The sequence below is a fragment of the Cydia fagiglandana genome, chromosome 20 (assembly GCF_963556715.1).
Source record: "Cydia fagiglandana chromosome 20, ilCydFagi1.1, whole genome shotgun sequence".
In the NCBI taxonomy this organism is placed as follows: Eukaryota; Metazoa; Arthropoda; class Insecta; order Lepidoptera; family Tortricidae; genus Cydia; species Cydia fagiglandana.
This window is the reverse complement of record NC_085951.1, coordinates 6,069,063-6,357,420: the sequence shown is the minus strand read 5'-3', so window position 1 is coordinate 6,357,420 and position 288,358 is coordinate 6,069,063. Positions and strand designations below refer to the sequence as shown.

At 39.4% G+C, this 288,358-nt stretch overlaps 12 protein-coding genes and 1 long non-coding RNA gene across 16 annotated transcripts; 6 read left to right on the top strand and 7 right to left on the bottom strand.

The window, feature by feature from the left end:
* Positions 1-3,699: 3,699 nt before the first annotated feature.
* On the bottom strand, positions 3,700-13,302 carry LOC134674768 (pupal cuticle protein-like). Its single transcript, XM_063532900.1, has 3 exons — positions 13,144-13,302; positions 7,643-7,844; positions 3,700-4,265 (listed from the first exon to the last, which is right to left on the bottom strand). Exons 1-3 carry the CDS (start codon positions 13,153-13,155, stop codon positions 3,871-3,873), a joined length of 609 nt encoding a protein of 202 aa, XP_063388970.1. The 5' UTR covers positions 13,156-13,302; the 3' UTR covers positions 3,700-3,870.
* Positions 13,303-68,055: 54,753 nt separating this feature from the next.
* Positions 68,056-80,270, top strand: LOC134674605 (uncharacterized). The gene is made up of 2 exons (XM_063532716.1): positions 68,056-68,078; positions 73,854-80,270. Exon 2 carries the CDS (start codon positions 73,862-73,864, stop codon positions 77,453-77,455), a length of 3,594 nt encoding a protein of 1,197 aa, XP_063388786.1. The 5' UTR covers positions 68,056-68,078; positions 73,854-73,861; the 3' UTR covers positions 77,456-80,270.
* On the bottom strand, positions 78,909-89,533 carry LOC134674606 (chromobox protein homolog 1-like). Of its 3 annotated transcripts, none has more exons than XM_063532718.1 (7): positions 89,460-89,533; positions 88,822-88,920; positions 88,507-88,630; positions 87,185-87,208; positions 86,314-86,460; positions 85,021-85,199; positions 78,909-80,714 (listed from the first exon to the last, which is right to left on the bottom strand). In XM_063532718.1, the coding sequence occupies exons 2-6, from the start codon at positions 88,912-88,914 to the stop codon at positions 85,021-85,023; spliced, it is 567 nt and encodes a 188-aa protein (XP_063388788.1). In that variant the 5' UTR covers positions 88,915-88,920; positions 89,460-89,533; the 3' UTR covers positions 78,909-80,714. The 3 variants fall into 3 exon arrangements, with proteins under 3 accessions (XP_063388788.1, XP_063388789.1, XP_063388787.1); XM_063532719.1 differs by having other exon boundaries at positions 89,464-89,487; XM_063532717.1 differs by lacking the exons at positions 87,185-87,208; positions 89,460-89,533 and having other exon boundaries at positions 88,822-88,953.
* A 183-nt stretch (positions 89,534-89,716) lies between these two features.
* LOC134674322 (serine/threonine-protein kinase Tao) lies at positions 89,717-121,257 on the top strand. The gene is made up of 22 exons (XM_063532347.1): positions 89,717-89,962; positions 90,324-90,409; positions 94,726-94,869; positions 95,335-95,564; positions 96,077-96,194; positions 98,233-98,496; positions 100,399-100,521; positions 101,732-101,972; positions 103,620-103,756; positions 105,982-106,061; positions 107,144-107,409; positions 108,993-109,105; positions 109,547-109,717; positions 110,053-110,264; positions 111,522-111,672; positions 112,123-112,235; positions 112,532-112,658; positions 113,572-113,673; positions 114,179-114,313; positions 115,727-115,885; positions 116,848-116,966; positions 117,854-121,257. The coding sequence occupies exons 3-22, from the start codon at positions 94,846-94,848 to the stop codon at positions 117,975-117,977; spliced, it is 3,009 nt and encodes a 1,002-aa protein (XP_063388417.1). The 5' UTR covers positions 89,717-89,962; positions 90,324-90,409; positions 94,726-94,845; the 3' UTR covers positions 117,978-121,257.
* A 7,343-nt stretch (positions 121,258-128,600) lies between these two features.
* On the bottom strand, positions 128,601-212,479 carry LOC134674729 (uncharacterized). Its single transcript, XR_010099660.1, has 2 exons — positions 212,340-212,479; positions 128,601-129,208 (listed from the first exon to the last, which is right to left on the bottom strand). It is a non-coding gene; the product is annotated as an uncharacterized LOC134674729 (long non-coding RNA).
* LOC134674721 (protein NipSnap) lies at positions 130,802-139,851 on the bottom strand. Its single transcript, XM_063532848.1, has 6 exons — positions 139,701-139,851; positions 139,439-139,621; positions 138,097-138,265; positions 137,159-137,292; positions 136,122-136,255; positions 130,802-130,993 (listed from the first exon to the last, which is right to left on the bottom strand). Exons 1-6 carry the CDS (start codon positions 139,754-139,756, stop codon positions 130,845-130,847), a joined length of 825 nt encoding a protein of 274 aa, XP_063388918.1. The 5' UTR covers positions 139,757-139,851; the 3' UTR covers positions 130,802-130,844.
* Positions 131,105-134,985, top strand: LOC134674927 (uncharacterized). The gene is made up of 2 exons (XM_063533087.1): positions 131,105-132,110; positions 134,960-134,985. The coding sequence occupies exons 1-2, from the start codon at positions 131,291-131,293 to the stop codon at positions 134,971-134,973; spliced, it is 834 nt and encodes a 277-aa protein (XP_063389157.1). The 5' UTR covers positions 131,105-131,290; the 3' UTR covers positions 134,974-134,985.
* On the top strand, positions 140,557-202,063 carry LOC134674725 (rabankyrin-5). The gene is made up of 21 exons (XM_063532852.1): positions 140,557-140,878; positions 141,145-141,325; positions 142,038-142,138; positions 143,020-143,156; positions 185,511-185,737; positions 186,924-187,067; positions 187,325-187,694; positions 188,246-188,430; positions 189,357-189,544; positions 191,265-191,418; positions 192,147-192,309; positions 192,508-192,584; positions 192,683-192,851; positions 193,859-194,095; positions 194,598-194,705; positions 195,886-195,998; positions 196,751-196,950; positions 197,943-198,055; positions 198,137-198,259; positions 198,845-198,969; positions 199,701-202,063. The coding sequence occupies exons 1-21, from the start codon at positions 140,557-140,559 to the stop codon at positions 199,828-199,830; spliced, it is 3,567 nt and encodes a 1,188-aa protein (XP_063388922.1). The 3' UTR covers positions 199,831-202,063.
* Positions 146,644-180,889, bottom strand: LOC134674819 (uncharacterized). The gene is made up of 8 exons (XM_063532970.1): positions 180,785-180,889; positions 169,332-169,488; positions 164,308-164,478; positions 162,951-163,107; positions 161,630-161,749; positions 159,430-159,455; positions 147,703-147,888; positions 146,644-146,930 (listed from the first exon to the last, which is right to left on the bottom strand). The coding sequence occupies exons 2-8, from the start codon at positions 169,378-169,380 to the stop codon at positions 146,659-146,661; spliced, it is 981 nt and encodes a 326-aa protein (XP_063389040.1). The 5' UTR covers positions 169,381-169,488; positions 180,785-180,889; the 3' UTR covers positions 146,644-146,658.
* LOC134674302 (uncharacterized) lies at positions 166,845-168,898 on the top strand. Its single transcript, XM_063532330.1, has 2 exons — positions 166,845-168,040; positions 168,118-168,898. The coding sequence occupies exons 1-2, from the start codon at positions 166,887-166,889 to the stop codon at positions 168,890-168,892; spliced, it is 1,929 nt and encodes a 642-aa protein (XP_063388400.1). The 5' UTR covers positions 166,845-166,886; the 3' UTR covers positions 168,893-168,898.
* On the bottom strand, positions 202,106-205,639 carry LOC134674723 (cytochrome b-c1 complex subunit 6, mitochondrial-like). Its single transcript, XM_063532850.1, has 3 exons — positions 205,583-205,639; positions 205,373-205,458; positions 202,106-202,464 (listed from the first exon to the last, which is right to left on the bottom strand). Exons 2-3 carry the CDS (start codon positions 205,451-205,453, stop codon positions 202,291-202,293), a joined length of 255 nt encoding a protein of 84 aa, XP_063388920.1. The 5' UTR covers positions 205,454-205,458; positions 205,583-205,639; the 3' UTR covers positions 202,106-202,290.
* Positions 206,145-247,499, top strand: LOC134674716 (histone-lysine N-methyltransferase SETD1). Of its 2 annotated transcripts, XM_063532840.1 has the most exons (30): positions 206,145-206,391; positions 206,558-206,794; positions 207,529-207,778; positions 208,171-208,350; positions 209,238-209,404; positions 210,495-210,524; positions 211,586-211,714; positions 212,756-212,849; positions 220,155-220,264; positions 221,658-221,800; positions 223,291-223,430; positions 231,140-231,289; positions 231,998-232,124; positions 232,436-232,551; positions 233,066-233,269; positions 234,414-234,623; positions 234,966-235,078; positions 235,337-235,469; positions 236,340-236,424; positions 237,021-237,154; positions 238,408-238,523; positions 239,411-239,702; positions 240,464-240,599; positions 241,157-241,283; positions 241,850-242,000; positions 242,751-242,885; positions 243,232-243,415; positions 244,610-244,716; positions 244,934-245,128; positions 245,831-247,499. In XM_063532840.1, the coding sequence occupies exons 2-30, from the start codon at positions 206,559-206,561 to the stop codon at positions 246,002-246,004; spliced, it is 4,368 nt and encodes a 1,455-aa protein (XP_063388910.1). In that variant the 5' UTR covers positions 206,145-206,391; position 206,558; the 3' UTR covers positions 246,005-247,499. The 2 variants fall into 2 exon arrangements, with proteins under 2 accessions (XP_063388910.1, XP_063388912.1); XM_063532842.1 differs by lacking the exon at positions 210,495-210,524.
* A 5,332-nt stretch (positions 247,500-252,831) lies between these two features.
* On the bottom strand, positions 252,832-286,860 carry LOC134674724 (citron rho-interacting kinase-like). The gene is made up of 31 exons (XM_063532851.1): positions 286,494-286,860; positions 285,632-285,729; positions 284,954-285,106; positions 284,106-284,302; positions 282,416-282,593; positions 280,707-280,822; positions 280,073-280,253; positions 279,167-279,302; positions 277,595-277,694; positions 276,979-277,161; positions 275,924-276,188; positions 275,738-275,803; positions 275,154-275,375; positions 274,800-274,916; positions 274,486-274,638; positions 272,764-272,973; positions 272,210-272,278; positions 271,754-272,001; positions 271,348-271,504; positions 268,667-268,768; positions 268,105-268,272; positions 267,578-267,787; positions 265,686-265,802; positions 265,330-265,436; positions 262,144-262,212; positions 262,003-262,044; positions 261,728-261,811; positions 261,355-261,499; positions 260,783-260,984; positions 255,137-255,387; positions 252,832-255,027 (listed from the first exon to the last, which is right to left on the bottom strand). The coding sequence occupies exons 1-31, from the start codon at positions 286,699-286,701 to the stop codon at positions 253,942-253,944; spliced, it is 5,640 nt and encodes a 1,879-aa protein (XP_063388921.1). The 5' UTR covers positions 286,702-286,860; the 3' UTR covers positions 252,832-253,941.
* Positions 286,861-288,358: the final 1,498 nt, after the last annotated feature.

Genomic DNA, 288,358 nt, shown 5'->3' with positions numbered 1-288,358 from the left:
CGGCAGTAAGACACAATTAATTGATAAATAATTGAGGCTTGTAGCGCGTTTATGAATAACGCCATTAGGACGGCTCGGAACAAATATAAAAAATACAGTGCCTGTAAATCTGCTTCGTGCAAAGTCGTTAAACGTACCAACAGTCCGTAACATTAATGTATGCTAGTTATAATAGTATCCGAATTATACTTTGAATCAAAGCAAGCTAACTCTGCGTAGACTTTGCAAATACGGATTGTGGAAGTATCACCATAAACATCAAATTACTATGAAACAGAGGTTTGCTCCGCTAAAGCAGGCCACTGACGAGCCTTCCAAATGGATGCCGTTATGTACAATGGATTCACCCAAATGGACGGCATCCTATCCTAATATTAAACATTGTACGTTTTTGACATTCACGGGCCGATTTTAGATTGCAGCTACGCTATTTGGACTGTTGGAAGGCTCCTCAGTGGCCACCTTAACACGCGAAACGTCGCGCATGCATGACTCGCCGCCGATTTATAATGGCACTTTCATTTTTTTCATGAATTTCCCCTTCGTCATGATATGACTTTGAACTCCTGTAGCCGTTTAAAAACTGCAGTAACATTCTTACGGTAGATATTGCTAGGGCATCCCTAAGGCTCATATATTTATGGAAGTAAGTATTAGCTGTAGGTATTGGGTAAGGACGTCTTGCTAGCGCACGCAGATGGCAGCGCACTGGGCTAGCGATCCAGTGGTCGTGGGTTCAAGTCCCGCCCAAAACGGTGAATTATTCCACTTTTGATTTGTTTTTAAGCTTGAAAGCTTAGTTACTTAGTCTCGGAGTAATTAACAATGGAGCCGCCATTAACAGGCGTTCCCCTCTGTCGAAAATAGGCGGCCAATGGTCAACCACATGTCAACCATATGTATGGACTGACGTTTATCTGACATGACGTACCTATACATTTGATGTGCCCCTCCCCCGCAAAAAACGGCAGACTATTTTGTACCGAAAATTTTAGACATGGCGTCTCCATTGGTCCTCTAAGTACTTAGTTGCTAAGGTACCTTGCGTAAAGACTATATGCATTATATGCAAGGTATCTAAAGCCGACCACTGACTAACAGTCCGTCGGATGATATCGGCCGGTCAGTTGTTCGGAGCTGTCAAATTTTTGTTCTAACTGACAGGCCGATATCGTCCGGCGGCCTGTTAGTCAGTGGTAGGCTTTAGCAGCAACACTCCTTACTGTACATCGTTGGACTTTATTACAAAAGGCATAAGGTCCACCAATGTACAGTTAACAGTGTGGGCGATGGTATCAGATTATATGTCCGAGCGCCTGTTAGTTTTATCTGCGTTATTGTCGGCAAGTTACCTACAGGAGCTGTCTAAAGCACCAGTAAATTTTTAATTGAATCTGTTTTAGGGTTCTGTACCCAAAGGGTAAAAACGGGACCCTATTACTAAGACTCCGAAGTGGGGCTCCTATACAACAAATGTGATTTTTTTTTTGCCGTTTTTTGCGTAATGGTACGGAACTCTACGTGCGCGAGTCCGACTCCCACTTGGCCGGTTTTTTTCATTTCATGCATCGGTTGCCATGATTATAAAATAAGATAAACTATATTATAGGATTTATAGATAGTTACAATAAATTAATAAAATGGGCTATCTACGAATTATTTCAGAAGTACGTCTCAATAGCATTTTCACCACACCGGCTCGTAACGCTTTGCTAGTTTTTACTGTACTGTCAGGCGTGGCTCACTCAGCGATTTCGTCGCTTTGCTACGGGTAGCTAAAAGTCCATCCGTTCGACCCCAATTTTGGGGTTTGCCATAAGCCGCGCGTGGCGCTGATGCCACCTAGCGGCCATATCTGTGCTGATCGTGACAGACGCTCAGCACAGATATGGCCTCTATAGGTGGCGGTACTATTATTTATTCTGTGGTACTGTCACCTAATATGTTACTCTTCGAAGGCCGCAAAAATATGTGACACGCTCCTATGGCTCTACAAATAAGATCGTGTGAGATATTTTTGCGGCCTTCGTTGTGTAACATATTATTGCAGGTGACTGTACGAATAGTTTAGAGATTACACGGCAGTGCTCTCACTTGGATCCATGAAAAAATCAAACCTCTAACTCGCCGCAGTCTGTCGTTCGTCACTTTTACAGTAATGTCGCATATGTCCTGTAAAAACCTATACCGGGTGTTTCCTGTAACAGGAGGAATACATTAAACAGTAGGCTGTACTCCTCAAACTGACCAACATTTGTTCAGCAACCTTAAAAAATAACTTATGTTTTGATTTTTATTACACTTTATTACAGTTTATTCTAAGTCGCAATGTAAAGCAATTTTTGTTATGTTTAAAGCGTGACAAGCAACGTAAACACACTGATGTCAGCGTACATTGAAGACAATATTTATTTTGTATGAAAAAGAGGAAGTCTAAAGGATTCATGATTTATAAAGGTTATTGAACAAAAGTTTTATTGTTTGAGGAGTATTATATATGTTTTAATTATTTGCTCGTGTTACAGGCAACACCCGGTATATAGTTTTCGTTGACCTAAAGCATTAAACCGGCAAGAAACACGGAAAAGTTCGAAAGCTGTAAGCTTGCATACAAAATTACAAACTTATATTTACATTTGACAGTCTATGCCATTGTATGGGGACATCTCTAAAGTTTGTATTTCACTATTCATATTTATAAAATGACGAAAGTACTATTCGCATCGTTGCATCACTAATAAAAACTGTAACACGATTTAAAATCAGAATTCCGGTCCTGTTAAGATAGCTTATGACCTTATGAGCTATGAAATGTATGGCATCCAATACAATCTACGACTCTTCTCTTTCCGCACAGACTATCTGTGGTATAAATGTGATACAGATACAGCCTACGTAATGTGATGTAGAAATGTGATACATAACCACAGTAACATGTATTTATTTTACAAGTGGGCAAAAGGGTTCCATTATAAAAAAATATAATTATAAATAATCATTATCTCCAAAATGTAGTTAATTAGAATACCGATTTATTTGAGAAAGTTACTTAATTTAAGCTCGGGAATGCTGCCTTGAAACTAACGGACTTTAAAGCCCCGCGTGTATGTACATGTAGTTACTAAATTAAATTAATTCTGTGGATTAGGTAGGACAGATAGTTATTGCTCTCTGAATTGATTCAGTTACCATCAATAAATAGTCAAATTCAAATTAAAGATCTTGACAGATGGCTCTGTAGGCAGAGGTCGAAGTTATTATATCTTATCTTCTCGTAACCCTTCGCAATATGTTGCAGCATATTCAGGCATAGTGTTACAAAATGAACGACCTAGGCTTTTCCTATTTGTAACGGTCACAGCATTTTTCTGTGTTGACATAACTATTAGTCAGGTTACTGATGCGTGCTACTAAACTGCAAATTGGTAAGTATACTTACGGTCGAACCTATATTCACTAACAAGTACCTAATCATTGCCGTGTAATTTTAATAGGCAATTTGGTGTGGCAAAATGTACCTGTCCCCACTAATTATACCTGCCAGGCACAGACACGCTTAGGTGACCGTGTAGATCTTACCCAAAGTACCTATTTTGATTTAGGAATTGTTAAATCAATATCATAAGTACCTATATTAAACGATGACGGTTTTAGAGTTTAAAGAACGAAGGAAGGAAATCAGAAAAATAAATACAAAAGTTAACATTATTAGTTTTTTTTTATTCTTACTTTTCGCAAGTTCGCTCTTCAAGAGTTGCAGTTTGCATACACAGTTCGCATTCTTTATACACAGTATTTTTTTTACATTTTCTCTATTTTATATCAAAATAAAGAGTCAGGCAGTGTTGAGGCTAGGGTCGGAGGTAGGATTTAGTGCCAGCCGTGACCGCCATGGCCCCAGGGTTCTTCGGGCGCGGCGGCGGCCGCGTGGGCGGCGTGAGCGTACTGGGCGAGGTGAGCGGCGCGAGCGTGTTGGACCTCAGGGGTGTCGACGACGTACTGTCCATCGTGGGTGAGCTGGATGTGGGCGGGGGGGCCGGTCCACTTGCCGTAGCCGCCGTGGGCGGGCGCGTAGCCGCCCTGGACGAGGGGCGCGAGCGCGGCGCCGCCGTGGTAGGCGAGCGGCGCGATGGGGCCGTGCGCGTACGCACCGTGCGCGGCAGAGGCGTGCGCCGCGGCGTGCGCGGCCTTCAGGTGCGCGACCTCAGGCGTGTCGACTACGCGGCCGTCGTGCGCCAGGGGGGCGGGGCCGTATTTCAAGAGACCTGAAAGATGAACAATTGATTAAGATCACACATCTCGAGGTTGAGGTACAATGACAACTAATCTATTATTAATCGTTGATTTAGTATTATACTATCTTTGTGCTATTGTCAATGCATTACTGTTTTTAAAAATAACATAAATATATTACCTAAGGATTTATAGTTAGAAAAGTCTGATTAAACAAGCAAACAGCAAAAAGTATCAACTACCGCAACATTTATGTTAAACTTATGCGTTACGAGTAACTATTAACGCCCACTTGAACTTAACAATGAAATAAGTAGTTTAACGTAATCTATGTGAAGAAAGGCGTTAAATTTAAAATTTGTTTAGTGGTTTACTGAATAAAGAAATTATTGTTCACGAAACCGAGTCACTAGTGCGTGTCGTATGCTTAGATGATGAATAAATTTAGAAGATAATTCGTGACGTAATTTAATTAAATAACTTGCACTAGAACAGTAGTAAGTAGCAGATTTCACAAAAGGGCGTGATTAGGGTAATTTTATTGTTTCCATGATTAATTAATGTTCTGAAGTTTTATGGTCTCGGCTAATTAAGTTTCAACTAATATTGTTTGAGTAGGCCACCGTAGCAGAAATAAGTATATATTTACGATATATTTTATTGCCTAGAACTAACGTATATATAATAATAATAATAATAACCCCGCGGGGGCAGCTTGTGGCGAGCTGACGGTGAGTGGCGACACCGCGGACCCCTATTCCAGAGGGCCCTGTCATCTGGCCCTCGCCTCTGTGCTTGTCTTGATTGGCCGGCCAGAGTGGAGTCGCAAGAGCGGGACCTATGCTCCAGGTTGGAAGTGTAAAATGTCATAACGCCGGCGGCCCTTGAACGGATTACCGGGATCTGGCTACCGCAGACTCACCTCTCGACAACCTCACAGCCGCTCCAAAGTGTTGCCCTGTTGTCGCACTGTGCGTGCGGCCATTGCGGGGCCCACTCAATGAGTTGGCGAGTCACCACCTGTCTTATACAATTTTGAGACTGATTGTCACGGCAGGTGTCCGCTAGTCTCTCCCATAGCCCATTATCCAGTCCATCCAACTTTCAAATCTATAGCCCATGACCTTAGTTCCCATCGCAGCACAAGAGTGCTGCACTGCAATAGTCTTTGCACCTGGCGGGGACCATCTCCGGATGTATCATATTGTGCGCTCGGGGATGGTATCCGCCATGTGTATCCCTTGCTTTTAGAGTAAACTGTCTTAAAGGGCCTCTGCGCTGTTGGCTTCGGCCCCACGCACGCCTCCCAAAGGTCCGGGACCCCATGGTCCCGAGATATGGAAAGGACAAACAAATAATAATAATAACCCCGCGGGGGCAGCTTGTGGCGAGCTGACGGTGAGTGGCGACACCGCGGACCCCTATTCCAGAGGGCCCTGTCATCTGGCCCTCGCCTCTGTGCTTGCCTTGATTGGTCGGCCAGAGTGGAGTCGCAAGAGCGGGACCTATGCTCCAGGTTGGAAGTGTAAAATGTCATAACGCCGGCGGCCCTTGAACGGATTACCGGGATCTGGCTACCGCAGACTCACCTCTCGACAACCTCACAGCCGCTCCAAAGTGTTGCCCTGTTGTCGCACTGTGCGTGCGGCCATTGCGGGGCCCACTCAATGAGTTGGCGAGTCACCACCTGTCTTATACAATTTTGAGACTGATTGTCACGGCAGGTGTCCGCTAGTCTCTCCCATAGCCCATTATCCAGTCCATCCAACTTTCAAATCTATAGCCCATGACCTTAGTTCCCATCGCAGCACAAAAGTGCTGCACTGCAATAGTCTTTGCACCTGGCGGGGACCATCTCTTGATGTATCACATTGTGCGTTCGGGGATGGTATCCGCCACGTGTATCCCTTGCTTTTAGATTAAAGTGTCTTAAAGGGCCTCTGCGCTGTTGGCTTCGGCCCCACGTACGCCTCCCAAAGGTCCGGGACCCCATGGTCCCGAGATATGGAAAAGACATACAAATAATAATAATAATAAAATGCTTTATTGCACACTACAAAAGAAATGGTACAAAAGTATGAACAGGTACAAATATGTAGGTAACAACAGGCGGACTTATCGCTAAACAGCGATCTCTTCCAGACAACCTTCAGATAGTGAGAAGGCGAAACAAATTCAAGTTAACGGGTGGTGCGAAAATAAAACAAATAATAAAAATAAAATAAAATACATATACTACAAATATAAGAAATAAAAATATACTACATTTATTACTATATAAACATTATATAAATAACAAATAAATATATAGATGACAAAGGAGGCTATAAAACAATAAGGAGTTAAAAAAAAATGAAAAATTTATGAAAGAGACAAATAATGATTTTTTAAGAGACTTTTAAAAATAGAGAGTGATTTAGCACGTTTGATATCAATAGGCAGAGCATTCCACAGCCGGACAGCGCGAAAACTGAAAGAGTTAATGTAAAATTTTGAAGAAGAAGGAGGGGGAACCAGTAGCAGATTTTGCGAGCAACGAATGGAGGAAAGAAATTTAAACTGAGTTTTGAGATAAAAAGGAGTATTGGGATGAAACAGCGTTACATACAGGAGGGAAAGAATATGTATGTTGCGACGGAAACGGATAGGCAACCACTTAAGCTGCGAACGAAAGCTTGATATATGATCGAATTTGCGCAACCCGAAAATAAACCTAATGCAAACATTTTGAAGTCGCTCAAGTTTGTTCAATTGCTCTTCAGTAATGTCTAAATAACAAATGTCTGCATAGTCTAAAATTGGCAGGAGGAGAGACTGAGCAAGCGCAATTTTAGTGGCGAGGGGCAAGAAGTTTCGAATTCGACGTAGGGAACCAACCGTGGCAAAGATCTTTCTGCTCACCTCACTGATCTGCGGAATCCAAGAAAGAGTTTGATCTATGATCACGCCCAGATTTTTAACATGGTTAGAAAAAGGAATAAGTACCCCATCGAATAAAACACAAGGTAAATTTTCGAAATCGACCCTTGCTATGTTTCTCGGGCTGCCAATGATAATAGCTTGAGTTTTGGACGGATTAACCTTTAAACCATAGCAAGAGCTCCATTCAGATATGCGTTCTAAGTCGGTGTTAGTGGAATTGATAAGATGGGGTAAATCGTCCAGCGGGCCTTGGGAGTAGATTTGGAGGTCGTCGGCATAGAGATGATAAGAAGATAGAAGATTTGAAGTAATGGAATTTATGAAAATAGAAAAAAGTAAAGGGGACAGCACGCCGCCCTGCTATATATGTATATGTATTGAGAAATTATTTTTATAAAGGTTCAATTAAGCTCACATGGATAAGTAAAATCGTCGATTTCATAGACTCCATTATGTACTACTAGTATCAGCAATTGAGCCCACTCACCAGCAGCAGGCGCGCCATAGTGTCCGCCGTATCCCAGCCCAATGCCGGCGTGTCCGAGCGGCGCCCACGCGCCGTGTGCGGTGGAGGCCTGCGCGTGCGCTGCCAGATGTGCGGCTCTGGCGTGCGCCACCTCGGGGGTGTCTTGCACGGGTGCTGGCAGCCAAGAGGCCTTTGCCAGGCAGAGGGTGGCAGCGAGGACAATCTGAAAATGGAAATGTTATTGAGTGGAACCGTTTCGTAGGACATTGTAATGTTTAGGAGTCGGCGTTTGATTCTACATCATCAACTACATTCTGTTTAAGACGTGCTCAAAGATTTAAAAAATATTGACCGGGTAATTCAGACGAAATGGTTCGGAATTGCGTTTGGCTCAACGTTTGGGTTTCTATGTGATGATTATAGTAATTTCGGCTATTAACATGACGGAGATAAATTGTGTACTATCTATTTCGCACGATGTAATCGCGATATACTTTCGATTAAAAACTATATATGTCTTTTGGTGTGATCCTATACAGTAGATATGTAGATCAAAGGTTAATAAATTATCTTTAAGAATCATGAATCTTGAGAATGGCGCGTACGCGCCAGTAAGCGTTATACCATTTTTCGTTGCCCGCTCACCCGCTCCGTGCAACCGCGGCAGCTAGCGGATATCTTAAGAAAAAATAAGATATACATATCTCGAAAAAGATTATGTTCGTAATATGTATGTAATATCTAGTTCTTAATGTTTATCGTAGTATTTATTTATACTTAAAATATAACGAATAAAAACAATTTAAGATTTGTTACCATTTGGTGTTTTATACACGTCACCCAATTATGCTGAGTTTAATGATAATGAATAGTAAATTACCCATTAATGGAATGACACAATAACATAAACAAATTAAGTCAAAATGTAAAATAGTCGCTACCGACGGGAGTTCTCGATTGAGTAACATCCAGATTCCTCGTCAGCGTTTAATTAATAGTGAAACCAGATTGTCCCAAGTTTGTGACATCGGATTAGGCATTTCACTTTATCGGAGATCGTGTTATTCTTAATTATATATCCATCAGTGTGGACAGGTGACAACCGATCCCTATCAAGGTATGCGTCAGGGAAAATGTTCTAATGAAGTGTCACGCAGCACGCCAAGTTGCTCAACCGTTTACAAAAGATCATGAGATTTGGACAACACGGACCATTTAATATACATGCGATCATACCTGGTCGTTGCGAAATAAACTATTTTACAATGTGTTAGTGTTACAATGCGTGTGAAGTGGAGATCATATGAATGGGGTAATTAGACTATAAGCGTAACGAGATTTCGACAAAGTGCTTTGAACTACGGAGGTTGCGGATTTTTTATCAATGTCAACTGCTTTCGGATGATGTGAAACGCGTATTTTTAATATTTCCATGATTCAGCGATTACTTCAGCCTCTACTTGTTTAATGCGACCACTGCTCAATGGTTGGTATATGCTCCCATCGTCTATTTGTTTGTATATTTGTCTGTGACTTTGGGAGAGATAATACTTTATTCTGAAGCTCTTTTTTTGGCTCTCTCGTCAGATTCTGATTCATATTTATTTGCAGAAAAAGGGTTGGTTAAGTTAATAATTAGATATAGATACACCTTGATCCGCTATCGTCATTTCTTATTGACTATTAAAAACGGGATGGGTCTTCTAGTTATTATTTATGATGTTTTAACATGGATATCTTGGACAGTGATGCCAAACTGAAGTATGTTGCGCGCCTCGACAACTTTAACAGACTAAAGGTAGTTACGGTAGTTGTAATTACAAAATATAGATACTTAAAAGGGTTTTGCAAAGCTTTCGACTAGGCGTTGCACGGGCGAGGGCGTGGCCCGGCGGCACGCACCGCAGATGACAGATAAAATAACTGCACTAGGAAAGCTTTAAATAAGTAAACTAGTTCCAGAACTACTTTCGAGTACTTTATCGGGCTATTTATAGGTCCACGGAACGATAGTGAGAGTGCTGGTAATTATATTGAAACCCTTTATTATTTAACTATGTCAACTAGTATTACGTATCCTTGGAAAGAAGATGAAAGGTTTAAATATCTAGTCTTCCCGAATTATAAGGGCAGTTCTCCCTTGAGCCACATTTCACTGTTGCTTCAAGTTTAACATTTTACAAAATTAAATCTGTAGGATGCTTGCGTTTGTCACAATCCCGGCGAAGACTTGGAAACTCGGGACAACACCACCCGTATTCGCTGCGAGGAACTGCTCAACATATCAGTAATAGGCACCTACAAGATACATCAACATATAGGTAGCTTCTATCCGACAAAGACCAACCGGCCGCCCGTATTTCTAGCGAGGACTGCTTGACCCATAAAAATAATACAAATACATAAAACCCCTTATCCAAAGTTGTCGGTTTCTTGCGACTTGATGATAACCGTAAGTTGTCTTTAAATGGGCGACTAGCCTTACATTTGTTGTTTTATTAACGTAGGTTGTAGGATTCAAGGAATCCCATTGTTTGTGTACATCCTTCAATTACTTTATGGGAAACAATCGAACATTTCCTTTGCACCTTCCGTGTTCCGTGTATTGTTTAAACGTCGTTTAAATTAATAGTTAATTGCAACATATTTGGCATTCCAATCTTAATGAGATTTCCAATGTATTATTAAAGCTTATTTTCTGCTTCATATACTTTTGGATTGGATTGAAACAATCTAGATCAGCTATCGCTTCTAAATATCGGTTCGATACAATAACAGAGTCTCTCATAAGTGAACTTATTAGAAAATCGCAACACTCGATCTTATCAAGCCTCCCGATGAACAATGAAAATAATTAGCTATTAAGTTGGCTGACATGATGTAAGTGTACGCCTACTTTTTATTATCTCTATACCGCATGAGTTAACACATTTGTTCTCAACAGGTGCTTAAAGTTTTTGATTTCTGCAATTAAGTAGAAATTACATGTCATTATAGCTATGGGGCTGTGTAAATATCGAGTCATTTTAAGGTTTTATATCTTTTCTAAACATTACGACAAAACAGCACACGGATAATGTGTACCTTAAATTGGATTTACGGAGACGTGTGTGGTCAAGCTTATGTTGGTTCCATTTTGAATGACTGACGTTGCCATTTGCTAACAATCGGTGGTTGTGCAATGATAAATAGCCACCGCCCTGCTCTCGTAGGTAATTCTTAAATAGGGAATTGTGTTTCGAAGTTAACCTTTAATGTAATGGCAAGTTATTGTTACACATTTCGTGCAGACGCAATGTGTGGTCCAGTAGAAACTAGATCAAGTATCTAAAGGTAATTATCTTTTTAATTATTTTAACTAGGTTTGTGTTTACACTAACATGACATATTTATTGGAGTATTTAATGTTAGTATGTGATGTTGCGTACAGTGCGAATGCCATTTTTTAAATTGCTTCAAGCAGTTATAGAAAATAATGTATTACAATGGGGCATTTCAAATTAGTATCGATAAACAGCGTTTTGCAAACCGGCGAGTTTTAGAATGCGAAATGGGACCTTGTTAGATTACGTATTTACGAGGGAACCAGGATCTGACACAGCAGGTTGCCCCGTGATTTTATGGGCGTGGGCCTTATATCGGCCGCTTTTGCATTCTGTTGCAAAATCCTTTTGCAATAGATCGGAATTATCATTCGACGAACTGGTGCACAACCAGTATTGCAATTGGGTTGCAAAACGGAGGAAGCCGAAGGCGTGAGGAAGTGTTATGGTTTCGCGAAGGTCACGCAAAAGCCTGATTATTGAAATATTTCAAATTATGCGCTTGATTGACCGCCGTGTGTCCCGGGTTGCGCAGCGAACGTTTTTACCGCCTATGTGTAACTGGCTTTCATTAATTTACTAACATCCTGTTATGCTTAGGTAAATAAATAGTCTTGTCACTAAACTCCAATTCACGACTATTTTTTACATACGAATGCTGCAGCCTAATATCGGATCAATGGTGACGCCAAAAAAATATTTAACCTTACATATGCGAGAGCTTTTAGATACGTATGGATATCATTCGAAATATTTAATGTCTCAAACGCATGCAAATCTAATAGCTATTGAGGATGAATCAGCTGTATTCAATTACAAGCAATTAACACTGTTTGGGGCTTACTCAGTTCCCCGCCCACAATCTTTCGGATACGAGGATGCGCGCGCCCAACGCGGTAGAGCCTTTCTCCTCATTTCCTGATTAGTTTTATTGTTATTTTTAATTTACTTGCGAATTTCTTTATCTATTTCAGTATATAAATAATGGAGATTTTCAGTAAGTATTTTAACAAAGTGACTACACCATTTGCATTCGGACAAACTAACAAGATTAATTAGATAGATAAGTAGCGTTAAATGCACGAAGCTCATCTTTTGTAATACTTCTCTAACTTTTTGCAAAATGAAATAGTTTTTTTTATTAGACGTCCTTTAGTCATTATTAAATACCGGATGCACCTGTCATATGTCTACGATTAGATGCATTTTTTAATGACGACCTTGACACACTGATTAGGAATTTGCTACGATGATTTATACCTACGACGTTAACGAATTGTGGGCCGAATTAGGCGGCTTGCACATGAATCTTGCCGCCCACTGCACGCGAGCATTTACATAAAACTGCATTACATTTTAATACTATTTGTCTAGTTTGTTTATGAACTTACTCCGCGTCAATGATAAGATTTGTTGGTAATTTAAATAAAACATGTTGAATTGGTAGTTTAGTATTAGTGTTTATATTTTTGTTACAGCCCTCGTATATTTATTAAATTACTATTACGAATACTGAGATTAGAGAGTGCAAAATTGTAAGTTCTTACTTAGCTTATCTGGCTGCTTATTTTATCCGGGGTGGTTTGAAATAGTCTATTAAATAGGTAGGTATATATTGTTTGAACGTGATGGGATATAAAATTGCGTATGCATGCAGAACTTTACTTAAGTAAGATCGAAGTCGTAAGATTTTTTTATTGGATGAAGCATTGTTCTACGGGAAAAGGAAGAGTGTTTTTTAATAGGATGTAATATGTTGATGTAATCTGCCGATACATCGATATTACATTATTCAGTAAGAAAGTGTTAGGGAAGTTATTATGCAGTTTGGTGTTAGTTATACTACGGTAATTGGTCATGTCATGCGATTTCAAACTAATTAGTTTTCAGGAGTTTCAGTCAATAGGTATCCTATATATGTTTTTAAAATACTTATGTAGATGTAATTTTAGGTTTATATCTTACACGCATACAAATTAGCTTATACTTATTAGTTAAAAATTATACTATAATTATCAGACTACATATATTATAGCACACATAATGAATGAAAAATAAGCTAAATAAATATATACATATTAGAATATGAAACCCTTATGTTTTTTTTTTTAACTAAAACCAAACTTCGTTACATTTGAAAATACTGATATATAATACTTGTTAGCTTTCTAGGTCTAAAATAAAACTAAAAACACTCACCATAGACTGCATGATTACTGTATTTAGGTACTAGATGGAGATCTCAAACGAACTAGCTTAGGCGCTGCTGTTGCCAGTACTCGCCTAGGAATTTTCGCCTAAGTGCGACGTTGTTGCGACTAGCTCCCAAGTCGGAATGCCGCTTGGACACAGTTCGCCCCCTTATATATGACGCACCCCGCTATGAGCCTTGTAATTGGAAACAATTAGCGAGCAAGTGCAATGCTTTAGTTTTAATTGTGAGATGGCTAGTTCCGGAGGACTTGGGGATGTGGACGGGGTGGACTTAGTGCTTGTGAGGATTTGGTGGTTCTGGGAACTGGGAGCGCATTCTTTGTTAGCAAAAAAAATGTGCTATACTTTACTTATAAGTATTTAATACGCTCGGGGTCTTTGGATTAGTGTACTTTTTGGAGATAATACATTCTCTCGTAACAGTGGATTGTAATAAAACTTTAACGGAATAAAATTATACATTATCAGACTACAAATTCATAATATTAATCAGTTCAGTTCCATATCATTGGCCGTACTGGAAAAACGTTACGGGGGTCGAAAAATCGACTCGAAAAGGTTCGTGTAAACACACACTGCAGTTTACCGAACTTGGCTTACAAATTCGTAATATTGATATCTAAAACCTTAAGTGTAATATATAATACATAGCACGGAAAAGCTAAATTTTCCTATATATTGTATAAAAAATACAGAGGCTTCTCACATTTTTACGTCGGGGCCGAAAATTACCATAAAAAAAAATTTAAACCTTTATTATTCTAAAAATTTTAGTTTTCGAATTTTCACATGTGCAATGAATGTTCAACACAGGTATCCTATGGTCTCTAGGTATGTATGTATCCTTTGGTCCCTAGGTATGTACCTACCGAAGTCTGATCAGATCAGTAACCTGATAAACTAACTACATATAAGGGTCACTTTGTTCTTCCATATTCAGACTAAAGTCCAGATTTTATCGATTAGGGGAAGGTATGTAACATTGTTCCGACTAGACTCAAAATGTCAGGTTTATACTAACAATGTATCCATTTATTAAATTGATCAATAACTTTAATTCCTAATTCGACTTACGAAGGGTTTTATGCCGGAACTTGTTTTAGAACCCTTGTCCTTGACATATAGAGAACACATATGCATGTTTGAACTTCAAAAACTATAACGTGTAAAATAATGGACTCTGATAAAGTCCGTCTAATCTAACTTTGCATCGACTTGAATATAACAAAGAGAGGGAGTGTTTATTATTTTCATCATATGTTCATAGACATTTAACATTAATTATGACATCGCCACACTTTATGCAGAGTTAGCTTAGTCCGACTCTATGAGGGACTTATGGGCGATTCTCGGAATTAAATATAGTCTGACGTCCAGAGCGGCTCGGGAATAACTCGTAAATAAGTAATACCTAATATACTGTACATTTTCATTGTTTTTGTACAACAGGTTCGAATTTTCAAAATTACTTCTTATTGTTTATTCTGATTTCATATTACACGCGAAACAATAAAGTTACACCTGATGGATGCATTCCTTCATAGCGCCTGCTGCGTTTTGCACCAAAGCTGTGCGAGGATGCGTAGCGAGGGATGTATGTTTTTCATGAACCAATAAAAATACTTCATTTACTTATCCCCGCTCGGCGCACCCCTATCTGTCTATCTAATACCTCTAAACAAGCAATTCTTGTTTATTTATTTATATATATACATTTCGGGAACCTGGGAACGGCTCTAACGATTTCGATAAAATTTCCTAAGTATATGGGGGTTTTTGGGGGCGATAAATCGATCTAGCGAAATCTTATCTCTGGGAAAACGCGCATTTTTCAGTTTTTTATATTGTTTTCTGAACAAAGCTCGGTCTCCCAAATATTTATAGTTAAAACATCTCAGCGGAGCGAGGTTTTTGTACAATCGCCATCAGATATATTGGAGCGGCTTTGGCGCTCACAAATATCTGAACACGCCTCTATTGCACATCCTCGCTACGCATCCTCGCACAGCTTCTTGGTGAAAAAGCAATTAAAAAATATTTTGCTACGAATATTAGTCACTGCTAACCGGGTGCGGGGGTCAAATATAAATAATATACAGCCGAAATATCTATAATACTATGTAACAAATATACAAATAGGTACATTATATAGAGGGAGGTTCTTACAAAAAATAATGATGATTTACTATCCAAAATTTTAAAGTGGATAAGTCCGTCTGTATTATCCACTTTGACTTTGGGTTGTAATAAACAATATTTGGATCCTGAAAAATATTGTTATAACCTATTAGTACTAAATCTATCGCAGAGAGATATACCGAGCATACTGCGTTCCATCGCTCTTTGTGCAACTTTGAGCCTCTTCATTCCGCACATCGTTAGTGTCCTCGCCTCGCAAGCGTATAGGTCATAGCGGGCAGTACGCACTGGTTAAACACCTTGGTCTTCAGTGATTGTGGTATTTTGGCTTGGAACACATTCTTTAGTTTACCAAAGGCAGCCCAGCACATCTGTATCCGAGATCCGGCGACGGACCAAAGCTGGACCAAAGTAGTACCTAGACATCGGCCGACGGATTGCTACTCTTAAATGGGCCTGGGCCTGGCACATATGTCGCAGAGATGATATGAGATGGAGCAAGCGTGTCCTAGCGTGGAGGCCTCGTTCAAAAAGACCAGATCACAGACCTCCAACAAGATGGCAGGATGACATTAAAAAGATTGCAGGCCCACTCTGGAGGAGAAAAGCAGCAAATAGGGCTGCTTGGAGATTTGGAGAGGCGTATGCCCAACAGTGGGCGCATACTCGTTGAGGAAGAGAAGAGAAGAGTACTAAATCAATAGACTGACTTGTCTGAGTTTGTTGTATCAGGCGTAAATTTAATATTAATAATTGGAACTTGTGTAGGTGTAGGCCTATTTTATTTTTAGTAGGTACATAGGTACTTGTAACATTTTGTAGTGTATTTGCTCTAACCTTGTTACTTTGATTGATAGGTAGTTAAAATACAATGTCGGTAGCACAGCGTGGTAGAAGTGTTGCCAACTTGGCATAAATGATGCCAGATCTGGCATATTTTCACTCGCTTTGGCACCCAAATTTTCCATTTAGCATCTGGCATATTTTTTAGCATAATTTAGTCTAAGCCAAGTTTGCACCAACTTGGCAGCAACAATATATTGTGCATATATGCACCATCGCCTTATGTGGTTCATATTTTCATATGAATTTTAACTTTCGTGGACGGATGGACGTCGACGGACTATATAAAGTTGGTCAAGCAGATCTTGTCAGTAGAAAAAGGCGGCAAATTTGAAAAATGTATGTGCTTTATGTGTCTAATTTCAAGTGATATATTAGCATTTTTTTTAGCATATTTCAAAAAACTTTGGCATAATCTAGACATTAGTCTAGCATTTTTTTTAAATCCGAGTTGGCAACACTGGGTAGAACACAGCCTAAAAGCTTGCGCGTAATGTTACGTTGTTAGGAGATATTTTCGCGTGACAAAATAAATCCCATGCTGTGTCCTACCCGTTGTGGATTGTGTAAATTTAAATAACTAGAATATGGAATAGAAATATCCTTATTATGTTCAGTGATTTGTAAATATATGTTATTAAAATGACTACAATATTTATTGTTTTAAAGCTGTACAGTTTGAAGTAAATTTTATAACCCTACATAAAAACAAAACGTAAGGAAAATTCAGTAATGTCATATGATGGCAACTTTATAAATTCAGTAGATACTAACCTAATTAATTATTCTATTATTACCTTTATTATATTACATAGTCGCTTTTAACGTTTATAAATGGGTATTAGAACATTGGTTTGCAAATTAAATCAAGTTTATTTGTCGTTTAAGTATTTTATTCTAAACTAAACGGTTTATTAAAGTCGTATAGTCGTAGATATTGGCAGTAAGTGGGTAACTAATTAAATCAAAAGGTAAGGACTACAATCTGCAAATGCACGCCAACTGATCGATGAACCGATTCTAACCAGGACCATGGAAAAATAAGCACTTGACCTTAAGGTGCTTACTCTATTCATGGATTTTGTTAACTATTTATTAATAAGCGGTATGGGAGATATGATAAGACTTATTAAAAATTAGTTTTAAACTGGCTTAAGTTTAAAATTAAATCTTAAATTGAATGAAAATTTTTTTTACAAAGCTCGCTTATAACTTGTTATACTCGTAAATCGGTTTTCATCTATGTGTCGGCGGCCGATCGTAAGATCAGGCATATCGTGAAATTCCTAGGCATATAGTGAAACGTGAAAATCTTTGACTCGTTCCCTAAGTCGACGGACCCATTTCTGGGCAATTTGCCCTTCGGGCATTTGAAGCAACCTAACGAACCTATCCTACCTATATATTGGTTTAATGTGACTATCGTCAAAACATTACACAGGAACATTACGATCTGCCTAATCTTACGATCGGCCGCCGACATAAGTATGTATGGAGTGAATTTATTTATTTCTCTACGTACTACTGAGACGGCGCCGCGCCGCGCCGCGCCGTTGATGTCTTTTGTATGGCCATTACTTGCTAGTTAGTATTAAGGGCGATATCATAGTACCTACTATTAGTTATTCTGTGGCGATATCATGGTTAAGAACAAAGGTTTCGTGACAACTATTTGTTTCAGAATTTTTTATACCTTTCATTTTTTTTTTGTAACATATGGGACTCGATACAATATTTGCCGAATTGATTCTCCAGGACTGAAAAAAAACATTTTTTGGTAAAAATTAATTACTTAATTTCATTTTTATCTATTAAACGTTTTTAACAATTCCCTATGCCCATCATCTTTCTATGACCTATTTTTTATCAGAATGAAGTAAAACCTTAGATAAAAACAGGACATTTAAATCACGAAATAAATTCTCACAAAGCCTACTACTGTGGTAAAAAAAAACTAATTTACTGACGTCGTATACAGTTTTTTGTAGGTTTCGCGAGAATGTTATGTAAATGCGACTTATAAATAGCAGCTGGACAGACATACGAAAATATTTTACGAGCTGAAAAAAAAAATTGTACCTAGTAAAGGTGTAGGTACTTATAATTGCAATAACTTGATTAGTAAGTAGGTACTAACCCAATTAGTAAAAAAGCGCGTATTTGCGTAGCGAACTGTACTTAAAGTTAACGAGACTAAACAATCTATAGCCAATTAAAACAAAGTTAGCCGTAAAGACTGTCATTTTCTGTAATTAGGCCTGTCACATTTAATGTTTACGCAATCTTCAAATGTTTGTGTATTGGAATGAAAATAAGTTATAAACTTGTGTAATAAAATGTAGAATTCATTATTGTTGTAGAGTTGCAGATCACTTACGTACTAGACAAGTCATCGTGTACGACTCTAATAGCGGAAGCAGTTATAAAGTTGACCCAAAAAAATTTTATTAAGCTATGAGCTTCATCACATATGTTCCTTGAGTAATTCTAAGCATTTCAAGCCTGGGAGGCAATAAGAAATGTGCTTCTACTCGGATTTGTAATAGATTCAAACTTTCAACCCCTTTTTAACCCTGTTAGGGGATGAATTTTACAAAACGCTGAAATTACTTTTCCTGTCTTTTAATAATATACCCAAATACATAGATTCAAGTCCCGCGTTCGAATTTTTTTTTGATATCATCATGAATTTTCAAAAACGCTGAAATTAGTTTTCTTGTATTTTAATAATATATCTTTTTACTAAGTTTCAAATTCCTATCTTAAAATAAAACTTGAACCCCATACAAACTTTCATCTCCTTTTTAACCCCCTTAGGGGTTGAATTTCTCAAAATTGCTTCTTATCTCTTGTACAATTTATGAATGTAATCTAGAGTGCAAATTTCAACTTTCTATCTTTTGTAGTTTCGGCTCTGCGTTGATGAATCAGTCAGTCAGTCAGGACACTTGCATTGTACCCCACCCTCCCCGACTATAGTTCGTTTTTTTTTAGCATTAGAAAGAACTCCACAGAAGTAAGCGTACAGTTTTTATCAGACTCTTTTATTGTTAATAATTATTGAATTATCTAATGTAGCACGGTCAATACATATAATTTACTTCAAATTATTACCGCTAAAAGTGCCGGATTTGGAACCACAAGCTTACTTCTGCGAAGTTCTTTCTAATGCTAAAAAAAACGAACTATAGACGCATGCTTCTTTTTGCCTCCCAGGCTAGAAATGCTTAGAATTACTCAAATATCAGATGTGATGAAGCTCATAGCTTAATAATAAAAAATTGGGTCATGTATGGCAGCGATACATAACTGATTCCAGTATAATCTTGCTGTCACGAAAACGCGAGAACTCCATTCACACGCTTGTTACAAATGTTATATTTAATCGGTGCCTAAATGATTCGGTCGAATCGTGTTTTTTAAAACTAGTGTCCCATCTAGGACATTTTTCATGCTAAAAGGGGGGGTTACGTAAGGGGGACGGGACGGGACACTACTCTAGGTACGTAGAAGCATACCCAAAGGTATCATACTACAATCATTGAATGCTGGCTATAATTTGTTTTTCTTCCCCATACCAGGCGTGGCTCACTCCGCGATTTCGTCGCTTTGCTACAGGTAGCTAAAAGTACATTCGTTCCACACCAATTTTGGTGGCTAGCCATAAGAGCTCCTCTACACAATGGGCCAACGCCGGCCACTTCAAGGGACGCAGCCATGCGGTAGAATGAGACAGCAACATCACTTGCTTGCTCCCTCTAACGCATAAATGCGTCCCTTGGAGTGGCCGGCGTTGGCCCATCGTGTAGAGGGGCCATAAGCCGCGCGTGGCGCTGTCGCCACCTAGCGGCCATATCTGTCCTGATCGTAACAGACGCGTTTTTTTAGAGAGTGAGTCTTCTGTACCTATTATTTTATATTGTGTGTATTATTTATTCTGTGCTCATACACTAGCTAGAACATTACTTGACCGAATCATAATAAGAGCAATAAACGTTTAGGTAACTTACGTGATTAAAGTTCGTCATCCTGTATAGTGCTAAATATATAAGTATCATACTTATTATGCTGTTCAGAACACTACAAGTTATTATTTTATCTAACTTCCTTCTTCCTCGCGTTATCCCGGCATTTCGCCACGGCTCATGAGAGCCTGGGGTCCGCTTGACAACTAATCCCATGATTTGACGTAGGCACTAGTTTTTACGAAAGCGACTGCCATCTGACCTTCCAACCCGAGGGTAAACTAGGCCTTATTGGAATTAGTCCGGTTTCCTCACGATGTTTTCCTTCACCGAAAAGCGACTGGTAAATATCAAATGATATTTCGTACATAAGTTCCGAAAAACTCATTGGTACGAGCCGGGGTTTGAACCCGCAACCTCCAGATCGCAAGTCGCACGCTCTCACCGCTAGGCCACCAGCGCTTATTATTTTATCTAACGACTAAGGAATTTAGATGACCGCCTTGTAAAAGTCAATGTAAACAGACAATAAACTACGTGTAATTAGTGGTTAGGGCGTTATTACGGCCACTTACGTCCGTTGTTCGTAAACGAGACTAATACGTAACAATTATCCAGATGCAGTTGATAATCAGCTGATTTTACTACTGCAGGTAAGGCCCGCGTCTTACACGCTGTAGAATATAAAAAAAAATTAAATATCATTTATTATCACATTATCAGGCAACTAAGGCCCATAGATACCTTACAAACTAACATACAGACAAAAGTAAAAATCTTACAAGCTAAAAATTATTTCGGCGACACTGCGGTTTTCAGGTGGTAATATAAACGGTGGCTAAAAAATAACTGCATACCCGTTGCCAGGGAGGTTTTGGGATTATACTGAGTAACTTTTAATATGGGAACTAACTCTGAGATCGCGAAAAAAATATTTACCCTCCCATAGAAAATCGACCAGCCAAAATGACACCCATGTTTTTGCGTTTCAGTACGGTGGAATATATTATGTATAATGGTGAAACCCACAAACAACTTAACGTTAGGTATATGATTGTATTTTTATTGTTTACTTTGATATCCACAAATCATTAAAAAAGTGCAGCTTAAAGATCCTTATTCATTTAAAATATTTACCATATCATGCATGACCAGATTATTTTGTGTCCATATTTTATAAAGCCTAAATATAAGTATTATATAACATAACTATAACAAAAGCGACATCGCTCGGACTATGCTGCAGCCTTAAACCCGCAAATATCTTTGAGAGTACAGTGCTCATTATGGGTAATGATATTAATGACCCTTTGTTTATAGGCCCCCTGCTAACCCAGTGGCATAACCGGACACACCCCGACAATTACCCAATTACTACCTAATCAACGCATAGCGTAGAGCCTTGGGGTTTGGGCATTTAAATGTCCCACGGCTCGATTCGGAAAATGAATTAGATTTCTATTACTAGACTTCAACAAGTTACGATCATCATCATCCTGTCCTAGCCGGTTTCGGCCTCGGCGACTGGGTATTCACTGGCTAGTGAGAGCGACGATCCTGAGCTCTCAGGTGGCTGACGTAGCCTATTTTTGCGGTAAGTTACGATACGGATAATTTAAAGATATTTGTAAGATAGATATGTCAAATTTGACGTTTCCGCAATTCTGGTCCTTTTGAAAGATTTCGACAAGTTATGACTTAGTTATCCAAGTCACATCTAGTCGATATCTATTGCGATACAGCGAGGAAATGCTGCCAGCATCTACGGCACCATGCAGCAGGTGGATATTTTGTAATCATTTATTTTAAGTTTAGTTTTATTTATTTTTAGATATAGTTTAAGTTTTGTAGGTTAGTTATTTAATTATGTTTTTATAAGTATGTATATTAAGTTCGAATGCACTAATAAATATGTAGATCTAGTTGATCTCTAAATCGTCTCAAGATCTTGTGATTATCTCAAAATCCGAATAGGCCTGTCAGTGTTTGACGCTGCGCCTTCCTTTGCCCTAATTTCTGCCTTCAGTCATTCTCGGCAATAGAGGCGACAATTGAACTGTCAACTATTGGAATTAGGCTGTCAAAAACTTGTCAGTGTGATGTGGTTAACGGATATAGGTAGTTACTACCGGTGTATGGCGGTTAATAGTAAACTGAGTAATATACAAGTTTTTTCAGGTCCGAATAGAAATTTTATCGGAAGTTTAAAAAATATAAACTTCCTATAAAATTTTCTCGGATCGGAAGTTTATATAAACTTCCTATAAAATTTTACGTGGTGTACAGAAACACAACTATAGTCCCGGAGTAATAAAATTCGCACAAAATGTTGCTCACACAGAAAGAGCTTTTTAGTTTGCTATTATTTGTCTGCCCAGATTATTATATAAATATTTTTAAAAGTATTATGTAGAATTTCTACATACTCAAACTCGTCAATTATATTTAACGAAATCTGTACAAATTTTACTATCCTTAGTATCGATGTGTGGTGGTACCTATATCAGATTTAGTTACCTCGAGCAGTATCGTATTTATCCTTGATCGTGGAAAGGCGGTATAAAATAACCAGCAAACTAATTTTATTAATTAATATGCAACTGATTCTTTTAATTGCAGGATGTTAAAGAATTAGCGTAGATAGTACAAACGTTGCAGATTTAAGAAGACATTTCATGGTCATGTTAGTCATATGGTTAAGACACAACTAAGCAACATAGGTACCTACAATCTCTCTTACTCCATTACTGTAAATTTAATATACTTAGTACCACTGCGCGCACTAATTCACTTGCCAATGCGTCCATTTTCAGGGTAATAGTAATATTGAATGCAGTCTCCGCCAAAATAGATATAATATAACTGCACTCTGAGTGAATTTACAAAGATTACAAGCCGGCAATTATGATATCTGCCAAATAGTTATAGTCTAATTTTACTGTAATATTTCAAGTGTGTTGCTAACTGTTATTAATTATTTGTATTCCTTCATGTAATACATATCACGTATTGGATTACTCTGTAAGTGGTATTGTATAGTTAATTATATAAAAAAATATTAGATTCTGTACGTACAGAAAGAAAATCTGTCTGAACCGCCTTCGCCTGGGCACAGAATAAATAATAGTACTAGGTATAGAAGATTCACTTTCTAACAAAACGCGTCTGGTACGATTAGGACAGATATAACCGCTAGGTGGCGACAGTCGCCACGCGCGACTTACGGCTAGCCACCAAAATTTGGTGTGGGACGGATGTGCTTGTAGCTACCTGTTGCAAAGCGACGAAATCGCGGAGTGAGCCACGCCTGGCCTGAGCACCACCCCTTGTTCCTAACTTTTATTGATACTACTAAATTAAGTTCTCAAGCTGCAATAAATTATTTAACTAATGGAGTAGGTACTAAATAGAACATTAACCGCCATTTAGTGAAGTGGAACTGCTATCTTAGCCTTCACAAAATACAGGAATGCATTTACATTGAATATTTAACTGAAGTGATCAAATAGGTGTTTTTCAAAGTTCCATTATTTACGAAGTCCCTTATGCAGACGTTTAAATAAACATTACTTCAACTGCGTACCCTGAATACTTCGACAAGTGCAAAATATTAAAATGAATACTTATTCAGAAAATGATCTGATTGGCAATCCTGCAAAAATAAATGACTTCTGTAGCTTATTATCATCATTAAATATTGTGTATCTCGCGTGCGGAAAGCAGGAAGCGTGGGCAATGGCCAATAAGTGAATAATCTCTCCTTTCTATCAGAATAATGGAACAAAATGCATGAAATTCCTCGGACGAAGGTCGACTCTTTATTAATTGTTGCATTTCTTAACGATTTTGCCATTCAAAATCAAACTTTAAGTTTAATAGTATAAATGCGCCAAAACATGCATTCCCAATATGCGGTGAAATAATTGCATTTTCCTTTCTCAACGTTATAGCTCTGCTTACAATAAACGTCGTAAGTTAATAGTTTACATGTGTCTTTTACGTCCTTTTTGAACCGGAAGGGATCACTTCATGTTTATCATTTAGTCACCTGTCGGATTATCACATGAAAGATGGCGTGTTGCTGGTTATTTATGCGTTCTTTTTGCGATAAAAGTGTAGTCGAACTCCTGAGAAACGTCTTAACGACCTGTATCGCTGTTGCGTAGGTAAGTATTATGAACCATGTAGTAGGTAACTTTTTCAAAAGTGACGCAGGTCAGTTACTGGGCTAGCTAGCTGAGCTATCTATAGGTATTTATGTTAAATTATGAGCTGTCTGGAAAAAGGAACTTAAAGAGCCAGTTTTGAGAACAACGATGAATTTTAATATATATATAATAGGGTGATATTAAAACTGACGCAGATTGAAAACAAAGCCAACTTAACCTATGACCCCGGTACATAAGGAACTGGCGCATGCAGACCGAGCCAGTGCCTCATTAGGGGGCTGTCCCACGTTTCAGAAACAATGCCCAGGATCTGTTGGGGCTGTCTCGTATCCTGCTCAGGGTTGAAGCACACCTCTTTCGCATGATGGCATGGAATCTATCTATTCCGGCATGGGCAAACATCCCCGAGGCGCTACAGAAACGAGGCAACCCCATCAGAACCCTGAAAGCATTATAATATTATGTTGTACGCGTAGAGCGTTGTAAGCCTTCCGCTTGTAGTTGACCCATAGGCTGCAGGTGTAAAAAATGCATGGTTTAATTACTTAACGTAAATGAAGCAAATTGTGCCTAAAATCATTTATCCCTGAATCGTTCTATTCTTAGCAAGAATTCCAGTAACATCGCCATATTTTTTTCCCGAATGCTCCTCTCACAGTACCTAGTTTTCAACTTCGAGAACATCTTTTCTAATAGGAATGATGCTAAAATAAGGTCTCGTCCACGGTAGTGGCCGTGTAGATACACACATATTTCTATAAAAAAATAACGATAGTTTCTAATGTTCCTATAGCTCAAATGGAGACACACCTTCAGGGAATCCCTAGAGCGCATCGCTGCGCTTGCACTTTCGATCTCGCACGGGGCCGCGGTCGAGTTTTGCTTTCAATGGCACGCCAACTGCCATTCAGTGCGTTACATCACTCGGTAATAGAAATAAATTGTTTTCGTAAACATGCTGTTATCTTGCTTACTAATATTATTAAGACCACAAAGTCGATTTGTCCGTTTATTTGATTGATATAGGTAACATATGAATTATACAGGATGATTCAGGAGACATGAGCAGGACTAACACTGCGCATTTTGTAAATTATAAGCAACTGTTTCGTATCAGTATTAGTGAGGTTAACGTTAATTTTCTAGTCGTGTTGAAAAAAAAGTTATTAATTTATTTACGACATGCATGATGGTCACCCTACAATTAGAATACTAAACTACCGATATTCCGTGTCAAATTGAAGTCATCACGGTCCGGTTACTTTTGAAAACTCTTATCACACTCGTTTGACAGTTTATTTTCTTCGTAATCAAAATGCTGTCATTATGCTTAAATAGGTTTTATGTTTATTAATTAGGTCTTGTAGGGTGACCATAATTGTAGAGAATTAAATTTGCCCTCGCCAAAAAGTTACAAAATAGGAAAAAGTGTGGTTGTTTCAGCTAAATACGACGGTGATCGATCAATTATTAGTTACTGAGTGTGCAGGATTAGTCCTGCTCACGTCTCATGAATCACCCTGTATTTTGAAACCTAAATAGGTAATTAAACAGTAGGTAGCTAAACAGTAAAAAGTTTGATGCATCTTATCTTATAATATGTTTTAAGGGTCAGCAACTCGCGTGTAACTTTAGTACTTACATAACTTACATTTGCAAGATCCTATATTAGGCTTCAGTAGTCGCTTTACATCACGCTTGCTTGTTTTATAGGTACCTATATTATTCCCATTAAGTACAAATTAGTTCCTATCGAGCAAGTAAACCCGCGTGAAACAAACAGTTAACAAATGTTAAATTCATGTTACAATCATAATAGTAAACAGTCATGACATTGACAGAAATTGCTACCAATTTCACCGGCCCATATCTGACGACCGCAATCCAGTTATAAGATTAAAGTGACGCAAGTATAACGATTAAGGCAAACATAACCCGTCTTTGTTAGAAGTCGGGTAAAAACGTGTGAGGGAGATTAAATCTCAATTTACGGTGCTCTAATAAGTGTGGAGAATTTACACTCAGTGCACTGTTGTTGTATTTTGTAATACTTAAGATGACATAAGGCGATATTAATACGGTGTATCAAAACTGTTTATGGTTCCTCTAATACACGATGGGCCAGCGCCGGCCACTCCAAGGGACGTATTTATGCGTTAGAGGGAGCCAGTGATATTGCTATCTCATTCTACCGCATGGCTGCGTCCCTTGGAGTGGCCGGCGCTGGCCCATCGTGTAGAGGAGCCACTACACCCAATGATATTGATGGATCGTAAATATAAAGATTGATTATAAACGGTGGCCAAAAACTGACTGCATATTCGTTGCCAGGGAGGTTTTGGGATTATACTGACCAACTTTTACTACCCCCAAATCGCGAAAAAAAATTTACCCTCCCATATTAGAAAATGGACCGGCCAAAATGTATGAAACCGGCAAATTTCTTTTTTCGCGATTTCGGGGTTGGTCCCATTGTAAAAGTTGCTCAGTATAATCCCAAAACCCCCCTACCAACGGGAATGCACTTATTTTATGGCCACCCTGTATAAAAATAGTTATATCGTCTCTATTGCTAACTACAAAAGTTTATAAACAACATGTACTACCTAATATGGTCTTAGCAGCGACGAGCACTTGGCAGTCTGGTATCGTCTTGGGTCGTCCCATTCGTTTTTCGTCAAGTTCTTAAATTAGTCCTATTCTGCTTTCGTCACTCATTCTACATTCGTCACAATCGTCGGTGGCTTTCAATATAGAATGAGCGACGAAAGCAGAGTAGGACTAATTTAAGAATTTGACGAAAAACGAATGGGACGACCCAGGACGATACCGGCAGTCTGTCTAACTCATGTGTTAAATTTTCCGTCTATGGCTACAGATAAGAGTGATGACGCCGGGGGGGTGTCAGGAGAAATCAACTGCCTCGTGCTCCCTAAGCCCATCAGCTTATAGCTTATAGCTATGGATACAAATAAAAAACAATTATTAGGTAGGTATAATTATGACCTAACTAAAATACTCTCGTCAGCTCCCGTCATGCCGATACGCTGAACTGGTCAGTTCACAAATCCACGTCAAACTTAATTTCCCGCCCATTACACCGGCAACGTTATAAATTTCGCATTCAATAAACCAACTGATCGTTGATATCGATTATCGATCTAAAACCGGAAACCGAGGGCCTACCGCGAACCACGTTCGACGTGTTGGCTCTCTGTTGCACTTGTAGATTCGTACGTAAGTGTGACATCGGTGCAAAAGCCATGGCATTTTAACCCATCTCCTCCCTGCTTGATACTGCTATAACATTGTACTGGGGTCATTTCAGCATACTTAAATACCAAGGAGGAGTTTTGGCCGAAGGGTGTCAAGTTCCGGCGGTTCCGCGGCCGGCTCCCTGACACTGCGGGGTTGCGAACTGCATCGCAGCCATAATTTTGTTTTTAGTTTTAAGATATATTTTGTATTAATATGTATGCTAGTTTTAAGGTATTTATCTATGGGCCAATAGTTGCCTGAAAATAAATGTTTTCATTTCATTTCATTCATTTCATTTCATTAATTGGACATCGGGAACTGGTACTAATGTTAATTATTTTGTATGCAAGTCAAATAAAAAATACCCAAACACAATCTCACGTTGACTGTTTCTACATGACAATTATTAGTGATTAGCACTGTTGCATTCTTTCATGCATTATTACTCTGCACTTTGGCAACTATGGTATTGCGTCCGTCAAATGCATCTGCATAATTTTAACACAGCCGTATCCATGCCAAAATGACCTTTATTCACTTAATTTAAGGTTGTCGAAAGCTGTTGCCAGACAGGCGCGAGGCGGCAAGTGTGTGCGTGTACTGTTTGATTACCCGCTCTATTTATTTCTGAGCTATTAATCAGTTTTACGCGTTACAAAAGTTTTAGCAATTGATTCCTGGTCGTGTCTATTCTTAGTGGTTTCGCTAACCCGGGTGAGTAGAGGATTCGGGCGAAACCTAAGGGATTCGGACTTTTGTTCGCAGGATGTACCTATAAGGGTGCGAGAAAGTCCAGGACTCAGACATTTAAAGGGGTTCTAATGGCGTTCCAGTGTATAATAGAAGTTGCATTAAGATACATTACAATTTGCCTACATCTTGCTCTTGCGTTGAAGGGACCATTCGAAGTTTGCGAGAGGCCTCTAAGATATATATGTGTGAGATGATGTAAACTTTCGTAGGAAATTCGGCTTACTGTGGGATGTCAAATAACTTATAATGTTTGCTATAGATGCCAGAAGGGCGCTACGTAAGCACTGCATAGAAACTTGTTTGCAGGGGAGGGTCAGTCATCTCTGCATCTCGCACACAATCAATGCTGGTTCGTTTCATCGATGAACTCGCCTGCGATTGGTGAGCGATTAGAATAATCTTTGTTAACATTAGGCCTCACCAACAATTATATCGTTTATACTTTATATGATACGTTTCCTCAGTTATTATTTGTTATTAGCTATAAATCTAATTATTTTCGCCAATTAACATGGGTGTAAGACGTTTAAAGCTTTTAAATCATCAATTTCACGGTACTCGTTTCATAGCTAAGAAGAATGATGATAGGTTACAATTTTTACGACTGGAATATTAAAACCAAGTGTTCTTCAGTGATTATTCACACTATCAGGGAAAAATCAAGCGACTCGCCCCGGCTTCGCACGGGTTACACTAAACCTTAAGGGGCCCACAGATTACCAGTTCGCCGGACGATATCAGCCTGTCAGTTGTTCGGAGCTGTCAACTTTTGCGTTTAACTAACTGACGAACTGGTAATCTGTGAGCCCCTTAACAAATGATGATGATGACATACACACACGCGGTGGGGACTTTGTTTTTAAAATGTAGTGGTTTCAGCTTCCGATGCTAAAGTTCGAGATGCCAGTTCTAATCCGATCTCTACCGCTGGAGGGCTTTGCCAGTTTTTCAGTTTTATAATTATTCACACCTTTATACTTAGTACCTATATAAAGTTCATTTACTTTACGTATAGCATTATTCCCCTAAGCGGCAACAGTACCCGGATCAAAAGACCGTTGCGTCTTAATAGCTCAATTACACTAGTCCGGCCTCCCGATCCGATTGAGTAATGGTACGACCACACCGAAGTACTCGTAATTTAATCGAGCTATGACAAGGAATGCGAAAATGGTAGATGTAGTCTGGCCAGCCCAATCATCCGTCTCTCTAAAGGTGACTGAGTTGTAACATTTAGGTGTAATGTATCGCTTTACAACAGTCGGTGCGGCGAACCGAGCCGCTCGGTGTGAGTGCCGCGTTTTGCACTTGGCTACTGATTTTTTCATGAATGCCTTTGAGATTTAGATTAGATGTACAGTACAAGTCGGTACAAGTGAATGAAGACTTTACTTAACAACTTTAGCATACAGGGCGCTCAAAACTGTACGCGTAACTGTAGGTAGTGTAGAGGTAATATTAGCCTCGAACGATGTAGATTGTAGGTACCTACATTACAAGCAAAATGTACAGATCAAACCATAATCATGTTAACTCCAAACTGACCTGGCCGTAGCCATAACATATGGACACCCATGCCTTAGGTAATTTTCAACCGCCCGCCTCCGTTATCAATTATTGATTTTACAGGGATATATTAGTGCCTCTTTCACATTCTTATCGTACCTAGTATGTAATGTATGTTCCAGGTGATCCATTATTTCAGTTTATGGGTACGCTATACATATATACTTAAACAAAGAAAATCATTTCCTTTGAATGGCTGTAAGGAATCTGTAACGAAATGTTCTGGTTGGTTGGCCGGTTTATTTTTGAAACCGACCGATTAATTTTTAATTTATTTTGATATCTAAAAATCTAAACATTGTTATTAAAAATAATAGAATTGCATTTTTCAATAATCCAAGGAACTAGTTTCATTTAATGGCCCACTTACGTGGACACCGATATTTACGTGCACTTTGTCGACACAGCCGGTCGCCAACGAGCCAGCCCCACGGTAGCAATTACCTATTGCAATAACATTCATTTGCGATTTTGAAATCCATTCATTGACAAAACTAACAAGAATGTCAACAAATTTTTCAATAGGAAGTTGTTAAGTTGCCTACTTTACATGCTAATTATAAATGAGTCCCGTTTTTTTTTGCAAAATATTAATCATAATAACACTTACATGTTCTCTTGCACCGAAATGATAATCATTTCGGTGCAAGCGAACCTGTACGTATCGTATTATGATTAATTTTCTCAAACTGGGTATCTAATATTTGATACAATTTGGCAGTAAGTTTAGTATAGGTATACAAGTGAATTGTGTCAATAGTTATTTGTACAACAAGAGATCAAAGTTTGATATTTCTTCGAGTGCTTATTTTGAGTCCCGTGCAAGCGAAAGATTCTAATTTAGAATCTTGAGCGTAGTAAGGGATTCAAAAGCGCACGAGATGTAAATAACTTTGATCTCGTGTAGTACACAAAATTTTTCACCCTAAGCAGTGAGAACATACCTAGAGGGACAGAGATAATAGAACCCAACTTGTATTAGACCCCGCATGTTGAAATGACATTTGACTATAAAGGTCACTTGAATGTCATTTTGTCTCACTCAGTGAGCAAAATGCGATTTTGCTCACTTAGTGAGACAAAATGACTCAGTGAGCAAAATCTCATTTTGCTCACTGTTTTTAAGAAGCAAAGTACCCTTGTTGGAGCTGCTGAGGTGAAAAATAATTTAATTTAATGTCATGGGTACAATGCCACAGGCGGACCTACTAGAGAGGGTTTTCTTTTTATAATTAGGTTTTTATTTTATTTGATAGGTGAGTTTCTTTTATAATAGTATTAATTTTATTTCGTTTGTAGTTTTAGTTTATTTTAATAAGTTATTTTATATTCATTATGTTACACGCTTTAATATATTTTTTTAAGTATTTAATCATAAAAGCCGTAACATTATACCTGCACAGCAAGATATAGCAAAATTTTACTAAGGAACTTCCGTGTATGTTATACTTATATTATATTAAGTATTACGTACTCGTACTTATAAATATTATAGGACCGTTCCTACCATATTAAGGATTATTATATGTGATAAATGGCGATGTCGCGTTTGATTTGTTATATTTTACATAATTATTATATCTACTACCGCATTTGTCTGCTGTCATGCCACTTTCTGTAAGTATACATAAACATTTACGCACAAAATTCCAACTCATGTGGCTACATGCTTAATATACTGTACTTAAACAAATGTATTACGTCATTACGTCATACATTTAAGTAGCATCTAAGCATGTAGTACGCAGTGGCCTTTTCCTTCAGGAACAAGCATGGCCCTTTAGAAATTGTATTCGTCTCTGTACCCAATCCGGCGAGGCGCCACCAAGCCTCAAGAACAGATTGAAGTGGTCAACGGGTCACGAAACCACAGATTTATATCTCTACTTAATTCGCACTAACTCCGAACCAACTTGTCATCATCAAATATGCGGGCTTATTAATTTATTAAGATTAAGTTCGGAAACGCGCCAGCATGGCACGACAGCTCTAGCTATCAATGTTTACGCCTTTACTGTTGTTCTGGCCACATGATCAACAATAAAATTAAGTAAACATAATTAATGGGATTGTAAAACAAAGCTTTGGTATTTGAGTCGACGGCGAGCGCGACTGGTTTTTCAGAGCTGAAGTGGTAAAAGCCGTGATCAATTAAGCAATCGATCTGGACAGGCCGATTGTGTTTACTGATTAGGTGCCTAGGATAATTTATGTAGTACCTGTAAATCTACTAATGTAATGTGTTTACCGTGTTATGCCTGACTCTCTATGTTTGTGTTGAACCGGAGTTGAATTTATTTAAGTGTATTTTTATTTATACTCGTAGGTACCTACTAGTTGCTAATGCTACATAAAGCATTGCACAATTTTTTATGTAAGGTCCATTGCAGAATATACGCGATGTGGCATGCCACACCAATTATCAATCTGATGGGCCAGCGCTGATTTTATTGTGCTGATTCTCTTATTTAAGTATTTTTATTTTAGCAATTTAACAGTCAATCTGATTTTTGCAGGGCAGTCAAAATTTAAAAGTATATCCCAAAAAACAGGTAATTTATAAAAATCAATCATAATAGTGTCTAGTGGTTACTAAAACATGCAGTCACAGCATGCGAGCAATCAATTAGCTTATCGCTAGATCTACTGCCCACCTGTCCCTGTTCAGCTGCCGTGTTGACAAAAACTGCAACTAATTACTCAAATGTCAGACAGTAAAGGCGTATCCAGATTAGTAAATTTTTCGCCAATCTTTTTAAATTGTCCGATCGAATCAGGACGTGGCGTCCAAACGCAAATTTGGGTCGCTGAATTCAACCGCTGATATCACCGATAAAATAAGGTGCGGACGCAAAAATACCAATTTGTGGGGCCAGTATTTTCGTTCTGGGGCATTTTTTCAATTTAGAGGGCTCTAAAATCCACCATAAATCTATGTAACCGACCGATTTGATCGCATAAATGCGTCCCCGAGACTGGCCCACGATGGCCCATTGTGTACTGGGGCCTTTTTAAAGGTGACAGTGACTGCGCTTATTGTCGGTAACACCGGCGACAACCTACGTCCCTACGTTTTCAGAAAAGCCTCGCAAAAATTTTGAAGTTACAAAAAACGCCCTTTTTTATAATTCGAGGAAAAAGTTTTGGTTTTTCATTTCATAAATAGCAAATGACACCTTTCCCAGCATAGCCTAGAACGTGTTCGGCTACTGCAGAATCAAAATGTAAAACGGTTTTCAGCTTCCCCCGATGTCATTTAAAAAACTTTAAATAGTTCTGCGTGTGTAGTAAGTACCGATAAAACAAATGATGTTTTACCAAATTAAAGCACACATAACATTAAAACGCTCATTGCATTTTAAATTACCCACTAAATACCTACACACTGCCAATTATTTACGAAGAATAAATAATTCCAAGGCGATCAATTTTGTCCGCGTCAAAACAGCCGTAATTATTCAAAGATAGCCCATTTAATCAGGCGCAGTAAGTAAATCACCTAATAAATGCAAGCCAGAGGCATGTCATTTCATTTGAGTTCTTAATAAATAATTAAAGTGCAGGTAATTGATGGCAGGACGTGTTATTAAAAGTTTGTTCGCCTGCGGCATGGTCGTTATCTTCTAAGTTTGGAGTGTCAGCAATTAAATAAAAATGACGGGTTGTTTTTGTTAAAGTGTCTGTCTTCCTGGACAAGGTCTCACCACTTAAAACGTACACTGATTTACTTAAGACGAAATGTCGGCACTGATCTATTATTTGATTGCGGGACTAGAAACCTTTTTACGCTTTAAAAAGCGACATTCTTACTCAATCAATTAGGGCAATTAGCTACTGACATTCAATTAGAACATTTAACCTTTTCGATGCCGTGTCAAACACAAAAGCTATCACTCGGACGCCACGTCACCGAAGTGTCAAAACTGAAATAGAACTTTATGCATATGCACGTAGGTCTATGTTGCTCTGTGGTCTGTGACGGATTATCGGTCTTTGGCGTTGAACCTACGGTGCGGATATACCCATCGGTCATTGGGGTCCAAAATGTTAAATGTTTACCTACTTGAATTTTAATGTATGTATATAAAAACTTTAGCAATTATAAAAAAAATAACTAAATACCTGCAAAATTCTTTAACAATAAAAAAGGTCTCTTTTAATTGTGATATGACCCAAAATCGTTTATCAGCTATTAATAATTCAGCCTATAAGTATACGTCCCACTGCTGGGCACAGGTCTCCTCTCATGCGCGAGAGGGCTTGGGCTATAGTCCCCACGATAGCCCAATGCGGTTTGTGGACTTATCAGCTGTTAAGTAATGCAAATGCATTATTATTAATTATATTTAAGCACTAGGAAAAATGTAGAGTATGTACCTAGATAACCTACAAAATGTAGTGTCGACTTTGCGATAACTACTTTTTGTGGAATTATTTTAGACATTTTTCACGTAGTTAGCTTAAAAATTAGGTTCTGACTTACTTTTCCTGAGAGAGAGAGAGAGAGCCTGATGTTTAGTTAAGACATAGTATAACGGCAAGGTGTGAACAATCTTAGGTAGCTAGGTAGGTACTAACTAGGTAGCTACTACGAGTAAATATAATAGGTTCTATTGTAATTACTTGCATTTTAATTGACATATCGAACTGTCTCTGTTATTCCACGAGAGTTAAAAAAATGTCACTAAAAATAGTTACTTACTAAGTTATTCAGTACAGAAGAGCATAATAAGAAGTAGGTATGTTATCTATAATATGCATGCAGCGGCAAGGTTGCTTACAATAGTTACAATCTTAATTCGGCACACACTTTTCCACCATCCCTTCTCGCCCTCTTTTTTTAATTTCACACATCATAGGCGCAGGGCGAGCGAAAGGTGTCACCTGTTATGTTGCCAGGATCCGGATGCTCAACAAGGCAAGCGGCATTGTGCTGCCGATGGTGAATTAACGGCGCTCATTCCGAACACTTGATAACCGTATCCAAAACCCTGACTAAGTGAACTGCAATTACAAGTAGTTTTTACGCATCTCAAGCTCTCAGTTACAATGGTTTACACAGATTTGACTCGCCCGCACTCGCAGTGCGATAGGAACATACATGATCATGACACGACCAAATAATTAAGCCAATTAACGTTGACAAATGGGCTGACCGTAAATCAAGCGAACTGGGGTCAAGTTAACGTTTTAATACGGATTTCACTAAATCAACGCAGTGACACACGTCTGTTGATCGAATTTTTGGAATTGCTGTAAGTGATTGTTGTTAATTTAGAATGAAATAATTTATATATTATTCTTTGTACGTATTTTTTTAAAGTAAAAATGTAAGAAATAATTCTGTGGCCCTAGTGAATAAGGGTACAAGTCTCGGACAGCGCAGTTATAAAAGGACGTAGGTTCCAAGTAACACCCACCCTTATGCCCTTATGCCCTTATGCCCTTTTACACCTAAGCTGCGCGAGACTTGTACCCTTTTTCACTAGGGCCACAGAATTATCGTCAGATGTAAATTTGTAGTAGATGTAGATTCGATATCATTGCACCGGACCCGGAGCGGAGCCGCCCACTGACTTCAATGTACAATCGACGTCAAAACTATGTTTACACTTTTGCACCTTACTCCTTGTAATAAGGCGAAAAATGTAAACATAATATGTCTTTCACGTCGACTGTACGCCGAAACACAACACCCTTCGGCAAGAAGCAATAAGTTTTACATTATTCGCACTAACTATATATTTATTTATTAAGACATTCAGTGCCGAAAACCCGACTATCGGGTATTTGGTGATTTCGTTCCCGGGCCAGACGACCCGATAGTCAGGATCGTGGTGCTACTGCTTTATACATATGATTGTTGTGGCCTGGCGCGAGCGTCTTGTTTGGCTGGGTGGGAATGAATGTGTTAAGACACAGATTTCACATACTTAACACATTTATTTTGGGTAACACGTTCATTGCGGTAGGGGGTCGAAAGACCAGTCGCATTGCCGCAGCGAAGGTGGTAATCATCTTAATACGTGTAAGGTATGTACTATGTACTTGACTTCTGCAAAAAAAAACGAAAAGGCGGATGAAAATGTTGCAGATAACGAACGCGCGCTTCCTTTACTGTCGGAACACTCAAAAGATCTTACGCCTCGATACACTATTATTTAAGTCGAAACTGCGTTAATTTTATTTTAAAATTTACCGGAAGATTGCAATCACAAAGGGGAGTTTAAGGCGGCATTTAGTTTTTTTTAATGATTGGATAGGACACATATCACACCACCCCACAAGCTTATCTTTCAAAAAGGAAATCGTTGCACCAACTTTTAATTATTATCAGAGTAGCATTTAAAAAATTGCATGGAATTTGTTTTACACTCCTCACTTATATATAATCTAAAAATCGAAAAAATTAAAACGAAGGGACATAGCTATGCTTATAAGAGTTGAGAGTTCTCTCAATTCCTCATGGAATCCAACATCAAAACTCAAGCTTGACAAAAATGTGGCTTGATGAAAACCTAACTTGCTTAGCAAACTGAACTTAGAACCTCCTCCTTTTGAAATCTTAAAGTCGGTTAAAAATAAAATACACTTTAGTTTAAGTCACAGATAAGGAATCTCAAAGTTGCATTATTTTATATTTCGTTGTTCGCTGAGCATCGGCTGTCAAGGTCGCTCTATATTTACTAAAGAATACTTACAGGTGAAACAAGAGGTTCACATAGGTAGTTCGAAAGATTAGCACGAATATTATCTTGAAAAAAGTGATTAAATATGTACATACCTACTTTAAACCAAGAAGTTAAAAAAACATCATCGGACGCGTACCTACTGTAGTGTGCCACTAAACTTATTTCTACTCTTTTAAACTTATACAAGAAATTAGATCGTTTGAGCAAATACCTCAATACTTACCCAAGAAACAAAGAAAATCCAATTATCCATCATCCGGCATGACTTTTTTTTTCAATACCAATTAAGATAGGTACCTATGTACACCCAGCCGCAAAATTGCAGCTCGCTGTGTCTTTAAACAAGACTTTCGCAAAATTTAAAGCAAAGGAACTGCTAAAAACAAATAGGTATGAAATAAGTACTTTTCGGTTTTTAACCACCGATAAAGTATTTAAATTGAAGATTGTCCTCAGCGACCTTTTGAAGAGGCCTGCGCTAAAGTGGATCGTTACAGAACGAGTTGAAAGCAACAAGGACACTATGGTTTAATTCCGTGATGTAAAATTTTAGTACCCATACTTTTATGCACTTTATTCATGATCATTTTCGCACCTTACGGACCAGGAAATGGCTTCGAATATTACATTCATTATGCTGTGTTTTGGGCAGAACATTACGTAACGTAACACGTCTCAATTATTGACTGGTTTTAATAAATTTCTAAAGAAAGAAGTAAACGAAAACTTTTTGAAATAGAAATTTGCTCTCCTTATAAATTTGGCCGGAGTAATAAAATCGAAAAACAACAATTTCAATTTTCAATTTTCAATTATTTATTCATAAAATTTACATTTTATACGTCATTAAATAGTTAACATATATACTTAATAGGTATAATTTAATAATTTTGCCGAAACTGGGGCGTTCAAATCCGGCCCTGCACATGGGCTTATTTACATTTATAATTTGTACACCATTTTTAATTATTATTAACAGTATATATTTATACATTTACAATTTTTTTTTTGTATTTACCACATAACATTAAATCTAACATTTTAAATACTTATTAATTACTACAAAAAAATTCGTCAATGGAGTACAAAGCGTCTTTAATTAGTTTTGTTTTCATTTGTCGAACAAATGAGGCGTAACTCGGGGCCTGCTTAATTGCCGGAGGGATCTTATTATAAACCTTCGGACCAATGGAGGTAAGACATTTTTTAGTTTTAGCCAATCGTGTGTGTGGCAAGCTCAGGTCATGCCGCCGTCGCGTGATGGAGCCGTGCGCATCAGCGTTGGTATGGAAGTGGTTAATGTGACACCTAACATACTTAGCCAGTTCCAATATGTAAAGACTGGGTACAGTTAATATATTGTGTTCTTTGAACAACTGCTTTGCAGGATGGTCCCAACTTACACCAGCGATGATGCGCACTGCTTTTTTTTGGAGTTTAAATACTCGTTCACGTTCCGCAGCCCAGCCCCACAGGTCAATACCGTAAGTTAGTATGGAGTTAAAGTAGCCGTAGTAGGCTTTTTTAACGTTAGTCAAGTCCATACATGGGCTTAGTCTGCTAAGGGCGAATAAATTTTCTCATAGTCAGTGGACTTGCTTTAATAAAATTGTATTTGATGAGAAAGCGTTTATCATTCGTATGTTTTGAGTCGGTTTTCTGTTTGATCTCAGATTGAACCTTAATTGCAGATTCAGATTTCTCTTCGAAAATTAGATTTGACTTTCTCCCATTTTCTCCTCCTTTTTCAACTAAAGGATGTGGCGAAGACGGGTCTTCTCTCTACCATTGGGTACTTAACTAAGTGTAAACATTTCAATGTTAGTTATGCAATAAACCATTGCAAACACTTGCCATATCTTCATAGGCAAATTGCGGGAAATGTCTCAATTTCACGCCACGCGCCGTTACATACGTAAACCATTCACAGGTATTACCAGTGCTAAGTACAGGGCACCTACTTGGTGAACTCGTTCCAATTCGGTTCATATTTCATGAGCTCGTTTACATATCGGTTATTAATTGTAGTATTTCGGTAATCAATCCACAAGCTTGTAATGTTGATCTATTGGTTTGGGCTAGAAGGTCGTCGAGCGTCTCATGTGTTCACTGTTCTTGTTACTGACGTCGAATTCGATACACATACTCGTATCAGCGCCGATAGTGCGGTCGAATTTTGGTTCCACATTTACATGCCTTTCGCACATACCCATAATACCCACATACTCGTACAATCGTCGTCAGTGTTTACCTCTAGGCAGGGACCGTATAACCGGTTTTATTAAATACCTGTATATAAACTGTCAAACGAATACCGGTTAAAATGTTATACCTATATTCGAATTAGAGGTATTGCTGTCATTCCGTTTTTGTCTTTATCGCTAAACTACACTAATTGACATAATGAAATACCGGTATTCATTAATACCTCAATAATAACAGGTATTCAGTATACCGGTAATGGTTATCGTATTTAATACCGGTATTCATTGCACTTGATCAAAGAGTAACCAAAAACTTTGCGACAAGAGGTTAAAGTTTTTGTTAAGTCCTCATGCTAATATTGATCGCTGTACAAGCGAAATATTTCATAATTTATGAGCGTAGCAAGTGGTTCGAAATTGCGACCGTTTCAAAGCACGAGGTTAATGAATGAATTAATGAAAAGAATTAACCCCAGAAAACATTTCCATATGAAATATGAGCGCCGCGCCGGCGCGCCGCCGCCGCCATCAAAATTTTCGCGCCGCCGCCGCCGCCAAAATTTTCGCGTCGCCGCTGCCGACACTGCGCTATCGCCGTGGCATCGGCGTGACCTTGTTAGATACTAGAGTCTGTCTAAGCTAACTTTGCACCGATTTGAACAGAACAAAGTGAGGGAGTGTTATTATAATATAAACGTCATATTTTCATAGAAATTTGACATTAACGATGTAAATATCATCGTTCATCGTTCACACGTTGTCGTTGCAAATGCTATGCAGATTAGTTTGATCGGGAATTTATTGCTTTTATATAAGGTGCTAACAAATTAGGTACCGATATTTTAAGAGATGGTACTTTATTATATAAAAACAATTAACTTTAAATAGAAATCAAGAAAACTTTTCATATCATATTTTTGTTTTATTTACCGAACAAAAAAATAAATTAGAATTATATTAAAAAAATTAATTAAAAATAATCATTACGTGCATTTAACCACATAAAGAAAAAATACATAGAGTGCTCATGCTCACTCCATACATCAGTTTTGGTACCAAAAATACTATTCTTTTCGTAGTCAACATCTAGTATCGAGTAACGGAATTATCAGTACTGCTACTTGACAATAGATGTTGCACCGACCGAAATGTCTAATGCTCAACAACTTTCAGCGAATATTAAACAAGGATTAACTGGAACTTATTTTCAACTCCTTCTGCTTTAATATTAGTTGTAAATAGTTGTTCAATACAATTTTCGTGAGTCGCGACATTTGAGACATCTAGTATCAAGTAGCGGTACTGATAATCCCGCTACTCGATGCTAAATGTCAACTACGAAAATAATAGTCTTTTTGGTACCAAAACTGATGTACGGAGTGAGCACTCTATGCTTACTATATTTGTCTATGATTTAACTGACAAGATGTTTAACACTTTCTGTTTTGTCAACAATTGTTTGTGTTAAATGTCATTATCATCAACGTGTCATTTCATTTATCAACGTGAAGTGGCCAGTTAAAAAGAGGACTCATTTAATTATCTCATTAACAGGGTGTTTTTACGTAGCAAATTTGCTTTCCAATTTTCTCAAAAAAACATAAAACCTAAATGTTTCATATTTAAATATATTCCAGGAGTCGAGTATTATCAGCTGTAAAAATATTGGTAGCTAATTTGTTAGCACCTTATATTAAGTTCGGATATATAAATTTTTTGGCTAATATATATTAGACTGCATGCTTTCTCTTGTCTATGCTTAAGCTAAACATGTGGCAGTAGTTAGCGATTCGGTGGCCAGGCAATGTCAATGAATAAGAAATAGGTGATATGGAGCCTAACCTACTACGTCTATTCCAGAACATATCCTCAACAATTGCATGTAAAGGTATGAGCACGATAGTTGAAGTCACGCACACAACAACAAAATCATGTAATGACAGTGAGATTTTGAAATTAATATTCTTTTTAGGGTTCCGTATTTCGTACCAATATCAAGTTGATATCAACTGTAAAAAAGTTTCTTGAAGGTTTTTTTATAGGCTTTTAATATCGTACGTTTAAGTCGCATTCACTCATTGATTCATTCATACTATTTTTGCGATTAGTAGGTACTCTGTGCGAGCAGTGTGTGTTATCATTCACCTCTCCTGGCGATACGTACATAACCCTAAATAACTATTATATTTGACTATAGCTACCCGCACTGACTTCGCACGGATAACACAAAACCTTAACAAATTGTACACCTAAACTAAAGCTTCCTCAAAAATCTTTCTATTGATAGCTGAAATCCGCATGAAAATCAGTTGAGTAGGTTTTGAGTTCATCGTGAACATACATTCATATAGTTACAGACAGACGCGGCGGGGGACTCAGTGTTGGGCATTCAAGAATAAAATCATTATTTGAATAAGAATTTCTAAGAATAAAATCATGTTGATTTTATTCCCGTCAAAATTATTCAAATAACTTTGGTCGGGAATAATTCGTATGTGAAAAAATTGAATAAGAATAATCTTATTCTTAATCAAATAAATGTAATCATGATTTTATATTCTAAATAATATTCCGGGATTAAAAATCTAGTCTGAGTGCCGTTTAGGCGTTACGTATAGATAGAAGTAAATAATAGTAGTTTTTTCTCTAATTTATATCGATTTTTATGGAATAAAATCTTACAAACTTATTGTAATTGGTATTGGTACCCGTATTGCTTTTAATGTGATAACTAAATCATCAGGTACAATTCAGTTGATCTGATCGGATGGTGGATAGCGGAACTCTTGACTGGCTCACTGTACCTAAAATAATGTAACAATTAAAAAAAGATGTTTTTAAAGGTATGGTGAGAAATGGCTCGATATGGTGTATTCCTATTTCTCCCCGCCGGGCACAGATGTGAATAGGCGCTTCATATAAAATATTCCCATATGTCCCCGCCTCATGTATCGCGGCGGTCACGTGGGGTAGGAACAAATGGGGAAAACACTCATGATTTTTTTCTGTTTTCGAATTATATTTAGTAGTTTCAGAGTCCGAGTTACTAGAGTTAGACCAAGAAAAGTCTGCAACTATTTTGATAGCCCGTCGCATTGCAAGTGTTCTTTTCAAATGTCAAACTTCTATGAAATTATGACGTATAAATAACACATGCACTGCGTGGGCTATTAAAATCGCTGCAAACTTTTCTTGGTCTAACTCTACCGAGACTTATGGTGTTTTTAAAAGTCCTTCTGATATTTAATATTTGCATTTATTATTAAACGGAAATGAACAGTAGGCATTAAAATCGTTTGACATACCGCCTGCCGCACGTGTTTAGCAAATGCTGACAATTCACCACGCCACGACTTAATCCTAATTGCCAATGAGTAATAAATGACGGTCTCAAGTGGAAACACGCCAAATAATACAATACAATTCATGCTGCGACCTGCGACTTTCTGCAAATCTAGCGATAAGCGTAGGACTCTTTTCTTACCTGGTGTAATTTACTATCTCATTCACTTTCCGTAGGTGTGAAAGACATATCATATGTAAGACCTCAAGGCTTAAGGTTGATAGGAATAATAAACTAAATATATACTTAATGCGCAAAGGAATATACCATCATAGAATATCGCAGTTTACTTTCTATGTAGCTTCATTATCAAATTATTATCACCGTTTCGAAGGCACCAAAAAAATTTACTTATCTATCACAATAATATCTTTTTACGCTAAAGAAATTCAAATCAATCCGACCATTGAAAAGGGGTGAAATTCATTTTACAAACTATAACCAATTGTACTACAAAAGTTATCTTAATTCAGAATAACATTTTAATTGAATGAAACGTTATTTAAAATAATCCTACAACTGGAATAATTATTCCGTTTTTTAATCTTAATTTAAGAGCGCTCTTACAAGAAAAGTCGAAATAATGCAAAATTGATGATACTAGTCGACGAAATTCAGGACTTTGTGCTCATTATTAGAAGCAATGAGTACTTGTTCCAGTAAAAGCGTCTTCTTATCTTTTTAAATATCGTTGTAAATATTAGAAAAAACACTTATTAAATGAGTAATGATTTTTTTTCTGATGGTCGTTTCCGAAAAACCCCGTGAAGCACTGAATGGGAAGCTCTTATTTGGAAATGTTGAGAAGTTTACTCTGCTAAACCTGGCTATTTTGTATTACTAATACCCTGTACTTTAGGCATATCAAACGATAATTTTCCTACATACCTTTGAGAAAGAGAAAATCAAAGTAAAACGAACTCAATTTTCGCTCCGAAACAAGTGTCAATTCCTACGAAAATCTACTTAATATCGAAGTCATTTTCTTACTCAAGCAATCTGCAACGTTTGCTTATACTGTTGGTATACATTAGTGTTTATGAAATTCTACTATAATTTTTTGGCAATTTTTTGAAAACTACTCTAAATTACCGATGACGCGCGCTCGCCAGCTCAGTGCCGCGGCAGAGCTTGTACAGGTAGGACGTGTATCGGTCGGCTCCGCACATTTTCAACGGCGACGACGAGGTTTTTTATCATTGTGTGCGGCGGGCGCCGTGTAAAACGCTATACTGTGTGCGTGTAAACCGCAACGAGAGACTTTGATCCTAGCACTGTTTTTATAGTATTATAATTTATAATGGTACAGTTTAATAAACTACCGGACAGGATTAAAAATATTTGAAACGACCTGACATTCTATATGTATTTATTTGACTCAAGATAGTACTCAGGGTCTGATGATGGAGCCGGAAGGTGGTCACCGGTACCAATCAACCATGCAACTAAACCACTTCGTGTTTAGGCTCGTTTTATTCGTCTCAACAAGATCTTTGACACAAGATAGTACTCAAGGTCTGATGATGGAGCCGGAAGGTGGTCACCGGTACCAATCAACCATGCAACTAAACCACTTCGTGTTTGGGCTCGTTTGATTCGTCTCAACAAGATCTTTGACACAAGATAGTACTCAGGGTCTGATGATGGAGCCGGAAGGTGGTCACCGGTACCAATCAACCATGCAACTAAACCACTTCGTGTTTAGGCTCGTTTTATTCGTCTCAACAAGATCTTTGACACAAGATAGTACTCAGGGTCTGATGATGGAGCCGGAAGGTGGTCACCGGTACCAATCAACCATGCAACTAAACCACTTCGTGTTTAGGCTCGTTTTATTCGTCTCAACAAGATATTTAACACAAGATAGTACTCAGGGTCTGATGATGGAGCCGGAAGATGGTCACCGGTACCAATCAACCATGCAACTAAACCACTTCGTGTTTAGGCTCGTTTTATTCGTCTCAACAAGATCTTTGACACAAGATAGTACTCAGGGTCTGATGATGGAGCCGGAAGGTGGTCACCGGTACCAATCAACCATGCAACTAAACCACTTCGTGTTTGGGCTCGTTTGATTCGGCTCAACAAGATCTTTGACTTAAGATAGTACTCAGGGTCTGATGATGGAGCCGGAAGGTGGTCACCAGTACCAGTCAACCATGCAACTAAACCACTTCGTGTTTAGGCTCGTTTTATTCGTCTCAACAAGATCTTTGACACAAGATAGTACTCAGGGTCTGATGATGGAGCCGGAAGGTGGTCACCGGTACCAATCAACCGTGCAACAAAACCACTTCGTGTTTAGGCTCGTTTTATTCGTCTCAACAAGATCTTTGACACAAGATAGTACTCAGGGTCTGATGATGGAGCCGGAAGGTGGTCACCGGTACCAATCAACCATGCAACTAAACCACTTCGTGTTTGGGCTCGTTTGATTCGTCTCAACAAGATCTTTGACACAAGATAGTACTCAGGGTCTGATGATGGAGCTGGAAGGTGGTCACCGGTACCAATCAACCATGCAACTAAACCACTTCGTGTTTAGGCTCGTTTTATTCGTCTCAACAAGATCTTTGACACAAGATAGTACTCAGGGTCTGATGATGGAGCCGGAAGGTGGTCACCGGTACCAATCAACCGTGCAACGAAACCACTTCGTGTTTAGGCTCGTTTTATTCGTCTCAACAAGATCTTTGACACAAGATAGTACTCAGGGTCTGATGATGGAGCCGGAAGGTGGTCACCGGTACCAATCAACCATGCAACTAAACCACTTCGTGTTTGGGCTCGTTTGATTCGGCTCAACAAGATCTTTGACTTAAGATAGTACTCAGGGTCTGATGATGGAGCCGGAAGGTGGTCACCAGTACCAATCAACCATGCAACTAAACCACTTGGTGTTTAGGCTCGTTTTATTCGTCTCAACAAGATCTTTGACACAAGATAGTACTCAGGGTCTGATGATGGAGCTGGAATGTGGTCACCGGTACTAATCAACCATGCAATTAATTATCTATCATGTAACTAAACCACTTCGTGTTTGGGCTCGTTTGTTTCGTCGCAATAAGATCTTTGACACAAGTTAGTACTCAGGGTCTGATGATGGAGCTGGACTGTGGCCACGGGTACCAGGCTACCATGTTACTGAACCACTTCGTGTTTAGGCACGTTTTATTCATCTCAACAAGATCTTTGACACAAGATAGTACTCAGGATCTGATGATGGAGCTCGAAGGTGGCGACGGGTACCTGTCTATCATGCAGTGTTGGCATCAATCTGAACTAAATCAATCCGGATTGATCAATTGAATTGACGCGTCAATCCGAATTGATCAATCCGAATTGATCAATTCGAATTGATTTAATTCTGATTGACGCGTAAATCCGATTGAATCAATTGGAATTAACGCATCAATCCTCAATTCGGATTAAATCAATTCTCAATCTAGATTAACCTAGGGTCCCTTTCCCTTCCCTAAGATTTGTTTTCAAAGGTGTCCTTTTTAGGGACTTACTTACTGGACTTAAAGTCGATATCTGAGGTTCCCAGAGGTTCGAAAACATGTTCCTGATGTCATTTTTCGAAATTGGCCAATTACGTTCATATTCGTAATCGATGTCGACCATAGGTCCCGAAAAATGTTTCTGACGTCAGTATTGAAGGATGTCCCTTCCATTTCGGGACATTTTTTTAAATTGATCGTTGGCACTTTAAAACGATATCTGAGATTTCCAAAGGTTCCGTAACATGTTTCCGACGGCAATACAGACGGAGTTTCCTTTTTTTCTGGACATTTATGGGACATTTCTTCAAATTAACCGATTGCGTTTAAAATCGATATCTGAGGTGCCCAAAGGTTTCGTAAAATGTTTCTGACGGCAATACCGAGAAATGACCTTTTTTCAGCAGGGTGGCGTAATGCAGGTAGTAAAGTAAGTACGCGGCTAAAGTGTAGAATCTAAATATTGCCGTTGAAACCATATTTTGCACCTCAGATATCGATTTTGAATGCAATCAGTCACTTTCAAAGAATGTCACTAAAATGTCCCAAAACAGGACACCTTTCAATATTGCAGTTGAAAAGATGTTTAGAAACCTCTGTTTACCTCAGATATCGATTTTAAACGCAATCGGGTAATTTCTAGAAATGTCCCAAAAAAGGACATCTCTCAATATTTCCCTCGGAAACAAGTTTCGAAACCTTTGGGCACCTCAGATATCGATTTTGAACGCTATCGGTTAATTTCATGGAAAGTCCCGAAAATGTTCCAAAAAGGACATCCTTCATATAGCCGTCGCAAACATGTTTCGGAACCTTTGGTAAACTCAGATACCGCTTTTGAACGCATTTGGTCAGTTTCACAAAAATGGCCTAAATAAAAAGGGCATTAGGTACATACAAAGTAATCGTCAATCCGAATTGACGATTGAGGATTGACCGATCAATTCGAATTAACGATTAGTAATCGTCAATCTTCAATCAGTAGATTTAGAATTAGTTTCGTCAATCGTCAATTCGAATTAATTTTTTGCCAACACTGCTATCATGTAACTGAACCACTTCATGTTTGGGCTCGTTTGATTCGTCTCAACAAGACCTTGGACACAAGTTAGTACTCAGGGTCTGATGATGGTGCCGGAAGGTGGTCACCGGTACCAATCAACCACCTGTGGACCAACCACATCACCTAGTGTCAAAGATCTTGTTGAGACCAATAAAACGAGCCTAAACACGATGTGGTTTAGTTGTATGGTTGATTGGTAATGGTGACCACCTTCCAGCTCCATCATCAGACCCTGTGCACTGTCTTGTGCCAAAGATCTTGTTGAGACGAATCAAACGAGCCCAAACACGAAATTGTTTAGTTACATGATAGACTGGTACCCGTGGCCACCTTCCAGCTCCATCATCAGACCCTGTGTATCTTCAGTGTCAAAGATCTTGTTGAGACGAATCAAACGAGCCCAAACACGAAGTGGTTTAGTTACATGATAGACTGGTACCCGTGGCCACCTTCCAGCTCCATCATCAGACCCTGTGTATCTTCAGTGTCAAAGATCGTGTTGAGACTAATCAAACGAGCCTAATCATGGTACTACATGGTTGATTGGTATCCGTGACCACCGTAATAATCATCATTATCATCAGATCCTCAGTACCAGTTCGTTTTTAAACCCTCGTTGATACAAACTTTACAACCTATAGGTACCAAATGCAATGACGAAATATGTAAATAAGCGAGTACCTATAATTTCTTTCGAGTAATATACGTTCATAAGTACGAGTCGAGTATGGGGCTATTCATAAATTACGTCGTTTCAAATGGGAGAAGGGGGGGGGGGTCTGGACATCGGATGATGGTAGCATGACGTAGGAGGAAACAGAGTCATCCGAAGCATGATTTTTGGATGATTTGAGGGATGGGGGGGGGTCAAAAATAGATGACGTAATTTATGAACAGCCCCTATGTACATTTGCACTGCATTTAGTATTTTCGTACTTACCAAATAACAGTTTTAGGACTTTATAAGTTACAGTTAGTGTTGTTATGGTTGATTTCAATATGCTTCGCGAAGGATCAAGAATGTTTAATCCATCATTGTAGTGCGAGTGTGGTAGAAGGGATCGGAATACTGAGCTCGCACGGCCTGCCGCAGCGCGTAAAATACCTAAACTCGCTCAACCCCGAAATGTAATAGCACTCTTAAAATAAAAGTGACATGAATTATTCACTTTCATTTTATTCTAAAATAACGAGTGCAGGAATAATTCTTATTCAAATCGACTGGAATAAGAATAAAATTTCTGTTGTTATTCTTATTCTTATTCAAGTTAATTTTTGCCCAACTCTGGGGGGACTTTGTTTTATAAGGTGTAGTGAATTAGTGATAGATTCAATTAACAGTAACCTCACAATATAAAGATGTTCATTGTGCTGCTTATCTACAGTTCATGGCATGAAAAACTTTTTTCCTACCATAATTCAATAAATAATCCTTGAAATTAAAAGGTTTGAATTATCTTCGCATAAACCAAGTTTTCAAGGCTACGCCGCCGATTCGCCGCCACCGCCAACCAATTTTGACCGGCGAACCGTCGCCGGCTAAATGCCTATCGGGCGGCGCGGCGCTAGACGTGCGCGCCGGTCGAAAATAATTGGGCAACGGCGCGCCGCCTAAAAATCCACGGCGGCGGCGTGGAATTTTTCAACTTTTCAATATTAAGACGTATAATGAAAAGTCATGCTTAACCCTTAAATCGACAAGGGAAAAAAAAATCTTAAAAACTGTGTTAGTATCATTTTTTTGGTGTTATTATCTTATTAGGTATGTGGTTGTTTATTGTAGAAAAATCATGAAAAAAATCTATTTATAATAGTTTCGAAAAAAACATAGGTATGACAAATATGTTGGATGTTGCCAGGTTCGGTGTAAATAAAAAGATACGCCGCATAATGAAAAGACGTCTAGTATTTTGGACGTTGCCGAATACACTTTATATGCATGAGGTTTTTTTTTGTCATATCATGTTTTTTTAAAATTAATATAGAATAATTGCATTTTAATTATAAATACACTTATAAACTAAAGTAAAACCTATTATTTTTATATTTTTCCAAAAAGTTTATAGCTCGTATGTGGTAAAATTTTACCAGTCATTGGCGTCATTTTATTAACATTAAATCAAACTTAGCGGGGTATCGTAGGATGCAGCAACATCTGAACAATGGTATACAATAATGCATGTAATTTTATCAATATTTTCGTAAGAAATTTCTTAAATGAAATCGGGTCTGTCTCTTGATGTCTTGATGAACGCACAGGAAAAAAAATCCGTAATAATATTTTTTTATCTATTTGGTTCATTACGTTGTAATACGACAAATAATGACTTAGTATGGTGTTGGTGCGACATAAAATAGTAGAAATTCAATTATATAACCAGAAAAATTCCGTAAGTACGTAATTATTGCCATTTTTAAGTAAGTATTTTACGTCAATAATGTGAGAGTTACGTACGAGCCCTGATGCAAATGATTTCGTCTAGTTCCGCGCAACAATTTTGTTTATTTTAATAAATTTTACACATGAACATATAATGACCCAGTAATGGGAACCATAATAGCAATGTTTAATGTAGTTTATTTTGATCGTATAATAAAATTGCATGAGACTTTTATTGCTGAAAAAAAGGAGTTTTCAAAAACGTTGTCCAAATCATATTGTCCTCTCTTACAGCACTGCTGCATGCATGGGCTCGAAACAAAATTTTCAGTACATTGGCAGAGCCCTATTGCTTTCTCTGGTAATAGCCCTTTTCACATATGTTGTAATACTACCCGTCAAAAAAAAAAAATCATTATTTTTTTTCTTTCAGTACAAACGGTATTTCTTGTATTTGGATTTAGTTATTGCAGAGTATTACCATATAAAATTAAATTACATTAGTATAAGCATTAAATATTAGTAATTTTTAAACAAAAACATTATTTTTGAACAAACGCGTGTACCTCAAAAAGTGGGGTCACCTGACGAAAACATATGCATCGGGGCTCGTAGGAAGTGGCGCCCGCAATAATTTTCAACTATTTCTTATCGGACTATAACCTATTACATATTTTAACGCTGCATAATACTGTCTTATAAAAAAATATTCGGCGCGAATTTTAAACTACCGGCGGCGGCGGCGGCGCGCGGACTCCTTATGGCGGCGGCGCGCACGTCTAATCGGCGCTCATATCTTTGAGATTATAAACTACATACATAATAAAATACAATTAAATCAACAATAAAAAAACAATTAAAAGAATCAAATGAACGCTATTAAATATTTATCCATCAAAATCATCACCTAACAGCTAATTTCACCAGCAACATGAAAACGGGCATTCTAAGATCCGAATCTTAAGTATTTACAACTTTACAAGCGGGCCGGACAACGTCCTTGACGAGTAGCGAAGGAACGAATCGTGGTACTACTACAACCGGTATTGGGACTTACTTATTACCGGTAATAGCTTTAGGAGTAAACTATCAAATAGTGGTATTAGTTGTCAATTGGCTAAACCGATAACACTATTGAATACCGGTATTCGAATACCTCTATTCGGAGCTTAAGTGATATAAATACCCAAATTCAAATTACACCGGTTATACCTCAATAATAACCTGTAGTCAGAATACCGGTAACGGTCCCTGCCTCTAGGTTACTATTTCTAGGCAACTTAGGTTATTTTATTTTATTTCTAGTTTTAATATGGTATTATTATGATTATTCCTCTAAAATAACATGGAAGTATTGAAGTACTTACGTTATTTCAAGGAAGTAGATACATATTGGGTCATTATGAACCAGGTTGCTATTAGGTACCTACTATAAATCGCCACACTTTCCAATTATTCAACGGGCCTATACAACATTTCTGGTTTATTGTCTAATCGCGCCAAAACGGGCCTTTTATCTACATTAGCACACCGATAAAATGTCATGAATTCAAATACCAGAGCCATTCCGATTAGGTATTAACATTCTCCGACTGGACAATTTATAAGGGGTCAAACACGGTAGCGATACCTGGAGGTCTCTGCTAGAGCAACTCAATTTAGCCGGTGTCAATTATGAATAGGTCTACGCTTAGGTACCTACGTAAATGAAACAATGCTTATTTGGTATTATTCTCGGTTAATTGCCAATAAATACATCACTACAGTCCGTTTTTTTTAGCATTAGAAAGAACTTCGCAGAAGTAAGCTTGTGGTTCCAAATCCGGCACTTTTAGCGGTAATAATTTGAAGTAAATTATATGTATTGACCATGCTACATTAGATAATCCAATAATTATTAACAATTAAAGAGCCTGATAAGAAATGCACACTTCCTTCTTTGGAGTTCTTTCTAATGCTAAAAAAAACGAACTATAAGCATGTACTTGAAAACGTTTCCGCGTTTTGGCCTGGGTCAGTTTATGTCGCGGCCGCTCTGATATATGACTGTCTGCGACCACGCCTAACTCCAGAACCATACATCCTATTTGTTGTAATTGTTTATGGGCCAAGTTAATTAATAGCCAACACCTCTTATCAGTATTTCCGTTTCATTTATGTACAATGCATTCTGTAAGACCATAATAGAGTACCTACGAATACCTAAAGATCACAAGTGGAAAATGTCTAAATACCAATTTTCCAAATATTAACACCTTTTTAATAAGATTATAACATGAGAATTTTAGGAAACGATTAAAAGTACTCATAATCCTTCTTTACGACGTGAATAACAAGGAGCATAAGATAACGTAACGTAATGGGGGGGTAGTCAAGCATCAAAGATGCTATCAGTTAAAAAGAACGTAAGTTGTAGAGATGTTCATTTTCCGTTTTTTCGGTTAGCGGTTCTTACCAAAGCGTGCCGTTACGACACCTCACACTAGAACGGGTCGGGCCTGGGCCGAGGCTTCCGACACTTCGTGTTCTATGACGGGTGATCGGTGATCACGTGATGCTCTTTAGGAAAACTGAAGTGTCGAACGCCTCGACCCTGACAGTTCGGGCACGGATCGTTCTAGCATGAGGCGTCCTTAATTCTTCAGGCAAATTTTGGGTATGTACTTTTTAAATGCTAGGCATATCTTGGACCGAACACCGGACCAACACCTCTATACTCAAAGAGCTCGGAGTAACCACCAGGCTCTCAACCACATGTCTCCGGTGAGTACTAGAGTTCTTCGGACACATAGCCAGGAAGACTGGAGACAACCTGGAAAAGCTAATGGTCACAGGTTCGATGGAAGGAAAGAGAAGAGGCCGCAGTCCAACGCGATGGTCCGACCAGGTTAGCAAATCGCTATCCATGAAGGTCCATGATGCCTTAGAAGCCGCAAGGGATCGGATAGACTGGAAATCTGCAATCCGGAATCATGTGCTCCACTAGGAGGTCACGACCCTCAGCACTGAGGAGAACGAAGCAAGGAGGAGGACTTTTATTAGGTAGGTATAGATCGTAGATTCGTAACTGAGCCCGGCGGCTAATCCTATTGTCTATTGTTAAGTAAAACCGCACGTGCTACTTACCTGCAAAAAAGGGTCATCCTTATTCTATTTGGCACCTGAGCGCAGGCTAGTCCAACGCTCAAAAAACCAGTGTAGTTGCGCTCTCCGATAACGCGCCTTTGTTACGCATCTCGATGACACATTTTAGACTGGTTCTGTAGCGTTCGACTCGCCGGCACTCAGTAACCGAAGTACGCAGGTTTTTATGCAGGTGGTGGTGGCACGTGGCACGAGCGGTTTTACTTAACAATAGACAATAGGATTAGCTCGGGCTCAGTTACGAACCTACGAACTATACAAATAACTATTACGTACTCGTAAAAGGGCAGAGAAATCTATTTATTATGCAATTTGGTGACGAAAGTAGAAGTTTCGTAGCTAATGGGATTATGTAGATTAAGTAAGTGAAGGCATTCTGTCAATATTCTAATGTTGGCATCATTTAACGACCGAAAGTTGGTAGATGATGTAAAAAAAACTAATTGAGCTCCAGAATTTAAAGTACATACAACTAGTGAGCTCTTATTTAAAAAAAATAGAGTCTTATTTTGAGTACATAGATTAAATTTTAAATCTATTTTGGGAGCATGCATTTATGAGGTCTTGTTCCTGGCAGTTTAAAGGCAAAATTCGTTTACATTGTAATCTCATCGATAGTCTGTGTCGCGTGCGCGTGCGTCGCGCTCCGGCGCGCGCGCCTATCTTTATTCCAATGGCTCGAATGGACACCACTGACGCAAACCAATCAATAAGATCTTCGACTACCCAGAAAATGAATATCTTGTGGAAATTTGTAAATAAGTTTAATTGTTTGCTTATTTAGTTTTTCGTTAAAAGTGTAATCTGCTGTTGTTACTGGACTAGAAAGTTTAAATATTGCAAAGAAACTAATTTACCTTATTTCATTCACAACGAACAATAACTGTCTACATGATCCAATCATTAATTTATTAGATGTATTCGGGCACATCCGAACGGTTCAGAATGTCGGTTAATTCTGAAAATCGCCCATAATGTCTCGTGTTACAGTTCATTTTTCAACACTTTACAATTTTACAATTAAACCGCGTATTTAAACAAACTTAATCAAAATTCATTTTTGGTAGTTATTTCCATAAGAATAACCACCCCACGAAGTTTTCATGCCAAAATGCTACGTAAAGTACGTGGAGCTTGTAGCTTGTGGGATATGTATGCCTTCTTACTGCCCAAATTTGTACAAAGTTACCGTGGTCAGTGTTTGAGTACCTAATTTTTCGACATAGCTTTCCTTTTTTTTTCGTAGGCCTAGTTATAGCTACGCGGGTACAGAGGCGAGTGTTCGGTAGCGATAGCGATAATGGGATTAAGTATTATCAAATCCAGTGCAAATTAGGTTCAGTTCCGCTTTAGTAATTAATTTCCTAATGCGTGGGACGTAATCTATTGTTTTCTAATCTTTCAATAATATTCATGTAGCTATGAATGTTATTTGAATATATTAATGGATTATTTAAATTGGATATTAAGGATCTAAAAATAGGTCACGCGAACTATTTTTAAAGTGTGCTTTAACTCTTGGGGCCCAATTTGACTCGCGAAAGTGGCAGAATCATAAAGAAACTATAAGGATTACTAATCGAATCGCTAGTTACAAGTACAAATTAAATTCGAGTTTTGAACTCATCTTAAAGTTCCAAATTCAAAAGCGCCAAAATTGTCCTGGGTCTTACGAGGACAATGGGCTAGCAAAATCAAAATCTAGGTATATACCTAATATTTTACCTAGATTTTTTTTGGCACCTCCCTCGCCTCTCCCCTTGTCTTCCATAACTCCGTGCTCCCGACACCCGACACAGCGCCTGCTCTGGCCAATTGTTGAGAAAGGTCTAGGTCGTCCCGCCATCTGGTCTGGTCTGGGCGTCTAGATAATTTAGCTATTGTAAATTATTTCCATTCAATTAGTATGAGCAGACAGTAAAATTACTAGATTACTGTTGCAAAACAACTATCTACTCAAATGTCCCAAATAATGAGCAAAATTAATTACTGGCTAATGTATCAGATGTATCAATGGAACCTATTAGCTGATTTAAAAACGTTTCGTAAATATGGCTCGAGGTAGTAATGACTTGCAACAACTATTAATATTACACACAAAAGAATATATCGAATAAATAGTTTTACAAATACCTATTGTCTGATGTAGTGCGAATGGTAATATGTTTTTTTATAGGCAGCCTATCTGATATCCCACTGCATAAACTTCCAAACCTGAGTGCGTAGCTAACATGCCAATCGTTTACGCTCCGTAGCGAACGAAACTGTCACTCGGCTCGATTCGGAAAATGAATTAGATTTCTACTAGACTTCAACAAGTTACGATATGGATAATTTAAAGGTAAGATAGATATATATATATGTCAATTTTGACGTTTCCGCGATTCTGGAGGTCCTCTTGAACGATTTCGACAAGTTATGACTTAGATATCCAAGTCACATCTAGTCAATATCTAATGTAGATCTAGTTGATCTCTAAATCGTCTCTAGATCTTGTGATTATCTCGAAATTCGAATAGCCCTTCGAGAAGGCACATTTGACGTATCACGTGGATATCCAGTTGATAGGGATAAATCGTGACTTGTGGAATTGCGTACAATCGCCACCTGTCAGTGAATTCTATCCACACTAGAGGTGGGGCGTTGTACTGAAATAGTTTTTGAGACAGGTTTTTCTTAATGGACGACATTTTGTTTGTCGAGTATTTAAAAGCACGGACGTTAATTTTCGAAATATAACAAATATGAAGTTGCCAACACCTCGTACCTCCATTCTTACCTTTACTTTAAGTAAAATATTTTTTGTTAACTGACAATCGTCTGGGTGTCTGTTGGATCAAAAAATAATGGAAATAATTTTTACATTGTTAATAAGTCATTTGATTAATGGCCTTGACTCAAGTCACGATACGTCAGATCCCTACTAATGAAAAGTAGATATTTGCATAAATAACCCTTATTTGTAAGACGCTTAAGTACGGAAAACACATAAATTGCCTATTTGGAGTGATACACGTAAAACTGGTATTTTCATTGAAACTTACTTTTGGTACGCATTTTGCCAACGTGTCCCAGCTCTAGTTAGGATCGCAAGTTGTTGCATTTGACAACCTGCGATCGTAACTGTCAAATGAACATGCGATATAATCAACTGTGGATTTGATGTGGATTTGAAATGTCAGATTTGCACATGTCGAATAAGGCCCCAGATGACTGTCGCCTTGGAGGATATAACCAACGGAGACGCCATGTCTAAAATTTTCGGTACAAAATAGTCTGCCGTTTTTTGCGGGGGAGGGGCACATCAAATGTATAGGTACGTCATGTCAGATAAACGTCAGTCCATACATATGGTTGACATGAGGTTGACCATTGGCCGCCTATTTTCGACAGAGGGGAACGCCTGTTAATGGCGGCTCCATTGTTAATTACTCCGAGACTGTCGCACTAATTCGGAAGAGTGACAGAGAGACACAAAGCGTTTCGTTATCGTAGCGCAAGCGATTGTCATCTTGGCTAGGCACCGGGCAATTAAGAACGACGAAAGCCGATAAAAAGTATCTAAGTAGATATTTATTATCATTAACGACAGCTAAATTCGTTCTAGGCGCTGTGGACTTGACAATTGACGATGATTATTGCGATTGAGTTGTGACTATGTGATGATGTGCTAAGGGCCCCCCCACATCTGGCGTCTTTCGAGCGTCGGCGTCTACAATTCTATGGCCGACGTCGACGCAACGTCGACGCAGCGTCGACGCAACTGCGCAGCGACGTCATTTTCCATAGCGCTGGACCGACGCCGACGGACGCCCACGCTCGAAAGACGCCATATGTAAGGGGGCCCTTAACGTTAAAATCTTCAAAGGCTATAAAATAAAACGAACAATTTATTATAATTTGATATAAATTTACCAGTCGTTTTTCGGAGAAGGAAAACATCGTGAGGAAACCGGACTTATAATATTCCAATTAAGGCCTTAGTTTCCCATCTGGGTTGAAAGGTCAGATGTCAGTAGCTTTCATAAAAATAGTGAATAATATGTCAATTCTTGGGATTAACTAGTTCAAACATTTTGTAATTATATTTAGTTTCAAAGCTTTTTTAAATGCTACAATGTTCAAATTTATTATTTTCCTTATCAACGTGTTAAAACGTTCGTGAAGTGTAAGTGGGTAAGTACTTGTTTCTCACTGGCGGTACCTACCGGCTGCGCCCACCCGCGTACGCTCACCGACACCAGCGGCATTCAGATTATTCAAATCTGTTATGAATATGAAACTAATACTGTCTATGAATCACTTTCGCGTCGATGAATAAAACGAGATGCATTGCTCCCATACAATCGAAGTAACGCTATCATTTTAAAAGGACATGCTTACATGAAACTTGGCATAAACATGTACAGTCAGCAAAACTATTCGCTTAGCACCTCTGTGTGTATGCAGGGATGCTATTGATGCTAAGCTAAATACTTTTGCTAACTGAGGGCCGATTTTTGAATTTCGATCGCTCGATTTTGTCACTCGAAAATCGGTGGAAAACGGCGAAATGCTGATTTTTGAAATACGAGCGATCGAAATTTGGAATCTAGTGGTATTGACCACTCGATTTCAATTCTATAAGTAGAATTTAAATGCCTGGTAGTGGAGATATTATTTAACGAAATACCCGAAATCGAGTGATCGAAATCTAAAAATCTACTGTGTCTAATTTTAGACCAGACATAAATACCTACGTGCTAATTGAATTTTCATATCAAAAAGTACCTAATTTAATATCAATATCATTTTGAACCAGAATGCCGCTCAATGTTCGGCATTTAAATGGAACTGGGTTTATGGAAGATATTAAAAGGACGTTAAGTAGGTACTAGTTGTGAGCACATTGTGTAATAACTGTAATAAGCATCCATTTTGAATCAATCATATTTACTTTGTGTAAAGAAAACCGATTCACATTAGTTACAAAGATGTGTCTAATGCGAAGGAATCAGTTTTGTTTAAAATTCTACTTAATTCTATCGAAAAAAATCAACGCGGATTGTTTTTGACTGCTGACGAGTACCTAATCGATAGTAATGTGTCTGTGATAGACAGTCAGACAGGTGGACAGTAGTGAATAAAATAAATATCAAATTGACCTATATATATATATACAGTGAACTCAATTATGTAGGCTTGTTTCGTACTATATCGTGTCCATTTAACGAGGTTCCACAATTTTATATCAATCATAGAGGTTTTTTGGTGCGAAAGGACCGGGACCGACCAGGCGACCACTTGATTCCAAATATTGAGGTTTTCCCAATTATTCAGGTCTCAAAAGCATTACCATTAGTTGAAAACCTTCGTTCATATACAATTCGGTTACTAGTTAATACTAAATATGTAGTTTGTTATTGAGTGTACCCGATCTGTTATCAAAACAGAATACAATACAAAGCATTGTCGTACTTGTCGGTCGTCGGACTTATGCAACGCGGCGCTTTCATCCAGTACAAGGCGGCAGGTGCGGCCTTAAGTAATCAATTCTGATCTATGTTGGTTACTAATTCTATGTCCGTCTAAGCGCTTGGACTAAGACTAAGATGGTTGGCAGTCCCCAACTGTGCGTTTATCCAGAAAGTTCCTACCTCGCACACAGTTAAACTGGGGAATGAACTGTCGCCCGCGGTATTTCCGGACCGATACGATCCCCAAACATTCAAGAAAAGAGTGTATTCCCATCTGAACGGCTTGACGCGCGTAGACTACGCTACTTTTAAACCGATTTGATCAGTCCCGTCTGGATTCCACATCCAGACGGGACTGATCAAATCGGTCTATTCGATCAGAAATAAAATTGGCGTCAATCTCCAATTTTAGATTTATGGTGATATTAGAGCCCTCTAAATTGAAAAAATGCCCCAGAATGAAAATACTGGCCTCACAAATTGGTATTCTTGCGTCCGCACCTCATTTTATCGGTAATACCTATCGGTCATTATCGGCGGTTGAATTAGGCGAGCCAAATTGGTATTTGCATCCGCACCTCCTGATTCGATCGGGCAATTGAATCAGATTGGCGAAAAATGGACTAATCTGGATACGCTTTTAACGGTGTATACTTTAAACGTCTAATTTTCTGGCGGCATTAAAAGTAACCTAATCTCGAAGACAAGCCCACGCCGTAGAATGTTAAAGAGCATGTTATTTTTGCCGACCTTTACTCGCGGGTGCAGCAAAGGTCAAGAATTGGGTCGGACTCTGAAAGGCACAGATAATATTGATGACTATTTCTATTACTCAATAGCAAATCAATCAATTTTATGCGATAGACGCAATGCTTTACGTACACAATTTTAGCGGACAAATAAAAGAATGAGGAATTTAAGTAAAAGGACTTTTAAATCTAAGGACTAATGTAAAAGCGGGCCGAGCGGCGGAAAGCGCCGAAATTTTAAAAGGCAACAAATATAAGCGCCTTCGTAGAGAGTACCATTTTTTACCATTTGGAGTTGAAACTCTAGGTCCATGGCGATGGCGTCCCAGCGCGCACAAGTTGTTCGCAGAAATCGCGATCTGGTTGACGTAACTGGGGACCGAAGAGCTGGCGGCTACCTCGCACAACGTATCAGCATTGCGATACCTACAGCGAGAAAATGCCGCCAGCATCCTTTGCACAATACCTCAAGGGCCTATTTTACATTTAAACTAGTTTTTAATTTCGTTTAGTACTCGTAATACCACCGTATATACTTGTTTGTAAATAAACGATTTTTCAACACACGAAAAAAAAGGAATATAAGTTCTCTAATATCGCTTAGGTACTATCGCCCACAGTTTTAACTGTTACTACAGTTAGGAGTGTTGCTGTTTGTACATTGCGGACTGACCGATTGAATTCATTGCACTTCAGTAGTCGACAATATATCCATAATCGCATACAATTATAGGGCATGCGATTTTAAATCATTGCTGGCTAAGTAGGAGCGACGAATTCAATTAATTGATTAAATGCCGCAATGTGTTGCAAACCGCATGCATTGTCGGTGACGTTAGGTTATGGCTCTATGTCAATGTCATAAAGAGTGAAAGAACGTGATTTAATTCACTTGTGTGGTACAGTTTAGTATGCGGGCTCTCCGCGTGCGTAGACGCCCCACCAAGCACATTGTTGATTGTAATGTTTGGAACTATAGCTGCATTCGGCCTTTAATCTAACCAACTTTAAATATTAAGCAACAAATCATAGAACGAGCTTGACAATAAAATAAGCTCGCTTTTCTGGAACTACGCGGTTTCATCGATTTATATTTAAATTCTGTATCGATAATTAATCACCGGAAATCTTTATTCATGCTCGATTAATGTGAACAGTTGATTTGTGGGACAAATTGTTGTTATATGTTTACCGGCCTCTACCACGATATCTCGAATTTAATATAAGGTTAGTTTTACTTAGATTGACCCCGCCCTTGGAGTTTGGTCTTGGGTTCAAACCCCGGTAAGGGCTTTCCCAAGGCAAAGACCCTCACAGTCAAATCAGTGCTACTTTAACCCCAAACACCCCTACCCTAAGACGGGTAACCCTAACATAGTACTAAAAGCTTAAAAACACAAATCTTGACGTAAATCATATACCTATTTCTTTTGTTTCCATTTGACACCACAAGAAATCATTTCGTAATAAGTTGGCATAAACGACAGATCGCTTGTCATTTAAACCCAAAATTAATCCGTTTAAAAATGTCGTAAGTCTAACTTAGGTAACTATGCTGTATTTTTTATTTCGTCGGGTGACAAGCAAAAGTCACCAAGTCCAGTAAAAAAAATAAAGTAACAATGCACTTTATTACACTTGTAACACGGTTTATTGTCCAATAATTTCAATGGTGTTATCACGTAAATATTGTCACCGAAATTCGGGCCGTACCTAAATTCCAAAACATTTAAACCAATTAGCAAAAAAACGGTCAATTAAATTACCAAACAATTACATAAAAAAATACGCATTCGTGCAAGCGAAGGTATGAATAGCAGACAATGGAGGACCTATTAGGTACATTTCCAATTTGAAATCGAAGCACGTTCGTAATAAAAGGCGCCACGCCCTGCCCGCGTTCTTGTCCCAATATCTGGCCCTGTGTTCCCATTGCATAGCGTGTAATCGCCTCAACCTAACCGGAACAAATCTCTGTTCATCATATACACCCAGGAGTAGATCGAAATAGCTTCCTGAGTCTGCCGCGAACAGGAATTTCGTTATCTGCCTCTCTGTGTTATAATATACAACGTATGCAAGAGCGATATGGCTGCTGCTGGTGACCATATGACTAAAATGAAATAGCGTTAGTGTCGAACAAATTTAATGCTGATATTTCGTATTAAGTAGGATTCCTTGGTGAGTAAGGTTGGCAAAGCACCTGAGACTGAGAAGAATTAGGAGAAGAAGAGGTTATATGCCTGTATTATTTGTGATCCAAAAAGTCAAGCAGAGCAGGTCATGCAGACGTTTATAAAGCCCAACAACTTACATATGCAATGTGGCCCTTGGTTTACGAAAACTATATAATGTACCTATTCTAGATCACATTTACATACTGGTTTCATAATCATCATCTCAGCCATAAGACGTCCACTGCTGAACATAGGCCTTTCCCCTTCTGGGGGGGGGGTGAATGCCACAATCGCCACGCTTGGCAGGCGGATTGGCGATCGCAGTCGAGTACACCGAATTTGAGGGACGCTGCTGCCCGTCCACCGGTGGTCTTGGACGTGGTTTAAGGACATACCTGGGTCCATGGTCCATATACTGGTTTGCATGTGTTCAAAGCTTGCTAAGCGATAGGAATCGAGTGCCTAGTGGGTATTCGGAGGCTGTTGCTGGACAAGGGCTATTTAGTAATTTATTGTGGGGTAACACGCACTCAGCCCACAAGCCACGGCAAGTGCCCCGATTTACCTAAAGTCAATAGATCAGGGAATGCATACTGTGTAGTTTTTATTCCATTTAGAACTTAACCCCTCGGGTCGGCAGAAAAGTTACATCTAAATCCCACGGACGCGATATGGCACCCTCTATTAGATAATAATTATAATAAATATGAAAATTCGAAAACTCCATGTTAAAACAAAAAACTACGTAATTCGGTCATTCGGCCAATGATCGAGATATGAGTGATAAAACAAAGAGTTAGCGCATGTCATTCCTTTGGAGGTGCAAGTGTCGACAGGCTACGGTGTTCACTTACGGGCCTTACGTTTGTTTGAGAACGTGAACGACTCAATTACATATTTTATTTAGGTATATATATATATATATATATACCTAGTATAGGTAGCTATCTATAATTGTACCGTAGTATTTTCAACCTCGTTATTTTGATAGGTATCGAAGGCCTAAAGCTAAATAGGAATTATATAAATAACAAAATATTTGCATTATAATAATAGGCATTATTTCGACAAGACCGATACAATCTTATATTTCTTAAATTCGAATGGTTACGAAATCGATTTATTCGATCTTTGCAGGAATTATTAGCAATTTCACTTGTATAATACCTCTGAAATATTTGAGTTGAATTTCGACGTGACTAATATGAGATTTATGTTTACGTCCGTACTTCCGTAGATTAACTATGTAAAGAACGTCCTTTTTGATGGTACTACGAGGTATTTACGCGAAAATTTCAAATATAGGTGAAGACGTCATATTACTATGTGTTATTCTCAGGTGTATTGTGTATTCAACTGTATTTACCTACTTATAATTTTACACAACTTAGGGCCACTTGCACCATTCCACTAACCCGGGGTTAACCGGTTAAACACGGAGATACCATGGTTACCAGTACAATTTGACAGTGGGTTCACGATTTAACCGCTAAACCCCGGGTTAGTGGGATGGTGCAAGTGGGCCTTAGGTTAGGTTAGCCTATTTCTATTATTTGTAAAGGATTTGCTGAAATAACAATATTTTCAGAACAATTAGAGCCATTGTTGTAATTTAAAGCTTATAAAATTACACTCGTAATTCTTATATCGAATTGAAATAATATTACATTAAATTTATAGTTAATAGCCTAAAGCGAATAATAGAGCTAATTCTCAAAGGGCGTCAACATTCGAAGTTGATCCATTTGTCAAACTAGTCTACATACATTGATGAATTTATTAGTGAACTTGTGTAATGCAGACCAACCAATATGGCCCGTAACTGTAGCAATAATTATCGTTTTTTTTTTTAATTTTAGAAAATATTTAACATTAGTATAATAACATGTTCAATTAAAATATTTATAATTATTGCAATTAAAAAATGTCTTCACGTCTAGGAAAAGCGTTCCACCACTAAACGTGTTTTTTTTAATATACTGTATATTTAGAAATACCTAATTTCGAAATAGCTACAAGTGGAAGGTCCACTTCTATTCTATCTGCCTACCTGACTGGTGAAAGTTAGATTTGAAAAAATTGTTCGTATCTACCTAATCTACCCCCTTGTGAGTGTACACCTAAGCACTTATCTCATTAGAGTTATCGTTTTACTAATAGGTAAGGTAGGTACATAAGATGAGAAATCAGTGAAACGATACATATGACAAAACATACTATTTATGACCCCGTTGATTACAGTACAATAGGTAGGTAGGTACTTATAACGAGCTTCATACAACTAGAGCATTGAGAGAGCTTATGATAATGCCCTGCCTAATCCGTTTCTCAGGAACTGCTGACACTGCGTTTCGAGAGCTTCAAAGGTACGCTATACCTACGAACGTCGACGAGTCTACGGAGCAACATTTTCGCTACGCTCACGATACCACAATATAATATATCGATTTGAGTAAAATTCGATTCAAATTTTTTTTCTTTCGGTTGTGGATTCCTCCTCCCCCTTCGCGCCTACCCCAAATAAAGACATGACGCTCCTTCTTACCTCTCACGACCCGTCACATCTGTACTAAAATCAGCTGAAGACGAAAAGCAGAGAAAATATTCCACGGCCTGTGAAATGCGACATGCAACGTTCACCCCACTTGTAACATCTGTTGACAGCGTCTATGCACCCCAAATGTCCTCCTTTATAAAACATATGGCAGAAACCATATCTCAACGGTGGAACCGTTCTCTAAGCACCATACTGGGCTGGCTGAGATGTAGGATCAGTATCGCCGTTATACGCGCCACCAGCATGTGTATCCGAGGCACACGCCACCGTTTTAAGTTGACCGCCAGGTGGCTTGGGTTCGACGACGGTGCCGCCCTTCCACACATCGATTGAAACCACTTTTCTACCCTACCCACATATGTATTACCTAACCCTTTGCCTATGTACTTATGATTGTTTTAATGTAATAAATTTTTGTTGAGTAAATAAAGACAAAATTTCATTAAAAACTTTTAAATAGGTACCGGAACTGAGATTGTCTTGCTCGTATCACTAAATGTTTGTCATTTTATCATACTCAGCTGGCAATATCTTTATATAACAATGCGCTACACGTAGATAAATTCTGTAAATAGATTTAAGAATCCGTTTCACATGATACCTACTTATGTCTCTTAACTTACCCTGTCCGATCTATAATCACGTCAGCCGAACATTAAATCTGTCGGTCGATATGCTAATACAAGTGACTGATGGAAATGATAAGTTGATTTTCTATTAAATACCTGGTATTATTGCCTAATGATTCGCTTACTGTAAAACGTTGGGTCACAAAACAGATAGGTACAGAAATCAATCTACATACAAAGCGCGCTCGAGCAACGCACACATAGACACTGCTCACGGACACGATATCTCGGACCGGTTGGGACCACTGCGAGCGCGAGTGCCATCCGCTTGAGACACGCGTCTGTGAACTTTTTTGTGCAATAATGGAGAAACAAAAAAAAAGTTATTATAACTGTACAGTGGACGGTTGTTTAAATTCAACATTAAAAGGTGAATTGTCGTTTTTTAAGCTACCTGCAGTGGTTTCAGAGAGAATGCGAATGCGAATTTATTACATTGTACATGAGAATGCGAATTTATTACACTTTAAAATATAATAATCGTGCATTTCGCCAATCTCGAAATCATCGCAAGATATTTTCCGTGACAAATTTGTAATATAACAATGACATTAAAATTAAAATACCTATTTGAGTTATTAATGTTATTATTAATTTATATTTCCATTCTTCCTGTTTCATCCTCAACAATAAATCAAACAACTAGATACGAGATACGATACGATAGATACGAGTGCCACTACCACGATAGTTTTTGTGCATAAGCCATAGTTCGCAACCCTAGAGCGACCGCCTAGCGTAGGTATGAAAAGTAAAGTACATACATGTGATTGACTTCTGTACTTAACTGTTTTGTGGTTGGGTGTAGTAGCAATACGGCACGAGTACCTATAATGGTGTTATATTATCATATTCTGTTGAACTTCGACACGAAATAAATTATGAGAATGGATTTTTTTCTCAGTAGTTAGCACAGGAAAAATATTAAATTTGTTATATTGAACTGTTACAAATTTTAACCGCGGGCATAAGCCATGAAAAATAGTCACAGTCTTTTATAAGTATTTGTAAGGGCCGAAACCAAGGCCTGTTCACTTCCTAAGAAAGTTATGTCCCCAAATAATTGCGCATGTGTGCGCCTTAAGCTTCTATGTGTGCGTTGGCCTCCGGGAAAAAGTTGCGAGTAATAAAAATAAAAACATTTTTCTACAGCAACATTGCTCCCAACTCTGATTTAAATTATCACGAATTTTATACAATATTAATCATAAAACGGGACTTAAAACGCTTAAAACTTAATTACATGCGATTAAGTTTTATAATGAATATTTGCTTCCAACTGTCTTTATCAATGTTCATAAAATATATGGAGGGTAGGTACGTCTACCCACTCTGACTCTAATGACTCTGTCCAACTGCTGTGGTTAAAGTTCAAATAATACATACGTGTACCGCTACGTACCACTTAAGACTGTAAGTCTGTACCTACATGGATTACAGCAATGCACATAGAAAATGTGCTAAATGCGGAGCAACGGCTGTTGAAGCAGCCAGAGTGAAATTTACAACTTTAGTGGGTTCAGAAGGAACCGAGTCATAACGCATCTGGAAAGCGTATTAATTAACCGTGAAGAAATGTATGAATACAAGTTGGAAATCTGTGTAAAATGCCGTGTGTAAAGTGTAGTGTATCTGTGTGTAAAGTGTAATAGGTAGGCATGCCTAATGTTATTTGTATAAAAGGTACTGAAAACTTTGTGAATGCGCTTTATTAATGTCTATTTTTTTATTAAGTTGCCAGTTGCCAGTTTTCAGTGTATATTTTTATATGTAAAACATTTTTTATTAAATAATATATATAATGTTATAAATATAAACATGCCTTTTATTTAAATCAATTGATAATACCACAAACAAGGGGTAATATTTGCATCTTGCATATATTTCGTGATATGAAGATAACAAATATGTTTATCAACAGAATTACTACCTACCAATACCCGCCAGGCTAAACCGGTTGTCAACTTTAGTTCCATTGGTACACAAAGACGGCGCCACTAGTATAAACGTATAAACGGTTGGGGACATTTTTTTGTATGGAGTTACCGTTCTTCTCCTAGTGAGTATTATATTCTTTGGCCGAAACATAACTAGCTTAAAGTTGGCTCGACGGAAAAACATCACGAAAACATGTGGGATTTTCATTTAACTTCAACTGTTGAACTGTAAGTATAATATGTGTGCATATCATTAGCAGTAGCAGTCTATTTAAAAAAAACGAAAATTTCTTGGGTTTACACCCTTTTAATACCTAATACGTTGGTAAATAGGTACCTACAACGAAAAGGTGCCAGTAGTTGAGAGTTGAGCGCCAGCAAAAGGTGTCGCTAGGGCACCCTCTCCTTCGATCGGTAAACCTAGTAAAATGCTAAGACCGTCATTTGCTATACCAATATTGGTACTAATACCTACATATTTGGATTACGGACGCCCAGGGTTGCCAACTCCTATTTTTTTTTACCCCTGAGCTCAACTTAAAAACCCCTAAAACTGTACTATTATTTTGGAAAACCCACTAAATAAAAAATAAAAGAAATTATTATAGATTTTCCAAATTTAGAACATTATTATTATTTTCAACCGGTTCGACATTTTAATGATCATACATTTGAACGTTATACATAGATGGTCAAGAAAATCTTGTAGGTAGAAAAGAGCGCGAAGTTCAGATTTTGTATGGGACGATATCCCTTCGCGCCTACATTTTTTCAAATTTGCCGTACTTTTCTACTCTAAAAAAAACCCTAAAAAAACCACTAAAAATATTTAGCCCCTAAAAAAAACCCTAGCTGGTTTATTTCCCCCTAAATTTAGTGGTAAAACCACTAAGTTGGCATCCCTGCGGACGCCAGAAGCCAACTTCATTTGCACAAAGGAGTCATCATAAATAATATCTATCAACAAAACTTACAATGTTCATTGTTGTTGAGATAAAGATAAGATCTTTCTTCTCGATTGTGATTTATTTTTATGCTCGTAATATTGGTTTCAATGTTAATCTAAAATCAAGAGTGCATTGATTTACAAGGCAATGTTGCTAAACAAATATAATCTTGCGGTCACGATATCTAGGATACAATGTCAGTGCTTATTTTATATCAATGAAAAATGTACCGATTGCGCAAGGGACATTCGACCAGAATGGTGTAGGTCTGTACAGTCCGCATGAAAATAGATAGTGATGGTTACCATAGAAATGAGGATGTAATCTGAAATATTTGGCCACTGGCCGTCGCTATCGATTAGATGGTGACTGTACCTACACATTGCAGTTAACTTTGCATCAGGCACAACGAAAACTCTCAAACACACATGTTCATGTTCTCGAAAACATCTTTAGACTTCGTTTAAAAGTCCTAGTTCGTTTTTTTTTAGCATTAGAAAGAACTTGGAAGAAGGTAAGCGATTTTGGCATGTGTTTTAATTGAAAAACGCTTATTAAAAATCAGTAACTATCATTTATGAGAGCAGAAGAATATAAATGATCGTATTAGATTCATAATTGTTACATATTTGCCGTAACTTATTTTTAAATGTGTTTTTCAATTAAAAGACACATCAAGATTGTTTACCTTATTTCTAATGCTTAATAAAAACGAACTATAAGTTTGTTTACGCTGCGGTATCATTTCATTGAAATGTTTAGTAGTTAATACGTTATAAGCAGGGATCGTACATTTCCCAGCATTTTTGGTGCACGAAGTGTTATTGACGGAATGGTATAAATAATTTCAACCCTTTAGTTCGTCTTTTTTAGCATTAGAAAGAACTCCACAGAAGCAAGCGTGCAGTTTTTATCAGGCTTTTTAATTGTTAATAATTATTTAATTATCTAATGTAGCATGGTCAATACATATAATTTACTTCAAATTATTACCGCTAAAAGTGCCGGATTTGGAAGCACAAGCTTACTTCTGCGAAGTTCTTTCTAATGCTAAAAACACGGTCTATAATTAATTAGCGTTTATTACGTTGATATTAACCTTAATTTACCATTTCAGTTGAAATTATCTATACCAATTCCGTTAACACCACTCTGCTGCACCAAAAATGCTGGAAAATGTACGATCCCAGTGATTAGTCATACTTAGAAACAGACAAAATCGCCGCACCAATAACAGCCGTGAAGACGAGGTCTTACTTCATAAAACGCATTTGTGTGAACCTAGCACAAGTTTGTACCACAGATAGCGAAAATATTGACAAAAACATACATGTTGACGGTGACGCGCAGTAACAAACACCCGGTGAATTGCACAACGTTAGGTGCAAATATAAGAGTATTATTGAATTCAGAGGATTAAGTGATTATCTATAGAATACAGAAAAGGTAAGATCAAAATTAAATTATAGTACCTAATTAAACAAATTGATTGTTTTTCTTAGTAATAGTTTAAAGATATTTTCCACGGTAAACCTTGTAAGTCTTTCTGTTTGATTCATATTTGTGTTATGTTAATGTTAGTGTTGAAAAGTGGGCGTTATGTACACTCAAACAACAAGGACGTAGCGTAAAAAATGTAGATACATATCGCGTGTGCAATTCTTGGGTCGGACGATATCTATTTTTAGGATTGCGAAATGACTCACTTGTTTTTTCTGGCTGGAATTGGTAGGTCGAAATGCTAATTTATGATAGCTACACTGCAGCTGTTGAATGCGCGTTTATAATTATTTTTAACTTCTTTACTTACACAACATTTTTACCGTTAGGTTTCTGAATTACAGGTACTTGTACCTAGGTGTCTTATTATCGCCATACTTAGTGTCACGACTGTCACGCCCAATCTAATCTTCTTACTTTAAGCAGTAATTTTAATTACCTTTAAGTACAAAAATAAGAATAAGACAAGTGAGAAAAGGGCAAACATTTTAGGCATAATTTAACATTTTAGGTACAATTCGAATTTTAAACGTCGATATTTATTATTCCCTACTTATAACAACTTTGAACCTCTTCGTGAGTATCAGGATGGCGGATGAACCTCAGCGATTCGACGTAATATTAATAAACATATATTGTAACTTCTGTGGACCTTTAACAAAAACGCGTGTACCTCTCCGTAAAATGACAACGAGTCGCTCGAGTAGGTATGCAAGAATAGTAGTAGGGCTTACGGCGATATTTACATCGAAAGCTGCATTTTTGGCAGAAAGCAAGCCCCTTTGCCCAGTGATACTAGGGACCAACCTGAATGATTTCATCCGAGGAAACACAAATTTCATTCACTAGAATTCAAGATGGCGGACCTTTTCCAAAATGGCGGCTGCAATATTTAAAAAGATTATAGACACATAACGGCTGCACCGATTTTGGTGATTGATATATCGATCAATTCGTATTGACACCTGTAATCGAATAAAAAATATGGCATTTAATAAATTAAAGATAGCGGCCGAATATTAAGAAAATTGTGTTTTTTTTCTTTAATTTTTTTCCTTCTAATAAAAATAACAACTAAATATTCTATAATATGATCACATTTTCTTTAATTTAAATGAAACCTGATAATATTATCTGTAAAATAAAAAAATAATCTTAACAATCCGTTGAGTAATTTTTGAACTATGCGCATTTCAAAAAGCGCGTAACTGCCGTACGAAACAGCCCGCTCGCGCGGCTCGCGTCAAAACTGAGAACTTTGATGATTTAAAGGCAAAAAAAGAACTGAAAACATATTTCCTTTATTTATTAAGCTATAAATTAATAAATAAATTGTATTTCCGCTTATTATTTGTGACCATCACGGGAAAAGGTATGGCGGCTGGCGCCTACGTCTCTTAGCACCGGAATAGTATTGGAGCGGCGTTAATAATAGCTTAAGCAGTGTTGGCCGAACGTTAATGCAATTGACCATTAAAAATTAACCATTGAAAAGGTTAATTGCCATTAGCCATTAACCATTGAAGGAAAATTAATTAGCAATTGCATTGAACATCAATTTGCATTAATGTTAATTTATTACGAACCACTAACAATTAAAAAGAATTAATGGTTATTGCTTTACAAACCATTAATGGTTATTGCTTTACAAACCATTAAAAACTAAAACAATTTTTAATGAAAATTAAACATGTGATTGATAATTAACAATTAACAAGAATAAATATCGTAATTTTATAAAGACGTCCAAGGGATCAAAGGTCTAGTGCAGCGGTCGGCAACCTGCGGCCTGCGGGCCGCATGCGGCTCGTGAACCTATCCCTTGCGGCCCGAGTGCCGCCTTGGCTATTTTGTATGTAATAGTGACAAACGACAATGTCTCATAAAGTCATAAATATTAACAAAGTACGGCCCGCGTCACCATTTATTTTATTTATTTTATTTATTTTATTTATTTTATTTATTTTATTTATTTTATTTATTTTATTTATTTTATTTATTTTATTTATTTTATTTATTTTATTTATTTTATTTATTTTATTTATTTTATTTATTTTATTTATTTTATTTATTTTATTTATTTTATTTATTTTATTTATTTTATTTATTTTATTTATTTTATTTATTTTATTTATTTTATTTATTTTATTTATTTTATTTATTTTATTTATTTTATTTATTTTATTTATTTTATTTATTTTATTTATTTTATTTATTTTATTTATTTTATTTATTTTATTTATTTTATTTATTTTATTTATTTTATTTATTTTATTTATTTTATTTATTTTATTTATTTTATGAGCACCCATTATAACTAACAATAATGGGTGTATTCCCATTTGTCCCCACGGGGAACATATAGGAAGGAAGGAACAGATGGAATAAGCGCTTCATATAAATGAATAAATTCCATTTGTCCCCGTTTCCCATTTGTCTCCAACTCACATATGACAGGGACAAATAAAAATACACCAATAATGAGTGTATTCCCATTTAATAGTTTCAAGCAAAATTAACATTAATTATTAGTTTATGAAAAAAATATTTAATTCCATTAAACGTTAATGCAATTGAGAGTAATTCTAATTAATTTTTTGAAACTTTAATGCCATTGAATAGGCAATTAGATTGACAATCAATGTAATTAAACGTCTCAAGATTCAATTCTAACTAACTTTAATTAAATTGATGCGTAATGCAATTGATTAATTGCGGAATTAATGGTTAATGCAATTGATTAATTGTTAATTAGAATTAACCATTACGGCCAACACTGAGCTTAAGCGCCATCCGCCCTAAGGTACCTACACCCGTGGGTTCAAATTTATTCCTCTTTATCATCTTCGTCCGATGTGTTTGAACAGAAAGAAAAGAAATTTCATATGAAATCAGAACAAAATATACCTAATATAATTAAATTAAATATATAGAGATGAACTACGCCAAACTGTCCCGCCCCTCCATTACTATTTCAATGTGTGTAGTATTGAAATAGTAATGGAGGGCGGGACAGTTTGGCGTGATTTACGTATAAGTACCTTCCGTTTTTGCAGTTGCCTTTGCAAGTGCTGCATTGCACTGTGCAGGGTAGACCCACCCTCTGACACGTGCAGCGCATTGTTTCGCAGCCTTTTTTAGAGCCGCAATGGTCCAAGTATGATAATTCACGCCATATCTAAATATGTAAATAAATAAATAAACAAATAAATATCTCCCTGGCATCAGACCATTGCGATTCCCAACTGCCATTAGATGACTTCCAACCCCAAGAGGATGGCGATGACACAGAGGCATCATCAAGAATAAGGGCATATCACCCCATAAGTGGCCTGCTTGATGTGAGACGGAGCGCGTGTTTATGTAATGCTGCCGATGTTGGGGGGGATGCTGGTTACCAATTTATTTTTAGTAGCAAATAGCTCCTTGCGTACCAAGTTGACCGACAAATGTGCTATTTGTGGGTCATATAGGTAGCAGGTGAACTTTTCCAGCATAGCCATGATTTCTTCAGGAAGGCTTTGTAATGGCTGCGATATTTCTTTCAAAGCTGGTGTAACTTCAGGGTGTGACAACCACGTTTTGAAGCAAGACTTCTTTCCTTTAGTATGGAAGTAAGAAACAATGTCACATGTAGGGGCGTGAAAGCCACGAAGAGCGGTTGATCTGTCAGGACCCAAAGTATTTGCTATTTGTGAACATCGATATAACGGCGTTTATTTGCAGCCCCAGTTATTAGCCATAACTCTTGCAGGCCACTCTCAATTAAAGTTATATGATATCAATTACACCAAAACATCTGTATCGGAAGATCTAATCAAAATACGCCTAATTCCCTGTTCTGCCTGATCTTTCGCGTGAAGTACGATGCGGCCATCAGCTTCTTGCATGCAGCATGTGTTCCTATTCATACGATCAGGCAATTGAGAACAGGGAATTAGGCATATTTTGATTAGATCTTCCGATACAGATGTTTTGGTGTTATAGATATCATTCATCAAACTTAAATTGAGAGTGGTCTGTAAGAGTTATGGCTATTAACTGGGACTGCAAATAAAGGCCGTTATGTCGATGTTCATAAAATAGCAAATACTTTGGGTCCTGACAGATCAACCGCTCTTCGTGACTTTCACGCCTCTACAGGTTGTGACACTTCTTACTTTCATACAAAAGGAAAGAAGTCTTGCTTCAAAACGTGGTTGTCACACCCTTAAGTTACACCAGCTTTGAAAGAAATATCGCAGCCATTACAAAGCCTTCCTGAAGAAATCATGGCTATGCTGGAAAAGTTCACCTGCTACCTATATGACCTACAAATAGCACATTCGTTGGTCAACTTGGTACGCAAGGAGCTATTTGCTACTAATAATAAATTGATAACCACCATCCCACCAACATCGGCAGCATTACATAAACACGCGCTCCGTCTCACATATCAAGCAGGCCACTTATGGGGTGATATGCCCATGAAACCTGATTCTTCATGATGCCTCTGTGCCATTGCCATCCTCTTGGGGTTGGAAGTCATCTAATGGCAGTTGGGAACCGCAACGGTCTGGTGCCAGGGAGATATGGCATGAATTATCATACCTGGACCATTGCGGCTCTAAAGAAGGCTGCGAAACAATGCGCTGCACGTGTCAAAGGGTGGGTCTACCCTGCACAGTGCAATGCAGCACTTGCAAAGGCAACTGCAAAAACGAAAGGTACTTATAGGTAAACCACGCCGTAGTTTGGCGTAGTTCATCTCTTTATATTTTATTTAATTATATTAGGTATATTTTGTTCTGATTTCATATGAATTTTCTTTTCTTTCTGTTCAAACACATCGGACGAAGATGATAGAGGAATAAATTAGAACCCACGGGTATAGGTACCTTAGGGCGGATGGCGCTTACGCTATTATTAACGCCGCTCCAATACTATTCCGGTGCTAAGCGACGTAAGCGCCAGCCGCCATACCTTTTCCCGTGAAGGTCACAAATAATTAGCGGAAATACAATTTATTTATTAATTCATAGCTCAATAAATATAGTAAACATGTTTTCAGTTCTTTTTTTGCCTTTAAATCATCAAAGTTCTCAGTTTTGACGCGAGCCGCGCGAGCGGGCCATTTCGGACGGCAGTGACGCGCTTTTTGAAATGCGTATAGTTCAAAAACTACTCAACGGATTGTTAAGATAATTTTTTTATTTTGCAGATAATATTATCAGGTTTCATTTAAATTAAAGAATATGTGATCATATTATAGAATATTTAGTTGTTATTTTAATTAGAAGGAAAAAAATTTAAGAAAAAAAACACAATTTTATTAATATTCGGCCGCCATCTTTAATTTCTTAAATGCCATATTTTTTATTCGATTACAGGTGTCAATACGAATTGATCGATATATAAATCACCAAAATCGGTGCAGCCGTTTTGTGTCTATAATTTTTTTAAATATTGCAGCCGCCATTTTGGAAAATGTCCGCCATCTTGAATTCTAGTGAATGAAATTTGTGTTTCCTCGGATGAAATCATTCAGATTGGTCCCTAGTACCACTGTGCAAAGCGGCTTGCTTTCTGCCAAAAATGCAGTTTCTTTTCGCTAAGCTCTATCACTAAATGGTAGACGCAGATAACGAAATTCCGATTTTCGTTTATCGCGGTATAGGCCCTCTGTAGGTAAGTACTGGCTTCCATCACCAATCAGTAATCATCCTTCGTTGGTTTTTTCAGGTGGTAAAATGGCTCCGGTGAAGTTAGAAGGGCCTACATTAGGACATAAACATCGCAACTACAATAAAATAGTCCAAGAATCTACTGAAAACCGGGCAAGGGACGCCCTAGAAGACATTGATTTTAACGAAGACGATGTAAACAACTTAGTCAAGGTCGATATAGCCAGCGCAAATAGGGATGTAGATTACATTCTGGGGATTCTCAAGGGCAATGACATGTTGTACGCCTCACGCGCACTCACGCGGAGTTCTTGGCTTATTACGGATAACACTTACGCCCATTTTATAAATCCGGAATACTTACATTCACACCTTATCCCGAATATGATGGCGAAAGCGGCTAATAAATTGATGTTGCATATAAGGCTTAACTTACGAGACGAGAATCGTGTCGAAGATTTCTTCAACTACTATGAACCTTTCGATCTGAAAACTGCCCTCAAGTGGCTGCCACATTGCTCTGTCGCATTTATGGAGATCAAAGTTGAAAAATATTCTAATGACATTGAATCAAATCTACTGAAACGCCTTTGCGAAAAATCACATCATATATTAAAAGTATATGTCAGAAGTATAAAGAAGTGGGACTGCACTCGCAAAGGATTTCAGGCGACAATGTTTTTGTTAAACACGCATTTAGATTTTTACCTCGATGCGATAGAAACTGAAGCGAAAAGCAAAAGACGAGAATTGCCTGTATTCAATGAAAAGTTTACTAAACTCTTAATGAAGACATATCCTGAACGAATTCATCAAAACTTCTGTCATTATGCTAACCATATTCATATTCCAACATTTGTTCAATTCTTGGACGAGAACAAAATTAGAGAGTTTTTGCTATCACAAGCAAATATCCAAGAACCTAATAATATTTGGATTGATTTTGGCAAGGTGCAATATTTCCTTAAAAGAATGCCACAAGAAGAACGTATAAATTTCATTAGAGATATATTTATAAACAAATTTAATAAACAGGAAATCGATCTTTTAAATAGTGCGTTCAGTAATGAAGACGTGGATGTGGATGAACCCAAAGATGAGAATGCTGGAATGATACGATTATACACATACGTCAATAGCAGTGGCTGCAGTGACACTAGTGACTTGTTGAACTGGTACAAGTGTTTGCCATTCGACGTAGTTTTAACAGAGTTTAAAGAAAAGATAAAAAACACTACTAACGATTATGATAAGAACTACATGTTCCGCCGGCTAACTCGAGCCGTTGACCACGACTTGAGAAATTTGGAAACCTTATTGCAATATTATAATGATAATCATCTAAAAGATTCCAACGATAACAAAATTGAATTTGTTCAAAACTTACTTCACCGACCCACCAACATTCTCAGTTATGACTCGAAGTGTTGGGGTCTTTTGATGAACATCTTTAATGCCATTAACATTAAGGAGTCGGAAGACGAAGACTCTGATGGTGATCAAATCATGCTAAAAGCTATAATTGTTCATGAAGTGTTAAACAATAAGGACGTGCCTGAAAAAATAAGAGAAAAATTTGAATTTTACACTTTTAAAGAATACCAGACAAAAATGACCGTACAAGAACAAACACTATTATTTGAATTCTTGTACAAATTTGTATTGAAGAAAATTGATAAACAAAATTTTGATGATCATGCTTCTTTCGATAAAAATGTCGAGTTGATTGAACTAATGCTCAAATTATTAAATGACTGGCAAAAAAATCTATCAGACTATCCTTATGTGTTGAAGAAAATTAACGAACTAATCAAAGTTAAACGAGATAACGCCATAAAGGCCAAACTATCATGGATATACGATGTCAACAAGAGGTGGAGAAAATACATGTTTGAAGAATCAATTCTTTTGTGCGAGTCTGACCGAGTATGTGTCAATGCGTTGAAACACGACCCAAGTTTACTCTCTCGATACGAACATGTGGTAGCAAGCATGCGTTGTAACGACGCAGTATCTTTACGGCAACTTCTCACAAAGCTAAGAATATACTGGGCTGATTCTATTGCCTCTGAATGGTCCCAATCATATCGAGAGAGGCTTACTCAACCTCTTGGGCATAAAGCTTTAATGCGAGGTTTGAGTTTCCTACTACCGGAACGGGAACTGTCCGTTATTATCAACGACTATAAACCGGAAGACGCAAAAATAAACTGGGAAAAGAATGAAGACGTCCTGGTGAGTTTGAGGAAGCACATTGCTAAAAATATGCATTTCTCTCGACCTCAGCCGACTCCTGACGATATTCTACTTTACGCTAAAGGAGATTATTTGCAATTCGCTCTTCCGTCTCTAAACGCAATTCTCTACAACTTGTGCGTTGTCCGCTGTAGCGAGTTAATACCCAAGTTATTAGACTCTCCCGTCTCATTACAGAAACATGGTATCCGATGTGCTTTTGCGAAAATGCAAAGCGAAGATCTACAAAGACTTTTCAGTAACCACTGGAAAACCATTAAAAACTTATCGATTCGAGCAGTTACATTTAAACTCACCTACGAAATGCTGTGCAAAGAAAAAAGCCCATCCAAAATTGAAAATATTTGGGGTCTCCTGTCAGTTTTTATTGACGCGCTCACTTTTGGGGAAGACAAAACCATATACGAACTCCTAGGAAATGCCAGAAAAGTACCTCTTAGTGTTAGACCTGCCTTTGTGATGAGAAGCTACAAGTTTACGAAAGCTTTGCTTCCAAATTCGGACTTGGACAAAAATAAATACGAACAAACCCTTAATGCTTTAATATGCGATATGGAAAATCTCATAGACTCGATGGAACCAGAGTTCATAGCTGAGATTCTACAAGAGTACTTTATTGCTGTCTATACAAAAGATAAGACAGATGGGTTTGTTCATAATGATTTGATGCCTTTGTTGGCATCATTCCTTTGTTGCCCTGGAAGTTTAGATATCCAAGCACAGAGATATGAAACAGTACTGTTGCCTTTATTGAAACATTCAGTATCTGTATGGGCAACAAAAGATAAAAATGACATCGTGAAAACTAATCTTAAAAAGCTACTGAACATCTTGCGGCTAAAAATAAGGCCTCTTGTAGAGAAAGATAAGATAGTGCCCGTCGCCATGTTTGGTAATATTCAAAAAGAACTTGAGCAAAAGCTAGATCAAAACGTCGCGTATCTCACGTTAAGAGAATGGAAACTGACCGTTGCATTTGCACAAGTTGTACACGATAACAAAGTGAAGGTTGATCGCAGCAATTACAAAGAAGACGATGACTTTTGGATCGCCATCTGCAAGGAAGTAGCTCCACAATTCGGTAAAATATGTCTCGACTTTCTGAGAGAGGACATACAGGCATTCTTTCCTAGCATCGATGAATACTTTACTAAAGCATTAGGGGTTGTTTTTGACGATCTCATTCCGGATCAAGGAATTCGATTAGAAATTTTGAAACACATGCTAACGCAAGAGCTGACACAGTCTTATTTAGTCTCTATAAGGATATTACCATCATACTATGGAAATTGCAAAGAGGACCCGTTACTGGAATTTCACAAAACAATTCTATCTCACCCCTCCTTGGAGGTAAAAATGCACTTTTACCATAAACATAGAAATTATAGGCATATGAATCTGTGACTAGGTGGGTCCACATAGAGCTAGCCATCCTGTGTTTGTGTTTCGGCATGCTCAAAGGCGCCTTACTAATTTGCTGCGTGCAGTCGACGCCCAAGAATAATTCGATGTGCGTCAGCCAACAAGAAAATGTATTAGATTCATAGAGGTACAATAAAATAGAAATGAAACGGGGGAGGGGCCAAACGACCGAACGAGATGCACTTATGGAACTTTCAGTAGGAGTAGCAGAGAAAGCCGTATTATTGCTCGTCTTTGTCAGTCTCAATTTTTGTTTGTTCCCCACCATAAAATTTAGTATGGTTTATGGTGGGGGTGGTGGGCAACAAATAACCCGACCGAATTACATAGATTGTTATTGGTACGAGTATGTTGTCAGGAATGTTAAAACGTGTTTTTAATATTGTCGCATTGCGTATGTTTTGTCCCTCACGGAGGCACGCGTATACCACTTCTATAGGATGCTACCTTCTATGATTAAATTAAACAATGTCGCAAATTGATATAATTAATGATGATGTAAAACCCATGCGGGGCGCGATAGAAGCTTATACTTAGTGCGGGTTTTTTATTAACCTTTTGAAGGCCAAACTGCGCATCCATTTGCCTTGCCACTGACGCCACAAGGGTAAAATTTAGTCTTGTGAATAAATAATGCCAACCTAAAAGTGGAGTGTTTTTCAGTAGATTTTCATCAAAAAACGATCGACGTCAAATGCCGTCTTTGACGTCATTGTCACAATTTTGCGTTGACGTTAATTGCCATCTGTGGCGTTCTGGCGTTCAAAAGGTTAAATTTGTTTTATATTTACTTTATGCCGGTTGTGTTGCTTGTGTTCTTTCGTTTCCGGATCCATTTTTATTTATTGATTGTAAACGAAATTGTGCCTCTTGATTTACAGCTGAAATAGATGACTACCGCTACGTGTTGTGGTCACTGAATATACAGTCGCCATCAGATATATCTGAGCGGCCAAGGTGTTCACAATATCTGAACACGCATTCTAACGTCTTGACAATAGGGGCGTGTTCAGATATTTGAGAGCACCTTGGCCGTTCCGATATAACTGATGACGACTGTACAAGGCAACTTTTGGCAACCAGAGTTACCGTATATTGTACGGAGTCCTACAGCGCCGTCTACATCAGCTGTAAAATCAAAACAGTTGTCTTATACTTGATACATCTAATACGATCGATGAAACGCTGCGCTGTCGTCTACAAGTAAACTTTTGTTATTTCTTTGTATATTATAAGTAGCTACTTATATATAAACCGCTAATTTATTGTGTGCGCACTGTAGCTAATTGCAGCGAGCGCTCAAACGAGTTCGCTCGTTCTGTGTGGACACGCCAAGTTGCATTGTTTATACCTAATGCTGTTCTCGAAGACACTTGACTATGTTCACTCATTTTAACGGAAATATGTAAAGGATATTGCTTAATAAAAAAAATAATTTGGCAAACACTTTTATTGCCTAGTCACTTAACATAGTGTCGATAGTTAAAGATAAGACATAATGAACTGTATCCTTCTCAATGACTGGCAAAACAAGTCATAGGATAAAAAAATGGTTAACAAATCATAGTTTGAAATTATTAAAGAAATATTTTCAGTTCATTTGCTTATGATTGATTCTTAATCTATATCCACAAACTTTTTGCGTAAATCCACAAATCCAGAAACATCCTTAGGGCCCCCCCACATCTGGCGTCTTACGAGCGTCGGCGTCTACAATTCTATGGCCGACGTCGACGCAACTGCGCAGCGACGTCATTTTCCATAGCGCTGGACCGACGCCGACAGACGCCGACGCTCGAAAGACGCCAGATGTGGGGGGGGGGGCCTTAAGTTTATTTTCTCTTTAAACACGTTATGTCTATCCCAAGCGGTATTAATTTACAATTCGTTCTTGTAGATAATGCAATCTACATACATTGTACCAGAGAGGGCCACTTGCATGGTAACCGGGGGTTAACCGGTTAAAGATGGACATACCATGGTTACCAGTGTATTTTGACACTGATTTAACGGTTCAACCGCTTAACTCCGGGTTAGTGGTGCCAAGTATTGCAAATTTAATAGAGCTACAATACATCTATGTGGTTTGGAAAAGAGTTGTGTACAAACTATTTTTAAGATTGTCTTCGGTTACCGCGATATTTAAAAAGTGAAAGTAACACAGATATAATTCAATATAATCAGTTTTATAAAAAAAATGGTAGCAATACAATTTGAGCGTTTAGCTCATACACATATTATAGTATGCTCAGTTCATTCGCGTCTTTCCTGTAGACATGGCAAAGTTAAGGGAGTCTAAAGCTAATTTTGACGCTGGGCCCTTACAAGTGGAATAGTTTTGTTTGGTACTTACTTGCGACTCAAATTAGAAAAACGGGATATATACGAGTATGTACCAGTCTTGGAGCCCTTCCGATACATTTCGTAATGGAAGAATGGGTATGACCTTCTCAAGCAGAAAGCAATACTTCATCGGTTGTTTATAAGAACCGTTATCAAAAATGATTATATTTCGTCACTTAATTTTTCAGATATAAACCTTATACCTTTAATAGAGCAACTCTTGTATATATTTATTTCATTATATATATATTTCGGGGATCTCGGAAACGGCTGTAACGATTTTGATGACATTTGCTACATGGCGGTTTTCGGGGCCGATAAATCGATCTAGCTAGGTCGTATCTCTGGGAAAACGCGGATTTTTGAGTTTTGATATGTTTTCCGAACAGTGTTAATTTGATTTCATAGGTGTCATTAGAAGTTTACTTTTGTGAAATAAAGATTTAAACGTTTTCATGTGATCCTTTTATTTGAATCCTTGCATCCAAAGAATGAATAGTCATTTTCATCATTTAGTACTAGAATATCAGCCATTAGTATGGTTAACTAGTCCGAATGCTTATTTCATGCACTGGTAGCATACTAATTTAAGCTGTGAAATTAATATATCGATGTACTGCGTGCCCCCGCCATAGGCCATCCCTCCGTCATATATGTATCTTCAAATTTAGTGACTCATATAATATCGATCGAACTTCACTTCAAGAAGCTCGTTTGATTATCACTACCTATTATCAAATATCAATATTAATAACGTCTTATTCCCAACCAACAAAGTATCATTATTTTTCTTGAAAAAACACCAAGTTTAAATGAATCCGAGTAAAACTAAACACAGTTTGTTTTGATACCACAGTAATGGAATATTTTCACCTCCACAACCTTCCAGCAGTTAAATCTGAAACGAAAAAAAAAACTCCTTTAACTCAAGTTAGGCCTAGAAATGTTACAATCTTATAACGGCAATTAAGGTAATTACAAACTTAAAAATAACGAAGGAGATACAAATAATAAATAAACCGTTTTTTTATAATGTGTTTATACTTATTGTTGTTTTTTATGTGTTTTTGTATTTTACTTTTATATTCATGTTATAAATGACCTAGCCTAAGAAGAAAAATAAATAAATGAATAAACCGTGAACATTTTTTAATAAATACATTGTTCATTACTAAATTGCGTCAGGTTAGTATAGTCTACAGGAAATTGATTAGATACGCTTCCGCGGGCTAAAATTATGTGAAATTGTTAAGGAAAACAAATGAGCTGGAGTTGGCCATGAAAATTAAAGTCATCATCATCATTTCAGCCTATATACGTCCCACTGCTGAGCACAGGCCTCCTCTCATGCGCGAGAGGGCTTGGGCTATAGTCCTAGCCCAATGGGGATTGGGGACTTCACATACACATTTGAATCTCTTCACAGATGTATGCAGGTTTCCTCACGGTGTTTTCCTTCACCGAAAAGCTAGTGGTAAATATCAAATGATATTTCGTACATAAGTTCCGAAAAACTCATTGGTACGAGCCGGGATTTGAACCCGCGACCTCCGGATTGAAAGTCGGGCGTCATATCCACTCGGCCACCACTGCTTTTAAAGTTAAAGTAGGTAACTTTAATTAATTGTCTAAGCGGGTTTTCCACCGCGAGCGGAGCGGACTCATTAAGGACTTAGTTTAACTCGCAAGACTAAACTACGTACTTGTGTTTCCACCAACAAATAATCGAGCGGAAATGACAAAATGAGCAAAAAGAGTTGAAATGAGCTCGCTCAGCTCGTGAGAGCGGAGCGGTGTCATTACGGAGTCCGGTCAACTCGCAATGGTAAATTACATAGGCGCGTTTCCACAGGGAAAGAGGTGAACGGAGCGAGCCAACTAGTTAAAATGAGCCCGCTGCGTCAAGGTCCGGCCGACTAGTTTGAAAAGGACTCGTTGCTGTCTCCGCCCCTCCCTACCCCGCCGCCGCCGGCACCGAGCGCGCTTTCATATTGCTGTGATAGCTGAATGACTGATGAGTCGTGTTTTTTGGCAAATCGTTGAATAGCCTATATTCCCCCTTCAGTGTTCTTTCTCGAATGTGCTGGCATAACCAAAATCGTTTGGCGCTTGTTTCTCTGTTTTATATACAACAATATGTATTTTTTCTTCTTGTATAAAAACTCGTAATCGCTATCACTTGATTCCGTATCGCTCGACATCATGTTCAAACACGACTGTGTGGTCGACCAGTTCAAAACTTCAACTGAACTCGCTCTCTGTGGAAATCGACTATTCATTTCCTATTTCTCATTTTCCGTTCAGCCCGCTCCGCTCATTTCTCTTTTGCGGTGGGAATCAAACAACTAAACTCTTTGTTGGTGGAAACGCAAACCTATTTTTTAACAACGAAGTCCGCTCCGCTTAGCCATCTCTCGCTCATTACTCGTTCGCGGTGGAAAACCCGCTTTACATTTAAACCAGTGGCACACAGGCGAAAACTCAATGAAAGTCGGACAAAACCAAAAAACTTCTAAGTAGCCCCAACAGGCAAAAACCAATCTTAGCGGGTAGTCCAATAAACAGTGCACGCTACTCGCATAATCATTTTCATGTTAGAGTCATCTACGCGACACGTTCTCATTCCAAAGTTCGACTTGTTCAAAGGCGAATATTTTACTGCTCTGCGAGTGTTACTTATGTGCTTACTTATTTATCGTTTGCTTTCAGAAAGTTGTGATTTAATGATGGATACCCTTCTAGGAGGTAATAACCTAATTACCAATAGTTACTTTTGATAGCTATGCTTGCTTGTTTATTATAAAAAAAAATAAGTATAATGTCTTGTATTTTTTGCACATTGTTCAACTTCACCAAGAAGAAAAGTACAACTTCCTGATAGATCCGGTTTTGATATTATCAATTTTAGAAACTACAGAACTTGGGTTTTAACATACAACCATTATTTTATGCGACCTTACGCGACGTTTTAACAAAATTTTCATTTTAATCGATGACTAGTGTAATCAAGCATGAGCGCTTAGTCACATTTTTTTTAGGCAAATGGCTATGGAAAAGACTTTTAGTGTCTTCTGATCCTTATATAACAGGACTAAGAAAATTGGGTAGTAAAAAGTCGCTTCCCATATGCCAAAATTTAAATCTTTTAGAAGAACCAGATATTATGATCAAAATTTAATAAAATGTCATAATATAATTGTAATTTTGTTTTTATTAGTTGGCAAACCTGCATTAATACGATTTCTATAATAATCCTGAATGTTTAGATTTTGTCCGACTTTTATTGATTTTTCGCCTGTGTGAGTGGTGGGCAAACTTTCTTCATGGGGGGCCAGAAAGTTCAGGCAATTTAAGTGGAGGGCCAGAATCGTAGCCAAAATTTATTTTGATTTGTGATAATCGTGGGCCAATCCCATATAGCCCATATACTAATTATATCATAGGACCGGCACACAGGCGAAAAATCAATAAAAGTCGGACAAAACCTAAACATTCAGGATTATTATAGAAATCGTATTAATGCAGGTTTGCCAACTAATAAAAACAAAATTACAATTATATTATGACATTTTATTAAATTTTGATCATAATATCTGGTTCTTCTAAAAGATTTAAATTTTGGCATATGGGAAGCGACTTTTTACTACCCAATTTTCTTAGTCCTGTTATATAAGGATCAGAAGACACTAAAAGTCTTTTCCATAGCCATTTGCCTAAAAAAAATGTGACTAAGCGCTCATGCTTGATTACACTAGTCATCGATTAAAATGAAAATTTTGTTAAAACGTCGCGTAAGGTCGCATAAAATAATGGTTGTATGTTAAAACCCAAGTTCTGTAGTTTCTAAAATTGATAATATCAAAACCGGATCTATCAGGAAGTTGTACTTTTCTTCTTGGTGAAGTTGAACAATGTGCAAAAAATACAAGACATTATACTTATTTTTTTTTATAATAAACAAGCAAGCATAGCTATCAAAAGTAACTATTGGTAATTAGGTTATTACCTCCTAGAAGGGTATCCATCATTAAATCACAACTTTCTGAAAGCAAACGATAAATAAGTAAGCACATAAGTAACACTCGCAGAGCAGTAAAATATTCGCCTTTGAACAAGTCGAACTTTGGAATGAGAACGTGTCGCGTAGATGACTCTAACATGAAAATGATTATGCGAGTAGCGTGCACTGTTTATTGGACTACCCGCTAAGATTGGTTTTTGCCTGTTGGGGCTACTTAGAAGTTTTTTGGTTTTGTCCGACTTTCATTGAGTTTTCGCCTGTGTGCGGCGGCGGGCCGGATAAAATCCATTCGCGGGCCGAAGATGACCCACGGGCCGTACTTTGCCCACCACTGATTTAAACCGTAAAGAGCGTTATAGGTAACAAAAACTTGTGAGCGTGGTTTCTTATATGTATGCGTGAAATGTTCAGTCATACTTCCCTACACGCAATAGGGGTTTTACTCAAGCTTTTTAGCTATGGGTCTCACTCTCTCATTAAGCAAAATGTGAGACGCATTACACATTGGACCAATATATTGGACAGATGGAATACCACCCTTTAACATTAAGGGGAGCGTCCAATCATTACGTGAGGGGAATAAGGTGAGAGGCGAGGAGGGTCAAGGCGTCTCACTAAATCTCTGGGGAAGAGAGGCGTTTTCCTCAATCGAATATCACTCACGTTAGTAATGGACGCCTCATAAACACCCCCCCGCCGTGACAAAGCTTCGAGTTTTCAACCTCATTACAACAATGTAATCATATAATAAATTTGCCAGATTATACATTTAAGAAAATATTCAAACATAAATTAATAGAAAAATCGTACTATAAAGTGTCAGATTATTTGGATGAAAAAGGTGTATGGGATAATTGTATTAGTTGAGTAATTAAGTATGTAATAGTTTTAAGGAAAAAATGAGCAATAATTGACGGACATAAGTCTATCTTGTATACCAACATGACAAAAATAAAAATTGAAATTGAATGTAGCGAAAAGCGAATTACCTAGTCATCGTTGTTGGCATCATCAGGCGCCGGCGTGTGCCAGGTGAGCCTCTCCTCGTAGACCTGGATGACGACTTGCGGGCACCTCACGTTGGCTTGCTTGGCCGGGACCAGGTCCGCTTCGTCTGTGCCTTGCCACTTCATGAGGAACATCAGCTCGCCGCTGCTGTCTGTTGCTCCTGTAAGCGAATTACCTAGTCATCGTTGTTGGCATCATCAGGCGCCGGCGTGTGCCAGGTGAGCCTCTCCTCGTAGAACTGAATGACGACCTGCGGGCACCTCACGTTGGCTTGCTTGGCCGGGACCAGGTCCGCTTCGTCTGTGCCTTGCCACTTCATGAGGAACATCAGCTCGCCGCTGCTGTCTGTTGCTCCTGTAAGTGAAACAAGGAATATTTGACAATAGGGTATTTTCCTGCATTTAAAATAAATTATTTCACACCGTGCATGAAATAAAGCACCAGATAATTATTATAAAAACATACATAGCAGTAATATTTAAACACATGTTCTATTTAATAAATCGGATAGAAATATAAAAAGTGATGAAAGTGAGGTGACCGTGACGTCACGATGTAATGTTTCATATAAATTCCATATTAGCAAATCGTTTTGACAGTTCTACAAAAGTACTGTAGTAACTGATTTGACTAATAGGAAAATGCCCTATTGTTTCATTCAGTTGTGTGGAGTGAATTGTAAGTACAATAAAAGACGAGCAAGTGTGGAGCTGATGTGAATTTTTCTGCTCATGACCTACAAACCTGACTCCGTCAAATAACTATTGCCCTTTAGCCCGACGTTAGTTGGACCTCTTTTCGTGCCAAAAGCTACATCAAGTATGGAGCTTATAGGGAATTTGTCATGCTATTTCAGTCATCCTCAGTACTTTTTGTACCGAGACTGACTGAAATAACAAGACACACGGAAACGTACGAAAGTGCGTTTTCGTGAAAAAACGATGGAAAATAATTATGCATTACATCTGTACGCATTCTTACTGCTAAGTTTATCAGTGGCGGATTTGCAGTCTTGGCTATCCTAATAGGCCCCAGACCATTTAGTAACTAATTGCCGCCCATTTCTCAGCACCCATCATATAAACTGCCGCCCTTAATGTCTTGCCGCCCTAGGCCCGGGCCTTAGGGAAAATCCGCCACTGTAAGTTTGTGCTAAGTTATGTAGCATGGTCAGTCTATTGTGCACACAGCTAGCTCCCAATAAGGGCAACATTTAATTGTACACATATGCCAGTATCACAAAATTAATACAACAAAGTTCTATATTTCGCATAAAAATGTAAGGTTTCATAGTACAGTCGCCATCAGATATATCGGAGCAGCCAAGGTGTTCACAAATATATGAACACGCCTCTATTGTCAAGGCATTAGAGTGCGCGTTCAGATATTGTGAACACCTTGGCCGCTCCGACATATCTGATGGCGACTGTACTATAGTTACAAAAAACATATGCAAATGGGATCTTACCAATAATCTTCTCTGGCTCGAGGCCACGGTCAAAGCCAGATGCTTTCTTGTCATCACTCTTGGACTTTTTAGCACCTTTGAGATCTGGCGTCGCGGCGGTGGACTTGCGTTTCTTCACATCTTTATCCACCTTTGCAGTTTTGCCCTCTAGAAAAAGAAGTATCCGGTTTTTGAGAGGAAATCTAGCAACTACTTTTAAATAAGTTTTGAAAACAGCAAATAATATTTATCACAACTTTTTAAAAGTTCCATATCCACATGGATGGAATGCTCAATTAAACCATTTCAGATATTTACTCCTTAATTATTTAGTTAGCAACTACAACTTACATTGTATTATAAAAGAAGCTTGACACATGCAAGATCACATAAAATATTAGTCACAAATGATGATGGTATTATAGTATGAATTATCTCAGGTGATTTTTTCGGGCTCGGACCCTAATCTGTTAAACAAACGGTATTGTTTCCTTTATGGAGTGGTTATAATGCTTACTGCTAATAGCCCCGGCGTAAGTAACGGGAACAAGCCCGTTTAAAAAGCAAATTTACCGTTCTAATTATATGGTTCAGATTCATGAAACAGCCCATTCGGAGATATCACGTTTTTGTTATATCCAAAAACAAGACCACCCTGATTGTTCTCTGAACAAGCTATCATATGAATTTGAACCTTAATACTATCACGATAGTTGCTTTTTAAACGACATGGTTGCTTTGGCACGTGCTGTAGACCGCTCTTAAAAGAAACAAAGGCTTTTGTTTAACGGATTAGCACCCGAACTCGAAAAAATCACCTGAGATAATTCATACTATACTTAAGTGAATATGTATAAAATCTACAAGCGTTTAGTGTGATAGTCATTCATACCAGGTTGTCCTATTCCAGGGCCGGCTGTGAAGTGTGTAAATGGAGGTGAGTTGTAAATAATGGCCCTTTATAACAAAATCCAATTAAAACAAAAGTTTATATAATAGATTTATAATCTTGGAATGGATCCAAGTCATCAACATTAAAAATAAAGGTCAAGCATGAGCCATACTTGTGGATCGGATACCGGTATTTTTTGTATGGGAACGAAAACGGTATTTTTTCGTTCTTTGTTAATATTTCATTTCTAATTGGGCAATCTAATAATACGAAGTCATTACTTAAAACACAACTGAGTCCTACATATGGAGTATAAAATAATTCGAAATATGGGGCATTATCTATGAAAAGGGACCTTATTGTCGATGGCGCATAGGCCGCACAGCGTCGCGCGGCATTGTATTAATATCGGAGCATCGTTAATAATTGCGTAAGCGCCATCGATTAAGGTCCCTTTAAATAGATAACGTCACATATATGGTTATTTTTAAGTTTTTGCGAAAAACCGGTTCCAATCCCTAGCCATACCAAAATTGTTGCCAAAATAAGAGGTGAAGATAGCTAAAGCAGTTTCCCTGTATCTTCTATAGGTTTAGATTTCCCTCAGAGTCCCACTTAAAAGACCATGCTGTAATAATTATATCCACTGAACAGAGAAAATGGCTGAGCCATGATCATGTTAGTACAAACAGCAACACTCCTAGCTGTACATCAGTGGACCTTATTTCAAAAGGCATAAGGTCCACGGATGTACAGTTAGGGCGCGTGTACACGGTGCCGTCTCCGCGCCGACACCGCATGGACTCGTGTACCCAGTACCGCCTCCGCGTCGACACCGCACCGCCGCCGCACCTCCGCGCTATGAAGCAGCACCGTGTACAGGCGCCCCCGCGTTAAGTGTGGGCGATAGAATAAGTGCTAGTTCTAAAATTCCTAGGTGCTTACAACTCACCATTCACCAGGTCACCAATTATATTTAACACAAATGCAATCATGCATGTTTGTTAAGTAAATACCTATTAAATAGGTAAAATTTTTGTGCATCACATGGTACAACTAACAAAAAACATACTTAATTAATAATATAATTTATATAATTAAGAATATATTTAAAACTTCCGCATTTTGAACACATATTAACTCACATTTATAGGTGGGTCGGATAAAGACGGGTAATTGAATAAATTTCCCGTCCCCCGACTCGACCCATATAAAATAAAAAAGCCCTTTATTCATTGTAAAGCGTCATAAAAAGATAGAAAGTAAGACCCAACCCATATAAATGTGAGTTAATATAACTAAGCATATTCTATCTTCCTTACCAGCTTCTTTTTTTTTCCTAGCCTCTTCAAAGGCTGAGATAAGATCTGGACAGTCGAGATTCTCCTCTGGCTCCCATGTGTTGTCCGCATCACTGTATCCCTTCCATTTTAGGAAGTACTCCACCTGTAAATATGAAGTTTTAGATTATGGCAAGTTAAGCAGGCACCTCAGACAAACTCCATTAAGCGGAGAGGGCCATGGGAGATCGAGGCTGATGGAGACAAACACAGGAGCTGCAAAACCATGTGGTCACAATCTTCAGTAATGAGGGACCGACAAAGAAGAGAAGAAGACTGTAGTTTGTGTCTACTCACTTTTCCATTCCGAACTCTTCTGTCAAGAACTTTCTCCACAGAGAATTCTTCTTCAGGCTCAGCCTCGCTACCTTCCTTCTTCTTCTCAGACATATTTATCTGAAACCAAACCCTTGTTATTAGTAAAACGCTGACCATGTATCTTCATGTTAAAGAATGGCACATGTGAAATCATCAGCAGTTAGAACAAAAAACTGTTTTACATGTTACTGTATTCAATTACTTTAGAAACATGTTTTTTTAGTTTTTATAGGAATATATTGACTAGGGGAAAAGTAACAACTAACAGCTTCTGTGATTAAAATGCTTAAATACCAAATACATGGACCAAAGTATAACCTTGGAGGATATGGAACACACAAACAAAATATCAATACACAGATCTTGTTATAAATTGTTAATCCTATTTAACAGCATACAATATCATTGTTTGACCATTATAATGTGGCTAACAATTAAAACAATTATTACATCTTCTGAACAAGGAAACAACAAACAACCAAGCTTTTATCCCGCCATTTTGAATGAAGGAACCCAAGCTAAGATTTCGCCTTAACTATGAAACTAACATACACGTAGATAATTATTGTATGAAGAGAACACGAAGATAAGATTTATCAACAAATAGTGATATATACTTGCTTGAATCAAAGTTTCGAAATATAGAAATCCAAAAGCCCGGCGTCGTGCACTCGGTGCGGCTACTCGGAAACAGATAAAGTATAAAATTTCCAAAAAAAATATATCAACTGTCAACCAAAATTGCCATTACTTAAAAAAAAGTTTTTTTATGTTGCCAAGTTTATGCCAAGTTGTTGCCAAGTATGGTTTTTGGTATTGTCTATGTCATTTTTCACACTAGCAACATTAATTAGCAAATGTTTATTACGATCATAGGTAGAGGGCGCTTTTAATTTTATTTCAGAAAGTTGAAGTTGAGTTGAACGGGAAAGTTGTAAATAATTTTCACAAAATATCGACGAAGCGCCTTAATTTCAAGCGTAAGATAAATAAAAAGTGACTCAATGATTACAAAGTGAATCTAGCGAGTAATGGAAAACCATAAACAGAGTGCCATATGAAACAAAAAACTATCATTGCGCACGATACCCCAACGCCATTTTGAGGCGAAATTTTCTAAGTAAGTGCCAAGTATTTCGCAATAATACTAATTTTCACCCTCTCCAGGAGGGTGCAACTAATAATTATCGATAAGAGTGAGTGTGAAAGGCGTCCACGGGGGCGTAAGTTTGTGATCAAGTGCAGTGACGGGTGACGAAGGTCCGAAATTTGTGGATACGCCGAGGTGGGTTGCGGCGACGATCTTAAGGTTCACATAATTAAATTACGGGTGTTTCGTAGTTAGCATATGCGAGAGTGCGGGATCGTGTGTAGGCGGTAGTGTGAAGCAATGCGGCAAATGTTTTTGTTGGGGGTGGGGTTCGAATAGTAGACTCGGCGTGACTGGTTGGTGTTATCGCTGCCGTTTCCTACTGTTGCAGATAGCGGCAGCTCGGAGGATGGCCCGGGGCGGCGGGAGTGCTCTAATTAACTGACGGACGCTGCCGGCTCTCAGCTGGCGCGAGCAGTATGTGCTTTCCTTATTACTTAGTTTTATCTGACCATAATATGCCTACATTATACCACACAAACACCATTTATTCACGAGTTATTTACGTAAGAAATAGATTTCTATTTGACTTTTTATAACAAATATTTTTGTTTTTTTGATAAATTCTCCTTCACATATTTAAAAGTTACAGATTTCAGTACCCAATCAATAATTAGAGATTAGTTTGAGTCCATATCATTTTGATACATAATTTACCTTGAAACTGACAGTAAGGTATTAAAAAGAAAATTTCTTAGCATCTAATAACAAGTATTGTAAACATGTATACTTAAATTGATTGTTGTACAAGATCACAAGTGGTACCTAAGTACCTATACAGTAAAAAGGATATCACCACAAAAATAAATAAATTTATCACACCAAAAATCAACAATAGATATCCATTACTGGAAATGTTTGCAAACAATCCATTTAAACACATAATGAGACAAATTGCACTTATCATGGGACATCACTGATCAAGGAATAATGATCAATTACAGAATAATTGGTATTCAAGGTTACTCTAATGGTGTATAATTATAGAGCAATTGTTATGTGTGCTCTTGTTTGAAGAAACATCTTATAAGAAAATCTTTACAGATTTTTAGTGTAACAATATATATATATATATATATATATATTATATATATACTTAGTTCTGATTCTGTTATTCAAATCTATTTTTCCTTTTTCATTGTCTATTTTAGTTTATACTGCAACTAGTGGAAAGTATTGAATTTGTATCTTGGTTTAAGTTTTACCTGAATAAGTGAATTATGATTATTTTGGTTTATACTCGACTAATTAGTAATAAAAATTACTAGTTACTATAATTTAAGGTGTTATTTGCTATTAATAATAGTAAAAGTTAGTATTTTTCATTTATTTATTTATTTAAACTATATTGCACAAAAGAAAACTTATCGTACATAAGGCGGACTTAATGCCAAAAGCATTCTCTACCAGTCAACCTTAAGGCAAAGCAGAGAGATTGTGGGCGGTGCTACTAATCACTAAAGCTAAGTTTATAGCTGGTATTAAACATGTTCTTTGTGAATTCTTATGAATAATCTCCAAAATTTACATGAAAACTGCTATACCACTTGGTGTTACTTGCACCATTCCACTAACCTGGATTTAACCGGTTAAACCTGGAGTTACAATGGTTACCCATACAATTTGATATGGGGTTAGTGGGATGGTGCAAGTGGTTCTTAGAGTCGCAATAATAAATCATAGTTTTAGACATTACAAACATTCAATACCAATTCATCGTATTCTATAATATCAAAATGTCCGCACTTCTTATCATTTTTGTTTACTGTTATGGTGATCTCAGTGTATTTAATTTGACTCTATTTTACAACACTAGAAAGCCAGATAATCATATACATTTTTTTTTATTATGAATGGGCTTACTCATGGCCACAGACTAACCGATTATATGAGCCAGCAAAAAAACATCTGCCAGTAAGTTTTATGGACACAAACGACATTATATGGTACACAGATGGGTCTAAGACAGAATCTGGTACGGGGGCAGGCATTTATGCAAATGACTTTAGTAGTAGCATAAGCATGGGCAATTACGCCACTGTCTTCCAAGCCGAGACATTCGCTATAACTGCCTGTGTTCATGAGAATATAGTTAGGCGAACCCAAGGGAAGAATATCTATATACTCAGCGACAGTCAGGCCGCTCTCAAAGCGCTCGAAGCTCCCAGAGTGGACTCTAGACTGGTATATAATGGCGCCCAAGCTCTGAACCAGCTTGGAAGGCAAAACAGGGTGCAACTGGTATGGATCCCAGGGCACGAGGGATTCATAGGCAATGAAAATGCAGATGAACTCGCCAGAGCCGGATCTGTAAGTAACCTTATAGGTCCGGAACCATTCGTGGGGCTCTCACAGGGAACCATCACAACGGCTATTAAAGACCATACCAAGACCAAACACCAGGAAGAATGGGATAGTCTGACGGGTCTAAAGCATGCAAAGCTCTTTATGCAAGGAATAGACTCCGGCTGGAGCAAAAAGCTTTGGAAACTTAGCAAAAGACAACTCCAAATCATAACGGGGGTGTTTACTGGCCACTACGGGGTCAAAGGATTTCTGGCCAAGATGGGACACTCTGACAACACCGATTGTCGTATGTGTGGCGAAGAGGAAGAGACAGTAAGACACTTAATGTGTGAATGTCACGCCCTCGCCAGACAAAGAATGAAGGACTTTGGAGCAGGATACCTGGAACCAAAGGACTTTAAAACGCTACCCATAAGCTCCATCATCCGACACATGGATATGGTGGGAAAAGCTCTTGAGTAGTTGACGGATCTCTTCTAGGGGGTAACTGCACAAAAGATCCCTATGGGTCGAAGTGTATCCGCAAGGGCCCCCGAAAACAATAAGATAACATAAGATAAGTTTTATGGAAGATCATATTCCTTTTTCTGTAGGTACCATGTCATGTCATTAGTTATTAAAAAGTAGACTTAGTTATTTTTGAGACCCAATATTTCCAATTTGATACCAAGGCAACTCCTGAATTGAATCTCCATCATAAATAGCCCTACCTTTTATGGTTACTTATTACTGTGAATAACACAATCTAACATCTGATAAGTATATAAACCTAAATGTGAGTGTGAATCACATCTTATTGACTGTGATAAATGATAAAAACAATCGTGACCATAATAGGCTTGCAATTTTCAATAGCCTTAAAAATACTAATATAAATAAATAAATATTAGGGGACATCTTACACAGATTAACCTAGCCCCAAAGCTTGTACTAACTACTAAGGGTGCTAGGCGACATATACCTACATAGATAAATACATAGGAAACCGCCATGACTTAGGAACAAATATTTATATCCATTTAGAGTCTTGTTTACAAATTCATTTACTTTAAAGACACTGCACCTACTTAATCTTTCTGGTTTGATCCATTGGTTGACTGGTAGAGAATGCCTTAAGGCATTAAGTCCGCCATTTGTACCTTCATGTATTGTACAATAAAGATTAAAATAAATAAATAAATAAATGCCCTTACCGAGATTCAAACCCAGGACCATGGGCTTCACAAGCAAGGTCACAACCCACTAGGCCAGACTGGTCGTCCCAGTTGGGTCATGTCCAGTATTTCTCAAAAATTGGTCGCTTTAAATAAAAATGTACACAATTATTAATTTATGACATTACTCATGTCCTTAGGTCCTTAGGTCTGAGCACCACACATTCACCATGACATAAATATTAAACATATTTGTTTTATACAGGGTGGAAAGATAAGTTGGGGCCCTGGATGGAAACTACCTTAAACCCTTATTTGGCTCATTTTACTTAAAGGAGACATTCCCTTATTTTTAAAAAGAAACAAAACTGCATTCAAAGATTTTTTTCTTCAATTTCGCTTGTCTAAAAATATTCTTGAGTACTAAATATTCGATTTTATGGATATTTTGTACGACAGACGATTATAAGACCTAATGTTTCTTAGAAAAATGTTATCATTAACATGAACTGTATCGACTAGTAGAAAAAAATAGCAAGTGTTTATTTTTTGGAAGTTTTACTCAGTTCGCTTCCCGGTCGAGACAAGTGAATTTTTAAAAATCTTTAAATGCAGTTTTGTTTACTTTTAAAAACAAAGGAATGTCTCTTTTAAGTAAAATGAGCCAGCTTAAGGATTTAAGGTAGTTTCCCTTCAGGACCCGACTTACCTTTCCACACTGTATAACTACCCATGTGGGGTCAGGGTCACCATAACATTTGTAATTACTGGTCAATTTTAAATTATTGATATTAATCTTAAATGTGACTGTGTCATGTTTTTGTGTTACTAACACAAAAATATAAATAAAACTATTTGACTGAAGTATTATTTGTACGTATTATTAGCAAGTAATGTCATTAACATCATACCATACACCATTCTGAGACCACATGTGACTGCTACAAAACTATTCATGCATCTTAGCAAAACTGTAGTGAATCACTAGCAGAAATTCACAAAATAGCTAAATAAGTAGCTATAGTTTCCTTTTGTCTTCTGTGTAGACCTGAAGATATCTGCCCGTGTTTATAAAATAGCTCCCTTGCCATTAGGATGTCATACATATACTATTAGGTTTTTCCTCATTGCAAAAAAATGCAAAAGTATAAACATGTATTGAACTATGAAATCAAATCATTTCCATTTTTATTTTTTGCATTTACCATCAGAACTTAATAAAGATCATTATAATTAAGGTTAGTTTTTTAATGTGTAATGTGGTTTTTGTAGAGTCAACTATGGTAACAGATGGTTGTTGGTTGAGGAGAGCTGCCTCAGATAAATATGTATGCATAAACATGTACAGATATAAAATAAGAGTCTGCTGATATAGTAAGGGACAACATAGAAATGGCTACTTGCAATAACGCAGAGGTATACCTACTAACAATTTTAAAATATAATTGTCCTATTGCAGCAAAAACTGATTGTTTGAAATTTTTACTGTGTTGAAATGCACCTCCTTTGAATATTCTTGACTAACATCAATTATTTTGAGAATTGGTTTTGAGTAAACAAAAAAATATACAAAGTAAAACTTCGAGGGGATTTCCTTGATATTACAATTCACACAATATATAGGACATTATCTATGAAAAGGAACCTTATTGTCGATGGCGCTTACGCCGAACAACGCCGCGCGGCATCGTATTTATATCGGAGTTAATGTTAACAATGGCGTAAGCACCAGCGACAATAAGGTCCCTTTTCATAGGTAACGTCACATATACAGTAAGTCAGTTTTTGTGCCAAGGGGTACTCCCTAATACAATAAATGTTATTATAGTAGTGGTTCTGAGTTTATAACCCATAGTTATCACCTGTATATTATTATTTCAGATAAAGATGCCACGTCCTGGCAGCCTCAAGGACCCAGACATTGCCGAGTTGTTCAGCAAACATGACCCGGAGAAAATCTTTGAGGATCTCCGGGAGATTGGCCATGGATCTTTCGGGGCGGTGTATTATGCTCGCTGCAATCTCACAAAGGAGATTGTGGCTATCAAGAAAATGTCATACTTGGGGAAGCAGAGTGAGGAGAAATGGCAGGACATCTTGAAAGAGATAAAGTGAGTACACATATACATATTGTCTTTTTATTATTATAAGAAAATTTTGCCTACATCGTTAAAATGTGTGCGGTTTGGTTTGACTACATGACAGGCAAAGACAACTCCCACAGTAAGTACGTAGAGCACTTTGCTGCCTCATATCATCATCATATCACCAGGATTTTTTTAGAAATAGTAACATCGCCGTAAAACATAATGCCCTGTTGATTTGTCCTTAGTCTAGTCTCAGGGCGTGCTACACACGACAACACGTATACTCTACCTCAACGTTTTGTGTAAACAGTTCTGTGCAAGATTTGATTACTTACGGACAACGGGACAGGTAAAACTAAGTAAGAGCTTGTAAAATAAAGAATTCTCTGTTTTTGACTTATTATTTAAAATACAGAAAGATCTTGGCCTGTATGATATTGTAAAGCTAATTTGATTTGGTATGACGACGTCTATATATTTTTGTTAGCCTATCGTAGTTTGAGCCTGGGCCATAATTAAAAAATTTTTTTTTGCAGATTCTTGAAACAATTGGAACACCCGAACACCATAGAATACAAAGGGTGCTACAAACGGGAGCACACGGCGTGGCTGGTCATGGAATACTGCGTCGGCTCGGCCTCCGACATTATCGAAGTAAGTTCCTTTAAAGGCCTGTGCACACCGGCTGCGTGTGCGTGACGTGTACGTGCGCGTGCGGCGTTGTAGTATACAGATCCTTATGAGAGGTGGCACACCGCTTGCGTGACGTGTGCGTGTGCGGCAACATTTTAGCGCACGCACACGCAAGCCGGTGTGGCTCGGCCTTAACACCTCACTTTCTATCGTCGCGATATCAGGCCAGCAGAGGGAATCAAGATTTAATCCTAAATTAAACATAAGGTCGGGGTTTGGCAGGCAAATCTCAGGCCCCTGGGAATTATGGGGTAAAAAGACCTCAAGCATTTAGAAAGAACGAAAGAAAGAAAATACATTTATTTACGTCAACCAACCAGTTAAATTACAAATTTTATATCGACACAGACGTTAAATAGGACCCCCACTCAGCGTAATGCTACGACAGTAAGCCGCAGCGCTGATTTTCGGTGGGGACCTAATTTATTATAACAATCATAAGTAATACATAGGCAAAGGGTTAGATAACACATATAGGTAGGGTAGAAAAGGGGTTTCGATCGATGTGTGGAAGGGCTGCACCGTCGTAAAAAGACTAGCTAGCAATGAAACAATATGAGGTTTTATGCACGGGATTTTGTTGTTTTCTCCATTTTCCATTCCTTGTTATCCAATTAGATAATTTAGTTAGTTATAGATAGCGCTAATGCTTGCATTAAGCATTTTATGAATGCAAGCATTAGCGCCGATTGAACCGAGCCGTCTGTCAACGTCCTTGTTGTTCGTTATTTGCTTGTACGCCCACTGCGCCGCAAGGACCTGCCATACTTCACAAAATCCGCTCTGACCTGCGCCGCGTGGAACTGCGTAGCCTCCGTTTCATTCACAATACACTTAGCCTAAACGTGAATCTATTCGTTGATTGTGCATCATGGATTGTGTCAGTAGGTATCTGCTAAAGAGGTAGAGTTGAGATTTCTCACAATCGGTCAATAATAATATATTTAAAATAAATAAGAAATCCAAAGTTATTCGACCATGTACCAAATACTATAAATTAATGTTTAAAACAAATTACCTTCCTTGTCTAAAGTGGACACTGTCTAACGCGAATTTCCTACAAACAATGCCGTTGATTCGTCACCAGAATTTATTTATCTCCAGACAAGGATGCCTAAAGTAAACCAGTAAAGTACCTACATGCACTATCAGAACATTGACGTGACGTGTTTTATTTAGCTATAGAATTCACACTCATTCACAAATAGTGTCCGAGATTCAAGATAGTTCGTTGTTGTCGTTTTTTTCATGCCATGACGCATGCGAGTCCTTAGCAATTACGCTAAATCCTATCAGTCATCATTCATCGTATGACAGATACAAAGGCTAATAAATATATCCCAAAAGGATGACCTCACGATTTCCGAGAAATTGATAATTTATTACAATTTAAACATTTTGCAGTCATGAGCTTTCGAGTACTCATTTACATAGAAATATGTTATCGCTGAAAATAGGCGTGATTATGCGCGATATCGATTATCAAGTTGTTGCGCTGTGTACGATAGGTATGTCGAACAATGTATGCATTTGACTTCCATATTTTGGTCACTCAAAAGTAGCAAATGTTTCAGTAATTTGTTGCTTTCGTCGTAGTTTAGGGTTCAGTAGCCAAATAGCGACAAAGCCCTATTTATTTCAATGAATTGGTCTAATTTAGCATCTTCACACAAGCAATTTTTGTAAGATTAGAAAGTACATACTTGGTACAAATGTTCCACGGTAGAAAGAGAAGCGGTAAATAAATAATCATGCTACTTGCTTGGGTTGAAATTATTTCATTACTAGCGACCCGCTCTGGCTTCGTTTCTAGAATCACTCTATTGATAGGTGAAAGCCGCATGAAAATCCGTTCAGTAGTTTTTGAGTTTATCGCCGACAAACATACAAATAGACAGACGCGGCGGGGGGCCTTTGTTGTATAAGGTGTAGTGATTATACCGCATAAAGTAATGCGATAAGATTAAATTACTTTAATTTCATTTCTTTCTCTACTCAGGTCCACAAGCGTCCCCTGCGTGAAGAAGAAATCGCAGCAATATGCGAGGGCGTCGTCTGCGGGCTGTCCTACCTGCACAGCCTGGGCCGTATCCACCGCGACATCAAGGCCGGCAACATTCTGCTCACAGAGAACGGCACCGTCAAACTGGCCGACTTTGGGAGTGCGAGCATCAAGTGCCCGGCGAACAGTTTCGTGGGGACGCCGTACTGGATGGCCCCAGAGGTCATATTGGCGATGGACGAGGGGCAGTATGATGGAAAGGTGAGCGAGACATTTAGACTGGCAACACAATTTGATACAATTGGGACAAAAGAAATATCAATTAAAACATGTTAATGTAACAAAATGCAATTAATGTAAAAAATACACAAGTAAATATATCGGGTTAGCACTGATTGACTAGCACGTTATCTTTTCGCGGATTAACAAAGTAATATTTTTGGTTTTAATTAATATGGATTTCCGCAAAGTAATGCCTGATTCTATTCACTATTTAAAAGAAATATCATTAGGGTAAAACCGGGACTATGTCTCCACTGTCCATCTGTCTGTCACCAATCTGTATCTCATGAAACGTGATAGCTAGACAGTTGAAATTTTCGCAGATTATGTATTTCTGTTGCCGCTATAACAACAAATACTAAAAAGTACGGAACGCTCGGTGGGCGAGTCCAAATCGCACTTGTCCGGTTTTTAGCATCTGGGATATAAAATCAAGTTTGAGTGCTGGCGCCGGATCAAAGTACGAGGTTGCCTGGCAACCGACATTGTTTTTATACGACGAGCGACCCAAAGTGCTTGCGCCATTAGTGTGCGCGTTGTCTCCACCTCTAACATGACTGATTAATAGAAATACATGCCATTTTCCTGATATTAGAGAGAAACTTAGTGTTGTATTATTAATTCATTATCCGATGGACTGAGCGTATTCCCAGGCTAACCTTTTATTTAGTTAGTATCAATTACACACTTGTGAGCAATCCCATTGTATAATTTTCCTGTTTTTATGCATACTAAAATTTTGCCGCTTTGTATTAACGTTCCCGCTTTCTCAGTCCCCCAAACTTCCAGTTTGTGTTTAAATAATAAAGTAAAGAAGAATATATATACCAGTGGCGGCGCGTCCATAAAAGCCTATTCCCACCGGCTTGCCTGTTTTTGGACGTTTGAGCAGAGTTGTAAAGGAAATGTGTAAGCCAAATTAGCCCTGGCTTGCCTATGGATATGTTTGACGCGCCGCCACTGATATATACATATTAGCATTTTTGGGGTGTATCTCATTGAAATCGTGTTCTCACCTCTCCTCCAAAATCAGCTTCCGCCTTTTGCTTTCTGCAAAGTACTAAAGGGACCGTGCGCGTTTTAGGGTCAGCCATCTTGTGGCCTGAATCGGAAACATATGTGCACGTGTACATTGCCAAAACAAGTGCAACCGTCTACCGTTCTCGTCGGTACGTTTCATTGTGCATAGTAGATTTTGCCATCTTGTGGGGTAGCCCAAAAAGAAAAATCGGAAGCATAAACGACACATTTACGCCTCGCTCCAAAAATCTGACGACTCCTATGTTGCCCCCTATGGTTCATACATACTTTACAGGGCTTATTATTTAGATGGTGCCAAAACTTACATTCGATATTACATGCAGACTTCTCACACTATCCAAATGGGACGTAACACAGTGTTGATAATGATAAAGTATGATAGAGTTGTTCATAAACGTGTTACTGGCCCGAATTAGCTATGAATCGTTTGTCTTTATCTGTCATTTAGACTTATGTATTTGTAAAAAAGGGATAAAACATTTAACTAAATCAGGCCCGTAAAATTTTATGAATAACAGGACCCTCTTATTCATAAAACTTGGGGGTCGATCAACTATTTCTTGTTGTTATTCTGTCCCATCAGCCAGGAGACAATAGTAGCATAGTTTCTTAGAAGGGCTGCTGTACCATGTTCTACAGCCGTGCTTAGTAGATGTCCCATTATGGAAAGGGCCTTATAACTACCAAAAACATCAAGTTTGGTTCATTTAAATACGAAATAACTAGTATTTTAAGAGTGACCCAGGAGACCGTAACTGTGGCAAATAGTGACGAGAAAAAGTTGATGCACCCGGGTAAATAGTTTACGGTACACGAATTGAAGTAGATGTGTTGTTGCAGGTGGACGTGTGGTCGCTGGGCATCACGTGTATCGAGTTGGCGGAGCGCAAGCCCCCCTACTTTAACATGAACGCCATGTCCGCACTCTACCACATCGCGCAGAACGACTCTCCTACATTGCAGGTTTGTATTTTTGTACAATAATAATAATATACAAAACAGTTGCTGTCAAAATTCATAATTAACACATTCACTGCCAAGAACACGTATGCGTGTTCATTTTGTACTGGAAACGGGGCGCCCAGCACCGAAAGTGTTAAGGCCGAGCCACACCGGCTGCGTGTGCAGCACGTTGCGTGGCGTGCGTTGCGTGACGTGCGCAGCACCCCTGTCACACCGGGTGACGCGCACGTCACGCAGCGCACGCCACGCAACGTGCTGCACACGCCACGCAGGCGCACGCTGCAGCTCAGTCATGCGTGCAGTAAAATAAAATACTCCTGCGACAGTACCTACATCATGTTATTATAACTCCCTTTGCAAATGGAAGCTGCTCACCTAATGCCGCCATTGCAATTAGAAGAAAAAAATGTCTCATATATGAATCGAGATAGTTGAGAGTACATAATATTGTTCACCGACGCAAAATAGTTCACAATACAACAACCTTGTTTTCCAATAGTATCGTTAATACCTAAAATCGATTCTTTCCCACAGGCCAAATTGTTTTTTTTTAAGACGTATTTGTGGTAATCTTTGTACTATATTGTAAATATACATTATACATTCATATTAACGAAAGATTTTAATTAGTTTTTCTTTTATCACTGAATCCGTATTAAAAACCAGCACGCGCACCGGCCGAGTTGTAAATAAATACAAGTGGCTGCGCGTGTACACGCACAGCACCTATGCAGCACCGAGCTGTGCGTGTCCGAACCTGCTCGGTTCGCCCTCTCATAGGGAACGCAGTTAAACACAACGTCATCACTGCACGCAACGAAGCGACGTTGCCGCTCCGCTGCGTGGACGCATGCACGCAGCACGCAGCCGGTTTGTCCCGTCGGAGCTGCGTTGCGTGCAAGTCACGCGTACGCGCACGTCACGCACACGTCACGCAAGCGGTGTGTCCTCTCTTATGAGTTTTCATATTCTACAACGCAGCGGGACGCGTACGTGCACGCGCACGTCACGCACACGCATCCGGTGTGGTTTGGCCTTTATTACCGAGATCTTAGTCTCTTTAGTCTAAATCAGTAAACTACGGCCCAAATAAGCATTATTCAATGAAGGTGTTCTCAAGCAATAAAAAGATACTTAAAAGTGGTATGCTAGTGGCATCTGGGTATAAGAAATATCATTATCCAATATTTTCATTTATTTTTTTCAACAGGCTCCAGAATGGTCGGACACGTTTCGATATTTCGTCGAAGCGTGCCTCCAAAAGAACCCTCAAGACCGACCTTCATCAATGAAGCTGCTCCAGCACCCCCACATCACGAGGCACCGGTCGCCCAACGCGTTGGTCGACTTGATCCAGAGGACGAAGGCAGCCGTACGCGATCTGGACAACTTGAACTATAGGAAGATGAAGAAGATATTGATGGTGGATGGCGACAATGAGAGTGCTATTGGTGAGTCCAATTTATTTAATAGTAAAACGTTACCTTCATCAATGAAGACGCAATAACCTCACATCACGAGGCACCTGTCGCCCAACGCGCTGGTCGACCTGATCCAGCGGACGAAGGCGGCCGTACGCGATCTGGACAACTTGAACTATAGGAAGATGAAGAAGATATTGATGGTGGATGGCGACAATGAGAGTGCTATTGGTGAGTATAATTTATTTCGTAGTAAAATGTTACCTTCATCAATGAAGCCGCAATAACCCCACATCACGAGGCACCGGTCGCCAAACGCGCTGGTCGACCTGATCCAGCGGACGAAGGCGGCCGTACGCGACCTGGACAACTTGAACTATAGGAAGATGAAGAAGATATTGATGGTGGATGGCGACAATGAGAGTGCTATTGGTGAGTCTAACTTATTTAATAGTAAAATGTTGTACAGGTTGCACTTCGGGGAGTGTGCCCAAGAGCTACACGAGCTCATTCCACCGTCCCCATTCTACCATCGGACTTTTAGACGCACGGCCGGTTTCCATCCTTACTTGGTAGATATTCCACCAATTCGCACTAAGCGCTTTGCTTCTACTTTCCTTATGCGCACTGCCAAGGAATGGAATTCCTTGCCGGCGTCTATATTTCCGTGCTCTTATAACCCGGCAACCTTCAAATCAAGAGTGAACAGGCACCTTCTGGGCGAGCTCGCTCCATCGTAGGCCACGTCTACGCCTCGGCTAGTCTGGCCATGAGTAAGCCCATTCATAATAAAAAAAAAAAGCCGCAATAACCCCACATCACGAGGCACCGGTCGCCCAACGCGTTGGTCGACCTGATCCAGCGGACGAAGGCGGCCGCACGCGACCTGGACAACTTGAACTATAGGAAGATGAAGAAGATATTGATGGTGGATGGCGACAATGAGAGTGCTATTGGTGAGTCTAACTTATTTAGTAGTAAAATGTTACCTTCATCAATGAAGCCGCAACACCCCCACATTACGAGGCACCGGTCGCCCAACGCGCTGGTCGACCTGATCCAGCGGACGAAGGCGGCCGTACGCGACCTGGACAACTTGAACTATAGGAAGATGAAGAAGATATTGATGGTGGATGGCGACAATGAGAGTGCTATTGGTGAGTCTAACTTATTTAGTAGTAAAATGTTACCTTCATCAATGAAGCCGCAACACCCCCACATTACGAGGCACCGGTCGCCCAACGCGCTGGTCGACCTGATCCAGCGGACGAAGGCGGCCGTACGCGACCTGGACAACTTGAACTATAGGAAGATGAAGAAGATATTGATGGTGGATGGCGACAATGAGAGTGCTATTGGTGAGTCAAATTTATTTCGAAGTTACTACCCTACTCACTTGACTTTATTTGTCCGAATATTTGTATTGCTCCTTACTTTAATATCGCAAAAGAATGTGACACATCCAGTCATCCATATTTGCCCAAATACACTCAAGTGTGTCACAATGCAACCATTGATTTTCGCGGCTAGTGTTTATTTCTAAGCTTCAGTTTAAATTTCCCAAAATTCAAGCAATTTTTCGAAACTTCTTTTTCACAAACTGAGCGATACCTATTTCAACTAGCTCAGCAACAAATAGGTTGTTAAACGGTTATGTAATGAGTTGTTTCGCTGCAGGTGACAGCGAAGAAACGGCCGAGGAGCGCTCCGGCGGCGACAGCTCCAAGTCCAACTCGGCGACGTCCGAGCACAGCGCCGCGGGCGCCTCCAGCCAGTCCTCGTCGTCCGGCAGCCTGCGCCGCCGGCCGCGCCCGGTCAGTCTTATCTTATCTTACTGTTTGAGGGGGCCCTTGCGGATACACTTCGACCCATAGGGATCTTTTGTGCAATTACCCCCTAGAAAACATCCGTCAACTACTCAAGAACTTTTCCCACCATATCCATGTGTCGGATGATGGAGCTCATGGGTAGTATTTTAAAGTCCTTTGGTTCCAGGTATCCTGCTCCAAAGTCCTCCATTCTTTGTCTCGCGAGGACGTGACATTCACACATTAGGTGTTTTACTGTCTCTTCCTCTTCGCCACACATACGACAATCGGTGTTGTCAGAGTGTCCCATCTTGGCCAGAATTCCTTTGACCCCGTAATGGCCAGTAAACACCCCCCGTTAGTTAGTTAGTTATCCTGGGCATTTTCCGCAAATCGACAACCATTGACTATTTTGCGTGAAAACGAGGTTGTACTACTCTAGCCACCCCAGCACCTCCATGAAACCTAGCAGTGTTTTCAGGTTGCTAACTGCCTCCTTCAGTGTGCACGGAGTCCCTAGGTATTGGTTCCTGTATGCTTCTATCTGTTTACAGTGTAGGATGATATGTTTTGCTGTTTCTTCTTCTTCCATGCACGCTCTGCACATGGGGCTATCTGTTTTTCCCATATTGTGTAGGTGTTTGTTTAGTGTGATTTGGAGTGCATACCCCCCATTATGATTTGGAGTTGTCTTTTGCTAAGTTTCCAAAGCTTTTTGCTCCGGAGTCTACTCCTTGCCCGGTGAGTACTAGCGTCCACAGTATTGTCTACCTACCTTGTTGCAAAGGCATGGCGTCGACCGATGGGCAGTTTTGTGTTGCTTTTAGTACTCATTTCACAATAGAATAAAATATAATTTATTCGTAAGCACAAACAAACGAGAACATTCTATAAAAGAAAACACAAAATGAGATTAATAGGCCACTCATACTCAACAAACCAGTCAAATGAGCTACAGTTTATGAAACTTCATAACTATTTGTTACTATAAGAAACGAAGACGATGACGTCTCAATGAATAAACCTCATTTAAATGAGTTTACGTTGATTTTAAAATAATTGTAAAAACAGTAAACCTGGAATCATTAGGACTCTGGGTCAGACTACTAAACCACATCGGCCTCTAGCCACACACCGTACATAATTATTTAATTACATTTTTTATATAAAATACCTACATCCGCCATGCGTATAAAGTGAGCGTGTCGTTTCTGACAGATTTTTGTCATCAAAATTGCGTTTTGCCTTACAACTTCCTGTCTAAACAAGTTCTAACAAGTACAATTTCATATTCTCACCGTTGTAATGTTGATAAAAACCTAATTGAATTATGAGCTTGTTATGACCAATATTACCATTGAAACTGCGGTTTTACCATTGAAACAATTGAGGAACAAAACAATAATATTTATCTAAATTGTGTTTCACTAAAGGATAAACTTTGTTTTATTCAGTTCATAATTGACTCTTCACAAGTGTTGGCGGCTAGTGTGCTGTGTTGTGTATATTCCGTGAACAATTTGGTTACTATGCAATGCCGTTAAGTACAGAATAGTGGAAAATGTTGTGTAATGTACTGTTTGAAGACCTGCTTACTGAAACTAATCGGATAACACATGAAAAATGATCAAATCGGCGTCCTTTTCGTATGTTAATGTCAGTAACATTTGTGTTCGATGTTGTAACTCAGAGGTTTCCAAACTACGGCTCGCGGGCCGGATTCTGCTCATACTTTTGGCTCGCAGAGGGGAAGTGGAACAGCCAAATCCCACGCAATCCGGCCCATGAAAAATAAGTGGAAAAGTCAAAAGCCTGGCCGTGGTCCTCGCAATTTGATCGCGATTCTATGAATTCTGATGGATCCTACGGGGTTTATGTGTTCCAATGATTGTTTCACTAGAAAAGGCATTACCTGCATTTACGCACCTTCCTCCCGGCCGCGGGAAGGCCATAGATCCGAGCCGCCGCTCCTGTGTCTCCTAACGAGAACTCTCCTACCCACTAAACCCACTACCCACTCTGGCGTTTTGCCCTATTGGCCGTTCGTGAGGGCACCATTGGACCGAGTACATTCCACCATGGACTTACTGTCTCCTGGCATACTGGATGTTAAATAGGTTAATCGAATATGTCTTGTTGTTATTTAAGATATATTTGATTAACCTATTTAATGCCCGTAATATAAAACCGCCATATACTTACATCAATTTCATTGTTACACATTGTTACAGCAAATCAACGCGAACCACCACAACCAGCAACAGCCGCAGTACCAGCATCTCAACCACCAGCACTCGTCCCATTCTACGAGGTATGTTTCTCCATTATGCAATTATTGCATTATTATGCGACATCTCATTACTATATCATGTTTGATGACTCGCTGCTACTTACTAATTTTGTAAGACGACAGACGCTTAAGCTCTGATTTCCTAGGATAGCGGTGCCGTCATATAGCGGCCGTCTCCATATAAAATAATATCACTACATATGGATGGTGTAGGTAGTATTTTGTATGGACACGGCCGCTATATGACGGCACCGCTATCCTAGGAAACCAAGAGCTTTAGGTAGTTCCAAGTTTCCTGTCAAAATTATTACATTCGGTAGCGGTATTGTGTTTTGACAAATAGGCGTCATTAATTGAATTGTATGTTTTTTTTTACGCCAAATAAATATTTTCTATTTCTAATTGGACGTAAAAGAATCCAACCCACAAATCAATCAATTTATTGAAACTTTTTGTATACAAGTCATTAATTTAAATGAGAAAATTTTGACGGCGAATCCTTTTCGATAAGCACGTCCAATTTACTGTAACATAACATTAATAAATTTATAAGTAGCGGACGGGTCTTCAGTTTATTTATTGCTTTTAGATATAGTGCACCATTTGTGTGCCTCTCCTTAAATGTTGTTCTTTCTTCGCTCGCCTTAAATGTTGCATGTTACTACAATATATCACATGTAGAATAGTACAAAACTGTTCACAATATTTTATCTCTAGAGTTCGCGCAAGTATTAAGTAATATAGACTTGCCGATTAAAAATTTCGATGATTGAATCTTTATATATTATTAAACAATATTGGCCTCTTACTTAACCTTTGATATGCTTAGGACTGCTCCTAAGCATGTCAAAGGTTAAATAGGAGGCCAATCTCCATATATATTTTAATTAAAAATGAAGTTGTTACGATTGCTATATAAATGGCAATTTTTTGACAGGAGCATACGAAAGGTTAATATTATATTGCTTGTAAGTTTAGCGAGCAAGTAGGCGCTTCATCACCCCGCACCCGCTTAGTCACCCCGCGCACCTCCCGCACTAGATCGCCACCTTACCTTTCAGACGCAAGCGCTGGTTTAACTCATGTTGCTGTTTCGTACGCAGAGAGAGCGAGAGCCCTCTGCCGGCGCCCAACGACGACTACGTTAATAGGGACGCGCTGCGAGAGTTCGCCAACCGCGACTCGTTGTGCGACGACTACGGAGATGACTACGCCAACAGGGACGCCATACGCGAGGCGCAGCGGGAGAGAGAGAGAGAGCGCGAGCGGCAGGCGGAGTACCGCGAGTACGTCAACGCGCCGTCGACGTGGTCGTCGCAACAGGACGGCGACGACAACAGGAACACGCAGCGACGGCAGGCCAATAGAGGTACGTACATAATAAACATATGTGGCTTTCCTTCGAAACAGGACCTTTCCGTCGGAAAAAGGTCCTAAAAGATCGGTTTTCCTAGAATAGCGGTGCAGTCATATAGCGGCCGTCTCCGTACAAAATAATACAGCTAAATATGGCTGTGGTAGTATTTGTATGGAAACGGCTGCTATATGATGGCACCGCTATCCTAGGAAACCAGAGTTTTATGTTCCATGTGCATAAGGACCCTTCTCTGATGAACAGCCACATATGTTGTCAGTTGACAACTGAAACTCACTAGTTAATGTGGTCTGGTTAAAAAGCCTCGTGTCATTGGATATGAAATGCCAGAATAGTTTCAAGTTGTCCTAGTGGGCTTTGATTGTCAAGATGTATGGTGTAAGCTACATCGATAATTTGGACAAAACAAAAAACTGATTGCTGCTAAAAACTGTTCAGTCCTGTTCAATACTAAAATTCTGTGTTCGCTGATTTTTCGGTACGTCGTGGTACGACTTATGGCGGCTAGATTGTAAAATGGATCACGCCGGGTGTAGTACACACTACTATAAATAATTTTGTGCGCAAGTACCTTTTTTATAATTTTAAATGTCGTGGTTTACACAGTGTGGAACACTTTTCAAATGCACATATTGTTGTGTGTGATGTCATCATGGAATATATTTCCTCATCAAAAAATCATTTACGTTCGTTGTGTTCTCAATGTTGATGCAAAACTGTTATATTTTCATAAAACTGATTACACTTTGACGTGTTTGATGCACACGTGACGTTTTCTCGTGTTTACAAGCGCCTTATTACATAAATTACATTAACATTAAAATCATAATTTATATAACATTCTCGATTTGGATACCTATTGTCTTGCCCACACATGAAGTAGCTACAATGGAAACTACAGGTTAAAAGGAGCAGATGGTTAACTATGGCACTAGACGTGCCTTTAACTGTATTTCTGGCGGTCTAGCATGTGTTGCTTTCTCTCGGGCGACTCCATACATCAAGCGCGACTTCAAGTAAGGACTCGCGCGCGAGAACGCAACTTATGCTAAACCGCGACTTATGTCTAAAATGTTGATATGATATGTTTATAAATTTAACCCATTGTTTCGTTGACCGACCAGCGTCACCCGAAAACCCTCAATTGCGGTGTCAAATAGACCGGGCGGATATAACAAACAATTTGTTTATCTTTATTGTTTGTCGTGTTTACCGCCGCCTAGAATGTCAATAGTACATGTCATTGCGCATTGGGCTGTCCCAGTGAGCAACAACGTTGCGGCCACGCTCTCGCTCGTGTCGGAGCACGGCGCTAACAAGCACGCATTGCTTATCTGTTTCCCTTTTTATTGAAGGCAATGTATGGAGAATGATTTCCACAAATGAACTTGTTTCCATTCAGCTTTTGAATAGGCAAACACGCCAAATCCTAATTTCCTGTTAGCTTTGCCCATAATCGACATCTGAAATAAAGGGATTATCGATAAATTGGCCGTACGTGTCTTAAGTTACTTAGTTTTTTACTCCAGAAGACTTTATTCAATCAATAAAGAACATGTGATTGTGCGCTGTTCCAGTGAGCAACAACGTGTCGGCGACGCTCTCGCTCGTGTCGGAGCACGGCGCTAACAACTTCGCCACGATACGCACCACCAGCATCGTCACCAAGCAGCAGAAGGAACACAACCAGGTACCACTTACTGTATAGATTATGTCTAGATTAGGCCCAGGTGGAGATGGCGGGGCGACTTTGACGCCTTCCTTAATAACTGGCCGGAAGAAGCGCTAAATCGGGAGTCCTAGAGAACCAGGACAGAGGCTGCCCAGCAGTGGGACACACAAATAGGCTAAGAAAAAAAAAACATCGATCCTGGGGTGAAACAATCCATGGGGGTAACAGAGGTCATGAGTAAATGAATTTGTTTTTTTAAGAAATTGCAGTAGAGTTAAGGCATGTTCATCTGAACTGAACTTTATCTACCGGTTCTATATGACCACATCCTGCCGAATTTTTTTGAGGATTTCATACAGAACCAGTACTGGCCGGATGTGCTAGGCAGACACGAAAATCTACCTTAAGTATCTCCCGTAACTGTGAAAGTTAGTTTATAATGAATGATTTGTTCGCCAGGAGATGCACGAGCAAATGTCTGGCTACAAGCGAATGCGACGCGAGCACCAGGCGGCGCTACTGAAGCTGGAGGAGCGGTGCAAGGCGGACGTGGACGCGCACAAGGCGCAGCTCGACCGCGAGTACGACGCGCTGCTGCAGCAGCTGAGCCGCGACCTGGAGCGGCTGCAGGTGGGTGCGGCCCCTTCACCTGCCTCTATACTAGGACCATTACACTATAGTGACTAAACAAACGCTAAAACAAACTGAAAATGATACTAAACCAAAAGGTCGCGCCTCACTTTACTTTGAATATTAAGAAAATAGAGACACAAAGCGTTTCGATGGCGAAGCGCAAGCGATTGTCACCTTGGCTAGGCCGGCTGGGCCGGGTCCTTGGGCTGAGCTAAATATTACACAGTGTCAGCTGCGTTTCGTTGGGTACGGAGCGTTAGCGATTGGCATGTTGTCTACAAGGAGCAGAAATCTCAACATTAAACATGTTTATAAAACTTTATATGTTACAGACAAAACACGCTCAAGAGCTCGAGCGTAAGACAAAGCAGAACGCCGTAGCGGAGAAGAAGCTAGTGAAAGACATCACGGCGCGGCAGGAGCAGGACCGGAAGGCGTTCGAGGCGCAGCGCAAGCGGGAGTACAAGGCCAACAAAGAGCGGTGGAAAAAGGAGCTCAGTATGGACGACGCCACGCCCAAGAGGCAGCGGGATGCCACGCTACAGTAAGTACACCATATACAGTCTGGTAAACCGATTAGTCAGTAGATAAAGGCGGGAAGTTTGGATCTCCCAAGAAGTTAGTGAAAGATATCACGGCGCGGCAGGAGCGGGATAGGAAGGCATTCGAGGCGCAGCGCAAGCGGGAATACAAGGCCAACAAGAAGCGGTGGAAAAAGGAGCTCAGTATGGACGACGCCACGCCCAAGAGGCAGCGGGATGCCACGCTACAGTAAACAAACCATATATAGTCTGGTAAACCAATTAGTCAGTAGATAAAGGCGGGAAGTCTGGATCTCCCAAGAAGCTAGTGATAGACATCACGGCGCGGCAGGAGCAGGACCGGAAGGCGATCGAGGCGCAGCGCAAGCGGGAATACAAGGCCAACAAGGAGCGGTGGAAAAAGGAGCTCAGTATGGACGACGCCACGCCCAAGAGGCAGCGGGATGCCACGCTACAGTAAGTACACCATATACAGTCTGGTAAACCGATTAGTCAGTAGATAAAGGCGGGAAGTTGGATCTCCCAAGAAGTTAGTGAAAGATATCACGGCGCGGCAGGAGCGGGATAGGAAGGCATTCGAGGCGCAGCGCAAGCGGGAATACAAGGCCAACAAGGAGCGGCATCAACATCACAACAGAGTACTATGAAAATTCCCATACAATAAAATTTAGCAATCGCTACCGACCGTGCAACCAAACGGTCTGTCGCCGTTAAAGCGATCGCTAAATTTTACCGTATGGGAATTTTCTTAGTACTTTTATAAAAGTGCGTCCAAAACTGGACAAGCGCCGCAACGGTGTGTCAACTACTCTGTTACAAACAGCAACACTCTTCAACTGTCCATCGCTGGAACTTATTACAAAAGGCATAAGGTCCACTGATGTACAGTTAACAGAGTGGGCGATGGTAAATTAGTATGATTGTCCAATGTGTATTGCGTCTCACATTTTGCTTAATGAGAAAGTGAGATATGGAAATAGCGCCTATTGACAACCGACAAAAAAGTACCCTTTTGGTCGAGAATAGCACAATTTACGATTTAAAAAATGGCTGCTTGATAGATTTTGGGCCTCGGCTGCTAACATTTTTGGTTGGACCCAATCAAATATTGGTAGACTTACACATTCACATTGGAAAACATCCTGTGTATTGCCCGAATTATATTACAATATTGAAAAGATTATGCGGACATATTAGTTGCCGTTTGTCAAGAGTCGTATGTATGTGATATGAATTAACGTTTTTATTCCTCTCGACAGGTCGCAAAAGGATAACCTGAAGCAAGCAGAAGCGGCAGAGGAGGCCCGGCTAGTGCGGTCGCAGCGCGAGTACCTGGAGCTGGAGCTGCGGCGCTTCAAGCGCAGGCGCATGCTCGCCGCGCACCACAAGGAGCAGGAGCTGCTCAGAGAGGTAACTAGACCAAGAAAAGTCTGCAGCAATCTTGATAGCCCACGCAGTGCATGTGCCATTATAAACGTCAAACTTCAATGAAATTATGACGCATAAATAACACTTGCACTGGGTGGACTATCAAAATCGTTGCAGACTTTTCTTGTCCTTGTTATCCATCATTGGGGTGCAGCCGGTAAAGGGTTTGAGGTTTCGGAACACTCCTGACTATTTTAAAAGTACGGGCGACTATCACCTGACCTGATCTTTATGGCTTTATTGGAAATGGTTCGCGTTCGGTTCGCTCCAAAGAACTACTCATCTCAATAAATGTCAGTTCATATATGCCTTCCACCTCTGCTTCAGAAATTACCAGCCTTACTGTATAATAAAAATAAAACTATCCTGTTTTTAGATTCATTTATTATTTGTAGGGAATTAATTAATTAACCTTACATTATATTTGTCCAGGAACTGAACAAACGACAACAGCAATTAGATCAAGCGCACGCGATGCTGCTGCGGCACCACGAGAAAACGCAAGAGCTCGAGTACCGGCAGCAGAAGGGGGTGCACGCGTTAAGGTAACAACAGTGGGGAGATACTCCTGACTTCGGTCGAACTCGGCTCCGCTCGGCTCAGCATTGCTCCGAGCAATTATTAGGGTTGCCACCACCTGACTTCCTTGTGCGTGCACGACCACAGATAAGATAATCAGTTGAATTTTGACAATTTTGACATAGAAACAATTCAATGTAATATTAAAATAACTAGATAAGATTTAATTCATGTACCTTCTTACATTTCTCGCCAATGACTAGAAATAAAAGGCTTTTTTTTATAGATACATGTGAAATAAAAACAAACATTTTGTCCGCAGAGAGGAGCAACTGAGCAACCAGCACGCCACCGAGCTGGCCAACCAGCGCGAGTACATGGCGCGCGCCGAGCACGAGCTGCGCAAGAAGCACGCGCTACAGCTCAAGCAGCAACCCAAGAGCCTCAAGGTACTCTTACCTTTCTCTTTCTTACAGCCGCTGAACACAGTGGCGTAGCGTGAACTCTAAGTGTAAGGCCTGAGTTGACGCTCTGAGCGGAGCGTTCGGCGGGGCGTGCAGCGTGGCGTCGGGCTCACAAGTGATTTCAGCAGCGTGCACTAAGGCCGCTCCTACACGTTTGCATTTGTTTAACATGCACGCCGCACGCCCCGCCCCGCTGCACGCCCAACTCGAGCGTCCACTCAGGCCTTACACTAACCGTGGGCGGAATCGCATCTGTGAGCCCCTTTTATTTCACTGTGCCCGAAGGGGCCTCGCGAAGGTTCACTTCGCCCACGCCTACCTACGCCTCTAGCTGAACACTCGGTAAATGGGGAACATTTACGCTATCCTAACACCATAGACATGCTACTGAGTCGAAACGACGTAATGCTGTGAAAATTATTTTGGTCACAAATGTGTTCAGTCAACATCAATAGTAGCGGATGAAACAACGCGCCAAAATATATGACACTGGAATATATACTTTTCCAAATACAAAGCAGACTGTACAAAGACCTAACTAGACGTATATATTTGCTAGGACTGTTAGGCGGACCACTGATTGTCATTTTTGGGTTCCGTACCCAAAGGGTAAAAACGGGACCCTATTACTAAGACTCCACTATCCGTCAGTCTGTCACCAGGCTGTATATCATGAACCGTGATAGTTGAAATTTTCACATATGATGTATTTCTGTTGCCGCTATAACAACAAATACTAAAAAGTACGGAACCCTCGGTGGGCGAGTACGACTCGCACTTATCCGTTTTTTATGCGTACAATTTTGAGGGACATGTGTGCTTTCATTTTAAGTTCACATAGTGTTACGACCTTTTAAACACATACATATCTAATAAATGTTTTCTTTATTTTCACCAGCAAAAAGAGATGCAAATTCGCAAACAGTTTCGAGAAACGTGCAAGATCCAGACGCGTCAGTACAAGGCCCTCAAGGCGCAGATTTTACAAATGACAGCCAAGGTATGTATTGACATATTTGTTTGTGTAGACTTTAGTGGCTTTGTCATACAGTTTGATTACGCGTTCGCCTCATTCATTCATTCATTTTTCAATTCCAATAATTGAGTCGGACACGGATTTACGTGTTCTCGGAGTACACAAGTGGTGGTTGGTGTTCTGCCTGTCCAATTTCTTGGTCCAATGTGCATTGCGTCTCAATCTCTCGCTAAGCAAAATGTGAGACGCAGATACACATTGGAAAAAAAATCGGACAGGTGGAATACCACCCACATGTCGTAAGTCATAACATAATGACTAGTTCGATCCTTACTATTAAGTTTAGAGTCGGACCAAGGACTAACATAGCATTTGAATGACGAAGTGTGGCCGTGTCATAATTAATGTCAAATATCTATGAAAATATAACGCTTACAACGACACTATGTCCTTTGTTCAAAGTTAGCGTAGACGGACTCTACTTTGTTGTTATGAGTTTTAAAATATAATTGGTATTTTATATTTACAGGAACAACAAAAAGAAGTGATAAAGTCGCTGAAGGACGAGAAGCGGCGCAAGCTAGTACTGCTGGGCGAACAGTACGACCAGAGCATCAGCGAGATGCTGCAGAAACAGACGGTGCGGCTCGACGAGAGCCAGATGGTGAGGATTTGTTTATATACCTTCTAGTGACGACAAGCTAAAGAAGTGATAAAGTTGCTGAAGGACGACAAGCGGCACAAGCTAGTACTGCTGGGCGAACAGTACGACCAGTGCATCAGCGAGATGCTGCAGAAATAGACGGTGCGGCTCGACGAGAGCCAGATGGTGAGGATTTGTTTATATACCCCTTCTAGTGACGACAAGCTAAAGAAGTGATAAAGTTGCTGAAGGACGACAAGCGGCACAAGCTAGTACTGCTGGGCGAACAGTACGACCAGAGCATCAGCGAGATGCTGCAGAAACAGACGGTGCGGCTCGACGAGAGCCAGATGGTGAGGATTTGTTTATATACCCCTTCTAGTGACGACAAGCTAAAGAAGTGATAAAGTTGCTGAAGGACGACAAGCGGCACAAGCTAGTACTGCTGGGCGAACAGTACGACCAGTGCATCAGCGAGATGCTGCAGAAATAGACGGTGCGGCTCGACGAGAGCCAGATGGTGAGGATTTGTTTATATACCCCTTCTAGTGACGACAAGCTAAAGAAGTGATAAAGTTGCTGAAGGACGACAAGCGGCACAAGCTAGTACTGCTGGGCGAACAGTACGACCAGTGCATCAGCGAGATGCTGCAGAAATAGACGGTGCGGCTCGACGAGAGCCAGATGGTGAGGATTTGTTTATATACCCCTTCTAGTGACGACAAGCTAAAGAAGTGATAAAGTTGCTGAAGGACGACAAGCGGCACAAGCTAGTACTGCTGGGCGAACAGTACGACCAGAGCATCAGCGAGATGCTGCAGAAACAGACGGTGCGGCTCGACGAGAGCCAGATGGTGAGGATTTGTTTGTATACCCCTTTTAGTGACGACAAACTAAATTAACACTTACGTTTTGTTAGTAAAGTTTGCTTTTGGGTAAAGAGCAAACTTGTGAAATTTGAAACATATTAGGTTAATATTGCACAGATTTACTGGCCCGAAAGGTCGGCACGGCTAAGGCAATGCCGTGCGAATAAGTGTCGATCCAGTCTTTTCAAATTGATAGTAAAACGCTCACTGAAGGCAGAGGCTGTCGGCGTTGTTCTTAATTTTATTGCCAATAAATATAATGTACTAGACATTATATTTATTGGCAAGTCAGCTCTTTTCGGTGCTCATGGACACTAACACTACCCAAGGACCGCTTCGAGTATGCACGCTCGACGTTGACGTCTACCGCCCTACATTCGTTGATCGTGCGCGCTTCGAGACCGAGGCAAAACCGCCCAGGTTTTCATGTAGCAAAATCGTTTTGATAGTTCGAAAAAAGAAATCGTGAAGCTTGTCGGAATGCATGAAGGTCCATATTGAGCTATAGCCGCGCGCGTCAGTTGACTTTTTCGGTCATAGAGTTAACTGTAAATATCTGTTTTAGATGGAGTGCGAGCAGCTGAAGATGCAGCTGGAGCACGAGCTGGACATGCTGACGGCATACCAGAGCAAGAGCAAGATGCAGGCGGAGGCGCAGCGCAACCGCGAGCGCCGCGAGCTCGAGGAGCGCGTCGCCGTGCGCCGCGCGCTGCTGGAGCAGAAGGTACCTCCCACCACGCAGCCTCACACTAGCAGCTGGAGATGCAGCTGGAGCACGAGCTGGACATGCTGACGGCATACCAGAGCAAGAGCAAGATGCAGGCGGAGGCGCAGCGCAACCGCGAGCGCCGCGAGCTCGAGAAGCGCGTCGCCGTGCGCCGCGCGCTGCTGGAGCAGAAGGTACCTCCCACCACGCAGCCTCACACTAGCAGCTGGAGATGCAGCTGGAGCACGAGCTGGACATGCTGACGGCGTACCAGAGCAAGAGCAAGATGCAGGCGGAGGCGCAGCGCAACCGCGAGCGCCGCGAGCTTTATCAGTTTTAGGCTTGGAGGATATAACCAAACGAAGTAGCCATTAACAAGCGTTACCCTCTGTCGACCACCTGACGATTCCTTTAATATCTGTGCTGTGACTGCACAATCTGTCCGCGGCCAAGTGTTTCGTAAAGGAGCAAAAATACAGCTAGTACAGTGTGGTAGCTGTGACTTTGACTAGTTCAGCTCTCTGTGCCGCCCCAAGCTAAACGATTCCTTACTTTCTAATTAACATATTCATTGCCACCCAGCCAGGCCACAAAGATTTCGTCATATAAAGCAATAGTACCACGATCCCGACTATCGGGTCGTCCGGCCTGGGAACGAAATCATAAAATACCCGATAGTCGGGTTTCCGGCACTGAATTTGTTAACACTGAACACCCCTTGTCTATTCAGTATTTGATCGAAATATAAAATATGAATTTACCAGTTTCAAAGTCTATTACTTGTATTGTGATACACACTTGATATATGATTATCTCGGCATCTTTGATAATTAAGCGTTTTCTACTTATTCTGTCAGCGCATGTAAAGGTGGTATTCCACCTGTCCAATGTCATCGCGTCTCACTCTCATTAAGCAGAATGTGAGACGCAATACATATTGAACAGACGGAATACCACCCTAATACAATTTTGCTTGTTAGATGGAAATGGAGAGCGCGCAGTTCCTGGCGGAGCGCGCCGAGCGCACGCGCATGCTGCACGAGCGCCACGAGCGCGAGCTCGACCACTTCGACAACGAGTCCGCCCGCCTCGGCTTCAGGTAAACTAAACACTACACACCATTTACATTATTATCAGAACTACATTCTTCTTCCTCGCGTTATCCCGGCATTTTTGCCACGGCTCACATAGGAGCCTGGGGTCCGCTTAACAACTAATCCCATGATTTGACGTAGGCACTAGTTTTTACGAAAGCGACTGCCATCTGACCATCTAACCCAGAGGGGAAACTAGGTCTTATTGGGATTATTTAGTCCGGTTTCCTCACGATGTTTTCCTTCACCGAAAAGCGACTAGTAAATATCAAATGATACTTCGTACATAAGTACCGAAAAACTCAGTGGTACGAGCCGGGGTTTGAACCCGCGACCTCCGGATTGCAAGTCGCACGCTCTTACCGCTAGGCCACCAGCGCTTTAATTATCACAACTACATTATCAGGGATTAATGAAAAAAAAAAACAATATTAATATATTAGGAAGGGTTGCACTTCGATAAAAATGTTTTAAAATGCTTTATGGATACTACTAAATCTGCTTAAATGACCATACATTACATATCGTTGCCATATCATAAAATTGATTACTTTATAATATGGTTAGGTTCGGTTTGACTTTTTCATGATTAATATTGATTTATTGGAAACATACATGATGTGGCCAACCAATCATTGCATCAAATAATTGCCACATCCTGAAATGATCAATTCTAAGATTTGGCCAAGACATACGCAACCGAATAAAGCCTCTCATATGTGCAGTCACCATCAGATATATCGGAGCGGCCAAGGTGTTCACAATAACTGAGCACGCGCTCTAACTCCCTGACAATAGAGGCGTGTTCAGATATTTATGAACACCTTGGCCGCTCCGATTTATCTGATGGCGATTGTACGGCAAAATGGTAAAATCCTTATTTGGTCCACAGCGCGATGGCGATCGCGGAGGGCAGCCGGGACGGGTTCGGCGACGAGGAGCAGTCGCTCTCGGGCTCCATGCTCTCGCTCGCACACTCCAACTCCTCCGCCTCCTTCCCCGCCGGCTCGCTCTAACGGGGCGGCCGCGTCCCACACCCCACACCCCACCCCGCCCCATCCAACACACATGCTTTTGCCAGAAGCAAATGAGGTATCTTGTTGCCATTATATTTGTGTCGGCGCATATCAAACGTGAGTCCATGGAAGATATCGCATTTTGTAAGGATTTTGGTACGTCTGATGTGCACCGACACTTTCTTTGCCAAATTCCCCTGTCCTCGGACAGTTATTATTAGCGAAGTGACAAATATTTTTATTTATAGTTTTATTGGCGGTCGTAGGAGTAGGAGTTAATCGAGTCAGTGACGGCTGAAGGCCTATCGTTCTGTTTGCAGAACGTATCGTCAGTATCGTGTATGTGCTTTTGGCAAGAGCATAGTAGATTCATATCCCCATTTTATTACTGAGACTGTCCAGCCCTCCCTAGGAAAGAGTATGGAAATGTTAATATCTATGTATAAAAATGACTATTCCAAATTGTTACGCTGTTATTTGGCAACGTTGCCGACGCTTTGTTTGTGATTATGATGTTTTTTGTTATGTCTTCCAATTGTCGCAGTATTCGTAGTCGAGGAGGATGGTTCGGGAGGGCATTTCCTATTCTACATTATTTAAGTTTATGCACTCCATAATTAAATAATTATATCTTAATAGATGCGACGACGCGGCTCCGGCTCAATAGGACAATCCGTTTATTCTAACACTAGTTTATAGCATGTTTAATATTACAGGTTTATTCGGTTTCTAATACTGCAAAGTTAGCGTGTACATCAGTGGTGTACGCTTACCTCTCGCCGGGGCCGCGGTGTGTGTGACGAGTGCCGACAGAATGCTGATATTTAAATTGTGCAGTCGTGTGAGAATGAAACGCTTTTATATTAGACATTTTACGCAGTAGGGCGGGTCCGTTGGTCTCCCGGGCGCGCTGTCACGGCTGTTCATTAGAGTTTAGCGAGGTCCAGTGATACATGTACCATGTGATATCGACCTTCGCAGGCGACTCGGTGTTTTGAGTCCGTTATGTGAATAAATCATTCGGAATATACCTATAAACGATCTCTTAGTCGTAAGAAAATTAATACTGTTTTCTTAAAATCAATTTTACTAGGATACGATTAGACCGTCCATCTATAAAAAAAGCAATATTTTTAAATGCGTCAGATCAACGGAGCCCGGCCTAGTAGAGGGCATGATTAAACTAAAAACTTAGTACTCCTGATCTACTTGTACGATACGTAGTTTACTAAGTTTACATAGTGGTTGAGGTAATTTTTCGAATCTTATTACTCTGTGAAGAGTAAGAAAATTTCTAAAAATACCGGTGATCATGTGAAATAATATTTTAAGGTAAAGTTTGTAGTCGGAGAGTCGTTGCGCTGATCGAAAGCTACGCTTGAAGTGTAGCCATGGCATTATTAGAAGACGTAGGCCACCCGAGCCCCGCCCGAGCCAACGAACGGAAACAATATACAACACAACAAACAAACATTAGATAGTCAAAATTATAATGTTCATATCATTAGTTTTTACTTTAGGAACAATTTTTGCATGTAATTTATTGTAAGTTAAATTCTTTAACAATTGAACTGATATGCTTTTGCCTGAGTTAGTTTTATATCTAGGGATCTTTGTGACGGTGCGACTGGCATCGTGTTCGCTTTATTAGATTTTAATTGTTTAATGCTTTATTAAAACGTTACAAAAACGCAGGTGCTCAGCAAAGAATAGTGTAACCGACTGCCGATTGAGTTTGTAAATATAATAAAGTATTTATATGACGTTTGTACTGCGCAAGCACGCGTTTGCCTTACTGTGGTGGCTGAGGGCTCGGCGTTTGTATATAGAGAACAATAATATATGTGTAACTATTATACATAGTTGGTTACTTTTGTAAGGTGCGCGTGTGTGTACATTATATTGTGGAGGCGACGGGCCGAGCGGCCCGCTCTAGTGCTATTTTCTTTATTTAGTGTCCTAATAACTATTGTATTGTCAACTAAGCTTACCAGTCATGTATGTATAGACGATTGATATAATTAATTTAACGCCGATTTTAGTCATAAACATCCAAATTTAGTTTATGATATTTTAAATATATCTCGTTTTATTTTCTTCCCACATCGCTTGTAAACATCACATGGCGGAAACCACTTGTATTATTTTATGGAAGGTTAATTAGAAAATTTTACTGACGACCTAAGCGAAGTAGATATTTAATTCGTATAATGTTTGAAAAAGACTTGCAATAATTTAATCAAATTTCAGTGCATAACGCCGTAAACTTGTGGATCAAGTAATTATTACGTATGGCGTTGGGCATCCTAGAGAACTTTAATAATATCCTAGCCTCCCCTCCTGAACTGACCAAGTAAATGACAATAATCTCTAGACACAGCCTTACTCCACTCGTCATCCTGACTGTACATAAGAATAAGGCCAACATGGGCGAATTGTAATTAGAGATGGGATTCCGGACTCCGGAAGAACCTCATTTAGTCACGTCAAAATTCGTCGTTTAAATTAAAATATAGCAAAAGTCAATAGCCAATCAATGCACAGCCACTGGCCTCTGCTTTCCATTCGTGATATATATGCTAGGTCGTTATAGAGCGCGACTCAAGCCGTAAACACATTTCGAACAGAAGCACACCGGAATTGAATTATAAGAAGCTGTATTTTCGCTTTGGAGCAGTAGACCGGCATACGTTAGGGACGTAGTGGCTCGCTGTTAGTGCTCAGCCGGAGTGCCATGCTACAAGGACCTTTTATACCCGATATTGACACAAATTATTATTATTTATTTACATGACACGAAGTCGCGATATTCTTAGTGCATCGGCGGAAGGCGTGAGTATAGTCGCGTAGGCTCTTTCCTGTTCAACCTCCCACCCTTAGCTGTTCTCAAATTAGATGTTTATCATCCTTCAACCCTCACGACTTTCAACAAATTACTAAATATTACGATATAGAAGTACCAAACTCGTAGTTAGCGATCACGTATTATGTACATTGTAACAAAATGTTTTTTTTTATATTTTACCATTGTATAGTCGTTTATCTTATCAATCACCGATAGGTAGTTAGCAATATTTGACCGAGGTGAGACAAGGCGGGCGCGGCCGCGGCCAGCGCCGGCCGTTGTTGTTTTCATTTTATTTTTTGTTATATATTTAAATAACACAATCGACTTGTAGTTTTAATAATTATTATCATTATAATTATTATTATATTGTAATATAATCTTATTAATGAAAAAATCAAACTGAAAATAAAAAATAATAGAAAGAAATTAAAATGTGTACTTATTTTTATTCCTTTTCTTCGCCGTATCACAGAATAAATAACAGTACTAGGTACAAAAGACTCACTCTCTAACAAACCGCGTCTGTTCAGGACAGATATGGCCGCTAGGTGGCGACAGCGCCACGCGCGGCTTATAGCTATAATAGACACCAAAATTGGTTTTGAATGGATGTACAGTCAGCAGCAGAAGTCGCTATACACTCCAGGTGCTCAAAGAGAGGTAAACGTTTAAACTGTCAAAAAGTTGTTGACTGTCATGGAAGTATTTACTTGTGAGCGCTCAACGTGTCACAAATATGTTAACAGTCGCTATTCATTAATTTCTACACTTACAACAAGTCATTGATACCTTAGCTGTCAAAAAACCAATGGTATCTAAGCGGTCAACGTGTCAAATATATCTGAACAATATGGAAAAATAGACTTTAAAGCATACAAGTATGGTCGAATATTGAATAAAAGATAGCCATGCTAATTTCAGGTAAAGCGTTTTGACAATCATCGAAAGCAGTACAGTCTTGTCATCACATACATCTATCTCACGTTTTGCCCTTCAACCATTTGACAGGAGCCTCTCGGTCAACTTACTGCAAACTATTTCTTTTAACAGAATCGTCAAGACGAATGACACATAGCAAAAGCTAACTGAAGCCGAATTTAGAGCCAATTGTCAAGCCACGTTGTGGTCTTGTTACCAAGGTGTTTGCTTTTCAAAGCAGAGACCGCGGGTTCAAATCTCAGTCGCACGCACCTAGAGATTACAGCTTTTTGTTTTTTTTTTGGATTTCATTTCTATTATTAATTTGTGTCTTCTGGTTTTATGTTAATTTCGCATTAGTTTATATAATTTTTAGTGTTCCGTACAAAACTTTGTTTACGGAACACTTATGGGATCACTTCGGTCTTGCAAATCAGTTAAATACGTTTTTCTCAGAGACCGTTTGACATAGATACCTAAAATTTGGAACAGTTATAGCAATTACCACCACTCATATTGTAAATAAGTCAAAACTGCTTATTTCTTATTAAAGGGGGAAATTTAGGGGGTTGAGAGGGGTAGGCTGAAACTTTTTTCATTTGTAAGAATCGTGTGGGGCATTAGAAAGCTTGCAAAAAATTGAGTCGATGGACTGATTTTGACTTCATTTTAGACTGCAATAGTTTCGTCAAAAAATGCATTTAAAGTTCCAAGTTTTCATACAAAAATTTTCACCTCTGTCCTGGCGATTTTCGCGAAAACTATAGCTAACAGGCAGCTGACCAGTCAATACCCAACTTAAAGAAGCATGGAGACTGCGGGAAAATTATCCGTTTATCTTTATTAGTTTTTCAACTGCAGCTTGACCTTTGGTTGCTTAGGGCTAGCTAACTGATGCTTACACTGGTCAATTCATATTATGTCGCGTATTATGTCAATATGTCACTGATTTTAATTCCAAGAACTCCGGCACTATTTATCTCGCGGCGACGGCGACAAAAATCGAACCGAAGGTCACTTTTCCGAAGGACCAAATATTGTAATATATCGCAGACAATTCACTGCGCGCACTGCGATGAAAAAGTCAACGATTTGTTCATTCTCAACATGGATTTCGTACCAGTCGCTTGTCATGAAACGTGTCTTTAATATGCGATTGCTGTATGACTTTGAGCATTTATAACACAAAGGTGATCCCCGTTTATTTCCATAATTAAATGGTCAACATCTAGCGTCCCATTTTGAGACTCTATTGGAGATGCAGGTGCCGAGATGTTGGGGTTTGGAGAGCGAAATGCCGACTGAGGTCCGGCCGGGGTGCGATTTTATTATCATAGTGCGCGTGGGGCCATGCAACTCCGCATGCTGCAATTCACTTTGCGACAATCGCGTCGCGAACAATCGCGGAAAAATGTGACAAATCACAATTTTAAAATCGCTGCGATTTTTTTGTCGCAAATGCGCGCACTAACATATAAACACATACGTTGCATTTCTGCGACAAAATTATCGCAAAAAATCGTGGTGCGCGCTTGGCCTTACTCTAAATTATTATAATACATCAAGCATTCGCGAGATGCTCGACTTCGGTATTCAAACACAAAGCAATAGTACAAGAATCTAACTAAATGCAAAGGCCGAAGGAGCGATTCGAAGATCCGAAGCGTCCGACAGACGCGCGCCTCCCGTAACTTTTCCAAGTATTTTTAAGTACAAGTGTCTAAGTCGCAAGATCCAAAGGCTGAAGTCGCATTGGGCCGAAAGCCCGAAGCATCCAGGAGGTCAGTTCTAAACACAGGTAATTAATACAAGTGTCTAAATGCGAAGGCCGGAGGCCGAGCTCCGCGTAGGGCCGAAGGCCCGAAGCCTGCAAGATGTCAGTGGTTAAACACAGAACTGACTTCGGGCTTTCGGCCCTACGCGGAGCTCGGCCTTCGGCCTTCGCATTTAGATACTTATACTATTGTTCTGTGTTTAAGTACTAACATCCTGGACGCTTCGGGCCTTTGGGCTACGCGGAGGTCGGCCTTTGGCCTTCACATTTAGACACTTGTACTATTGCTCTGTGCTAAAGCGATGACATTTTGCTAAAGCTTGGCCTTCGGCCTTCGCACTTAGACACTTTGTACTATTGTTCTGTGTGTGTAGTTGAATACGGTATCCTAAAAACAGGCAAACAACCTCTGTAAAATGTAACGATGCGAGCGGTACGGCTACCATCAGTTTGGCATTGACATAAACGCTACCGTGGGCGTGAACGTAATTTAATTTCTATGCATCTCGCTCGTACTGACATATTAGTGCGAAAGAGATATACATACCTATAGGAAGTAAATTACGTTCACGATATCGTTTATGTCAATGCCAAACTGATGGTAGCCGTACGGAACACTAAATGCCTCGAGCTATCTCGGGCTTGGCCAAATTATTGAAGATAATGTCACATGTAGCGTATGTACGACTTTCTATCAGGACGTTGTAGGTTTGAACCCGCAGTGGGCGTTACTTAGATTACTCCTGTGCGGAATGCCATTTGATATTTCCTACTCAAAAATCACGTTTGTTGTATGGGAGCCCCACTTAAATCTTTATTTTATTCTGTTTTTAGTATTTCTTGTTACTTATAATAGCGTCAACAGAAATACATCATTTGTGAAAATTTGAACTGTCTAGCTATCACGGTTCCTGAGATACAGCCTGGTGACAGACGGACGGACGGACGGATGTCGATGGACAGACGGACGAACAGCAGAGTCTTAGTAATAGGGTCCCGTTTTACCCTTTGGGTACGGAACCCTAAAAATGGCTGGTCTCTTCGATATGAAAACAATGCATTTTATTAATTTCAGACATCATGTTTCATAGTAACATTTATTGCTTAAGACCTACACAATCGATATCTAAATAGAAATAGTCTTAGTTTTATTTTTCAAAACGTTCGGGGTTCGATTCCCGAGCTGAGTACACATTTTTTTTAATGTATGAATGCAGTTTTTCGTGTTACTAAAATCGATAACATGATTCCTAAGAAGAGATCGGTGTATATCGTATAGTATCAGATTTTCCCATACTGGCCGATCTAAATGGGCTACCCTGTATAGTATATTTTACTACAATAACTAAGTGGGCTAAATAAATATATTAACATAGGTATATAATATGATCAACGGTTTGGAAGAACAGCTGCATATGACAGTTAAAATAAAAAAACCGACCATTCTAGTAGAACCTACTTATTTATTGTATAAGTTTGACACTTAGATTAATAACGATAAAATACTTCTTTAAGAAAGGAGGTGTCAATTCGTAGTGCTACAGTATTTATTTTAAAGTTAAACAGATAAAATGTTGATGCTTAGTTACCATTGAAATAACAACTGCTTAGCAACTGGTGGCACCCTGGCTGCTGACGTACGTGATTGGCAGTGCGTGTAGGTATTAATGACAGCAGCTTGAATTTGATTGCTTAGTTACCACTGACTTTTTAACCGTTATTGTCATTGTGATTAAATAAGGGTGTATGTGTTAAAGAAAAACTCAGAAGTTAAGGTATTTGTGACGAACTGGAAGCCTACGTGAAAATGACATCTTAGATGTCCTTATTTTTGTGACGATTGAAGTGTATATGTTTTCTTGGACACCTTGCCCGCTCAGTTATATCTGCTGCTGACTGTACCTTTAGCTACCTGTAGCAATGCGAGGAAATCACGGAGTGAGTCACGCCTGGCCGCATCTCTAAAAAAAACCGGGCAAGTGCGAGTCGGACTCGCGCACGAAGGGTTCCGTACCATAAAGCAAAAAATAAAAACGGAAAAAAATGCAAAAAGAAAACGGTCACCCATCCAAGTACAGTCAGCAGCAGATATACCTGAGCGCGCAAGGTGTCCAAGAAAACATATACACTTCAATCGTCACAAAAATAAGGACATCTAAGTTGTCATTTTAGCGTAGGCTTTCAGTTCGTCACATATATCTTAACTTCTGAGTTTTTTTTTAACACATACACCCTTATTTAATCACAATGACAATAACGGTTAGAAAGCCAGTGGTAACTAAGCACTCAAATTCAAGCTGCTGTCATTAATACCTACACGCACTGCCAATCAAGTACGTCAGCAGCCAGGGTGCCACCAGTTGCTAAGCAGTTATTATTTCAATGGTAACTAAGCATCAACATTTTATCAGTTTAACTTTTAAAAAAATACTGTAGCAACTACGAATTTACACCTCCTTTCTTAAAGAAGTATTTTATCGTCAAGTGTCAAACTTAGACAATAAATAAGTAGGTTCTACGATAATGATCGGTTTTTTTATTTTAACTGTCATAGGCGGCCGTTCTTCCTTCCAAACCGTAGAGCATACTCATACTCATACTCATACTCATTTATTTATAATATAATTACATATTACACGTCAAAAATGGAAATTAAATTAGATAAATTAAGTTACAATTATAGTTATTATGTTACAATAATACAATTACATTATTATTACAGTTTTGGTTGGTATACCTAAATAAGTGTGTCAAATATTATTACAATTGTGATGATAGTGTTAATTAAATTTGTTTCATAAAAAAATATTATCTAAAATGTCAACTTGATTATAAATTATAAAAGTCATTTAGACTGTAAAAGGCACGCGAGAGGAGCCATTTCTTTAGTTGGCGCGTGAATGAGTTGATGGATTTTATCGTGGTGATGTCCTGCGGTAATTTGTTATACACTTTGGGCCCCAGTACGTGCATGGTTTTGGAGGACTTAGTCAGTCGGTGGCTGGCGGGAAGCAGGCGTTCTTTGCTTCCTAGACGGGTACGGGTGAGCTTGCTAGTATTGAAAGTGTGTTTGTGTGTGTGTACGTGTTTGGCGATGTTAAATATGTATTGTGATGGTAGTGTGAGTATGTTATTTTGTATAAAGAGTTGTTTTGCTGGGAACCATATTATATGTTAATATATTTATTTAGCCCGCTTACTATTTTAGTACTATATAGTACTAAAATACGATGCTCCGAATCGATCAAAGAAAGAAGGAAAAATAATAGAATTGAAACTTAACGTTCACTGTCCCAATCTGACATGTAAACCTTATGGCTTTGTAATAGAGGCTAGCCGTGGGCCCACGTGAGGAGCACGGGCAGTAAAGGTGTTAAGCATATCCAACTATGACTCCTCTCTTTATTTTGTTGGTTGGACTCATGATCCGGAAGAAGGGTGCCTCCTCTTCTATAGATGTACCTATGCGATAAAACCATCACTGCCATGCATATACCTACGTAATATGCTAACTGTTGATCATAGGAATGAGGAATTTTGTTTTTACAACTTAGCAGAGAGGATAGAGTATACGGAGGTATACATTATGTATCAGAACGAAAGGCCAAGAAAGAGACCCATTAATGTTTAGGTCATACTGAGCAACTTTTACTATGGGACCAACCCCGAAACCCCGGAAAAAAAATTTACTCTCCCATAGAAAATTTCAACATCAGACCAGCAAAGTGTTTGAAACTTCCAATTATTTTTCCGCGTTTTCGGGGTTGGTCCCATAGTAAAAGTGGTTCAGTGTGACCTAAACTTTAATGGGTCTCTTTCTTGGCCTTTCGTTCTGATATATACTTACTGTATATCTTTGAACTTATTGTTAGTATAACCTAGCAGTAAACATCAAATGGCATTCCGCACAGGAGTAATCTAAGGAACGCCCACTGCGGTTTCAAACCTACAACGTCCTGTTAGAAAGTCGTACATACCTTCAAAAAACATATAAACGTATGCGAAATTAATATAAAACTACAAATTAATAATAGAAATGAAAGCCAAAAAAAAAGCTGTAATCTCTAACTAGGTGCGTCCGACTGAGATTTGAACCCGCGGTCTCTGCTTTGAAAAGCAAACACCTTGGTAACAAGACCACAACGTGGCTTGACAATTGGCTCTAAATTCGGCTTCAGTTAGCTTTCGGTATGTGTCACTCATTCGTTTTGATGATTCTATTCAATAAAATAAATAGTTTGCAGTAAGTTGACTGACAGGCCCCTGTCAATGGTTGAAGGGCAAAACGTGAGATAGATGTATGTGATGACAAGACTGTACTGCTTTCGATGATTGTCAAAACGCTTTACCTGAAATTAGCACAGCTCTTATTCATTCAACATACGACCATACATGTCGACGCTGATCATGAATAGTGACACAAAACAAAATGAAATGCCATTCGACTTTAAACCTTACCACTAAAAGATAGAATATTAAATGCAATAGCATTTCATTTTTAGTTGTACCACTGTTCATAATAAGCAACGATGTATGCTTGAAACGTCTATTTTTCCATATTGTTCAGATATATTTGACACGTTGACCGCTTAGATACCAGTGGTTTTTTGACAGCTAAGGTATCAATGATTTGTTGCAAGTGTATAAATTAATGAATAGCGACTGTTAAGATAATTTGTGACATGTTGAGCGCTCACAAGTAAGTAAATGCTACCATGACAGTCAACAACTTTTTGACAGTTTAAACGTTTACCTCTCTGTGAGCACCTGGAGAGTATAGCGACTTCTGCTGCTGACTGTACTGACCACGCCCGACGTTGCTTAACTTTGGTCAAAAATCACGTTTGCTGTATGGGAGCCCCACTTAAATCTTTATTTTATTCTGTTTTTAGTATTTGTTGTTACAGCGGCAACAGAAATACATCAATTACATCATCTGTAAAAATGTCAACTGTCTAGCTATCACGGTTCGTGAGATACAGCCTGGTGACAGACAGACGGACGCACAGCGAAGTCTTAGTAATAGGGTCCCGTTTTACCCTTTGGGTACGGAACCCTAAAAATTATGAAAAACAACAATGGATTCGTCAAAAAGACGTTTAATAATATTGACAAATAATATTTTACATAATGGCTTAGATAAATATACAAAAAAAGGTTTGCATCTATTATCTAATAAAAAGTAATTGTGCTTAGAGTAAATAAAGAGCAAGGATTTCATTTACAGTAACAAGCAATTGCACTTAAACGTAATCTATATCTTATAAAAATAAAATGCAAACTGCATCCCTGACTCATAATTTCATTATAACTTCAGGATATTTTCGTCAGTACGGTGTTTAGAATATTTACACAGAATGGAACATCAATAGAACAGTTGGAACAATCTTAGATATTGTAGAAGTAGTCAGTTTTAGTGTGTATTGTTATAGTATAAAAATTGGTCGAAATCGCTCGAGTATTTACAACAGAATCCTTAGGACTAGCCACGCTCGTTTAGTTTCAAATGCATCAGAAAATGGAATAACGTTTAGGCTCCAAAATGATAGCAATTCATATTAGGTTGCAAATTTGTTAACAACTATTGTGTTTATGTTAGTCATTTGCTTACTAACACTAGATTTTTAGTTTACACGTTTAACGCAAATAGTATTAGTAAGACTGAAAACTACGAAGTCTATCAAAATAGCTCTATAAGTATCCAGAGATTTAGAAACATGTAAATATTTTCTCAATTCAGAGGGCTATTTTTGCCACAGAAAAATGCCTTGAAATGCTTTTTCGAACGCAGAAAGTATCGACTTGAACCAGTTAACTGTTTTGATAATTATGTTTCATGATCTTTAATTTATAACTGTAATACAAATCTATGTAAAATTGCTACCAAAAACAACTGAACTGTAGTTCATTCGCTTTAAGAATGCAGTCATCATTGTCCGCCGGCCTAGCGAAGCTTCTTTCCTAATTAAAAAGTATGCCTTCAACTGGTGACTGTGAACTTGACTTTGGCAAGACTCGGAAGTGGTAAGACTGGCGAACGATGATGATTTTACTGCAATCTTAACGCGTACGAACTAAAATCCAGAATTATGGTCAGTATTAGTTGCACTAGGTGGCGCTGGCAGTGTATGCTCTTAACTCTTTTGAATGCTTTTGTTTATAATAATACCAGTATTTGTTACCTAAAGTTCTACATAGTATATCAAGATGTTTGTAATAATAATTGAGGTTGCACTTAGAACTAAATTTAGAGGCCGAGATATGTCACTTTCTTCTCTTTGGAGTGAATGCTATGAATTTCACAGCTAATGTAAAATAATGCCGAACAGCGCCATCTAGTTCAGCTGTTCCTTTTGTTCTTAGACTTTATTAAAGGGTGGTATTCCACCTGTCCTATGTCATTGCCTCTAACTCTGTCATTAAAGCAAAATGTGAGGCGCAATATGGGACAAAGAAATTGGATAGGTGGAATACAACCCAAAGTCATATTTCCTCGCCCTTTTAATTTTACGTGCAACCTCATGTTTTTGATCTAGGTATATCTTTACATGCATGTTCGTAAGAGCTTATTTAGACGATGCGAGAATTGCCGGTTTTGATCGGTCAGTTAAATTGGACGTAACCAATAGGGACCCTGCGCGTTGGAGGGTCTGCCATCTTGTAGCCTGAATCGAAAACATATGTGCACATGTACATTGTCAAAGTAAGTGCTACTGCTACTATCTACCATTCTCGTCGGTACGTTTCCTTGTAGGTTCTGCCATCTTGTCGGATACATCGGAAGCACAAACGACACATTTACGCCTCGCGCCAAAAATCTGACGGGTCCTATGCTGCCCCTATAATTCATGCACGGGGCATATAGTCCGCATCAACAAAAATCGCATGGGAGTTCGCGCGCCGTCTAAGGGCTGATTTAGACGGCGCGTGAACTCGCATTGGATTTTATCAAGTTACATTGCAGACTGTTGGTTACGTCCAATTTAACCGACTTACCACTGATCAAAGACCTCAATGTAAATCAGCCCTAAGGGTCGGTTGCACCAAATCGTCTGTCACCGTTAAAGCGTTAAATTTTATTGTATGGAAAGTTTAGATCTCTACTGCGTGACATTGATCAGTCTATTAACTTTGGTTGGTGCAGCTGGCCCTAAATGAGCTCTAAGCCCTCCCCCACATCTAGCGTCTTTCGAGCGTCGGCGTCTGGTCAGCGCTATGGAAAATGACGTCGCTGCGCAGTTGCGTCGAGCAGCGGCCATAGAGTTGTAGACGCCGACGCTCGAAAGACGCTAGATGTAGGGGGCCCTAAATATCCGGTGGTAGGGCGTTACTGGGTAGGCGAGAACTCCGTGGGCTCGAGGATGCGGCAGTGCATCTCGCGGATGAGCGGCACGGTGTAGGCGACGCACTCGTCCCAGCCCGGGTTGCGCCAGGTGCGGTCGCGAGTCTCACGGCGCGCTTGCAGGTCCTTGTAGCCTGAGGGTTTAAATATTTGTTAACCCTTTATAAGGCATACGGGTGTCAGGAATTATGCAAAATTGAACCCTATCTCTTTGAAATAAAGTTCAAAATCAGGTGGGAAATTGTAGTATTTTGGTAATGTAGGTAGCTCGTAAAAATATGTCAAATGTCAGTTTGCCGTGAAATACATGACCGTTACGTTGCTATCCGAGTGTTTTAATTCTAATTAAATCCCAAACACAATAATTGGCGACGAGAAGTACCTAACGCGTTATAATAAGTGATAAACTAGTGGAATAATAGTTAAAAACGATGGCGGCGAGCGCTAACGTGATTTATGGCGGCAATCTCACGTTCGACCACAACGCGCAAGAATGGAGGATTTTTAAGGAGCGGTTTGAAGCGATGTGTTTTGCAAATGATTTGACGGACACCACCGACAAAGCGGGCACAAAGCGGCGTTCCATACTCCTTACGACGTTTGTGGAAGAAACTTACCGCGTTGCAAAAGATTTGGTGTATCCAAATACGTTGAACACCATTGAATATTCTACCCTCCTTGAAAAGCTGGATGCTCATTTTGAGTCACCTAGGTGTTCGTTTGCTGAACGATATAAATTTTATAAAGCGGAGCAACGGACCGGTGAAGATTTGGGGGAGTGGGCAGCGCGAGTGCGAAGTTTGGCACAGTTCTGCGGGTTTACGACGGAGCTCGACACAGCGCTGCGGGATCGTTTCGTTCTCGGGCTCGAGAACGCTAAAGAACGAGAGAAGTTGTTTGCGGAGAGCGTGGACAAGCTGACTTTTAGCAAGGCGTTACATCTGGCGCAGGCTACTCGCAGCGCCCGGCAGGGCCTGCAAGCGACCGGCTCGGCCAGGCAGGCGGCGGGAGCCAGCGGCGGCGAGGTGTTCGCGGTGCGCGCGGCCGCCGCGCCCTCCCAACCAAACAAGTCTAATAATACAAGACAAGCCTGTGCAGTATGCGGATACAAAAACCATACCAAGGACAAGTGCCGTTACATTAATTACTCGTGTAAAAAGTGCAACACTAAAGGACACCTAAGTAGGATGTGTAAAATGAGTGATAAAAAGTTTAATTTCATTGCTGAGGAAACCGATGACATACATGAAGGTATCGTAGATGTTTATTTATATAGTATCAGATGTGATAACGGGGAGCCTATGCAGCAGGTGGTGTCGATGGCTAACGAGAGCGTATTATGCGAGGTAGACAGTGGAAGCGCTGTCTCAGTGCTACCTGTTAGTGTTTATGACGAGTTATTTAAAGGAAAATATGCCTTAAAGAGATCCAACGTACGATTAAACTGTTATAATGGTAGCAAAATATTTCCTTTAGGCCGAGTTTTATTACCGATTACTTTTGAAAGTAGAACAGAGGAAATTGACATGTTTATTATCGAGGATACAGCGGATCAGCCAATTTTGTTAGGAAGAGATTTCATTAGCAAATTTGATTTACATCTGTGCAGTAAGAATTGTAATCATTTGAATAGCGAGGATGACGTCATCCGGTCATTAAAGGATAAGTACTCGAAAGTTTTTTCTAACGAGTTGGGCAGGTTTAATAAATATAAAATAAATCTAAAACTTAAAGAGGATGCGCAATTTAAATTTTTCAAACCTCGAACCGTGCCCTTGGCTTTAAAACCTAAAGTCGAGGAGGAACTAAATAGATTGGTTGATTTAGGTATTTTGGAAAAGGTTAGTCATTCCGATATGGCCACACCCATTGTCCCTGTTTTACGGCCCGACGGTAATATACGAATTTGCGGTGACTATTCCGTGACCTTGAATAAATCACTGTTTATCGATAACTATCCATTACCGCGTATCGAAGACCTATTTTCTAGGTTGCATGGGGGGGAAGAATTCTCGAAATTGGATTTATCTAGGGCATATAACCAGTGTGAGCTCGATGAGGCATCAAAGAAATTGACGTGTATAAACACACACAAAGGGCTTTATTGTTACACACGCCTCGTTTTTGGCTTATCCTCTGCGCCGTGTATTTTTCAGCAAATTATCGAAAAATTACTTTCGGGAATCGACGGCATTTGCATTTTTCTCGACGATGTACTTATAACTGGACCGACCCGAAAAATACACGTCGAGAGGCTCGAGCAAGTCCTTAGTCGACTTAATGACGCCGGTTTGTGTTTAAAACAGGATAAATGCGAGTTATTTAGGAGTTCTGTAGAATACTTAGGGTTTGTAATCGATAAAGATGGATTACATAAATCCAAAAATAAAGTTCAAGCCATTCTTAATGCTAAAAGTCCGAAAAATGTATCTGAGCTTCAATCTTTTCTAGGTTTGTTAAATTACTATCGGGCATTCGTACCTAATGCTTCGGGTATTTTAAACCCGTTGTATGCGTTGCTAAAAAAAGATTGTAAATGGTATTGGGGCGTCGAACAAGAGGAGTCATTTGTGCGAATAAAAAAGGAGTTAGCGAGTGAGCGAATGTTAGCACACTACAACCCGGATTACGTCACGATTTTGACCACGGATGCCGGACCGGCGGCTTTAGGGGCTATTTTAGCTCAAAAACAGCCGGACGGCTCCGAGCGCGTTGTCGCTTATGCCTCCCGCTCGCTCACGCCCAGCGAAAAAAACTATGCTCAGATACAAAAAGAAGCGGCATCATTAATTTTTGGAATAAAGAAATTCCATTATTATTTGTACGGCAGATCGGTACCTTTTGTTTTAAGAACGGACCACAAACCCTTAGTATCAATTTTCGGATCCAAAAAAGGTGTTCCCGAATTAGCAGCAAATCGGTTGCAGCGTTATGCTATATTTCTGTCGGCTTATAACTATGAGATCGAATATGTAAAAAGCGAGCATAACGTTGCAGATTACTTGTCTAGGGCCACACTGGATGAAACGCAAGGGTGTCCCGAAGGAGATATAGTTGATAGGGCAACATACATAAATTTTATATCTGATTCGTTGAAACCAGTTACGGCGAAAGATATTTGTTTAGCAACAAAAAAAGATGCGGTATTGTTGCGCGTTAAGTTTTATATAGAAAATGGGTGGCCACGGAAATTGAAGGATAATGACTTAAAAATGTTTTTTAACTGTCGTACAGAGTTGACTTTAGAAGAAGGCTGTATTTTGCGCGGCCATAAAGTTGTCATACCTTCCATTTTCCGGGAGCAACTTTTGAATGAGTTGCATGATTCTCATCTAGGTGTGGTAAAAACTAAATCGGAAGCAAGGAAACGAATGTGGTGGCCTAATATAGACCAGCACATTGAACAAAAAATTGGGTCATGTAGCGTGTGCATTACACTAAGAAACGCCCCGGCGCGGTCTCCGCTAGTTTCGTGGCCGTACCCGGCACGCTGGGAGCGCGTGCACCTGGACATGTGCGCGGTGCAGAGTCGGCAGTTCCTTATCGCCGTAGATGCGCATTCCAAGTGGGTCGAGTGTTATGTAATGACACAGACGGACACCGCTAGTGTAATTATGAAATTAGCAGACATGTTTAGTAGATTTGGACTTGTTCGCACCCTGGTTACAGATAATGCCTCAAATTTTTGTTCTACGTTGTTTACAGAGTTTTGTACGTTAAATGAAATTAAACATATAACAATTGCACCTTATCACCCGAATTCGAACGGCCAAGCCGAAAATAGTGTAAAATTCGTAAAAAAAGGCATAAAGGCAATACTTGCGCAAAATCCGTCTCAGTCTAGTTTTAATATTAAATTAAGTAAATTATTGTTCGACTATAGGAACTCGACTCATTGTACTACTGGATTCTCACCGGCTCAGCTGTTGCTAGGCCGATCGTTACGCTCTCGACACGACTTGCTGCGTGCGCCGCGCGGTACCGACGCCGACGCTAGTACTCACGCCGGCGCCGACGCCGACGCCGACGCCGACACCCAAGCTCCTCGCCTTCCGTTGTCATTGGCTTCCTCGGCTAATCAAAATGTTATCTCCAAACAGATCTCACAATGTAAACAATACGGCGGCGGGCAGAGAAAATGTAATTTTAAACGGGGCGATAATGTTTTAGTAAAATCATTTTTTAAGAATGGTACTAAGTATACATGGAAACGAGGTACTATTGAGAATAAAGTGGGATCCAGAATGTATATCGTAAATATAATGGACTTGAAAATAAAAGTAAAGAAACACGTCGACCAATTGTTACATTACAAAGGCTGTGACGACACCAACGAGTCCGATTCCGAAGGCGACGTTCCGATATTGCAAAACGACGACGACGCCCAGGACGACAACGTCGAGGACGCGCAAACCGACACACCTCTGCCTGAAGAGCAAGAAGCTGTCGAGCTGGCGGAGAGCGGCGTGGCGAATCCCCACGACACGTCTCCGGACACGTCTTTCGAGAGTGTCGCTTCATCTGTCAGCTCTCCGCAGAGACAATCAGTGCAAGAGAACACAGATACAATAATGTCGTCAGATTGTCCGTTGGAGGTTATAGAGGCGGACGACAACGATGTTGAGCCTGACGCTCCGACTGAAGATCATGGCCTAGTCGACCTTGACAACAGGCGACAACGGCCAATAAGGAGTACCGGGAACAAGGACGTTAATTATAAAATTTAATGGACCTTAAAATTATAAAACGATTGTACTAAGTAGGTAATTAATGTATTCTCTAGTGATTAAGTACTAAAACTGTTTTTGTTTTGGATTTTTTTGGAAATATATTCCCTCTGCCTTATAAAGGCTTAATTTAGGGAGCGTGGGTGGACTGTAGGTTTAAACCTTTTGGACGCTAATGACCGATAAATCAACACCGCACGTCCAACGCTAAAGACGGATTAATCGGTCACAGACCACAGAGCAACAAAGACTTACGTGCATATGCATAAATAAAGTTCAATTTCAGTTTTGACACTTCGGTGACGTGGCGTCCGACTAACAGCTTTTGTGTTTGACACAATTAGCATGGGATAATGTGTGAAAGCCGAAGCTACAAAATATATCAAATTCAAATTCAATAAAAAATTCAAAAAAATATCCACACAGAACGAGCTGTATCCTCGCGACCCTGTGTGGACCCACCTATTGACTTGCTGACTGTACTGACATTTTTTAATCACCTAAAGATACAGACTATAGGTTACATTACACTTACACCAAATATGATGAACATTGTAAAGTCTGCCGATCTGTGAGAAGTATCCAGCGAAGGCCTCGTTCTGCGCGCGCCTGAAGGACAGACCGCGAGCCCAGTTGTTGCCCCATTCGATCATGGTGCCTGGCTTCAAGCTGTTAAGAAAACATATTTGTTGTGTGTGTACAGTGAAATGTAAAAATATGGGTGCACTCATACTCAAAAATATTTCCCATAGCTCTTATATCAGCGAAAGAACTATGAGACATATTTTTGAGTATGTTGTATGCACCAATATTACATTTTTACACTTTACTGTATACGGCAGCCCGACCACGGAAGATATCTTTACGGTACAGGAAGAAGCACAAGTGTCTAACAGGGTGAGGTATTCAAAATGACACACACACTCTTTATTTTCGTAACAATAAAGCTTTAGTACAAATTTACGCCTCGGCTAGTCTGTGGCCATGAGTAAACCCATTCATAATAATAAAAAAAAAATATTTTGAACACCTGACCCTTGGCTACTTCTGCAGCTCTAACCCTACATAAACTTGAAATAAATTGAACGGGTGAGAAATGTGTAGAAACCTGCCCAAATAATAATTAGAACTTAGCCGCTAATCAGACTATTAATTATTTAAACGACCTTTATTACATGACACACTCAGGGCGGTGAATTCGATGCCCCAGGTGGCAGGTGTTTGTGGTACGAACCGAAGGCGAGGACCATAAATATGCGATCTGGGGCTTTACGTATTACCGCCCGTGGTTTGTCTAGTGGCTTCTCTACACGATGGGCCAACTCCGGCCACTCCAAGGGACGCATTTATCCGTTAGAGGGAGTAAGTGATATTGCTATCTCATTCTACCGCATGTCTGCGTCCCTTCGAGTGGCCGGCGTTGGCCCATCGTGTAGAGGAGCCATAAAGTTCGTCTTGCCTTGGCCAGGAAGTGAGATTTTCTCCTCGCGAAGCGGGCAGAAAATCCCACTTGCGGCCTAGGGTGACGTAAAAGACATTCACGTTCTTTATAGTATTGTGTAGTTATAGTACCTGTAAGACCGTATTTCATAGATGTTGCTGGGCTCGCGGGGCTCTCCTGACGGCCAGAAGCTGAAGGCGAGCAAGTACTGCAAATGCCTCGAGCGGACGTAGCCCCCACGTTCTTTCTCCAGTGCCGAGTACTCCTGGACGAATGAAAAGAAAAAGTTAGATTTTTTATTTTTAGTACTTAGTTCATTGTGGAACTGCCTTTTTTGTAAAGATAGAAGGACCACCATCAATCAGGTAAGAGTGTTGCCATGTACAAATGATGTGCAGGGGGGGGGGTCATTTAAATCTGCAGCTTACTGTTTTACATGATTCACATTGACTTGTCTATTTTCTGACATCTTTGATTTAGCAGCATTCCAACTATGTCAATTACGAATGCTGTTCTTAATACCTACTAGCAACTCGCTCCGGCTTCGCACGGGTTAGCAAATTATACACCTAAACCTTCCTCAAGTATCACTCTATTGATAGGTGAAAACCGCATGAAAATCTGTTCAGTAGTTTTTGAGTTTATCGCGAACAAACATAAAAGCACACAAATGAAAGAAGCGCCTGGCGTCCGTTGGCTCGTTGGGTGGACGACATCCGGAAAATTGCGGGTCACTTCTGGATGAGATTAGCTCAGGACCGGGACAAGTGGCGTACTAGAAGAGAGACCTATGCTCAGCAGTGGGCGATAAAGGGCTGATATGATGATGATGATTGGGTTGTCCGATTCGTTTTTCGTCAATTTCTTAAATTAGTCCTATTCTGCTCTCGTCACTCATTCTACATTAAAAGCCACCGACGATTGTGATGAATGTAGAATGAGTGACGGAAGCAGAATAGGACTAATTTAAGAAGTTGACGAAAAACTAATGGGACGACCAAAGACGATACCCACAGATGGTAGAGTGAAGTGCTTTAAACAGAACTTCGTGTAAACCATAATTACTTACAGGGGACTCCTTGAATAAAATCTTTGCTTTGTCTATCTTCTCGAATCCTCCAGTGTAACGCCAGAGGTGCAGCGCCTGGTCCATGTCTCCGACAGACACCGTCCATGATCCAACCAACTCGCATCCTAGCTCCTCTTTGTGAGAGTGGACAAACTCTGATGAAGTTTTGCTATAACACATATGTAAGATTACATAGGTACGGTTGTCATCAGATATATATTGTAGTGGCAATAACAAGGTGTTTAAAAATACAGTCTGACAAAAAAGAGTAGTAATTAAAAAGTGGCAATACTGTAGTGTTGTCCCGGTTTCTTATATAAATTGGTTTGAAAGGGACGACACTACTCTTTTTTGTCAGACTATATCTTCATCTGCATTTGCCTTTTTTATCAATAATGATCGTAAAGTACATGTTATTTGTTAAGATAATTTTAAGCACCTTCACCGCTTAGATATATCTAATGGCATCTGTACTGATGAAATTACTATTTTTACATATTATAGTTATCAATTTGTACACAAACTTGTGGGTATGTTTGTTATAACTCATTGGCATAGGTATAATTAAGGTTTAAGAATTAAATGGCTAAAACCTGATATGTTTAAGAACCTTACACAGTTAACTGGCATTTGTACATGTTTTTTTGCAATTATATAAGGTTTACCAATAGCCAGTTAAGAGTGTTGCTTGTAGAACTTAAAACATTATGCTATTATCATCCATAACTTGCTAAATATTGCAGTTAGAGCTAGTACAAAGCCACTCTGTACGAAATTGGCAAGCGACAGACTGCAAGTGTCACCATAATATAAAAAAAGAACAAAAAATATTATGGCTATACTGGGTCAAGCAAATCTTGTTATATTTAATTATTTAAAAAAATTGCATACATGCATTTTTTTTTCTATCAGTACAGGGTTTTCCAAAGTGCCATTTGATCTTACTATACTCTTTGGTGCCAGCACATTTATGAAATAAAATTAACAAAAGTCTTGTCAAAACATACTGTCTAATAAAAATAGAACTCTTTCATGTTTGTATTTGTTTGCATACTGAAACAAGTGACTACAAATTAAAACATTTGATTTAACAAACACATTTAGCTGTGATAGTTTTATGGACATGGTATTTACATGGTGTAGCTATGTGATATTGGACCGTAAAGGTCAAGTATCTATTGATAACATAATGGTAAACAATTTAGCGCGTTATCGCCGCTGCTAATCTAATAATATATAAAGTATGTTCTATTTGCAGAATGTTGCATAACAGCACTATCTCTTTGTTGCTAACGGCCAGTATACTACTTTTACTTATGTAAGATAGGTGGGGCATACGTACTAGTTCTTCAAATATTTATCTACACTGTCCGGTCTAATATTGTGCGTATGAAGCGCATATACAATCTCCTTGTCACTTAGCATACGACTGTGAGACTCCTTCGTTGGCTCTATCTTCCGCACCAACAGCTTGGACAGCCAGCCATCTTCAGCATTTAGTTTTGCTCCACTGGTAGAGATCAATCTACAAAAATAACTTGCACTATACACAGATGTTCCAAATATAAACCGGGCCACTTGACATGGGCAACAGCGGAAAATACCTAGCATTCTTCGGAATTGCCGATCCCAAACTTAAAATCCTATTTACAGAATTCATTTAGAAGTAAATATGTCTCACTCCGAAGACGATAACTCGGACTTCGACTTTTAGGAGGCTAGACCGTAACTTGTTATCAATTTAATTGACAAAATCACTTGAAGGTTATCTGAATATTTTTGGAGAAACGGCGACATCTATGGAGTAATATGAACATGTACCCCCATGAAAGATTGAAAAGTTTCCCTGGGAGCTTGCATACCATGTTACAATGTTATTTCAGCGTGTATTTATTTAATTCTAATGACAATAATAATTATTAAAATCGTAAAACTTGTTTATTATGGGATAAAAAACCTAGGTGTCAGGTCTAATATGCAATAAAAAGAACAAAAAAATGTTTCCATTGCGCGCAAGATACGATTCATTAGATAAATAAACAAACTTTGAACTTTGATTTTGAACTCAAAATCATAGGTTTGAAGATTTTAATATGTTTTATTTAATATATTTAGATAGATTTGTGGTACTTTTAGAGATTATAAATCAATTTTGTATTATTTACCTTATGTTTTCTCTAACAAAAATCAACGTACAAAGGAACGTAAAGTATAGCGTTTTTGACGTTCAACTTTTTGCTTTGGCAATTGTCAATTTGTCAATTTCCAATTAGCGTTTAATCTTTTTTATATTGATAAAGAAATATAGTAAAAAGTGTAGTACGCTTCCTGCGGTGATAAGCGTCAACAAAGCCTCGTCATGGGTGAGTAGCTTTCAATAAAATCGAGAGTCATCTGCGTCGAAGTTTGATAGTTGTTTTGCAATGGTGGGCGGTGTAGCAACTAACTGTAACTGGGACTATGTTTGTTTGCGCAGCGTCCAGCGAGGTGACGAAGCTTCAGCAGCACTTGGCGCTGCTGAAGGAGGAGTACAGTAAGCTGCAGAGTCACTGTGCAGAGGTGGAGCGCAAGTATACACTTGCGGCCGCATCGGCCGGTGACTTGAGCGAGACGAGTTTCGTCGCGCGGCTGCTCATGACCGTGGCGACACTCTACGGCAGAGAAACCTATTCAGACATAGAAATAAAGTTACAGAGCAAGTCTATGCCGGGTCATAAGTTTGTCTTGTGTGCCCGATCTGATGATTGGAATGAAGAAGCATTGAAAGACCTGAAGGAGTTGGGTGAGTTTGTTTAACTGTTTTTACTGTTTATAACATTTAGAAAGCTATTAATTTTAATTTTCATATTAAAGCTTATTAAATTTACTTTTATTTTGTACATTGTTGCATCTAATCTTATAATAAAATGAAAACGTAACTTGGGTATTTAAATTTTTAGTGTGGTTAAAGTAAGATGTCAATACAATAAAAAAAAAACAAAAAATATTATTTTATTGCCTTGTATCTTAAAGTGTTGTTGTGACTCATCAATGATAATACATTTTCAGACTGGTCGGTACTCCCTGACGATGTTGGTGCAGCACTGCTCAAATGGCTTTACACAGATGTAGTGGACCTGACTCGGGGAGACATGTTTGCACTTCAGCTCATGAAGTCCGCAGCTAACTTCAAGCTTAACGGTTTGGTGGGGAAGTGTGAACAGGCCCTTATTGCCAGTGTGGGAGTCAGGTGAGGATTCTTCAATTGAGTAGTTTTAATTGTTACATTGATCACATCTTGAGAACTTTATAGGAAAAAGATATTGAATTGCTATGAAATAAAGTTAATTCATTCTTAACCCATGGAGCGCCCCAAAATTACCGTAGTATGGAACTGCTATACTAGTTACCAGCACACATGTGACAGTAGGGCGCTCCACGGGTTAATATATTTAATGTCTGTGTCTCACGGAAGTTTCATTATTAAAATTAATTCGTTGAGTTGATTAGTAGCTCTCCTTTCAAAAAGTTAGTTACAAATGTTGCTCGATTTGTAAAGTCTGTGTGGAAAGAGATGAATCATAGTTTGAATAGGTTCCCATACATTCCACGACTCTTCTCTTTCTGCACAGACTCTGTCAAGATAGTATTGAATGCCACCACTCAAGGCCCTTTGAGCTAACTGTACACCAACTTAAACAGAACGAAGTAAGGGAATCAGAATTGACAATAATGATGACTTTGCCACATTTTGTCATTGCTAATTCTCTGCAGAACTTGGTCCAACTCTGGTACTTATCAGTCTTATCACACCAGCGTAAAATACTAATTATTATTAAATAAATAAATATATACTTCTAATATTATCAGGCTACTGTTTCGATTTGTGGAAGAGCTCTGGAGATATTAGACAATGAGAAGAGATAGAATTAATATCAGAATACATACTTGTTTTATTACAGGACTTGTGTAAAGTTCTACTCTGCCGCTGATGAGATTGGGGCATCGGCTCTCAAAGAACATTGTTCCGGACTTATTTCTGCTCACTGGGATGATCTCACAGGTAATTTTTTTTATAAAACTTAATCCTGTTTTTATATGAGAATCACATATTTTATAGAACTGTAGTAATTTCAACAATAATAAACACAGCATTCAGTTGACTAAATTGTCCTTTGGCCCAGTAAATAGTCCTTACAAAATGCTGGCAGCAATTGATGTCAACACCATACTAATATATTGAGAATCAAATAAAGCCTGTTGGCAGTTGTGGTGGTTGTATATTGCATGTTTCTTTAGATAAACTTTCGTACATCTCTTTAAACGTCATATCATGCCTGTCGTGTACGGCGCGCCATCGTGAATCTTGTCAGAATGCACTAAAGATGATATTGATCTGTAGCCGTGCGCGTCAGTTGACATCTTTAGCTGTCAAAAGGTAATGTAGAGGCCTTGTGGAGCCGACACGGTCGCAGAGGCAGGCTTCTAAATAAATTCAGTTTTTTTTTAAGTAACCAAAAGTTAAAATACTTACTACAGTGACGCAACGACCCAAAGTGAGTCCTGGCCTCCGATATCAGATCACGCCATGCCTCTCGGTTTTGCGATAGCTCTCGCATGTCGCCATGGCCGAGGTTGAGCAGGTCTTGAGCTACTACCTCATTCTAGAGTTAAAATATATGTCATGTTAAAATATGTGTATGTTAAAATAATACCGTAAACTCGGGTTACTTTGACCCAACGGAGGGTAACTTTGACCCACATGAAAACCTCATTTAAAAGGGTCTAATAAAAAAACATAAAAATAGTCAAAGGTTAGTCATGGCGTATTTCCATAATTATAATGCAATAAATAATATAACCTGAACAGACCGAGTAATCACAATGGCCAAAATTACCCTCCAGGGCTAAAGTAACCCGACTTTACGGTAATTAATTTGTCAGGCGAAGACTTCGCGCACATGTCGTCCGCGCTGCTCTACCGCATGCTGAAGAGCAAGACGCCGCAGCCGCTGCACGGCGCCGTCCGGCTGCTGAGGGAGGACGTCGTGTTCCTGTGTCTCGTCGAGAACCACGCCAATGTAAGTACACTTTGTTATACCAAGATTACCAAGCTTGTACTCCGTGTACATAGGGCGATCGAGTATCTGAAGAGTGCAAACCTCAATTTTATAAAATTGTTGATGTATTGATATTATTTTTGCTTGTATGTAAATTCAATGTTGACATGTAAAAGTGCCCTTGTGGCCTATTTACTGAATAAATGTTGAAGTTGAAGTTGAATCTTCAGATTCATATATAATTTAAATCCAGTAACTGTATGCCAAACGATAAATAAATAAACTCCGTATTTTGCATTGTACTGCTGCTAATAGTACGTCTGCAACAAACGTAGTTAGGTCTTAAATGACAATTCTTTAACAAAAATGGGGTTCAAAACTTCACATAACACATAATAAACTCTATAACTATCACTACACGGTGTCGCAATGACCAAATCAAACCTTGAAACTAGCATGGACGAAAACAAATATTTTTAAGGGGTATGCTAGTAGGTGGCGATCACAATAGATCAGGGATGGTCGCAGTGATACATAGGCTGTGGAGCCTTATATAGCCCCTAGCAAGAAGAAGAAGAGAAGAAGGGGTATGCTAAAGAAAAAATATTAATGATAAACAATAGCCAAAATGTGGATTAATAAGTGGCTGAACTGAAATATATATTTTATATCCTACAAAATGAAAAATAAACGCTTTTGTTTATACTTTTAATGTTATTCATATACAATTTAATATTACAGCACTAGCCTTTGGTATATTTTTACAATTATCAGATAGAAATAAACTAATACGGCGCAGGATCGGGAAAAGTGGCGTGCTCTCGTTTCGGAGGCCAAAATCCTCTTTGGATCGCTGAGCCATATTAGTTAGTTAGTTAGTTAATAAAATAATAAATGCGAAAGTAGGAATGTCACATGACCAATCCTCATATACAGGCAGTAGCTAAAATAATATACAATTTATATATATAATTATTCATAGAGTATATCACTTCATTCTTGACAATGACTTTAGCTAATATAAAGACGTAGACTAATTATTTTTTAGGGTTCCGTACCCAAAGGGTAAAACGGGACCCTATTACTAAGACTTCGCTGTCCGTCCGTCCGTCCGTCTGTCTGTCACCAGGCTGTATCTCACGAACCGTGATAGCTAGACAGTTGAAATTTTCACAGATGATGTATTTCTGTTGCCGCTATAACAACAAATACTATAAACAGAATAAAATAAAGATTTAAGTGGTGCTCCCATACAGCAAACGTGATTTTTGACCAAAGTTAAGCAACGTCGGGCCTGGTCAGTACTTGGATGGGTGACCTTTTTCTTTTTGCATTTTTTTCCGTGCGCGGAACCCTTCGCGCGAGTCCGACTCGCACTTGCCCGGTTTTTAACTGTATTTTAAAGAGAAAAACATATACAGAGATATCTTACACTCGCGTGATGAGACGCATTCCTTTTGCCCATTACAAAAAATATCAGACGAGTCACGCAAGTACATTCTACAGCCCTATTTACATAATTTAGTAATTATCTAGATTTGCACGAAGTCAAGGACTTAAAGCCCATTAAATTCATGCACAATGTACGTGTAATACCGGGTGTGGCCTGTAATATGAGCAAAAAATTAAACTGTAGGCCGTACTCCTCATACTGACCAACATTTGTTCAGTGACTTTTAAAAATAACTTGTGGTTTGATTTTTAATACACTTTAAAGTTTATTCTAAGACGCAATGTATTGCGAATTTTGTTATACTTAAAGCGTGACAAGCAACGTCAATTACAATGGTATGGCGTGGCGTTGGCGTCCATTGAAGATAATATTTATTTTGTATGAAAAATAGGGAGTCTAAATAATTCATAATTTTTAAAAGTTATTGAACAAAAGTGTCACCGTTTGAGGAGTACAATCTATGTTTTAATTATTTGCTCGTGTTACAGGCCACACCCGGTATAACATATACAACTACTCTGAACACCAAGGTATTAAAATAATTACACTAGTTACCACTAATATCCAAAATTTGTAATAGTAAACTGAAAGATACGGGCGAGTACTTCTTAAGATTACCGTGTTATCTCATAAATCTAATACTTTTTAGGACTTACAGTTTTATTTACTTGACACAATACCTTCTCAATCATATTTTTACATAATTTACGCCTGAATTAGATATTAACTTTTCATACCTTATTAGCCGGATCACGGCCAGTGTAGATGTGCCTCGGCCGAGGCACGCGCGCGAGGCACGCCTGAGACTGGCCGTTTTGTGCGCGAGGAAATTGCCTCGCGCGTATACGAGTACTTGCTCTGTCTCGGCCCGGGTATTTGTCCTAATTTAGGAGGTCAGTAAAAAACTTACCGTTAACATTAGTTTTGTTTTGTTATTATATGTATTTGGATATTGGTAACATAATATATAAAAAAAAAACATAAATTCAACGGTATTTCCGTATTGCCTTAAAGGCATACATACGATTAACCATTAATAATATTTAACACACTTAAAACCTTGTCAAACGAGATAAGAATAGCATGACTTTTATTTAGTTCAATGCTTTGCCATTGAGAGCTCGTTTACGCCTGGATATTTAACTTTTAAAAGTCGAGACCTTGTATTTACGATCCGTGTACGTAATCTTCCTATATTCTATTATTTATTCTACTATAAAAAGTTTAAAAGCACATTAAGTATGATAGTTCTTTGAACGAATATATTTCTTATTTATGACACTTAAAACTACTGGCGCCTTATCCTTACCCGTATTTAATACAGTTCTAAAATATTAAATGTCGAGTATATTATTTATATTTTTATCAATGCTCCAGTCTTCTGGACTGGATTATAAACTATGTATTGACTTTATAATCGTAGGGGAGACCGAGGTCAGTTGTGACAGAGGAGAGTTGGAACATCGTCGATTTTTTGGAATCTATTAACTAGAAACTAAGTCGCAATAGCGCGCGTTTGTTAGTTCAAGTTACGAGCTACAACTTGCTACTTGTTACAACTCACCTCGGTCTCCCCTACACTACAAAGTATCTACATTTTTGCCATTTTGAGTTAGTATTAATAACATAATAACGTAGTAGTAGCACTACATCGGGAGATGTGGAGATCAAGGGCCTTTACCCAGCAGTGGGACACCAGAATAAAATAGGAAAAGAAAATAGTAACGTGGAAACGTTCATGTGCGTGAAATCGGCAAATAACATTATAATCTTTCTTAACTAACTTGTAAGGGCCACTTGCACCATCCCTTTAACTCGAGGTTAGCCGTTTAAACCGTTAACCCAGTGTCAGATTGTACTGGTAATTATGGTAACTGCTGGTTTAACCGGTATACCCCGGGTTAGTGATTGGTGCAAGTGGCCCTAAGTAACATTAGTTGTTCTTTAAGCAAATTGAAAACCGACAAATTGCTACAAGTTGCTCCACTATCTACTGTATCCACCTATTTCTAACTCATAACCTAAAATATTGTATTCTAAATTAGACAATAAATAAACTAAAACACAATTTTAAGTACACGGACGAAATTGAAAAAGTGTTCCTAATGCTATCAGTAACGTAGCAGGTAATAGAGATATTTTCCAACTACTGTTACACAGGTCTCCCCTGCAGTAACACAGCACAGTTTTAGTAAGCTTGTGCTCGTTACTAGGGTCGTCAATGCAACCCTCTTCATACACTTCGTAGATTTTGTTCACGGGCCGCCAATGCCTGCCGACTTTTTCTTGCATGCCCTCGGTGGTTTGAGGGGCGCAGCCGCGTCTGACGCTTTTGGTTGAAACTGGAAAAACAAAGATCTATTTAAGACCATTTCTGTCACATATTGTTAGTAACAATAAATATGCTTACAAAACTAAGTTAATTGCAATCACCTAGAATAACACTATTTAGAATAATAAACCCTGCCGCTTACATTATATATTTAAATTGCTTAATTCAAGGTTGCTGATTGTGACATAAGCGACAGACAGACAGGATACGATACTGTCCATTTCGATATATTTTTCCTACTAATTAAATTTTAGATCACCCATAAAATTTGCCTCTTATGTGCAAATGCAAATTTAGCTAATATCTCATAGGAATAAGGTTTAATTTACACAAATAGGTACATAGTAACTACCGATGTATTATTATTTATAAATACTATGTATTTTGCTCTGCGGAAATTCGTTGCGGTTTGGAATTTTTGGTGAAATCATGAACCTATACATGAGTTATGTTTTATAATATAATTAATTATATTCCTACTTATACTTTAAATAAGGATAAATGCGCGTGTTCACCGCGATTTTCATGCGGTTTTCACCTATCAATAGTGATTCTTGAAGAAGGTTTAGGTGTATAATTTGTTAAGGTTTTGAGGCAGGTCGCTAGTTATTAATAATATCCCTAGTATGTGACCCGCTTGACACACATGATTGACTGTAGGCACTCCGTGGTACTGACATCTTTCCCGTTGCAATGTTTACAACGTTGACGCGCTTTTGCGTCTCGTCTCTTGGTTTTACGGAGTACTAACTATACTATCAAATAACAATAAATATCCTTACGATCCGGCCCGATGTCCTGCGTAGTCACTCGCTTCACGCACATGGTTGACTCCGGGCAATCTATGGCATTAACGTCGCTGCCGTTGAAGTGGTCGCACGTCTGCGTGGCTTGAAATGTCTTGGCTACCTTGTTGTACGATGTAGTGTGCTCCACCTCGCAGCTGTAGCATCGGATGCCAGAACACACTGTAAAATAACGTAATTTATACACCCTGGGTTGAGAAAAACCTGAGGAGCTACCGCGAAAATTATACCCAGTTCGGAAATTGTCTTTTTGCCTCTTTATCGCTCTTGCATATTTGAGCGATTTAGGTAGAGCCCTGATTCCTTAACTATTATGGTACCTATGTGATCCGTAAAAACAAATTACATATGATAATAATAATTCAGCCTAATTATATACGTCCCACTGCTGTGCACAGGCCTCCTCTCATGCGCGAGAGGGCTTGGGCCCCACGCGGATTGGGGACTACACATACATCTTTGAATTGCTTCGAAGATATATGCAGGATTCCTCGCGATGTTTTCTTTCACCGAAAAGCTAGTGGTAAATATCAAAATGACATCTGATACATAGGTTCCGAAAAACTCATTGGTACGAGCCCCGATTTGAACCCGCTGAACATATACTGAATAATTAATTATTAAATACAATACCCTGAGGAACAGAACTCTAGAGTTGTACGGCATACTGCATGTACATAATATATTATTAAGGAGTCGAAAGTAGGGCTTAAACTCGTAAGCGCGGCATCAACAAGACCTACCACATCGTCAATGTTATTTGGTTCCGTCTAATTTCGCATTTTAAAGGCCGTCATCGAGTTCTTAAAATGCGAAGTAATCGCGGGTTCTAAATCGGTTCTGTAGTATGCGCATTTTGGCATGCGCAACATTTTATTGCGTACTTGGGGTGACTGACCTAACTCTTAATAATTACGATGCGACCAAAAGTATTTCGTGCCCTTAGTTAAACAAAGACGTTCCAACATCTAACTACAGGGCTTGTCACAACAATGGCACGAAATTTGTTTGAATAAATTCGGGGGTCCTTATATGTACTATCCAAATCTAGTTTGCATTTATTGATGTATATCTATGTAGTGATTTATTAATAGGGTGTTATAAATGCAATATAATAATAGCAGGTTGCTGTTTGAAAGTCATAAAATGTTCCTTTATTGCAAGCTTTTATTTACTTTCACCTGACCGTTGTCTGTTTGTCGGTCTGTAATCAAATCTTGTAAGGTAAATTTGATCCACTTCCCGGTTTCCGATTGAGCTGAAATTTTGCATGCATGTTTAAATCGGATGACAATGCAATATTATGGTACCATCGAGCTGATCTGATGATGGAGACAGGAGGTGGCCATAGGAACTCAGTGATGAAACAACGCAACCTAATTGTGTTAGGGCTTTTTAGAATTGTCTCGATGGGTATTAGTTGTCTGTCGTAAGAAAATTACAGTCAGCGATAAAATCTTGTACCACAGAATTATTTTTTTTCCAAAGACGTATAATTATATTTATACTACGTCAGTGGCAAACAAGCATACGGCCCGCCTGATGGTAAGAGGTCACCATAACCTGCAACTTCAAAGATAATGTGGGAGATAAGGTGGAAAATATTTTTCCCAGTCCCACACTAAATTTTTACTTTATTCAAGTACCTAAATCTATTTTACATATTTTTACGAACGCCTTAAAGTAATAGAAACTGTTTCAAAGAGACAAACGATAACATTGTTATCGTTCGTCGTAGCGTTCAGTCAAAAATTTAACTAATTTTGTTATTTATTCTTTGTCATCACAATGAAATGGCTTTGATTCACCTTGGCAGAGTTCTGCCGAATTGTGTCGCATCTGCATACAATACACAATTTTATTGTTTCAAAACAGCTAGTTTTAAACTTACAATGGCGTAAGACGTGACTAACGTGTAATTTGCTCTTATTTTTTTTTTACTTGTGAATGATTTTGGTTCATGGAGACTATTTCAATCTACGTACCTAGCACCTACCCTGATTATAGTTTTTCTACAAACTAGTTTTGTAAAAAGTACAATAAAACAGGGTAACTGTTATAAAATAAAATGTATTACCCGAATATAGACAACTTACTAATTGAAGGGATGTTTACAAAAACAACATAACTGCTTAGAGCGGTTGACACTTTTTAGGGTTACGTACCCAAAGGGTAAAACGGGACCCTATTACTAAGACTCTGCTGTCCGTCCGTCCGTCCGTCCGTCCATCCGTCCGTCTGTCACCAGGCTGTATCTCACGAACCGTGATAGCTAGACAGTTGAAATTTTCACAGATGATGTATTTCTGTTGCCGCTATAACAACAAATACTAAAAACAGAATAAAATAAAGATTTAAGTGGGGCTCCCATACAACAAACGTGATTTTTGACCGAAGTTAAGCAACGTCGGGCGGGGTCAGTATTTAGATCACCCATCTGACCGTTTTTTTTTTGCCTTTTTTTGCATTATGGTACGGAACCCTTCGTGCGCGAGTTCGACTCGCACTTGCCCGGTTTTTTAAGAACATTGTTAATCGTTTCAGGTGTCAACCTGTGTAGTCAGTTATGTTGTTTTTGTAAACATCCCTTCAATTGTAATCCTTTGCTTAGGCCTACAGCCTTACAACGTCTGACTAGTTTGTCTACAGAGGTGTCGTTAAATTCATCTCATTTGTCAGGAGTGACATTATTGGCTATATTAAAATGTCTTGCGAAACCTAACAGCGGCCGGATTTATACAGTTATTTGACTTAGCGACTGTACATGGCTTTGATTTTATTGAAATTTTCTCCGAGGTTTAGAAAGGTTCCTCAAGGGAGGTTCGAGGTTTTTCCCGAGGGTCTACAGTATGGGGTTCTTCAAAAAAGGAGTGTACAGGTTTAAAGTGTAAAGGTCCGCAAAGCGCATGTAACACCTCTGGAGTCGCAGGCGTCCATAGGCTACGGTGACTGCTTACCATCAGGCGGACCGTATGCTCGATTGCCACCGATGTGGTATTAAAAAAATAACTAAATACATATATTGATAGAAAGGGTACAAAGAGGAAATTCAAGCTACCAAAGAAGTCTTGCGGCTTAAAAATAGGTCAATAAGTGCATCACGGAACTTATTTCGATAGTTAACTGTTTTAGAGCAGTGAGCCTTCTGTTTCGACACAAATTAACAGCGAAAACTTAATTTGTTTGTTAACGAAACAAAATATTGTTTAGCACTAATCGGTAGTATTCCGATACATTTTGGTTTAGGTATACCTACGTGTTATTTGTTACCATTCCGAAAAGCAGAACTAAACTATTACCTATTTGGGTGTATCTTTCTGTATACATATATATTCAACTGAATTAAATATTAAATATTTTATCAAAAGTAGTTGATTAGCAGAAAATCTGAGCCTAACCTTGGGTATATTTGGATAACGAGTATATTTCGTTAATCAACGCCAACCGGAAATAATAATTAGTCGAACAATCCACAATAACTATAAATTGATAACACATTTATTACATTAAATAATACAATTTTAAACGTATTTAAAAAAAAGTTGTGCGGTAGAAAGAAGACAAATCTAATCTTGAAGGATGGGTATTCCACAGCCGTCTTCAGATCCAAATCTTTTTATCCTTCTTCTCGTTCCTCTAATTCTTAGAGAGACCGCTCTTATGATTGATATTTGTATTTTGACTTTGATCCAGTTGATTATTTGTGAGTATGGTTAATAAATGTGTCGCTTAACTTCAAACTCGGGTAAATCCATTGGACCCTCTCAGCAAATATCTACCCTATTACTTCTCTTCTTCAGAAGAAGAATAAAAATAATAACTTGTGAAGCATTTATCACAATAATTTAGATAAACATTAGGTTTATAATTATCACAAAAGTTAGTGAAGTTATCACTATAGCGTGATGATTGCCGCCACACCCGTAAGATTTGATAAGAACAAGTGCATCTTACACTGAGGCATCTCGAAGTTAGTAAATTTAAAAATACATATACAAATTAAGTAATTTATTATGAATAAATAAAAAGAACCGACTTTATGACAATCTGAAATTTATTCAAAATGAATGCTCGAGTTACTAAGTAAATAAAAAATATCTAAATTACTCTGGGTGTGCCTATAATAGGTACTTTTAAGAGTTTTAAAGTTAGCCAGCTGAATACGCATGTTAGCTAGTGAAAATCCATAATCATTGCCGAACCGTTTGGGAAACTGGCGAGTCAAATATACGGTCAGATTACCTTATGTCGCTTGGTTTTCGTTCATACTTTGTTTCCCTGTTAATAAGCTTTCCCTATTCATCACCATCACTCGTAGGTATGGTATTACATAATTACGTCACTGTTGGGCACATTCCTCCTTTTCATTGCATTATATGACTACAGTTGCGATTCCCTTGGTAGCTTAGTTGGTAGGATTGGAGACTTGACACATATATATATATCTTAAAATTTCTTCGCAGATGTATGAAAGTTTCATGATCATTTTCGTTACGAAAAGCAACTGCTAAAAACGAACTATCGAAACCGCTACGTCCAGATTTAAAACCGCACATACCACTTTTACCCCTGATTCTGATTTACTAGCGGTTTTTCCCGTTTGATATTACTATTGTATACATATTAAATTCCGTATAGGCTTACATTTATGTCATTCACCACCTTTATTCACCCATAAACCGCGTAGTTTGTCTGGGTCACCGCTCAATCCAATCAAAATCCGGACATCTATATTCCATTTAAGGACGCAAGCAATCCGCATTGAATTTAAATGTATTTTTTCGAACGGCCCAGCCTTGATTAACGCCTACTGACAATGTTTAATGGCGGCCACATGTGTCGTATTGGAATCGTCTGATAATGATAAGCTGATAAAACGGTACAATTTAATGGTTTGCCATACGCGCTGAGCATATTTTTATGCGAGTATAAAAGAACCGCAGAAACTTCTTTGTGAGCCTTTTGCGAATTGTAATAAGGTTTAAATGTTCTCGGTTATTTGGAACTTTGTTAATACAATGGAAACATATTGGACATTCCTGCATTTTATTAAAATTAAAATATGTATGTCAAATATTTCGTATCTACCGCTCGCGTGGTACGTTTTTTACAACCCTTCGTGGAGTCAACGATTATGAGGATGGGTCTGGTGGGTTTAATATGAGTAGAATATATGTACTTATGGTTCAAATCATTTTCAATTGCCAAATAAAATCATTGCGTACGGAGATACATATACTTAGAATTTAAAAGTAGGTAAATATAGTACAGTACTTTTTATCAACATAACAAGTTCAGCCGGTTTTTTTGCGGTCATTGATAACAACGTCAAATGCGAACATTATGTTTGTTTTGAATACATTTTCCCTCGATTTAGCACGTAATATTTGTTGATTAAAATACAAATATTTAATTGTTTAAAACAACGACAACACTTACTTTTTAAAGACCACAAAAACGTTATCACAAATGGTGTCAGCTCCATGATAAAAATAAATCACACCGCATCCAGACACTTGTTGTTCTCATATGTTATCTTGAAGAAAAAAAACACATTTGTTATACATCGACTGCACACTGGCGCTCCTTCCACGCATGTGGCCGGCACTACAGCCGGCTGAAATTGGCACCTCCACATTCAAATGAATCACAGGAAATTCGCGCAGTAGCGAAACAGGACATGGTCTGATCGACGCTAAAAATATCTACACATCTTTCGCCTTATTACAATGTAACAGAGTGCTAATGTGTTAACATATTTTTGACGATGTCGACTGTCGAAATATCGTCGAATAAGGCTCTTACTGCGCGCTGTGAATCAGCCGATCGATGTGGCGCCGGCCTGAGACTGCCCACTTTTGCCGAATGGTTTTTACTAGTGGATTATTTTCTGTCGCGTCCTTGCATTGTTTTTATTTTTATCTGATAACGCGCTCACGTGAAGAATGGCATTTGGCAATTTTACAATTTCGTCCAATATCCGGAAGGTCTTTTGGCGATTTCCTTCTACAAAAACTTACATTTTGACATACATTTTTTATCAGGTACTCGAATGCCGTTTTTTTATCAAAGGCACCTGACTAATGCAAATGTCTATTGGTGGTTTAAAAGAAATAAATATATGTATCTGATTTATTAGAGCTTCGTCCGAGTTTTGGAAGGTCGTTTCGTTCATTCACTTTGTCCTCTGCCCAATACTTTACCAACAGGTAGATTATTTTCGGACGCGCTGTTTTTATTTTTACTCGTGATAATGCAATGTTTTGGTTCTTGCGAGTCGGTCTGATGGATATAGAAGGTGGTCACTGGCCAGTGGCCTAAGGAACTCTAGAATCTTCTCGTTGCAAATTTCCTAAAGAATTGTAGAGCCGGTTATCCAAAGAAAGCACGTATCAAATGCAATATTCGTGGCCAATATATAAACCACTATTAAACCTAACCATCTGTCGGATGTAGTGGTTAGCTACTGGCATTTTTACAATAAATAACTCCGATACACCGCACTTCGTTTGAGATCGTAAGGTCGTTCACTTGCCCGCCATCTGCTAACATCACGTTTTCTCGCAGTGACCTTACCATTAACTTGATAATTTCATCAGGTACGCCCTTGTTAATTATTTCTCGGCCCGTTTACGTTATTTAATTAGGTATAGTCGCCATCGGAGATATCGGAGCGGGCGAAGTGCTCTCAAATATGTGAGCATAGACGCTAACGCCGTGACGCCGTGTTCAGATATATAGCGCATATGTTCACAAATTTGTGACTATCTTGGCGATAGGTGCACTTTCTTGGCTGACTATATACCTATATCTGATGGCGATGGCGTCTTTACTCAATAAACAAGTTTAATTATTTATTTAAACTTTATTGCACAAACACAGGAAAAATGTACAAATGGCGGACTTAATGCCTAAAGGCATTCTCTACTAGTCAACCATTGGGTTAAACAGAGACCAATGTTGGTGGAGGAGATACATAATTTATAAAGAGAAATGTAACCGAAGTTTGTCTAACAATGTTAGGTGAAGAACATGCAGGTTCATTGATCACGTGTGTTTGTTGTGGTTTCGAAGCACCTCACCTGTTTTATTTTGTAAACGAAGTATTCCTGGAGTTTATACATGAAAACTAACATTCCAGCACTCGGTAAACTAGGAATTTGGCAAGCCTGTAAACGAATACCTAAAAAGTTAAAAACCCTAGGTTTTTTTTAATAAAATGCTGAGGACGATGGTGCAGTCTAAAAGCGATATATTGAATCCTTATGTATGTTCAGCGGTTTTTCAAAGTTTCAGATTTATTCATAGTGCTCCATGATAAAAATATATCTCATAAAGAACATAGGTGATATTTTAATATGTATTTTTTTATATAAATATTTAATAAAATTTATATTATTTAAGAGAGAGAGGAGGCCTGTGCTCAGCAGTGGGACGTATATAGGCTGAAATGATGATGATGATGATATTATTTAATATAAATTTTATTAAATACTAGTAACTACATTTTTTGACAAACCTATTTGGTTAAACTTTCATTCAAAATAATATTTTTGCAAAGTAGCGACTTACAAACAATTCTCAGTTTGACAAGTAATATTTATAGCTTATGTTACTTGACAATACTCGTTGGTAGCTGTAAACGAGAATTTTACTCCAAATTTTTATTGTTGCGAATTTTTAATGTACATAATGTATTCGCTTGAACCGGCGAGGTTACTGCTACGGTTGTGAAACATACCAGATAGTGGCATATGTCATATCCTTTGTCTGACACAAACGATAATATACATATTTAAAAACATTGCTGACTCAACTAAGATGAGCAGGAAATGACAGCTTGAGTATCGAATTGCATTGAGGGGAAATAAATAACTGCAATGGTTATTTTATGTGATGAGCTTTTGCGCCGTGATGTTTCTATTTCATTGATTTTTCCTTATTAATTTTCCCCTCTGTAGAATAGATTGATTTTTCTAAAAATGTATATCACTATATACACCTTATAACAAAATTCCCCGCCGCGTCTGTCTGTTTGTGTGTTTGTATGTTCGCGATAAACGAATTTTCATGCATGTTTTCACCTATCAATAGAATGATTCTTGAGGAAAATTTAGGTGTATAATTTGTTAACCCGTGCGAAGCCGGGGCGAGTCGCTACTAATTTGTATGTTGGTTTTTACGCCAAAATATTTTTTCACCTACTTCCAAAACGGAAGATCTAAATTTATCTTTTTGTGCGAGTTACTCGATATTTTTGTCACTAGGTAGGTACTTAACCCATATTCATATTTTTTGCGTATTCAATTTACTTTTAAACCTTTAAGCTTTTTTCAGTTACAGTTTTAAAGATCATATTTCTGAACTTTGGTTAGTTTGGTTCTATCATCATGCGACTTAGTAACCCTGTAAGTAGTGTAAGTAAAGGCTTTGATTGATTCTGACCCACCCATACCCATACCCATAGGATTTTACTATCGAGTAAAACTAATGAAAACAAAGTTTAAAAATGCACACACGGTCTACAGACAGCTTAAATGGCGTTGGACGGGGCATAATGTTAAGAGAAAGTAAAGAGAAATGGACTAAGTTAGTAACAGAATGGTATCCAAGAGACAGCAAAAGAAATAGAGGCAGACAAACCAAAAGATGGGAAGACGACTTTAAGAAAATCGCTGGTCCGATATGGACCCGTTTAGCAAGAGACAGGAATACATGGAAATCGTTAGAGGGGGCCTTTGTCGACAGACAAGCTGTTCTACACAAACATCCAGTTGCCGATCAGTGACATAAGTTAGGATTAAATTAATTTAGTTAGTTTTATTATGTAGTAAGTAGGCATATACTAATTGTAAGGAAAGAAACAGCAATAAAGGCTATTTTATTTTCTTTTATTTTTTATTTTATTAAAACTACTGCAAGATAAATAACACAATAAAGTCGCAGCGAGACATATATGGATTCCCGGCGGCCTAGGCTTAATGTATTCAGACCCAGATAACTAATGCCGTTTAGGCGTCTTCTGCATGATGTAACGGATTTTTTTTCGCAAACATTTTGCGTGAGTTTTTTAGATTAATGACAGCATTAAGAAAGTAAAATAAACCTGGGTAAGTGATTGGGTATTGAGATATCTAATATTTCCAAACAGGCAAACAATAGGCATATTGTATTTTTTTATAAAATAAACTTTTAAACTGATGCCTAATTATTACCAAACACCGAAAGACAAACGAAAATCGAGGCTTACAAGTCATAATTCTACTACCACTTTAGCCAAAAATACCCTAGCCGGTCTATTTGTCTTGCCTTAATCACCATCACCACTCAGTCTATATCAATTAACCGTAATGTGTAGCTGTATTTACTACCCATTGTGTATTTATTCTCCTTTTAATTATAAGACACACCCATTTTACGCAAATGGTGTTCACTGTTCAGCGATCGTTGACTTTTACGAACTATTGTCCTATTAAAGGAAAGTGGTCTCGGGTGTGTCGCTCATGTCTCATGTCGTAAATATGCAACGTTGGTGTCGATATAAAGTTATTCGTGATTTGTAAACTTGTGTGTAGTCAAAGGCAAGTTATGCTGTAGGTCGCAGAAATTCGCCTTAAGGCCCCAGTACACAATGGGCCATCGCCGGCCACTCCAAGGGACGCATTTTTGTGTCAGAGGGAGCAAGTGATATTGCTATCTCATTCTACCGCATGGCTGCGTCCCTTGGAGTGGCCAGCGATGGCCCATTGTGCACTGGGGCCTTTAGTGGTTGGTCTGTGCTGCAGGTGCTGTCATGAGGAGAAGTAACCAAATAGACAAAAGGGGTCGTCCAGAAATCATGTGGTCGTTTAATGAGGGTGGGGGTAAGAAAAATATCACGAATGATCACGATGGGAGAGGGGGGTCAGAGAAGATATTACGTGTAAATTTTTGTTCACTAGGCCATACTAGGCCAAAGGTATGGCGCCATAACCTTCGGCCTACTCTCGAGTAGATGGCGTTAATATAACTATTTAACAAGTTAACACATACCAGTGAAAGAATAATGATCAAAGTTCTAACAGTTTTAATTTCTGTCGAAAGATGGCAGTAAATGTACTGTAGCTACATAATTTACCATGACAGTAACTCTATATTTCAAATTCTCTTTGGTAGGACGTCAACCATAGTTTTAAATGTTATAATTAAATATCTGTTGTATTTAATTAATCAGGTTAATGGAGCTAGCTCTATTTAGTTCGTCGCCACCATAGTGTAATCAATTAACAGATCGTAGCGTCTAGACTTGGGCATTACGGAGTTGAATTATGATAACAGCGAATTAACACGTCAGCTGATGTTTTGGAATGTTTGAAACAATAGCGTTTTAAACGTTTATAACTTTTTAGGTAGTATAAATCGCATAAATAGATAGGCTATCAAATAATTCACGCTATCACGGTTTAAAAATGTAAAAAACTTTAATCCATTATTAAATCATTTTTAAATAAAATTATAGAAATAACTATTAAACATCATTATAACTTCGTAAGACCTTAGCCAATTTTTGCGCTTTTGAAATTGGGACTTTCTTTAAAAATTTTATAAGAGTTCATAACTCGAATGAGCTTGATTTTAAATAATTGTTTGACTTATAACATTTTTATTTTATATATATTATACGTTAGTAACTAACGCATTAAAATAACATATTTAACAACGGCCAGTTGTTAAATATGTACGGAGCGCCGACTTTTCACATAATTCGCGCAAGAACATTTATTTATGTAGCATATCTATATTATAATATGATTAATATGTATAACTTACGTTATGTAACACCTTGTTGCTTATTAGCCGCTGCCAGTCGATACATACGCTGATATTTTGCAATATCACTGATATTAAAGTAAAGGTCTCATATAAAACGGTCAAGGTAAACATATTGTTCTTTAAGCTTAACAGCTTAAAGCAACATTCATTATTCCAGGCTCTATTTCCGAGGATACCTTAGAGATTAATCCCAGGTTGTATTACAATGTATATTTTTGTGTTTTTATTAAGAATACAAAATCCAATCTTTATCCCGTAAATCTTCATATGGGTCAATGGGGTTGGCAACTGTCAAAGGTTTGCATAGATGGCGCCATCATAGCTTGCCCCTTTTTCTATAAGATTTGGCTTAAAGAGCTAGCAACCAAGGCATAAAACTCCGTTAAAAAAACAAAAACTTCATTACATAAAACTCCATTAAAGAACAAATATTTGACACAATTCTAGGGATTGACAGGGCAAGCTATGCTGGCGCCATCTGCTAAATACTTCGACCGGCCAACCCCATTCAATGCCTACTATTTTGGTACAGGCAAAACGTACGTTGTGAGTGGTTTCTGAGAAAACGTATAGACACTTAGTTTAGTAAGTACCTATGGCAGGCGTGGCTCACTCCGCGATTTCGTCGCTTTGCTACAGGTAGCTAAAAGTACATCCGTTCCACCCCAATTTTGGGGAAAGCCATAAGCCGCGCGTGGCGCTGTCGCCACCTAGCGGCCATATCTGTGCTGATCGTAACAGACGCGTTTTGTTAGAGAGTGAGTCTTCTGTACCTAGTACTATTATTTATTCTGTGCTTATAGCTTCTACGTGGGGCAAACTGAACGCTTTTAGAGTAGAGGTGTAAGGAAAATTGTAGTAATTAGGCCGTCACTCTTTATTTTAATGAACCTTTAGTGTTGCCCTTAGGCGAAGCACTAAAATATTGATTTTAGCCTTTAGAATACTCATATTCAAATGAAATGAAACAATAGATATAATTTTCAAATTTCTTTATTGTGCTGGCACCTACTGGTTATGTGGATGATCAATTGATCAACCATTTTCCATTCGTACAGTCGCCATCAGATATATCGGAGCGGCCAAGGTGCTAACAAATATCTGAGCACGCCTCTATTGTCAGGGCGTTAGAGTGCTTGTTCAGATATTGTGAACATCTTGGCCGCTCCGATATATCTGATGGCGACTGTACATCTTGAAATTATATTCACATTTTCCAATTAGAAAACGTTAATTTACTATAAATTAAAAATAAGCATTGCATTATAATTAATTCTTAAATAAAAAGTATTTATAATTTTTCATATATTTACATAAAACTGAAAAACATATCATTCGTATCATAAAGTATCACACATTTTAATAATAGATAATATTTGGCACAATCCTATTAGATCAAAGTGCCTCTGGCACTTGATAAGCAAAAAGCATACAAATGAAAAACTAAATGAAAATAACTTAATTACTGTCAACAACCAAATAAGTGACTTATTGATAAAAATTATGGCTTTTTTAAAATAAGATATCCTTCTGCGTAACTCTAAAAGTCCCAAAGTAAGTAAGTCGTAAAGTAAGTGTAAAAGTACGATTTTGTCCCTCTCGCTGTTGAGTCGGCTGGTCCTTGGTGTTCCGAGGCGAAGGTTTTTGTGAGGGATCTGGGAAAACGCTTGCGGGATAGGGGTTGCGATCCTAGGTCTGGTTCGTACCTGGTCCAGCGTATATCGTTGGCTATTCAGCGCGGGAACGCCGCTGGTATTTTGGGGACGTTTGTGCCGGGTACTTACCGGATTAGGATATAGGTTTATGGCTTGTTATTGTGTTGTGTACCAATTTTCTTTTAAATTTGACGATGCGTGTTGCGGATGACATATGTGAAAGTATACATTTTATTTTGACGAAACCTGAGGTGGATGAGCTATCTGTATAGTGACGAAGCCTGCGCTGTGGATCTGAAGGTACTGTTATTATTATGTTTTTTTTGTGGGTCAATAAAATAATCTATTATTTACTCTAAAAGTTAGTTATGAATGACCAGTACTGGTACTGGATTGCAATGTTCAACTGATACAAAATTCAATTAAATGTAATAAAAAATAAAATCGGATATTATTTTGCTTTAGGTGCGCTGGTGGCCTAGCGGTAAGAGCGTGCGAATTCCAATCCGGAGGTCGCGGGTTCAAACCCCGGCTCGTACCTATGAGTTTTTCGGAACTTATGTACGAAATATCATTTGTTACCAGTCCCTTTTCGGTGAAGGAAAACATCGACCGGACTAATCCCAATAAGGCCTAGTTTTCCCTCTGGGTTGGAAGGTCACATGGCAGTCGCTTTCGAAAAAAACTAGGGCCTACGTCAATTCTTGGGATTCGTTGTCAAGCGGACCCCAGGCTCCCATGAGCCGTGGCAAAATGCCAGGATAACGCGAGGAAGATTATTTTGCTTTAGGTATAAACAAGACACAAGCAAGTAGCTTTTACCGAGCAGCAATGAATGCTAGAAATGCTAGGGATTACTTTTACTATCCGAAATAAAATCATTAAATACACAAGATTAAGGCTTATATCAGGAAACACTGGAAAGTGGACTGGATATGGCATACTGTTATTTTTCCACCGTGAGACTAACTTATTAAACTTACGCCAAAATTTGCAGCACACAAATTGAAATATTAAATACTTTAAATATTTTTCTACTATATAGGTACTTAATTTAATATGAAAAAAATACAATAGGTTTTTATGTACGTTCAGCCAAGAAAGTGGTCTACCACTTTTCGACTCTATCATCTGATTGATAGAGTCGAAAAGTGGTAGACCACTTTCTTGGCTGGCTGTACAATTATAGCCTAAATACAATTAGCTATATTCACTCTTTCTGAGTGAAACTTTATAATTGTATTGTACAAAATTAATACCGCCAAATTTGGTTCTAGTTCGAATATATACAATAACACCACAAGACAGGAAAGTATTTGCAGCACCACTAGTAAATCATTATCAATCCATCACTGACATCCAGTTTCACTCTCTATTTACAGTTCAAAAATCACAGACTTTAAACATTAAAAGGCATCTAGTACTGCACTACGCACTACCTAATACTGTTGATGTATTTCATAAGATTAAATACGAGTATAACACCCATGATGTCTGTGTATCCCTCGTGGTTCGTGTTGGACGTGTTGCACAAGTCACCACGACAATAACAGTATCTGTAATGAGAAGAACATAACTTTAGTCAATTTTATTACTTGATCCGCAGAAAACGCAGATGTATTTCACCTCGACCCCCGTAAATTTCCGCGTGGTTTCAAAGAGGCTAGTCGTACCTGGTGTTCCTTAAACCTTATAAGAACTGGAATAGGTCACTGCACTGACCTCCGTAAAAAATGGTGCTGGACTGGACTGACGCTGTGAAATGCGATTGCAGAGACCCTAAATAAACTGTGCACCACTTAGTTTTCGAATGTCCCATAACCAGGTATGATGGGTCGCCCATGTATTTCAAACACCTCACGAGCGGCGCTATAGACTACTTACGGAATGCTAAATCTAAGTTATGATTTGCATGTTAAAAACACTGTGTATAATGCCATACGATAAATAAATAATTTTCTAGACATCATCTTAAACACCCTAAGGCTCAGATAATGGGTAATTCCTATTCATGACCGTTGCATGGGGAAAACCTGTTATTAAATATGCGTCTTTTTAATAAATAAAACGGGTATACTACAGAACTTACCAGCTGTGCTTAAACGGAGGGTGACCTTCAACATATCAAATTGCACTCAAATAACCGTAGGTTCGGTTCCACTGACTCGAATCTACGGTTCTATAACTCCTAAGTATATCATGGGAAACCGAACCGAAACCCATTCTTGCAGTCTTGGTACAAACAGCAACACTCCTAACTATTGCAAGAAGCATAAGGTCCACCGACGTACAGTTAACAGTGTGGGCGATGGCACGGTTAGAAACTGAAAAAGCTAACAGGCTTGGTGTTCAAAGCGATCTGCACATGTTCTTTCTTACCTAAAAGAAATGTTGTGTTAATTTTGAGGTTTAGGTTCTTGGGCCGTGGAAGTGTAGACTGTACAATCAATCAATTTAAGAGCTGGGCTCTTGTCGGTGCATCGTGATGAAGTTGTCTCCACTTTAGTCGGTCCAAAGCCAGCCCTTTAGTTTCCTGGTACAACACGGCCCCTACATGCTCCTTTCCTTCGCTCATATAACTTTTCCTTGGTCTTCCCCTCACTCTCCTTCCATTTATTTTTCCTTCTATGATGTTTCTGATGAAGTGGTCGTTTCGTAGCAGGTGGCCTATCATTCGTCCTCTTCTATTTAATAATACTCATTATACTTCTCTACCTAGTCCTTACTTACCCACCTACCTAGTATGTGAGTTCTTACCTAGTGGAAGGTGTCCTCTCGCCCTTATCGTCAACTTCTAAGCAGCCCTCCTTATACGGCTCCATGATCTCGATCTTAGGCGACCAGCGCCCGTTCTCGTAGTCTTGATACTTGTTGGTCTGCGGTGCGCAGTCTCGTAGCACGCCGTCAATTCTCACTGGAACATGCATCAATTACATAATTATTTTGCACAAATATTAAAGTCCACACACTATGAAGGTGAACCAAAGCAACTTACTCGTATAAATAAGGAAAATGCCTATCATTTTAGGTAGTTACTGATGACGTTTGATGACGTTTTTACGAGATAAATAGTTATAGCTATCTATCTCCCGAAATAAGTATCTTCCGAAAAAATATAACGTGACCACACATATTTAAATACACAAACGAGTCTACCGCGATATAATTTCATTGTTTTTACCTTAAATTCTGAAGTTGCAGCTGAGTTTAACGTATAAACAATGAAATTATATCGCGATAGACTCGTTTGTGTAATAATTATTAAATACGTAACGACGTCTAGAATTCGTTTTCAACACCTGACTAAAAATGACTTATATTGTCCATAATCATACTTCTACTAATTGTAATAATAGGTAAACTTTGTGTTAAATACCGATGTTACGTCATGTTGTCTCAACAAATTTTAACAGAAGAGAATAAACAAATTCAAATGGGTTTTTCTCACCGCATTCGCCATAAAGTGTCTTTCGTTATCTCGAACGTAAACCTTTATTGCAAATTGCAATGCCATTGTATTCCCAATCCCATTGAGGTTCACTTCCATTTTGTTGTATGTGTGCTGCCCAAACAGAAGTGTTGCTACATGCGCAACGTTGCATATAGGCAACCAGAGCGAAGCAGAACCAATTAAGGCGTAATTAAAGTGACAGAAAGATGCTCACAATTTGCGTATTCCGGTGTTCGAGGTAGGCCCTCAGCGCAGGGCGCCCAAGACCTGAATGAAGTGGTCGAAGTTCGCACACAAGCCATGTAGTAATCAGGCTGTGGGTTACACAGACAAACCCAGGCGGTTTTCTGTGCTGGATTAAGATATAATAGGTATATTGAGTTGTGGTACTTGTGGTCTCTCACCTACCTTCGTTGTACTTACTTGCAATTCAGTCTTTCTTACACTTCGTACAGAGTAGAGGACGACAATTTTGTCAATGTGGGCGAATTCACGCACAGCTGCGGAGCCGTCGAGTATTTTAAGCCCACCGGGCTGATTGGGACCTGACGGGACTTGGGATTCTTAATAGATAGCCAGGTTGGGAGATGCGAATAGCCGAATATTTAATAGGTGACTTTTTAGGGCCGTGGAGGCATTTGGAAATATATTGTATTCGCTCACCTCCATTCTGAATGTCCAAATGGAAGACTTGCTTCATGCACATCGTGGAGTAGGGACAGTCCACGACGAACTTGTTGGAGTGGTCGAAGTTCACACACAGGCGCGGCGTAGACGTGTAGTTGTGGCCTGGTGGCGGATTGATGAGGCATTGGTAACATTGAAGGGCGGACCCTGGAAAATTAAAAAAAAAACAATTTCAGATTTGTCCTAATTTTTGTTGTAGGAGACTTTATGTTTAAGGTTTCAGAACTTTTAATACCTATATTATTAATTTATTACATAACTAAATAATGGTAGTCACTGATAATCTAGCATTAGCATCGGGAGTATCGGGACTGATTAGGAAACGACAACTAGGAAACGATTTTGGTGCTCTGTGCTGGATTTGTTCTTACTGATGGTTTTTGAAATACTCGTTTTAATTATTTATTTAGACTAGCTTAACCTCCTTAAAAGGGTTCCTTTTCATCTTCATACCTACTTATAGATATTAAATACTTTAACCTTCCACAAATATAAATATGTACCAGTCTCGAATCATTAATTCCTGTGTCTATATAACCCTTGATTCCGTAAACTCATGTTCAGTGAAATGAAACTGAAAGTTAGAAAGTGTTTCACGTAAGTACAGTATCGGCTTATAATTAACAAATATGTAATAAAAAAACTCACACCGGAGCAACACACTTATCGAAGCATGCGTGACTCATACCGACAAGAATAAAAACGTCTTAAGACCACTGTGCAAACGTAATTTGTAAGCCATTTAGAGTTGGTTCTAGATCTTCGCGGTTAAGTGCCGCTGACCTTACTGCATTTTAGATACTTGACGTAATCGACATATAATGAACTCAAGTGTTGGTCATTTTATGTCAGCGATGCGTTATGCTTTTGGTAAACTTGCGTGCAGTTGGTCTTGACCCCGATTTGGATTATGAAGTCTATTACGAGATAAAACGTATGCAAGAATGTTGTCTGCGTAACACCCATTATTTTATACACATTAGTATTCATAAGGTCAAGCGACCTTGGATTTTAGCAAAAAAAAATATGGTTGTCTGTAAATTCGGTTTACGGACGATAATTTTGCGTGATAACGTCATAAGAAAAAAACATTACCATTAGATTACGTAACGTTACCATGGATATCTGTCCACAACGTTACCATGGAGATCCGTCCACAACGTGACACTTTTTCGTGCATGCTACCGGTATTCATCGATTTATAAGACGTAATCACGTTAAAAATGAGTCTATTAACGTTTTTAACGCATATTTTTCCTCAATTTATATTCATATTTGCTATTTTACTTATGGGTCCCATGGGTTTCGTGAGACGTAGACTTGATTAATATCTATGTAATGGATAGATATACCTCGCATACATATTCCTTAGGTAATTAGGTACTTCCATTGTCATAACTTTTTATGATTAATTCGGAATTTTAATTTGTTTAAGTACCTAAAGTAAAGTGCTTCGTCGTTGACCGAAACGACCGGGTGATGATTCAGAGTTTTCGAAAAACACTTGTTTTATTATTTTAATTATTTATCACAAAAAGGACATAAGTTTAACGACATGTTCTGCTTTGTTTAACTTCTTTATTATTTATTATAAATTATTATAATTTACAATGCTTCGCATTCTTAACTTAATTGTTTGTAAATATATAAATATTTGTTTTGAAGTATATAACATTTGTTTAACAAAAATAATCATTGCGCCTCATAAATCTTGGGTCATGGATTGTCGTTGATGGACCTAGTTAGCAGCGATTTAGATAGCCCAGACTGTCCAAGTGATATTTAAACGTCATAATTTCATATAAGGTTGAAATTTACAATAACACTTGCACAGGGGCTATCAAAATATCTGTCAACTTAGCTTATCTATGAACGAAAAAAATTATTTCCTTGATTTCAGCTGGATGATTGACTCATGCGTATTCTTATTAAAACATCTGTATAAATAGCTAGTTTCAAGTGATCAAATATGACTCATACAAATATCATTCATTACATTACCATTACCATTACATTGTGAACGATCACAGACCTGAAGAAGTGTCAGATATAATTGAGCGGTTTCTAAAATAATTATCGAAATCCTTATTCTTTCAAATCTGGACATTCTTGGGCTCATTCTACTCAGAATCGACAGCATGTTCTATCCTTCCATTAAAAAAAAGATGTCCCAAAATGTCCATTCCATTACGTCACGTTTTATTATGAGAAAATGTTTTTCACTTGTATGGATGTGACGTAGTGGAATGTACAATTTTCATACAAATTTTTGGGACACGTTTTTTTATCATCAGGATTGAATATGCTAGTGATTCCGAGTTGAAAGAACCCAAAAACACCAGGATCTGAGAGAATCAGGTTTTCAATATTTATTTCAGAAAACGCCCATTCACTATCTATTTGAGACAGCAATTCCAGCCGTTATGGGGGTCTTATTTATTAAATATGCCGTTTTGATAAGTTAGGTACTGTCCTGACGCTCGCTTCATATTTTGATAAAAAATATCGAATGGGTTTTTGATCGAGGTGGCCATGACATTAGTTTTTCGTCAAATATGAATGCCAAAGCCGTAACATTGTGTATATTTTTTATCTTTCGTTGCTGTTACAACGTGGATCTTGATTATTATATTGATGATAATAAAGATCGCTCTAACAACGAGAAGGATGATATAGTCGAAACACGGAGAATTGGCAATGAACCTAAAGCGTCATCCGATGGTGGCGAAATTAAAATTCTGACCACAGAAAGTAGTGCTGAAGAAAACACAGAAATAAACTCTACAACATCAAGCAAGGAACCACCAGAAGTATCAGAGTTTGACAATTATAGTTACCAAGACACCGTCAATTCAGTCAAGACAAAATTTCCTCTTACTAATATATTTGATGAATATGAATACGAGTACGCCGATGATGTCAACAACCCGGACGACTCGGTCACTGAAACTGTTTATGAGGAAACCACTACATTGAAAGAAGAAAGAAATAATATTACTAACGCATCGAAAATCCTCCTCAGCCCTTCTGGAAAAATACGAAATAATGATCTCTACCATATGGTACCTGCTGTTACAAAGCTTAAAGTAAAGAAATATCCAGGTAAGTTAAATAAATTATATGCTGAAACCGATGATAATGGCAATGTCTGGTATGTTCCCGAAGAGTATCCCTGCTGGGAATTACCTATATTGTTTGGTAGATTTAGGACTAGAGCCAAGTACTCCGAGATATTCCTATTAAAAGGAGGAACTCTTGACGGCATATCACTTGAACCGGAGACCGAAGTTAAATTTATTCCCCGAAGGCGCAATGACGATTCTGGCAATAAATGGTGCGATCAGGGACCCTGTTACGGTGATCACACTCTCTGTACTTTTCCAAATGACACCATATCTAGAATATGTGACAGAACATACAAAGTCAAGAAACTGTCTGTCTACGAACAAGTAGTAGTACTAAACACCATAAATAATATGAGAAACCGTGTCGCAATGGGCACGGCGGAGGTTTATCCTAAATTGCCTACAGCTGCTAACATGCAGCAAGTAATGTACGACATGGATTTAGCAAGAATATCCAATAGATGGCTTCGACAATGTCTGCCCGGCCCTGCCGCTTGTTCTTCCTTAAAAGACAAGCTGGTCACACAACTGGAATGCAAGAAGTGTTTGAGACACTGTTGTAGAGGACCAAACGATCAGGATTGGTAAATATTTTACAATTTCATGTTAGTTTTGTTTTGTCTCTGTTCTACTTTTTAAGACTAATGTATTATTTTGACAGTTTACCGCCTAAGGAATGCTTCGTGACAGCTTTAGTTGGATGTCTTCACGCTTGGTTTTTAAGTGCTCGTGGACAACTAGAAAAGCGAGACGTTGGATGTGGACATATCACTCGAGATACGTTCAATACTGCCCAGATACTATGGGCGAAAACCAATAAAATAGGCTGCGCTTACGGTATAAGGGGCAATGGTGACGTTAGAGTTGTGTGCAATTTTTCCCCTGGAGCACCATTTTATTTGAGAACTAAATTTTATTGCGGCATCATACCTTACAAAGACGTTACAGATAACTTTGAAGAAGTCTCTAATTACGATATTACGAGTTTGGATTTTTTGGCGAAATTAGGAATTCAGATGAATTTGACAAATCTCTCAACGCCTCAACATTGGAGGAAATCTTTCATTCCTGAATTTATTATCCGAAGTTTTACTCCTTGGGGTGTGTCTTTTTTGCGTGATAAGTTAAACGGCAAACTAAGAGCTTACGAGGGCTTTTATGAAAACGGGACCATAGGAGCGGCAGCTAGGCTTGTGACACGATATTCGTTTCATGAAGAATCTAATGCCAGATGTGATACTGGTGAAACTATTTACGAGAGCGGTCTCCCTGGCAACCAGTGCGTGGAGACCGGTAGGGTGTTTACAGCACTATGTTACAGTTACCGAGATCCTTATCCTGGTTATAGATTGGCTGCAATCGTAGCCCCAGTGGCACTGTTTTCGCTGATTTTGTACGATTTGTTTAGCGGTGTTCTTAGGCAAACTAACTTTTAATTAAACCTTCCTGCATATTAACATGTAAAATGTGACGATCCACGGCAAAAGGTACCTTACGGCGGCCGGCGCTTACGTCGCATAGCACCGCAATAATATTGGAGCGGCGTTAATAATATCGTAAGCGCCAACCGCCATAAGGTACCTTTACCCGTGGGACGTTACAAATAATGACGTTAAAAAGTCAATCTTGTATGTTTCATTAATGATTGTTGAAGTCAAAGTTATTCATATAAGAGAATAATATGTTTATAGATTAAATGACTTAATTAAATGTTGATGTTTTACAAAACTGGATAGGTACCTTCTGCCTATCAGTTTTCCCTTATATACCTACATTACTAGTATACAAATATACTTAACTTCAAGTCTTTTTAGCGCCGGTTACGTTCCGGAAATTACACACGAGCGTATTTAAAGGTCTAAAATGTGTACATACCAGTCTCACTGAAGGCCAAGACCGCCGTCAGGGCTAGCACGCGCTGCATTCTTGCAATTATTTGACTTGGGCGGCCTCATATAGATGTTCGTGCGGTCAACATGACATGCATTAGTCTTCGACTAGCGCCGGCCTTGCTGAACGATGTAGGATGCGTCTGGAAATATTATTGGACATATATTTTCATGGGTATTTTACTTTAAATAGCAAAATTAGGGCCGAACGAATTTAACACACACACAACGAAAGGTAGTTTTTGTCAATTTTCCAGCACGTTCGCGTTTATACCTAGTTAGTAGTAGAATGGCAGAATTTTAAGATGTTATGTTATTATTAACTCAATAAAAATAAAAACTTAGAAGATTTTGAATTGGCATGTAGACTATAGACCTAGGTTTCATTAGTGTTGTAGTAGACCTGAAAGATTTCCTAGTACTCTATCGATTTATCCGGTGCATGTATATTTTATTTGCGTACAGTCAGCAGCAGAAGTCGCTATACACTCCAGGTGCTCAAAGAGAGGTAAACGTTTAAACTGTCAAAAAGTTGTTGACTGTCATGGTAGTATTTACTTGTGAGCGCTCAACATGTCACAAATATCTTAACAGTCGCTATTCATTAATTTCTACACTTACAACAAATCATTGATACCTTAGCTGTCAAATAACCACTGGTATCTAAGCGGTCAACGTGTCAAATATATCTGAACAATATGGAAAAATAGACGTTTAAAGCATACATGTATGGTCGTATATTGAATGAATAATAGCTATGCTAATTTCAGGTAAAGCGTTTTGACAATCATCGAAAGCAGTACAGTCTTGTCATCACATACATCTATCTCACGTTTTGCCCTTCAACCATTGACAGAGGCCTGTCAGTCAGCTTACTGAAAACTATTTCTTTTATTGAATAGAATCATCAAAACGAATGAGTGACACATAGCGAAAGCTAACTGAAGCCGAATTTAGAGCCAATTGTCAAGGCACGTTGTGGTCTTGTGACTAAGGCGTTTGCTTTTCAAAGCAGAGACCGCGGGTTCAAATCTCAGTCGGACGCACCTAGAGATTACAGCTTTTTTTTGGGTTTCATTTCTATTATTAATTTGTAGTTTTATATTAATTTCGCATAAGTTTATATGTTTTTTGAAGATATGTCACATGTAGAGTATGTACGACTTTCTAACAGGACGTTGTAGGTTTGAACCCGCAGTAAGCGTTCCTTAGATTACTCCTGTGCGGAATGCCATTTGATGTTTACTGCTAGGTTATACTGGTTATACTAACAATAAGTTCAAAGATATACAGTATGTTGATACATACTGTATATCTTTGAACTTATTGTTAGTACGAACGTTAGTTTGAACGAAAGGCCAAGAAAGAGACCCATTAATGTTTACAACTTTTACTATGGGACCAACCCCGAAAACGCGGAAAAATACTTGGAAGTTTCATACATTTTGCTGGTCTGATGTTGAAATTTTCTATGGGAGAGTAATTTTTTTCCGGGGTTTCGGGGTTGGTCCCATAGTAAAAGTTGCTCAGTATGACCTAAACATTAATGGGTCTCTTTCTTGGCCTTTCGTTCTGATACATACTGTATATAACTCCGTATACTCTATCCTCTCTGCTAAGTTGTAAAAACAAAATTCGTCATTCCTATGGTCAACAGTTAGCATATTACGTAGGTGTATATGCATGGCAGTGATGGTTTTAACGGGTAGCCTCTATTACAAAGCCATAAGGTTTACATGTCAGATTGGGACAGAGAACGTGTTAAGTTTCAATTCTATTATTTTCTCCTTCGTTCTTTGTTCGATTCGGAGCATCGTATTTTAGTACTATATAGTATATTTTAGTACAATAAGCGGGCTAAATGAATATATTAACATATAACATGCTCTACGATTTGGAAGAACGGCCGCCTATGACAGTTAAAATAAAAACCCTATCATTCTCGTAAAACCTACTTATTTATTGTCTAAGTTTGACACTTGACGATAAAATACTTCTTTAAGAAAGGAGGTGTCAATTCGTAGCTGCTACAGTATTTTTTTAAAAGTTAAACAGATAAAATGTTGATGCTTAGTTACCATTGAAATAACAACTGCTTAGCAACTGGTGGCACCCTGGCTGCTGACGTACGTGATTGGCAGTGCGTGTAGGTATTAATGACAGCAGCTTGAATTTGACTGCTTAGTTACCACTGAGGTTCTAACCGTTATTGTCATTGTGATTAAATAAGGGTGTATGTGTTAAAGAAAAACTCAGAAGTTAAGATATATGTGACGAACTGAAAGCCTATGCTAAAATGACAACTTAGATGTCCTTATTTTTGTGACGATTGAAGTGTATATGTTTTCTTGGACACCTTACCCGCTCAGGTATATCTGATGCTGACTGTACAGTGGTTAATACTTAATACAAGACATATACTCATACAAGTTCAGCAAGAAAGGCGAACGGTATAGGCGACCTTGGAAACGACATAACAGTGAATGAGCGAATACTGTGCTAAGCAACCAAGATTAAGAGCATTGAGTGTTACTTAAACGTACAGTAAGATAACGTAATAAGTAATAAGCGTACCTAATCTAAGTCGTTTTATTGTATGGATAAACGGCAATACTGATTCGTCTAATGCATTTTGTTTGATAATGCTGAATTCGATACTGTCCTACTTTAAAACCCAAAAATTCGCGCGATTACAAATAATAAATATTCCAAATAAAAAATATGCATAAATATAATGTTACGACATTGTTAGTCAGTAATCTGATCCCAGTTTCAATATTATAATTATAACTTTATGAGTCAGCGGTTAATCACAATACGCCTTAGGAGGCGCCTATACGCCTGTGCCTACAATAAGTACTCACACTGGTTCGAAAGTTAATGAACAAGTTACTCCTGTATGACTCCTAATTGAATAGTATTTTTAGTTAGCTAAAAAAATTACTATTCGCACCCCTAATGTAATGTACATTAACGTACGTACGTAACGTACATGTTTCAGACATGAGAAGACTAAGAAATATCACTGTTCATTTAAGAATTTTTACATCCACATATCGGATACTTGTGTATAAAATAAAGATTTGCAAAAGTTGACTAACAGTAGGTACCTACTTAATAATAATAACTATTATCGCAGTTGGACCAAATCATGTTGCAATTTTTAAGTTAAAAGTTGCGTTGTCACTAACCTCAGTTTGATTTACTCGTGGTAGGTTCGGCGACAATAATAGTGAATAATGTACCACTTTCTTTTGCTTTATATTGTCTCTCCTTCCTTAATATTAGGTAGTACTTAATTACATTTTAGCTAATACTTTATTTTACTTAAGGACACATGAGAACGAAAAGATAACGTTAACTGTTCATTGAGGTATATAAAATGTAAGCTGTTCACCTACACAATACTTATTGTGCAATGAATACAACTCACAAGTCTTACAAGCTTTGCCACCTCTCCAGATTGTTTATCAAAATTAGCTCCGTTTGACACCATGGTTCGACCGCAATACCTGGTCTGTAACCAATTGGACACTTTGATTGTAATTGTACGACTACGACCTTCCTTCAATCGTACTCAATTCAACCGCAAATGGCAATAGCACTTTATTTGTTTACACTTTAGTCGGTAATTTTAGTATTTGTTTACTAAGTAGTTCGATTCTGATGCTGTTTTTTTTTAAGATAATATTTCACAACACAGCCGTACTGTCTATGCAGTTAAAATATTAGTTTTCTTTTAGGTTTTGTTTTCAATAAAATACTCAGTAATATACTCAGTTTTCATCCGAAATTGATGTCGAGTGGCAATATGTTGTCCCTTAGCTGTGTAGCTTTCAAAATTTTGGTAAAATTTTAATCGAAAGTATCAAGCGGTGGTCGCCGTAGCGGTAAATAAAATGGTTTGCCGTCATCGTGGTAGTTAAATAATTGAATATAGACAAAGTAGTGTTGAGATAATTGTCACGGCATTGGAAAAACCCAACATTTTTGTTAGGACCAAAGGAATGTTAAATCTTATTTTAGCATTTTAGTCGTGTACCTACTTGGGCACATACAAGAAACGTGTTTTGCATACACTCTTGCATAAACTCCCTTTCGTTGCCCACTCATAAAGCCAACCTGCATTTAGTTATAAATTCGCCCAGTCTAAAGCCTTAACTCTTTCTAATACAGGCTAGTTTCCCGTAAATAGGTAGCACTTTAAACTATGCCAAGCGAATTGGTTGAAGTCCATAAGCTGAGTTGAGTGATTGGCATAATGCTTGTCTTGTCAAAGTAAAACGTTGTGGTTGTAATAGTCGTGTATTCTTATTGCTCATTGACTACTGTACGAAGCCTATCCAATGAAACTGTCCATTCGAGATCCATATACAGGCTTTTAACGTTCATAGGTCTGTGAGAGAAAATTCGTCCACCAAGAACTCATATTCAAAAGTCACCTATTTCTTATCTCTGTCACTCTAACGATACAAGAGCTAGAGAGAGTGAAACAGATTAATTTCGATTCTACAAATGTGCGGTTATAGTCCTGGTTTTTGTATTTTTGTAAGCGTTCGCCTGCGAGCTGCGCTTGAGAGACGAATAGGTGGGAACGACAAATATTGTGATGCTCAAACTCCACCGCTAAAATAGTAGGTAACTACCTTTTTAATAATCATGACAATGTTTTATTGCGTTTTTGAGATACACAATGGGGTATTCTATTGTTTTAGAAATTCCCTAGGCGTTAATTTTACACTAGACAGTTACTGTGTTGTGTTGTATAGTTTACGCCTACGCGTTAAAATTAATTGACATATGTTAATGGTGTTATTGTCCTATGACTGTGAGAAATTCAGTGTTGAATAAAACATGCCATTGAATCATTTAATTCAAAACCAGCCAAATGCGTAATCGCCATATAATTATTTTTCTTGTTTAGGTGTATAATATTAAAAGGTCAATCATACTCGTGCCTCGAAATTACAACCAGCTGTTTGAGTAGGTCCAAGTTGACCACTCCTAGGATTTAACCTCTAGCCGCCCATACGTCAAACCTTGCCAAGCTAAATGAAATTTTATTTTGTCAATACAAAGTTCAAATTAGAATGGAACAGGAGACCTTTTTATAGACCCTGGGCGGCTAGAGGTTAATGAGCAAACCGAGGAGTGCCGAAGCTTCGAAGTTTACCTAACAACATACCTAATCACTATTTTATACATATGTATTTATGTTGAATTGAATCTAATCAATCTTATCATTTATTTGCCTTCTTCGGACTCTAGGACTCTTCTTCTTCCTCGCGTTATCCCGGCATTTCGCCACGGCTCATGAGCCTGGGGTCCACTTGACAACTAATCCCATGATTTGACGTAGGCACTAGCTTTTACGAAAGCGACTGCCATCTGACCTTCCAACCCAGAGGGTAAACTAGGCCTTATTGGGATTAGTCCGGTTTCCTCACGATGTTTTCCTTCACCGAAAAGCGACTGGTAAATATCAAATGATATTTCGTACGTAAGTTCCGAAAAACTCATTGGTACGAGCCGGGGTTTGAACCCGCGACCTCCAGATTGCAAGTCGCGCGCTCTCACCGCTAGGCCACCAGTGCTTCTGTGGCCTAGCGGACTCTAGGACTCTACAGTATAAAATTAATACCTAACTTGATTTTTGAAAAGTAGGCTGATGAAATTTAAGTTACAATCTATACGAGTTATTGTTACTAATGTTATTTAGAAATGTATGACTAACTAAGAACACACATGAAATTATAAATAATTGTTCTTTGTACATGTCTTAAATACATAATTATTATGTTTATGTACCTACTTTATTTTTTTAAATTACTATATTTATGTGACTAATAACGCTGCGCCCTCTAAATCCTCTGATTCTCAGTTTGTTTACCTTATTCGATATTGTTGTTTGTGAAGTACGCAAAAAAAAAACTTTTAGGTATCGGAGTTGATTTCTTGCACTCAAAAAAAGAACACAAGTTTTAATTTTTTATTAACTTGCAAACAAGTTAATAATTTAAAACTTGTTTATGTATGAAAGGGCACAGTGGAACATGGAACAAACACTTGATATTTTTGAATGACAGCTCAATTTGTTATGTTCGTAGTTGCATTTCAGTAATAAAAAATAATAATTTGTAGGTACATATATTTGTATATTGATCCACTCATAAAAACTACAATATTATGATTTTGATGATCGCATTGCACAAAAAAAAAATCTTGATAATATGAAAACGGACGATTATTAGGATTTTTCGTTTACCTATTTTTTGCCCTGACATAGAACAATATGTTAGACATGGTTTCCATGAAATACTAAAATAATCTTGCAAAATGAGTAGGTACCTATTGTAAGATGTATAAGTAACCACGTCCGTAACCATAACATAATATCTTGCAATTGACTTGATATTCATGCTTTATGGCAGGCATTTAACTGCATGGTTCCGAGTATTACGCTTACGCATACATTTATGTATACATATGGATTTCTCCCTGACTTTGTCATAAATGATCTCAGAACATAACGTGCTGAATGTTGTCCTAGCGGTCGGCGGCGTAATCATCTCATCACCGATCAAGGGCATATTATGTTAGACATTTGCATACAAAAAACAACGTAGAGTAGTTTGAAAGAAGGTTCATAATAAAAATGTCAAAATCGAGTTACAGGGGGCATAACTGATAGCTGCTGACTCCAACGCATTCGACACAATCAATTCTAAATTTTAGAGGAGCCAACGAAATCGGCATCTTTGACATACGTAGATTTCGTTGTTTATTTTTTAATTAGAAAAAAAGTAGGAAAAGCTTCGGTTTCGGTGTTGGAGCATTCCATGAAATATACAGTTTGTTCCGTACAAACGCGAATTTTCTGAAGATTAGCAGGTATAAGAGTTTCCTTTTCTATGACAAATGGTCAAAAATATGCACAGAAAAATAATTGCCTGCTTTAAATGCCGAAAAAAAAATCTCAACGCCGAAAATAAAATGCGTTTGTACGGGACAGCCCGTGGAACGCTGCTGTTAGGTTTGCCTTAATTAAGGCACAGTATATAATAAAGAGTACTAAACTAATACTAACGTAATTAAGGTTAAACATTTTAGAACTTTGTCTGACGAAGTAAAGTAAATTATCACTTAGTCGTTTGCCGTGCCGTTTGTCCTAGATTTAGGGCACTGCAGCTGTCGCTGCGAGGTCGATGCAATGAACCCTGGTTGCCCTTATGGGCGTTGTAACTTTAATTATACGGTTTATTTCTTGTACTGCTACCTATATATATGTCGCAGTCGGATCGTATAATCCGCCGTATTACATTACGGCTAGCCGTTTTCAAAAACAGGGGCGTTTTGAAATGCGGCGGTTTAACGATTAGCCGTATTGAATGCGGCTGAATGAGAATCCGCCGGAATGTATTCGGCGCCATACGTTCTTCAACACGACTAGCCGTAATGTAATACAGCGAGTCATTAGCCGCCGCTTTGACAGTTTTTAGTTCCCATTTTTAACACTCGTGGCGCTGCCTGACAAACGCTGGGGTGTCCATCAAATCTGGAGTTTGCCGGACTGTTTCTTTTCTTAAAAAAAAAATCCTTCACAACTTAACTAGACGGAGCCCCGCTTCGCGGGGCTCCTATTTCTGAGCGGTTTGCCCTTCGGGCATCTGAAGCTACCTAACGAACCTAACCTACCTACCTATTGATTAAGTGAGACGTCCGTGAAAACATTACACTTTGGGGAAAAAAGCGTAGGTAGGTAATTAGGTTAGGTTCGTTAGGTAACTTCAGATGCCCGAAGGGCAAACCGCCCAGAAATAGGAGCCCCGCTTGCGGGGCTCCGTCTATTTAAGTTGTGAAGGAAATGTTTTGGAAAAGAAACACATGTAGTGCGGTGGGACCATGGTAGAAATAAATTAAATTGCAAACATTGTCAAACTCCGGTTACGTAGGCGACCGAAAGAACTGGTCACTCTACAATGTACGATGCGGCTAAACGTGGGCCGCCTTATTGAAGAACGTATCGCAGTGACAATCCGGCTAATCGTCGAACCGCCGCATTTCAAAACGCCCCTGTTTTTGAAAACGGCTAGCCGTAATGTAATACGGCGGATTATACGATCTGACTACGACATATATACACCGTGTTTTTTTTGATTTCCGTTAATTTCAGGGGTGCATTCCTGAGCTTAAATCTAGTAACTTTCTCAAAGACACCGATATTCTAATTAACTCCATTTCGGAGATAACCGATAATTTATTTTTTTCCTTTAAGGCGTCTACAAGCGTGTACACTTGCCTTAGGGCCGGTTTACATATTGATTAGTGTTTAGAATGAGTTCATGCATTTGCTACTAAACTTAAATACAATCTCGGTCGCTCGATGTTCGAAATGACATTGATATGTCACAGATTTCAATTGTTTGGTTGAGTTAAATGTAATGCCCATGTTACAACAACGCTATATGCTACATTTAATTACTTTTTAAACTTAAGTTTTTTTTTCAAAAAAAGCAAAAAAATATTTTTTTTTTTTGAAAATTAACTATGCCATTTAGTTCTCTTAAACGTACTTAACCATACCCCGAAGTTAACGGAATTCAATAAAAACACGGTGTATATAGTTGTAATATTTAATTCAAGAATTAATAATCCCATCTTTATGCCTTTTTCTATGATAAGCCTTTTTCATGAGTGTACACTCATGAATGGGAAGACATTTCTTAAAATTTTGTAACTACGTCGTTTATGAAGTCTCTGTGACATAGATCCAACGAACTGGCATAGATCCATTTTAGCAGTATGGGGATGGTTTGAGGGCCGGGGAAGAACATAGGATAGTTTTTATCAATGATCATCATCATCCTTTCACGCAAAAAATCGCGAGTAGAAGCTTATCATAGAAAAAGGCATAAAGATGGGATTATTAATTCTTGAATTAAATATTTAAAAATCGATGATCGTTATTGAAATACTATCACAGACATACGAGTAGCTTGGACTAAAAGCAGATAAACCCAAAATCCTAACTTAATACCAAAACATATTTTCTAGTTCTCTACCAGACAAGCCTTACTAATAAATTCTCGTATCGGTCATAGATCTATTGACAAATTTTATGAACTTCGAGTCGAAATTGAATTGATACAAGTTCGAGTTCGACTGATTTCATTAATATGCTTTTGCCCATTGCCTGCTTGTCTAATCGACGGCTTATTTCGCCTACTTATTGCGTTGTTTTTAACCATAGTAGACTATTAAAGTAAAAAGGTTACAAGTCACAAGTATTCTTTTGCTACCTTCTTACTGTATACAACATTTTGAATATGATCAACTAAATTGATTATTTAGTGTTTCGGAATAAATTTTACAACTGCTGGCGTTAAATATCTATGAAAATCTTTACAGCTAAGTACGAATAGTATTGGAACATTATGCCTACCGAATGTTTGCATGTCGATTTATGTAAGTAGTCAAGTAGGTACTACGAGATAAATACACTGAGCACTTAAACGATGGCGCATTATGATTAAATATTATGCATACCTAAACGGTGCAACACGAGCAAATCGTCTAAGTAGGTAAATAAACTTGATATAAGAATATAGTATTTTTAATAAACAGTGGAAGTTTTTGTGTCGAGTGTCTTTTCGTAGGTTGAAGCGCATGAATTTGACTGTACATATACATATACCTACGTCAATATGTTTGATTGTTTTTCTTACCGATCATATAAAAACTACTTATTAATTACATACCTAATAAGATTTTAATACCTATAGTCGATAATTCACTAAAGTTTAATTTTTATATTTGATTTGTTGCGTGACTTGCATGTTACTTACATTAATTTGAGTTTATTTTTAAATTCTTACTAACCGTTTATTAATTACTTAGGTACCGATAATAAATAATTTAAGCATTTATTTAAATCAAGAACTCTACAATTATGCACCTTAACTACCTATATGTTAACCCTTTGCTTTGCATTGTGTATTTAGTGGTTACGGAAGTCATAAGTAGCGCACATATAAGTGAGAGTGTAGGGGCAATTAGTATCATAGAGCGTGGTTTGAACCACGTTTATACGATTACATCATTTTAATGTTTGTAATGAACGCCGGCCGACGAAAACGGGCCCACGGTCAGGGTTGCGAAAGCTATAGAAACTTGATCTTATGTTGGGCCTCAACAGTTGAGGCCTGCAAAACTTACACAAACGACTTGCACTCGAGATTGCGTTGTCTAGTCTAGCCTTTGTGTTTGAGCTATATGCTAATAACAATTAATTTGTGATGATAAAAAACGCAATTGGCACTTGCGATTTCGAGGTTCCATTGTAAAAGCCGTTATTTACTTTGTGGCCTATGAGTAAACGTTGATAAGCCAACCTGTATAATGGTGTGTCATAATATGTATATTGATATGATGAGAAGACATCGTAAATTTTATAGCATATTTGGTGCAGCGGAGTGGTGTTAACGGAATTGGTATAGATAATTCCAACTGAAATGGTAAATTAAGGTTAATATTAACGTAATTAACGCTTGAAATTGTTTATACCCATTCCGTTAACGTAAATATAACGGTAACAGTAAATGCACATGCAGTTAGCACCCTTGCATATCACTCTCGTTTACTATGTTTGTATCCATGCTTGTATATCGATAAGATAAGACAGTTACAAATTGGTTAATCAACAATAGATACCTAATCCCAACTCATCTTAGACCGACGAACTGAAAACGATTGAGGTCTATTGTTATTTTACTGTGATGTCTAAATTAAGGATTTACCTATCATTAATTATTAATAATAACATTAATAATCCACCATGACCTTGTTATTGCCATCCACAGTTATTAATGTTATTATAATATTCAAACTAAGCATTTACCTCATAAATGGCACAAATGTATCGTCATTAGAGCTAAAATAAGAATGTTTTTTTAGATAACCTTTTTTAATTGCCCACCGAGACTCAATTTCTTCATTGAGTTTTGAAGAGTTTCTGATATTTTGATAAACAACAACACAATCTTCGCGGATTAATTTATGAGTTTAGGTATAATATTTATAAGTGTAACGATAAACATTCAGCGATCTGTATGTTTGCATTTTTGTTTACACAGCATACAAGCATGAAATTAAATATATATTGGTATTGGTTTTATATTTATTTTTCTTTCATAAAATTAGAATATGCAAATTATGCAAGCGTATCGAGTAAATAATAACGATAGGTACTTACTTTAAATTGCTATAATCCAAAAAAGTATTAAAACACTTTTCAGCACACTTGCGACTGAAATATCGTTTCAATACCGAATAAATTCACACGACCTTAACCGCATGAATCAATTAACATAATCATATAATTGGTTTGTTTCTCTCAGCTGTGCATAAATGAATTTGCAACAAATGTAAAGTAACACGCACGTGTTGTGGTACTAGTTGGTTTGTTCGAGCGTGTGTCTTGACGCGAGGGCTGAGCCGCACTGGGTCGCGCTCCGCCAAGACAGCGCCGTCACACCGCGGTCCTTGACTGACGCCTTTGTCGAATAATTGGACTGTAGAGTTACGTAGTTTAAAACCGGGCAAGTGCGAGTCGGACTCACGCACGAAGGGTTCCGTACTATAATGCAAAAAAAAAACCGAAAAAAAGCAAAAAAAAACGGTCACCCATCCAAGTACTGACCACTCCCGACGTTGCTTAACTTTGGTCAAAAATCACGTTTGTTGTATGGGAGCCCCATTTAAATCTTTATTTTATTCTGTTTTTACTATTTGTTGTTATAGCGGCAACAGAAATACATCATCTGTGAAAATTTCAACTGTCTAGCTATAACGGTTCGTGAGATACAGCCTGGTGACAGACGGACGGACGGACGGACGGACAGCGAAGTCTTAGTAATAGGGTCCACGTTTTATCCTTTGGGTACGGAACCCTAATTAAATCGATCGTGATACTTGCGTATTGTCTAATATAGACTATTTAGTGTTATCGTTCCGGTTTTCATTGTGTTCAACAAAGACACTTTCTTTAGGCGACTGCTTTACGCAAGAAAGAAAGAAATACATAATGTTTGTGTTATAATTCCAATTTATTTTGTAAATGACTTTGTTTACCATATAACAAATAAAATGTAGTAGATAAACAAGAATTAAGTCCACTTGATAGTAAGCCTTAAGGAGTCCATTTTACCTTCCGGCATTTACACCTTCAAACTCAGCGAAAATTCGTCCCGGTTGGATTTTTTGATTTGATGTCCATCTATCTGACTTAACCTTTTAAAATCCAGATTATGAATATGGAAATTATATTTCTAGCACACCCAGAAGTCCTAGAACTAGGTCACAAATCAAATGAGATGTGGCCTAGATATACCGACATTTTAATCACGACTTAATCAGCTTTGTTACGTGTTTACTAATAACGTTGCCAGCCTTGTTACGTCATGCCATGCAATAGAATCGCGAAATGACAAGGCCTTATCAATCTGCGAATTCATACGTTGTTGTTTCCTTTTGAAGTTGACCTCCAAAAGCTTTACAGCTGTCGTAATCACATGTTAGACTCGTTTCACTAGTCATCTCGGTTTAAACCTGACCCCGAGAAAGAACGCGTGTCCGAGGTCGGAATTATTACTATTTGACGTGAACTGGTCGCTAAACGTCATCAGCTGGCTCTTTTTTAACCCGACTTAGGCTTTGGGCTGTATACCTCAGGGGCAGTAGAGCAATAGGACTGTGTGGGGGGAAGGTAGCCCGGGGATTATTCAGAACCCTTCCGCATCACACTTGAATTCGACTCCTACAGAGTTTATACGCTCCAGCGAGATGAGTTGAGCGGCTCAACCTGATCTGGGTGTTGTGAGGAAATCGATCTTATGAAGTATGAAACGTCACCCTCTCAAGCGATTCGGCATTGAACTGACATCATAATGTGAAACCTGTGTGATCGTAGCCTAACGAGGGGTAAACACGACAGTTGGCGCCCAACATTGCGACAAACGTTTTCATCCGGTCGTCATGTGAATTCATTGATTTGCCGTAACAATCAACCAATCGACCGCCGCGGTGGGCGATTTATAAATGACTAGAATGCAGCATACATTGACTTCTTCCTTGTCACAGTAACCCTTTAGTGGATGACGGTTAACACATTTGTATGACAGCATGCGTGAAACATAATGCATGGAAACTGGAAGAATTACTCTGATTTTTTTTTGATAAAACTATGAAACTAAGTAGCAGCGTACTTAAGACACATTAACATACATACATATAACGGAGGAAAAACGAAAAGATGGACCATTTAGGAAACTAAAACAATTCGGTTTTCCTTATTGTCTAAAAAAGCCTACAGTCGGTTCATCACCCGAGAGGTAAAATGACTCACAATTTCTTTAATTATACGAATGAATAATGCCATGAGTACGATGATCCCATGCGGCTAGTCCATAACATGTGGGAGTACAATGTGTACATATGTGTACATATACATATCATTGGTGCTGTCACGCATGTCAATTGGTGCCTCTACCCTGCTATTCAAAGACTTACGACACGAACCGACGTTTAAAAAATCAGACAGCTCCTTTAAAAACCTATCTAATAGTAACCATATCACTTGCACTGCAAAGTCTAGATTGTGGCTGCATGACTTGCTTTATAGTTTCAACGTAACTTTTGCCGTGCCTAGCAAATTAAAGCAGGTTCTTTCTAATTGTGTGGAACTTATTAATTTATAACCAGCGAAGCCGTATTAGGGAATAGTGAGTAACGCAGGAAGTTTTTAAAGAGAACTGGTTAGGTCTATAAACTCACTTAGATAAGAGTAAAAGCTAAAGTATAAATAAATCTTGATGTTTTAATTCAATCTTGACGTTGTTACGGTTCAATAGGAAAGAGAATTTAAGTAAGAAAGTAACAGAAACAAATAAGTATTGCAGTTTAGTTAAATTAGATTTACAGTATTGTTAGTGAAATATCCTTTGATCTTTTAGTATACTTAATGCCATCAGGCCATCTTAGAGATACCTTCGGTAATTAGGTGGACGTTGTTTTGTAAACAAACACTCACTTTTACTGTCGAATGTAACAATGTTTTTTAAATAAAATGTCATCTATAAAATCACACAATCACAGCTAATTAGTAGGTAAATAAAATCATGTAAGTATGTCATTCTGCCAAGAATCAATTAAATATTTCAAGTTTTTTTAAAGGTAATAATGAGATGCCAAACAAAAGCATGTAACAATGAGAATTGAGGACTTGGATTAACACGAAAATCGAACATTCGATGCTAAATTAGCACGTGTTGCGTAACCGTGAAAGTGAACTATTGTAATTTGTAATTCATCAAGTTACACTGACATCGCCACATGCGACGCGCATTTTAACTAACCAACAGGACATTTAAAACAATTAATCTATACAGTATAAGAACAAATAGACACGCAAACATTGTCAAGCGAATGTGGACATTTTGACTTAGTTATAGAGGCGTTGAAGTACTCTTGTATGCTACATGTTTGTCAAAGGCATTAGAGTCCTCATGACCGAATTATATCTATAATAGTTAATTTATGTTCATGTAAACTAGGTGCGGTTATCTTAGGTATTAGATCTGCTCGCATGATTATATGATCTCTCCGTTTATGAGTCAATAACTGACTCAACACGCTTCGAAAAATTAATAAACACCTTTACTAATAATTAGCCTTGTATTAAAACTATTAAATAATTACGAACGTATATTCAATTCCACAGCTGAATAAATATTTATAACGGACTATTAACATCGGTTATCTACTTATCTAATATCCATGCAGCATTTATTGCAACCAGGCCCTAGCTTCAGTAATGTAAGTAGGTACTAAAATTTATCAGTTTTTCAATCGAGTGGCTGCTGTACTCGTTAGAAATAGTTAGTGTGACCCCGCACATCCATCTTCGAAGCTCATGGAAGTACTAATCGGATAATTCATTTGTATAGTAAGCACGACTCCTACGAGTACCTATACTGGCCATTTTAGTCTTAGTGGCAATCTCAGTCCACTCCAGTTGTCTCTACTTTTTTCCCCACCTCTATATACCTCTCCAGGCCAACATTAACAAAGGTTTGCTTTAATATTTTGAAATATAGATTATGGAGTCGTCACTGGTATTTTATTTAACAATTAAAACTTATGTGAAAATGTCGGTTTAATCCTTATTTGGTCAGAGACTACCTACCTACTTAATAGTACATTCGAAGATTATAATCGTGAGTACAATGTACATCTTACACTCAGGCACATTTCAAAAGGTGTCCATAAAATGCATATTTCGAAACGCATCCGATCCTCCCACGTACTGAAGTCAGCACCGGTGACGGCATAAAAGGACGTGCGGCGAAAAGCAATGGTGACATAATAACTGTACTGTATCCGACACTTTATTTATATGCCTTCAGCGTGCGCGCCTCAAGTCTTATTTCAAGTCGTGTTTCGGACCATCATTACTTTGTATAAGATAAGAGCAAGGGATTGCTTATGTTAGTTGTCGAATATGTAAACGTTTAAGAAAAGAAAGTTTTAAAAAAAAGGTTAAAGAAAATTATTTGACTGGGAGCATATAGTAATGCAGATAGGTACCTACATAGCCTCTTGATAAGGCAAAAGGCAATTAAGTAGGTATTCATTACTATTCATATCATAAGAGCAACATAGTATCGATGTAAAAGCTGACATTTAAGACATTTTGCAAAAATGTTAACAAAACTGGTTGTGGTTAGTGCCTACTCAATAGGTTTAAGACAAGTAGGGATATAATAATTTACATTTCATAAGTACCTTGGGTATTACTATTGATTTTGTTGTATTCTGATAAAGACTTGTACTTGTAATAATAGTTGCACTTTTATCGTCTATCTCTATCGTGTCACGCAACTATCACACTTAGGAGGATAGTGGACGACCGCTTCTTCATTCAAACGTAGTACCCATTTTCCTCCCTGGAAATTATAAACCCGGAGAACATTATGAAATAGATCTCTACTTGTCGTAGCGTAAAATAACAAGCACAGTAAACATGTAAGACCTCTTTACCGAATGTCCCCCTTTCGAGCTCAATTAGCGTCCTAATTACCATCTATTAAAATGTAAATACTTGTTACAGCTAACAGACATCGTGAACGCGATGTCGTCGCGCGGGGAGCTCCCCCTGGAGCTCGCTCTCCGCGGCCACAGTACCTCCATCGCCACCACCCTTCTTCAGCACTGCGCTGACGCCAATGCTAAGGGCGCCCGCGGCAGGACCTTACTGCATCGGTCCATAGACTCGAGGGATTCGTTCTCCGCTAAGTTTTTGGTAGACAACGGGGCTGACTGTAACCTCACTACCAAGTAAGTGAAATTAGACACTAAAAGTGTTGCCATAGCATTTCCATCGCCACCACCCTTCTTCAGTACTGTGCTGATGCCAATGCTAGGGGCGCCCGCGGCAGAACGGTCTATAAACTCGAGTGACTCGTTCTCCGCTAAGTTCCTCGTGGACAACGGGGTTGATTATAACCTCACTACCAAGTAAGTGAAATCGGACACTAAAAGTGTTGCCATAGCATTTTCATCGCCACCACCCTTCAGCACTGTGCTGACGCCAATGCTAGGGGCACCCGCGACGGAACCTACATCGGTCTATAGACGCGAGTGACTCGTTCTCCGCTAACTGGTACTAATTGCTCCTTAAATAAATACATACATTTTATTACAACATCTCTTTATATCATAAGATCATAATTTTTTTTCAAGCTATGTGTTCCTGGTTGCCAGGGAAATGCAGTTAGTTGTACGTTCAGGTAGGTGTACTTTTTAAATTCTAACTCCTATAATAATTCTATGAACAATAAAATAAACTTTCAGTTTGAATAACTACTACATTATGATGTTTATCTTGATATTTTTGTGAACGTCTGCTGGTGTCTGATTTTCAACTAATGCAATGTCATGGTTTTGTTTTGTATTAAAAGTAGGTATTTTTAACTACTTACACATTTTATTATTCATTAATTACTTATACATTTTACAACCGGTTTATAGTATTTCTTGCGTATCGAGCATTTGTGTGTATTGCACATTCTCGTTGTTTTCTTATCTTTGTTATTTTTAATCGTTATATAATGTAACTCAATGGATGACTGTTATTGGCCTTATTTTTATGTAAGCATTAATATGTCTTAGTTATATTTACGGCTGTTGTTATCCTGAATACCAATAAATAAATAAAAAAAAAAAAAAAAGTTTATCGTGGACTACGGGGCTGACTGTAACCTCACTAGCAAGTTATTTGAAAGTTGTAATTTGTAATTACGGAATGTATTACGTCGCCACCAAGCTCCTAGAACAGAGCAATACGTGGACGTGAAAACGCACTGTGTCACGCCGGACCTTATTACATATTACACCGAAGGGACAGCAATTCTTACTATTCCACAATCAAATTGAGAAATGGGCCACAGTTACAGCGCAAGTGTTTCTGCTATCTAAGTGTAAAAAAATAATTACAAATGTACTTAGTATTATTAAATTTTAGGGAGGAAGGCGACACTGCACTGCACCTTATAGCCGGATTGACTGCAAGCTCTTGCGATGAGGAAACTATGGATCAGATGGCGGAAATCGCGGAAGTCATGATTGAAAAAGGCGCTGATATTAATCGACAAAATCGGAAAGGATTGTAAGTTCCAAACACAAAAAGACATATAATGTAAACATGGCTTTATTTGGGGGGCCTTGAAGCCAATTAAGATTCACTAACACATATTTTAATGTATTACCTAAGTATGTAATACTTATATACTACTTGAGTCAAAAATGTACCTTGGCGATCATTATATCGACTGCTTTCGACGTTGTGACACAGTAATTCCAAAAAAGATGAGTGTTAAAACATAGTAAGTTCCGGGTGATAATTTTAACTTTTCCCTTTTTTAGCACACCACTACATCAAGCAGTCATAGCACGAAATCAAAGAATATTCGATCTCCTACTCAAACAACCAGCTTTAGACACAAACTTGCGGACTCTAACCGACGAGCATCCGCCCCTCTACTACGCACTAGTCGACGACAGGCGGGCTTCGATCTCTTCCAGCGAAACTCTAGTCATGAATGGGTCTAACCCATTCGATACGCCAGTGACCAATACTGCGGCGTTTACTGAAGACCCGGTGGAGGGAAAGACTGAGAGTATCGTGGAGAGAGGGTTTGCTGCTAAGCTGTTGGCGAGAGGGTGCCAAATGAATCCGGTGTATTCTGGCTCTGGGGATAGCTTACTACACATTCTGGCCCAGGGATGGTTTGAGGTACGTAATCTTTTAAAAGTTGGCTCTAGACATATTTTTCCCAAGTCGTAAATGACTTCCACCTACGAACCCGTTGGGTACAGTGGTCTAAATTATATTATACAGTAAACCCACTTGAGGAGATTCTGAAAGGACCACGCCAATAATGCGCCTTAAGCGGTAAAGCGCATTATTGATGAAAACAAGTTGTAGGGACCAGGTAAATTGAGAGTGTCATCATATCAAACGAGTTTTACTTTAACACATTTACTGCCAAAAACACCGTGTGTGTGTTTATTTTGTATTGGAAATGGGGCGCTTGGCACTGAAAGTGTTAATGTATTCCCATGGACACAAATCCGGTCTTATGACTTTTAAAACCTGCTGTTTTATTCAATTGTATAAGTTAACGCACACCTGTTGTTTTTCATGCGAATAGAACAACGGCATTTAATTTAAGGATAACCTTGATCTGTAAAGTGTAAAGTTTACATTAAATACGATAAATATTAATCAGGTCCATTATCATAATTGGAGTCAGCAATTGCGTATTAACCTTATTTCTTCTTTAGGACTCGGCTGTATTTCTGACGGCGCATCTAAACGGTGATCTGAATCACACAAACGAGGCGGGCCTCACAGCTTTACATGCAGCATGCGCTAATGGCCTCGCACGCCTCACGGCCTCGCTGTTAGAACACGGCGCGAGGCCCAACCTACAAACCTCATATGGGGAGCAAGAGGATACTGTTTACAGGTCAGCTGACTCACAGTGTCATGAATATTACAGTGTCGTCGGTGTGAAATACGAACTTACAGTTTTACATGCGGCCTGGACGATAGTAAATAAATAGATAACAGCCTCGCTGCTTGAACACGGCCAACCTGCAGACCCAGCAGACCTCGTACGCGGAGGAGTAGTTTACAGGTTAGATAAAATCGCTTAAAATGTTAACAATATAAATGGGGACAGGGGACACGAACGAGGTGGATCTTTAGTACTTTATTACATTACATGCTGACTGCGTGAAACTCGCGCGCCTCTCGGCCTCGCTGCCTGAACACGGCGCGAGGACCAACCTACAACCTACACACACCTATACGCACTGCGCACAGGTCGGCTAGCGTTGCTTAAATTAACCAAGAGAAACGACAAGAATTTTAATTAACAATCAGATTAGGTTTGATCTGATCAATAAAACTCAACCACTGAGAACAAAGTGATGTCTAACCGGCTGAGAGACCTTATAGCTTGGGCATTCGCTCTGGTTCTTATTTAATTCATCACTGATTTGACAGCACAGAGCGAGCGTTGACCGGAAAATGATGATACACGTCAACATTGCGTAGGAGCCAGTAGGAGGCGCTGTGTCATCCATTAAGTTGTAACATTGATTATTCTGTAAAAAATATCGATACGACTTCGTACAGTAATGTGTAAAATTATGGGTGTAGACAACTTACTCAAAATTAGGTCCCATAGTTCTTAATTCGCTGATATAAGACCTATGAGACATATTTTTGAGTATGATTTGTGCACCCCTGTACAAAATGCGATAAGTCTCATTGTCAAAAGTTGTCGTTTTATAAACTCTTCTACTATCAATCACTTTTTGAAATACCAAGTTGAACGTTGTTTACTTACTTAAATATGCCATGTTTCATTATACCGTGTAATTTCAGACAAACCCCTCTCCACTTAGCGGTGCTAAGCAACCACGAGACAGCGGTCCTAGCCATACTGGAACACAAGAAACTCATCGAGAAAGACGATATGCCCGCCACTGACCGTAGCAACGTCAGCCTACTGCCTAATCTTAACTTGAAAAACTCTGAAGGAGACACGCCTGTCAGCCTCGCTCTGTCTGAAGGTAAGCAAAGTCATCTTATTTCATACAAACCCCCCTCCACCTAGCGGTGCTAAGCAACCACGAGTCAGCGGCCCTAGCCATACTGGAACACAAGAAACTCATCGAGAAAGGCGATATGCCCGCCACTGATCGTAGCAACGTCAGCCTACTGCCTAATCTTAACTTGAAAAACTCTGAGGGAGACACGCCTGTCAGCCTCGCTCTGTCTGAAGGTAAGCAAAGTCATCTTATTTCATACAAACTCCCCTCCACCTAGCGGTGCTAAGCAACCACAAGACAGCGGCCCTAGCCATCCTGAAACACAAGAAACTCATCGAGAAAGGCGATATGCCCGCCACTGATCGTAGCAACGTCAGCTTACTGCCTAATCTTAACTTGAAAAACTCTGAAGGCGACACGCCTGTCAGCCTCGCTCTGTCTGAAGGTAAGTTTTGTAAAGTCATTGATGTACACTTCGAGGCATGGAGCCTTTTATCGCCCACTGCTGAGCATAGGCCTCTCTTCGAGTACGCCACTTATCCCGGTCCTGAGCCAATCTTATCCAGAAGTAACCCTCAAACTTCCGAATATCGTCCACCCGACGAGTCAACGGACGCGCCGCACTCCTTTCGTCTGAAAGGTCACCACACATAGGCGATATTTAATTTGCAAATACAAAATAAATATCTATCAGGTTTTTATCGCAAATTTAGTGATTTCATCCCGTTGTTTCGAAATATTTCGTGTACTTTATACGTAGTTTCATTTTAATGACATGAATAAGAATCTAACAAAACGACTTAGACACCTTTATTAATAACTGGCCGGAAAAAGCTCAACAAAGGGAGTCGTGGAAATCAAGGGGAGAGGCCTTTGCCCAGCAGTGGGACACTATAACGGGCTATTAGAAAAAAAAGAATAAGAAACACAAAAACTAAAGGAAAATGATGTCACTTCATAAATGAAAACAGTATAAGTACACCTGTGTAAAAATATAGCTGTATATAATTTTGAGTCGTAGTTCTTAGATTTAAGTTTTAGTTCGTATTACTATAACTCTCGTAAGAAATTCGATATGCATAATATATTTTAATAAAATTATGAACAAGTTTTTGTCCGTTTCGAGTTTAATAAAATAATGCAATTTGTACTACCTTTATTTTCTTTATAAATAAGCCAGTTCTATTCTACTTACATTTTACTTATTACAAATGGTGCGGTTACTGTTTACCAATGAATACAAGCAAGCAATACCTACGGCTCGAGTTTGACTTTCGTATTTTATGAATGATACTTTTATATTTTTGTGCATAGTCACAATTAAATTTCTTACAAAAGTGATTTAAATTAAATACATAAATAAAATATTACACGACAATGTTACATAGATCGACCTAGTTCACAGTAAACTCAATAAGGCTTGTGTTGTGACGATGATGACTAGACGATGACATACATAATACATAGGTATATATAATACTTATATATATAGAAAACATTAATAACTCAGGAACAAATATTTGTGATAAACACACAAATAAATACCCTTACCAGGATTCGAACCCAGGACGAGACCTGCTGCTTCGTAGACCCTGCCTACGAAGCAGGAGCACAGAATAACTAATAGTACTAGCAGGAGGTCCCATCCCGGGTTCGAATTATCGACTACCGACTAGGCTAGGAGGCCGTTATAATTAACTATACCTAACATTATCAACTAAACAACAACATATTTCTATAGGACACAAAAATCTAGTGGCGCCCCTGATAGAGGCCGGGGCGGACCCGAACGTGCGCAACGGCAAGGGATTAACAGTACTACACCAGGCCATTGTGGAGGAGGACTCCAAAACCGCCATCTATTTGTTAGATCATGGAGCAGATATGGACTCTTTGTAAGTTTTTTATTAGAATCATTGCCAACTCAAATAGCTGAGAGTTTCGTAAACGTTTTTGCAATTAGATAAGTTCTACGGTGAACAGTTAAGTTTATTACAGTTAGTATAAAATATAATTCAAGGATTTCATGAAAGGCAAAGTTTTCGTTTGCCCTTTGAATTCGTCTTCGTCCCCAGACGTCAAAGGAGTCTTAAAAATAGACTAGTCTCACCTAAAATAGTAGGGTTGTGGATATTTACTATTGATGACACAAACAACTGAAAGTTTGTACTTACACCTGTTACAATTTGATACCTATAGTTCATTTTTTTAGCATTAGAAAATAAGGTAAACAATATTGATGTGTCTTTTAATGGAAAAAAACATTTAAAAAATAAGTTACGGCAAATATGTAACAGTTATGAATCTAACACGATCATTTATATTCTTCTGCTTTCATAAGTAATAGTTACTGATTTTTAAAAAACGTTTTTCAATTAAAAGACATGTCAAGTAGGGAATGCAAATCGGTTATTTTTTGTATGGAAATAACCGCGGTTTCGGTTAATAACCGATTATTTCCATACAAAAAATAACCGATTTGCATTCCCTAATGTCAAGATCGCTTACCTTCTTTCAAGTTCTTTCTGATGCTAAAATAAACGAACTATAGTAATGTTTAGATAAAAATATCCTTACGTGTATAAAAAAATCTTAAAGATATAAATATAAAATATGTTCATAGAACGGAAGCCGGCGAAACGCCTCTACAGCTCGCCATACATTGTCGCCTCGGGCTCGTGGTAGAAGCTCTGTGCGTGCGAGGCGTAGACATGAGTCGCCTCGACGCCAACGGAGTGCCGCCTCTATGGGCAGCCCTTGATTCTGGACAGGAAGAAGTTGCCAGCGTAAGTTAAATCTTAACAAGTTTCAATAAGATTCACTTTCTTTTGGCTCGGTATAAGATGTTGCCTCTGGCTTGTGATAGAAGTCTATGAGTCACGCGTCGTCATCTCCTCATCGGCAAACAATTCGGTATATATGTCATCGCAATTTGAACCTTATGGATTCATAATAAAGTTCATAATCTTACTGTTTTTTCTTAGATTCTGGTACGAAATGGCGCTGATGCTGACTGCTGGGGACCGGGGCCTGATGGCTGCTTGCAAACTTTATTACACAAGTAAGAACAATTTTATCTGCATTCTGCTGTGTACTGGACAAAGTGAAAACAATTGTTTTATTTGTCTGCCAAATTATTAATTAGCCATGTCTTTCCAGAGCTATCGACGAAAACAAGGAGAATCTAGCGACATTCCTGATCCGTTCCGGTTGTGACGTGGAATCGTCACGCCGCGCGGGCGCCGCGGGTGAAGGCGCTGACGTCGCCAACGAGAAACAGTCGCCGCTACATCTGTGCTGCACCTGGGGGCTCACTGATGTTATACAGGTAACAAGGAGAATCTAGCGACATTCCTGATCCGTTCCGGTTGTGACGTGGAATCGTCACGCCGCGCGGGCGCCGCGGGTGAAGGCGCTGACGTCGCCAACGAAAAACAGTCGCCGCTACACCTGTGCTGCACCTCTGATGTTATACAGGTAACTTACATTAGGATGGTAGTCCACCTGTCCAATGTCAGTGCGTCTCACTCTCCCATTAAAGTAAAATGTGAGATGCCACACAGATTGAACAAATAAATTGCATTGGTGGAATACCACACTTAGGCTTAGGACCGATCGGGCTTCACGGTATTCATCAGACGTACTCTTTTTTTATTTACCTCTTAATTAACCTACTTTCGGTAAATTTCTCCAAGATTTTTATAAAGCCTTGGCATTCGAAGGGTTCTTGACGTTCCGTATAAGGGTTCTTGACGTTCCAAGACCCTCGGACCTCACACACTGATTGTCGTGCACACTCAGTGCCAAGAATTATAATTTTATGTCGCCATCAAGCGGATCTTATACCAATACTTGTACCAATACTGTTGGCGCGTACTAACTCGCCATACATACATCTTGTGCTTTATGTTAGACATAATAATAAGCCTCTTTATTTCCATAATGAAGTACTTAATTAACATGCATGACATAATTAATAAATTTATACATTGATTTTTTTTATTATTTATTAATTTAATTTGATTTAATTTAATTTAATTATTTTTTGTAAATGTAATATGGGTCCTGGTAACCTGAAATAAATGTCTTTTTTTTTATTGTAGTCTAATCATGATTAACTTAATACAAATTGTAGTTCCATGCAGAAATCAAGTTTCATTCTCTATATATAAATTACATTATTTTATCACTAATTATGTTAAAGCTGTTATTAAAAAATCAAATATTTGAAAAAATATTAACACAATTAATTATTAAAATTATTAATTGCTAATTTTTCAATATGGACCCATCAACGGGTATGTTAGACATACTACATCTTATTTTGTTTGACAGACTTTACTAGAACACGGCGCCAACATCAACTCCAAAGATTCCGAAGGCAAGACTCCCCTCCACATCGCGATCGAGAACCAGCACGAGGGCATCATCTCTCTCCTTCTCTCCCAGCCGGGCATAGACTTGTCGGCGAGGGACAACAAGGGCGTGTCGCCTTTCGCTGCCGCGCTTACGGCTAGGAATAATAAGGCTGCGCAAGCCATTCTTACTAAGAATCCTTCGGCAGCGGAACAGGTGTGAACTAGAAAAAGCTCATATTTATATATTTATATCGGGTTACTCTTTAGGTCATTTGGTATGTTTATAGCTCCTCATTCTGGACGAAATAAACACGAAATATCATTATTGCACATAAAATAATATTGTACCTACCTACCTACGTAATATTTAGATGAAGACTTTTTAAGTTTTTAGACCATACAGTGAAATTGCGCTTATATTGTACAAAATAGGAACTGACTATCCACCAAATTTCGTCCATACTTGAAGTCGTGCTTGATGTATGGAGTCGCGCGCGAGAATGCAACTCATGCTAGACCACTTGAAGAATAAAAACACAGCCAAATAAATATCGTCCCAGGTATTAATCAAAGATTTGTTGATTGCATAGATTGTTGACGGGCTAAGTTCGGAAATCGAAGCCCACAACCATAACATAGTATAAGTTGAAATGATAAAGTATTATAAATTCGTGCTTCGACTTTGATAACTAATGTGGCGCTTTATCTGAACACAGGTGGACAAGAAAGGGCGGAACTTCCTCCACGTGGCTATACAGAAGTGCGACATGGAGAGCGTCATGTTCCTGCTGTCTGTAGAAGTGGACGTCAACTCGCGTATACAGGTACAGTTGTCTGAACACAGGTGGACAAGAAAGGGCGGAACTTCCTCCACGTGGCTATACAGAAGTGCGACATGGAGAGCGTCATGTTTCTGCTGTCCGTCGAAGTAGACGTCAACTCGCGCATACAGGTACAGTTGTCTGAACACAGGTGGACAAGAAAGGGCGGAACTTCCTCCACGTGGCTATACAGAAGTGCGACATGGAGAGCGTCATGTTTCTGCTGTCCGTCGAAGTAGACGTCAACTCGCGTATACAGGTACAGTTGTCTGAACACAGGTGGACAAGAAAGGGCGGAACTTCCTCCACGTGGCTATACAGAAGTGCGACATGGAGAGCGTCATGTTCCTGCTGTCTGTAGAAGTGGACGTCAACTCGCGCATACAGGTACAGTTGTCTGAACACAGGTGGACAAGAAAGGGCGGAACTTCCTCCACGTGGCTATACAGAAGTGCGACATGGAGAGCGTCATGTTCCTGCTGTCCGTAGAAGTGGACGTCAACTCGCGCATACAGGTACAGTTGTCTGAACACAGGTGGACAAGAAAGGGCGGAACTTCCTCCACGTGGCTATACAGAAGTGCGACATGGAGAGCGTCATGTTCCTGCTGTCCGTCGAAGTAGACGTCAACTCGCGTATACAGGTACAGTTGTCTGAACACAGGTGGACAAGAAAGGGCGGAACTTCCTCCACGTGGCTATACAGAAGTGCGACATGGAGAGCGTCATGTTCCTGCTGTCTGTAGAAGTGGACGTTAACTCGCGTATACAGGTACAGTTGTTTGAACTCGTATTTATAGCCATGTATTTTACAGACAGTTTGGAAAGGAAACTAAGCAATTTCAAACGCTAGTTGGATCTGTGAAACCAATTGTGGAGAAGATTGGGTCCCCTGGAATTTGACGTTGATTGGAGGTGTTCATTAGGAATATACGTTTTTCAACAAGCCTTTAAAGACTATTGCAAAATACAAGCTATTAGTGATTTTACATTAAAAAAAATTGAATAAAATAAAAAATAGAATGCATATTCTTAATACAGGACAGCAGCACGCTGACCCCGCTTTACATTAGTCCCTTTTTGCTTCTTTCGGCGTCACGTGTGTCCGATTTTCCTAGTAATTATAGCCAAACCAATATATACTCTATTGTGCGGAGCATAAAGTGCATATTCGCAACACACAGGACAGCAGCACGCTGGCGCCGCCCTTGCATCTGGCGGCCGCGGTGGGCAACGAGGTGTTGCTTCGGAGTCTACTACTCGCGGGCGCGAGGCCCAACGATCGGGATGCTCAGAAGTAAGTCACATATTTAAGACAAGGCGAATAACTGGCTATCGGGTCAGAGATATACTAAACAACGTTGTATAGACTAGCCCCCTTATTCATAAACGTTCACTAAAGTTAGCAAGCCGATAATAATCGTTTGTCCCTTTCTATCATACCAATACGTCGGAAAGGGACAAACGATTATTATCGGCTTGTCAACTTTAGGAAACGTTTATGAATAAGGGGGTAGGTCTCCCGATATCCATGCTACACGCCAATCCGTGCGTCCGTGTTCTTAGCCCCGGCGGTGCTAAGCGTCCGAGCTACATGAACCCGACAAAGTCTGTGCCCGTGTAGTGCGTTCGGCTCCGGACCTAGTTGTTGCTGTTCTGTTTTTTCGTTTTGCTTGTTATATTGGTAATGTGTTATTGTTCGTTATAAACTTTTAATTGTCGGTCTTATAAAGAATGCTTTCGATCGTCACTATACGTCGAAAACAGACCGGACCCTTGTGTAATTAATATCCGTGGATCTGGACACACGGGTAACACGGGTACGCGGACCTTAATTACACGGACCCTAATTACCCGTTCCAAATGGGTCATATATCCGGTTTCGTGTAACACGAGAACGGGGCCCCGGAGACGGGTACACGAAACCCGGACGCGATCGCGTGCCCTACTATAGACCCAAAGATCGAGATTTGAGGTTCAAGGTAGGCGCTAGCTTAGTTTCCTATGGCTTTTATAATTAATGTTGTTAAAAATGTTGTATTCGCGCAGACGCACCGCCCTCCACGTGGCCGCGAGCGCCGGGCACGCCAACATCGTGTCGGCGCTGCTGAGCGGCGGCGCGGAGTGCGGCGCGGTGGACGCGGCGGGCGACAACGCGCTGCACGTGTGCGCGCGCGAGGGACACGCCGCCGCCGCGCGCGCGCTGCTCGCCGACTCCGACGTCGACGCCGCCGCTGTCAACCTCAAAGGTGAGAGAAAATATATACGAGTGCTCACTCCATACTACAGTTTTAGTACCAAAACTACTTTTTCACCACACCAACTCGGAAAGGCTTACTTTGCACTTCAAAAATTGATAGCAAAGTTGCATTTTATTCACATGTGTCGCAAAGTAATCAAATGCAAATTTTGAGTTGTTTTCTTATGTTTGGTGAATTGACTTTTAAATGATGGTTTTGGATGTCAAATATTTAATAACATTCACTTGGATTTGATTTGGTTTGATATTTTACATTTAATATTTGCTTCGGATTGGTGTGGTCAATTGGTCATGTGTTGGTCAAATTTTGTGTTTCACTCGGGGGCAAATTTTGTTTAACCCTCGTGCTTTGAAACCCTCGCAACGCTCAGGTATCAATATTAGCACGAGCGGTTAAACAACAACTTTGCCCCCTTGTAAAACAAATACAATTATTTTCGTAGTATAGCGTCGAGTAGCGGAATTATCAGTTCTGCTACTTGACAATAGATGATAGATGTTACAACGACCGAAAAGTCTAATGCTCAACAATTTTCAGCTAATATAACCGGATTAACCAGAACTCTATTTTCAACTCCTTCTGCTTTTAATATTAGTTGTAAATTATTGTTCAATACAATTTTCGTGAGTCGCGACACTAAGTTCTAGTATCAACGAGGCGGAAGGAGTCGCCGGCCGACAGTTGTTCACTCGCCTGGCCAAATTAACTTCCGGGCACAGTTTGACAGCTCCACTGCCCGACGTCTCCAAACTACCCAATTTTCAGCCGATTTTAACACCATTAGGTCCACTTGCACCATTCACTAACCCGAGGATAACCGGCTAAACCTGGAGTTGCCATGGTTACCAGTACAATTTGACACAGGGTTAACGGTTTAACAGGTTAACCTCGGGTTAGTCGGATGGTGCAAGTGGCGCTTAGAAATACCTACCACTCCAACATGTAGGTATATTTATTTTAATGATAATGTTCTATTGCAGGTCGCAACCCCTTGCACGAGTTGGCCTGGTGCAAGAAGGATAACGCCGCAGCGATCTGCGAAATATTTATCGAGCTGATGCCAGACTACCCCATCAACAGGACTGATTTGCAGGTATGCCATGATAAATTGAGATCTAGTCCCATTAGAATAAGGTTCATTTCAATTTTATTAATTTCTTCTTTTTACCCTCAGGGCAATACTCCGCTACTGTTAGCGTATATGAACGGGCAAGCGGCGATGTGCAGGGTGTTGGTCCGCGCGGGGGCCTGTCTGGCACAGGAAAATAAGGATGGCGTTTCTATATTTAATTATCAGGTCAGTCAAATCTACTAGGGATATATTTGTTGTCTTTTAATTAATTTGAATTTGCCATGCCAAGGGATATCTATTTCCGGCATTTCCCACAATATGCCGTTTGGGGAGGGGTCCTGGGTTCGCGAACATTCTACCAGAACGCCCCCCTGGCTGACTTCCGCCGGGGTACCCGCATCTGAGGAGGGAGGGTCAGAAACGCTTTGACTCTCCCCCCAGACGTGTGAGACCATGCAGTGTGGGCCCTCTACCCACGGGCCTTACGGGGGAAGTTGGCGCGCAGGAGCTGTATAATGCGCTCTTCTTCCTCTACGTCTACGCCTTAGCGGATGCGCGTCTAGAAGATTTCTTATCTGGAGATCTGGTCGCGTAGCCAATATGCCGATCGCTTACGCTCCGTAGCGATCGAAACGCAACTGTCACTGTCGCACTTATATGGAAGAGTGATAGAGAGACAATGCTTTTCTTTGTCGAAGCGATAGCGATTGTAACCTTGGCTAGGCCGGCTGGATATCCAGTGTTTCAACTAAAATTCAATAGTGTTACTCGTATCACATCTAAATTTAATAACGTTAATGTATTCCGTAGGTGGCGACAAAGCAACTGTTGCACCGGCTGCTCGACGCGCTGCCGGCGGAGGCGCCGTGGGCCGAGAGCGACCTGTGCCAGGAGTGCGGCACCAAGTTCACGCTCACCATGAGGAAACACCATTGGTAACTACACTTCACGGATACTTACCAACTTTATCCAAAATATGGGACCGGTCTCTGTACCGGCCCTTATGCTCTGGTTTCCTAGGATAGCGGTGCCGTCATATAGCGGCCGTCTCCATACAAATACTACAACATCCATATTTAGCCGTATTATTTAATATGGAGACGGTCGCTATATGACGGCACCGCTAGCCTAGGAAAACCGGGCTCGAGGGAACAATGGCGCAACGTTACATAGCGCGTAACGTAAGCGTGTTGATGCTTAATTCTTTGAGCGTTTGGTATTACTTGTCAAAATGATGGTGCCGTCACAGAATAAATAATAGTACTACCGTACAGAAATGAAACATCCAACAAAACCGAAGTTTGACAGCGGTTCGGGTCGAATCATGCTGTCCCTTTCCCTATTATATGGTTATTATTATTATATTATATGGCACTATCCCTTTCGGCTATTTAGGGTTGTCAAAATCCAAGTCATTATCTGTGGTGTGGTCGTGCACGCAAAGGGACGTCAAGTTGTACCTACCCTAATAATTGCTTGGGGCAATGCTGAGCCGAACGGAACCGAGTTTGCCCGAAGCGAGGACTATCGCACCCCTGTTGTCACTCACATTTCTACTAGACCTGTATTTTAAAATGTCACAATTATAGCTGAAGCCTGCGAAAAGTGGCATTGTGTTGTCATTGTTTCATAATATGTACTTTAATTGTCTCATTTTTGATTCCAGTCGTCACTGCGGCCGAATGCTGTGCAACAAATGTTCGAACCAAGACGTCCCCATACTGAAGTTCGGTATGAACAAACCGCAGCGAGTGTGCGAGATATGCTTCAAAGTGCTCCAAGTGGGCGCCAGTTAGTGCCGCTGTGTTGGCAACACTGGCGACGATATCGATTGCGTATGATTGGATTTCCACTACCTTCACAGTCAAAAGACCTTTTATAAACCTTATTACAACGAGATAAGGTCCTATTAGATGGATCTCAAAGCGATTTAGTACCGCTTGTGAGACCTATGCGTGCGTAAAAAAAAGACACATGTAAATGCCACAATGTATTAAGATGCTACTAGATGGTGCGAAGTATAAGAAGTAAGAACGCCTACGTCATGTGACCGCAAATTTTGTTATATGTCAGTGTGTCTCACTCTCTTATTAAAGCAAAATGTGAGACGCAATACACATTAGGTGGAATACCACCCTATGTTAAAGGCGGCTGATGAAAAGAATGCGTGTAGTTTTCGATAAAAAATTACAAAGTTCTGATTACTCTACATTTTCAAGCAAACCTTTCATCTCACCTTAATAATGTTTTAGTATGGTCAATATTATATAAACTGCTAACCTCTTTATCTACAGACAGTGACTACCTTTTTAAAACTGTTCGGATGGGGTATGAATACTGAAAAACAACAAAGCAATACTGTTTTGTGTAAAATAATAATTAATTTTTAAACACTGTCACAAAATGATATAAAAAAAGTGTGAATGTAGTATTGCCAATATTTAGTGGATCTCTGCTGTGCATATTAACAGATTTATATTGCGTTGATACTACATTTGTACATTATGTGATGTAAGTTTCCATCAAATGATTGTATGATCAAGAAATACCGTAATTTTCTTTTGTATTTAATCTTTAGGATTTTTATCAATGATACTCTTAAACCGTCAAAATGTGTGGAAAAGATTAAAAAAATAAAATTAGTGCCTCAATGTTGGCAAATTATGTTTCGGTTCGATGGAACATAATTTCACTATGCCAAAGTCTGATAGAGCGTGCTTATATTTTCATTTAGATTTTAAGTTCAAATTATTATTCATATAGGAATCAAAATTGTAACTTTGTATTTTATGATGATAGGATGGCAAAAATAAGATATTTAATCAGTACTTCCACTTAATAAATCTCCAAAATGAACTTACGGAATTAGGCGCACGTCCTTTTGTAGCCTTACCACGAGCTTGACACTGACATATTCGCTAGCGTCTGTGTAACTTACTATGCCTCTCGTTCGAACTGGCATATTAGTGCGATCGAGATGTATAGAAAGTAAGTTACGCGACATTAGCGAATATGTCAGTGTCAAAGTCGTGTTAGCCATACTAGTTTGCAACCCATGATGTATTAAATGCTGGAATGGTCATAGCATTGCTACTCTTGGACTTCATATAAGGTAAATGGAGCTCCCTTTAGTGTGTATAGAAAGTCAAAATACTGATAGTATCTATGTAAGGAACTTCGTTTGTAGAAGTTATGCATGTTTTAGTTTCACTTCTCTCCACTCTTATCGAATGTTGCGCCATTAATAACATTATTATTGTATACAAAGTCAATTTTTGATACATATTTTATTTACATTATTAGTATTTATTAGCAATAAGATTTTGACACAATTGATTTTTTTTATTTCTAGACATTATTTATATTGTTGTGTCCATTATTGAATGCTCTTAAAATATGTTTATATTTTTAAGGTCACTGATTAATTGTCTACACATTCCAAATTTAGCCTTTTGTGCAAGTAAAACTTGTATTTTTGGCATTTGCAATATTCTTATGAACACTTACTAGGATAAGGAGAGAATGTTTTGTCAGAGGCTGTACTTTGCAACTACGAACAGTACGAACAGATGTAGTGCATAATAGTTTTCCATCGTATTTTCTCGGAAACGTTCGTATTTGTCATGCTACTTCAGTCAACGTCAGTACTTTTTGTACCGAGACTGACTGAAATAGCAAGACACGTTCGTAAGTTTCCGTAAAAATACGAAGGAAAATAATTATGCATTCTCGCATCACATCTGTATATATGAACATGAACATACATTTATTTGGCGTCTTAATGCTTCAGAGTAGCTGTTATTCTACACATTTGGCTATAACAGCTCCTGTGAATCTCAAAAATCGCCGCGTATTAGATATAATAGATTTATTTATCTCTGCTATTGAATGAGTGCCATTCGTCTTGAAAAACTTGCTTTGTTTCAAGATGAGATGAAAATTTTTATAGAGCTTCTTATATTTTATCGAATGAATTATTGTTTTCGTCCAAACTATTATTGCTGTAATAATAAAATTTTATATGCCTTACATTGCCTTTCATTATATGAATAGCCAGTAAAACGCAAAATATTTAACTGTGATTATTTATTTACAAATAAACAACATTAACTGTCAATTCTTCCACATTGAACAAGTTAAAATAATTTACTAAGACGCTAACATTCTGCACCAGCAAGACACCAAGGTATTGACAGAACATTCCTTGAAAATAAAATCTAATTTGTTTTGCGACGGCAGAACTTATTTCTAGACATTTACTTTAGCCTCTTGAAGAGGTCCTTGGTGACGCACTTGTCGAGAACATGGAGGTAGTCAATGAGCTCTTCCTCGCACGTCTCTGTGGTCTTGGAGCGAGAGGTGACGCGGTCTGAGCATTCCTGGTACTTTCCCCAGAGGTTTTGTGCGTCAGGCTTCTGGGAGCAGGTCTCCTGGAAAAACCAATATTTGCTTTAGGATCATTCATTACAAATTTTCAGTTTAATATTTGATTTTTACCATTTAACTGAGAACTACTAAAAGAAATTTCTACCAAACTAGTCTGGGTGTCTGGCGACCTATGAGCTGCCCCTTTTATTGCACAAAAACTCAGCCTCGCTGTGCAGAGGGGGAACGCGGCCAGCGTCCTAGGAACAATGCCTGAGGCAAATTTAGGGCTAGATTTATGATTTGATTGATTTATCTGGTTTAAACATTTAAGTGACAAACATTATTATTATTTAAATTGTGCCAGAAAAATGGCCTAAGGAAAGGCTATTATTAAAACAGTAGGTCTTTAACTTGATTCATATATGCAAGGATCATTAACTCAAATTTTAATTAATTTACCTTCATTATTAATTGGCAAAGAGTTGCATTTGTTTCGTTATGTTTGAATTTGAGAACAAAATAAAATCAATTCTATTGTGGATATTCAATATATTCCAATTAGGATTGTTCATTTTTTTTCAAATGTTCTATTTCGAAAACCATTTCGAGATATAAGGTTTTTAAACAGTTTCCGACATTTGCTGCGATATAATAATTGAGGATTGAAGATATTTCAACAAATATCCTTATGACCTTAGTTTGACCTTCTCCTGGGCTGAATGTAAAGTCATTGCATAATAAAAGTTATCGAACCATAGTAAATAAATCCGTCACTCACGTATTGTCAAAGTTATCATTGTCATCGATTGTCATAACAAAATTTTTCAGTTAAACCGCTGCGCTTGTTTGTTACAATTTGATTTATAATTAATACCTAAACAGTAGATTTCATTGCTTAATAATATATCAAAAACCTTGTTCCTATGTGTGGGAATGATTCACAAAAATAATAGTTCGAATCCACGAAGACCTACGACGTGAAAGATGGTGCCGTGAATTAAACTTGGAACACCTACCTACTTCACGTGTTACACACAGTATTGCTGTGAGAATCACGTTGATGTAAGTATAAAATTAATATTAATTTACTACAATTAAGTATTTAAAAGCTCACTTTATTGGTAGGGTCGTGGTATCTATTTATTTTCTGTGGTAATGTAGCCAGAGTATCTAAAGGCAAACCGTTAAACAGAGATGGTGCCTACTAGAAAGAAGGAATATACAAGAATACATAGCCATACTCAAAATTCAGCCTGAAACTGCTTTAAAAAGATATAATTTCTAATTTCCAGGTACATGTTGCAGTTCAAGCTGCTGATATCATGGTGGACAAGACTTAATAAAGAGTTGTGAATAATAAAACATGTTTTTGTTTACCTACTTTTTTATTAATTTGGGAAATATGTTATATGTTTCCAAAAAAAATAGTAACTTTACATTAAATGTATGTTTATCATGTTCTGCACGAGCATCTGACAATGATGGCTTCTTGTTGACCATCCAGAAGAGAAGTGTATGGTTTGTTATTTACTCTGTTCCCAGGCATTATTTACGGTCGTAAAGTATTACGACGATTAATAATTAATATGACGTTCGTTTCAATACAAAATGCTCAACTTTGTTCTGGGCCCAAGTGCAGTTACATATCTCACAGCTGTATCTAAATAGGAATCACGATGACCTGAAATAATAGGATATAATTAGCAAAATTGGCATGTTCCTAATATAGTAGTATAAGTATGTAGTACAATATCCAAACAATGGTGATAAGCCGGCAGAAAGCACCCACTGGGTGCTAAGCTACCTTTAGCAATGGACGCTTGTAACGATTTTATGAATCCAATCTTCTTACAAATCGAATCAGTTAAAATATATATGATGTAGGTAACTTACATTTGTATTTTTGCTGGTTTCTGCTGGTTGGAGTTGGATGCTATATGGATACATACTCCAATAAAACTAAGTTATATTATATAACTTAGGCAGATTTCTAGAATCAGCTTTCTCAAATTGATAGCGTAGGTATTTTGAAATTAATGATTCAAAATAAACGAGTTTTCCATTCCAGACGATTGTTATTTATAGAAACTCGTGACACTGACATTGTCGACAGGTGACATTACAATCAATTGACAATGACAACAATTTTTTTAAATGCTTGTTATTGCTTGTGCGTTATCCTAATCAGCCGACGACATGTAATTTACGAGAAGTCGTATCTCATATTTTCAATAAATTATAAATATTCAACCGAGCCACGAATTACTAAATCATTCAAATTGGTATCTTAATTTAACCTATATTTTCAGAAAATAAAATAAAAATGGGGGTCTTAAAAAAATGAACAATCCTAATTTGTATTAAAGATGTTTCAGCGCTGCGATATCAGTTTTACTTGAATGGAAAATAAAATGGATATTTAAGAGTTAAAAAAAAATTCTATTTTATATTATAGATTCAAATTAGAATGCAAATTTTTCTTACATGATGGGCCGCTAGGAACCACAGCTTAACCAAGTTTACTTAACTCGAGATATTATTTTGATACAAATGACTACTTTTGTATGATACATTTTTGAAGTACTGATGTCGAAATTTGATCCTACTGATCTGTTTTGACCAGGCACAATTTCTAAACATCTCATTCGGTAATATCTTATAGGCATGACAGGTTACAATCTCATCAAGGGCCAACAGCGTTGGTAATAATAATTGATTGTGGGAATGGTTCACATTAATATACTCCATATTTACTTGAGGTTACATGCTAGCATCCATTAATATGTCCAGGATACTCTTCTTGAATCTTGCGACCAGCGAATGGAATATTGCATTTTCCTCCCAAATGTAATAAAATGTTGATGCAAGGACTTTTAAGAGACTGACCTGGTTGATGGTTAGGTTATAAACTTTGAGAACAAGGTATATGATACTAAGAAGTATTTATGTTACTATAAGATTGAACAGTACCCTCAATTCCTTCTGGGGATCAACCAATTCTTCTTCTTCTCCCTCATCGGCCTTAACCACAGGAATGATCTTCTCAGCCATTATGTCTAAAAATTAAAAAAACAGAGGTGTGACGCTACACTGAAAACACTAGACTACCTGTACACTACACTGTATCACGGTAATTATTGTTATGTGTTAAAAACTGCGAGAAAATACTTATAAAATTACCTAAATCGATGATGCAACGAGTCTGCGGACCGATAGCAAGTAGATCAATGTTACAAGAGTAAAATATTGTACATTTTGAGTATTTCTCACTTAATTTAAAAAAATTCTAGGAGAGCTCAGTTTATTATGAAAAATAAACAATGATATGTATGAGATCTTAAAGTATGCATTAAATGTATTCGTATTAAATAAATTAGTAAATAACACGTCTTTATTCTATCTTTATTTACATATTATGACATACGTGTTTTACTGCTGGCAAGATCGCTTAATGACAATCAGTGATGACAACCTCACAAAACCAAAGAGACATCAAACAACTATCAACACTCAATCGTCGACTTTATCGCTTCAGTCATAAAGATTTAATTTAGGTACAGCATTGTTTTCTAATCTGTGGCCTGTTATTAGTCAAATCACTGTTTTTTAAACAAAATCTTAAAAATATCTCGTTAAATAAATTGCAAACTAACGTAAATTCAATAACGGTACAATATATCGATATAAGAAAACAATTGAATGTTCACAGATTTAATATGATATTTATTTATAACTGTATATACGCATACACATACATACACATAGCTCCAAAGTGGCCGTCACCATGGAGAGAGCTTGCTGTAGAAAATTATTTTTTAATTCGATATTGTTGCATTAGTTCAGTGAATATTGGGTTTTAAATACGTTCATCAAAAAACGCAAGATTGGTTTTCAATAAGGCTAAGATGCGAGTACGTCGCATTGTCCGCTTTGGACAAAAAACGAGAAATAATATATTTTTCTAACTTATTGTTTTTTCAACATTTCAGGTTTGTTTATTACAATAATTAACGTTTTTTCTTAATTATTGCTAACTGTTTCAGGTCCTGCCAGCTGCAGTCAGTTATTGAAGGGAACTTTTGTATATAATGAAGTAATTCTTGTGAAATGTTGAGGTTATGTTACATTAAACATAATTATTATTTTATCTTTCAGGATGAATGGAGGAATGGAGCATAAAACTCCAGGGCACAATGCTGTGCTCCATAAAGCACCTAAAAATTATAAGTTGCTCATGGACCCATTCCTTATGAAAGGAGCAACAAAATTGTACAGATATGATGGAACTGTGCCCGGGGACACCACATATCCGCCCGTGCAGTGTCGAGATCCTCGCTCCCAACTTTCAAGGATATGGAACAGATTAGAACCAGCTGATTTACCAGTCCCTAGGTATACAAATATTTTCTCACTTATACAACTTCGGGGTAACCAGTAATATTCTGGTTTACCAACTAGACTCCACCAAAAGGAATCCTTTATAAATAAGCAGTAATCATAATTATCCTCTTCAACTTATAGTCTTTGATATGTGTAGTAGTAGTTTCAATTAGAGATTTGAAAATTGGTATTCTGATTAGTACCAAACCTTGTTGGCTTTTTGTTGCTAAAACACTTACCAATTGATTGTTAATGCATGTTTATGGTTTGTTTGATATGTTAAGTTATAAATTATGTGCAAAACATTAATTAATAATGCATTTTTTGTGAAAAAACAGTGATTTTGGTGGCTTTTTCTCCTTTGTTTTTATTATAGTTTCAGTGACAGTGCTACCAACCTAACCAATATTTTGACACTTGTCTATGGCGGGAATTTTTAAACGTGTGTGTAAAATGTTGTAGTAGAACCTCATACAAGTTATTTGGAATGAATTTAATTAAACTAAAAAAAATTGATACTATTTAATTTTAAGTTATCAATAAATAGAAAATAAGTTTCAGTTAAAAAATAACATAACCTTGATTGGTAGAGAATGCCTTTTGTATTAAGTCCGCCTTTTGATTGAATTGATTTGAATAAACAAATAAAAACTTATGAATTAAAATATTATACTTGTGTAGTGCTGTCATACACACAGCACCATTTAGTACAAATGGCTAAACTATTTTTAATTACTTTGTTGCAGGTTTAAGATAGACAAAAATTATGTTGGAACCCCTCCCCAACTTGAAGTTACTCTAGCCAATTTAAATGACAATATTGACAAAGTGTTTCTCTCAGACATGATGAATAAAGTTGGGCCTTATGAGGAATTAACTATATTTTACCACCCTGTCACGAACAGGCATCTAGGGTTCGCTAGAATTGTCTTCCAAGATGTTAAATATTCTAAGATATGCATTGAGAAGTATAATGGAAAATCTGTTATGGGTCAGGTATGGTATTTCACTGTATATATTTGTTTAATAAGAATGGAAAAAAGTAAAAACATAGAGGTAATTTTAAACAGGACTACAGTTATGCAGAAATAACCAACTTATTTTTTTAAAGTGAACTTATTATTTTGTTGCTTTCTGCATTCATAAAAAAATAAGAGTTGGTCACTTTCTGCATTACTACACTCGCATGTAAGGGTGGTATCCCATCTGTCCAATGTCTGTGCGTCTCACTTTCTCACTGAGCAAAATGTGAGATGCAAGTCACATTGGACAGGTGGAATACCACCCTAAGATCCAACCTCTTGCATGACATTTTTTATTTTTAGTTGATATTCATGCAAGTTTATTTGTATTTTAGTTTAATTTCACACAAAACTTGTCACCTCCAGGTATTGGATGTATTCCACGATCCGTTTGGAAAGCGATGTCAGGAGATGTTTGATGAGAAGACGATGGAGAAGAAGCCTCAGCCAGTAGTGCCAGTGCAGCCTCCGCTCGAGGATGCGAGGATAGCAAAGGTCGATCCGGCTCTAAGTAAGCGGTTAGAAGACACCAAGCTTACTGACAAGGTAGTGCAATTTTTTTGTTGAATTTTTTTTTAACAAGGCAAGGCAACTCAATATGGCATGCCCAAAAATAGTGTTTAAAAATCTTGTTTACTATATTTGCGATAATAGCTGGGTCCACACAAGGCAAGCATACGCGCGAGGCAATTTCCTTGTGCTTAAAACGGCCAGTGTAGACATGCCTAGGCCGAGGCGGCGCGCGCGAAGAAATTGCCTCGCGCATATGCTCGCTGTGTGGACCCGTCTAATAACTTCGAATTGCACCCAAATGTATTTTCTATTTTACGAAAGAATGGTTTATTTATTGATAAAAACAAAGAAAGGAATAAACAAACATAATAAAACTTACAAAACTATAGTTAAAAAATTTGCCCCAGGTCGCCGTCAACGGGCAAGGTGCCCAGAAGGCTGGCCGTATTTCCCCTCTGTATAGCGATGCTAATACGCTGGGCGAAATAGTGGCCAGCCCTCTGCAAGAACGCAAATTTAAAAGATTGTAGATTAATCCACGCTAAAGGGGAGGTTTTATATAAGGAAAACTTGAGTTCGTGGTCTCCGTATAAAGTTATTTTAAGGCCCCTTCTCTCTCTTGTTGTATATGCAAAAAGCGCCCTCTACAATTAGCTTTCACCAGTTGTCCCTATTGAATTCGCAATTTGTATGGGCATTCAGGTTATTATTAAATCAACATATAAGTATGTACAGTCGACGTCAAAGATATGTTGACATTTTTCGTCTTATTACAAATGAGTAAGGTGCAAAAATGTAAACATATCTTTGACTGTACCATGTTATTAATTATTATCCATAGTTTAATTTGCTTTACAAATTAACGAATATAAAATTACGATTTTTCAAACATGCCGAAATATTTTTACCTAAAATTTCAGGTTGACCACATGAAAGACCCATTTCCACGAAAAGAGACGGAGCATAGCGACAGCAACCAGCGGTGGTCTGACGATGAGAGGCACGAGCATCGGCACCGACACCGCAGCAGGGGCGAGCGGGACAGGGATAGAGATCGCGATCGGGACCGAGACAGAGATAGAGACAGGTATGTCAATATTCATATACTGTTTGCAGTGTCTTATCTTATTGGCTATGAGCGAAGTGGTATACTATACCATGCTATACTCTGTATCTTTAGGTATTTAAATAAAAGTAAACAAATAATTTGTACATTTTCGGGTAGTTATAACATTTATTGGTTAACCAACCAAATACAAAACCGCCTGGATCTCTCTCACTGAACGACCTAACTTTAACCTACATTAATTGATCGTGTAATGTTTCATCTACCCTCAACCAGCTTAAGGAGGCATTCGAGGGTAGATATTGTTTACTTTTATTTAAATATCTAAAGATACAGACTGCAGTGGTTGACCTAAAATCGATTATTGTACTAGACGGACTTGAGTGTTAAATCAACATAAAGGTACTGTGAAATCCATTATAACACTATGTATGGATGAAATGTAGTTTATTAAATAATAAAACCATTGACTGACACCTACCAAAATCATTAATGAAAACGCAATGAAATCGCCAAATACTTGCCTTATTGTTAGTGGAATATCACTATTAATAGCGTTTTTTACCACGGGGCGTTTACGATACTTTTAATGGAAATGGTATATGGTACTAAAAAATAGTAATTAATGGAGTAATGATTGTTAAAAAATTATAATATTCTTGATATGTAAATTTTAACAAAAATTTATTACATTAAAACAATCATAAGTACATAGGCAAAGGGTTAGGTAATACATATGTGGGTAGGGTAGAAAAGTGGTTTCAATCGATGTGTGAAAGGCGGCACCGTCGTCGAACCCAAGCCACCTGGCGGTCGACTTAAAACGGTGGCGTGTGCCTCGGATACACATGCTGGTGGCGCGTATAACGGCGATACTGATCCTACATCTCAGCCAGCCCAGTATGGTGCTTAGAGAACGGTTCCACCGTTGAGATATGGTTTCTGCCATATGCTTTATAAAGGAGGACATTTGGGGTGCATAGACGCTGTCAACAGATATTACAAGTGGGGTGAACGTTGCATGTCGCATTTCACAGGCTGTGGAATATTTTCTCTGCTTTTCGTCTTCAGCTGATTTTCTTGATATGTAAATTATTTTCTTTTTCGCAAGCCGACGTTGCAGGAGGAAATGTAGAAGAAGGTATTATTTTATGATTCCTTTGCGTTATTGATTTGATTGATTAGGTAGTATGTATATATGCGGCTGATGTCCATAGTATTTCATTTTCTTAATTATATATGCTTCAGTACGTAAATAAAAGCGCTGCCTTAAAGAAAACGCATATTGGTTGCGTTTATAACAGAAAAAATACAATAAAAATCATTTGTCTCTGATATCAGTTGACAGAGATTCTCAACTTGTTTATACAGGGTGTGTCTGACCATGGGGCTTTAAATCCAGGGCTCGATTCTACTCGCTAAACTAAGCTACTTTATTATGGCACCAACCCCGAAATCCCGAAAAAATTTTTTACTTTTTCATACATTTTGGCTGATCAGATGTCGACGTTTTCTATGGATAAGCCAAAAAAAATTCCCCGATTTTAGGGTTGGTCCCATAGTAAAAGTAGCTCAGTTTAGCGAGTAAAATCAAGCCCTGGATTTAAAGCCCCATGGTTAGACACACCATGTATAACGTCATAAGGGTCATAAACCAAACCAAATTGCTTAAGTAGATGTCCTGCATGTATCTCTGAATAGATTGCCGTTTAGTCAGCGATAAATCTAAAAAGTATTTTTTTTATTAGCCTACTTTGGTGTCCCACTGCTGGGCAAAGGCCTCCCCTCGATTTCTTTGAAAAAGTTATTAAAGGTTGAAATATTCGCCGCATACGGGGGAGGGTCGCTAGCTCGGTTGAGTCAGTTGGTAGAGCGGATTCTCGCCCAAGGCGGTCACAGTCTATTTTTATTATTAGCCTTTTTTTCTTTCCTTAAATTGGACGTAGTTTGTAGGAATAGGATCCAATCCACAAAAATCTGTTAGTAAAATTTGAACTTTTTGTCAAACGGAAAAGTCATTCATTTAAATGAGAAATTTCAGAGGATGGATCCTTTTCGCTAAACTGCGTCCAATTACGAATATTTTTCAATTGCGTATGGTTGAATATGTAGTTATAAGTTGTCTCAGTAAGTTAAGGCCCCTGTCCGGGTACAGTCTATTTTACAGTTCATAAATTGTAATGAAAGTGTATTTATTAACAGACACCGGGACCGCTACTCTCGCAGCACTAGCGAGGCCACGGACAGTCCGTATGCGGCCTCGAGTCATGCCGCTACTGATGTCAGCTTCACGCCCGCGCCGCAGCCGTACGACCCCTACTACCAGCAGAGGTAAAGATTAATAACAATGGGGCTTAGACTGGATAAGTACTTTCTTTTCTGTTCTCTGCGCTGTTATCTGTGCTCAATGAATCCTTTACCAGGCTGACATTTCAAAAATGGCAATAGAATGTCAGTCTTACTCATCGAAAATAAAACACATGTTTGAAGTGCCATATGTGGGAAATATGTCTCCCTTAGCCTAGTAAAGGGTTATTAAATAAACGAAACGGCTGAGATACATCTAAATGCATCTCTCCAACCAGTGGCAAAAAAATAAACTAGCGATCATTTGTTTTCTCGCGCAAGAATTATACATATTTATAAAACTGTACATATGGATCCCCTGTGTGGGATGTCCTGTCAATAGATGAAAACTTTTTCATTACAAACATTATCTAAAAGGAAAAACTTATCTATTGTCTATCAAACAATTTTGTCATTAGAAAAAGGCGCGAAATTCAAATTTTCTATGGGATGATAACCCTTTACGCCTACATTTTTAAAATTTGCCGCTTAGCTTGGCCGCCGAAATGGCTTGATAGACTATATTACTTAATATTGACCTTTGGATGTGAGTTTTATTTACATGAAAAAAAAATCTAAAGGCGTAAAGTGAGGTGTAAACTGTATAGACGAGTAAGGCCCTCTTGCACCATTCCACTAGCCCGGGGCTAAGCGGTTAAACCGTTAACCCACTGTCAAATTGTCCTGGTAACCATGCTAACTCCAGGTTTATCCCTTTAACCCCAGGTTAGTGGAATGGTGCAAGTGGGGCTAAGTTAGTTAAATGCATAGACTAGGAATACTCTAGACCGAGTTTAGAGCAATTATTTCATGCAACCGATGATGCCAAAAATGCGGGGGTGCGCGGGACGAGGTGAGCGAAGTCCCGTGCCGTGATTGGTCCGTTCAAAGACACGGATGTCACACAAAGACATTTTCGACTCGAACATGGAGTAAAATTACCGTATGAGTGGCAGAGGGGGTAGCGCGACTATGCTCAGTCTGGAGGATGTTTTGTCTGTGGTTAAATGTAATGTGTGTTTCCAGCTACGGGTACGGGTACGGCGCGGGCGCCACGCCCGGCGGCTCCGGCATGTGGTGGGGCGACTGGCGCCACCCGCACGCACACCCGCACACACACGTGAGTTACACACACACTGGACCACCCAATACATGACACACATACAAAGGTCTAAGCCTATGCCTTATGCCTATGCTTTAAAGGTCTATGCCTTAAGGCCATTTGTACCTTCATGTATTGTGCAATAAAGTTTTTAAAAAAGGTCCAAATTGTGTGAACGGTCTGTTCCGTGTCGCCCAAGTCGTCTGACTGTCTGTTATGAACTGATTTTGACTCGGTATCTTTTTTTGTTTCAAATATATACTTATGTCAGTCAGACTTTCAGTCAGCGGATGTCTGGTCAGCACGGAAGCTATACTGCAAAACGTAATCCAAGACCAAAAAAAGTAATACAATGTTGCCACTGCAATAATTTGTTTGTAAAATAGTAAATTCCTTTTGATAAATAATCACGCTAAGATAATTTATTTATTAGTAATTTTACTCCTACGATTTAAAAAAGTACTTTTATTTACTTATTTTTACATAAATACAAGACGCGCTAGTAAAAAGTGGCAACATTGTCTTACTTTTTTAGGGTTCCGTACCTCAAAAGGAAAAAACGGAACCGTTATAGGATCACTCGTGCGTCTGTCTGTCTGTCTGTCTGTCCGTCTGTCACAGCCGATTTTCTCCGGAACTACTGGACCAATTAAGTTGAAATTTGGTACGTATATGTAAGTTTGTGACCCAAAGACGGACATGCAACGTAAATAAATGAATTTTAAACATGGGGGCCACTTTTGGGGGGTAAATGAGAAAATTAATAAATAAAGTTTTTCAAACTATATCGTGTTACATATCAAATGAAAGAGCTTATTGTAAGGATCTCAAATTAATATTTTTTATAATTTCCGTACAAACAGTTTAGAAGTAATTCAAGAAAATAGGCAAAAAATGACCATTCCCCCCCCTTTATATCCGAAACTACTGGGTCTAAAATTTAGAAAAAAATACATAAAATAAGCCCTATACCTATAGATAACAGGAAAACCTATTAGAAATCTACAGTCAAGCGTGAGTCGGACTTAATTACTTAGTTTTTGATCCGACTTCTACGGATTTTTTAAAGACGTTTCACTCACGTTTCACATAAAAAAATACATTGTTAAAAATTGTATAATGTACGGAACCCTTGGAACGCGAGTCCGACTCGCACTTGGCCGGTTTTTTTGGTCTTGAATTACGTTTTGCAGTTAAGAAGCCCCTTTTTTAACGATGTGGTAATGCTGTTACGCATACCTCCTGTAACCTAGAAGCCCTGACATCACCATATTTTATACAATTATGACCCAATTTACCAATTTCGCCCACACTTGAACAGATGCAGTACAGTCGTCATCAAATATATCGGAGCGGCCAAGGTGTTCACAATATCTGAACACGCACTCTAACGCCCTGACAATAGAGGCGTGTTCAGATATTTGTGAGCACCTTGGCCGCTCCGATATATCTGATGGCGACTGTAACAATAAAAAAAGATAAATGTATTTAGCTTTTTTGGAAACACTAGGATTATCCTCTTTATAGGTGAAAATCTGCAATACGCAATTATGTTTTTTCGGTCACAAACTAATTTTTTCCGTATTCCAATGATGTATTTAAAGTGAAAAAATGCTTAATAACTTCTGGTTTCATCCCCATTACACAAAGATCAAGGCAAAAACAACACGTACAATTCTAGATTAGAATGTTTTACACATTCGTTACGGAATGACGTGGTGGAATGATTCGCTGTACGGACAATTGAATAGCTCACTGAGTCACTTTAAGAATTCCGCGCGTTGATCTTTGTTAATGGTACAAAATGTCACTGTTACAGGACTCACAAGGAAAGGTGAGAATGGGGATAGACGCTATACATTTTAAACAGATTTTTTTATCTTATTACTTTTAAAGATGATTTTTTGAAGTTATAAACTGTACATGACACAGATTGCTGTCAATGTCAATTGATCATATCATCGGAATATTTTTGTATTTTACAAATCATTGGTTTGCATTGACTTTTATCATTTATACTAATACTTTTGTGCTTAAAAGATTTTAGCCCATATAAATCCATGAGGTTTTATACAGTGTGATTTTTTACTAATATTTCTCATCAATCTCATCCTCCATCATTGCATAAAATTGATATTTCTATATTAATAAAGCATATTGGGATTATAATCAAACCAAGGGATTACATAATGTCTGTCATCAATGTCTCAGTACATTTTAAAATTACACCCTGGATACGTGGAAGTAATAGTAGTTTATGTGACTGCTACATAATGAAAGGCATTAAAATACGAGTGTGGGTTTATGAAACGAATGAAATGAGTTTCATAATAGTGTCACACGAGTGTTTTAATGCCTAATTATGTACAGTTACATACACTGCTTTATCTACACACATATTATAAACTTTCTATGATATATTCCCTCATGATCAGGTCATCTAAAAAGGCAAAAGCCTAAGTAGTAAAATTCCTAGAACGCACAACAGCTAGCTAGCAAAATGCCTGAAACGCACCATGCCTGCTTTTTTTATTACCTAAATCGCATTAGGACCTAATAGCAAAATACCTGAAACGCACCATGTCTGCTTTTTTGATTACCTAAATCGCATTAGGACCTAGTAGCAAAATGCCTGAAACGCACCATGTCTGCTTTTTTGATTACCTAAATCGCATTAGGACCTAGTAGCAAAATGCCAGAAACGCACCATGTCGTCTAACAGGTAACCTACCTACCTTTTAGTCAGCGATATAGTTCATCCCTACAACTTGTATGGTGTGACTATTTTGACACTTTGACTGCTACGAACTATATGACGCTGACTGTACAGTCGCCATCAAATGTATCGGAGCGGTCAGTGTTGTACAGTCAGCAAAAATGTACATACCAGCAGCAGCAATATGCAAATTAATAAAAGTAATTTATAAGATATTAATTGTGATAAGCCTATTTTATTGACTTTAAATTACATTTTAAATTTCACTACCTGCCAAACGCGTGGTACGGTCGCCATCAAATATATCGAAGCGGTCAGTGTACTCAAAAATATCAGACCATGATTTTTATAACCAAATAAAGGCTTTGTTAAGATATTTGTGAAGACTTATAGATTCGTCATGTCTGTCTGTCTGTCTGTCCGTCTGTCTGTCTGTCCGTATGTCACAGCCACTTATTTCCGAAGCTATAAGACCTATACCAATGAAACTTGGTAATTAGATGTACTTCGTGAACCGCATTAAGATTTTCACACAAAAATGAAAAATGAAAAAAATTGGGGGTCCCCATACTTCAAACTAAAACTCAAAAAAAATTTTTTCATTAAACCCATACGTGTGGGGTATCTATGGATAGGTCTTCAAAAATGATATTAAGGTTTCTTATATCATTTTTTTCTAAACTGAATAGTTTGCGCGAGAGACGCTTCCAAAGTGGTAAAATGTGTGTCCCCCCCCCTGGAACTACTAAAATAAGCGGACGATAAAATTTAAAAAAATATATGATGTACATTACCATCAAAACTACCACCCAAATTTGGATTGAACGAAATCTAGTAAGTAGTTTTTTTTTAATTCGTCATAAATAACTTTTATGTTATATGTTACTTGCTGCTACGGAACCCTTCATGGGCGAGTCCGACTCGCACTTGGCCGCTTTTAATTTAAATAAGGGAATGTTTCCTTTAATTAAAACAAGCTAACTTTTAAGGATTTAAGCCCTCCAAGGGCCTATTTCACCACGGTGACAGGTGCGACAAATGTGAAAGTGTCCATTACTGGCTTTGCAGGCGTCCATAGGCCACAATTACCACTTACCTTCGGGCGGGATGTGTGCTAAAAAAACTTAATAATTTCGCCAATAAACAGATATTACTTTCGCGAAGAGCTTGTCAAATTGTCACAATAACACTACAATTGTAGCGGGTGCCGGGTGGACCTATACTCCAATTTTTAATTCAAGACTAAAAAATCTACTATAATGATGCCACAGCAACAAAATATTCGTATTATAGATCCCTATTTTGTAAAATACACGTCAAGATAATTTACTTATTGGTGTATACAGGACAATTGCTTATCAGATATACTACAATTTAGGTAAATCTAATTTAAAGTATATTGCCATTCAGCTGTTTTGCGTTTTAGACATTACATAAATTAGGCAACAGCATATTTTGTGACTCTGCTACTCAGACATTTGACGTTTTGGATGATTTAAGTCTTAGGCATTATGATTGTAATGTATTTTACTTCTTAGGTATGAAGCTTCTTAGACATCCGTTTCAGGCATTTTGCTACTTAAGCGTTTTGCTTTTTAGATGACCTGATCATGAGGGGATATATTCACTAACTTCATATTACAGCCGACTTTGCTCTCTGGCGGAACTCGCGGATATGAGATGGCGTTTCCGAAATATCTTTATCGCAAATTTTACACGAAACTTTTGTTGTAGTTCCTTTAAAAACAACAAAACAAATTATTTTTTACTTATAAACTAATTAAAAGATAAACTGTACGTCAAATGGCGGCAAATGAAAACGTTTTTCACGCACGTCACGCATCCGTAGTTTTTTTTTTTTAAGTTCAGAGACAAACTAGAGTCGGGGTCGATTACCATATCGTCCGATACCAACTTACATGCGAGATTTGTCAATATTGTATGCAATTGTCATTTGATTTCGAATAAAACGTCATCTCAACTGATATTAGAATAGGGGTCAAATCAAATTGCTTTTTTTTCAGAGATGTTCGTAATTTGAAATGCATTACCAAATCGATTTTGATATAGTAATGAAGCTATTACCATATTTTCACAGATAAGAAATTTGCTGTAACAAAACAGTTTATCGTAATGTGGGCCATTATTTACGAATTTTGAAGGCATCATAGACAGTTTATGATATGTGTGTAGATAAAGTATATTTTTGGGTTACCAGACGCCTACATTTTCTGATAATTTGATTAGAATTGGACTTGACTGACGTGATTATATTATATATATAATTTTTACCGTATTTTTAAGTAGAGACGAAAGTGTCAAGATCATCTCACAAAATATCAGGATTATCATATACATATATATACAGATATCTGGTAACCCTATTGTATGATTCATATCAAATAGCTGGCGTTGGGGCGTATCTTACAGAGTCAATGGTATTTGAACTCTATTATATAGTAGTTAACTTCTGCATTTCAATGGCAATCTAAATCGTGACGTGAGCACTCCGTGCGCGGCGCGGGGCCATGTTTTCCACTTAAATATGAAATGTAAGTAATGTGGAAAGGGTTCAAATTCGCTTGACGCCAGTAAGACGCAACCCAACTAAACTGACGACCGGTTACATTGCTATCTTTTTCTCTCTTACACGATAAAAGTGTGAAAGAGAGCGGTCGTCAGTTGGGTCGCAGGGAGCCGTACATAACTGTGTGTGTGTGTAAGTTGGAGCGGCGCTCGGGCGCGGGCGCGCCGGGGGTGGGGGCGGCGGGGACAGCGGGCGCGCCGGCGTGGGCGGCGCCCGCCACGCCCGCCGCGCGCGACGAGCCCGCGCCGCCGCCCGACCGACCCAAGGTCGCCGACCCGCCGCCGACGCCGATTAACAAACCGCAAAAGGCACTGTACATTCATCTTTCCGCACCTGCTGTATGCTCGCACTGGACGACACGCTGTCGTGGTTGCTCTATTGTAGTGATTGATTATGCTAGCGCTATATGTTTGCCACCGGAATAGGATTGTGACTCTTTAGTCAAAAAAAGCTGAAAATATATAAGGCTCCCTGAATAATCGAAAGACGTTCTGTATAATTCTTTCCAGGGTTAAATTTGCTGTATGTAGTTTCATATCCATAATACTTCACAGTCTTCACATATTGCATTCTAAATTCTACAAAAAAATAGAACCATCGCCATCGTCGTCTTAATTTCATTTTTCCCGTTTGTTAAATGAAATACATACAATAATCAGATTAGAATTATTATAAATATTGTCATCGGTTCCCGCGGTAGTTTTTCATAAAATAAATCAATTTAAATACATACAGACATTTTTGGCCCTTTACGAGCATTTCTAGTCACGGAATTTATCATTTTATCATTCAATCATTGCAATCAATTATTTCAAGTTCAGCATAAATTTTATAGTCAATTAATGAAAATGAACACAAAGTGGCAAGTCATATGTTAGCATAGCAGTAGCAAGGTGTTGGGTAGAATTTCTCTCAGTCGCTGTAGAGTAGACTAAAAATTTACTGATAATGTGGGCTCTAATACTGGACACTTTGAATAAATTATTGCATTCTTAGATTTATAGCACATTGTAGATAGTTGGTGTAGCTAGTATGGTATCGTCTTGGGACGTCCCATTCGTTTTTCGTCATGTTCTTAAATTAGTCCTATTCTGCTTTCGTCACCCATTCTACATTGAAAGCCACCGACGATTGTGACGAAAGTAGAATGAGTGACGAAAGCAGAATAGGACGAATTTAAGAACTTGACGAAAAACGAATGGGACGACCCAAAACGATACCGCTAGTAATAACTAGTATAATATTTGAAGCGACATTGAACATTCAGGTATGTTTTTTATTTATAATAAAGATATAATGCTTGTTACCTGCATACCATATCGAAATACATTTGTAAGTAGACGATCCAAGAGAGAAACGATGTGTTAATTTATTTGGATGTACAGAAAAATATTACATCGAACTACAATTGTTTTAAGTTTCTTTCTTGGTTCTTCCAAATATATGTTGTACTTTACGCGCTGCAACACGCTTTGCACATGTATTTTATGATGGCAATGTATTTATGTATACTTATATATGGTACTAGGTAACATACACGAGCATATGATAGGTAAGTTAATTGTCAAATGCCACCGCATGCACGCATCTCATCGCATGATTTGCATGACATTCGCACGACCACCCTAATTCATGTAAAATTAAACAAAAACACAATTAGCAATACTGCATAGTGTTCACTTTAATTCACTAGCGGATATACTTCATTCGTAATGTCAATATTTACATCGTGAGCTCTGCCTAGTAAAAAAATATTACATCGAATCGGTTGTTATTGTGAGTAAGCTAGGTAAAACTGAAATCTTCTCATTTATCTTGTGTCAGATGTGATTTCCTTTAGAATGATAAAGAGTAGCCATTCTAACATCGACTTTGTCCTTACCACATAAGGTTCTCAATGCTTTAACGTCATTCTGATGCCTAGTAGGAGCTGAAAATGGCTCCTACTGGCTGTCGACTTTATTCCCAGTCCACAACGTCCAACTTTTTAATGTCATAATAAAATCCAAAGTGGCTATAGGAGGCGGAGGCGCCGGCGCCGGAGCCGCGGCCGCCGGCAGAGGAGGGCGCGGAGCCCGAGAAACCGCCGCCGCCGGCCGACGAGCCCAAGAATGTTGATCTCGACACTAGGTAACTACTTGTTTACTTTTAAATAAGTTTTTGGCAAAAATTTCATTTTTGGTACAAGCTTTTATCGCTGACTGTACTTTTCTTACGACAGACAATTAATACTCATCGAGACAATTCTAAAAACCCCTAACACAATTAGGTCGCATTGTTTCATCACAGAGTTCCTATGGCCAACTCCTGTCTCCATCATCAGATCAGCTCGATGGTACCATAATATTGCATTGTCATCCGATTTTAACATGCATGCAAAATTTCAGCTCAATCGGAAACCGGGAAGTGGATCAAATTTAACTTGCAAGATTTGATTACAGACCGACAACGGGACAGGTGAAAGTAAATAAAAGCTTGGAAAAAGACAAACGAGTGCACGTGAGTTTATCCACGTGATAAAATAACTGTCACTTTTTAACACCGCGGGATAGAAAGTGACGGATACCGTTTCATCACGCTGTCACGTGGACTAGAACGACCATCATGTCCGTACTGGTCCAGATATGCCAAACAATATGTATGTAGGAGGAATGATAGGAAGTTTGTGTCACATGTTGTTCCGCAACTTGTAAGAAAATATAGCTTCTGATTTATAAATCAAAGGCTTTATCCGGGGTCTCTTGTGTTTTCCAAAAAGTTTTAAGTCATAATAATTTGTTTGTCCGAATTTTCGTTAGTCATAAATTGGTTTTTCTCAGAAACGCGTAACTTTTCAGGATTGCCTTAAAACAAACCTAACCTAACCTATAGAATAACCTTACGAAACTCCTGAAAACTTAACGGTTTCAGTTTTATGACTAACGACAGGCGTGTCTCACTCCGCGATTTCGTTGCTACAGGTAGCTAGTAAAAATACATCCGTTCGACCCCAATTTTGGGGTTTGCCATAAGCCGCGCGTGGCGCTGTCGCCACCTAGCGGCCATATCTGTGCTGATCGTAAAAGACGCGTTTTGTTTAAGAGTGAGTCTTCTGTACCTAGTACTATTATTTATTCTGTGCTAACGATAATATGACACACAATACATTATGACTTAAAACTTTATGGGAAACCAAGGGACCCCTTTTATCCATTGAAAAAAGGGTACGGTACCTAATGAAATTTTAAACTGCCTACGTTGGATCCGCCCGTCCGCTATTTCCAGTAGGAACAAAATTTTAACCGTTATCTCTGGGGACAACTGGAAAGGAAAAATCCTGCTAGGAGCGACAGAAAATGTATTAAATTCTTACCCCCTTATTCATAAACGTTTACTAAAGTTGACAAGCCGATAATAATCGTTTGTCCCTTTTCGTCATACCAATACGTCGGAAAGGGACAAACGATTATTATGAGCTTATCAACTTTAGTAAACGTTTATGAATAAAGGGGTTAGTTGCTATCATTCGTTTATGTGTGTACAGAATAGCATTGCTGCTGAAGGGCGGCGGCGGCGGCGGGCTGGCTCCGCCGTTCCTATCCCTCGGCATATCCTCGGAAGAAGAAGACGACCATCTGCCGCCCGTGCCTGACCTTGACGCGCCGCAGCCGCCATCTGACGACGACGGTTTGTTTATTTCTGCGTCTACAGAATAGCATTACTGCAATGTTCTGCCGCCAGAGTGCAGCACTAATTTGTTTAATAAACCATAGAGTATTATACATACAAACAGTTTTTGACAAGTTTTCGCCATGACATTGATGCACCAAGGCGGTTTGTTTACAGGTGGCCTACCGCGAAACGCGAAAATCGATATTTCTTTGTCTGCCTCTCTATCGATCGAATAAGCAAGAGTGATAGAGATACAGAAACAGAACTTTTGATTGTCTTGTTTCACGGTAGGCCATGTGATTGACCTAGTGACGCATGATGGGTCATTGATGATGTCAATGAGGTTTGTTTACTGTATGTGCTAGTGGTACAGTCGGCTCTCGTTAATTCAAACCCGCGATAATTCGAACCTCTCTATAATTCGAAGTTATCACGAGTTCCCTAGAAAATCTCTTTATATTTCGAAAAAAATCCATACATTTTTGAGCACTTGGTAATTCGAACAAAAAAATCATCGCCAAGTAACAAAACGACGCGTTAATTCGAACCCATAGGCGTCAAACACTCGACAATTCGAAGTTATCAGATTGCAGAGGTATGTGAGTTATGTACATACTTACCCTACATTCTGAGACAAGTTCAAGTTCATCTTTGCACGAGCTTTTGTTATTGTAAAAGCATTTCAGGCACTCGGTATTTCTAATTTAAAAAAAAGTTATTGATCAGTCTCAGCAATGTGCTTTAAAATAAAACACACACTTCCAGACACTTCTTATTACAGATTTCTTCTAAAAGACTAATAATTAATTCACATTATGTATGTGGATGTAAATATGTAGGTATCTCTAACCTTTTGATATACATATTAGTTAAAAAATTAGCAATTAATAAATCATAATTGATTATTACTCAGTAATTCGAACTTTCATAATTTTTCTCTCAAACATTTCGAACCATTTGATATTTCAAACTCTCGATAATTCGTAATATTTTAAAAGTCCCTTGAGTTTCGAATTAACGAGAGTCGACTGTACCACTAACGCAGAGCTTTGCCTAATATTCCCTATTGAATGGTTGCGGCGGACTGGCGTCGCCATTTCTATCCCTGTGCACTATACCTCTGGGTTTCCTCAGACTATTTGCTGTCCGCGCCTGACCTCGATGCGGAAAAACTACTTTTGATTTAATTCTGTACAAAATACCCTTATTTAAAATCAGTTACATGACGAGATTTTTAATGCAGCTCATTGGGCTATATTACTTTTAGGGTCTTTAACACATTCAGTGATTTCAGTGCTGAAAACCCGATTATCGGGTATTTTATGATTTCGTTCCCAGGCCGGACGACCCGATAGTCGGGATCGTGGTACTATTGCTTTATATGACGAAATTGTTGTGGCCTGGCGCGGACGTCTTGTTTGGCTGGGTGGCAATGAATGTGTTAAGGGAGTCGCAAGTGTCCCATCCTCTATGTGAAAAACTTATTCACGTAATATATTCGTTAGGTTCCGGCAGTGAAGACCGAGGGAGCATAGTTTCATTCAACCAGAACAAGGAGCCCGAGCCGGAGCCGCTCTCCACCACGCCCTCCCCTTTCCTGCAGAGGGACTTCTACCTCGAATGTCTCAAGTCTACCATCGAAAAGGTCAGTTAGCTTTTAACATCTTGTCTTCAATCTCTGACAGTCTGCCAACAGGGAGAGATGGCGGGAGATCGTGCGAAGAGCTGTGACCGCCTCTACTACCGATGCGGACGCCTCAACGTGACCACGACCGCTCTGTCAAGAGCGATAGCACATAATGATTCGTATGGGAAATATTTTACATTTTTTAGTACTATTCAAACTGAAAAATTAATATACCCTCTTGGGGTTCAATGTCCTAACACAAGTACAAATTACCTCCAATGAAATTTAAATCTTAATGAAATGGAATAGAGTTTCTTTTATTTCGTTTCGTTCGATTTTAAAACAAAACAAATTCAACTCTATTTTCTAATACTGTTGATTCAAATTCGACTGCCAATTTTCCTTGTATGGTAGGCCGCTAGAGGATACTAGTTATTAAGACTGCATCGAGCAAAATCAGCGAAAAAGGCAGTCACCGTTTAGTCGCTAGCGTCCACATCTCTTGATAAAAAAATTTATAATAAATATCATTATTATCCCAAAGAGTGTGTTTACAACGAATCACCCTTGAAAATTTGAAATCTTTTACAATATAATAAATACACTCATGCAAAGTTGTACCTAAAACGTGATGAACGAGTGTCAGCGTTTAGTAAAATTAGTATAAAAAAATCGATGCTCATGCTACAAAATCGAGTGATTTCGAAAGCCAGATAACTAGACTACAACGAATCAGGCTTTTCCTATTTTTCCTCTTAAAGGCTACAGAGAAATTCAATCGTAAACGTAAACTTTCGTAAAATTTCCATACATCCGCCATATCTGTCAAATTCTCATTCTCCTCAGATGCCCGCTGTGGGCCGATCGAAGCGGACGCGTACTTGTTTCTCCCAAACTGACATTTCAATTTGTCATATATATTGACAGAAATTCATGTCCGTATACGAATGATGATACCAGTGAAAAACTGTGTTCAAAATAAATAGGGTAAATGAATAACGTCACACGGAGATCCAGAGTCATTAAAATTTTGATTTGTTTTTATTCATAAGTCATAATACTTTAAAAATATAACAAATTATTTAAAAAATATACGAACACAACCAAATCAGTGTAATTAGTTTCTTCCTAATTCACTAAAAATTAAAAAAGTTTGAAGATTTCTTTTATCTTATTGGAATAAATTTTCATTGTGCTGGCATTCATATTACGTCATTTTAAAAACATATATGACATAATGTCAATATACTAGATAGACAATTTATCAACAAATTTCTTCACATTTTAACTTAAACAATATAAATTATTAAAATTTTATTTATGAAGACGAAGCAATGTTGTTCACATAATATCAGCAATAAAATTCTTAGTTTCAACCAGTTTTGTTGCTATTCTGAGAGCTATCACGTGCTTTGAAAGTTAATTCAATGATATATCATCAAGAAATTGAAATGAAGACTCGACCTGCAGTCTCAGCGAGTTTTTGTGGCTATATTATCAGTTGAAAGAACGATATTTCCATCGCAGTGGTATGGTTTACGAGTACCTATATTGATTTCATGTGACGATGTTTATATAAATGTATCTATCAAATAACAACGTGCTTTTATTTCATTGATATTCGTTGCAAAACGATAACTCAGTTAAAATTATCAGAAATGCCTTTGGTTTTTTTCAGTAAACGTTTAAATTTATGAGAATTATGAGGTCTTGTCTTACGGCGCGATTCGGAAAATGAATTAGAGACTAACTAGATACGATATAGTAAAGATATGTGACGTCCCACGGAAAAAGGTACCTTATGGTGGTTGGCGCTTACGCTATTATTAACGCCGCTCCAATATTATTGCTGCGCTATGCGTAAGCGCCAACCGCCATAAGGTACCTTTTCCCGTGGAACGTCACATACCTTCACTATTTCATATCTAGTGAATCTCTAATTCATTTCTCGAATCGCGGCGCCAGCCACCATAAGGTACCTTTTGCAGTGGAACGTCACATATCTTTACTATTTCATATCTAGTGAGTTTCTAATTCATTTCCCGAATCGAGCCGTTATTCAGTACAAATTGGGTGAGATATTTCCGACATAAAACCTAAAGGTAAAAGTACAATTTGCTAAGTAAACTGTCAATCTACATTAATTATAATAGATATACTCTTAGAGGTAAGCTTACTGAAGATTATGAACAACATATAGGTACTTTCTAAATAAAATACAATTTGTTTTTCCATGACTCATGTAGGCCTAATTTTACTATAGACCATTTTTAATTGAATTAATTCATGATAAAAGGTAATAAGGCCCGGTAATATTTTCTGTTATTCTTGAACTTGTACTATGACTAAGAAGGCCCACTGACAGTGTAAGTAACAATGCCCGGTTCCGAACCAACATGGTATGGTTTATTTATAAAACGTTTTTTTTTCAAAAGCGACGGAATATTTTTATAACTATTTTGGTATATGAAGAAACATGAACAAATGAGAAATCTATTTTGAATTGAATTGGTAATAATATCCTGATTTTATTTTAGTTAAAATAAAGGTGGGTTATATGCCTCACCTGACCTTATTCGTTCACATTTAGATCCTATAGCTATATTTGGTCACTTTGGCCGTCACTATCTATTTGATGCCGATTGTACTAACAATTAAAAGTACAGCTCATATGTACTTTTTCCTGTACTGAAACTTAAGCATTTGAGCGTAATTAATGATGTTCACTGATTATTAACATTACGTGTTAAAGAACCGAGTCCCGATTTGGGCCATGGTGCGTCCATTAATGAATTGCATACTAACGGATAGAGGTTTACGAGTATATTCATATCACGGAAAAATAGTTTCATTATTAATTGAAGTGGGCATTATGATTTATATGCAACTCAATACTGGTGGCTTAATTGCCGTTTATAAATCTGAAGATTCTTCATGGATACCATATCATCATCATCATCATTTCAGCCTATGTACGTCCCACTGCTGAGCACAGGCCTCCTCTCATGCGCGAGAGGGCTTGGGCTATAGTCACCACGCTAGCCCAATGCGGATTGGGGACTTCACACACACCTACGAATTTCTTCGCAGATGTATGCAGGTTTCCTCACGATGTTTTCCTTCACCGAAAAGCTAGTGGTAAATATCAAATGATATTTCGTACATAAGTTCCGAAAAACTCATTGGTACGAGCCAGGATTTGAACCCGCGACCTCCGGATTGAAAGTCGGGCATCATATCCACTCGGCCACCACTGCTTCCATATAGATACCATATAGATACTGTCAAATCTTATAAAATATATAAATATGTCTCCCATTTCTGTTCATAAAATAAAATAAATATTTAAAAAATATATATATTATAGGACAATTTTTACACATATCAATCTAGTCCCACGGTAAGCTCAACAAGCTTGTGTTGTGGGTACTAGACGACGATATATATAATATATAATGCTATATAAATACTTATATACATAGAAAACATCCATAACTCAGGAACAAATATTTGTGATAAACACACAAATAAATGCCCTTACGAGGATTCGAACCCGGGACCTCCTGCTTCGTAGGCAGGGTCACTACCGACTAGGCTAGGAGGCCGTTAAATGAGGCCGTTCATGGAGGTTTTATTAGTTGTGTTAGATGCCTTGCGTGTCTTTATTACCAAATAATGGGCTGATTTGGCCCGGTAGCAACGTGATCGTACCGTGTACCAAAAAGAAGGGAAGAGGGGAAATGGTCGGCTCCCCAGGTCCAATCTATGCTATATTTCTTCATGCTCTTAGCAACTAGGGCAAGTTGTATATTATTTTTGTATAATTTAGGGACGGGGAATCCAGTTTTTAAATAATCATTATACCTTTTCATACAAACAAACTGATTTTTGCACAATAAATGAAAATTATATGTATCTTTTTAGGACAATTTTGGTCTTTACAATCACAGTGTGGCGATTTGTACTAAATAAAAAATTGTAAAAAGTTGCTCATTTATTTCTCATTCTAAAAAGTATCACTTAAAAATAGGCACTCATATATTTTTTGTGAATAATAATTAATAGCGCGTGGCGTTGATGAATGTGATGATTTCTATTTAAATTGAATTATGGGCAAAGTCAAACATTAAAAATGTTGAAAAAAAATTTAATCTGGCATTTGAAAAGTGTGAATATAATGTTTTAATATTTTACAGATAAATTACAGGCGATAATTTTACAAATGAAATGGGTTTCTGCCACCAGTGCCAGCCTATTATAAAGCGGTATATTTTTTTGCTAACAAGGTATGCCCACCAAATACGCTCATAAGAACGATATATTCTATCGATATAGGCTATGAACTATCTAATGATATACAGGGTGTAATCGTTAAGTGTAGCCAGGCTATAATTCCGTAAATATAACAGATATCAGAAAACTTCAAATTGATATCGAAAGTGCGTTACCCAATGAGTAAAATTACAGTAATAACTTTTTTAAATAACAACAGAAATATCCCAGACATTAACTTCAAACCCTCCCATACATTTAGTACGACGACTCACCCTTCAAAGAACGTTGGTGTCGTAAGAGATAAAACTGCTTGAGATTCATTATTTGCGATGATAAACTGTAATAAAATAATAAAACTACCGTTTATGAAATAATAAATCTAACATATATTTTTTAATTACACCGCAAAGTTCATTTAGAAATATTTAAGAAGCCCCGTCAATGTATCGCACAAGAAGGGTGTCATTTCGAGAAACTACTCTAAACAAAAAATCTGTGGCCCTAGTGAAAAAGGGTACAAGTCTCGCGCAGCTTAGGTGTAAAAGGGCATAAGTGTTACTTGGAACTTACGTCCTTTTACAACTGCGCTGTCCGATACTTGTACCCTTATTCACTAGGGCCACAGAAATATACTTCCTTAAAAAATAAATGTTAGATTTATTATTTCATAAACGGTAGTTTGTAACATAAATATTACAATCTTTAAGATAAATACATAAATTAAATAAATATAAACAAATTTAGTTATTGATAAGAACGCCCTCTCTGTGTGCTTCACAAAACGATTAGGCTCACCTATGAACCCAACTCGTGCGCAAGCGAATTTAGCGAATTAGATAAGTAATTAGTTCAGGTGTAATCCGCAACCGTGATAGGGGCGCATCACAGAGGATGCTGCTTTTTCGATACGAACGGCGAGGTGACCAGAAGAGCGTTGAATTATAAAATTCCAAAAATGAAGTTAAAAGATAGCTATAGGCCACAATTCTGGCAACTAAAGTCATCTCTACGTTAATCATGTTAAATATAAAATAAAACTGGAGAAGTCGTCGCATTCATGAACACTTAAAATCCCAAAACTGTAAGTACTGTTTTATAACCTCAAATGTCTAGCACACGTTGGCTTTGCAAGATTTCTTTGGTTCTACAGCTGGGTTTTGCCTTGTTGTAGGGGTCCTTATGTTGACCTGACAACGATTTCGAGGGATGAGCTCCGGCCGGCATCTGGTGTCCGAGCAGGTCATCCACGTCACCACTTAACCCTGGACCTGCTTCCTGGAGGCATCGGCGTCTGCGTAGTGGATTCCGTATGTGTAATAAATAAAGAGTGTTCGCAAGTGCTTTAGGAACAATCCAGGTTAGTTAAAAACTTAATTTGAACTTTAACTCAACGTCAGTGGACAATAAAAGTGTAGCTGTGTGACCCAGTGTGAATAAAGACTTTCTCCAGAATTTCTACTTCTTTTCATTTACATTACAACCCAGTAAAGGCGCCCTGAGGTTAAATATTAACAGTTTCATGCCTACGTTGTTGCGACCCGGTGAAGTACCAGTGGAGCTGATTTCAACTGTTACAAGTTTTATTATTTTATTACAGTTTATCATCGCTTTTATTTAAAAAAGTTATTAATGTAATTTTACTCATTGGGTAACGCACTTTCGATATCAATTTGAAGTTTTCTGATATCAGTTATATTTACGGAATTATAGCCTGGCTACACTTAACGATTATACCCTGTATAAGTTACTAAGGGACCCGTCATGGTCATGGCCCAGAACCCATACTATCCGGGACACAGTTCTTTAATATTATGTAGGGCTAAAAAGGCCCTCTGTCAGTGCAGGTGACAAGGCCCGGTCCCGGGCCTTATTGAACGCATGAGATGGAATAGTAACTTTAAATATTTTAATATAGGTAGTTATGAGTTCTTTGATTTCCCAATAAGTTTTAAGTAAGCATCACTTACTGACTTACAAAAGTATAAGCGTAGTACCTGAATTTTATTAGATGTTTTTAAAGTCTTATTATCAATAGAGCTTTAAAAATTAATTTATAAGTTAAATATAATAAGCGTCTTTAGTTGTAAAAAATATGTTACAAGACCTATAACTAATGAAGGGATAATTTTAGATATAGTCCACTTTTTTCGAGTAGGTAAAATAGACGATTTATTATATCTTTAATAAAAAAACTCCTAGGTTTAATTCGGTCTATGTTTACAAACCGCATACCATCGCCCACCACCACACTGTTAACTGACAGTTCGTAAACCTTATTAAAAAAGGCATAAGGTCCACCGATGGACAGTTAAAAGCGCCGCCGTTTGTACCAATCTTAATACAAAAGTCAACAACGAAAATAAATAATTACCTAATACGTCACATACCTATGACATGGCATGAGCAAACAAGGAAAGCTATATATATAAAAAATGTTTTTTCTCTGTCTTCTCACAAAGGAAAGCTTTGACAGTTTAAATTCCTCAAAGAAGGTCAGTAGTTAACACTAAACTCGAAACAGCACCTTTAAAAAAACATTAGGGGTCACTGACCTGTCCCAGTAAATTGAGGTAGTGTGCGTGAGCTGCGTTTGTGTGTGAAATGGGGTAATTTGACAGAATCTGAAAATTTACCCTCCTCTACGCCCTCTTAAGGGCAACGACTTAGGGCCAGTTGCACCAACCACATTTGACAGACTGATCAATGTCAGCCGGCGCGCCCCGGCGCTTTACTATAAAACTTTCCATCATCATCATCATTGTTCTTAAGAGCCTAGCTCTTGTCGGTGGAGCATTCGCCATTCCGTTCTCTTCTCTGCTACTGTTTTGAGTTCCTGATACGTCACTACATTAATTTTCTCTTTGGCCTGGTCAATATATGCACGTCTCGGTCTTCCTCTGCCTCTCTGTTCTTCTATTCTGCCTTCAATTATGGACTTTATGTAATTATCGTGACGTATCAGGTGCCCCAACATGTTTCCCCTTCTGTTTTCAATTGTTTTTAGCAGAGATCTCTTCTCACCTACCAAATTTAATACTTCCGTGTTTGTTTTCCTCTCTTTCCAGCTTATTCCTTCCATTCTTCTCCATGTCCACATTTCAAAAGTGCTCAATCTGTCTCTATCACGCTGGGTTAATGTCCACGTCTCGCTTGCATATAACGCTATACTCCAGACGTAGGTCTTGATAAATCGCTTTCTGATGTTTCGGGATATCTTTGCTTTAAGCAGGTGTTTCTTGGCGTTGAAAGCTTTTTTAGCCATGGCTATGCGTGTGGTGATATCCGAAGTGCATCTGGAGTCGCATGTTATAATGCTTCCTAAGTATTTAAAACTTTTTACTTGCTCAATTACTGTATTTCTGATAAAACTTTCCATACATAAAAATTTAGCGAACTCTTTAATGATACGAACAGTTCGGTGCAACCGATCCTTATTTTCATTATTATTCTAGAGAGCAAGAGAAGCGGAGCGAAGAAAGTTTCCAGCGATAGATAAAATCGGGTCGGACATCTCATCGTCAGAAGACGAGTTGTTAACTGGCGAGGAGCCTCGGCGTTCCCCCGCCGCGCCTCCGAATCAGGACAATCTAGACGACGACCAGGTATAAGCTAATATTACTAGTTAATTATTTTAACGGCCTCCTAGCCCAGTCGGTAGTGACTCTGCCTACGAAGCAGGGGGTCCCGGGTTCGAATCCTGGTAAGGGCATTTATTTGTGTGTTCATCACAAATGTTTGTTCCTGAGTTATGGATGTTTCCTATGTATATAAGTATTTATATATGTGTGTATATTATATATTTCGGCGTCTAGTACCTACTGTGGGACTAGGTCGATCTGTGTAAAATTGTCCTATAATATTTATTTATTTATTTGTAGTACATTTTTTAATGTTATGGTGACCAGTTTTGGCGCTATAGAAATTAGGAATATCAAAAGTCGGTCACTGAAAGGACAGTAGACCGCTTAACACGCATTCGTACAGTTTGCATGATGTGCGCAATAATGTCTGGCACAAAAGATTGTGCCTCTCCAAATAAGAATTTGTAGAGCCATAAGCCCATGACATGTACATATTTACTGTACTGACGCACAACGTACCAGTGTGAGTCAAACTTTAGGATTTTGATATATGTTTGACACTTTTCTCTAAAAAAACATAACCAAGTGTAAAAAATGTCTGTGCCAATAGATTTTCGTTTGAACATTATAATAGAGGTGTTTTCATCCTTTAGATATTTGAAATTATACCATATTTCAACGAAACTGCTTTGCAACTTTAGCCTTAATAGCATCACGTAATTGTTGTAGATGTCCCTGTCATCGCTATCGTCGACAGAGGCGAAGATCGAGGAGCAGGTGCCGGCGGAGGCGTACTTCTACCCCGCGGCCCCCGCGCAGCCGCACTACTACCAGCCCCCCATGTGGCCGCCCACTGGTACCGTGCACACTGCTTACTGACCCCCTTATTCATAAACGTCTACTAAAGTTGACAAGCCGATAATAATCGTTTGTCGCTTTCCAACGTATGGTATGATTATATCCTCGACAGAGGAGTTATCAAGTATTATTACAGCTTCCCAGGGGCTCAACAAATTCACACATGCGACTTATGCGGCAAGAACTGCCGTGCAGCGATAGGCTTGTATAGTTATATGAAATCCATTGGCCGTCTCAACCGCTCTTGACACAGCGTTGCAACAATCCGTCTGGGATGGATTGATGAACTATAGTTTTGTTTGTTCACAGCATACCCTCCGCCGGGCTACGCGGGCGAGCTGCCGCTGCCGTACGGCGCGCCGTTCGCGGGCCCCCCGCTGCTGGCGCAGCCCTACCAGCCCTTCGTAGAACAACCGCCCGCACAGGTAAACCGGCCTCGACATTATAATGTCTAATTATTCATTTGAAATTAATTTATCCCAATCCCATAACATTCTTTCGGAGAATCAGCCATAAAAATTTGTGTTATCATATTTCGTATAATGTTATTTTTAAAGCAATTAATACTTATCATTATCATCATCATCATCATCATCATAACTTAAGAGCTTTGCTCTTGTCGGTGGAGCAATCGCCAATCATTTCTTTCTTGTGCCAGTCTTTTAATTTCCACATACGACGCATTATTTTTTATTTGGCTGAGATAAGTGATTCTAGGCCTCCTATTCTTATCATTATCACGAAACCTTATTCGCGACGCTTATTTTTTGTCATTTTAAATAACAAAATATAACTGATGAATCTATCTAAAACAGCCGTAGTAGTAGAGTTAAAATTTTGACTCCTCTTCACTTCATAAGCAATAAGGAAAAATTTCTTGGCAATGCAAGTGAAAAGTGCGCAATGTACCTAAAATGTCGTTTCTATCCTTCCTTGCAGCAAGAGTTAGACAACCCGTACTTCCCCACAATAAACTCCGTCATCGAGCGAGTCACCACGGAGCTGAAGGCGATTCTGAAGAAGGACTTCAACAAGAAGATGATCGAGAGCACCGCCTTCAAGAGCTTCGAGCAGTGGTGGGACGAGCAGAGCAGGAAGACCCGCCAGGCGCCCAAGAAGGAGGATGCCGCGCAACCGTTACAAGTAAGATGATGGAATGTGAGCTTTATTACAAGGTGTTTAGGTTGTTGTTTCAATAACAAGGTGAGCAAAAGCTTCGAGCAGTGGTGGGACGAGCAGAGCAGAAAGACCCGCCAGGCGCCGAAGAAGGAAGATGCCGCGCAACCGTTACAAGTAAGATGATGGAATGTGAGCTTTATTACAAGGTGTTTAGGTTGTTGTTTCAATAACAAGGTGAGCAAAAGCTTCGAGCAGTGGTGGGACGAGCAGAGCAGGAAGACCCGCCAGGCGCCCAAGAAGGAGGATGCCGCGCAACCGTTACAAGTAAGACGATGGAATATGAGCTTTATTACGAGGTATTTAGGTTGTTGTTTCAATAACAAGGCGAGCAAGAGCTTCGAGCAGTGGTGGGACGAGCAGAGCAGGAAGACCCGCCAGGCGCCGAAGAAGGAGGATGCCGCGCAACCGTTACAAGTATGATAATGGAATGTGAGCTTTATTACAAGGTGTTTAGGTTACTGTTTCAATAACAAAGTGAGCAAGAGCTTCGAGCAGTGGTGGGACGAGCAGAGCAGGAAGAGCCGCCAGGCGCCGAAGGAGGATGCCGCGCAACCGTTACAAGTAAGATGATGGAATGTGAGCTTTATTACGAGGTGTTTAGGTTGTTGTTTCAATAACAAGGTGAGCAAGAGCTTCGAGCAGTGGTGGGACGATCATAGCAGAAAGACCCGCCAAGCGCCCAAGAAGGAGGATGCCGCGCAGCCGTTACAAGTAAGATGATGGAATGTGAGCTTTATTACAAGGTGCTTAGGTTGTTGTTTCAATAACAAGGTGAGCAAGAGCTTCGAGCAGTGGTGGGACGAGCAGAGCAGGAAGACCCGCCAGGCGCCCAAGAAGGATGATGCCGCGCAACCGTTACAAGTAAGATGATGGAATATGAGCTTTATTACAAGGTGTTTAGGTTGTTGTTTCAATAACAAGATGAGTAAGAGCTGTGGTTTATGCTTATGCCATCCGGCTGCTAATTTAACAACATGTTTCGCAATTTAATCGAAAATGGTCTTGAAAGCATTGCACTTAAATCTAATATTGGAATATTACGTTTTTTTGTAATGAATGTTTATTCGGCATTGACGTCTTAGATTCTATATTTGACGACTACTTTCAGGACATCTCAAACAAGAAGGAAGACACGCTGGACTCGATAAAGTCTCTGATGGAGTCGCGCGACATCGCGCTGGAGCTGGGCGGGTACACGGCGGGCATCGGGCTCGGGCTGCGCGCCGCCATCCCCAAGATGCCGAGCTTCCGCCGCAAGCGCAAGATCCCCTCGCCCGTCCTCATGGACGAGGACTCCTCCAAGAGGTTGAGCGACCAGGTAAACCAATAGGGAATATTACGCGAAACTGCGTGGGGGGCGATACTACTACAATCCATCACAATCTGGAGGTCTACCGCGAAACAAGAAAATCGAAATTTCGTTACCCTAACCATGAAAGGATTGCCACATCATGAAATGATCAATTCTAAGTTCTGGGGTAGGCAGAGACCACGGATTTCCACTTGCTACAATCCTGACATACCTTCTTTCGCTTCCTTCACTTTCATGACATTCCACATACTCGCTCGCCGGGTTAGGGTGCTCTTGACCTGGACTTTCTTCAATATTAAACCATAACTTGGTATAAGACTATGTTGTTACCACGAAGTACACTTACAGGAGGAGATGGTACAGAACTCAGACGAGGAGAAGGAGCTCCCTGCAAGCCCAAGAACCCGCACGCAGGGCTCCTACCTGTCGCGCCATCGGCGGCAATCAAGCAGCTCGTCGAGGTTGTTACATTATTTATTATTTAGAAATTTAAATCGGGCAACAAGGCCCATACCACAAATACCTTATAGACTAACATACATGTGTATTTTATAAACTTAAAACTAAACACTATTTAGTCGACAAAACGGCGTGGCTCCGTTGCATCGGCTGCTCTTGTGTCGGAATCGGCAGTTTGCCCCGGAACCTCCGAAACACGACACCTTTCGGCCGTTTGTAATGTAAACGACATGAAACTTCTACGAGCACATGTTCGACAGATCGTCATCGTCATCTTCGTCGCGGTCGTCAACCTCATCGGCGTCGGAGGCGGAGCCGGAGAGCAAGGGGCCCGCGCCGCGCCTCTACTCCGACAGCGACGACGACTCGGAGCTCGACGAGGCGGCGGTTAACGTGAGTGTTACCTTTTTTTTTAACGTTGGGGAAATGCGTGTACGCATGCCACCTGGCCCGGGGGAACCAGGAGCGATGACGGACTAACCAGTAATAGGACTACCGTATAAAACCACCAACGAATGCCAACTCCGCCTTGTAGAGGAGCGCCGCAGGATCACTGTCAGCATTCGACTGCGTACAACGTGAGTGTTACCTACAGAATGGACTAGTTGCGCAAGTTCAAAAATTGGAGTAGTTCTCGCAAGTTCCATGAACATTTTATAAGAAATAAACCAAATTTTGCAAATTCGGACTCTTTCTGTGAGTCTGTGCGGAAAGAGAATACATTCCACGACTCTTCTCTTTCCGAACAGAACTATCAGTACTGTTACCGGATGGAAGTGTATTAATATAATTAGTAATTTACAGTATATATGGTGCTACTTTCCCGCACCAGTGCGGGAAATATCACTTTCCGTGCGTATGTCAAAAGTTTAAAGAGCCATGTACTGTAAAACGTTGTATGATACACGTGCGCATAGGTAATTCGAAACGGGTGGCGATAAATTAAAACCCAAAGGGAGTGTTTTAAATCGACACGAGGTTTTTTCCTCTCTTACTCTTTTCCGCACTTGCATCGTAAACAACTACTATGTAACTGGTACAGTCGCCATCAGATATATCGGAGCGGCCAAGGTGTTCACAATATCTGAGCACGCGCTCTAACTCCCTGACAATAGAGGCGTGTTCAGATATTTGTGAGCACCTTGGGCGCTCCGATATATCTGATGGCGACTGTACATAATGTTAACGAGGGCCCTTAAAATATATGCTTTAATCTTTGAGCTGTTGTAGTGGCGATCTTATTAAACCACAATATTTGTGCAGTTCAAGGTTGTGTCGAACAAGGAGCGGCTGCGGAGGGTCTACTCTTCGTCGTCGGACAGCGAGGAGGAGAAGCAGAGGAGGCGAGGTAAGTTTTTCTTTGTTATGACCAACGTTTTTCGAATCTACTCTGTATTTTTGAAACCTAACGCCCTAGAAATTTTTAAGTAAAAAAGTCAATGTTTTAATCTTCGTCAAGTTCGAAACCTCTATAAAACAAATACAGAAAGCTTAAAAATATAGTAATTATGATGTAAATGACCATGTTAGTTCGACACAGTAGGTATGTAGGTATTTTCTATACTTCGTTTTTTGTAGCATTAGAAATAAGGTAAACACTCTGGATGTATCTTTTTATTGAAAAACAGGTTTAAAAAATAAGTCACGGCAAATATGTAACAATTATTAATCTAATACGATCATTTATATTCTTCTGTTTCATAAGTATATATTATATTCTTCTGTTAAATAAGCAATAGTTACTGATTTTTAAAAAGCGTTTTTCAATTAAAAGACAAGTCAAGATCGCTTACCTTCTTGCAAGTTCTTTCTAATGCTAAAAAAAAAACTATAGTCGATTTATTGAGATAAAGTAAATACATTTCGTCATAATATGCCCAAAGAAATTATGAGGCGGTCGAAACGCCCGTTATATTGACGCTACTTACGTGTATGTGTTTGTAGAAAAAACACCCATACCCGACGTGCAGGCGGACGACGAGCGGCTCGGGTCGCCCATCCTGTCGCCGGAAGAAGAACCACGAGACACGCTGCTCGACCGCGTCTACTCCGACTCCGAGGAGGAGCGCGAGTACCAGGTACACTATACTCTATCTACGATAACGAGCTAGTATAGCGGTCTCTCTTTTGCACTTTTGTATGCAGATGAAAAGGACAAAAAAGGGCCTGGGGTGTAAAAAATGGCATCTCGCTGTCCGGCTCGGCTTCCATGCCGTCGCTTCGATCATTTATATAGTGTTGCCGTCATACTAGTCTCTTCAGAGGGGGATCAGTCACTGTCAGTGATCATTCTATATTATACTAGCGACCCGCCCCAGCTTCGCATGGGTTAACAAATTATACACCTAAACCTTCAAGAATCACTATATTGATAGGTGAAAACCGCATTAAAATCCGTTCACTAGTTTTTGAGTTTATTGCGAACAAACATACAAACACAAACAGACAGACGGGGCGGGGGACTTTGTTTTATAAGGTTTAATGATGTATAGCACAGAATAAGTATGTAATAGTATTTCATTCCACAAGTCCACAAGATGGACGGACGACCTTGTTAAGGCCGCCGGAAGACGCTGGATGCGGGTCGCTTCCAACCGGTACGAATGGAGGTCCAAGGGGGAGGCCTATATTCAGCAGTGGACGTCTTATGGCTGAGGTGATGATGATGATGATGAGTATTTCATTTATGAATCTGAGTTCTACTCTAGATGCGAACTTTTAAACGAGGGGTCTAGAGGGAACTTTCAAAATGCCGCTTTCAAAGTACAAGTAAAACGAAGTCTTTCGAAATAAAATCAAAGAAATATACATATATTTGAAAACAAAAATTTTACTCTAATGTTGTGGTTACATATAAAACTCGCACGAATGTGACTAACACAGTCAAAAAGCACCATCTTGTAAAAATGCACACTGCGTCTTAATTTTCTTCTTCCTCGCGTTATCCCGGCATTTGGCCACGGCTCATGGGAGCCTGGGGTCCGCTTAACAACTAATCCCATGATTTAACGTAGGCACTAGTTTTCACGAAAGTGACTGTCATATGACCATCCAACTCAGAGGGGAAATTAGGTCTTATTAGGATTAATCCGGTTTCCTCACGATGTTTTCCTTGACTGAAAAGCGACTGGTATATTTATATCAAATGATATTATTTTTTTTTTTATATCGTACTTAAGTTCCGAAAAACTCATTGGTACGAGCTGGGGTTTGAACCCGCGACCTCCGGATTGCAAGTCGCACGCTCTTACCGTTAGGCCACCAGCTCTTCTTAATCAAACAGACTGTGCATCTTAATAAAAATACTAACTTCTGTACGTATTATTTGTAGGAGAAGCGACGGCGGAACACGGAGTACATGGAAGAGATCGAGCGCGAGTTCCTCGAAGAACAGCGCAAGAAGATGGAGACAGAGCAACGGCCGCCGGACAAGCCGCCCGACACCAGGTACGAGGCTGAAGCTCGTCTTATACATAGTTTGCAACTAGAGTCTGGCTACGGACCTCACTTGGTATAGTCATTATTAGTATTATTTAAAATAAACGACTTATAAACCGCGAACAATTTAAATGAATAACATAAATTGACAGCAGACTTTTAACTTTTTTTTAAATCATAGACAATTGTGTATCACCAATTGTCTATGATAAGGAAACATCATGTCAACAAAATTTGGCTAGCCAGACTCTAGTTTTCTCACTTTCACTCTGAGATATGGGGTGGATCTTACCTAAGATCTGGCAAATACGCCTAGCGCTAGCGCGCCATTCGCTTATCGAATAAGCCAGCGGCGGATATCCGAGCGTATGTTAGATCTAGATACACCTTTCTTCCTAGATTTATTATAGATTTAAAATATGGTAAGCTCTCTCTTACAGCCCTCTCGAAAAATGAGGAGGAGGAGAAAAATTAGCTTACAACTTGCAATTTAGACAAAAGCTAGATAAGATAATATTTATTCATTTAAAAATTATGCTAATTTGATTGATACAACGGTAATTATACAATTTATACTTAAATACATTCATGGATACAAGTTCAAATAGGTAAAGATCAAGTTAAGAACTTTAATACCGATACAAATGTGTACTTTCATGTCTCTAATGGAAATTTGATATCAATACCTTAACTTAACATTTACTTGTATCTTAAGTATGCACTTTTTGTAGATGGACACATGGGACAAAAAAATTGGTAGGACGGGCTAAAGCTGTTATACATACAATACTCTTTCAATATGCATACAGATGAAGTGGAAGAAATTTTTTATGTAGTATATTTTAGTTTACACAAAACGTTCTTAATTCTTAATGTCTTCACTTTGTATTTAACAGCAAATCCGAAAACAAATCCGAAGAGCGCAGCAGTCCAATCAAGAACCATCGCAAAAGCCCAGAAAAGAAACCAGAGATCGAAGACGGCGAGATCACGTCCGAGGAAGAGAACCTGCAGGCGCGGCGCAAGCGGGAGCGCAAGGAGAGAAAGGGAAAGAAGATGGAGAAAAGAGAGCGGGAGAGGGAGAAGGGGGACAGAGTCGAGAGGGTGGAGAGAGTGGACAGGGTGGAGAGGCTGTCCGTCAGCGAGAGCAACACGGAGTCGGCGGTCAGCGTCAACGGGGTTAAAGAGGTAAACACTTCTTAAATTGCTATGAATTTTGATTTGAAGTTTTCGAATTCACACCACGTTGTACTCTGAACCTGATATTGACGGCCCGAATGGTTTAACTTATTTCCAGGCATTATATGATTTACTGACCACATACGCACCAATAGATTTTCAACTTTAGCATTCCGATTTAAAGTTCAAATTTGATTTTCATTATCGGGAAATGTGACTTGTCTTCAAATGAATCATTAAAGCTCAATTAACTGGAATATATGTATTCGGATTTTTTTGGAAAAAAAACTTGTAGATTTGTGTGGACTGGAAAAGGGTTAAAGGCAAGAAGGAAAAGATTTTTCTTATCTTTATAAGAAAAATCAGCACCAGGTTCCTTAACTACCCGACCCGGTATAATGTTTATGTAAAGTCATAATTGGACTGGATCACTCTCCTGCTTTCACGTCGCCTTGAAACACTTTACGATCTATCACAATTACAACAGTGCATATAGTCGCACTGATGTTCTTGGTGATAGCCCTAAACAATTTTGATAAGCTATGAAAAAATTTAAGAAAATGGTTGTCCGTAAAGTCTGTTTACGGACGATAATTTTGCGTGATAACGTCACAAGAAAACGTGGCCGTACGCGTTACCATGGAGATCCGTCCACAACGTTACCATAGAGATGTCCACAACGTGACACTTTTTCGTGCGTGCATGGTGTTCATCGATTTATAAGATGTTATCACGTCAATAGTCAACACTCATTGTTGTGTACCTTGCAGGCACTGTCGTCTCCATCGTCGTCACCGGTGTCGCAGGCGTCGCAGGCGTCACAAGCGTCACAAGTGGCGCTCGACCACTCGTACTGCCGCCCGCCGCCCGACCTCGAGCACGCCAACCACCTGCAGCATGACCACGGTCAGTTCTCCTTCATTTCTTAGCACTGTGGTATCTTAGAGCCGCCCCACACACAAAACGTAATCGTACCTTGGATAAATTACATCGGCCTTAAGTGGGTGTTGATTTCATCATTCGGCCCTTTTTATGGCCCGCTACTAACAATAGAATTACTTACTCTTTATAGTTTTATACGGGGTTTAAAATATAAATTGTGTCTAATAGTAACTGCTGTCTATGTTTCTCTATTATTATTCCGATGCATTATTTCATGCATGGTGTAATTTTTTTTTTGTATACAGTCAAATACCCTATTCTATGAAAACATGACGTCTATTATGACACGTCTTCACTTTGTTCTATTCAAATCGGTGCAAAATTGGCTTAGGATAGTATTCCACCTATCCAATATCTTTGTCCAATGTGTATTGCGTCTCACATTTTGCTTTAATGAGAAATCATTCACGACGCACTGACATTGGACAAAGAAATTCGACAGGTGGAATACCACCCTTAGAAAATATACTGGTAATAAACATGCAAGTTAACGAATAGTGTAATATAACCGTGTGGTGCAGGTTACACTTGGATGGCGGAGCCGGAGGTGGCGTCGCCGCCGCTCGACGCGGGCAAGCCCAAGAAGGAGACCAAGAGGCCCTACAAGAGGAAACACGACACTAAGAAACTAGCCGAAATACAAAACAAGTCAGTATTAGTACCTATTACTTTTTATATGAATAGGGAATATTACGCAAAACTCTGCGTTGGGGGCGCCACTACCACTATCCGTCACAATCCATCACAAATACTTATCTAACCTCCCTTGCATATTCGAGCGATAAAGTGGCAGATAACTAAATTTAATCAATGCCACATTTTATTGTCTGTGAAAACTTGTCAAAAAACAGTTTAAGGCACTGTATGTATAAGTTACTCTATGGTTTACTAGCTAGCCTAGTGCTGCACTTTGGTACCCTTTTATTAAATTGAAGATACGCGCACAAAACAACAATAGTCAATTCAAGCTTCATTGCCATTATGATAATTCAAAAAAATCTGCTTGGCCAAAAAAAAAAAGATATTATTTTTACCATACAATATAGATTTTGCTCTAAAAAGGGTTAAAAAAATTGCCAACCTTTATTTCCACTCATCCACAATTTTCGTTGAGCAAATTTCACTCGAAATTAAACCGTTATCTAAATAATTCAAATTTCACTGTTCCAAATTCTCTTGGTCACATCGAATCTCAACTTTTAACATGTTTTCAGACTGGATACTCGCGATGACCTCTCGCACGCAGTGGTGTCGGACGTGACATTCAAGCCGCGCGACATCATGGCGGAGATGCAGGTCATGTACGAGTTCCTCACGCGCGGCATCGACCGCGAGGACGTGCAGTACCTCAAGCGGGCCTACGAGGTATGGGTTCCAGTACGACGAACTTTGGCAACTTTGGAACATTACCAACATCACACATACATTTTACGTCAGACCTCAATTTAATAACCATTACAATACACATTTACAAAATAAATACAATTCGATTTTCTGATCGATATAGTTAAATTACAATTGACAAATATTAAGGGTCGGGTGCACCAAGCTGTTTGTCATCATTAAAGAGTTTGCTAAATTTTATTGTATAATAGGAGCGCTGGTGGCCTAGCGGTAAGAGCGTGCGACTTGCAATCTGGAGGTCGCGGGTTCAAACCCCGGCTCGTACCAATGAGTTTTTCGGAACTTATGTACGAAATATCATTTGATATTTGCCAGTCGCTTTTCGGTGAAGGAAAACATCGTGAGGAAACCGGACTAATCCCAATAAGGCCTAGTTTACCCTCTGGGTTGGAAGGTCAGATGGCAGTCGCTTTCGTAAAACTAGTAGTGCCTACGTCAAATCATGGGATTAGTTGTCAAGCGGACCCCAGGCTCCCATGAGCCGTGGCAGAATGCCGGGATAACGCGAGGAAGAAGAAGGAAAGTATCATAGTAAACCGCCACGGTGTGACATTGATCAGTCTGACGTCTGTCAAGTGCGGATGGTGCAACTGGCACTTATACTGTTAACACTACCTGATGAACAACGAACGCTCGCAAAGATTACAAATTTTTGCTATGACAAAATAGAAATGATTCATGTAATTAAGTTTTGTTTTATTATTTATGAAGGCGCTGCTGGCCGAGGACGCGCAAGGCTACTGGCTGAACGACACGCACTGGGTGGATCACCCGCCCACCGACGTGTGCTACAGCCCGCCCAAGAAGAAGTCCAAGCGGCACACCAACATCTACGAGGACCTGCAGGTAAATTTTTAAACCTCGAGTGTGTGGTTTACAGAGGGAAAGTGAAAGTAAGACATTATAAGGGCTGATATAGACGGCGCGCGGTTTTAGTTACATTGTGGACTTATTGGTTACATCGAATTCAACCGACCAATTAAATACCGGAACTTCGCATGCGAGTTTTCGCACCGTCTAAATGAGCCTTAAGAATTTTTTTCTCCAAAATTAGCCTCGTAGTTCCTTAGGAGTTTAGTTCCTATTTCCTAGTAACAAATCCCATCCCATCCCATCGTCCGATTTGGATAACTTACCATATATTTCCCTGATAAACGATATCAGAATCTGACGCTCTCTTGAACATGTGTAGGGGCACTCGTCGGGGTCGGCGCGCACGGAGGGCTACTACAAGATGGACGCGCGGCTGAAGGCCAAGTACAAGTACCACCACGGCCGCGCCGCGCCGCCGCCGCCCGACGACAAGAAGGCCAGCAAGATGCAGACCCAGTCCCGCGAGGCGCGCTCCAACCAGCGCCGCCTGCTCACCGCCTTCGGTAACTACACGAATCTTCACTAAAGCTCGGTTTTCCTAGGATAGCGGTGCCGTCATATAGCGGCCGTCTCCATACTAAATAATACGGCTAAATATGGATGTCGTAGTATTTGTATGGAGACGGCCGCTATACAGGGTGTCCCAGAAATCGGCGTCAAGCCGTAAACGATACGATGATAGACCAAGTCATAACAGTTATCATAAAATACAAAAAAAAATCCAACTCATGTTCTTTAAAAATTATGGTCACTTTAAAAATTCACTAAAAAATCCACATCCTGTAATGGTTCTTTAACTCTTGTTACTACAAATTCCATAATTTATTCAATTTTTATTATTATTGTGTAATCTTGAATAATTACAGGGTGTGGATTTTTTAGTCAATTTTAAAGTGACCATAATTTTTAAAGAACATGAGTTGGATTATTTTTTTTGTATTTTTATGATAACTGTTATGACTTGGTCTATCATCCGTTTACGGCATGACGTCGAATTCTGGGACACCCTGTATGACGGCACCGCTATGCTAGGAAACCAGAGCATAAACGCTGCCAATAAATACACTTCGTTATTTGTTACCGGGATTTGCCCAGCTACATGCCGCAGCACTAGTCATTTGAGTCCTCTGCTTCAAGACTCGACTCAGTTTTTCAGGCTTAAAATTAAGTCTAAACTCGAGGTCTTTTTAACTTGTTAGAGACCCGAGTCTTTTGTAGAGACTTGAGTCCTTTTCAAATAACTCAACAAAGAACAACATATAATTTCGAAATGCATTGTATTTATGTAAAATTTGTAGATTAGTTGCACAAATCATACAATAATGCCTAGTTTATTTACTGTTCCTCTTTCTCGCGTTATTCCGGCAATTTGCCACGGCTCATGGGGGCATGGGGTCCGCTTGACAACCCCAAGAATTGGCGTAGGCACTAGTTTTTACGGAAGCGACTGCCATCTGACCTTTCAACCCAAAGGGTAAACTAGGCCTTATTGGGATTAGCCCGGTTTCCTCACGATGTTTTACTTCACGGAAAAGCGACTGGTAAATATCAACAGATATTTCGTACGTAAGTTCCGAAAAACTCATTGGTACGAGCCGGGGCTCGAACCCGCGACCTCCGGACACAATCTCGATCTCGATTCTCTTACATTTTATATTTGTCCGAATGTTATATTTATAGTTACATTATTTTTACAGGTACGGATACGGATTCGGATCTATTGAAGTTCAATCAGCTCAAATTCAGAAAGAAGCAGCTCAAATTCGCCAAGTCCGGTATCCACGACTGGGGATTATTCGCACAGGTATAATTTTGATAGCTTCGTAATCTTTGACCCAACTCCATCTAGATTTTTTTTATTAGCTGTTGATAGATTAAATAACTGTTGATATTGTGACTTTATTCTACAAATATAAAGCATACATAACGCCTACGTGTAGTGACCTCGCGCTCTTTGTGAACTCTTCATAAAGCCTAGCCCGTGGGAGGTAATCAATATTTAAATCTGATCCGTATTTCAGGAGCCGATAGCGGCGGACGAGATGGTGATCGAGTACGTGGGGCAGATGATCCGGCCGATCGTGGCGGACGTGCGCGAGGCGCACTACGAGGCCACCGGCATCGGGTCTTCCTACCTGTTCCGCATCGACCTCGACACCATCATCGACGCCACCAAGTGCGGCAACCTGGCGCGGTTCATCAACCACAGCTGCAACGTGAGTGCCGCCACTGATCATAGGGTATTTGTGTCCGGTTGAAGGTGTACCCCCACAACCTGGCGGCCTAGCCAAGGCAGGCATGGATGGCTCACTGCGCGATTTCGTCGCGTCGCAACAAATAGCTACCAGTACATCCGTCCCACATCAATTTTGGTGGCTAACCATAAGCCGCGCGTGGCGCTTGCGCCACCTAGCGGCCATATCTGTCCTAATCGTAACAGACGCGTTTTGTTAGAGAGTGAATCTTCTGTACCAAGTACTATTATTTATTCTGTGGCCAAGGTAACTATTATTTCCGCTTCGCCATCGAATCCCTTAGTGTCTCTCTATCACTTTTCCATATAAGTGTGACAGTGACCCTGCATTTCGTTCGCTCCGGAGTGTTAGCGATTGGCATGTTGTCTACGGGGCCTGGTCTATCATGGCATGGCAGACGCGAGTCGCACTACGAGACCACGGACACTATTTTTTTGACCAATGAATCCAATGATCGTTGGTACAGCTGCTAACTGACAATACAGGGTGGCCCATTTAAATCGGTCAGTATGGGAAAATCTGAAACTAAAAGACATACGACGATCTCTTCTTAGAAACCATGTCATCGGTTTTAGTAATAAGAAAAACTGCAAGCTGCTAGATAGAAATATAGATCTGCAAAAATTAATAACGATATGCTATAACAATTCTTTTGTTTTCCAGCCGAATTGCTACGCGAAGATAATCACGATAGAGTCTCAAAAGAAGATCGTAATCTACTCAAAGCAGCCGATCGGAGTAGACGAAGAAATCACGTACGACTACAAGTTCCCTCTCGAAGACGAAAAGATTCCTTGTCTGTGCGGTGCGCCGCAGTGTCGCGGCTTCCTCAACTAAGACACGTAGGGTAGTGACGATCGCGAAATTGGAACTATAGTCAGTTTTTTTAGCATTAGAAAAAAGGCAAACAATTTTGGCGTGTCTTCTTTATAGAAAAACACATTTGAAAAATAAGAAACGGCAAATATGTAACAATTATGAATCATATACGATTATTTACATTATTTTGCTGTCATAAGTAATAGGATTTGTAAAAAGCCTTTTTCAATTAAACGTATCTTTTAATTCAAGATTGCGTAGTCTTTTTCTAATTCTAAAAAAACTAACTGTACAATCAAACATGAAACAATGACTCCACAATAAATGGTCTCGCCGATGGAAAAGCTCAACACAGGGAGATCTGACTGCCCTGTCTCCGCGTACTTCGATTTAGCTCTTTACCAGGCTGTCATTTCAAAAATGATAATCGAATGTCAGTCTTACTGATCGAAAATAGAACACATGTTTGAAGTACCGGTATCGTCTTGGGTCGTCCCATTCGTTTTTCGTCAACCTCTTAAATTAGTCATATCTGCTTTCGTCACTCCTTCTACATTGAAAGCCACCGACGATTGTGACGAAAGCAGAATAGGACTAATTTAAGAGCTTGACGAAAAACGAATGGGACGATCCAAGACGATACCGAAGTACCGTATGTGGAAACTATATGTCCCTTAGCCTTAAAGGGTTAAATTAAATGTAATTGCCAAGATTCTGATTTTGTTTACCTCGTTATCGTGAATATTCATGAGAAAATCATGGACTGAATAACGCAAAACGCAGTCTTTGCGTAAAAGGATGAAGGATTTGTTGTCGATTTATTGAAAAATCTAATGATAGGGTTATTTATTATGATGTCAACGCGACGAAAAAAAGAAATTGAACATTACACTTGGGCATTGACTTAATGGTATGTCAGCTAGTTTAAATTAATCGATGTTCAAGTGAAATCTATGGCAATAACATCTTCCATCAAAGGCTGGAGATTCTCAGCGGTTTTTGAAACTGCCTCAAATAAATATGATTTTTATAGTCTTTTTGTATAAAGTAATATAACTGTGTGGTCGTAAAGTATGAATCAGAATTTGTTTTTTTCTTATTTAATGCGATAAGTCCAGTGCAACTCAATGTATGTAATTAATAATCTGAACCATTGTATAATAAGATGCTGTTTGACTGAACCTCAATTATAATTCTCTAGAATTAAAATGTGTGCTGCAATATGCTAGGTGTGTACATTAATTGTGAATAATCTGCCGTTGACAGATATGTAGTACACTTTACAAGTACATGGAATAAATCTTAATGAAGTCCTATAACGCTTGGGAACGTAATGAGTGTTGTGTTACTGTCTATTCATCTGTGAAATCAATAAGACTTCAGCATGGACTACTCTGTAATATGCGTCTGATAATATTGTGTATAATTGGACAGTGAACTTGCAGGTTTCTAGTTGCACTTATGTAATGTATGTAAATGTTTAAGATTGTAAATAAAGATTTCAACAATTTTATTGCGATACTTATTTTTGATATACGTACCACATCCATAAAGTATTTCTAATCTAACGTAATGACACTAATGACCCCGTGCTCGGCATTATCTCAATAGATGCCACCTTCAATGTGTCAGTTGTATAAGCTCTCTCTAGCACTGAAATATTTATCGTAACATCTAAATTACAGCCAGGAAGCGCGTCATAAAAATTTTAGAAGAATAGCGACTGTTGTTTTCAAAAGTAACACACATTTTGGTTGCGTCTCGTCACGTTCTGTACAGTCAACTGTAAAAATATGGGTGTAGACAGCTTACTCAAAAATATGTTCCATAGTTCTTAATTCACTGACATAAGAGTTATGGGACGTGTTTTTGAAATGATTTGTACACCCATATTTTTACCTACTAAAACATACGGACAGACAGCGATGGGTGGCGACGCTTGGATGTCATAGTTTCTCAAAGGTACAAAGCTACAAAGGATGGAACCTACCTACCTACTATCCCCTTAGTTACCTACTAATAAAATGTGTATTGGAATACATGAAATATATTCACTGAAATTGAAAAAGAGGGACCATTTTACGTTTAAAAATGTATGTAGAAATAGGAAGTTAGTGGATGTCGTAAAAAATTGGTTTATAATGCAAAATTCGAGGAATAGTTTCTCACAAGGATTTTGAACTTTATTTCAAAGTGATAAGGTTGAATTTTGTGTAATTTCTGACACCTTTATGCCTGGTATAGGGACTCTAGGCTTAAGGCGCGCGTGAGTCCTTCTCCGAACACAACTTTTGCTGAGCATAGAGCGGACGGTCATGCGTGTCCGGCAGAGATGTGACTTATTTGAAATACTTGTATTTAAAATGCAAAATACCTATTTTGTATTTAAATACCTTTTGAAGAAAACTATTTTGTATTTTATTTGAAATAGTTTTTGGGACTTATTTTCAAAATACAAAATACTTTATAGTAGGTAGGTATATGAGTTGCAATCTCTTCTGATGTTACAATCCTGGTAACTCTCTCATTCTTTTAACATGGAACCGTTGAATCTGTTTAAAAACGTCGCAAATGACCACAAGCGTAGCGAGTGGTTAAAAAAAGTGGAATCTTGAGTGTTGCGAGGGTTTCAAGGCACGAGAGGAGAACAAACTTTTCTGCCCTGGTGAAACACAAACGAGACGTTTTCATCACACTAACGAGAGGCATTATACTAGCTGTAAAACATTACAAATTAATGCTTTAAAAGTTGGCCGTTAAAAGCCATCATCCACCTACTGGTTAATATGAGCAAACAACTAGAAATTTGCACTTTAGATAGAGGATTGATTTCAAAGAGTCTTTTCAACTCGGAAATTCCGAGTAATAGTAGTACTTCCGAGGAGTAGTTTTTAATTAAGACTAGGTATTCACTTCTCAGAGTACCTTTTATCGCAAAGTATTTGTATTTGAAAAAAGTATTTTGGAAATACCTATTTCGTATTTTGTATTTAAATACAAATTCGAAAACTATTTTGTATTTTGCATTTGAAATAGTATTATCAAGGAAGTATTTGTATTTTGTATTTAAATACTTTTTATAAAGTATTTTTCACATCTCTGGTGTCGGGGATATCATTGGTATTGAAATTTTATTTTTAGTTTTAACAAATAAGTCATCAATGAGTTCGTTCATAAATAAGAATAACATTACGCATTTCTAGAAGCAATTTTCATATTAATAGCTTTTTGTTTTTATTCAAAAACAGTTACGAACTTTTATAGTTCGTTTTTTTTAGCATTAGAAAGAACTTGCAAGAAAGTAAGCCGATCTTGACATGTCTTTTAATTGGAAAACGCTTTTTAATAAAAACTTTTTACAAAAAAAAGAAAACCGACTTCAAAAAGGATGAAATAAAATATTATCCTTTTTAAGTCTATGCGTTACTAACTGATATGTTTGAAGTCGGTGCCAAGCCAACTTTTGAAGCATACCATGATTTTGGTGCGATTCGATAAGGATGTACGTTAGATTGCCTTACACGACGACAATGAACGTACTTTCTGTAGGTACAGTCGACGTTAAAAATATGTTTACACTTTTCGTCTTATTACAACCATTATTGCTACCATTATTGCCTGTTGCTACCATTATTTACACTGTAAATCTGTTATTTTATTTTTCTTTGTGGTGCAATAAAGAGTATTTACTTACTTACTTACTTACTTACAAAGGAGTAAGGTGCAAAAGTGTAAACATATATTTGACGTCGACTGTACCTAAGAACACACCTCAGAACACACGATCAAACCTTCTTGGCACAGTCCGTACCATGTTTGTCGGCACGCAAGCGTGGGATTGGGACTGAAGTTATTTCCCGTCCCTTATTCAGAGGACTACATTTCAAAATATAAAACAATTCAAGGAATTTACTTTCTTGCCAAATTTCACCTAAAGCGGTTCAGTTGTTTAGCCATGAAAAGGCGACAAAGAGGCAGACATAATTACTTACACATTTATAATAGTTATTAGTACAGTTCTAATGGGATTTATAGTCATAAAGCTGATTATTTTTGACGGGTATTGTTACTACTTGGCTTGGCACCGACTTCAAACATATCAGTTAGTAACGCATAGACTTAAAAAGGATAATATTTTATTTCATCCTTTTTGAAGTCGGTTTTCTTTTTTTTGTAAAAAGTTTTTATTTTTCCATTTTTAGTTTTAACGCATTGTTAAGAGCGCATGAATGAAAAACAACATCATGATTAACACTAAATTCGTGTACCTACTTTAATAAATATGTAATCAGGAATTTTCTCGGGCCTGTCTGGGAAATTATAATTCCTGTCACTTCACTAAATCCATCCTCCGCCCCGCCACTGACCCAATCCCTCAACCCCCCCCCCCCCCCCGATCACTACCTCTCAGCGCATCAACCCCTGATTCATGTACCAGTCGGCCCTGAACCAGCAGCCCATCAACCACCATTACCCGACCCCTTAATCCCCGACCCCTTAACTCCTAACCCTAACCCCCGATCAGAAGCCTTACCAGCTTACCAAGAGTTTGACATTGATTTATTCGCTAGCGTGTGTGTACTTACTTTCTTTGCATCTCGCTCGTACTGGCATATTAGTGCGAGCGAGATGCATAAAAAGTAAGTTACGAAGACGTTAGCGTTACTATATGTCAATGTCAAACTCGTGGTAAGGCTACACTTGCACTACATCAAATTGGCGGTGTTCGAAAGCAAATGCTCGAGTTACTTTAGAAAACACCGAAATCACTTTACACGTGCCTTTAAAAACTGAGGAGTTCCCTCAATTCCTCATGGATTCCATCATCAGACCAGAACCAAAAATAATACGGAAACACCTCGGAGGCAACTCCTTCCAAACAAAAAAAGAATTACTCAAATCGGATCACAGGTGCCGGAGTAATCGCTGAACATACTACATTTAAAAAATCATCATCATTATCATCAAAACAATCATCATCATCAGGTCTACTTCATCAAAATGGTGGTTTTCGGAAGAAAATGCTCGAGTTGCTTAAGAAAACACCCAAATCGCCATGCATGTGCCTTTAAAAATTGAGGAGTTCCCTCAATTCCTCATGGATCCCATCATCAGAACAGAACCAAATTAAAATGGGACCAACTCGGAGGTAGCTCCTTTCAAACAAAAAAAGAATTACTCAAATCGGACTACGGGTCTCGGAGTAATCGGTGAACGTACATAGAAAAAAAAAAAAAAATAGCCACAACCGAATACAGAACCTCCTCCTTCTATGAAATGGAAGTCGGTTAAAAATCAAAAACTATTATGAAAGCAGAATAATATAAATGATCGTATTACATTCATAATTGTTACATATTTGCCGTGACTTATTTTTAAAACGTATTTTTCAATTAAAAGACATCAAGATTGTTTACCTTTTTTCTAATGCTAAAGAAAACGAACTATAATGCTGCGTTTTAGATTGTTTTCTATAGCATTAAAAAAAGGTAAACAATCTTGATGTGTCGTCGATAATTTAGTTACTACAGTAGGGGCCCCCCACATCTAGCGTCTTTCGAGCGTCGGCGTCTACAACTCTATGGCCGCTGCTCGACGCAATGTCGACGCAACTGCGTAGCGACGTCATTTTCCATAGCGCTGACCAGACGCCGACAGACGCCGACGCTCGAAAGACGCTAGATGTGGGGGGGCCCTGAGGCCTCTTTGCTATTCATATTTTTATTGACATGTTATGATCTAAAAAGGTGCTACAATTTTTCAAAAGCTCTGCTGGCTGAACTCACTGCACCTAAGATTTTATAATCCTGTCATATTTCCTCTATCCATTTCTTCTCAAGATCTCATCTTGATAACTGTAATAAATCAAACTAATAGAAGTCAAAGGTATAAGTGGATACAAAAATAAAATGCACTTGCTTATGAAAGTTATATATTATTTTGAACAGGACATCGTAGATGTTAAGTAACAAATCTTGCTTAAAACGAAATCTAGCAGAATAAAAAGTCAATTATAAAATCACAGTAAAATAATTATTAATAAGTAGTTATTTATTATCGCGGCAAGCACTGACCAAGTCTTAATAGAGGCAAACTTTGTTATCGTTACTTTATGGCAATTATAGCTCATTAGAGTATTAGTTCCAGAATTGACCCAACACTATGTAGGAGACTTGTAGATGTAATATGACTAGAACGTGTTGTCGTTCTATATATGTGACGTTTCACATCAAAAGGTACCTTATGGGGGCTGGCTACCTTTACCCGATACATGAATTTTAATAAACTTCGTATCATTTGTACATTTTCATACACAACTAGAGTGTATAAACATACTGTGCGATAAGATTTTCCATTGATAAAGTATTTATCAGGAACCATACTAACATTACGAAGTTTTGCGCCTCTGAACTCTCAGACATTTCAAAGATATTAAAATCCAACCAGACTAAAAAATAATTAGAGTCAGACCAAGAAAAGTCTGCAGCAGATTTGATAGCCCACGCAGTGCAAGTATTATTTTAAACATTAAACTTCTATGAAATTCTGACATATCTACCTGTGAAAATTTGTAATTGGCTTACTGTTTCTATGTTATTACCTAACTTGTAATGGGGTTGGCAACTGTCAAAGGTTTGGATAGATGGCGCCATCATAGCTTGCCCCTTTTTCTATGAGATTTGGCTTAAAGGGCTGGCATCCGGGGTATTGAAAAAACAAAAATTTGACATAATTCTAGGGATTGACGGGGCAAGCTATGATGGCGCCATCTGCTAAAAACTTCCACCGGCCAACCCCATTCTAGCTATAAGTTTTCCTAACAAATAAAATAAATAACACTGGCACTCCGAGGGCTATCAAAATCGCTGCAGACTTTTCGTGGCTTAACTCTACATGCAAGCTCATCTCCTAAATAATCCCTTTATAGAATAACTCTAAACTTTCTCTTAGTGGTCACATCTCTGTCATGTTAATTAAGTATACTTGCACCGTTTTACATTCTTACTGTTACTATAATATTCGTAACGTAATGAAATCAAAATAACTTAAGTACAATAAAATTGTGGTTAGATTTATTTCTCATATTGTGTGGTAGTGTTGCGGTAGATTCGTAGTTTTACAATGGCATAAGATAAAGCTGAGCTGAGCTCGAATTGTCTACCATTTTTGTGTAAATGACATGAGAAACATTTTTAGAGTTCCGTACCCACAGAGTAAAATCGGGACTCTATTACTAAGACTCTACTGTCCGTCTGTCTGTCACCAGTTGAAATTTTCACAGGTGATGTATTTCTGTTGCCGCTATAACGGAGCGGTACGAAACTCTCGGTGGGCGAGTCAGACTCGCACTTATCCGGTTTTTTTGTATAATTTTGGAAAAAAATTCAAATTCGAAATTATTTCTTAACGAAATAGTGAGAGTGACACATTATAACTTTTCGTTTATGAGTTCAAAACGAAACAAAATCTTCGAAAGAACACTTAATTACATACAACACACTGAACAAACTTTTTCAAAAAAATAAATACAAAAACAAAAAAAAACACTGCTACTTCAATTAATCTACCTAAATAGCATACAATACTTAAAGAGTATTAATTATTAATTACTGTATACATTACATTGCTTGCTTAATTTACATACAAAATAGTGTCTATTTTCATAGGAATACTTGAGTATAAGTACATTACCTTATCAAATATGCATTCTCGAATTCGGCTACACCGAACAACGCAGCTTGTCTTTTAAGGATCAAGCAAAAGATGGCTTTTATCTCTTTACGAGGTTGTAATTATTTGAAACCAACGCAACTATACAAAAGTTTTGGTTTTTGGGCGTGTCGATTTACGAAACTGTTACATCTTAAATATTTTCTAAATGTATGAATCCATAAGGATTGCTTCATTAATGAATAGTAAAAATATCAGGTCAAGTCTCTCACATAACACATAACCTACTGGAACCGAACTTGCCTCGTGAACATCTCCGCGCACACGTCCTCCGCCCGCTGCGAGCCCTCCGTCTCCGGCTCGAGCTCGCTGCGCGAATCGGAATCAGAATCGAACTCCGAGGTGAGCGCCGGGGACACTCTACCGCTTAACCCTCGTTTTAATCCTATTTCGGTCGTCAGGATCTCCTTGATGACGTCGTCGGCGTCCAACTGGTTTTGTTTACGATTTTTCTCTCGCAACTGCCGCGCCCTTTTCTTGATGTCGGCGAGGAAGCCGGTCGCCCCGTCGAGGGTCTCCAGCGACGTGTTCTGCGGCGACGACTGGGCCAGGTCGCCGACCGACTCCGCCAGGTCCGGGTTCGAGTCTTTGTAGGATTCGGAGGCCGCGTCGAGAGACTCCAGCGAGGCCCCGACGCTTCGGAAGGCGGCGAGCCCGTTGACGACCGACACCTGGTAGCCGTCGTCGCGGGTCGTGCGCACGACAATGCCGTCGGGCGTCGTGCCGAGCAGCGCCGGCTGCGGCAGCCTCAGGTCGAACGTCTCCGGCGCGCAGAACTCGGAGCCGCTCGAGGCCACCGACGTCGAGTCGCACGTGCAGGCGGGCGCGCGGTACGCCTCGTCGCCGACGTGGATGATCGTCACCGTGTCCTCGCCGATCGCGTACAGGAAGGGCCGCACGTAGGCGAACTCGTGGACGGCCGCGCTCCACTTGGCGTCCTCGGGGCGCGTGCGGCGGCCGGCGTCGTCGAGGAACACGCCGCACTCGGCGTAGCACAGCAGCAGCTCGAGCGGCTCGGCGGCGACCAGCAGCACGGCTTTGGGCGCGGAGCGGGAGCGCGCGGCGGCGGCCACGGTGGGGTCGGCGGCGGCGAAGGGCTGCAGCGCGCCCTGCGGCAGGCGGGCCCGCAGCGGGCGCTCGGCCGCCACGTACAGCGCGGCGGGCGTGAGCAGCAGCGCGGCGGGCGCGCGCTCGAGGCCGAAGGCGCGCGACACGCTGTAGGCGGCTTCGCCGCCCGAGTAGCGCAGCAGCACCACGCGCCGCCCCAGCGCCACCGCGCACGACCCGTCCGAGCGAGCCCCCGTCATCGCCTGTACACAAAATATTAAATTAGGTAATTGTTAGCCGTCGACGTCGAGGGGGCTCCTGTAGAAACGAGCTACCCCTCGCTCGGTATTCGTCAACATCGGGCTCACGTACGGATAGGAGGTGCGGGTGCGCCGCGTCGGGCAGCGGCACGCGGTCGGCGGCGACGGCGGGCTGCAGCGGCTCGGCGCGGCGCAGCGCGGAGGCGAGCGCGGGCGTGGCGGCGTGCAGCAGCGCGCCGCCGTGCGCCAGCAGCGTGCGCGCGCCGCTCACGCACACGCCCGTCACCGCCACGCGCCGGGGGGATGCCTCCGGCAACGTCAGGCGCACTGGGCTGCGCAGGGAGTGCAATCCGTCGTCGCACCCTGTCAAAAATTAACATGCATCAAAATGTACCATTAATATATTTATATTATAATAAAATTATAAGCGAGAACCTATAATTGGCTTCCTGTATCTACTATATTTTTTTATTTTAATGTCACAGCTGTTGGATCGCAAAATGAAAAAAAAAAAAAAAAGAAATACCTAGTGTATGATTTTATTTTATTTTATTTTATTGGGAAACAAACAGCTTTCAATCTTACACAATATGAATTAATATTAATAATACACAAGCCAAAACAGTTTCCACTGATAAATTAAAACAGAAATGCTCAAAGGGAATAACTTAATGAAATACAAAGGATACAAATAAAATACAAAGAATACAAAAGTATTATCCAAAGCAATCAAGTAAACCGAAAGTTATTGAACTGATATTTTAGCTGGCTAGTTAAAACGAGAAAAAAAAACAAATACTTAGTTACCTACATCCTATACTTATGTAAGTGTGTTCTTATTTAGGTTATAGTTTATTTTTCATTGAGGTGACAAATTTACCCAGCTTCATGTTGAACACATCAAAATTGGAATATTTAGAGTTATACGTAGAGCATGCTCTAACAAGATATGAGTTTTTGAAGTACCTAGTACGACAGAATGGAATGGCAAATAAAGCTTTGGATCTAGTTCGGGAATTAGGACATCTATATGAAATATTGCTAATAAGATATTGCGACTCGATTAGATGGTTTAGTAATTTAAACAGAAAAATTTGATCTTTTTGCTCCCTGCGCAGCTGGAGACTTACCATGTTATCACTATCAAACAATTTGAATCTATATTTCAACCATTTAATAAATTTATTTTGGATTTTTTCAATGGCATTAATATGCACTGCATATTGAGGACTCCAAACGACCGAAGCGAATTCTAAATGCGATCTGACAAAGGCATTATAAAGTAAAATAATGGTTCGAGGATCACTAAAATTTTTACTTTGTCGGAAAATAAAACCTAACATTCTATATGCCTTTGACGTAATTTTGTCGATATGAGAAGTGAGCTGAATCTCGCTGTCTACGTAAACACCAAGATCTCTTACTTCGGTAACCCTATTCAGTTTTTTGTTCTTAATCTGGTAATCAAAATGAATTGGGCTACGCTTGCGAGAGAATGAAATACAGCAACACTTCTCGATATTGAGGTCAAGACAGTTTTTGGCGCAGTAAAGATCTAACCTTTTTAGGTCATCCTGTAAAAGTATGCAATCTTCAATAGATTTAACCAAGGTAAAAATTTTAGTATCGTCGGCAAAAAGTAAAATTTTGGAATAGTGAAAGCATTTAACTACGTCATTAATAAACATGTTAAACAGTAAGGGACCCAAATGGGACCCCTGCGGGACACCTGACAAAACAGGGACAAAAGAGGAGGTATATCCTTTGACAGATACCGCCTGGGAACGATCTCGAAGGTAAGATGTTAGCCATCTTAATAAATCGCCATGTATTCCGAAAGTTTTCAACTTGTCAATAAGGATAGTGTGCGAAATTTTATCGAAGGCCTTAGAATAATCAGTGTAAATGGCGTCGATCTGAAACCCTTTATCCATGGCCCTCAAAGAAAAATCTAAAAATTCAGTGAGATTTGACTCAACCGAACGCTTATTTATAAAACCGTGTTGATTAGGAGTAAGCATGGGTCTTATTGCATTAAACATTTTATCATAAACCATTTTCTCGAATAATTTAGGGATAGTGGACAGTTTTGATATACCGCGATAGTTTTTTATATTGTGTTTGTTACCGTTTTTATGTATAGGGACAACTAGAGAGCGCTTCCAAACAATTGGCATAATTCCTGATCTAAAAGACAGTGAAAATAGCACTGATATGGGAAAAGCTAAGGTTTTACTACATTTTTTAAGAAAAATTGGGTGTATACCATCAGGACCACCGCCTTTCGATTCCGATAGTGCTCTTAGATATCTTTCAACCAAATATGGATGAAACTCAATATTGTTAATTACATTTAATGTCGATTCGGATTCAGTGGGCGCAGATGAATCATTAGGTAACAAATCATGAGTAAATACAGATTGGAAAAACGAGTTAAAAAGATTGGCAATTGTATGACCGTCGTTAGCTACAGTGTTGTTAAAAAAGAGAGAATCTGGAATATCGCCGTTACCCCTTTTAGATTTCACAAATGACCAGAATGCTTTGGAATTATTTTTAATATTGTTTTCCGTTCGTGATATAAAAAGGTTATAACAAGACACTTCCATCGATTTTATTGCAGAACGTAGGTCGGAAAAGGTGTCATAGTCGGAAGTTCTGCCATAAATTTTCCATTTTTTGTGAACTTTGTACTTTTTCTTTATTAATTTTATCAATTGACGAGAGTACCAGACTGGGTACTTATCGTTATTGTAAATAATTTTAGAAGGAATATATTGTTCTATAATTAAGTTAATTTTCAAGTAAAAATAATTTATGGCATCATCAATATTAAACATATGTATGAGTGGCTCCCAATTAATTTGATTAATTTTGTGATTTATGAGCTCATAATCCGCGGCAAAAAAACGACGTGCTACTCGCGGTGCTTGTTTTAAGGGACGTTCCTTCCAGTTAACCTCTGCAATAATACAAAAAACGGGGTGGTGGGTGTCAATGGGAACCAGTGGATCAGCGGGCGATAGTTTACATTGACAGTTCGAGAGAGCTAAGTCCAGCTGGCGTCCATTTTTATTAGGCAAATGGTTAAATTGTCCCCAATTAGTTAAGTTGATAAAAGAGGAAAGCTGATGGATAAGTGCGTTCAAATTAGAATTAGTGATTCTATAGTTAAAATTAAAATCGGTACAGTCGAATGGGGCCCAAACTGCTTCACCTAAATTAAAATCTCCTAAAACTAAGTATAAGTCGTCCGGGTAGTCATTATAAAGTTGTAAGATAAAATCAAAAAATATCGATTGTGATTCCTGTTGATGTTTGCTTTGCGGAAAATAACAAGTAAACAGCCTAAGTTTTTTTGTTGAATTGCCTCGACCGATAGCGATATCAATACCTGTGACGTCCGCGTCGAGCAGTGCAGGCAGCGGGCGCATACCGCGCGAGTCTACCCTCAGCTCGCGGCGTACGGCTACCAAAGTACCTCCGCCACGGCTTACCCCCATGCCTTCGCAATCACGATCTGTTCGGTAAACATTGTATCGTCCGTCGAATAATTCAGCGTCATAAATACTCGGAACTAACCACGTTTCCGACAAACAAATGAGATCGTAATCGGTCTGTATTACATTACGAAAGAAATCACAACACTTAGTTCGGAGTCCTCTAACGTTCTGATAGTAAATGCTATAATTGCTATTTGACATTAAATAATTGGTGGTCAGTGATAATAATTGTGAGCTGCATTTTTAAAATATTACAAGGTGATATACTAAGTGATTCGAGTCGTAATAAGTAAAAGCAATAATTTTTATAGAAGAGCATTGCAAGTTAAAAGTACTAAATATTTTATCAAGATCAGCTGGTAAATAGTTTTTACAGTGAAGCAATATGTAAGTAATAAATGATATTATACATGTACAATTATTTAAACAAACACAATGACTTAACAAGTAAAGGTTTTTGCTTATGTGATTTTGTTTAAAGCCTCCTCGGAAGTAATATACAACAAAATAGGCGAGGAATCAGACTTGCGTACCATCACAGTGCAGTTTCTAACCCAGCAATATTTGTAACCTTTTTGCGTTTTTTTAATTTGCGCTTGCTTAAGCAAGTATTTATTGAAGGTTGAAAGGTGGTCATTGATAAATATTCGATTCTCATTATTAGAGAATCCCAAATCAGATGCTTTCAAATTTTTTAATTTTCGCAAACTAGACAAAAAGTCATCTTTCTTGTAGCGGGCCAGAAACTTCACTATTATAGGTTTAGGATTATTATTGTCCTTATCATTCTTAACGGCTACACGAGTAACAAAATCAATGTCCGAACTGGTGTTGAGGGGATATCCGGAGAGATCGGCTAGAGACTTTAAAATCACTTGCAGATTTTCACCTCTGGTTTCAGGAATCCCGTTTAATTGAATATTGGATCTTCGCACCCATTGGTCGTTATTTCTTTGGTCTGCCATTATATGGTGTACCATGTTTTTTACCTCTGTCAATTCAGCTCTACATGATTCCAGGGCATCTACGCGGGACTCGATGGAGTCGATCCTAACAGCCATCTCCTCGACCTTCGTATTGAGACTATTTCTCATCTCAGCTAAATCAGTCTTAACTTGGCTCATATCCGATTGGATGACTTGGATGGCTGAGAACTGTACCTGTAATTCGGTAATTTTCGCTAGAATGTTGTTCAACACCTCACTCGGTTGGGTGACTGGCTGGCCGCCGCGAATATCGGATGTTTGATAGAAGTTAGGAGGTGTAGTCAAGATGCTGCTGGTCTCAATTTCACTCGCGCACGCCGTCCGTTCACCTTCGGCCAGCCTCGAATCATTCATTCCGTCACACGACATAGCCGATTCATCCAGGTGTACAAAAGATGTCGCCGCAACAACAGGGGTGAAGTCGTTCCTCCTGCGACGGGTGTTAACAGACGTGCAGAACGAGCATAGCCATGACTTTTCCAAAACATGTAACTTTTCCTTAAATTGGGCCTGTGTTATATTCAGGCAATGGAAATGGTAGGGGCCTCCACAGCCCGTACATTTTAGTAATGTAGAAGGGTCTACAACTTCGTTGCAAACTGTGCATAATAGATCCATTGTAGCAATTTGACTCTTACGGTAATGTAAATAGGGTTCAACTTCCACTGCCTTCAACAGCACACGCGTAGTATGTGTCGTAAATTCGAGTCACCTCTAACAGCGCACCGTGGCTCAGCGGTAGTGCACGCGGCTACGACGCAGCAGGCGCGGGTTCGATTCTAGCGGCCGGAGCAAAGAGTACGAGGGAGAAGTCCGACACAAAGCAATATGGCCGACGGGACCAGTGGGCAACAACACAAGAGGAACAAGGAGGCACCGAGACTTGTGGGGCACAACTGCACTTTGAATACAATAATTGCTTTAAATAATTTAAAATATTATCCGAGAACTGATCACACACGTCCACTCAGAGCAATGATTTGGAGCGGAATGATTACACTTGAGGTACTTAGTATTGAGGACAAGGAAGGCCGACCCCAAGTAAATGGGAACAAGTCTAGCGGGAAGAAGAAGAGGAGGAGTGTATGATTACAAGATTTATAAATTTTCCACACCTATTGTAACAGCATCATCCACAACGACGGCAGCCGCAAGCGGTCCAGCGGGGCCAGTACGGAACGGACGCGGCTCGTAGTCGGGAGCGGGCGCGAGTCGGAGCGCCGCTTACCGTACAAGCACGGGCGTACGAGAGATATATGTGTATCTCACCTATCGCAACGGCGTCCTCGGCCAGTGCGGCGGCCGCCAGCGGCTTGCTGGCGCCGGCGTGCAGCGCGCGCGGCGTGTAGCCGGGCGGCGGCGGCGGCGGCGGCGCGGCGCGCAGCGCGCCCAGCCAGTGCGCGCGCGCGGCGCGGTCGCCGCACAGCGCCGCCGCCGAGCTGCCGCGAGCGTCAGGGTTCGAAATCGTGATCTGAAAATAATCACGACCGAATTACACGGCGCGCGAACTCGCATGCGATTTTAGTTACGTTGCGGACCGTTGGTTACGTCCGATTCGACCGACCTATCGAAAACCGCAATGTAATGAAACTCGCATGCGAGTTCTCGCATCGTCTAAATAGGGCTTTATACATATAAGGTTCATTATGTATGTGAGTTTCTTTATTGCACCATAACTTCTGAATGCCTTGACCGATTAACATGTACAACGTTTTGTTAAAATCCTTACGTCCAAAAAAATATCATCTAGAGCGCCATTCACATTTGCCTTTGACCAGCTATCGAGCGTCATGTGCTAATATCGGTTTACCGTGCCGCGCGGTATGAGTAATGAGAGTCACCATGAAGGCCCTGCCGGCCTCGTTGAAGGGCAGCCCGGCCACGTCGTCGCCGGCCAGGCGTGCGTGGAGCTCCTTGGTGCCGCTGCGCAGCACGAGCGCGCCGTCGCTCAGGCGCGCCGTCATGCGCTCGCGGCTGCCGTCTCGCCTATACACAAATTACGGTGAAATGAGAGTTGTCTATTTTTTTATAGCCTCATTAATTTTGTTAACAATTACAAATCATTTTATACATATATTCAAAGAAAAAATATCTAAACTAGTAGGTGCAGATATTATTCAAACTAAGTTTACTTCAGTCTCGACATTGTTTGTTAAAGCTAAAGTTAATTATATAACTTGAAAAACATAAATTATTTTATGGTGGATTACATACCATACTATTTGTAAGGATGACTCCTGCGATGAATTCACCCATGTGTCCGTCCGTGCATCAGGCGTATCGATACTTTTTACGGTCCTAAAAGAAAACGAGTAAATCTTACAGCCTAATTTCTAACTATTACTTACTGTATATGAAATTTATATTTCTTACAACACAAATTTTGGTCTAATTAAAACAATAAAATGCAGCGGAAGAAATCGAAAACCTTATTACTGAATTGTAAAAATAATTCTTCTTATAATTAATTCTTAAATATAAATAATTACCCGTTCGGAATTTTTTTCATACGTCTCGGCGTCGGAGGGCAACTGAAATAAATGCATGATATTTTTTTATAATTTCGGCATTAATAGGTAATTAATATGATATGTATCCAAGTAGGTATAGGTTAAGATAGTGATACATACTTGCTTTCGTCGAGAGATTTAGAAGCGGCCAGTTTAGCGCGCAATCGGTCCACTTCTTCTCGTAACTCTCTGGAAAAAATATGTTTTTAGATGGGCCTCTAAACATTAACCCTTTTCCAGGCATAGTACCACATACGCGCCAAAAGAATTTCAACTTTAGCATTTCGATTTAAGGTTCAAATTAGATTGCACATTCGGGAAATGTGACTTGCCTTCAAATGAATCATCAAAGCTGGATTAATTGGAATATATTTGGAATTTTGGGAAAACCTTCTAGAGGGTTAGTTATCATTGACTAGGAAATTGGTATTGTAAGTCGAACAAGTCTTGACCGCTATACTCTATATAACGCGACATGCGTGTGTACCCAGTGTTGGCCGAACGTTTTATTTTATTTATTTCAGTCATTTATGTCAGTCATTCAAATTGTTTGCGGTTTATAATATATCAATATTATTTAAAAACCTTTAGAATAAAACAGATTAAACATACAAATTATAAACTAAAATAAACCTAAGAATGAGTAATAATTTATTTATTTTTATTTTATTTATTTGGGGCATCAATAGCAATACAAAAAGTACATGATACATAGCACAGTGAGCAAAAAACAAAGCCAATAACAGATGTCCACAATAATACAGTTAATATACAATAACTAAGTAGAAACAACACAAAAAAAATGTTAAGAAAAAAGAAGGCAAAATAATAATAAATTAATTGCAATTGACCATGGTTAATGGCATGGTTAATGGTTAATGCGATTACACTTGAAGACTGGACAGATGGCATCTCGATCGGGGGCTTGAAGGTCTCCAACCTGCGATATGCAGACGATACCACTTTGTTCGCCACCAGTACCCAGCACATGGAAGAACTTCTCGGCAAGATGGAAAGCGTTAGCCTTGAGTTCGGACTTAAGATTAACCGGAATAAAACAAAAATGATGAATGTCGACCGCATGAATAACAATTCTCCAGAAACCACACAAATTGCTAATTGTGATGTGGTGCAATCATACATTTATCTGGGAGCTTTAATTACGAACAACTGTGGATGTATCGACGAAGTAAAGAGGCGTATGGCTATTTTAGCGGTGTCAGTTATGAAGTTGACCCAAAAATTTTTTATTAAGCTATGAGCTTCATCACATATGATCTTTGAGTAATTCTAAGCATTTCAAGCCTGGGAAGCAATAAGGGTAGGGGGGGTACAAAGATGGCCGCCACCCGTCATCATTCAAAAAAATCTGTTCTGGTCCTGGTGGCTACTAGGGCAAGTTTGGTATCATTTTCGTATAAACCGGAGACGTAGAATTCATTGCTGATATTTGTTTTTTTCAGCTTCATAGTAATTTTACAAGAAAAACGTAAAAAGATGAAAATTTTGGATGGAGGTTTTTGCTTTGAGAGCTAATAACTTTTGTATAGTGGCCAAAAATATCATATAAAACATACTATAATAAAGCGTAATTCATGCAGATTCTAAACATATACACCTTGAGTAATATCCTACTGCAAAAAGATGGTGAAACAATTATTAAATGACCGCAGCGCGGGTAGTTGGACTTTCGTTTATCTTGCGGACCGTCGTTTATCTTACAAAATGAAATCGAGTACGAGTATCTACGTAGGTATTGATGACGAATAAAATACTTTCATGCAGACATAATTCATCATACAGACATAATTTTATGCACTTTAATTTTAATGCACTTGCAACGATTTGAGTGGGGCCTATAGTGTTATTTGACCGGTGTTTTCTGTAAGGTGGAGGTAAGTACGTACTTCCCCAGTTGGGCTCTGCTTGGATAGATCTGGAATGACATCCGCTGTGCTGTGCCCTACCACACAAAGCGAGATGACATTCACAGTGCCCATACCTCTCTTTTGAACGTAGTTTAAGGATATACCCGGGTCCAAAATTGGGTCCGAGAAATAACTATTATAAATGAAATTATTCTAATAAAATAGCGCTCTTATTTTTGCTGATAATATTAAAACACTATTTATGAGAGAAATTGTACTACTTAGGAAGAGGCAAAATATTTATTTTCACGATAATTTTCATGCTATAACTCACTTTAAGTAATTTTATAGGTACTTACTTATTGTTGTTTTTAATAAATAACTTCAACCTGCACATAACATTCATTTGGATTTGATTTGGTTTGATTTTGTTTGATATTTTACATTTAATATTTGCTTCAGGTTAGTGTGGCGAAAAATTCTGTGTTTCACTCGGCGGCAAATTTTGTTTAACCCTCGTTCTTTGAAACCCTTACAACGCTCAAGATTCCATTTTTCGAACCACTCACTACGCTCGTGGTTCAATTTTGAAATCTTTCGCTTGATCGGGTATCAATATTAGCACGAGCGGTTAAACAACAACTTTGCCCCCTTGTAAAACAAATAACTATTATGCGGAGAGCTTACATTTAGAAATCATAACAGCTATGTATATTTGTCATACTAATATAGGTTATGCAAGTATGACTTGGTGACAAACCAACGAAGCCCCGCCTCGCGGGGCTTCTATTTTCTGCTCTGAGGGATAAAAGGTAACTAAGGAACCTAACCTAACCCAACCTGAAATTGCGGTTGTACATTATCTTATTTGTTAAGCGGGCAAGGACTGGCCACAGAAGGCCAAAGATAGAAATACTTGGCGAAAACTGGAGGAGGCCTTCACCCAAAGAGGGGTCTCTATAAACAAACCTTAAAGATTAAAAAAAAAATACTTGTATAACATACTGTAATCTCTTAGAGAATTAATAAAGGCTTTTTATTTTATTTATTTTTATCGTGGACTGAATTCCGTACCAACGAGTCTTATACTTCGAGAACTCGGCATCAAGCAGCGTTTATCATCTTTGGTGCAGTATCATCACCTTTTTTGGTCACGTATGCCGCCGAGGGGAGGTGGCTATTGAGCGACTTGCGGTCCAGGGAAAGGTTGAGGGTCCAGGCCACGAGGAAGATCGCCTATGAGGTGGACTGACCAGATAAAAGCGGCAGTAAATGTCATTATCACTACATGAATGCACGAGGAAGGCGGCTATCAGAGAAGAGTGGCGAGGTGCTGTGAAGCTTGCCACCAACACCTGAAGCGATGACCACGACCACTCTGTCAAGTGTGATACCGACGATTCAATTGCATTAACGTTTCGGCCACCACTGTGTGTACCTGTTGGCGCGGCGCAGCGGCGGCGAGGCGTTGGTGCGGCGGCCCGACCGGCCGAACAGCTTGTTGCCCAGGGTACACTTCTTCCGCCCGACCTCTTCCACTTTGGCCTGAAACGGTCACTTCGTTATATAAACGTGAAAAGATAATGACCACTAGGCAGTGTAGTAGGTGCATGAACAGGATGTGAGGTGGGTTCAAAAACTGGGTAGTTTAGATATTCTTCAAATGTTCGTTGTGGTTCGAGTTACACATGAGTTGAACCGTAAAGTTTAACGTTAGCATGTCTCACGGCAGTTTTAATACGAAGACGAAGGTCGCCGAAGCGAATAAGTGGTGGAGTGGAACAATAAGTGTACCTGCAGGAAGTCGATGAGCTTGGCCTGCTGGCGCAGCGTGGCGTCGGCCTTGGTCTCGCGCGTGCGCCACCACGCCGTCGCCGCCTCCGCCGCCTCGCGGGCGCTCTCCAACTGCTCCTGTATTCACATACAACTGGCGTGTAATGCAAATGTTATAAAATCAATACACTTAACCTTTTAACCTCCGCAATTTTTTTATAATTAATACGTGATATGATAAATAGTTAATCTCTTGGATAGCGCACAAAAATCCATTTTAAACCGTATTCGGGGCCGACGGGAGCGGCTAAATGTTTTCTACACATTTATATCTAAAAACATTTATAGCTCGCGAGCTCGTTATAAAATAGTGGCAAAATGTAGTCCCGACTCCAAAATTTAATTACATAATATAAGAGATATGCGATTATGTGGGGCTATCTCAGGTTTCTGTAGCGAAGTGAAAGGTAGCTCCCAACCGGTCTGTTTACCTGTGCCTCGTCGAGCTGCGCCTTCAGCTGCAGCGCCAGCTCGTGGTGGTCGTGCGCGCGGGTGCGCAGCGCGGCGCACTCCTCCTGCAGGTCGCGCACGCGGCGCGCGGCGCTGCCCAGCGCCGCCTGCCCGCCCGCGCGCTCGCCCTCCAGCGTACCTGTGCCTCGTCGAGCTGCGCCTTCAGCTGCAGCGCCAGCTCGTGGTGGTCGTGCGCGCGGGTGCGCAGCGCGGCGCACTCCTCCTGCAGGTCGCGCACGCGGCGCGCGGCGCTGCCCAGCGCCGCCTGCCCGCCCGCGCGCTCGCCCTCCAGCGTACCTGTGCCTCGTCGAGCTGCGCCTTCAGCTGCAGCGCCAGCTCGTGGTGGTCGTGCGCGCGGGTGCGCAGCGCGGCGCACTCCTCCTGCAGGTCGCGCACGCGGCGCGCGGCGCTGCCCAGCGCCGCCTGCCCGCCCGCGCGCTCGCCCTCCAGCGTACCTGTGCCTCGTCGAGCTGCGCCTTCAGCTGCAGCGCCAGCTCGTGGTGGTCGTGCGCGCGGGTGCGCAGCGCGGCGCACTCCTCCTGCAGGTCGCGCACGCGGCGCGCGGCGCTGCCCAGCGCCGCCTGCCCGCCCGCGCGCTCGCCCTCCAGCGTACCTGTGCCTCGTCGAGCTGCGCCTTCAGCTGCAGCGCCAGCTCGTGGTGGTCGTGCGCGCGGGTGCGCAGCGCGGCGCACTCCTCCTGCAGGTCGCGCACGCGGCGCGCGGCGCTGCCCAGCGCCGCCTGCCCGCCCGCGCGCTCGCCCTCCAGCGTACCTGTGCCTCGTCGAGCTGCGCCTTCAGCTGCAGCGCCAGCTCGTGGTGGTCGTGCGCGCGGGTGCGCAGCGCGGCGCACTCCTCCTGCAGGTCGCGCACGCGGCGCGCGGCGCTGCCCAGCGCCGCCTGCCCGCCCGCGCGCTCGCCCTCCAGCGTACCTGTGCCTCGTCGAGCTGCGCCTTCAGCTGCAGCGCCAGCTCGTGGTGGTCGTGCGCGCGGGTGCGCAGCGCGGCGCACTCCTCCTGCAGGTCGCGCACGCGGCGCGCGGCGCTGCCCAGCGCCGCCTGCCCGCCCGCGCGCTCGCCCTCCAGCGTACCTGTGCCTCGTCGAGCTGCGCCTTCAGCTGCAGCGCCAGCTCGTGGTGGTCGTGCGCGCGGGTGCGCAGCGCGGCGCACTCCTCCTGCAGGTCGCGCACGCGGCGCGCGGCGCTGCCCAGCGCCGCCTGCCCGCCCGCGCGCTCGCCCTCCAGCGTACCTGTGCCTCGTCGAGCTGCGCCTTCAGCTGCAGCGCCAGCTCGTGGTGGTCGTGCGCGCGGGTGCGCAGCGCGGCGCACTCCTCCTGCAGGTCGCGCACGCGGCGCGCGGCGCTGCCCAGCGCCGCCTGCCCGCCCGCGCGCTCGCCCTCCAGCGTACCTGTGCCTCGTCGAGCTGCGCCTTCAGCTGCAGCGCCAGCTCGTGGTGGTCGTGCGCGCGGGTGCGCAGCGCGGCGCACTCCTCCTGCAGGTCGCGCACGCGGCGCGCGGCGCTGCCCAGCGCCGCCTGCCCGCCCGCGCGCTCGCCCTCCAGCGCGGCGCAGCGCGCCTCCAGAGACGCTACGCGTTCGTCTGCGCGCTCCACTCGCTCCTGGAACGTGTATATATATTCAGCCGATCTGTTCAAACAGTCTTCTGTTAGAACCCTTAGGTAGGGGTCGCGGGGGCTCAGAAAGCCTTAATAAGGAAACTAGGAAGCAGGTTAAAAAAAACCTTCTGCCGAGGTGTCGCGTCATGGAAAAATTTGAACAACATTGTCTTAAAACATCTATTATCTGGAGATCTGTCAGAAATTATGCAAAATTAAACCCTATCCCTTTGAAATATACTTCAAAATCAGGTAGGAAATATATTTCCTCTGCCTTATAAAAGCTGACACCTTTCAATATAGAGTTGTACGTAACGTACCTGCAGCAGCTGCACCTGCGCCGTGGCTTGCATGTGCAGGTCGCGCGTGCGCTCGAGCTCCTGCGCGGCGGCCGCCAGCTCGGCGGCGCGCGCCGCGCTCGCGCTCAGCGCGCCGCCCAGCTTCTCCTGCGCCGCGGACAGCTCCGCGCGGAGACGTTGCACCTCGCACTGTCAAATACATACACAAACTGAACCAAGAAAACGATGAAAAAATATAACAGAAAGCTCCTCCTTCCACACGTTATCCCGGCATTTTTGCCACGGCTCATGAGAGCCTGGGGTCCGCTTGACAACTCATTCCGACAATTGGCGTAGGCACTAGTTTTTACGAAAGCGACTGCCATCTGACCTTCCAACTCAGAAGGGAAACTAAGCCTTGTTGGGATTAGTCCGGTTTCCTCACGATGTTTTCCTTCACCAAAAAACGACTGGATTAAATGATATTTCGTAAATAAATTCCGAGAAACTCAACCAAAATATAACAGGAATATAGGACAGCATTTCCCAACGTACGGTACGTATGTAATTAGCACCGATTAAATATGAGTAATAAAATACGTACCTCGTGATCTTTGCTCTTCCCTTCGTTTAAATCTGATAACTTTTCCAAATCTATCAGTTGTTCTTCCAACAGGCTACACGCTTCTTGTAATGCTTTATTATTCTGAAAATAAACATATTATTCACTTATAGTCAGACTGCCCGAAGCAAATAATACTTAATCGCTCGGTTGTTTTGTGCAGTAATCGCATGCGTTCAACAGATTGCGTTCGCCGCGAAAGTATGCGTTCCGAAAACACGTCGTTTTTGGGGCAAACACGTGCGTTAACGCCGTAGCAAAAGGCATTGTAATTTTTCCTACGTTAAAACAACATAGGCAACTTTGTTTTATTATGCGTACGTACAAAACGCTACTTCTGTAACGCGATTTAGGGTCTCCCCACACTTATTGACGCGGAATCGGAAATGCTGACAGGAAAGAGCTTTATGTCTTCGCAACAAAAGTGAAAAAGACGTTACTCAAGTTGACATTACGACACGACGTGTATTTCGCTCTTTCCGCGGCGGTTTTTCGTCGATAGGTGTGGGGAGACCCTTAGCGCTTGCGCTTGACATTAAAATACATGTTGTTTTGTGAAAATCAAATGTGGTGGACATTAATACTAGATATGAATTAGGGCTCATTTAGACGATGCGAGAACTCGCATGCGAGTTTCATTACATTGCGGTTTTTGATCGGTCGGTTGGATTGAACGTAACCAACAGTCCGCAATGTAACTAAAATCGCATGCGAGTTCGCGAGCCCGTCTAAATCAGCCCTTACCACGTTATAATGCGAGTTGAGGTTGGCGAGCACGGCCTCGACGGCGGGGCAGCGGCCCGCCAGCAGGTCGGTGGCGAGCGCCACGCGCAGGCGCCGCGCGCGCGCGCTGCGCGCCGGCTGCCACGCGCGCACCGAGGGCTTCGGCCCTACCGGCGGCTTCTCGGCCTGCTTGCCCATTGACTTCATAGACGTATTCATTCAGGACGACTTCATTTTTGTACGCGCGAACGAAAGCTTTTTGCTTTTGATATTTAGTTCAAAATGTAAATACGAGTACCTATCGCAGTACCAAAATTCCTATCATATTCCCTATTTTACGAAATCCCATTTACGAAGTCACATTTCGCAAAAAAAGTACACTTTTGATTTCGACACCATGTTCAGTATTTAGCCTCAAAACATTTTAAGTGGAGTTCCGATATTATATTAGGTGATTAAAATGTTGACAACTACGGCGACTATGTAACCACTGTTGACTACGGCGCGAGCACGACTAAGCTTTGAATGGTTGTCCGATATATTTTTGTTTGGGAGCACAATGGCATTGTACATCAATTGTTACGCATTTATAATAAACAATAAAGACAGGTCTAACAATAGCTGTTTATTTATGTTTAGCGAAGATTAAATGTATGACAACTATGACATCTAAGTACTGAAGTATGATTCAATAATCAATAGACTCATTAAAGTAGGTATTAGAAGATTATTTATGAGAGAAAACAAGCCGTGAAGTCGTCGCTACTCACTCTACTGGAGCTCGCTTTCTACAGATGTCGTTCAGATTTCTGAATAATGCAGGTATAGTTGACCGTAGTTCTGCAGAAAGCGACTAACTTTTTATTTTTGTCAAAGTGACTTACACCCTAACTCAGTAGCTTTGGTCGCTTTCTTCATTGATTAAAAAATTGAGTTGGTCGTTTTCTGCATAACTACGGTCAGTTTATCTGCAAGTTATCTTTGTACCCTGCCCTAGCCTGCGCCAGCTCGGTGTTGTGCGCACGCAGTTGGACGCTCTCGTCGCTACTCTTGTTATTTTCAGTATATAAAGTCATCACTCTCAATGTACAGTCGCCATCAGACATATCGTTGCGGCCAAGGTGTTCACAATATCTGAACAAGCACTCTAAACGCCCTGACAATAGAGGCGTGCTCAGATATTTGTGAGCACCTTGGCCGCTCCGATATATCTGATGGCGACTGTACAGCTCACTTTACATTATGGAAAGCGTGTCAAACACAAAAGCTGTCACTCAGACGCCACGTCACCGAAGTGTCAAAAATGAAATTGAACGTAATGCATATGCACGTAGGTCTATGTTGCTCTTTGGTCTGTGATCGATTAATCCGTCTTTGGAACTGGACCTGCGGTGCGGATATATCGGTCATTGGCGTCCAAAAGGTTAATAAGTTCTCGACTGCTCATCTCCTCTTGTTCCTGAGTGGATTCGGCGCTTCTCGCTGTACTGGAGCTCGCTCTTCTTACAGACAACGTTGCGAGTTCTAGACAATGAAGGTCGTGACCCACGGCGGTGTTACCTGCGCTAGCTCGGTGTTGTGTGCGCGTAGTTCCACGTTCTCGTCCCAGAGCTGCGCGCGCTCGCGGCTGCTCATTTCCGCTTGTTCCTCGGCGTGGAGACGGCGCTTCTCGCTGTATTGTAGCTCGCTCTTCTTACAGACAACGTTGCGAGTTCTAGACAATGAAGGTGGTGACCCACGGCGATGTTACCTGCGCTAGCTCGGTGTTGTGTGCGCGTAGTTCCACGTTCTCGTCCCGGAGCTGCGCGCGCTCGCGGCTGCTCATCTCCTCTTGTTCTTCGGCGTGGAGTCGGCGCTTCTCGCTGTATTGTAGCTCGCTCTTCTTACAGACATCGTTGCGAGTTCTGGACAATGAAGGCCGTGAGCCACGGCGGTGTTACCTGCGCTAGCTCGGTGTTGTGTGCGCGTAGTTCCACGTTCTCGTCCCGTAGTTGCGCGCGCTCGCGGCTGCTCATCTCCTCTTGCTCCTCGGCGTGAAGTCGGCGCTTCTCGCTGTATTGAAGCTCGCTCTTCAGCTTACGGATGTCGTTGCGAGATCTATGAAAGTTTAACTCACATACAACAGCAGAAAAATATAATTAATGACGTGGTATTAAAGTGTCGTTTGCTTTATCGTGTGGCTAACTCCGTTCATCATACGTACGCTGAAAAAATCGTCAGCGCCATTAATTAAGAAGCAATTGGATTGTCAAGCTTTAACGCGAGGTAGTACATTGCCACCTAGTTCACCCAATCATTATATTGAATTTTTTTATCCATTTTTTATTGATTAATAATGATACATACCGATCAACTTCGGCTTGAGCCGTCTCATGTCGTTTCTGCAACGCAGCTAACTGCTGCTTGGCCCTCTCGGCCTCCTTGGTCGCCTGCTCGTACTGAGGCTTCAGTGCATCCAGTTCAGTCTGGACTTCAGTCGCTTTCTTCTCGGCGGTCCGTTTGGCCTCGAGGACGGCGGTTAAACGCTCCTCCGCGCGCTTCAGGTCGCGAGCGGTTGACTTAGCTTCTAATGAGAGGTCGTTGAACTCGCGCTCCTGAGAAACCATTTGAAATATGTAGGATTCATGGGGTGTTTGATAACTATATGAAAAAAATGCGTTCAAGAGGATAATCTGAACAACTAGAAACAGAATAGCAATATTTCAATTTATTGAAATATTCTTGTGAGATATAAAATAGAACAAGAAGAAGAAGAAGAAGGTGGGGGTTTAGAAGGTGTTTAGAAGTATTTTAGAGGGTCACCTTGCGCCATCTGGCTAAGTTAGCAGATCTAGCTTCCTGGCGTAGAGCGGCTATTTCTTCCGCACGCGTCTGAAACAAAGACGAAATTTAGTAAAATGCATTATTTTGCTATCTCGCAAGCGGTACCTTTCAATCCACCTTTCCAGACATGTTATCCTAATATAGGTAGAAATATAGTACTTAAAAATAGTGCGTTTCATCTATTTACCTTCAGCCCGTGTGCCTAAGCATAATCCTGGTCCACGCTATCACTAGACGTGTTTATGTGCTGCGAGCTTAGAGCATTTAATAGCTGGAGAGCTATAAGAGCTTACCCCTCTGCCGAAATCTTGCACAATTGTGCAAACTTTTGTATGGACTGACATGGCTATTTGTACATTACGTAAAAATCATGTAGAAATAGCAATACATTTGACGTCCCCTCCCCCGCAAAAATCGGCAGACTGTTTCGTAAAGAAAATGACAGCGATGGCATCTCCAGATACAAGATGCTCTAAGGCTGCTAGTTATGGTACGTGTAGCTTGAGTGACCAGTAGTAGAAGTAGGTACTGACCTGTAGCTGCGCCTCGGCGCGTTCTAACTGCTCCTTCAGCACGTATACTTGCGCAGAGTGCTGCGCGTCCGCCAAGCTCTCCGTGTCGCTCTGCGACTTGTGCGGCGAGCCGTGCGGCGTGCCGCGCGCCTCGCACTGCACGCACGAGCGGCTCTCCAGCGCCGTCACCTCGCGCTCTAGCTGCCGGACTAGCTGCTCGAGGGTGTTCACCTGGTCACGTGCAATATTATGAATGCTCAATGGGGATGGTGATATTAATCGTGAATATAATACATATTAAGCTTAAGTGGGACTGGGCTGGACATGTCTGCCGCATGTACCCTGAAAGGTGGGCCAAAATGGTTACGGAGTGGGACCCACGGAACACCATAGATGGTGCTGGCCGGAGTGCAGGCAGACCGAAAGGGAGATGGCGGGACGACTTGGACGCATTTTATCCGGATTGGCGGGAAACTATAAAAAACAGGGTCGAGTGGAGGAAACGAGGGGAGGCCTTTGCTCAGCAGTGGGACACTTAACCAGGCTATTAAAATATATATATATATATATATATACAATATAAACATAAACTTAAGTGCCCCTCTAATCGAACTGATTACTTAGTTACTTGTAGGAAACAGCATCTGGTACCATTATTCGAACGACGTGAAATTGCTGATGTTATATTCCTCCTTAAAATCATAACTGGTGAAATAGATTGCCCGGAATTGCTCCAGCAGATCTCATTCGTAACCCCTTCTCGGTTAAAAAGACACTTTCCTCCTATCTCATTAAAGCGAACATCATCCAACTACAGACGTAATAGTTTTCTTAACCGTGCGAGCCGTAATTTGAATAAGCTAACGAAAGAGCTTGATATTGATATATTTAATTGCGACATTCCCTCCGTGAGGCGTAAATTGACGGAAATGTGTTTCAATTAGGCACTTTTTATTTATCTCGTAAGTGAGTGCTTTGTATATGTAACTAGTATCTAAGTTATAACATAACACTTTATTTTGTTCTTAGTTTTTCAGTTATTTTTTTTTCTTTGTTTTTACACTATTTAATTGGTGTCCTGTCACCGGTAGTAGGGTTTGATTATGTAAGCGAATGTTGTTAGTTTTGGTTTGAGTCTTATCTCTTTCATGTGTGCGATGTGTGTGTGTGTGTGTGTGTGTGTGTGTGATGCGTGTTACTTAAGTATATGTTTTTACTACATATCTATTTGCGAGTTCCTGTAATTGGCTCTATATATCTATTTAAGATTCCATTGTCATTTAGTTAGCTGTTGGATCTCCTTATGTAAATAAATAAATAAATAAATAAAAATATATTAAAAATATGTTGTGTTTATCATGTTACCATGTTTTGGTTTCCTAGGAAAGTGATGCCGTCATATTTGCATGACGGCCGTCTTGACGGTGTCAATAGTTTCGTGAACGTTTTATTTGATAGCGGTGAAGCCGTTTCTACTAAAATCTCAAATGAGATTTGAATAAATGATCTTCCACGCTACGATTATTTTCCTTTTCTGACGATAATTTTCGTTTCTTTTGACGTTGGTGGCTGACGGTGCGTTATGACGGCGTGGAACTGTCCACATGTTCCCGCTACATAGACCGAGCTGTTTCGCGCGGCAATCTCCTCACAAGGCGGCTCTTTTTGTGTGGATCCACCATATAGATTATATTATTTTCAATGTTCCTACATATGAATTAACAATTAAAGAGCTCAACGAACTTTCTCCCGGTGCCTCGCGTCGTCCTGCAAGGCGGCAGCGGCGCGCGCCTCCGCCGCGTCGAGGCGCTCGTTGAAGCGCGCCTCCGTGCGGGAGCACTGCTCCTCCAACGCTGCCTCGCGAGCGGCTGCTTCCTGAATACTGCGCTGGAGCTCCTACATACAACAAATGAAATATTTCAATATCTATCAGTGGTTATAAGTCAATGAATTTCTGTATTAGTACCACTTTGTATTCTTGCTGAGTGCCTCCTTAAAGATTGCTGTCCGGCGTCAGTCACTTTGTCTTAAGTAAATTTATGGCATTTTATATCTACCTGCACTTGAGCGGCGAGCGAGGAAGCTCGGACGCGCTCCTGCGTGAGCTGCAGCTGAGCTTCCTTCAGCTGCTCTGTGGACGCCGTCGCCATGCGCTGCTTCTCGCCCAAAGATTCCTACAAGTACAAACTTTTTACTGGAAATGATCACATTTTTAATCATGTTTGAAGGAAATACTAAGATAATCTTACACATCCCTAATGTTATCGAATACAATAATCAATGTCATATTGATCCCACCGACCAACTTGTAATTTATTTTTAATACGGGACGTATGATTGACGGACTCATCACTGCTCTTTAACTGTGACTTCAAAGTAATATGTTGTCAAATAAATAAAGTAAGACATACCTGCACGGAGGCAAATTCTTTTCGAACATCCTCCAGCTCTCTCCTCAACTCTCTCGCGTCGGCCTCGGCCTCGGCGAGGCGCTTCTCGGCCTGCTCTCGGGCGCGGGCCTCGCGCGCCGCGGAGGCCTCGGCGGCGGCGGCGCGCGCGCCCGCCTCGCGGCTCTCGGCCTCGCCCCCGCTGAGGGTCTGGCGGCGGAGCGCGCGCTCTTTTGCTATTGTGTCCTGTCGAATAGGTAGCAAGGTTAGGTTTAGCTACTGAGCGAATTAAGCGATGACCTAATATAATCTATAAGCAATTTTTACAGATTTATACAATTTAATTTAATGTAATATTTAGTAGCAACTACGACGTACATTTATTTTTAAACTGAAATTACTACAAGCTTGTATATGATACGACAACTATTTGATTATTTTTTGCTACCAACAAAAAACTTATCTATGCCATTCCGATTCCTACTAAAGTACCTACTACTATGTAATGATTGTAAAGTTGAACAAAACCAATTAAAGTACATACATAGCAGCGACTAATAACTACCAGTACCAACTAACTAAACTACTTCAAGGCTACTGTAACTCACGATCGCCCGCACGTTGAGCTCTGTCAGCGTTCTGTGCCTTAAATCTTGAGCTTGTTCTAGTATATCCTGACCAGAACAAAAATAAACAAAAAATCTTTTGGACAGAGTTAAACATTTTTCATTGCGTTGTTTGTAAACATAAGGACATTCTCGTTTGGTTTGGAAGGTCAAGGTTAAATCACACACCTTATAATGCTTATGCTGCGCCCTCGCGGCGTCCGCGGCAGCGACAGCCCTAGCGCACTCGGTCTGCATCTCGCTCACTCTCGCCTCCAGCCGCGCCATGTCCTCCCTCAGGCCGTCCCGCTCGCTCGCCAGGTCCTCGTTCTGCGCCTGGGCCACGCGCAGGTCGGCGCTGTTCCGCTCGGAGGCGGCGGAGGCGAGCTCCTGGTTGGTGCGCTCCAGGGCCATGCGCTCTTCTTTCTCGATTTCTATTTGGCGTTCTAGACGTCTGTAATAATGTGGAAATATAGTTCAGTGAATTTACATGCACATGTCGGGGTTGGGTTTATTTAAAAAAAGTTTAAGTTAAAGTTTAGTACTTATTTGTTGTTATAGCGGCAACAGAAAAACATCATTTGTGAAAATTTTAACTGTCTAGCTATCACGGTTCATGAGATACAGCTTGGTGACAGACAGACGGACAATGGAGTCTTAGTAATAGGGACCGTTTTTACCCTTTGAGTACGGAACCCTAAAAATGTAAAGGATTTTGTAAATTGGCAATGGCTACATCTTTGGAGTTGTAAGTGTCCAATGATATATTAAAATGATAAGGTAACTTGCGAAATTTCGGGTACCAAAACAAAGCAAACCGCTTAGCGAGAGTAAAGTGCGGACAGTCTGGACGTGCACCACTGACTTTGACGTCGACAGTTTACAACATGTTTATTTCGGAAATTGTATAATAACAGTGTTTTATGCTGAACCTAATCAAATTTTCTTACAGTAGATATCTATAGAAGCCTTCGTAAGGCGTGTTTATAGACTAGGAATCCTCTAGACGGAGTTTAGAACAATTATTTTATGAAACTGCGATGTTGCCAAAAATACGGGGGTGCGGGGGACTAGGTGAGCGAGGTGCCGTGCCGTGATTGGTCCGTTCAAAGACACGGACGTCACACAAAGACACTTTCGATTTGAAAATGGAGTCAAACTACCGTATTTGTGGCAGAGGGGGTAGAGCTACTATGCTCAGTGTGGAAGATGTCTTGTCTGCGGGTGTGTTAAACAAAACATACTTGTTCTGCAGGCTGAGCGCGGTGATCTCGGCCTGCAGGCGAGCCCTCGTGCGCTCGTGCTCGGCGTCGGCGGCGCGCCGCACCTTCTCCGCGGCGGCGCCAGCTGCGGCCTCGGCCGCCGCCAGCTTGCTCTGGAGCGACGCGATCTCGCGACCACGTGATGCCAGGAGCTTCTCGGATGACCTGGATGCATTGAGTAAAGTTATCATTATGTCTTCGTTATATTAACATACAGTATGGTACAGCTCATCATGTATTATGTATGCGGCACCGCGATATAATACATTCAGCAAAGACACACTGAAAGAAAACGAACTAAAGGAGGTCGAACTTAAAGATGTCCTTCTGTTCTGCAGGAAAACAAGAAGGTTTGAGGAGAATGGTGTGAGAATGCCACCGGGACAGTAACCTGCAGCTCCGACTTTAGGGAACTGGACTGAATGAATGCGACACGTGATCGACAGCCCGCCTGCTTCCGGCCAGCTACATGATACAGCTCAATTTAACAAAAATGTCGTAAATTTATCGAAAGAATGGCAGATAAAGTCAAGTTAAGATCAGACGGCGCTGAACGTATATTGCGTCGCCTGTATTGATGCAAAATTCAAGTACTCACTTGAAAGTAGCGAGATCAATAGCGGTGCAGTCGTGGGACGCGCTGAAGCCCGACGACGTAGAGTTATCTTCGGTTTCGTCATGCGCCACGTAGGAGTAACCTGCCAAAAAATTACGCAAAATAAAAAAATAAAAAAATCTCCTTTCAGAACGGTCCAATACTTTCAATTTCAACACTAAACAACATTTTAATTTTTAGAACGTAGGCAGATAGAGAGCGGCAGACGCAGGCAGAGCAGAGTTCCGCGTTCTGGTGACCGTTGACCGCTCAAGAGTTCAGACGCACACAAGTGGCGTTCAAATTCTCGCGTTCTAGTTTCGTTCGTGTCTTCGTACATGCAACATGTCACTAGCGGGTTCATCTTCCGATGAAGAATTATTGCTCTTGTGGAGCTTAGAAGCTTCTAAAAAGAAAAGAAAGTATTGGGTACACCCACGCGAGAAGATTGATTGGCCTGACCTTCGGCCGAATATTCGGCATCCGGCCGCCGAATATTCGGCCGGCGGAACTATACCTACATTGTGCAGGTTTGACCTGTTTCGTAGTGAACGTTCGCGCGGACTCATTCTAGGTTCGAAATGAGTGCGCGTGCAAGCGAGTGGTATGTTTAAATTGTTTTAAAATAATAAACGAGTACGATTATCATCGTGACTGTTCCTTATTTCAATTTTGTTTACTCCGAAATCAAGCGTTGTTACTATCTGCTATCCGGCCGGATAGTAGGCCACTATCCGGTATCCGGCTGGATATTAAAATAATGGCCGGATACCGGAAAGTAACCGAATATCCGGTGCATCTCTAGTTTTTATAGTTAACGTCACTTAAATCGTATAATAAGCTCCTTTCCCTAACTAATTCAATAAACTTTTCTGTGTTAGCAACCTCCGACATCGCGGCGTTCAGGCGTTCTCTGTCTCGGCGGCAATAGAACTCTCAGAACGCGACGTTCCGCTTTGACCACCGCGGTCTGACTGCCCGCTGTGTGCGTTGTTGTTATAGACTCGGTACGGGGTCTCTATTGTTTCCCAAATAGTTTTAAGTTATAATGTATTGTTTGTCCGAATTTTCGTTAGTCATAATTGGTTTTTCTCAGAAACGCGTAACTTTTCAGGATTGCCATAAAACAAACCTAACCTAACCTAACCCATCTATAGAATAACCTTACGAAAATCCTGAAAAGTTAACGGTTTCAGTTTTATGACTAACGATAATATGACAAACAATACATTATGACTTAAAACTTTATGGGAAACAAAGGGACCCCCTCGGTACGTTCGGTAGAACGCAGAACTCTGAACTCGGAACTCCTGACCGCTCTCTGTCTGCGTGCGCTCTTAAGGTACTAAGCGCCACTTGCACCATTCCACTAACACGGGGTTAACCGGTTAAACCTGGAGTTACCATGGTTACCAGTACAATTTGACACTTGATTAAAGGTTAAACCGCTTAACCCCGGGTTAGTGGGATGGTGCAAGTGCCTCTAAGTAGCACGTAACATCCTCTGGCCTGCGCACCCAGTGTAGATGCCACGATCGAGAATGCTTCTGATAGTATTGATAGTGGTGTAGTTACCGACGAAGGGCAGCTGTCCCGCGAAGGGCGGGCGCGCGCGGAAGGGCGCCGCTGACACTGGTGGCGCCTCGCGCGGCGGCGGGCTAAAGTACGTGGCGTCCTCCGGCCCGCGCACACGCGGCACCCACGGCGGCGCCTGACACGGACAATACACAACTTAACTATTTTACTTTAATCTATTGTTCAATATTTATTTATATTTATTTATTTGTTTGTAGTTTGTATTGTTGTTGTGTTGTCTATTGTTATTGTTGTTGTTGTGTTGTTGGGTGTTGTTGTTGGTAGTTCTAACGAATTTTTACGTTTTTACGTTCAAGATAGTTCTAACGAATTTTTATTACCGTGTTTTGCGGTCAACCTTTTGTTTTATTGAATACCCTGTTAAGTCGATTGGACGTAACTAAAAACGAAGACCTAGGACCAAGCAGCCAAGCCAAGCAGAGCCGAGGATTAAGCAGTAATTTCATTCGACTACGTACAGTAAGTACTATATTTGGGCATTTTCATTTTAACTTGTACGTACTTTAAAGCGATAAGTTGCGCTTTAAAGTACAAATCACAAGTATCAGTTCCCTGACAAAATGTATCGGGTTCTTATGGCATTGACCGTCAGTTTTCTAACGATTTAGCCGTGACACAGCTAAGGTTAGTATTCCACCTGTCCAATTTCTTGGTCCAATGTGCATTCCGCCTCACTCTCTCACTAAGCAAAATGTGAGACGCAAATACACATTGAACAGTTGGAACACCACCCTGAGTGAATACGGCTGTAGGGACACAATGTAATTACTGTACTATTGCACAAACAGTAAATAAACTTTAATTGGTATTCAGTGACTTTTAAATTAACAACCTTCCGATCCCGGAGTTCATGTAGTGATTATAGACCCATACACGGCCACTTACCTGATCTCGTATGGAGTGCACGGAGAGATGCGCCAGCGAGGGATGCTGCAGCGTGTCGAGGTAGTTGTACCGGCGCGAGGGCGTCACGCGCAGCAGCCCCGCCACCAGCGCGCGCCACGCGGCGGACGGCCCGTCGGGAGGGGCTTCGAAGGGGGGCTCCGACTCCGGGGATCGCTCGTACCTGACACGTTATTTATTATTACACGAGGCATCTGATAGACCCCTTAAACTTTTGAATGAAACAATCATAGCCCAGTTAAAAAAAAAACATATTCGCCGTGTGGGTGGCGGTCCACAAAGTCATGTAGCAGACCCCCATGATTTTTAGTAACTTATCACATTCATTGCCACCCAGCCAAACAAGACGTCCGCGCCAGGTCGCTACAATTTCGTCATATAAAACAGCAGTACCACGATCCCGACTGTCGGGTCATCCGGCCTGGGAACAAAATCATAAAATATCCGGTAGTCGGATTTTCGGCACTGAATGTGTTAAAGTTTTGAATGAAAAAAAATCTGTTAAAATAAAAAACATTTTCGCCGTGTACGTCGCTGGCGGTCCACAGTCATGTAGCAGAACACTATGATTTCTAGTAACTTATCAAACCAAAAAGATATATGAAAAAGAACTTACTTTTGTATATTGCTCAATATGGTCGCAATGGAGTCGTCATCCCCCGTGGAGAACGGCCTCCGGAGAGTCACCAGCTCGAACGCCACGACGCCCAGCGACCAGTAGTCGCATGCGGACTGCACACACAAACATTATATACTGTAAAACAAGTCCGTAACGCACAGCCTAAGCAGTCGAAAGTCCTTGAAATTTAAGACACATGTTCTTCAATTGTTGTAGAGCTCTACTAACAACCATTTTTTTTTATTCAGATGGTGTAAAGCTATTTTTTTTTTAATTTATCTTTTAAGGAATACTGCGCTGACGACGGTTAGTAGGTAATGAACTATAGTCAGTGTGTGAAACTTTGGATTTTTAATTCCTTGAGGTTCCAGAGACTACATTTTTCTATTTAGCAACACAACTCCATCATCATTTGGTATACTTACTACTAAAATTTTCAAAGCACAATAAAAGGAAATTAAGTTTAGAGTAAAATAAATGTTGCCTACTTGTTGCGTCAACTTTTAGAGCTTTGAAAATACTGTAATGTACTAGGAATAGGAACTAAATTATGAAACAAAATTCTAAATGTATTTTTCTAATACCACACCAGTTAGTAAAACACACCAGCGCCACGAAGCGGACTTTCTACAGAAAACCTTTGTTAGTTACAACATTTTACTACTGTTTAAAATCTACTAACTACTCAAAACAAGTGCAAACTAGAATCTACAGTCATGCCTCGACATTCCCATTCCATAACTACAAGAGATAGACAATACGCCGCGTGCTGGCGTGTTAGGTTCTACTGCGGATGGTTAGATCTCTTTTGAATTATCCTGACCTACTTTTCTTTTATGTAATTACCTCTACGATTTGATTTTCTGGTGATTTTAATTATCAAATAATACAACTGTACTATTAATTTGTACAACAACTGTATTACTAGTTATACTTAAATAATTCAAATTCTTGTTTTATGGTAAAGCTAGTTTTACCAAATAATTTTTGGTATAAGTGTAATTATTTTGTACACATTACATAGAATGAATCGTTTTATTATAACGATTTTAGCTTGTTTATTTTGTGAACGGTACTAATATGTAATAAAAAATGCATTAACTGGCATTATTAAAGGTAGAGCCGATTTTACAACACCAACTCTTTATTTTATAAATATTACGGAACGATAATGGATGAATAGGATAATCAAAAGAGTGTAAGGTAAGTACTACCACTTTTATAAGTTACATCGCTTTATGCTACAGTTGACAACTATCCAAAGGTTTACTATAAAAGATTTCTTCTTAGTGATATGATCAACTGTTCTTGAGTTTAAATTTTTTTATTTGGTATTTCCTTTTTAAGCATAATAAACATTACTTGTGTACCATTTAAACCAGAGCCGAGTAAGGCGTTCGGTTTCGATCCCAAATTAGATTTTTGGATACGTTTATATAAACTTTTCATATCTCTGAAGGAAAACATTGCCACACAGGAATCTTGCCTACACTCGCGAGGAAATACCAAGCTGTGCGTGAAGTCCTCAATCAAAATTCGACTTGCACGGAGATCGTACCAAATTCTCGTAACCATAGGACGTATTGATCTCGCGAGAATGTCGTGGAGCTGATAACCTAAAACTTAAAGGGTCTGTTCTGTTTTTTTTTGTCGATGTAACTTATATGAGCGGTAGCACAGGGACAGGGTACAGGCACGCCACCCACAAGCGCAGTATGCTCAATCCCGCGGCAGCACTCGGCACAGACGGCGTGGCGGCGCGCGCAGTCGGCGGCGGCGAGCAGCTCCGGCGCCACGTAGTCCGGCGTGCCCACGGCGGTCCCGGTGTCGCCGTCCGCCAGACGAGTGCACGACCCGAAGTCGCCCAACTTCACGTGCCCGCATCTGGGGGGGTAGAGCAGTTGCTCGATTATCTTCCTTGTTACGCTATTATAGTTTTTTTTTAGCATTAGAAAGAAGGTAAGCGATCTTGACATGTCTGTAACTATTCCTAATGAAAGCATAAGAATATACATGACACAATCAGTAACTATTACTAATGAAAGCAGAAGAATATAAATTGTCGGGTGACAAGCAAAAGTCACTAAGTACTATCAAAAAATTAAAATAACAATGCACTTTATTACACTTGTAATACGGTTTATTGTCCAATAATTTCAATGGTGTTAGTGACTTTTGCTTGTCACCCGACGAAATTATCGTATTAGATTCATAATTGTTACATACATATTTTCAAATGTGTTTTCAATAAAAAAACCCATCAAGATTGTTTACCATATTTCTAATGCTAAAAAAAACGAATAAGATTAAAAATTATAGCGAAAGCGGCAAATGTGAAATTAAGAGGAGCAAACATTTTTGCTGTGTATATAACTTTAATGTGTTAAATACTTTTCCCAATAATGTGCTAAAAACCCATCCATCGAAATTTACTCCAAATGAAGCAAATCACAGACTATGCTTCTTAGTATAGAGATATACTATCTTTTTAACACATTCAGTGCCAGCCCGAGCTACGCGCTACGAGCGTAGCTGATAATACGGGAAAAACTGTATGTAGCGAAAAGCGCCTACGAACAGTGACTCCCCTAGGGAGTCGCTGGCAATTATTTTATTTTATTTTTTTATTTTATTGGTATTCAGGACAACAACAACTTACAAAGTATTATTACATAATATAAGGCCAATAACAGTTATCCGTTGGTTGACAAATAATATACAGATTTATTATTAAAAACAAAGTAATATCTGGTAATATTTAAAGTGAAAGTGTGCAAGCCACATAGGAAACAGTAAGTGATTAATGGATCGATACATGATTAATATGAAAAGTGAAAGAGGTAGGTACCCATTTTGCATGAATTTGATAGGTAAATGCCTTAACATTATTAGTTGTTATAATTTAGAATGCTCTTGCTAATAATGATTACTCCTTTACCCAAAGATCACTATTTTGCGCTCCTGTAAAAAGTAACTATTATATTTACTATATTTTAAGTTATACCCTTGCATAAGATACCAAAATTTTGTATTTTTTTTAAGACACGATAAGCCAATGATGAAAACTCCTACAGTAGGACACTGAATAACTATCATATTTTATCTCTTTTTTTTAAGCAATATATCTAATACATCTTTTATAAATTTATTTTTAGGGCCATTAAAAGGATCCGTTGAGTCAAACTCTTGATTATAAAGATGGGGAATGCGAGATAGTACGACATTTGCGCCGTAGTTAGTGGAGTGCAGTGGGACTTGAAAGAGGGTGGTATTCCTGGTACGGCGTTTAGGAACTCGAAATGATATACCAGACAATTAATGTGTTAACCCGTCCATTACGGTCTGTGGCGACGGAAGATCTCCGCCCCCCTACATATTTATATCCAGAACAGTCACCGGTCTATCAAGATGTTGTGTGGCTTCACGTCTCTATGAACGAAGCCGAGCTGATGGAGGGCCTTGAGCGCGTGCGCCACCTCAGCCACGTAGAAGGCGGCGTCGCGCTCCGACAGCGGGTTGTGGCGGCGGGAGAGGAGCCCCGCTAGGTCGCCGCCCGAGCATAACTCCATTACTAGGTAGAGAGTCGTGTTATCCTGAAGTAAACACAATATAAATCACTTTAAAAAATTCTACATATGTATTATTGACATAACAGGTTAGTAGCTGAGCTTGAGTTTAAAAGTTCCAGATCTTATTAGATGATATCTTATGTACTGTAGACAGTATCCACTCCCATGAAATTTAGCAGGAACATAAAGGACTAGTTTGGAGGTTGAGGACTTAAACTCTGACTTGAGGGTTCTTGAGACTTCTGACTTGAGAATATTATTTACCGCTTGAGCGCGAAGCCACTCCATTCCATCTTGGGCAAAAATGCTTTCGTAAGTGCAGTTTTTTTCCTATACATAATTTCTCAAACGATTCAAAGGAAACTTCATAAGCAGAGTCAATTATTATAAGGTTTTTTTTTTGTCAGTTTCCATGTGGGTTCGCGAGGTCTACAGCTCACAGAGCGACCAGTTTATGTCTGCTGAAGAATCACGTAAAAGTACCTACTAACTAATTAGTACTGTATAATAGGGACAAGACTTAAAATGTGATCTACCAATGTGATTGAAGATAATAGGAGATTTCGGATGATACAATTTGTGTGGGTAGTTATTAAGACATTGTCAGGTAAATCTCATTTTGTCCCCTATTCACTCCAGCCATCCCTATTCACCCCGGTTGACGGTATTGTGTACCTGGAAGGCGTATTGTAACTTGGGCGCCCAGGGCCCCGCGGCGCCGGCCAGCACGTCGCGCTCGTCCGCGGCGCCCACGACGCGCTTGCGCGCCTCTTCTTTGCGCACGCATTTCAGCGCGTACACGTCATGCGTCTCTTTCTCTCGCACCATCTGCATGGAGAGGAGAGGTAACATTGTTTACTGTCTGCTTCTTAAAGCCTAAATTCCTGAACAAACATGATGTATTTACATATAATTATTAGCTCTTAGTTTTACCAGAAACAAGGTGGAATAGAATGAAGTACAGTAGAACCTGCTTAATATAATCATGTTTAATATAACTTCTCAAATAATGTTTGATTGAACACTTGTAACATGTTTTAATAGATTTTTTCAGTTTAATACGAATTTCTGCTATAAAGTTATAAAGGCATTTTTAGTACTCTGGTCCCTTTAGTAGTCCATTTTCTTCATTCTTTGGCAGTAATCAAAATTAGGTATGATAAAATGTATACAAATTAAATTATAAGGAACAGAACTTATCCTGTAAATAAATTGTCTGTTTTAAAAAGTTACCTGTCTGGGTATTAAATTTTTTTAAGTAAGCTATGGTTGCCTTTTGCCAACCTAAATGAATAAATTCTAGGGAGTATTTTCTGTTTATGAAGAAATTAACAATACATAGATAAAACTTACATGCACATCCCCAAATTGGCCCCTGCCTATGGTATGTAGAATTTCAAAGTCCGATATGCAGACACGGATCCTGCGCAGCTCGGCCAAAGTGCTGCGGTCTGTAAAACATGTTTGCATCAAGAAATAAATGTTATATTCACATTGTCTGCATAATTATCTCTTTTGAGGAAGAGAGGAGAGTTTAGTTGTTGTTACATGGAACTATTATATAAATTAAATATTACGATGGTACAAATTAAAAGTGAATGATGAAATGACGGGCGACAGAGAGGTGTGGAAGAGAAAGACATGCTGCGCCGACCCCAAGTGAATGGGACAAGGGCAAGAGAATGATGATGATGGTACAAATTAAACATGAATGGTTATGTTTTGCCTTTCATTGCTTTGATAAGCCAGTGATGGTATAAGAAAAACTGAAAGCATCAAGAAAACAGATAATATCAGTACTTTAAAAAAAATCTTTGCCCTGAAATTCCCAGTTCCATGATGTATGAAAATCAGTACCAGAACACACCTTGTGTAATGTGGCTATTCAAGCATAAGATTATTTTAGAAATTGATTAATTAGTAATGAAAGAGCCAGTTATATTATAAGCCAGTAAAATACTTGTACTATATGCTATATGACTAGCTAGAGATCTTTCATAATTCATAAGCCTAGCTAGACAAGGCTTTCATATGTAAATAAATTGCCAAAATGACCAAATTAGGCATTATCTTGTCGTAAATAATAACAAATAACCGGTAGAAGTCCGAAATAGGCGGACATTGCCATTTAAGGTAGCGGAGAACGGTATGGAATGCAAATAGCAGCTGCCTGCAGCAAGGCAGGTGGTGCATAATAAAACAATGAATATCTTACATTTATCCACGAAGGCGCGAACCAAATCATCACATTTCTTGACCGGATCATCGTTACACTCATCGTAAAGCACTGTGAGAGCATCAAGCAATGCTTCTCGGTCTATTGTCTTTTTACTAAATTTACTTGACCCCGCAGACACTTTGCCTAAAATTTGTCGGTTCAAGCGTGAAATCCGTACAGCGATAGCCTCCTTCGATGGCTCCATGTTGTTTTTCTAACTAAAAACTAGTAACGAAGTCTTCAAATCATTGTTTTGAATATTTCAATGTTTGTTTTTGAGAGTTTGTAATGCCATTGTAGGCAATCGAGACAGCCCGGTGAAATTGCCGTTAACTTTTTGAATCTCGAATGGTCCGAACTGTCATTTGATGACTTAGGGTTGCTAGCAATAAAAAATATTGCCAGTGTAATCACGTCATAACTGAACATTTATCTGCGGTTATAAACATATCTCAAATAACTTCTTACTTGTTTTAAAACTTGCTACTCACCGATAGATGGCGTTTATTACACAATTCGCAACATTTGATTGAGATGTCAAGAGAAGTCAAGATTCCTTGAAGGAAGACATTTCATTTGATTTCATTCAATTTCAGTGGTCAATGAAGTCTAACTCATATTTATTTTTAATAAAAGTAAAGTATAATGATAATAATAGTGAAATTTGTGTAAAACCGTACTCGATAATATTGTTTTATGTTCTTTGTAAATAACTTAAACCATGAAATCTGAGGAAAGGACAGGGGCCAGTGAGATCAAAGTCTGAATAATACATTTATAAACAGGAGGTAAGTACTTTTTAATGAAAACATAATTATATATACCACAATGAATACTCCACGTTGTCGACGTAGGTTCCTACCAAATCATATAAGATGTCGTAGGGTCGTAGCAGCAATAACAATCAAAATTCTATTCTATTTACGTAGCTTCATGGTTGTTTTTTGGCTGGCAAATTTATATACTTGGGGGCCTAGCCAAGATGCCAATAGTTGATAGAAACGCTAATCAAACAATGTATTAAAACATAATGTGTTGAGTCTGCAACAATTTTGATAGCACACGAGAGTTATTTTAAACGTCAGACCGGGATCAATACGACAATCTTCCGTGTAGTCTAATCGTTTGTACTCCATCGTGTATGCCTCTTCGTGTGGATATTACTTTCCACATGGCGTCGTCCACCATCACAAACACATCGAGAATCACTAACAGAAACGATTATAAGATGCCATTATCCTTTGACTTTGACCCGGGTATATATGTCCTTAAACTACGTCCAAGACCACCGGTGGACGGGCAGCAGCGTCCCTCAAATTCGGTGTACTCGACTGCGATCGCCAACCCGCCTGCCAAGCGTGGCGATTATGGCATTCACCCCCCAAAAAAGGGGGAGGCCTATGTTCAGCAGTGGACATCTTATGGCTGAGATGATGATTATCCTTTGACTAGCCACTGCCCGCGATTTTGTCTGCGTAGAATTAATTTAAGTACCTACTTCCAGCTTCCTTAGAGACCCTCCTCCCTCAACTAAGCGTCTCTCGAGCGTCGGCATCTAGTCAAACTCCATGGCTGCTGCTTATTGACGCAACGTTGGCGCAAGCACAGAACAAATAATAGTATGATAATAGTACTAGGTACAGAAGACTCACTCTCTAACAAAACGCGTCTGTCACGATCAGCACTGGCCGCTAGGTGGCGACAGCGCCACGCGCGGCTTATGGCAAACCCCAAAATTGGGGTCGAACGGATGGAGATTTAGCTACCTGTAGCAAAGCGACGAAATCGCGGAGTGAGCCACGCCTGGCGCAAGTGACACAACGCTGAATAAATTCCACCTTCCTTGTCACCCCCTTACTTAA

What these genes read in the sequence shown, in the direction of transcription:
- LOC134674322 (XM_063532347.1), top strand. Translation starts at nt 94,846, where the DNA reads ATGGCTACTTGCAATAACGCAGAG. An exon ending in GCGACGGCAGGCCAATAGAG is followed by an intron (nt 107,410 to 108,992) that starts GTACGTACATAA and finishes GCGCTGTTCCAG; the next exon opens with TGAGCAACAACGTGTCGGCG. An exon ending in AGCAACCCAAGAGCCTCAAG is followed by an intron (nt 112,659 to 113,571) that starts GTACTCTTACCT and finishes TATTTTCACCAG; the next exon opens with CAAAAAGAGATGCAAATTCG.
- LOC134674724 (XM_063532851.1), bottom strand. Translation starts at nt 286,701, where the DNA reads ATGGAGCCATCGAAGGAGGCTATCGCTGTACGGATTTCACGCTTGAAC. An exon ending in GCCAATTTGGGGATGTGCAT is followed by an intron (nt 285,107 to 285,631) that starts GTAAGTTTTATC and finishes CTCTCCATGCAG; the next exon opens with ATGGTGCGAGAGAAAGAGAC. An exon ending in AAATCTCTCGACGAAAGCAA is followed by an intron (nt 262,045 to 262,143) that starts GTATGTATCACT and finishes CATTTATTTCAG; the next exon opens with TTGCCCTCCGACGCCGAGAC.
- LOC134674721 (XM_063532848.1), bottom strand. Translation starts at nt 139,756, where the DNA reads ATGAATTCTGTAAATAGGATTTTAAGTTTGGGATCGGCAATTCCGAAG. An exon ending in TTTTATTCAAGGAGTCCCCT is followed by an intron (nt 137,293 to 138,096) that starts GTAAGTAATTAT and finishes TCATTCGTCCAG; the next exon opens with GAGTACTCGGCACTGGAGAA. An exon ending in CAATGTTCATCATATTTGGT is followed by an intron (nt 130,994 to 136,121) that starts GTAAGTGTAATG and finishes TTAAACCCTCAG; the next exon opens with GCTACAAGGACCTGCAAGCG.
- LOC134674768 (XM_063532900.1), bottom strand. An exon ending in CTATGGCGCGCCTGCTGCTG is followed by an intron (nt 4,266 to 7,642) that starts GTGAGTGGGCTC and finishes TTCATCTTTCAG; the next exon opens with GTCTCTTGAAATACGGCCCC.
- LOC134674819 (XM_063532970.1), bottom strand. Translation starts at nt 169,380, where the DNA reads ATGCAGCGCGTGCTAGCCCTGACGGCGGTCTTGGCCTTCAGTGAGACT. An exon ending in GAGAGGACACCTTCCACTAG is followed by an intron (nt 161,750 to 162,950) that starts GTAAGAACTCAC and finishes TTCTCATTACAG; the next exon opens with ATACTGTTATTGTCGTGGTG. An exon ending in GCAGGACATCGGGCCGGATC is followed by an intron (nt 146,931 to 147,702) that starts GTAAGGATATTT and finishes TTGTTTTTCCAG; the next exon opens with TTTCAACCAAAAGCGTCAGA.
- LOC134674725 (XM_063532852.1), top strand. Translation starts at nt 140,557, where the DNA reads ATGTTTGTTTGCGCAGCGTCCAGCGAGGTGACGAAGCTTCAGCAGCAC. An exon ending in ATTGCCAGTGTGGGAGTCAG is followed by an intron (nt 141,326 to 142,037) that starts GTGAGGATTCTT and finishes GTTTTATTACAG; the next exon opens with GACTTGTGTAAAGTTCTACT. An exon ending in GACAGGAAGAAGTTGCCAGC is followed by an intron (nt 192,310 to 192,507) that starts GTAAGTTAAATC and finishes GTTTTTTCTTAG; the next exon opens with ATTCTGGTACGAAATGGCGC.
- LOC134674927 (XM_063533087.1), top strand. Translation starts at nt 131,291, where the DNA reads ATGGCGGCGAGCGCTAACGTGATTTATGGCGGCAATCTCACGTTCGAC.
- LOC134674302 (XM_063532330.1), top strand. Translation starts at nt 166,887, where the DNA reads ATGAATGCCAAAGCCGTAACATTGTGTATATTTTTTATCTTTCGTTGC. An exon ending in GGACCAAACGATCAGGATTG is followed by an intron (nt 168,041 to 168,117) that starts GTAAATATTTTA and finishes TTATTTTGACAG; the next exon opens with TTTACCGCCTAAGGAATGCT.
- LOC134674716 (XM_063532840.1), top strand. Translation starts at nt 206,559, where the DNA reads ATGAATGGAGGAATGGAGCATAAAACTCCAGGGCACAATGCTGTGCTC. An exon ending in AGGAGGAAATGTAGAAGAAG is followed by an intron (nt 210,525 to 211,585) that starts GTATTATTTTAT and finishes ATTTATTAACAG; the next exon opens with ACACCGGGACCGCTACTCTC. An exon ending in ATGCCGCGCAACCGTTACAA is followed by an intron (nt 233,270 to 234,413) that starts GTAAGATGATGG and finishes GACTACTTTCAG; the next exon opens with GACATCTCAAACAAGAAGGA.
- LOC134674606 (XM_063532718.1), bottom strand. Translation starts at nt 88,914, where the DNA reads ATGTCTGAGAAGAAGAAGGAAGGTAGCGAGGCTGAGCCTGAAGAAGAA. An exon ending in GAAGAGTTCGGAATGGAAAA is followed by an intron (nt 88,631 to 88,821) that starts GTGAGTAGACAC and finishes TCATATTTACAG; the next exon opens with GTGGAGTACTTCCTAAAATG. An exon ending in CCCTGGAATAGGACAACCTG is followed by an intron (nt 86,461 to 87,184) that starts GTATGAATGACT and finishes TTCTTTTTCTAG; the next exon opens with AGGGCAAAACTGCAAAGGTG.
- LOC134674605 (XM_063532716.1), top strand. Translation starts at nt 73,862, where the DNA reads ATGGCTCCGGTGAAGTTAGAAGGGCCTACATTAGGACATAAACATCGC.
- LOC134674723 (XM_063532850.1), bottom strand. Translation starts at nt 205,453, where the DNA reads ATGGCTGAGAAGATCATTCCTGTGGTTAAGGCCGATGAGGGAGAAGAA. An exon ending in ATCCCCAGAAGGAATTGAGG is followed by an intron (nt 202,465 to 205,372) that starts GTACTGTTCAAT and finishes TGGTTTTTCCAG; the next exon opens with GAGACCTGCTCCCAGAAGCC.